The 280,089-nt window shown below is 35.3% G+C and overlaps 12 protein-coding genes, 3 long non-coding RNA genes, 1 other non-coding gene and 6 pseudogenes across 37 annotated transcripts; 10 read left to right on the top strand and 12 right to left on the bottom strand.

Moving 5' to 3' along the window:
* Positions 1 to 76,295: 76,295 nt before the first annotated feature.
* On the bottom strand, positions 76,296 to 78,846 carry LOC146929861 (uncharacterized). The gene is made up of 2 exons (XR_015006183.1): positions 77,665 to 78,846; positions 76,296 to 76,908 (listed from the first exon to the last, which is right to left on the bottom strand). It is a non-coding gene; the product is annotated as an uncharacterized LOC146929861 (long non-coding RNA).
* Positions 78,847 to 85,917: 7,071 nt separating this feature from the next.
* On the bottom strand, positions 85,918 to 179,108 carry LOC146929851 (protein FAR1-RELATED SEQUENCE 5-like; annotated as a pseudogene).
* LOC146929860 (small nucleolar RNA R71) lies at positions 88,786 to 88,892 on the bottom strand. Its single transcript, XR_015009097.1, has one exon. It is a non-coding gene; the product is annotated as a small nucleolar RNA R71 (small nucleolar RNA).
* Positions 96,046 to 100,094, top strand: LOC146929858 (chaperone protein dnaJ 3-like). The gene is made up of 6 exons (XM_085701575.1): positions 96,046 to 96,286; positions 97,254 to 97,404; positions 97,494 to 97,644; positions 98,768 to 99,044; positions 99,128 to 99,326; positions 99,560 to 100,094. The coding sequence occupies exons 1-6, from the start codon at positions 96,137 to 96,139 to the stop codon at positions 99,877 to 99,879; spliced, it is 1,248 nt and encodes a 415-aa protein (XP_085557701.1). The 5' UTR covers positions 96,046 to 96,136; the 3' UTR covers positions 99,880 to 100,094.
* On the top strand, positions 98,359 to 98,514 carry LOC146929859 (small nucleolar RNA snoR143; annotated as a pseudogene).
* On the top strand, positions 101,673 to 106,184 carry LOC146929857 (putative disease resistance RPP13-like protein 1; annotated as a pseudogene). The gene is made up of 2 exons (XR_015006179.1): positions 101,673 to 105,530; positions 106,003 to 106,184. The product of XR_015006179.1 is annotated as a putative disease resistance RPP13-like protein 1 (transcript).
* Positions 111,097 to 120,191, top strand: LOC146929856 (MD-2-related lipid recognition domain-containing protein). Its single transcript, XM_085701581.1, has 4 exons — positions 111,097 to 111,247; positions 111,406 to 111,507; positions 112,291 to 112,451; positions 119,826 to 120,191. Exons 1-4 carry the CDS (start codon positions 111,145 to 111,147, stop codon positions 119,931 to 119,933), a joined length of 474 nt encoding a protein of 157 aa, XP_085557707.1. The 5' UTR covers positions 111,097 to 111,144; the 3' UTR covers positions 119,934 to 120,191.
* On the top strand, positions 123,272 to 129,024 carry LOC146929855 (ubiquitin carboxyl-terminal hydrolase). The gene is made up of 4 exons (XM_085701576.1): positions 123,272 to 123,443; positions 124,001 to 124,265; positions 124,999 to 125,246; positions 128,422 to 129,024. The coding sequence occupies exons 2-4, from the start codon at positions 124,016 to 124,018 to the stop codon at positions 128,779 to 128,781; spliced, it is 858 nt and encodes a 285-aa protein (XP_085557702.1). The 5' UTR covers positions 123,272 to 123,443; positions 124,001 to 124,015; the 3' UTR covers positions 128,782 to 129,024.
* On the bottom strand, positions 144,302 to 146,982 carry LOC146929854 (protein FAR1-RELATED SEQUENCE 5-like; annotated as a pseudogene).
* Positions 152,703 to 153,895, top strand: LOC146929853 (uncharacterized; annotated as a pseudogene).
* LOC146929852 (putative axial regulator YABBY 2) lies at positions 164,083 to 173,115 on the top strand. 5 transcript variants are annotated; one of them, XR_015006181.1, is made up of 8 exons: positions 164,083 to 164,262; positions 166,147 to 166,272; positions 168,149 to 168,281; positions 169,268 to 169,316; positions 169,663 to 169,738; positions 170,504 to 170,606; positions 172,671 to 172,712; positions 172,754 to 172,855. XR_015006181.1 is itself a non-coding variant. In XM_085701580.1 (7 exons), exons 1-6 carry the CDS (start codon positions 164,191 to 164,193, stop codon positions 170,594 to 170,596), a joined length of 543 nt encoding a protein of 180 aa, XP_085557706.1. In that variant the 5' UTR covers positions 164,083 to 164,190; the 3' UTR covers positions 170,597 to 170,606; positions 172,671 to 173,115. The 5 variants fall into 5 exon arrangements, 4 of the variants coding, with proteins under 4 accessions (XP_085557706.1, XP_085557704.1, XP_085557705.1 ...); XM_085701580.1 differs by having other exon boundaries at positions 168,155 to 168,281; positions 172,671 to 173,115; XM_085701578.1 differs by having other exon boundaries at positions 172,671 to 172,835.
* A 633-nt stretch (positions 179,109 to 179,741) lies between the features above and the next one.
* Positions 179,742 to 184,655, bottom strand: LOC146929850 (F-box/FBD/LRR-repeat protein At5g56420-like). The gene is made up of 5 exons (XM_085701573.1): positions 184,113 to 184,655; positions 183,533 to 184,028; positions 183,296 to 183,448; positions 182,918 to 183,209; positions 179,742 to 180,078 (listed from the first exon to the last, which is right to left on the bottom strand). Exons 1-4 carry the CDS (start codon positions 184,610 to 184,612, stop codon positions 182,919 to 182,921), a joined length of 1,440 nt encoding a protein of 479 aa, XP_085557699.1. The 5' UTR covers positions 184,613 to 184,655; the 3' UTR covers positions 179,742 to 180,078; position 182,918.
* A 702-nt stretch (positions 184,656 to 185,357) lies between these two features.
* Positions 185,358 to 190,056, top strand: LOC146929849 (protein STRICTOSIDINE SYNTHASE-LIKE 3-like). The gene is made up of 4 exons (XM_085701574.1): positions 185,358 to 186,897; positions 188,287 to 188,565; positions 188,945 to 189,112; positions 189,537 to 190,056. The coding sequence occupies exons 1-4, from the start codon at positions 186,467 to 186,469 to the stop codon at positions 189,934 to 189,936; spliced, it is 1,278 nt and encodes a 425-aa protein (XP_085557700.1). The 5' UTR covers positions 185,358 to 186,466; the 3' UTR covers positions 189,937 to 190,056.
* Positions 190,057 to 193,524: 3,468 nt separating this feature from the next.
* Positions 193,525 to 204,560, top strand: RFC1 (replication factor C1). Its single transcript, XM_085701572.1, has 22 exons — positions 193,525 to 193,596; positions 193,711 to 193,836; positions 194,633 to 195,205; positions 195,286 to 195,353; positions 195,518 to 195,593; positions 195,674 to 195,735; positions 195,827 to 195,978; positions 196,143 to 196,273; positions 196,384 to 196,572; positions 196,655 to 196,776; positions 196,858 to 197,065; positions 198,510 to 198,563; positions 198,737 to 198,906; positions 199,886 to 199,976; positions 201,467 to 201,648; positions 201,743 to 201,782; positions 202,466 to 202,590; positions 203,310 to 203,382; positions 203,497 to 203,589; positions 203,673 to 203,922; positions 204,073 to 204,129; positions 204,234 to 204,560. Exons 1-22 carry the CDS (start codon positions 193,594 to 193,596, stop codon positions 204,365 to 204,367), a joined length of 2,979 nt encoding a protein of 992 aa, XP_085557698.1. The 5' UTR covers positions 193,525 to 193,593; the 3' UTR covers positions 204,368 to 204,560.
* A 3,471-nt stretch (positions 204,561 to 208,031) lies between these two features.
* On the bottom strand, positions 208,032 to 212,273 carry LOC146929847 (fasciclin-like arabinogalactan protein 15). Its single transcript, XM_085701571.1, has 4 exons — positions 211,401 to 212,273; positions 210,614 to 211,180; positions 209,248 to 209,326; positions 208,032 to 208,402 (listed from the first exon to the last, which is right to left on the bottom strand). The coding sequence occupies exons 1-3, from the start codon at positions 212,149 to 212,151 to the stop codon at positions 209,256 to 209,258; spliced, it is 1,389 nt and encodes a 462-aa protein (XP_085557697.1). The 5' UTR covers positions 212,152 to 212,273; the 3' UTR covers positions 208,032 to 208,402; positions 209,248 to 209,255.
* Positions 212,274 to 221,608: 9,335 nt separating this feature from the next.
* LOC146929846 (strigolactones hydrolase CXE15-like) lies at positions 221,609 to 223,177 on the top strand. The gene is made up of 2 exons (XM_085701570.1): positions 221,609 to 222,312; positions 222,747 to 223,177. Exons 1-2 carry the CDS (start codon positions 221,657 to 221,659, stop codon positions 223,045 to 223,047), a joined length of 957 nt encoding a protein of 318 aa, XP_085557696.1. The 5' UTR covers positions 221,609 to 221,656; the 3' UTR covers positions 223,048 to 223,177.
* Positions 223,178 to 226,625: 3,448 nt separating this feature from the next.
* On the bottom strand, positions 226,626 to 227,534 carry LOC146929845 (uncharacterized). The gene has a single exon (XM_085701569.1). The coding sequence runs from the start codon at positions 227,355 to 227,357 to the stop codon at positions 226,905 to 226,907; it is 453 nt and encodes a 150-aa protein (XP_085557695.1). The 5' UTR covers positions 227,358 to 227,534; the 3' UTR covers positions 226,626 to 226,904.
* Positions 227,535 to 230,347: 2,813 nt separating this feature from the next.
* On the bottom strand, positions 230,348 to 236,461 carry TPR7 (Tetratricopeptide repeat (TPR)-like superfamily protein). The gene is made up of 11 exons (XM_085701568.1): positions 236,096 to 236,461; positions 235,193 to 235,423; positions 234,585 to 234,641; positions 234,330 to 234,458; positions 233,966 to 234,043; positions 233,801 to 233,871; positions 233,291 to 233,340; positions 232,972 to 233,170; positions 232,310 to 232,868; positions 231,456 to 231,599; positions 230,348 to 230,920 (listed from the first exon to the last, which is right to left on the bottom strand). Exons 1-11 carry the CDS (start codon positions 236,189 to 236,191, stop codon positions 230,774 to 230,776), a joined length of 1,761 nt encoding a protein of 586 aa, XP_085557694.1. The 5' UTR covers positions 236,192 to 236,461; the 3' UTR covers positions 230,348 to 230,773.
* An 8,340-nt stretch (positions 236,462 to 244,801) lies between these two features.
* Positions 244,802 to 261,739, bottom strand: LOC146929843 (outer envelope protein 61-like). 11 transcript variants are annotated; one of them, XM_085701562.1, is made up of 18 exons: positions 261,555 to 261,739; positions 260,447 to 260,677; positions 259,786 to 259,842; positions 259,531 to 259,659; positions 259,173 to 259,250; positions 258,933 to 259,078; positions 253,150 to 253,235; positions 252,451 to 252,543; positions 251,078 to 251,134; positions 250,826 to 250,954; positions 250,478 to 250,555; positions 250,312 to 250,382; positions 249,781 to 249,887; positions 249,472 to 249,670; positions 248,832 to 249,369; positions 247,986 to 248,126; positions 246,914 to 247,108; positions 244,802 to 245,303 (listed from the first exon to the last, which is right to left on the bottom strand). In XM_085701562.1, the coding sequence occupies exons 7-18, from the start codon at positions 253,150 to 253,152 to the stop codon at positions 245,115 to 245,117; spliced, it is 1,800 nt and encodes a 599-aa protein (XP_085557688.1). In that variant the 5' UTR covers positions 253,153 to 253,235; positions 258,933 to 259,078; positions 259,173 to 259,250; positions 259,531 to 259,659; positions 259,786 to 259,842; positions 260,447 to 260,677; positions 261,555 to 261,739; the 3' UTR covers positions 244,802 to 245,114. The 11 variants fall into 11 exon arrangements, with proteins under 11 accessions (XP_085557688.1, XP_085557689.1, XP_085557691.1 ...); XM_085701563.1 differs by having other exon boundaries at positions 259,008 to 259,078; XM_085701565.1 differs by lacking the exon at positions 253,150 to 253,235.
* A 1,311-nt stretch (positions 261,740 to 263,050) lies between these two features.
* On the bottom strand, positions 263,051 to 267,834 carry LOC146929842 (uncharacterized). Of its 6 annotated transcripts, none has more exons than XR_015006175.1 (6): positions 267,451 to 267,834; positions 265,821 to 266,098; positions 265,193 to 265,704; positions 264,892 to 265,091; positions 263,839 to 264,262; positions 263,051 to 263,351 (listed from the first exon to the last, which is right to left on the bottom strand). It is a non-coding gene; the product is annotated as an uncharacterized LOC146929842 (long non-coding RNA). The 6 variants fall into 6 exon arrangements; XR_015006172.1 differs by lacking the exon at positions 263,051 to 263,351 and adding an exon at positions 264,590 to 264,723 and having other exon boundaries at positions 263,616 to 264,262; positions 264,820 to 265,091; positions 265,197 to 265,704; XR_015006171.1 differs by lacking the exon at positions 263,051 to 263,351 and having other exon boundaries at positions 263,740 to 264,278.
* Positions 267,835 to 269,093: 1,259 nt separating this feature from the next.
* Positions 269,094 to 272,148, bottom strand: LOC146929840 (uncharacterized). Of its 2 annotated transcripts, none has more exons than XR_015006168.1 (2): positions 270,877 to 272,148; positions 269,094 to 269,541 (listed from the first exon to the last, which is right to left on the bottom strand). It is a non-coding gene; the product is annotated as an uncharacterized LOC146929840 (long non-coding RNA). The 2 variants fall into 2 exon arrangements; XR_015006169.1 differs by having other exon boundaries at positions 270,949 to 272,148.
* LOC146929841 (uncharacterized) lies at positions 269,825 to 270,346 on the bottom strand (annotated as a pseudogene).
* Positions 272,149 to 280,089: the final 7,941 nt, after the last annotated feature.

The following is a 280,089-nucleotide window of genomic DNA, read 5'->3' as shown; positions in this document are numbered from 1 at the left end:
ACCAAGGTTTGGGCTGAAAACTGAGCTTTTTCCACTTAAAAAGTGGAAAAAGCAGTTTTGACCCGCTCCGAGCATGCCTCAGGTGCATGGGTGTATTTTGCCATGCCCTGGACGCATGGCTCACGCCCCAGGGCGCATGGATATGCCCTAGGCACATGAGTGTATATTTCTTGCGCGTAAATGCTTGTTTCTTCGTCTTTTGAGTGTTTCCTGCTATATAAGATATCTTAGGACTTGAGAACAAAACTCCTCCCTTTGTCATGTCTTTCGGGGCCTCTTGAATCTTCATTTATGGTCTTCCCAAGATCTTCTCAAGTCTTCAAGATGTTTTGATCTGCCGATTTGCATGATTTCTTCTTGAATGACATCAAAACATCCTATAATTACTATGTTTTGGGAAAAACTAGAATTACATGACTCAAATAGAAAATATTACAAAATGTCCTGAAAACCATGAGCAGTTGTTCCAATACTCCTCTATTTTGGATTAAAACTAAATAAAAATGACTGAAAAATATGCTAAGAATAACGTAAGATGAGCTTTCATCACAATCCTAAACTTAAACTATTGCTTGTCTTCAAGTAACGAAAGAAAATAAATTTTAATTCTTTGCATATTTTTAGGAAAAACATACATTTATGAAAAGTTTGCTCATATCATCATCTTGTCCCATTTACATACTTGACTAGTGATGTGATATCGATTAGTGCAAAATGACTTATCGATGTGATAATATGGCAAGTGTACTAGTCGTTTTCATCAATAAAGTGATAAGTATAGTATCGTATCCACAGGGATTGTCCTTTCGTCCGAACAATTCTCGTTACTTATTTTTGTAAGTTTGACGGTATAAAGGTTAAGTTACAATTTTTATATGTTTGCAACAGAGCGAGTTTACTTGTTTTGGTTGCAGAAAAGTAAGTAGCGGTTAGGATTCTTCGAATCCCCATCAGTATATTCGTTGTTGGATAACGAATAATACAAATGTCTCATTTATTTATCTTAAGTAGACTATACAAGTGACGAGGCCGTTGGGACATTCCTATTTAGATAGGGCACCACCTGACCTAATGGGTTTTAGCCATTGGGTACCTAATTAGGCTTATCCCTGCGATGGCTAACAGCACATGCTGATCGCATGGTGATCCTTACGTGCGGGGTCTTGTTAATAAAAAGGTAATTGAAACATAAACTTTATGTTGGCTTTCCAGTGTTTCCCAAGGCAATGAAGGCCAAGGTTCCCTTAGGTCTGCCCATCTATGAATCTTAGGACACTCATAGTACACTCTCTCTACGCTTTCTTAGTAGTTCTACAAACGGGCAGCCCTAATCTATGTTTACCTTACCAAGGGTTTCAAGAGAATGGTCTTATTAGGTTATAAATTTAAGTCGGACAGCTAGGTGCTTGCTTCCCTAATTACTAACTAGTTAATTCATAACTTCGGTAAAGCACCACCCGACCCAATGGGTTCTAGCCACTGGGTACCTACGTTTAGGGTCAACAATTCTGATGGTATCTTTGGCTAGTTAATAATCACTTACTTCCTAGATAGATAGTTATCAGTAAAAGGGATATAAATATCAAGATATAAACATCCAGTTAGTGATAGTAATATTAGGCCATGCCACAACCTAAGTACCTAATCTAGGGTTGCACCTCTCACAGAAATAAAACTACTTCCTAATAAAACTTAATAGCGAACAAAATAACATATAAATAAAATAAACGACAATTATATTAAATAAATATCCAACAAAAATATACAGAGGTTCATCTTAAAACTCTAACCTAAAAAGATTTAGTTACACATGGTAACTAAAAACAAATTACTAAAGATAAAAACATACCCTTGAAAATCAAGGAGAAGATAGAAACTCTCCTGAAGCTCCAAAGTTGCCTCTTGAATCAAGGAGAAGATAGAAACTCTCATGAAGCTCCAAAGTTGCCTCCTGAATTCCTCCTGAGTGTCTGAGAAGGTGAAAAGTTCTCAGTTCTCCATTTGTTTCAGCCACTGTTCCTCTACCATTTTCAAAATCTCATTCGTCTTTTGTGTTTTTAATCACGTTTGTCCTCGCTAATCACATTTCTAAGCTCGCTAATTTTTCGCGTTTTGTGGTTTTACTAATATTTGTCTCTCTATGTTTTGGAGATATAATCAACACTTTTTGTCTAAAGATCAGAGGTAAAAGGTTTACTTATTATTATGTTTGTAGTGTTCACTGGCTTTAACCTTTTAAAGATGATGTTTTAACTATTTTTTTCCTTTTCTTAGTATTTGTTTCTGTGTATTTTTGTTAGTTCTTGCTTGGAAAGACGAAATATGGATGCTCAAGCAGAAAATGAAGCAATAAATAAGGAAAACGGTAAGTAATTTTGATTTTCTGCACATATGTGTTTGTTTTTAGTTTGATTCTTTGCATAAATGTGCATGTTTTGATTTAACATGAGGAATGTCTGTATTTTGAATATGTATATACCTCTAATTATGTTTTCTTGTAGAATTAGTTGTGAAGAGCATAACTGAAGCCAGAGCTATGGAGGGTGTAATTGCAGCCTGTAACTTTTAATGTCTTATAATAATGATTTTGAAATTGGTGTATGCTTTGTAAAAATGTTTTTGAATAGATTTGGTTTATATGTAATTCTGTGTATGTGAAATTTGCTTCGTAATCTTGTTTCTTATGATGAACATGTACACTGGTTTCTCATGCATGGTTTATAATGTTGTAATTCTACTAATTTTTAACTAAAGTCATTTCAATGTATGTATTAACATATATACTTTTTTGTATTTTTTTTTTGTCATGATTCTATTGTTGTTTATTCACTTAATGTTACTTATAAGTAAATGTGTTGAATATGTATGATTCGTATGTCTGTTAAATATGATTATGGTGCAGCTGCAATTGTTGAAACTGAAGCAGTTGATGCCCTCTTGCCAAGTGATGCTTATAGGAAGGCAATTGCTAGATTTGTTATTCTTTCTAAGCTGTCATTTAGAGTAGTTGAATTGGATAGCTTCAAGAGCTTATGTAAGCATTTGCAGTCTCATTTGAGTATCTCTTCTTTGAGGACAGTGGCTAGAGATTGTTTAAAGATGTATTGAGATAAAAAAATTGAAGTTCAGATCTTATTTTAAATCTGACTATAGTAGGAAAGGACTTACTACCTAACGCTGGACTTTTATTCAAAACTTTAACTACATTTCCCTAACTACCCACTTCATTGATAATGTATTGAAATACCAAAACATGATCATTAGATTTAGTTTAGTTCCAAACCACACGAGTGTTACAATTGGTCCGATTTAGTTTAGTTCCAAACCATGCAAGTGTTACAATTGGTCGAAAAGTTGAAGAGTCATTAAGGGATTACGGTCTTAGGAATGTGTCTACAGTTGCCGTTGACAGTGCATCATCCAATGATGTGGCTGCAATTGTCAAAGATATTTTGGTCATACCAACTTCTACAATAGCTTTAGAGAGAATTTCCAGCAAGAGAGTCAGGATGTTGGACACTTATAGAAGTTCCTTGAGTCCAAGAATTGTAGAAGCTCTGATATGCTCTAAAAATTGGTTGAAGTAAACACAAGAGTTTGAGGTTAATGGTGGATTTGTTTCAGGTGCCTTAAATTTCTTTCTCTATCATTTTTTATTTATTATTGTTGTTGATAGGTATTTAATATTTTTAGTTTTTATTTGATGACAGAAGTAAATAGAGGATTAACCATTTGATGTTGGGAAACAGTTGTAGGTGTTGTGCCGACAACTCAATCACGACCATCTGGATGTGATTGAGTAAAATTATAATTATGTTTTGTAAGTATATTACAACTTACTCTTATGTCTTTTAAATATTAGTGTGGTCGATTATTATTTCCTAATTCTGTTCTAATCAATTCATATGCAGTTTGAATCCTTTTTTGGAGTCACATATGACTCATACTACACAACGTGTGCCTCTCTTTATTTTAAATTCATTTTGAAATGAATTCTAATTGCTTACCTGACTCCATGATGAATCTGAACTATTTGTAATGTCCTTTCTGCTGGTTGCTTGTCTGTACAGTGTATATTGATTTCCCTAGCATGTTGCATAAGTAGTTGTTTGATCATGTAGCTTAGAATTGGTGATGAGTTTTTTCTTTTTTTGTTAGGTGCTTGCAATGGGAAATATCGAGGAGTAGTAGCAAAAGCTAAAAAGACCTTCTTTATATGGAAAAAATGGTGAGATCTATTACTAGTTGCTAGGTGCTATTCTGATTTGTATATAAAAAGCTTTATTTTTCGTTGTTTTATTTTTCCAGATGGCAGTCAAGTTTCGCCATATTGAAGTATCAGTAAGCTGCTAATTCCATTTTAATATTTGGAAGACTTTAATTTAATACTTAATATTTGTGACTTAAAACTTATTGGATGTGTTGTTGTAGTTTGTGTTGTGCTTTGAACTGATGCAAGCACAACACAGAAGAGAGGGGGGAGGCAACATAGAAGAGAGGGGGAGAATATATAAGTGAAAATTCATTTTTCTTTGTTGATATTCATTTGAGGAGGAAGAAGATGAAGAAATAATAAAATCATAATTTCAATTTCCCCCCTTTTTATTTTTATAAATTTAAAATTAAAGAAATTAACATAGATATATAAATTGATTTATAAAATGTTTGAAAAATAATTAAATGCCACATGTACAAGCTGATATAGTCAACAAGTGACACATAGGCAAAATAGTGTCAAATCATAGAAATAGGGTAAAGAGTATTTTTAAAACAATTTTCTTTTTGCAAGGGCATTATTTCAATTTTTTTTTTTTGCAATGACCAAAACCTAAACACCCTATATTTCAGGGTCCTTTAGCATATTTTATCCTAAATTTAAAGAGACTAAAAACAAAATTTTAAAGGTACTAATTTTAAAATCAAAGTAAATTCATGTTATTTTATTTTTATTATTAGTAGATATTTATTTACTAAACAAATAAAACTAGTCAAAATACAGATGTGTTTGATATTTAGTCTTAACATTTATGTTTTAACTTTATATTTTTTTTTAACAATGTTCAGGCAAAAGCATATGTAACCATTTAATGTTTAGTCAAAGTACATATGTATCTATTTAATATTTAGTCAAAATACATATGTTTTAGCCATATATTTACTTATCTATTCATTTATTTACTTATATATATATATATATATATATATATATATATATATATATATATATATACACACACACACACACATATACATACATATATATATATATATATATATATATATATATATATATAAGTGTTTGTGTGTGCATCTTATAGTTTATTTTTTAATCAAATTTAGAAATCTCACACATCAAACCTCAAAATGTTAGCCAAATGCTATGTCACCCTCCTTCTTGCTATGATAACTTCTCTATCTAATGCTTCAAATGATGCCATGATTCAAGAAAACCAAACCATTCATATCAATGAGTTGGCCAATAGCATTAAAATCTTTATCGATTTTACTCTAAATTCAAAATCGTTACACTTTGATTGTCGTCCTGGGGGATTGGGGAGGTTTGTAATACATCAAAGAAAAAGTCTTGAATTGGTTGTTCATGATTATGAATTTGTGGCATGCAAAGTAACTTGGGGTCATTTACAAGCAATTTTCAAACCAGACTTTGACCAAAATGGCAAAGTTCAACCCGGTTTTTGGATAATAAATACCGATGGTTTTTTCCATACTCTTGACCATGTCCACTATATAAGGAAGGCTTCTTGGTTTCCAACAAAAAAATTAAAGAAAGAAAGACTATTTGGGGACCAATCCCAGTAATTTGATGCTAATATTATTTATATAATAATTTATTTATAATATTTCTTATTTCAATAGTCATATTAGCGAATGGATCCCCTTATCCTACTTTTTCCTTCGTTCATTGCTCTATTTCATCTTTTATTTTTTATTTTTTTTCTTATGGGAGGTAAGAGTGAGGAAGTTGTTGGATTTGATTCTAGTAAAGATCAGATGATCTGCAATATATTTAACTAATTGATGGAGATGGGAGCATGTGAGGTACAATTTTCTGGTGACATAGATGGCTTGATGAGATGGAAATTTTTCGATGATAGATTGGAGTAAACATGTGAGAATTGTTGTGGTTTTCATTGCTAAATGAAGATGTTTTATTGAGGGACAATCTGAGTCGAATCCTAAGTAGGGACTGATTAGAATTAGGCCCTGATAGAATGAGGATGGTGGAGCGGTTAGTGAGGAGGAAAAGGAATATATGATGGTAAATTTGGAAGATATGATGGTGGAGAGGAAGAGTTTGATTGATATGGTGGTGAGAAGATGATTGGGTTGTATCTGATTGGTGAGGAAGAGTTCGACTAATGTGGTGGTGAGAGGAAGATGGTTGATCATTTTACAGGGGAGGAGAAGGAGTAATTTCTGTTGGTTCTGATAATTGGTACTATTACTAATAATTTACAGAATTTTAAGGCAGTTGGTTGTTAGATAAATTGATCATATTTTAAGGAAATGTTGTTAGTTGTAGATTGACTGCATTTTAACCATTAAACCATACAATTAAGAAGATTATGAATTCAACCAAAATTAATATTAAAATTAAGAAGATTATGAATTTAACGAGTGTTAATTAATTTGTTTTATAGTATATTACTATTAGTTCTAGGATAAAATATTAGTACACGTAAAAAAAAAAGGATGAGAAAATAGGCATATACCCCTTTGAAATTGTAAAATCTTGCAATTACCTCCTGAGATATGAGAAAAGGCAAAAAAAAACTCATGAAATAGTCAAACATTAGTCAATTTTCCCCCTCCGTTAACTTCATCTGCTAACAACATGACGTAGTCGTTGACTGCCTACGTGGCACTGCTGCTTTTCAATTTTTAACGGTTATGAGCAAATACCCTTTTATACTTACGTGCAAAATGCCCCTGTAAGACCCGTATTTTAAGAATAAATAATATTAGCAATATGTAAGGATGCTCCTATTTTAACTTATGTTTCCAAAAGAAATAATAATGTAAATAATATATTCGTCGATGAAATTAATTTAGTACTCGAATATTTTAGTGTTCTATCGCATTAGTGACCCATGGTAAAAATTCCAGAAAAGTTTACGATATTTTCCGCCAACAGACTGCAATTTGGCCGCGCGTAAACTTCTAAACAAATTCCGTTAGCTATGAAATTTTCGCATAAATTCATAAAATTTACCACGCCGATTAATATAGTATAAATAAATACCTCAGAAATTTTATTAGGAAAACATTGCGTATAGAATAATCCGGCGAAAAGTTTTCTTATCGGTAAAAATGATTCTGCACATTTTTATCTATGTCACATAACACTGTCAACTGCACCCGTTCCCATAAAATAAATTAGATTACCATGAACATAAAAATAAATATAATAAAATAATTATGTCAAAATTGATTAATTATTTATATTTAGAAGTGAAAAGTACATACAAAAGGACATTACAGCTCTAACTAGTCGTTACCTTTAGTACTACTGATAGTTCCAAAAGAATTATTCTCTTTCAGATAGAGAAAATATCTTCCAAAGAAAACTCATACCTTAAAGGAAAGGACACGTGGGCCTCTAGGTAGATATTGTAACAGCCCGATTTTTCGCTAGATTTATTTTATTATTTATTTATGTGTGTTATATGCGCTCTTATGTGATTAATTGCCTCTGTGTGTATTTTTTTGGTTGGGAATTGTAGTGTTCGTTGTAGAAGGGTATTTTAGTCATTTTGAGAGTGGGGGTAATTTCGTAATTTTTGCTGAGGATTATTTTAGTGCTTAGTGAGAGTTGTTATTTTACTAAGTTACTAGAGAGAGTGTAGTAATTATTTTATTACTGGTAGTTGACCGTTGTTATTACATTTTACCGTTAAGTGAGTAGTAACAGTTTGGGTTAGAATAAAAATGGGTTAGGCCCATTAAGGATTGTTAGTTGAGCCCAATTAAGTAAAGCCTATTTAAACACTAGTGTTAGTAGTGAAATAGGGTTTTACCAACATTTTGACATTTGGGAAGAGATAGAGACAAGAGAAGAGAAAGGGTTTGAAGGAGGAAAGCTAGAGAGAGCTAAAGGGAGGAAGAATTCAAGGGGATTGGAGCTAAAGTGAAGCCTTAGCTTGAGTTTGTGGAGAATTAAGGTAAGGGGGTTATTCTTTGGTCATAATCACTTAGTTGTAGCTTCTACCCTAATTCTTTACATAAGTGCTTATTTGAATAATTGATTATTTGTGAAATTAGTGCTTATGTTGTGATGCAATGTTTGGGTATGTAAATTGAATGTTAATTGAGTTGTTGATGATGGAATTGCAAGCTTGAATCATGTACATATGTATGCTTTGTGTTTTACCCAAAAATTGATGATATGAGATGTTGTTGTTGATGAATTGTGATGAATTCATGATTGGTTGTTGTTGTTGATGTTGTGAGGTGTTGTTGTTGATGTTAGAAACTTTGGGTAATCATAATCTTTGATGTTGTTATGAATTTGTGTTGTTCTTGAAGTTTTCATAAAAATGGGTCAAATGATGATTTTTGTTGTAAGGATGTTTTGGTGCAAGTTTTACATGATTTTGAGTGTCTTTTCATGTTTGGAAATGTTTAAACAAACTTTGGGATCAAATTTGAGCTTTGGGAAGTCAAAATTGGGGTTTTGGGGTGAAAATGGCTCTTTTTCCCGAAACTACTGTCACAACTCGCCACCGCACTCGCAATGGCGAGTTGGATGCAAGCAGCAGGGCTTCCTGGAAGCTTACTCGCCATTGCCAGTAAAGTTACTCGCAATTGCGAGTTGCACAGGACAGTACCCCCTGTTTCGCGTTCTTGCATCTTTTTTCCTCGTTTTTGTTTTGAATTGGTTTTTGGTGTAAACATGAAAGTTGTAGATAATTTTGTTAGCTTTCTAGAGTCTTTGGTTTGACTTGAAAATGATTTTTGGTTTGTGAGTTATGAGGAAAATACTCCAAGGAGGTCTTGGTGAAATTTTACGAAAATTCCGCATAACTATTTCTAAGTCAACCCAAACTTTATGGAATGTTTCTTAACTTCAAATTTATGTTCTCTAAGTTCAATTAAGGTGTTTAATGGTATTTAAACTATGGCGTGATGAATCTAACTTGTTTTGATTTGAAAATGGAAATTTCTTGAAAAGTGATAGAGGGAGACGAACTTTGTGATTTTTATGAATTCGTCGTAATTGGCCGGTGAAACGCCAAGGTATCCTCTACTGCAATCATATGTGGCCTAGAGGTATACTTAGTTGAGGCATTGAATCTTGTTTACTTGGTTTTGGTTTAATTGCTTCAATTATTTTAAAATGGTGAAACTAGAGACGAACTTGTCGAAAATAATCTTGAAGTCCAATTACTTGGCAAATCTTTTGTGGATAGTTTGATATGATTATATGAAGAAGTGTGAATGGTTGTTAGGTGTTGAATATGATGGTTATCATAATGTGTTGTATTTTCTCCTTTATTTGAATTGTGAGAAATTATATGGAGTTGTTGAGTGGTAATGATGTTGTTGATGTTGATTACTTGCATATATGTTGGTGAATGCATATATGCTAAATCATGATTATGAATTATGTTGTTAAATCATTATATGAAAATGACGTTGATTGTTGGTGGTGAGTTTATACATGCTAGTTTTGATGTGATTGGTGATGAATGCGTGTATATACATATAGCCGTTGATTATAGCCGTTGAATTGTTGTGAACATATGCATTGTGGATTGAGTCATATGTTCATGGATCATATGTCGTGTCGGATGTTATATCCATATTGCCGTTGACCGGATACTTGTATCCATATTGCCGTTGATTATAACCGTTGATAATGATGTTTTTGTTGCATCATAAGGTGACGACCTTAGAGGAGTTTGGTACCACATGCATCTAGAAGAGTCTAGAACATTGCATGCATTTGATTAGTTGACGAGTCGTGTCATATTTGAATATGTGACTTGGTGAATTTGTGCATTGGTGAAATTGTTGAATGTTGTGATTATGTGGATTGCCTTATATGTACTGTTCTGGACCGACCAAAGAGATTCTTGGCCTATTTACTTAGGCCCAATATCATTTAAAGCCCAAACTCCACGTTTGGCATTATTGCTCACAATGTACCCCCTCGCCTGAAGGGGGTGCACGAAGCAAAGAGACCGGTTCAAACGAACCCCAACGTCTCTCTTGCACGTTGTGCACGTTCCCGCAATAAAATCTCTGGCAGTTACACTTCCCACGATTTCGTAACCGCCAGAGCCAGGTGTGCCTCCTTAACGGCTCTGCAGCCCTCCACCTCTATAAATAGGGGACTCCCCGCAGTCCCCAAAGTAGAACTCTATCTCCTTCTAAAATCCTCACTCTCTGATCTCTACTGACTTGAGCGTCGGAGTGCCTGCAGGTACACACCTGTTTTATCTTGGTTTTCGGGTGTCAAACATTGATTACGTTTGAACCTTTTTAACCGGTGATATCTCATTTTTTCTTGGGAAGGAAAAAATAAGCAAAACCCTTTGAGAATCGAGGTCCGGGAGTTGTTTTCGCTACGAGAAAGTGTTAGGCACCCATAATGACTATAGTATCCTATAGGAACCGTCTTTATTTTCTACGCGCGCGCTTTATTTTTTAAATGCTATTTTGAAAGTGATATTAAGCCTATAGGTTTTCTAAATGAAGAATTGGAGGGAGAAGAATGTGTTTGAATTTTTTATTTTATTTGAATTGAAGGAATTTTGATTCCTTGCCTACGTACCCGTTTAAGGGATCAAATCCACCGTAGTTCTCTTCCAAAAATGCTTTTGTTTTTGTTGGTTGATTTTAAGTTTGAAAATTGGAATTTTTGAAGAATAAGAGAAAGAGGCCTCAAGGGCATAAGATTGTGAAATTGTGAGGTTGAATTAGTTATTTTGCAAAAGAAAGTCAAAGTATGATTAAAATTCATTAAAATTTGATTAAGAAAATAAAAGGGAATACAATGGGATTTTGGATCCCAAGGTTTATTATGAAAAAAGATTTGAGTGACGTTGTTCATATTTTTTTTTGAAAAGAGGTTTTTCTAAGTGTAAAGCCTAAGCATACATCTAAGCATTCAATCCTAAACATACATCTAAACATGCATAACCTAAGCATACATCTAAAAATATCTATGTGATGTGTGTGCATGTGTCGGTGTACATCATTAGAGTCCATTGTCCTTATTACATCATACCCTAGATACATGCTATGGTCTTGCAAGAATTTAAAAGCATAGGAAAAATATTACAAAATTCCTAAGTTTTACATTCTAATTTTTGGTGAAACTTAAAGTGCAAGAAATAAGATGAAGGAGGAGATGAAGTATGGAATGCTTATGAATGAATGAGACATGAAATGAAATAGTTAGTGGCATAAGGAATAAGATGATAGAAAGATAGGCAAGGACATGCTAAACAAAGAATAATGAAAATGACAAAAATAAAGTGTTAAAATATAGTGGAAATTTACCATAACCTCTCAACAAGTACATGACCTATGATTCTCCTATTATGAGCAATTTTCAAAGACTTCATTGTATTATGAGGGTGAGAATTATAGGGCATATTCAAGTCAAGGATTATGACACATTTTTAGGTACATTTAGCACTTTATTTTCACACACATACATTTACATGACTTGTAACACAAGAAACTAATTACACATATTCATATGCAGCAAGAAACACGTACTAACAGTAACTAAAACTTCACAAAATCATATGGTATAGGTCACAAACATTCATCAAGAAAATGGAACTAGAATCAAGCAATTTTTACAAACTTTTTAGTACAAAACATCACAAAATAGCAAGAAAGTCAACACATTACTTTTTATCAAGTTTTAAAGTGCAAAAATCATCACAAAAATATCACAAAACTATCAAGAAATGTGTATGAAAATTTTTAGAATTTTAAAAGAATTTTTAGACACAAGAACATATAAAACTTCACAATTTTAACAAAAATAGTAAACAATTAACAAGAAAATACCACATATTTTTTTAATCAAGATTTAACACATAACAACATCACAAAAATGTCAAGAAAGCGAACAAGAACCCATAGAAAATTTTAGGAATTTTTTAAAGATTTCTGGATGAAACAGAGGTGCAAATAGCAAGGTGCAGTGTAGAAAATAGCAAAAAAAACACTAAAAACGAATGCAGGAAGAAACCCAGGCCCAACCTCAGGGCTAATGGTGGATCTTGGACTATCCAGATGCCTCAGAGGCGTTGGATTGATCCAAGTCCATCAAAACTTTAGATCTAAGGGCTGGGAATGCATGGCGCATGATAAGCCCAAACAGACACACCAGAAAATTGAATCAGGACCACACATCTAATCATATAGCAAGATCAACGGTTAACACATGAACCAGGAGTGAACCAGACCGGTTCACATGAACCAATCCGGTTCACACCTATATAAAAGCAGAAGAGACCGGTCTAATTCATTCTAAACCCTAATTTCTCTTTCTTCTCTTCAGACTCTCTCGTCTCTCTCATGTTTCTCGCTCGTTCTTCTCACAATGAACATGGATTCGAGCCATAAGTCACAAATAAACCACGAATCAGCATAGATTGGACACAAAACGTTTCGATCGTGCTGTTTCCTGAAGGAAGTTGTTCAAACCGTTTTGATCTTGATGTTTTTTGAAGAAAATTGCTCGAAACGTTTCGATCTTGATGTTTCTTGAAGAAAATCGTTCAAAACGTTTCGATCTACACTGATTCGAACAGGTTTGGTTTTGAACCTTTACGGTTTTTAGGTTTTCAACTCTTTTTCGAAATTTCTTGAAACGAAACCCTAATTTACTCTATTTTCTACTCTGATGGTGAATTCGAACTCTGATTTGAAAGATAAACGGTGAATTTTCAGGATTTTAAGATTTAGGGTTTCGGTTTTCAATTTGTTCAAATCTTTTCAAGATTTTCACTTCGATTCAGCGTTTACTTTTCATTACAAACCTTCGATGATGATTGTAAACGAAAACGAGAAGGTTTTTATGTGTTTACCTGAATTTGATTTGGAGATTCGAACAGAAAGATCCACGCAAGCTTCTGGTAAGTCTTGAACTGAAAATAAATCAGTTATTCTCTCTTCTTCTTCTTCACTGGTTCGAAACTTGCTTTAATTCTTCTTCTTCTTCTTCTCTCTATCTTTCTTCGTGATCGTGTTTGAGTTTGTCACCGTTGGTGATGAATTCGCACCAGAATTGCGAAGAAACAAGTTCGATGATGAAGATTCAGTAATGAATCACTGAGAACTTTCGCTAATTCTTAAGAATTCGGTTGAATTTCGTTCTGGAAAATTAGGGTTTGATGAATGTTCTTGATGATTTCTGGAAACAGTTATGATTTTGATCTTTGATTCTGGAGAGAGAGTTGTGGATTCTGTTTGTGTGAGTTGGCACTTAGTGAATGGTGATCCCCCTGCATTGAATGATGTGGCCTCTATTTATAGGCCAGGTGTGATACTCTGGACCAATGTGGGACTGCCACGTGTTCTGGACTAATGACTTGGACAATGACTTGGACAAAAGGACCAATGTGCAATTTCTAAAACTAAAAGGACCAACCTGTAAATTAAAAAAAAGACTATTCTGCAATTATTAAAAAACTTAAAAAATAAAATTTCGAAATAAACAAAAAAGGACTTAAAAATAAAATTTGAAACTAGAAAAAGGACTTGAATGCAATTTTTGGAAGTTTGAGGACTTTTAAGAAAAAAGAGAAAATTAAAAATAAAATTGGACTAAAAATTGGTAAATTTGACTAAACGTAAAGTGAAACGATTAAAAATGACAAAACGGACTAAAACGAACCAACTACTTAAATGAGGTACTTTAAAGTAACCTCTCTCTGTCGAAATTTCGTGTGAAAAGACCAAAATGCCCCTAGGGACTAAAACGACTCAAAATGACTCAGATGCAATTTTAAAATGGATTTTACCATGAAATTAAGGCAAGAGTTTATTTAAACCAATTGAAGGGTCTCAGAGACAATTTTTTAGAATTCAAACAGAGTTTTAACACATGAAAAGACTAAAATGCCCCCTAGGGGCTAAACTGACTCAAAATGACTTCAAATGCAATTTTTAAAATGGACTTTAACGTGGAATTGAAACAAAGACTTATTCAAACTTCTTGAAAGGACTCAAACAATTTTTCAAAGATTGAAATAAATTTTAACATAGGAAATGACTAAAATGCCCTTTTCATGAATTTTGCAAGTAATATTGAAATAAAATGCAGAGAAAGATGTAATTGATCAGAGACAGTTCAAATGACCTGAAATGCAAGAAAAGAGGAATGGAGCTAGTATTTTTAGGTCCAAAATTAGGGTATAACAGCTGCCCCTATTTATGTTTCTTTGTCCGGAGAGTCAAGAGACGAAGTCTTTGAGTTGACAGGACGAAGATACTTAAATATTAACATTTGCACTGTTTTTGGACATAAAAATACGCTCTTGGATTTTCAGAATCATGAATGTCATGCAATATTTTGATTATGAATGTAAGACAAACAACTGGAGTCTATGGAGCATGTCATGTCGCTGGGGATTCAGGTGGACATTGACAGGGTAGACGAACCAGGGGATAGAAAATAGGGTACAAGCTGTTCTTTGGATCGAACTAGCCACTTGACCAAGGAATACAAAACAAGAGGTAGGTACAAGCTGTTCTTGGGATCGAACTTGGCACTTGACCAGAAACATAGACATATAGGCAGATACAAGCTGTTCTTTGGATCGAACTTGACACTTGATTGGAGATACAAACAGATAGACAGGTACAAACTGTTCTTTGGATCGAGCTTGTTGTTTGGCTGGAGATATAAACAAAAGGGTAGATACAAACTGTTCTTTGGATCGAACTCGCCGCTGGATCATCACCACATCACGTGGGTGGGTGCAAACTGTTCTTTGGATCGAACTTGTCGTTTGTCTGATAACAAAGCATAAGCCGGGTACAAACTGTCCTTTGGATCGAACTTGTCGTTTGTCCGGAAGTATAGGTATATAAGCAGGTACAAGCTGTTCTTTGGATCGAACTAGTCACTTGACCAATAACAAGATATGAATTGGAAATGGGATTTAGAAAGATACAAATTGAGAGTAAGTTGATATTGATTTGACTTGAAGATAGACATGACCATTTTTGTTGGCCCAAAAGCAAATTGAGAGAGGATTAACATTGACACAGACATTGAATTGAAAGTTTGAAATTGAAAGAGAGATTGAAAATTGAGGTTGATCAGAGACATAGACATAGACATTGGATTGAAAGTTTGAAATTGAATTGAATTGGAGATTGAAATTGAGTTGAATTTGAGATTGAAACTTGAATTGAATTGAAATTGAGATTGGATTGAAATTGGGATTGGGTTGAAATTGAATTGAATTTGACAGTTGAAATTGAAATTTTGGATTGAAATTGGAGATTGAAATTGAGTTTGACAGTTGAAATTTGGATTGAATTGAGATTGGATTGAAATTTGGAAGTGAGTTGAATTTTGAAAGTGAAGATTGAGTTGAGTTGGAATTTGAATGTTAAATTAAATTGAAAGTGGAGATTGAACTGAATTGAAAGTGGAAACTGAGTTGGACTGAAAGTTGAAATTGGAAAGGCAACATGTATGTATGGTATAACAAGATTATTAAATGTATGAGCACATAAAATGCGTGATTATGCATGTATGAATGCTTGAAATGCATGATTGGTTTGTAGTTTGACAGAGAAGTTTCACAGAGACAGACGAAACATTGGAAGATTGGGCACGCAGTGGCTCGTGCTGCAACATATTCACATAGAAATCCTCTTTGGAGAGACCGTCGTTGAAAGACGTATCAAAACCATGGCTGAGGGCAATATAAACTTGTAGATGAGGGACTTTTGGAAGATTCTTGGATACAGGTCGCCATTGTTAGGCGTGTCAGTGCTGGGTAAACATTGGATACTTGCATCTGTGGTCAATACTTTTCAATATTTCATTCTTTCATTCTTTCATTTTTCAATCCCATTTTTTTGCCTGAACCGCCCTTCCGGCTTTTCGATTCACCGGGGAATAAAGTTCTTTTCATTGCCCCATTTTTGCCTGAATTGCCTTCATAGGTTGTCAATCAGCGGGGTGCTCATTTTTGCCTAAGCCGCCCTTTCGGGTTTTCAACTTAGCGAGCTTTTTATTTTTACTTTTCATTTTTCATTCTGTTTTTTCATTCTTGCCATTGACCACAGATCATCCTGGGGAGTAACCTGCTTGTAACATGTATTGAAATAGACATTGACATTCATTTGTTCATGCATGTTTCATTGAAATGTACCCTATTGCTCAGGTTTGCTTTCAAAATAGACAGGGAAAGAGTTTTCAATTTTCAAAAATGTTTGTTTCAGACATTGACATTATCAAATAGAAAGAAAACATTTTGTAAATAGAGTTTCAAACAATAGCACGGGCTCAAATTGATGTAGAAGAGTGAGAGTCAGCCAAAGGCATGACTTCACGGATTTACAAAGCTTGGAAAATGGTAATTTTATTGGTTGGTGGTACATTGAACACGATGACCACTACATTTCATAGAAATTTTGAATTCACAAGTACAGAAGCTTCTGATGAAGACGATCATTGACAGTTGCAGATGCCCCAAGAGGTGATGGTGATTTGCCAGATATAGTTACTTGTCTTTTATTGTCAACCTCATTTTTGCCTGAACCGCCCTTTCGGGTTTTCGGCTCATCGAGGCGCTCATTCTTGCCTGAGTTGCGTGCAATCTCAGCGAGCTTTTTCGTATTCATTTTTTTTGTCCCTAACTTTTGCCTGGATCGCCCTTTCGGGTTTTCAATCCACCGGGAAGCGCATTTTTGCCTAGGCCGCCCTTTCGGGTTTTCGACCTACCACGCTGTTCTTTTCTTTCTAGACAAAGTATTTCTTGACTATATCGGCATTGACAGGATTTGGGAGTTCAACACCATCCATGTGTGTAAGAATCAAAGCACCACCAGAGAAAGCCTTCTTGACAACATAAGAACCTTCGTAGTTAGGTGTCCACTTGCCCCTTGGGTCGGGTTGCTGGCTTATCCTTCTTTTCAATACAAGTTCGCCTTCCTTGAATTCTCGAGGTCGGACTTTCTTGTCAAAAGCATTCTTCATTCGCACTTGATACAACTGTCCATGAGCCATAGCGTTCATACGTTTCTCTTCAATCAGATTCAATTGATCGTACCGACTTTGACACCATTCAGCCTCAGTTAATTTTGCTTCCATGATTACTCGAAGAGATGGAATCTCCACTTCCAGAGGGAGAACTGCTTCCATACCATATACTAAGGAAAAAGGGGTTGCCCCGGTTGAACTGCGTACTGTAGTACGGTAACCATGCAAGGCAAAAGGTAGCATCTCATGCCAGTCTTTATAAGTAGTGACCATCTTCTGAACAATCTTCTTGATGTTCTTGTTAGCGGCCTCAACTGCACCATTCATCTGAGGTCTATAAGGAGAAGAGTTGTGATGTTCAATTTTGAATTCTTCACATAAAGCTTGCACCATGCTATTGTTCAGATTGGAACCATTGTCAGTGATGATCTTGTTGGGAACACCGTATCGACAGATGATGTTATTCTTGATAAACTTGACAACCACTTGCTTGGTCACATTTGCATAGGAGGCAGCTTCAACCCACTTGGTGAAGTAATCAATTGCCACTAAAATGAAATGATGTCCATTGGAAGCTTTTGGTTCAATTCTTCCGATCATGTCAATGCCCCACATAGAGAAAGGCCATGGGGAAGAGATAACATTGAGGGCATGTGGAGGCACATGAATCTTGTCAGCATAAATTTGACACTTGTGGCATCTTTTAGCATGTTTGTGGCAATCACGCTCCATAGTTATCCAGTAATAGCCGGCTCTTAGCAGTTTCCTTGACATAGTGTGGCCCGAAGCATGGGTCCCGAAAGTACCATCATGTACATCATGCATCAGTTTCTCAGCTTCTTGCTTGTCAACACATCTCAATAAGACCATATCATAGTTCCTCTTGTATAGGATTTCTCTGTCCAGAAGGAATTTTCTAGCCCATCTTCTCAAGGTCTTTTTATCCCTATTGGAAGCACCAGGTGGATATTCATGATTCTGCAAGAATTGTTTGATGTTGTAATACCAAGGTTTTCCATCGTTCATATCTTCATCAGCTTGATCTGGCATATTTTCAAGAGTAAACACATGAGCGGGTCTATCAAGACGCTGCACTTTGATTACGGGCACATCATTCCAGTGGTTCACACGAAACATAGAAGACAAAGTAGCAAGAGCGTCAGCCATCTGGTTTTCATCCCGAGGGATATGGTGCAGCTCAACCTTAGTAAAGTATGTCAACAGACGTCTTGCATAGTCACGGTAAGGGATCAGCTTCTCATGATGAGTCTCCCATTCACCCTTTATCTGATTAATAACAAGTGCAGAATCTCCATAGATGTCAAGGTGCTTAACTCTAAGATCAATGGCTTCTTCAATGCCCAAGATGCATGCTTCATATTCAGCTATATTGTTCGTGCATTCAAAGGTTATTCGAGCAGTGAAGGGAATGTGGTGCCCCTGCGGAGTTACAATAACGGCCCCAATCCCTTTACCATAAGTATTAACGGCACCATCAAACACCATCCCCATTTGCTATTAGGATCTGGCCCTTCATTAATCGGTGGTTCTTCACAGTCTTTTGCTTTCAGATACATGATCTCTTCATCAGGAAAATCAAACTTAACCGGCTGGTAATCATCCAGAGGTTGACAAGCAAGATGCTCAGCAAGGATACTTCCTTTGATTGCTTTCTGAGCTTTGTCCACAATATCATATTCAGACAACAGCATTTGCCAACGTGCAATCTTTCCAGTAACAGCAGGCTTCTCAAAGATGTACTTGATTGGATCCATTCGGGATATCAACCAAGTGGTATGATTCACCATATAATGATGCAGGCGTTTGGCAGCCCAAGCTAAAGCACAACAAGTCTTTTCAAGCATTGTATACCGAGTCTCACAGTCAGTGAACTTCTTGCTCAGATAGTAGATAGCATGTTCTTTCTTTCCAGTCTCGTCTTGTTGACCGAGAACACAACCCACTGAATCATCTAACACTGACAGATACATAATCAAAGGCCTTCCTTCCACTGGCGGGACAAGGATAGGTGGTTCCAACAGGTATTCTTTAATGCTATCAAAAGCTTCCTGACATTCATCATTCCATACAACAGGCTGATTCTTTCTGAGTAATTTGAAAATTGGCCCGCAAGTAGTAGTCATGTGAGATATGAATCTTGAAATATAATTCAGGCGTCCGAGGAAACCTCTGACTTGCTTTTCAGTTTGAGGGGCCGGCATCTCTCTGATAGCTCGGACTTTGTCAGGATCAACTTCAATGCCTCTTTGGCTGACAATGAAGCCTAGCAACTTTCCAGATCTTACACCAAATGTGCACTTATTAGGATTCAAACGCAGCTTGTACTTTCTTAATCTTTCAAACATCTTTTTCAAATACACAACGTGTTGCTCTTCATCACTTGACTTCACAATCATATCATCAACATATACTTCAATCTCCTTGTGAATCATATCATGAAACATAGTGGTCATACCCCTTTGATAGGTAGCACCAGCATTTATCAAGCCAAACGACATCACTTTATAACAGAACGTTCCCCACGGAGTGATGAAGGACGTCTTTTCTCTATCTTCAGGTGACATTCGTATCTGGTTATAGCCAGAGAACCCATCCATAAAGGAGAACACTTTGGATTGAGCAGTACTGTCAACAAGAACATCAATGTGAGGCAATGGGAAGTTATCTTTCGGACTGGCTTTGTTCAGATCTCTGTAATTAACACACATTCGCACTTTTCCATCTTTCTTCGGTACTGGTACAATGTTGGCAATCCACTCAGGATATTCAGCTGTCATGAGGAAACCCGCATCAATTTGCTTCTGTACCTCAGCCTTGATCTTAAGAGCCATGTCTGGACGAGACCTTCTCAATTTCTGTTTGACAGGAGGACATTCAGGTCTTGTCGGTATCCGATGTTCCACAATCTTGGGATCTAGACCCGGCATATCTTCATAGGACCATGCAAAGACATCTGGATAATCATGGAGCAGCTGAGTAATCTTCTTTTTCACCTCTGGCTCAAGTGCGGCACCAATCTTGATCTCTCGCTTGTTCTCTTCAGTACCCAGGTTGATAAGCTCAATCTCTTCCTGGTGAGGCTGAATGGCTCTTCTTTCTTGCTCAAGCAGTCGGGTGATCTCATACGGTATCTCCTCATCATCCTCCTCATCTTCAGCTTCATATACAGGGAATCCAAAATTTGGAGGAACCATAGGGTCACTGTGTTCAACGGGTTTATTATGGTTCAATCTGCATAATATGATTGGGATGATATTAGAAAATTGTTTTTCATGCAGATTTTTGAAATTAATAAGAAAATACAGATGTTTTGGTTTTTTCTGGCATTACCATTATTTCCAAGAAAAAAGCACTAAAAAGTAAAAAAAAAAAAACAAAGAGTCGTGAGAAAGACGACAACTTTTATTGATAACGGCAATGCCGAAACAAACACGCCCTTACAATGATATCACTTTCGCCTTGGGCAGAGCGAAAGGATTGTTATTTTGAAAACAAAGAAAAACATGAGCAACAAGACACATTACATGGAGGCATGCATGACTAAAGGAACATCAATGGCTTCCCAATTTCTCACGGTGCCTCCTGGTAAAACAAATGTAGGCACATAACTACTCTCAGCAGCATCTTCAGCAATAGCATTGATAAACCCAGCACTGTAGAAAGTTCCTGTTGAAACGCTTGAGGTCGGGGAGAATCCAAGGCCCTCTTTACGCTTGTTCTCCAAAATCTGAATCACTTTGCCCCAGCCAGCAGCTTGCCCTTCTTGAACAGCCTTCTGGGCGTCTTTCAGTGAAGCCATGCTAGCACTAGCTCTTCGGGGTTCTGCACCCTCAACAGTTAAACCTTGAAATGACGTCCCTTCAGCGGACCCTGCTTCAACACAAGAGAAAGATGACACTTGGCTAACCAGATATGCTTCTTCAGCATGTACAGTGACAAGCTTACCATTCCTCACAAACTTGAGCTTTTGATGCAAAGTAGAAGTTACTGCCCCAGCGTCGTGAATCCACGGTCTTCCGAGGAGACAACTGTAAGAAGCATTGATGTCCATGACTTGGAAAGTAATCTGAAATGTCTCTGGACCAATGGTAATTGGCAAGTCTATTTCCCGAAGAACATCTTTGCGAGATCCGTCAAAAGCCTTAACCAAATAGCTGTTTCCCCTCAGAGAAATTCCATGATGACTCAACTGTCTCAGTGTAGACTCAGGCATTACATTTAAAGATGATCCAGTGTCCACCAACACATTGGATATCATGTCAGACTTGCAGTGTACCGAGATATGCAGAGCCAAGTTGTGGTGTTTCTCTGCTTCGGGGAGTTCATCGTCACCAAACCCCAAGTTGTTGCAAGCAGTAATGTTACCCACTATTCCATTGAACTGATCCACAGAGACTTCATGATCAACATAAGCCTGTTCCAATACTTTCATCAACACTTTCCTGTGAGCCTCTGAGCTCAGGAGCAGAGACAAGATGGATATCTTTGACGGAGTTTGCAGCAGCTGGTCAACAATTTTATAGTCACTCTTTTTAATAAGCCTCAGAATTTCGTCTAGATTAGACTCTTCAATAGATTGGCCTGATGGGCCGGGGCTCTTGTCAATAGGAGGAGCAACTGGTAGAGTTATTGTGGCAATAGGTGTAACCACCCTCTTTTGGAACAAGGGTGGACGGACTTTTCCGCTTCTCAGGGCTGTAATTTCTCCCGCAACACTATCAACTGTAGCTGGAGATACCAGAGGCACTTCTGCTCCATTCTCAATCATTGTCGCATTGTACTTGTAAGGGATTGCTTTTGTAGAGGCGTAAGGTACAGGACCAGGTAACCTGATCACCAAAGGTTCAACATTTCTTGTCTGGGATACACCTTCAATTGGAGAATCATGAAACACTGGCACAATCACACATACATCACTGACAATCAAGTGTTTGTCATCCATCAGGCTTTGTATATCATCTTGTACCACACAACAACCCATAGGATTTTGAAGACATTCTGGACAAGAAGCATGATCGTGATTGAACAAAGAAGCCTGACAAAGTTTGACATGTAGCGGCACCAAAGGAGTAACAACATTGCGGACATCCAACATGGGATCCTCTTGAGGAACAGGAACTCTTTCGAAAGCCTCGATCATGTTAACAGCAACATGGTTTGGAAGTGGATTGTCAAGAACATGAGGAACACTATTTTCAAAGGTCAACCGTCCCTTTTCTATCAGGTCTTTTACAATATACTTCAGAGCATAGCAACCTTCAACATCGTGGCCTTGAGCGCCCTGATGGAATTCACATGTGAGATCCTGGCGGAACCTGGGAGGCAATGGTATGGGCGGAGGCTTGCCTGGCCTCGTGACACAATGTCCCTTAGCGAGTAAAGTTGGGAGCAGCTCAGCATACCGCATAGGTATTGGTGGAAAATAAGTCTTGGGCCGAGGACCCTGTTGTTGCTGCTGTTGCTATTGAACATGTGGCTGTTGTTGTATTTGTTGAGCAATGGCATTAACGGGCACTGGTGGTTGACCCGGTGGAAGAGGATATTGCTGATAGAATGGCGGGAAGAAAGGATGTTGAGAGTACTGCATGTATTGGTAGGGTAGAGACAATTGAGTAGCAGCTGTAGATGGGTTACCAGATACCATCCCTACTTCGGATTCTTTCCTCTTATGGTGGCCATTACCATACTTCTTTGGTGCACTGGCTGAAGATTCACCCTTTTCAAGAACAATGATACCCTCTCTGACAGCCTCTTCTAGACGAGTTCCCATGGTAACCATGTCAGAGAAGTTGTTTGGAAGGTTTCACGGAAGGTTTCATCTGACTTGTGAGACAAGGACTTAAGAGAGTCCCTATTTGGCTTCAAGCGGGTATTGAACTCATAATGACTTTCAAAAGCAGCAGCAAGTTCCTCAAAAGCATGGATATTGTCTTTGCTCAAACCAGTGTACCAATCTGCCGCATCTTCTGCTAGGCTGTCCTGGAAGCAGTGTATCATCAGTGCATCATTATCTGCATAATTGGCCATCTTCCGGACGTCCCGAATGACATGGCTATGTGGACAGGAAGATCCATTGTATTTGTCAAAATCTGGTACCTTGAACTTCTTAGGAATCTCAAATCGGGATACTAAGCATAGATCACGAGCCTTAGCAGAAACACCGTTCCCACGGCTAGCTTTGAACTCACGGAGTTCTCCAGCCAATTCTCTTAACTGTTGTTTCATAGCTTCTATTGCAGGATTTTGTCCACGCGGAGTATCGACATCAATTACCTGTTGCACAGTGTGGACAATAGGATCGGTAACAACAGTAGTCACTTGAGGCATAGAGGTGGATACGGGAATCTGTCCTTGACCAGCAAAACCAGAGACACCAGCACCAGTATTAGGAGAATAGAAAGCTGAGAGCCCATAAGGACGCCCGTTGGGCATAACAAACCGAGCATCAGACACCATAGTAGATAGTGGGATAGACGGAATTGCTTCAGTAGAAACTGGAACAGATGTGGCTGGTTGCTCTTGTGCAGCCATCATGGTGGACATAGCGTCATGAGCCTTAGCCAAGTCTTCTTTCATAGCAGCCAATTCGGAGCGGAGCTGAGCATTTTCTTCTTCAAAGTTAGCCATGATTCTTCTCTTGTGAAATCTTGTTTGATGAACTCTATCTGGTTGGTAAACCTTGCGAACACGAGCCACTTTTCTGACTGCGGCGAACAAAACCAGGAGGCAATGAGCACGAGAGAAGTCTTTTGTGACCAATGAATGCATACAATGCATGAAATGTGTAAATGCACATGCAAAAAGACTCTTTTTTTTTTTTTGTGTTATCGAAGAGTTTTAGACAAATTAGAAGTTTGTAAACATTACTAAACAACAATTAACATAAACGGGAAACAAACGACCAACATATAGTTTTACAAGACGATTCCCTTTGAAATGCTAAGCCACGGGATAGGCTTTGAAATGTAAAGAAGCAATAACACCTAGAAATAACAACAAGAAATGGAAATCCTCAAGCATAGGAAGTGGAAGCATCATCCTCGAACTCAGACTCAGACTCATAGCTGCAGTATCGTGCGTAGAAGTCACGGGCACCCCTAGCCCTCTTGGAGTCCCTCATAAGCAATCTATCCTTTTCTTCAATTTCCTTCCTAGCTTTAGCCAACTCTTTCTTCAATGTCAACACCTCATGAGTCTTCTGCTCATCCTTTCCATCCAAAGTCATAATCAAGTTCTCAGCCTCATAATATCTAGTCCTCCACTGATGCTTCTCCCGACTCTCCATAGCTAGATGCTCCTGATACATCTCCTGGGTAGGTGGGAGTAGAGGCAAAGGCATGGTAGGAATAGATGCAGACACATATCTCATGGAGGGGTAAGGCATGCCAATCTCCTCAGCTTGGTTTATCACCCACTGTGTATAGGCCTCATGAGCAACACCGGACCTTACACCCATATGCTTCACCTCTTTCTTCCGAAGCTTGGACCAAGCTTCCATGAAATCTTCTCTTATTCCTGTGGGAGCATTGGAATAGTGGAAGAAGTAGGGAGATGTAGCAAGATTGATGGGCTTTTCTTTCATCGGGAAACCAAATTGTCGCAAGGCGAGCTCCGGGTTATAGTTGATTCCACCCCGGGTACCAAGAAGAGGCACATTAAGAAACTTCCCACCACCAAAGATAATTTCCTTAACTCTAGAAGCTGGAGTGAGCCAAACCACTTCATTAGGAGTAAGAGCCATAATCCGCTGTGAAATAGACCAATTCTCCGGATTGTCGTGGAAAGACTTCGGAAGGTGTGAAATAAACCACCTATAGAGGAGAGGTACACAACAAAGAATGTATCCGCGACCCTTGCCGGATCGATCGTGAATAGCATGGTATGTGTCAGCTAGCAAAGTAGGAACCAGATTCTTGGAGTGGAAGATCATAATAGCATTCATGTCCACGAAGTCATCAAGATTTGGAAAGAGAATAAGCCCATAGATGAGAAGTGCGAGAATAGCTTCAAGAGTGTCTTGACATGTGGTCTTGAGGTTGGCTTTTTCAAGTAGATACTTTGAAGTGAACCCTCGGATGTGAGCCTTAGTGACAAGATTCTTGGAGACATCGGTGGTCTTGAGATAGAGATCTTTAGCAATAACCAATGGAGTAGGAGGATTCTCAAGTCCCGCGAAGGGTACCCCCTTAGCAATAGATAGACCCATCAAGTAAGAATAAGCCTCTAGAGTAGGCACCAACTGGAAGTCGGGAAAAGTAAAGCACCGATACTCCCGATCATAGAATTGCACTAGAGTGTGCACAAGCTTCTCATCCACATTAGTCTGGAGAATAGTAAGTAGCGCCCCGTAACGATGTCGGAAACCAGTCGGATCCTCAATCTTGAGTGCCAAATCTCTCAAACTAGCCAAATCCGCTTCCTTGAACTTGTAGTACTTAGTCTTCCCCATTCCTACAATGTTTACAAATTCAATTGGTCTAAGCCCTTCGATAAATGCATGGAAAAAGAGTTTATGCATGTATGCATGTATGCATGATTATGTTCAAGTACGGAGAGAACATGGTGAGTTGAAGTTCGAAGTCGAGGAGTCATGGGTGGACACGATGTCCGGTGAAACTAGGGCTTTAGGATAATAGTAACCGGGTTCTAAAAAGGTTCCCATGATTATACATAAGAAGGTCTAGCTTGAGTGTAGTATCGCGTGACAACTAAAACTCGAGACAACACTCGATTTAGCCTCCGCACTACATCCTAGAAAACGGCCATGGATGGGTTTGGTTATCTATGGTTCATAGCGTCATAGAACAATTAGAAGTAAAGTGCCTAAACGCGACAACACGCGCCGACAACATCACCCCCAAAATGCCTCAGCTATGTGGGATTGATCGCATAATCCAAAACACGAGGCAACCCCCGAAATGAATTGTCGATTATATCCCCCCTAAATCCTAAGTTCACTCAGCCCGGGTGTAGGACTTTTGATATTCTCACCCCACACGTTCGCAAGAAATTAAACATTTATTCACATAGGAAAGCAAGTAAAAGAAACAAGTAAAAACGAAGCGCAAGCGTGGAAATAAAGACTAGGCGTAACTCTCGAATCTCCCCAGTGAAGTCGCCAGCTGTTTTATCTTGGTTTTCGGGTGTCAAACATTGATTACGTTTGAACCTTTTTAACCGGTGATATCTCATTTTTTCTTGGGAAGGAAAAAATAAGCAAAAAGCTTTGAGAATCGAGGTCCGGGAGTTGTTTTCGCTACGGGAAGGTGTTAGGCACCCATAACGACTATAGTATCCTATAGGAACCGTCTTTATTTTCTACGCGCGCGCTTTATTTTTTAAATGCTATTTTGAAAGTGATATTAAGCCTAAAGGTTTTCTAAATGAAGAATTGGAGGGAGAAGAATGTGTTTGAATTTTTTATTTTATTTGAATTGAAGGAATTTTGATTCCTTGCCTACGTACCCGTTTAAGGGATCAAATCCACCGTAGTTCTCTTCCAAAAATGCTTTTGTTTTTGTTGGTTGATTTTAAGTTTGAAAATTGGAATTTTTGAAGAATAAGAGAAAGAGGCCTCAAGGGCATAAGATTGTGAAATTGTGAGGTTGAATTAGTTATTTTGCAAAAGAAAGTCAAAGTATGATTAAAATTCATTAAAATTTGATTAAGAAAATAAAAGGGAATACAATGGGATTTTGGATCCCAAGGTTTATTATGAAAAAAGATTTGAGTGACGTTGTTCATATTTTTTTTTGAAAAGAGGTTTTTCTAAGTGTAAAGCCTAAGCATACATCTAAGCATTCAATCCTAAACATACATCTAAACATGCATAACCTAAGCATACATCTAAAAATATCTATGTGATGTGTGTGCATGTGTCGGTGTACATCATTAGAGTCCATTGTCCTTATTACATCATACCCTAGATACATGCTATGGTCTTGCAAGAATTTAAAAGCATAGGAAAAATATTACAAAATTCCTAAGTTTTACATTCTAATTTTTGGTGAAACTTAAAGTGCAAGAAATAAGATGAAGGAGGAGATGAAGTATGGAATGCTTATGAATGAATGAGACATGAAATGAAATAGTTAGTGGCATAAGGAATAAGATGATAGAAAGATAGGCAAGGACATGCTAAACAAAGAATAATGAAAATGACAAAAATAAAGTGTTAAAATATAGTGGAAATTTACCATAACCTCTCAACAAGTACATGACCTATGATTCTCCTATTATGAGCAATTTTCAAAGACTTCATTGTATTATGAGGGTGAGAATTATAGGGCATATTCAAGTCAAGGATTATGACACATTTTTAGGTACATTTAGCACTTTATTTTCACACACATACATTTACATGACTTGTAACACAAGAAACTAATTACACATATTCATATGCAGCAAGAAACACGTACTAACAGTAACTAAAACTTCACAAAATCATATGGTATAGGTCACAAACATTCATCAAGAAAATGGAACTAGAATCAAGCAATTTTTACAAACTTTTTAGTACAAAACATCACAAAATAGCAAGAAAGTCAACACATTACTTTTTATCAAGTTTTAAAGTGCAAAAATCATCACAAAAATATCACAAAACTATCAAGAAATGTGTATGAAAATTTTTAGAATTTTAAAAGAATTTTTAGACACAAGAACATATAAAACTTCACAATTTTAACAAAAATAGTAAACAATTAACAAGAAAATACCACATATTTTTTTAATCAAGATTTAACACATAACAACATCACAAAAATGTCAAGAAAGCGAACAAGAACCCATAGAAAATTTTAGGAATTTTTTAAAGATTTCTGGATGAAACAGAGGTGCAAATAGCAAGGTGCAGTGTAGAAAATAGCAAAAAAAACACTAAAAACGAATGCAGGAAGAAACCCAGGCCCAACCTCAGGGCTAATGGTGGATCTTGGACTATCCAGATGCCTCAGAGGCGTTGGATTGATCCAAGTCCATCAAAACTTTAGATCTAAGGGCTGGGAATGCATGGCGCATGATAAGCCCAAACAGACACACCAGAAAATTGAATCAGGACCACACATCTAATCATATAGCAAGATCAACGGTTAACACATGAACCAGGAGTGAACCAGACCGGTTCACATGAACCAATCCGGTTCACACCTATATAAAAGCAGAAGAGACCGGTCTAATTCATTCTAAACCCTAATTTCTCTTTCTTCTCTTCAGACTCTCTCGTCTCTCTCATGTTTCTCGCTCGTTCTTCTCACAATGAACATGGATTCGAGCCATAAGTCACAAATAAACCACGAATCAGCATAGATTGGACACAAAACGTTTCGATCGTGCTGTTTCCTGAAGGAAGTTGTTCAAACCGTTTCGATCTTGATGTTTTTTGAAGAAAATTGCTCGAAACGTTTCGATCTTGATGTTTCTTGAAGAAAATCGTTCAAAACGTTTCGATCTACACTGATTCGAACAGGTTTGGTTTTGAACCTTTACGGTTTTTAGGTTTTCAACTCTTTTTCGAAATTTCTTGAAACGAAACCCTAATTTACTCTATTTTCTACTCTGATGGTGAATTCGAACTCTGATTTGAAAGATAAACGGTGAATTTTCAGGATTTTAAGATTTAGGGTTTCGGTTTTCAATTTGTTCAAATCTTTTCAAGATTTTCACTTCGATTCAGCGTTTACTTTTCATTACAAACCTTCGATGATGATTGTAAACGAAAACGAGAAGGTTTTTATGTGTTTACCTGAATTTGATTTGGAGATTCGAACAGAAAGATCCACGCAAGCTTCTGGTAAGTCTTGAACTGAAAATAAATCAGTTATTCTCTCTTCTTCTTCTTCACTGGTTCGAAACTTGCTTTAATTCTTCTTCTTCTCTCTCTCTTTCTTCGTGATCGTGTTTGAGTTTGTCACCGTTGGTGATGAATTCGCACCAGAATTGCGAAGAAACAAGTTTGATGATGAAGATTCAGTAATGAATCACTGAGAACTTTCGCTAATTCTTAAGAATTCGGTTGAATTTCGTTCTGGAAAATTAGGGTTTGATGAATGTTCTTGATGATTTCTGGAAACAGTTATGATTTTGATCTTTGATTCTGGAGAGAGAGTTGTGGATTCTGTTTGTGTGAGTTGGCACTTAGTGAATGGTGATCCCCCTGCATTGAATGATGTGGCCTCTATTTATAGGCCAGGTGTGATACTCTGGACCAATGTGGGACTGCCACGTGTTCTGGACTAATGACTTGGACAAAAGGACCAATCTGCAATTTCTAAAACTAAAAGGACCAACCTGTAAATTAAAAAAAAGACTATTCTGCAATTATTAAAAAACTTAAAAAAATAAAATTTCGAAATAAACAAAAAAGGACTTAAAAATAAAATTTGAAACTAGAAAAAGGACTTGAATGCAATTTTTGGAAGTTTGAGGACTTTTAAGAAAAAAGAGAAAATTAAAAATAAAATTGGACTAAAAATTGGTAAATTTGACTAAACGTAAAGTGAAACGATTAAAAATGACAAAACGGACTAAAACGAACAAACTACTTAAATGAGGTACTTTAAAGTAACCTCTCTCTGTCGAAATTTCGTGTGAAAAGACCAAAATGCCCCTAGGGACTAAAACGACTCAAAATGACTCAGATGCAATTTTAAAATCGATTTTACCATGAAATTAAGGCAAGAGTTTATTTAAACCAATTGAAGGGTCTCAGAGACAATTTTTTAGAATTCAAACAGAGTTTTAACACATGAAAAGACTAAAATGCCCCCTAGGGGCTAAACTGACTCAAAATGACTTCAAATGCAATTTTTAAAATGGACTTTAACGTGGAATTGAAACAAAGACTTATTCAAACTTCTTGAAAGGACTCAAACAATTTTTCAAAGATTGAAAGAAATTTTAACATAGGAAATGACTAAAATGCCCTTTTTCATGAATTTTGCAAGTAATATTGAAATAAAATGCAGAGAAAGATGTAATTGATCAGAGACAGTTCAAATGACCTGAAATGCAAGAAAAGAGGAATGGAGCTAGTATTTTTAGGTCCAAAATTAGGGTATAACAACACCCCCCATCCGCTCCAAGAAGCATCATGACGCATTCCACCACCGTCACAACCACCGCATTCAAAGCACCGGCAGTCTCCTTCTGATCAGGTACGATCAGTGGCGCCGTCTGTGGGAAAAATCACAAGCTTCCCCGTTTTTATCCCTAAAATCCAAAGCATTCACAAAAAACTACCATGGCTGCCATCGGTGCCAAATCCCAGCTACGAAGTGAGGTGCGTATTCCTCAACAGGATGGCGTAACATCGTCACCTTCACCTGTGGATACACCCAGGGAGGACCCAACTCAGGTACTTCCTATCCAACAAAGGCCTCTGCTAGGTCCCCTCCGCCCTACAGAGACGCCAGAAGACGCATCGTCAACCGGCGTACTCATCAGCAACCTGATCCGCATGGTTCAACGACAAACGTCGTTAATCGAGGAACAGAACCGCCGACTGATGGATCTGGAACAAGCACGTCCGACAGTCCAAACCCGGCGATCTCTCTCCCCAGTGCGTATCAGAAGAGGAGGGAGCCCCAGCCGGTCACGTTCCTGATCCCCGCAACATTCGGCGAGCATCGGATCTCCATCCTACTCCCGGAGGTCGACAAGGAGGTCCCCCCGACGGTCTCCACCAAGGAGATCCCCTCCCAGAAGGGCCTCGTCGCGAAGATCCCCTATGCGCTGCACTCCAACCAGGAGGTCTCCACCCAGGCGCAATAGATTCTCCCGGTCACCTTCTAGTTCACTGGACACCCGTGATACCTAAACCGATCGTAATGCTTACGGTCTGTTCACACGGCGTATCCGGGAAGCTCCTATCCCTCGCGGTCTGGAAAAGCCGCCGCAAATGGACTCTTACGACGGAACTACCGATCCGGATGAGCATATTGAGAACATCGAAGTAGTTCTCACTTACTGATCGGTGCGGGGTGCCGTTAAATGCAAGCTCTTCGTCACTACTCTGAGGCGAGGAGCCGTTACGTGGTTCAAGAACTTGAGGAGAAACTCCATCGAATCTTGGAGCGACCTCTGCAACGAGTTCACCACCCACTTCACCGCGGCAAGGACGCAACCAAAAACGGTGGCTTCCCTCGAAGCCATCGTCCAAGGAAGAAGCGAACCTCTCCGAGACTACATCGAGAGGTTCAACAAAGAAGCCGTCCAGGTCCAGGGCGCAAATGAGACAATGAAGCTATACCTCATTGCCAAAGGCCTACGCGACGAGACGGACGTTAAGAAAGCTGTCCTCCTGGATCGCCCAAGGACTATCAACGAGTTCCTAGCGATCGCCAAGATCTACATCGCCTACGAAGAGGCTTTGTACGCGAACAACCTCAACAAGGTCAGGAAGGAGGAACTTGCTGCTGAATCCTCCAAAAAGCCCTTCCATGAGAAAAAGAGGGAAGGCAAAGCTGCTCGCGAAAGCAAGAGACCAAACGGTCACTTCACCGAGTACACTCCACTGGCTATGTCAAGGCAGAAAATCCTCTCCGAGATCGCTGTAGCCGATCTAACAGAAGTCGGCATTAAGCCGCCAAAGGCTCCAACTCAGGAGAGGAAGGGAGTCGACAAAACAAAATATTGTCGGTTGCACAAGTGCCACGGACACACAACCGACGACTGCATCCATCTGAAGGACGCCATCGAACTCCTCATCCAAAGGGGTCGACTCAAACAATACGTGAAAAATCCAGAATCAAAAAGGAAAGCTGTCGATCTCGTCGGTGACGGTTCTGAACCTAGTCGGACCATCGCTATGTCCGTAGAACATCTAGGTGATTTCCCAGACAACGTGGAAATCACCCCCTATTCATGCACCTGGGAACAGTTTCCGACCGCCAACATTATCACTGGAGGGACGCTGAACATTTCCATGGGCAGCATGAAGAGGAAGTTCCAGGAGCTCATGGACGTCAACACCATGGCCCCATCCGTCCGAGGAGGAAGGCCACCCTTGGCTTTCTATGACTCCGAACTGCCTGGTGGAGCTTCAAATTCTGCCATCCATTTGCTCGTACGAGCATCATTGGCCAATGCAGATGTCCGACGAGTCCTGATAGACACAGGGGCCTCATGCGACATCATGTACACCAGCCTGTTCAGAACTCTCCAACTGACGGAGAAAAACCTTTCTCCCTACGTTGGGGATGAACTCTATGGCTTCAACGGCTCATCCACTCAACCATGGTGGTACGTGGAGCTACTGGTCACCTTCGGCGAAGAGGAGGCCAAAAAGACAATAAAGATCCCATTCCTGGTGATCGACTGCCAGTCTCTCTACAATTGCATTATAGGGAGAACTGGGCTCGCCCAGCTAGGGGCCGCATGTTCAACCGCTCATCTGAAGTTGAAATACCATGCGAAAGACGGCATCATCGCCTCATTCAGCGGAGACATCGAAGCTGCAAGAAGATGTTTCCTCCAAGCCAACAAAACCCAGAACTCAGTTTCCCAACCCAGCAAACCTGCTGAGGACAAAGGGAAAGCTACTGCGAGTACCCTGGATGCCAACTTGGTCGAACTTGACCCCAGGTTCACCAAGGAGGACCTGAAGGAACAAAAACGGGAGAAGAATGATCCACTCAACGCGAAACTTCTTCGACCTGTTCCTGATGGTGAATTCGAGCTGGTCCCGTTCGGCAACGACCCCTCGAAGAACTTCAAGATTAGCAAGGATCTCCCCGAACTTGTCAAGAACCAGCTGATCGCCTGTCTCAGGGAAATCGCTGACCTGTTCGCCTGGAGCGCAGCTGACATGCCTGGAGTTAGCGTTGTAGCCTAACGTCGTAGGAAGCAGTCTCCCGAGAAGTCGGAGGCTGCAGAAAAAGCTGTAAAAGACCTCCTAGAGGCAAAGTTTATTTCCGAAGCCAAATACACTACCTGGCTCTCCAATGTTGTACTTGTCAAAAAATCTAATGGAAAATGGCGTATGTGTGTTGACTATACCGATCTTAATAGGGCCTGCCCTAAAGACGCATATCCTCTTCCTAACATCGACAAACTCGTTGATAATTCCTCTGGCTATAAACTTTTATCCTTCATGGACGCCTATTCTGGGTACAACTAGATAAGAAGATAAAATGAAGACAGCCTTCATGACCGAATTAGGGAACTAACGTAATGCCCTTCGGTCTACGAAACGCGGGGGCTACTTATCAACGGATGATGAACAGAGTTTACGACAAGGCACTTCTGGGCGACATTCTAGAGGTTTACATGGACGATATGATCGTAAAATCCCAACAAGAGGTGGATCATGCCGCTCATCTCAAAAGAGTGTTCGAGCAAACTCAGAAATACAACATGAGACTCAACCCAGAAAAATGCACGTTCGGAGTCCAAGCGAGTAAATTCCTCGGTTTCTATCTTACAGAAAGAGGAATTGAAGCAAATCCAGACAAATGCATTTACTGAGCTTCCAATGCCCCACTCCAAAAAGTGCATCCAAACACTCAACGGAATGCTGACCGCTCTCTCCAGGTTCGTGGCAAAGTCCGCTTAACACGCACTTCCTTTCTTCAAACTCTTAAGGAAAGAAACAAAGTTCGAATGGACTGACGAGTGCGAAGCTGCCTTACAGTACCTCAAAGAAACGCTTTCTGCGCCACCAGTGCTATCGCGACCATATCAAGGCGATGTACTATACCTATATCTCTCCGTTTCCTCTGACGCGGTAAGCGTCGTGCTCGTCAGGGAAACGACGAAGGGGCAGAAACCAGTATACTTCACCAACAAAGCATTGTTGGGACCAGAAACAAGGTACCAGAGGATCGAAAAGGTGGCCCTCGCACTCCTCACCGCAGACATTCGTAGATGGATCATCTAACGCCAAGGGAAGCGGAGCCAGAATAATCATCGAAGACAACAAAGGCATCGTTGTCGAAATTTCCCTCGCTTTGTCTTTTCCTGTTACCAATAACACTGCAGAGTACGAAGCCTTCCTGGCTGGCTTGCGAACCACCAAAGACATGGGGGCCACAAGGGTGAAAATCTTTACCGACTCGCAACTAGTGGCTTCCCAAGTCACAGGAGAGTTCCAGGTAAAAGAAGACCACCTCCAAAAGTACGTCCAGTTAGTACTAGAGAAAATGAAAGAATTCGACGCTGTAGAAGTAATTCACGTTCCCCGGGAACAGAATACTCGGGCAGACATTCTTTCGAAACTCGCAAGTACACGAACTGCGAACGGAAACAAGACAGTAATACAAGAGGTCCTCGATGAGCCAAGCATCCAGAATAGAGGGACTCTGCATCAAGAGGTCAACCCGATCATCGGGTTGGACGACTGGAGGGGACCCATCTCTCGGTACATAGAGAATGGCGTGCTTCCGACCGATCAGCAAGAACAGACAAGGTTGAAACGGAGGGCCTGCTCATTCACTTTAGTGGAAGGAACCCTGTACAAAAGAGGTTTCAATATTCCACTAATCAAGTGCCTAGGACCCAATGAGACCCAAGAAGTCCTCGCCGACATCCACGACGGCATCTGCGGACAACACCTTGGTGCAAAAGCTCTCGCCAAAAAGGCCCTACGAGCAGGATACTACTGGCCTACCATGCTGAAAGACGCCCAAGACTACGTGAACCTCTGCGATAAATGCCAGCGACACGGGGACATGCACCTAGCACCCCCTGCTGAGCTAACGTCCTTGGTCTCACCTTGGCCTTTCGCATGGTGGGGCATCGACCTTCTGGGACCATTCCCCAAAGCCGCCGGGCAACTAAAATATCTGGTCGTCGCAATCGACTACTCAACCAAATGGATCGAAGCAGAACCATTGGCCAAAATCACAGCTAAAAACATACTCCGCTTCTTCAAGAGAAACATCTTAGCAAGATTCGGAGTGCCAGCATTAGTGATATCCGACAATGGTACACAGTTCACGGACCAACGGTTCCAGGACCACCTAAGGAATATCAGCATCAAGCAAAGCTTCACCTCCATCGAACACCCTCAAGCCAACGGTCTCGCTGAGGCTGCAAACAGGGTAGTTCTGCGAGGAATACGAAGGAGGCTAGACGCGGCCAAAACACAGTGGGCGGAGGAATTACACGCAGTCCTCTGGGCCTACAGAAATACTCCCCATTCCACAACTAGCGAGTCACCTTTTCGACTCACGTACGGGACGGAAGCGGTCTTACCCATTGAGCTAACCGAACTCACATGGCGTACGGACGCCAGCACTAACTTCCCGGCCAACACGGCAAATCTACGTGAAGAACTCGAATTCATTGACGAAGTCAGGATAAGGGCAACCTTGCGAGAGGCAGCACTAAAACAGAAAATAGCTGCTCGCCACAGCAAGACAGTCATCAAAAGAGAATTCGAAGTAGGCGACCTCGTCCTCCGGCGAAACCAGAAGGACTCCGAAGAAGGGAAGCTCGCCGCCAACTAGGACGGCCCCTTCAAAATCCGGATGAAGACCGAGACAGGAGCCTACGGACTCGAAGACCTCCATCAAAACGCAATTCCAAGGACTTGGAATGCAGAAAAACTCAAAAAGTACTACACTTAGATGGCAAACACTGCCAACTCACTTTAATGTATGTACTTAGTTTGATACAATGAACTCACTGCTCCCCGTCGAGCAAATAAACGGAAGAGGAAACTCCGAATCCATAAAGAAAAAGGATGAGAGGATTTTACATAACAAATTCTCTTACTCCTCAGTATGTACGCTTACCGCTGCGACATCACTGCTCGGCATGTTAGGTAGAACCCCAGCTCGCGATAGGTGTTTCACGCCTCAGTGGAGGGAACTTAGAAAAATTTCTCTCGTTCATCCGCTGTTACACGTCCATAACTTTGGAAACACATTCAGATAAACGATATCTTGGATGTGCAAACACTTCTAACTAATACTCCGCGTAAACGGTTAGAAAACTTCTCGCCTAAGCTCTTCCTTGCAAAACTACGCAAAGGTAAAAACTTTCCAAGCGAAGTCAATTATTACCTGGAAAGCAAAAGGCACAACTTTGATTTCATCAAGTCAAAGCTACCAAATGCCAGGCGGGCGCACAAGACTCCCCAGTCATTAAGTCACTTCGTCGAAATAATGACTGCGGGGGGTAGCCCGTCCCGCTACACTCAACTTAAAGAGCTTTGCGATCCAAAAGCAGACAAGTTCGAAAGTTGAACAACTAAGAGCATCCGAATTATTGCAATCTGTCAAAAACACAAGGCAGATAGATAATCCGCTCTCGACAGCAGCTAAGAGCGTACGAATTGTTACAATCTGTCAAACATACAAGATAGATAGATAATTCGCTCTCAACAAATACTTCAAACAGTAGTAAAGCTTCACACAACGAGCATGCAAAATTCAAAACATCATACCGGAAAATAAATCATGCATTTCGGAAACAAATGTTTAAAAGGAAAATAAACGTACGAGCCACGAAGGACCGTATAATGTCAGAGGTGAAGGTGAGAAAAACACAAGAAGGGGGGTTGAATTGTGTTTTGAAAATTCTTCGTTTCTCTTAAAAACTGAACACACTGATCAGAAGCTAAGTGAGACAGCTTCTGAAGTGATAATCAGAATCTAAATGCAGCGGAATAAAACAGAGAGAAAGAAGAAGAACGACACAAAGCAATTATACTGGTTCCTTCCACAATCCGGAAGTAGTCCAGTCCCCCTTGCACTTCCAAGGAGATTTCACTAAGAGTAATATCTGATACAATTGCTCAAGCACACAAGCAAGAGACTTCCTTTGCTCAAGCACACAAGCTAGAGACTTCCTTTGCTTAAGAACACAATCAAGAGACTTCCTGCTCAAGCACAACTGCAAGAGACTTCCTAACTAAACAAAATTACACAGAAAATTGTTTAAGGTTGAACACTTGATATACAATCAGAGGTGCTCACAATACAAATCAGATACAGACTCAATGGACTTAAGAATTTCTGAGAAATGACTTTGAGACACAGAAATTCTAAGTGAATGCAGAACTATTTCAGCAGAGGTTTGGCACTTGTAAAAATGTTGAGAGTCTGTCGTTCAGCATTAGCGTTCTTGCATTACCAAAACTCTAAGTCTTCACTCCTTTATATAGAGGTGTGAAAGAGACGTTGTGAAATTGCCAGCACACGAAAGAGTCGTTGTTTGAAGCTTGATCTTTCACCAATGATCTTTTGCCTGATTTGGTTGTTGTCCTATGAAGAACCAATTTGAAATCCATTCCTTATCCAAAGGAACATCTATGCAGGCGAAGTCGTATTCTGGAGCTGTTTTCTTGTCTTGTAGCGTGGACACAAAACAGAGTAGTGGAGAAGGTGGTTGTACAGTTCGTACAATAGTACAATGTCAACGCTTTCGTCCAAATTGCAAGCACATGCCTTCAAACACCTTTGAAATGACCGTTGCAATGTTCCACTAATTTTCTGCTATGTTTTCGAATCCAATAGACAACTTTTGCAATGTAGATTCTTCAATCTTTGAATCTTTTGCAAATTCAGTTGATCTTTAGCTTCTAGTTGAAGGAAAATCGAATAAAAGAATGGAGTAGAAGCAGCGGAATAATTTCGATTTTCTTTCCTTGGATCATTACGAAATTCAAACATGAATCAGTGATTTGATTGTTACCTCGAAATTTGGAATCTGAACGTTGGAAACTGCAAACTGGAATCTAGATCACAGCCAAGCAAGCAGCAAGCAGCAAGGCCTCTAGCAAGTCCACACGAACAGTGCTCCTCCAAAACTCGGTGCTAGCCAATGAATCGGAAGTGCAGAGAAGAAGGGTTGCTCCAAAACGTGTAACCAAAAACTTCAGCACTAGAATATATTTCAGATCAAGTACCAAAATATATTTTATTGAGTACCAAAATATATTATATTATGTACCAAAATATATTTCAGATCAAGTACTAAAATATATTAGATTGCATACCAAAATATCTCAGATTGTGTTCCAAAATATTCTAGATTGCGTATTTTGCATCAACACTTGACACGTTTCTGATTACCCTAATCCCGCATAACAATCTGATCTTATTAAACAAGTACTCTGATTGTTTATTCATATATCATGATCGAGTCTAGGATGCTTCACCAGAGTACATAGAATCGGTTACGAAGCTCCATACATCAGATCAATTAATACAAACAAATATCATCTGACTTATTTAAACTATGATCAAATCCAGTATATCACATACACTGTTGTTATACAAAATTTACCAATCATGCTTCTGTCGATATGTATAATCGAAAGGTTTGGTGTTTCACCAGAAACGGTTTCTGAAACATCAAAGCAAATCGAAAAGCCATGCACATAGACGTGATTGATATTATTATTAACTGCGTTTTATGATCGATCAATTATGTTCCTGTCGATATGTATAATCGAAACGTCGATGTTTCACCAGAAACGGTTTCTGAAACATTGAATCAAATCGAAAAGCCATGCACAGAAAACATAATATAATACGATGCCAATTTTTAATTCTCTTTATTATTTAATTTCGTTCAATATGTTTAATCAAATTAAAACATAAAGCGGTAACAAAGCAATCCGATTCAAGGTTTCGTAATTGGCTCTGATACCACTGAAGGAAAATCGAATAAAAGAATGGAGTAGAAGCAGCGGAATAATTTCGATTTTCTTTCCTTGGATCATTACGAAATTCAAACATGAATCAGTGATTTGATTGTTACCTCGAAATTTGGAATCTGAACGTTGGAAACTGCAAACTGGAATCTAGATCACAGCCAAGCAAGCAGCAAGCAGCAAGGCCTCTAGCAAGTCCACACGAACAGTGCTCCTCCAAAACTCGGTGCTAGCCAATGAATCGGAAGTGCAGAGAAGAAGGGTTGCTCCAAAACGTGTAACCAAAAACTTCAGCACTAGAGTTCTATTTATAGAACTTCTAGTGTGCTCTGCAAGTCAGAAGTCACTATTGGGCTTCAGTAAGCCCAACAACGAGTTTAGTAATTTTGCTAACTAATTAGCGTTATTTACTAAACGCACCCCTTATATAAGTCATACTTATATATTTCTCTTTTGACTGTTCTTTGTGTGTGACCCTATAGGTTCTAGTCACGTTGGCAATAATATTAAATCTAATATTTAATATTATAAACAATGAGCGGTATCTAGCAACACATCATTGCTACCCAAGTGACAAGAATGTCAAGTGATCTGACGAAACCTTTCCATGATAATACTCATGTGTACACTTACTCCTTTGTCTCGATATCTTTATTGATCCCAAGGCATAGATATTGTCACCCTTGTATAGATCAATATTTATATTCCTTGATTCCGAAATATACTGAATAACGAATAAGTCCAATATCTTATATTGACTTAGTTCGGCATGGCCATGCAGTTTTACAGTCATATTTCATCAAGAGGCCTAAAGATATATCTCCCGTTTATGAGGAGGGACAAATCCCATCTAGGACACTCATGTCCCTCAGCATGCTTCATCAAGTACCCATCAACCAACGTTATGGTTATCCTTTTACAGACAACGTTAGAATGGCAACAAAGCACTTGAGTCCACATCTAGGGATCATAGTGGTTTCAGGTCTAAGAGTGATGTACACTATTATCACTGTGAGAATATCTTATGACAATTGCATAACTTACTATGTAGTATTCTCACGGTGGGTCAATCCAGTATAAATATTACTCCTAATATTTATACCTATGTATAGACTTAATATCTCATATCTATGACCCATGAGATGCGGTCATCAGTCTACGTACATAATAGTCTCGACGCTTTATTATTATCCTTTATTCATATTAAAGCTTTGACTACGGATGCATTTAAGAATAGCGTTCTTTATGATAATGTAATCTCATGATTAAGTCACACTTAATTATATTATTACACGAACTATCTATTCTAAGGACTTTATTAACATTACATAAATATAATAAAGAGTGCCATATATTATTCAATAATAAAAGTCATGATACATAAGATAAGTTTAGCATAAATTATTGGCCTCTAGGGCTTACACCAACAATCTCCCACTAGCACTAGAGCCAATCAGGCATAAACCTAATACCCATAGATCTAGTATGACCATCATGCTTCTGCTGGGCAAGAGCTTTAGTAAGTGGATCAGCAACATTCTCTAATGTTGGTACTTTGCATATTTTAACATCTCCTCTTTCGATAATCTCTCGAATAAGATGATAGCGCCTTTGTATGTGTTTGGATTTCTGGTGAGATCTAGGTTCTTTGGCTTGTGCGATTGCTCCATTGTTATCACATAGTAATTCAATGGGATCCACAATACTTGGAACTATTCCAAGATCAGAAATGAATTTCTTAATCCAAACAGCTTCCTTTGCGGCATTAGATGCAGCAATATACTCGGCTTCTGTTGTAGAATCAGCGACTGTTTCTTGCTTTGAACTCTTCCAGCTCACAGCACCGCCATTTAAGCAAAACACATATCCAGATTGCGATTTAAAGTCATCATGATCTGTCTGAAAACTAGCATCAGTGTAACCAATTACAGAGAGCTCTTCTTGACCTCCATAGATCAAGAAAGTATCCTTAGTTCTTCTCAAGTACTTAAGGATATTCTTGACAGCAATCCAATGATCATTGCCAGGATTAGACTGGTATCTGCTCGTAGCACTCAAAGCATACGAGACATCTGGTCGAGTACATAACATAGCATACATGATAGACCCAATTGCTGAAGCATATGGAATATCACGCATTCGATCCCTTTCTTCATTAGTCGAAGGGGATTGAGTCTTTGATAGATTTATACCTGACGACATAGGGATGAATCCTTTCTTGGAATCATGCATATTGAAACGTCTCAGGACTTTATCTATATATGTACCCTGACTTAAGCCAAGCAATCTCTGTGATCTATCTCTATAGATCCTGATTCCTAATATATAGGAGGCTTCACCTAAGTCTTTCATAGAAAAGCATTTCCCTAACCAAGTTTTGATTCCTTGTAATGTAGGGATGTCATTTCCGATTAACAATATGTCATCCACATATAAAACCAGAAATGAGACTATGCTCCCACTAACCTTCTTGTAAACACAAGGCTCATCTTCATTTTTAATGAATCCATATTGTTGTACAGTTTCATCAAAACGAAGATTCCAACTTCTGGAAGCTTGCTTCAATCCGTAGATTGATCGCTGTAATTTGCATACTTTCTTGGGTGCTTTAGGATCACCATATCCTTCAGGTTGTGTCATGTACACATCCTCAAGAAGATTTCCATTAAGGAAAGCAGTCTTGACATCCATTTGCCAGATTTCATAATCATGGTATGCAGCGATAGCAAGTAAGATCCGAATGGATTTAATCATTGCAACTGGTGAAAAGGTTTCATCATAGTCTACACCATGAATTTGTTTGAAACCTTTAGCAACCAATCGTGCTTTGTAGGTATTAACCTTTCCATCCATGTCGATTTTCTTTTTGAAAACCCACTTGCATCCTATAGGATTAATTCCTTCAGGTGCTTCAATCAAGTTCCAAACTTGATTTGTGTACATGGAATCCATTTCAGATTTCATGGCTTCAAGCCACTTCTCAGATTCAGGACCAGTAATGGCCTCTGTGTAAGTCACAGGCTCATCTTGGTCCATGAGCAATACATCACCCTCTTTTGATATGAGATACCCATATCTCTCGGGTTCTTGACGTATCCTACTAGACCTACGTGGTTCTTGTGTTACTGGAATAGGAATTTCTGTCACAACAGTTTGTGTATCCTGTTCCTGTTCCTCCATCGGTATGTCTTCACTTTGTGGGTCTTGAACTTCTTCAAGATCTACTTTGCTCCCACTGATTCTTTTGGAGACAAAATCCTTTTCAAGAAAGACTCCATTTCTGGCAACAACAATTGTTCCCTCAGAAGGTTTGTAAAAGTAGTATCCTCTAGTTTCTTTAGGATATCCCACAAAGAAACATTTATCAGATCTTTGTTCAAGCTTAGTAGACATAAGTCGTTTTATATAAGCTTCACAACCCCAAATCTTTAAATGTCCCACATTGGGTTTTCGACCATTCCATATCTCATATGGTGTCTTTTCTACCGCTTTGGATGGAACTCGGTTAAGTGTATAAGCTGCAGTTAATAAGGCGTATCCCCATAAGGAGTTTGGAAGTTCAGCATGACTCATCATTGATCGGACCATGTCTAACAAGGTTCGATTTCTCCTTTCGGAAACACCATTCCATTGTGGAGTTCCAGGAGGTGTGAGTTGGGATAAGATCCCGCATTCTTTTAGATGATTGTCAAACTCTAAGCTCAAATACTCTCCACCTCGATCAGATCGAAGCATTTTGATTTTCTTGCCTAGTTGGTTTTCTACTTCATTTTGAAATTCCTTGAATAAAGTAAATGATTCAGATTTATGTTTCATTAGATACACATATCCAAATCTACTAAAGTCATCAGTGAATGTGATGAAGTAGTGAAAACCTCCTCTAGCAGTTATGTTTAGGGGTCCACACACATCAGTATGTATGAGACCTAAAAGATCACTAGCCCTTTCACCTTGACCGGTAAATGGAGCCTTTGTCATTTTCCCTAACAAACAAGATCGACATGTTTCATATGATTCAAAATCAAAAGAGTCCAAAATTCCATCTTTATGGAGTTTAGAAATGCGATTCTCATTTATATGGCCTAAACGACAATGCCAAAGGTAAGTCGGATTTAACTCATTTGGTTTCATCCTCTTAGCATTAATGTTATAGATAGGCATATCAAGATCTAGGATATAAAGTCCATTAATCAAAATTGCATTAGCATAAAGAATATTATCCAAATAAACGGAACAACATTTGTCCTTTATTGTAAAATAAAAACCAGCCTTGTCCAAACAAGAAATTGAAATAATATTCCTGCTAATGGCAGGTACATAATAGCAGTTTTCTAAATTAATTAAAAGACCACTAGGTAAGGTCAATACATAAGTTCCAACAGCTAAAACAGCAACTTTTGCTCCATTGCCAACTCTAAGATCGACCTCGCCTTTTGCCAATGCTCTACTCGTTCTCAGGCCCTGCACATCAGTACAAATATGAGAACCACATCCAGTATCTAATACCCAAGATGTAGAAGTAGACATATTAATTTCTATAACAAAAATACCTGCAGAAGTAGTAGGAACATTTCCATTCTTCTTGTCTTCCAGATACTTTGGGCAGTTACGCTTCCAATGCCCCTGCTTGTTGCAGTAGAAGCACTTGCCTTCCTTAGCCACGCCTCCAGTAGGCTTCAAATCTTTGGTTGATGGCTTGGCAACAGATTTGCCTTTGCCATTTCCCTTAGACTTATTAGGCTTCTTATGGTGCTTTTTGGACTTGCCATTATTAACCATTAAAACGGCAGCAGCCTTTCCCTTTCCCTTCATATTTTTCTCAGCAGTTCTCAACATAGCTGCAAGCTGTGGAAGTGTTTTGTCCATGTCATTCATGAGAAAGTTCTGGACAAAACTGCTGAAGCTTTCAGGCAACGATTGCAAGATAAGATCAACAACAAGTTCCTGCTCAAGGACAAATCCCAATCGAGCTAGGTTCTCAGAGTACCCAATCATTTTGAGCACATGAGGTCCTACGGGACTTCCTTCTGACAGCTTGGTAGAGAAAAGGGCCTTAGAGACATCAAACCTTTCATGCCTAGCCTGCTCTTCATAAAGAGTCCTTAGATGTCCGATCATATCGAACACAGCCATCCCTTCATGCTGTTTTTGCAGCTCGGGAGTCATGGTGGCTAGCATGATGCAAGAGACTTCTACGGAATCATTGAGATGCTTGGTATGAGCATTTCTTTGAGCCGCAGGAGCTCCAACAGGTGGTGCCTCAGGAACGGGTCCATCAAGCACATACAGCTTTTTCTCGTGGGTGAGGACAATCCTCATGTTACGGTACCAGTCAATAAAATTTGTTTCAGTCAATTTTTCCTTTTCAATGAGTGATCGCAAAATGTTGTTTGAAGCGTTATTGGCCATCTACAATTTTAAAATATACAAAATAAGTATCATGAGAATAACATATTTAATTTGGCCTTTAATTAAATACGCTCCCACTATTTTACTCAAATCAAATGACCTTCAAACATTTGACTCGGAAAATCTCGTTGGAAGATTTTCTAGTGGATTGAAATCCTTATTTCACCTTGCTTTAAGTCAACGGGGGCTGTACTTAAAACTCAGCTATTTAGGTAGGAACATTTCCAATTGTATCATATACAACTTTCAAATCAATTAGGTGAATAACTCTTTATTCAAATCTATCATATAGACATTACCCAATTATAGCTTCTAAATTTATTCTAATCTTATTAAAATTAATTTAGTTAAGTTAGACCCAAAAGAATAACACTTGGGTAAATTGGATTACCGCACCGCAACTTACTAGTATAAAATATGCGCTTCACGGAGGCAAAACCCACATATTCGATATTAGTCTTGAAGGGTGTTAAACTTTTGGAAAGCATTGAACTTAATATTTTGAATTGAAGGATTTTTATTAAATTTGATCTCACCTCACCACGACTTATATATCACATATATTCGCACTCCAATCATAACATGCATAACAATTATACAATAATAAAAGTGACATGATTATGGCCTCCTAACGTTATGACTCTCTCAAGCCAATGAGAGAATCTAAACTAATCCTAGAAACGACCTTGCTTCTCCAAGCTGGACCTCCAGGACTATCCTAACGCCTTCAGCCCTATTACCTACTTGTATTCTATTTACATTACATAATAAGAAACTCGTTTTACATACGAGGGAGTGGATGAGAAGAGAATGTACAAATAGAATATGAGAGAGAGGCACGACACGCAGGCCGTATTTCAAAATCCAAACAAAATAAAATAAAAGGACTAAGGCCATAATCATTCACACACATAATAATAACAAACACACTTTTATTATTATTAAGGTCTTATAATTAAAATAAATTAAATTAAAATTTGACATATGATCACACTACGCAGATTAGCTGGGGGTTTAATTGAGTACCAAAATATATTATATTGAGTACAAAAATATATTATATTAAGTACAAAAATATCTCATATTATGTACCAAAATATATTTTATTGAGTACCAAAATATATTATATTATGTACCAAAATATATTTCAGATCAAGTACTAAAATATATTAGATTGCATACCAAAATATCTCAGATTGTGTTCCAAAATATTCTAGATTGCGTATTTTGCATCAACACTTGACACGTTTCTGATTACCCTAATCCCGCATAACAATCTGATCTTATCAAACAAGTACTCTGATTGTTTATTCATATATCATGATCGAGTCTAGGATGCTTCACCAGAGTACATAGAATCGGTTACGAAGCTCCATACATCAGATCAATTAATACAAACAAATATCATCTGACTTATTTAAACTATGATCAAATCCAGTATATCACATACACTGTTGTTATACAAAATTTACCAATCATGCTTCTGTCGATATGTATAATCGAAAGGTTTGGTGTTTCACCAGAAACGGTTTCTGAAACATCAAAGCAAATCGAAAAGCCATGCACATAGACGTGATTGATATTATTATTAACTGCGTTTTATGATCGATCAATTATGTTCCTGTCGATATGTATAATCGAAACGTCGATGTTTCACCAGAAACGGTTTCTGAAACATTGAATCAAATCGAAAAGCCATGCACAGAAAACATAATATAATACGATGCCAATTTTTAATTCTCTTTATTATTTAATTTCGTTCAATATGTTTAATCAAATTAAAACATAAAGCGGTAACAAAGCAATCCGATTCAAGGTTTCGTAATTGGCTCTGATACCACTGAAGGAAAATCGAATAAAAGAATGGAGTAGAAGCAGCGGAATAATTTCGATTTTCTTTCCTTGGATCATTACGAAATTCAAACATGAATCAGTGATTTGATTGTTACCTCGAAATTTGGAATCTGAACGTTGGAAACTGCAAACTGGAATCTAGATCACAGCCAAGCAAGCAGCAAGCAGCAAGGCCTCTAGCAAGTCCACACGAACAGTGCTCCTCCAAAACTCGGTGCTAGCCAATGAATCGGAAGTGCAGAGAAGAAGGGTTGCTCCAAAACGTGTAACCAAAAACTTCAGCACTAGAGTTCTATTTATAGAACTTCTAGTGTGCTCTGCAAGTCAGAAGTCACTATTGGGCTTCAGTAAGCCCAACAACGAGTTTAGTAATTTTGCTAACTAATTAGCGTTATTTACTAAACGCACCCCTTATATAAGTCATACTTATATATTTCTCTTTTGACTGTTCTTTGTGTGTGACCCTATAGGTTCTAGTCACGTTGGCAATAATATTAAATCTAATATTTAATATTATAAACAATGAGCGGTATCTAGCAACACATCATTGCTACCCAAGTGACAAGAATGTCAAGTGATCTGACGAAACCTTTCCATGATAATACTCATGTGTACACTTACTCCTTTGTCTCGATATCTTTATTGATCCCAAGGCATAGATATTGTCACCCTTGTATAGATCAATATTTATATTCCTTGATTCCGAAATATACTGAATAACGAATAAGTCCAATATCTTATATTGACTTAGTTCGGCATGGCCATGCAGTTTTACAGTCATATTTCATCAAGAGGCCTAAAGATATATCTCCCGTTTATGAGGAGGGACAAATCCCATCTAGGACACTCATGTCCCTCAGCATGCTTCATCAAGTACCCATCAACCAACGTTATGGTTATCCTTTTACAGACAACGTTAGAATGGCAACAAAGCACTTGAGTCCACATCTAGGGATCATAGTGGTTTCAGGTCTAAGAGTGATGTACACTATTATCACTGTGAGAATATCTTATGACAATTGCATAACTTACTATGTAGTATTCTCACGGTGGGTCAATCCAGTATAAATATTACTCCTAATATTTATACCTATGTATAGACTTAATATCTCATATCTATGACCCATGAGATGCGGTCATCAGTCTACGTACATAATAGTCTCGACGCTTTATTATTATCCTTTATTCATATTAAAGCTTTGACTACGGATGCATTTAAGAATAGCGTTCTTTATGATAATGTAATCTCATGATTAAGTCACACTTAATTATATTATTACACGAACTATCTATTCTAAGGACTTTATTAACATTACATAAATATAATAAAGAGTGCCATATATTATTCAATAATAAAAGTCATGATACATAAGATAAGTTTAGCATAAATTATTGGCCTCTAGGGCTTACACCAACACTAGTGAAATGACTTCTGATGAGGCAGCTTCTGCAGCTTCTGATGGTGCAGCTTCTTCAGCTTCTGATGAAGCAGCTTCTGATAATGCAGCTTCTGATAATGTGGCTTTTGGACCTATTGTCTTCAGGAGCACTATTTCTTCAGGAGCGTTTTTACTATCTTCAGGAGCAGCTTGACTTCAGGAGCGCTTTCCACTTTCAGGAGCGTATTGCCTTCAGAATCGTCTAAGCTTCATTTTGTTTTGCCCTTTATTTGCTCATTCAGAACCAATTAATGATGTAACTTTTTAACTGTGGTCCTGTACACTTGAACAAATATTAGCTAGTCCAATTTACAATTTTTAATACCTTGTTATCATCAAAACTCTTTGAGGTTCATTGTTAAACACATTTTGTTCCAACAATCTCCCCCTTTTTGATGATGACAAACAATAGTATTTAAAATTTGTCAATTGTTGTTAATCTAATTAACGAGTTAACTTTGGGGTTTCTGAGGTTTGTAAGCTCAGAGTCTGAGGTTTGTAAGCTCTAACTCCCCCTGAGTCTGATAGTCTTTAAGGTGAGGTTTGTAAGCTCCCCTATGTTCTATCCAGGTTAATTAAATTCATTTTTCGCACAATAATATCAGAGCTTAAAAAAATTAAAAGAATTGACTTATAGATAAGAAGAATGGTTCAATTAATTTTTAATTGAAATTTGATACTCCCCTTTTTGATACACCGTTTTAAGGTTAAAAACAAAAAAGGATAGAAATTTTCAAAATTTTCAAATATTAATTAATGGGGCTCAGAGCCTTTAAATACTATCACATATACTCCCCATTTTGTCATTAGCAAAAAGACATAAACAAAAAGAAGAGATGAGAAAAACATAAGATTAAAGGTTCAGAGCATAATTCAAATAAATTTAAAGCATTTTAACCATCTTCAAAAATTAAATAAACAGGTCATAGCAAGCATTATTATCAAAGCAAATAACAACACACATGATATAAACAGTTAATGATATTCAGAAGCAAGAAGAATTCAGAAGCTTATAATATCAGAAGCGAAAAGAAGCTGAATCAGAAGCAAAGATGAACCAAGAATATTGATAGAACTCTGGCAAGTGCACCAATAACTATCGAAGTAGTAAAAATATCGTTCCCACGAGGACTGTTTTTAACTTCAATTATTCAATTTCGTTATAAAAGTAGGATGTATAAAAGTTTATTTTGTTTTGCCACTAGGCAGTAGATTTGGTTTGATTTTAAGAAATCAAATAAAAAAGTAAAGATTTGATTAAGAAAATAGGAGAGAGATGAGATCAGGTCTTCGAATCCTCTATGTTTCCCCTAATTGGTTACTGCACCTATTATTACTAATGATTCTCTAGTTTCACGATAGTTAACAAATTAGCCCTAATCAATCCCTTGAGTTAGGACCCTCTTTTTAAACTACAGCCCCTAATTCCTTAGGTGGTCTAATAATCATCAAAGGTTTAAGCACGTTAACCTAATATCACTAACAAACGATTATCCATTCCTAGACTAACCATGTTTATTAGAACAATTCAATTAGGTCTAAGTCGAAAGCTATGGTCAGTAGTCATTCGATCTCACAAAATCATGTTTATATTTGATCAGGATATAAAAAGCAGTAAGAACAATTGAATTGAATGAAAACTAGAATATCATTAATAAGTAATAGAGTTTCACAGCAACATATGATCAATTAGGGTTACATAGGTTCATCTCCGACCTAATCTCTAAGAGATTTAGCTACTCATAATTGAGTTTACAAATAGCATAATCAATGAAAGAATTAAAACATACATAAACTGGGTTAGAGATGATGAAATCCTCTCCGCTGCAGCCTTCTGGGTGTTAAAATCGCACTTTCGTTCTCCAAAATCGTCACCCTTGTTCTTCAGATTGAGTGCAGTATTTATAGAAGTCATGGGCCTGACCCATCAAAATCGCGCCGCGCCTTGTTAATTGGCGTGCCGCGATTTCCCCTTTACAGGAAGTGTGTATTTTTGCTTCAAAAATCGCAGCACGGCTTGAAATTGGCGTGGCGCGATTTCCTTCGAACAGACTTCAAATTTTAAGCTTTTTGCACTCCAGAACAGTAAAAATTGCATGAGAACTCTATCAAAATGTCACAATAAGTCCCTAATATTACGTAATGACAGAATGTCATCACAACCCCAAACTTAAACCATTCCTTGTCCTCAAGGAATTTGCTTGCAACAGTGACAAACGACAGTAAAATAACAGTTACCTGACAAAACGATAGTACCCAAAAGTTCATTCTCCTTCTAGCTAAAGATGAGCTAGTTTGACTTGTTCGCATCCACCAATTCAGAACTCCACGCATCAATATGAAATAGGGTTCTACCAGTTGACATGCAGGTCTACATATTACCATACGCTTGAAAAGTTTCTAAACATCAATCAAAGTCAATATCATTACACACTTTTGAGGTCTTTAGGGTTATAACGGGGCTTAGGTGAAAGGTGGGATATATTTGGATAAGTAGGCTACACAAAATTTGAGTTAGGCATTCCTACGGAAGTTAAAGCACAAAATTCAATCCTTCATTCATTCACCTTGTGGAAATACAATCAATGCAAAGGTACTAGAGAATATTTTTAACATTTAGGGACTCTCGAGTTTGAAGTTACTCGGATTTTCAATGTTTTGTCCCTTTTTCATCATTCAATTTCTCTTTTTTTTTTTTTTGATACACCATTTTTGTGTATATTTTGCATGACAATTTCATAATTCTTTTCATTTTTGTTCTCTAATTCTCTAGTACCCCCACCCCAAACTTAGTTGGTTGCAAATTCCAATAGCAACCCCAAACTTAATCTTTAGCAACATACTACAATGCCTTAACTCAGAAAATACATTAAGGGACAAATCCTAAAAGTCTCTAGGCTTGTAATGTAGTTTGTCACCGAACAAAAAGTTCTAATCCTACTGGCTCACAATTGGTTAAGAAAGGATAAATTTAACAAATTAAAACAGGGTAGGCTTCAAAAAGGCTCACAGGACCAAGCACTTTTGCCTCAGTGTGTAATTGACAAAGACCAATCAATAATAGAGAAACAATGCAAGTTCTAGAAATGTAGTTGCATGGAAAACTAATCTAAATATAAGTAAATTGAAAAACAAATTTGGCAATGAACCTTATGGCTGAGATTTCTGAGAGTATGTGACTACCTAGCAACGCCGTACACTTCGCCTTTGAATCAAGTCACCCCTCCTTTAGAACTTTTGGAATACCGTTTCATCAAACAACTGTTACTAAACTGGAATAGGTCACATGAAACAAAACAAATTCATTAATAAAAAACAAGTGCAGGAGCAATTACAATAGGGAAATAAGTTCAATGGACTTCGACATTAAAAAGAAAATAAAGAAAATACATCAAAAGAAAAATAACTGAAAATAAAATACAAAGCAGAAAATGCTAATCCATCAGTAGATCAGCCCATGTTCACATCATCATCCGAGTGTCCAGCCCCCGGTGTCCTCAATCCTTCAAAGATGCCATCCCCTTGATCTTGCTTGGTGGCATTGAAATCGTCAGTCATTTCCCTCCTCAGTTTCTCAACCCAACCCTCCTCCGGCGGTTGAACATTCAGCAATGCATTAAGGGCTTCAGGGCTGAAATCAATGATCTTGCCCCAAACAAAAGATTGAAAGGGTGTATCGGAAACCCGTGCATTTGCAAAGAATTCGACGATCACGGTTTTGTTGTTCGCTTCATCGATCATCTCATTCAACTTCGTCCACCCTCTCCTTCGTAACTCAGCCTCAAAGAACGGATAATTCACAAGCTTTGTGAATTCAAACTTCCTCTCCCCCACAACTTCAAAACTTTTCATGGCTTTGTGGAACTCTTGGGCTTGGTCATTGATAAAATGAATGGCGTTTTCGGGTGGTTCGGATGCGGTACGAGGGCGTTTGGCTTTGCTTGTGGATGGCTTGGGGTCGGTGGCTTTCTTTGAGCGGGTGTTTCGTGGATTGGAGGCCATTTGTGGTTAAGGAAGATGGTGAAAAGGGAAGTTTTGTGAAGTTTGGGAAAGTTGGGAATGATGGTGGTTTTATGGTGGTTTGGAGTGATGAATTTGTGGTTGGATTGTGGTTTGATGATGTTTAGGAAGTGATAAAGGAGATGAAGATGAGAAAAATTTGTGAATGGAAGTTTAGGGAAGTTTTGGTAGAGAAAGGTAGGAAGAATGGAATGGGAAAAATGGTGGAAAAGCTGGGTTTTTTTATAGACTGGTAGGCAAAATCGCGGCACGCCATATAACAAGGCGCGGCGCGATTTTGATCAAACAGGGAGCATGCTTTGCTTCCTCAGGCCAAAAATTTTGTTTTCTTGAAAAATGCCTGAGTTCATTGAATTTTTGAAAAACTTTTGAGGAAAGAATCATGCAAGACATCAGTACCTTGCATGATTTTCTTTGCAGGAGGTATACTTGAACAAATTTTTTAAAACTTTCCTGCCTCGTATTAAAAAGAAAAGAAAAATATTTTTGTATTTTTGTATTTGAAAGCAATAAAATCATACCTGAAAAATAAATAGTGGGTTGCCTCCCACCAAGCGCTTTCTTTTACGTCATTGAGCTTGACGCTTCAACCACTGTTAGGGTGGTAAATATGTCAGAAAGAACACATCATCCTTCTTCTTCCTCTTGTTTGGTAGGAATTCCATGAATTTGTAGCAAAGAAGTAGATGCTCCCATGCTCTCACTGTTAAACGTTTAGAGTTTAAGCTCTCCCACCGTAAAGAAGGACGTGCATCCATCTGCACACGAGTGATTTCCTCAACCTCCGTTGGTTCAGACTTCGGGAAAATGTCAACACTCCTTACTTTGGGATTTTCTTCCACAACAACCTTGTGACATTCAGTCTCCATCTGAACTAGCTTCCTCTGAGACTCATGTGCTTTCTCAACAAGATCACCACACTGAACATCAAACTTCTCAAATGAAACTTGATTTGACACCAAGAAATCATCTAAAATATTCTGAAGTTGAGTATTGTAATCGATGTTGATCACCTCTTTCTTCCCTTCACCATCACTACCTGGTTGATTCGCCTCATAACGACCACAACTCGAGATTTTGTTGTCCAAAATTTTGATCTTAAAAGATAGCATATATTTTTCATACTGCAACTTAGCAATCTCTTCTGTGTCATAGAGGAGTAACCTGTCTATCATAGCTGCAAAACTTGGATAAACTTTTCAGTAGCACAGTACAATAAGAAGAAAACAAAGAGCATAATATTTTTTTTTTTATAAATATATATACAAAAATATAAAAGACAGAAATCCTAAATAATAACGTAATTGCCAAATTGAAATGACTCAACAGTCCCCGGCAACGGCGCCAAAAACTTGATAGAACTCTGGCAAGTGCACCAATAACTATCGAAGTAGTAAAAATATCGTTCCCACGAGGACTGTTTTTAACTTCAATTATTCAATTTCGTTATAAAAGTAGGATGTATAAAAGTTTATTTTGTTTTGCCACTAGGCAGTAGATTTGGTTTGATTTTAAGAAATCAAATAAAAAAGTAAAGATTTGATTAAGAAAATAGGAGAGAGATGAGATCAGGTCTTCGAATCCTCTATGTTTCCCCTAATTGGTTACTGCACCTATTATTACTAATGATTCTCTAGTTTCACGATAGTTAACAAATTAGCCCTAATCAATCCCTTGAGTTAGGACCCTCTTTTTAAACTACAGCCCCTAATTCCTTAGGTGGTCTAATAATCATCAAAGGTTTAAGCACGTTAACCTAATATCACTAACAAACGATTATCCATTCCTAGACTAACCATGTTTATTAGAACAATTCAATTAGGTCTAAGTCGAAAGCTATGGTCAGTAGTCATTCGATCTCACAAAATCATGTTTATATTTGATCAGGATATAAAAAGCAGTAAGAACAATTGAATTGAATGAAAACTAGAATATCATTAATAAGTAATAGAGTTTCACAGCAACATATGATCAATTAGGGTTACATAGGTTCATCTCCGACCTAATCTCTAAGAGATTTAGCTACTCATAATTGAGTTTACAAATAGCATAATCAATGAAAGAATTAAAACATACATAAACTGGGTTAGAGATGATGAAATCCTCTCCGCTGCAGCCTTCTGGGTGTTAAAATCGCACTTTCGTTCTCCAAAATCGTCACCCTTGTTCTTCAGATTGAGTGCAGTATTTATAGAAGTCATGGGCCTGACCCATCAAAATCGCGCCGCGCCTTGTTAATTGGCGTGCCGCGATTTCCCCTTTACAGGAAGTGTGTATTTTTGCTTCAAAAATCGCAGCACGGCTTGAAATTGGCGTGGCGCGATTTCCTTCGAACAGACTTCAAATTTTAAGCTTTTTGCACTCCAGAACAGTAAAAATTGCATGAGAACTCTATCAAAATGTCACAATAAGTCCCTAATATTACGTAATGACAGAATGTCATCAAATATCAAAAGCTTAAAAAGATAGAGAGAAAAAAAATCGACTATGGGTTTGGCTTATTTCTCTAAGATCTTCTTCAGAAGCTCTTGAACATCAGCATACTTCTTGTCCATCTCCTTTTTGTAGTTGTCTTCTCTGATCTTGGCTTCTTGCATATCAGTTTCCAATTTAGAGATCTTCAGCTTCTGCTCTAGTAGCTCTGTTTCAAGCCTTTCATTTTCTTCTTTGAGCTTCTTGTTCTCTTGAGCTAGAGCCAGGTTAGGTGCATCATTCTTCTCCAGGATCTCAGAAGGAATAATCAGATGCAGCTCCTTAGGCAGGAATTCATCAGGTTCTCTGCCTCTGATACTGAGTGGATTCTTCGCCCAAGTACCAAGAACTTCAACATCTCCAGTATTCTCTTCTATTCCATTCAACCAATCTTCCAGCTTCTGCTTGGCTTGCTCTTGAGCCTCAATGCAGGAATCATGCAAAGCTGAAATCAGGTTGACGACCCTTTCTTTTATCCTCTTCCATTGCTTCTGATAACTTATTGTATGACCCAAGTCATTTCCACCTGCTATCAGTCTGAGAACTTCAGAAGCAATATCTTCCCACACATCTTGTAGTACTTAAGAATCCAGGAAAATGGTGGGACGTGAAGGTTGTTTAGAGGGTTTTGGAGGGGCTAAGAGTACAATGGGTAGGTTTGATGATGATTGGTCATTTGTAGTTAAGGATTGGCTAGTTGATGGTTGGTCAGGAGTGGGGTCAACTACCATATCAGAGGCATGATCATCTTGATCATCCTCAGAGTCTGTGTCCATATCACATACACCAGTATGATGGGTGATCTTGATAACTTGTACTGGTGAAGGAGTTATGGAAGCATGAGTTGACTCAGGAACAATGTGTTCAGGAGCAGCAGTTTCAGATGCAGGTTCAGGAATGGGTTTAGTAACTGGTTGTTCAGGAACAATATGTTCAGGAACGGTCTTTTGAGGAGTGACTTGTTCAAGAACAGATGGTTCAGGAACAGTTGGGGGTGATGAAGTTGTAGGGGGTGAAAAGGCTTTTTCTGGTAAAGGTTGTTGTTGTGGGGGGTCTTCTGAAACAACTTTATCAGAAGCGGATGCTTCTGGGGTTGTCTCAGAGGCTTTTTCTGAGGTTGAGTTAAAGCTAGATTGGGGTAGTTCACCTAGATAATGACTTTCTAGGTGGTCTAAAAAAGAAGTGTCTTCAGAAGGAATAGAGGATGTGGTACAAGATGTGTGAGAAACTTGAGGTACCTTAGATAACATTGCTGAGTTATCTACTGCTTCTGAAGTTCCAAGATTCTGAACTTGCTCTACATTTTCAGCATCAGCTTCATCCACGATTAGCATCCTTTCTCCTTCCTCTTCTCTTTCAAGTTCTTTCATGGCTTTCACTTCTCACCTATTTGCTAAAAAGTCATCAGAATGTTCCTTAGCCATTCTCTTCATGGCTAGAGTCACTTGAACCATGGAGATTTTCTTGTCAAGTGGAGCCTTCTTTCTTTTCAGCTTAGGCTCTGCCTCTTCTTCCTCTATCTCATCCAAAGCTTCATCCAGTTTTTCCTTGTAGTAAACTGTTTCAGCTTTCCCTCTCTTTCTCTTAGCATCCTTCTTTTGCTTGGGCTTATTATCACTGGCTTCTGACGCAGTAACTCCTTTAACTTTCTTCCCTTTGGTCTTAATAGGAGTAGTTACCTCCTGAGAGCTTGCATCTTCCTCCAAGACATACTCAACTACAGATTTAGCTAAAATCTCAGGATTGCTCTTCTTAACGATGGAAAGAAAATCCCTGATAATTTCAGATTCAGCTGTAGTCATTTCCAACCATTTTTCATCTTTAGGGGCTGTGTTAAAATAATGCATGGAATGCAAGGTCCTGCTACTTATAGTCTTCTCAGCAGTAGAGGCCTTGAAGCATTTGTCAGATGCATCCCTTGATTTCTTCAGAACCTTCAGTACTCCTCCTTGGTGGAAGATTTCAGACAATAATCTTCCATAGGGTACTTGTTTTCTTCCTTTGATAGTGCCTTCATTAATTGCCCAACAGAGATGATCCAAGACATATCTTGGGAAGTTGATCTTGTTCTGAGTTGCCATGAAGTAAATAGCTAGCTTCTGTTGGAAATTTGGTTGATCAAATCCTCCACCTCTCTGAAAGAAACAATCAGTGCAGAACTTCACCAACATTCTGTGGTGAATCTTCATTTCTGATGTCTTGGCTTTTGGATTCCCACCCAGAAGCAAGTTGCAGTAGCTTTGCAGAAGGATATCTTCCGTCTTTACTATTTCTTGGAATCTTCCTTCTGCATCCACTCTGCATGCTTTAGCAATTATCTCCTCTGTGATGGTTACAGGAATACCCATCACTTCAGACCTTATCTCAAGGCTACTGAAGGAAGTGGGATTCAACTCTATCTCCATCATTTTCTTCTTCGACCCAGCTTGTTTCCCTGCTACCTTCACAGGCTTTCCATTGACGATTTCAACTCTTAACCATAAATCTTTGACCAAGTTCACATAAGTTGGCCCATTTAGCATCTTGAAGTATCCGGACAGCTTCTGAGTTTCTACATATCCTTCCATGTCCACTTCGTACTTCTTAAGTGAAGCGAAGTCCACTGGCGATTCTACTTGGACGATTAAGGATTTCCATGGAATATCCATAGTCTTTTCTTTGTAGACTGACCCAGATCCTGATGCGCCTTGCTTGCTTGAAGTAGATTCTGAAACTTCTTGTTGCGAGCTTGATGATGCCATTTGATGATGATTGAAGAAGATTTAGAGAATTTAGGGTTATAAGGTTTTTGCGCTTACTTCGCAGGAGGTTTGAGAGCAAATGTGTTTGTTGTGAGTGAGTAGTGTGTGAATTGAAAAAGTGTTTAAGAGTAAAAACGTTTGCAATTCAAAAGAGACAAACAAACATAACATTAATGACAAATTGGGGGCGCGTGAAAAGTACTTTCAAAGCTATTAAATCATCATTGCTCTTTTAGTTATACACCAACACATACAGGCCACGTCAGAAGTTCACAGAGTAACTACCAAGTTAGTGGGCCAGAAGTTACTTTTAAAAAGTAACTCCCAACGTTTCCACTAATTCAACTATTCAGAAGCAATAAATCCAGCTTCTGGACTTCAAATGCTGACGTCATCATTATCAGAAGTGAGTTTTCCTCAGAACCTCAATAAAGAGCTTCTGATGGACTACTGCTTCTGAACTAACTTCAGAACCTAAAATCCTATTCAGGAGCAAGCAAGCATTTAATCAGATACAAAGTGCATGTTCAAATTTTTCTTTATAAAATCAAATCTTTCAACAGTTAAAGGCTTAGTAAATATGTCAGCCCATTGATTTTCAGTATCAATGAATTGTATATCTAAAATTCCTTTTTGAACATAATCTCTGATAAAATGGTGTTTGATTTCAATGTGCTTAGCTCTTGAATGCAAAATTGGATTTTTAGACAAACAAATAGCAGCAGTATTATCACAATAAATGGGAATACTGTTAGCAATTATCTGATAGTCTTCCAACTGATGTTTCATCCAAAGTAGTTGTGTACAACAACTTGCAGCTGAAATGTATTCTGCTTCTGCTGTAGACATAACAATAGTTGTTTGTCTTTTGCTAGCCCAGGATATAAGATTATCACCTAGAAATTGACAATTGCCACTGGTTGACTTTCTTTCAATCCTATCACCAGCATAATCAGCATCACAGAATCCAATTAGCTTATAATCTAAGGATTTCTTATAAAGGAGTCCAAGATTAGTTGTTCCTTTCAAATACCTGAAGATTCTCTTGACAGCAGTCATATGAGATTCTCTAGGATCTGATTGGAATCTTGCACACAAGCATACACTGAATAAAATATCTGGCCTAGATGCAGTGAGGTATAACAAAGAACCAATCATACCTCTATACAGCTTCTGGTCAACTTTAGCTCCTTCAACTTCTTTGCTTAAGGTGCACGTAGGGTGCATTGGAGTGTTCATCACTTTACAATCTTCAAGCTTGAACTTCTTCAGAAGCTCCTTTGTATACTTAGATTGATGAACATAGACTCCATCTTTGCATTGATTAATTTGAATGCCCAGGAAGAACTTCAGCTCTCCCATCATGCTCATTTCAAATTCATCCTGCATTAACTCAGAAAATTCCTTGCAAAGAGATGCATTAGTAGAACCAAATATTATATCATCAACATATATTTGCACAACAAGAATATCTTTCCCAAGGGTCCTTCTGAAGAGTGTTGTATCAACCTGTCATCTTTTAAAATCATTCTTGATTAAGAAATTACTTAGTCTATCATACCAAGCTCTGGGAGCTTGTTTCAAGCCATATAGTGATTTCTTCAGTTTAAAAACATGGTCAGGATATTTAATATCCTCAAATCCAGGAGGTTGCTTGACATACACTTCTTCTTCTATGACACCATTTAGAAATGCACTCTTGACATCCATTTGATATAATATTATGCCATGATTAACTGCATAGGAAAGAAGTAACCTGATTGCTTCCAATCTTGCAACTGGAGCAAACGTTTCAGTGTAATCAATTCCTTCTTGTTGACTATACCCTTGTGCAACAAGCCTGGATTTGTTTCTTGTTACTTCACCTTGCTCATTCAGCTTGTTTCTGAATACCGATTTTGTTCCAATAATGTTCTTGTGCTGAGGTTTGGGTACCAGATCCCACACATCATTTCTTTGAAATTGATTCAACTCATCTTGCATAGCTAAGATCCATCCATCATCTGAAAGTGCTTCTTCAACTTTTGTAGGTTCAATCATTGAGATTAGTCCAATCATTGATTCTTCTTGTCTGAAGTATGATCTTGTTCTTCTTGGACTATCTTTGTTTCCAATGATTAGCTCCTCAGGATGTGAAGACTTGTGTTTGAATGTGTTTCTGGGAGGATCTTCTTGATGTGAGCCATCTTGTGCTTCATCAGAAGCAGTTTCATCTTGCGCTTCTGATGTGGGTTCAGCTTCTGGACTATCTTCAGATTCAGCTATCTGATCAGGTTCTGGAGTAACTTCAGGAACCTGTATCTCTGCAAAACTTTCATCTTGCTTTGAAGTTTTATCTTCAAGCTCCTTGTCATCAAATTTAACGTGCATACATTCTTCAACACAGAGTGTTTCTGAATTATACACTCTGTATGCCTTTGACCTTTCAGAGTAACCTAAAAAGATTCCTCTTTGGGCCTTGGCATCAAATTTCTTTAGGTAGAGCTTGTTGTTCAGAATGTAACATGTACATCCAAATTGATGAAAGTAAGAGATATTGGGTTTTCTTCCTTTAAAGAGTTCATATGATGTTTTCTCCAAAATAGGTCTAATATAAATCCTGTTTTGAACATAACATGTTGTATTCACTGCTTCTGCCCAAAAATGTTTAGCCAAATTGTTTTCATGGATCATGGTTCTGGCCATTTCTTGTAAAGTTCTATTCTTTCTCTCTACAACCCCATTTTGTTGTGGAGTTCTAGGAGAAGAGAATTCATGGATGATTCCATGTTTTTCACAAAAAGCTTCAAATGACTCATTTTCAAATTCTCCACCATGATCACTTCTGATTTTCAAAATCTTTGACTCTTTTTCAGTTTGAATTTGTGTGCAGAAGTTACTGAATACCTCATATGCATAATCCTTACTTTTCAGGAATTTCACCCAAGTCTATCTGCTGTAATCATAAACAATGACTAATCCATATTTACTTCCATATAAGGATGCAGTACTCACTGGTCCAAATAAATCAATATGGAGTAATTCTAAAGGTCTTGAGGTTGAAACAATGTCTTTGGTTTTGAAAGATGATTTCACAATTTTCCCTCTCTGACATGCACCACAGAGTGCATCTGAATGATAGTCAATGTCTGGTAGCCCTTTCACAAGTTGTAACTTACTAAGCTTAGAGATTAACCTCAAGTTAGCATGTCCCAACCTTCTGTGCCACATCCATTTCTTATCATTCACTGATAGTAGGCAAATCACCTTCTGATCAGCCAGTTCAGAAAAATTGATTTTATAGACATTGTCAACTCTCTTTCCCTTGAACACAATGGATTTGTCTTCCTTGTTGATTACTGTACAGTTGGGTTTTTCAAAAAGCACATCATAACCATTATCACAAAATTGACTAATGCTCAAAAGGTTATGTTCAAGACCATCTACCAACCATACATTATTAATTGAGGTAGAGGAATTACTAATAGTTCCTGTACCTATGATCTTGCCTGACTGGTTGCCTCCAAACTTCACATTTCCTCCCTCTTTCATTGTTAGGCTGAGGAACATGGACTTGTCTCCTGTCATGTGTCTTGAGCAACCGCTGTCTAGGTACCATGATCTTTGCTTTGGCACTGCTCTTAGACATACCTGCATCATTGACATTTTTAGATTTAGGTACCCATTGTCCTATGGGTCCTGGAAGGTTAGTACTTAAGGCTTTACTCTTCACTTCTTGTACCTTGTGCTGCGAGTTGGGTTGCTTCTGATTAACCATCACCTTAGGTTTTGGTACTTCAGAAGCAGTAACTGTCTTCTTCTGAAACTTAGACTTCAGAGCCTCAGATTTTGGTTTCACCAGACTCTGAGGAATAGGTTCTGATCTTTTCAGGATCCTAACCTTTGAAGTCTTGGAATCAGATTTGATCATAGCCTTTGACTTAGAGTTCTTTTGCTTTGAAGTAATCTTAGCCTTAGAACTAGAAGCTTCAGGTTCTGATTGAACAACAGTTTCCAACTCAGCCCCTTCTGGTACAAAGAAGGTTTTCAGTCCTTCATTGATGCATTCACAACAAGACTTGAGATTGGTTTTCTCAAGTTTCACTTCTGGAAAACCAATTCCTCTGCCATTGTTCTTGTAAATTCTATAAATCATAGAAGCTACTCTGCTTCTGTCAATGCCAGATAATAAAATCTTCAAGAGCAATTTCATGGTTACTTAAAGGTTTTTCATTACACTTTTCTTGTAGCTTCTGACATAAGAACCTGAGCTGATCTTCATATGTTTTACACATGAAGTCAAAGCCCCTAAGTCCTTGTTCAGAAGCTTTCAGATCCAATAGAGTTGATTTTTGCTGTTGTACCAAATCAGCATATTTTTCTTTTAAATCCTTCAACTCATTGGTTCTTACTTCAAAATGTGTAAGAAGTTCTTTAAGTGACTCGACAAGTTCATCTCTGGGAATTTTGGAATATACCTCGTTTTCATCTTTTGAGTCTGAATCTGATCCAGCTTCTGAAGTTGCTGTTGCTACCAACCCAACAGCTACCTTTGCATCTTCATCAGCTTCCTCTTTATCAAATCCAGATTCACTTCCCAAATCATCCCAGGTTGCCATTAAACTCTGCTTAATCTGCTTCTTGAATTTGCTTGGTTTGAATGTAGACCTCTTTGACTTGTCCTTTGACTTTTCTCTTTGAAGATCAGGGCATTCAGCAATGAAGTGTCCAGGCTTCTTACAGTTGAAGCATCCCTTCTGATCTTCTTTCCTTGAGCTTCTGGAGTTACCCCTTCTGGCGAGAAACTTTTTGTTCTTCTTGGCCAGATACTGAAGTTTGTTTGAGAGCATGGCCATTTCAGCAGCATCTGGTTCAGAATCTGAACTTGACTGTTCTTCCTCTTCAGATTCAACCACTTTGAGAGCTTTTGATGACTTGCCTTTGGATGGAAGAGCTATTGATTTACTCTTCTTAGTAGATTCATGTTCTTTAAGACTTAACTCATGAACTTTGAGAGAACTAACAAGATCTTCGACACTTAAAGTGTTTAAATCTTTAGCTTCCTCAATGGCAGTCACCTTTGGTCTCCATCTGGCAGGTAAGCTTCTGAGTATCTTGCTTACATGTTCTGAGTATCTTGAGTACATCTCCTCAATAGTTTCATCATCCTTCATCTTGAATAACTCATACTGATGTACAAGCAGGAGAGCTTTTGCTTCTTTGACCTTCTTGCTCCCTTCATAGTTTGAACAGAGAGAAGCAAGCATAGCTTTAGCAGTGGATTTGTCACTCATCTTCATGTATTCTGCTTTGGGTATGGCAGTGACAAGGGCTCCTCTGATAATATGATGCTTCTTGTAGAGTTTCCTCAGTTCTGGAGTATGTTTCTTTCTATCCACAGCCGCTCCTTCTTCATCAAGGACTAAATCACCAACACCATCTTCCAGAATATCCCATAATTCTTCATCTAGGCTCATGATGTAACTGTAAAAGTTGGTCTTCCACCAAGAGAATTCTTCAGCATCTCCATTGAATTTTAGAATCTTCCCAACACTGGATTTCTTACTATCACTATAATCATGTGAGACATCTTTATAGCTAGTATCACCAGAACCAGTAGGAGGAGGAGTAGACATGTTTTTCTCAAATCTTTGACTGTTGCACGGTTAAGTGTTTCACAACAGACCAAGGCTCTAGATACCAATTGAAGGTGAGAAAAACACAAGACGGGGGGGATTGAATTGTGTTTTGAAAAATTCTTCGTTTCTCTTAAAAACTGAACACACTGATCAGAAGCTAAGTGAGACAGCTTCTGAAGTGATAATCAGAATCTAAATGCAGCGGAATAAAACAGAGAGAAAGAAGAAGAACGACACAAAGCAATTATATTGGTTCCTTCCACAATCCGGAAGTATTCCAATCCCCCTTGCACTTCCAAGGAGATTTCACTAAGAGTAATATCTGATACAATTGCTCAAGCACACAAGCAAGAGACTTCCTTTGCTCAAGCACACAAGCTAGAGACTTCCTTTGCTCAAGAACACAATCAAGAGACTTCCTGCTCAAGCACAACTGCAAGAGACTTCCTAACTAAACAAAATTACACAGAAAATTGTTTAAGGTTGAACACTTGATATACAATCAGAGGTGCTCACAATACAAATCAGATACAGACTCAATGGACTTAAGAATTTCTGAGAAATGACTTTGAGACACAGAAATTCTAAGGGAATGCAGAACTATTTCAGCAGAGGTTTGGCACTTGTAAAAATGTTGAGAGTCTGTCGTTCAGCATTAGCGTTCTTGCATTACCAAAACTCTAAGTCTTCACTCCTTTATATAGAGGTGTGAAAGAGACGTTGTGAAATTGCCAGCACACGAAAGAGTCGTTGTTTGAAGCTTGATCTTTCACCAATGATCTTTTGCCTGATTTGGTTGTTGTCCTATGAATAACCAATTTGAAATCCATTCCTTATCCAAAGGAACATCTATGCAGGCGAAGCCGTATTCTGGAGCTGTTTTCTTGTCTTGTAGCGTGGACACAAAACAGAGTAGTGGAGAAGGTGGTTGTACAGTTCGTACAATAGTACAATGTCAACGCTTTCATCCAAATTGCAAGCACATGCCTTCAAACACCTTTGAAATGACCGTTGCAATGTTCCACTAATTTTCTGCTATGTTTTCGAATCCAATAGACAGCTTTTGCAATGTAGATTCTTCAATCTTTGAATATTTTGCAAATTCAGTTGATCTTTAGCTTCTGGTGAAATGACTTCTGATTAGGCAGCTTCTGATGATGCAGCTTCTGCAGCTTCTGATGGTGCAGCTTCTTCAGCTTCTGATGATGCAGCTTCTGATGATGCAACTTCTGATAATGTGGCTTCTGGACCTCTTTTCTTCAGGAGCACTATTTCTTCAGGAGCGCTTTTACTATCTTCAGGAGCAGCTTGACTTCAGGAGCGCTTTCCACTTTCAGGAGCGTATTGCCTTCAGAATCGTCTAAGCTTCATTTTCTTTTGCCCTTTATTTGCTCATTCAGAACCAATTAATGATGTAACTTTTTAACTGTGGTTCTGTACACTTGAACAAATATTAGCTAGTCCAATTTACAATTTTAATACCTTGTTATCATCAAAACTCTTTGAGGTTCATTGTTAAACACATTTTGTTCCAACAAGAGGCACGAAGGCCAGTCAAGCAAAAGTAAAATATATTACAGGGCAACACAAAGCCCGGGCTTTTCAGACATGCCCCTCGTCGTCTTGGTCGACAATCTCACCATTCCGCACATACTTCAGAAAGCTAAGCCCGTCCTCACAGAGCTGTACGCCAGGGTTCACTACCTTGAGTTGCTCGATAGCGTTGTCAAAACCATGACGAGCAGCACCTACAAGGTTCCACTCCAGCTCTTCAAGCCTGTACACCAAGGCAGGACGGCCCAGCACCGCCGTATCCTCTGTCTCATCCTCACCAGGCTGAGTTGTGTCACGAAGAGCATCTTTCAGAGCCCTTTTCTCTACAGCGAACTTGGTATGGACTTCGGTCAGCTCACGACGGCAGCGGGACCCCACTTCAGCTTTCTCCTCCAGAAAGGCTATTATCTTGCCATTCTCAGAGGCGCTCGCTTTCAGCGCGGCCACCTTCGCCTCAAGATCAGCTATTCTCTTGGTCGTCACCTCCCGCTCGCGAGCAAGAGCATCTGCTCGAACAGCTTCCTCCATGGATGAGTTGTTGAGAAAGACGGTGACCTCCAAGGCTCTCATAGCACCAACAACCCCCTCGGTCACAGCACGAGTCCGGCCAGCAGTGCCCAAGTCACGAATGGCCTTCAACTCAGAATCGCCAAGGTACAGAAAAGCCTGAGGACCAAAGCGATCCGACTGGGACCACACCTTCGGTAGCTGAAACAAGCCTTCATCAGCAAGAGGAACACCCCAGGAAGGAGCAACGTCCTGAACTTGAACCTGCTTACCCTTGTCAAGGGCAGCAGTCCTCCTCCTCTTCAAGGGGACTTCCTCCTCCTCCGCCGGATCATCTGTCAAAAGAGCAGGGAACCACGCATCCGCCGTCCTCTCCCGCTGCTCATCTCTTCTTCTGCTGCCACTACCTTGACCGGTCACTTTCTGGTTAGCCTTGTTCACTAAGGAACGGATATGGGACATCTTTCCTGCACGTGAAAAACAAGGAAGAATCGTTAATCAGGAACTCAAGGTAACGAGCAGTAAAGAAAAACACATCAGCGCTAGTGTACCTAGAAGAGCTAGAGGATCCTTGGAAATCACCAAAGAATAGGTATCAATCAATCGGGGCTTGGTAATAGGATTTCCTCGCAAATCCATCACCGGATCACCGCCATCATCGACCACCACCGATCGAGAAAGAGAGTTCACAAACCTCACTAGTTTGGCGAAACTATCTTTGTCCCGCTCGGTCAACTTGTCATAACTAATCCTATATATGGCGGGCTCATACTTCAGGCGGTCACGACTCCAGTTATAACGGATTCGAGGAACGCGCGCAAGCACGACACCGCCCCCCCCCCCCCCCCGGCGGGGCCTATCGACCATCTTCGAGACACTTTGAAGTGCCGTTTCCATTCGAGGCCTCACCAGGAAGAACCTCTCACGAAACTCAGCAACGCCGACACCAAAAACCTCAAAGAGAGGTGACTGATAAAACGACACCCAGCTACAACCGCCATCTGTGTCCAGATTCTGTCGGATAGCAAAGAAGAGGTCTCTCGAGGCAGAAAGTCGAAGGAAACGACACACTAACTCAAAAGCCGGCATATAGGCGAAGCAGTCGGGTCTCAATTGGGAGGGACACACCTCCAGCCACTCCAGAACACCGATCTGGAAAGAGGAAAAGGGGAGCCTGAAACCCACTTCCTTAAAAGCCGCTTCGTACATGGGGAAACAGTCTCTTAGGAAACGCGAGCATACTCGATCCGCGGCCTTGGGGAGGAGGATCTCCCAATCTTGTTTCCTCCCTATTAGACAATGCGGAACCACCCCAGCGCCGTCTACCGCAAACTGGGATGCCGCCCCTAAGATCTCCCCGTTTATCCAAGAATCAACGGACATTGCTCCTGTGTCCCCTCTTAAGTTCTAACCTCGATCAAACCTGGAAGGAGGAAAACAGGGAGAAGGTCACTATCGTCTTCTCCAAAGCTAAGGGGTTCAATCGCGAAGAGAAATTCTAGAAGGTCCGGGGGCACTCTAAAACAGTGAAAAAGGTCTACGCTACGGCTAACCCTAACCCTAGAAGCACAAGCTTGTCGCCAATGTTTCTCTAAACACTAAACAGAAAACAGACAGCATACCTACAAACTCTTTGATGCACGGTGGAAACGCCTAAACCTACGGCGGAAACCACCGAGTCAAACTACTCCTGCCCTAAGAAGCATGCATTCTTACGGTTTCTAAAAGCAGAACAGAAACTAAAATACAAAAGTAAAAGAAACGAGTCTCAAAACTCTACCTGTGAGGAAGAAGAGATTGAAGTTGCGGTTGGGATGCGAAAACTCGAAAGAACTTTGCCTGTGAAAACTGTGGGAAATCTCTAAGTCTCTGAGAAATTCGAAAATACAGTGACTCTCCAAAACAACAGTGGAGTTATTTATACTCGTTGCACGAACCACCCAAAGGTCACAAAGTCTATCCGATGCATCCCTTCACTCGCTACGCCTCCTTTAAAGCACTGCTTCGACGGCCCAGATTCGATCATACCCTTTCATCCAAGGGTTGTGATCCTTCACTACGTTTCTCCAAACGTCAGGATCCAATCAACGGTGATGATGGCACCTCGGAAATACAACCCGAGAACACGCTGGAAACTATAGGCACTCAAGTGCTACTAACAGCCTACACACGTGTCACTCAGAAACCAAAGGTCATGTCCCCTTCACTTCTTCCTCGAGATGCTGGCATTAATTACGGAATGACATCCGACCAAACTGCCTAACAAGGGAATCTTTCCATCCGATCTTACCACCGGACATACGTATACCGGACTCCGCCACATTGACAGGCGAACTTACATCGTTAGAGGGAGAACAAGCGCTTCGAGATAGGCGAGCCTATCTGGCCCAAGGTCTCAGCATTCTCAGTCCGCCTCACAAACGATCCTCCAAGTCAAGGCACGTATAAGTCCGCTAACGAGATCCATCTCTACCTCTAGCACGGGGGTACATACCAACTGAAGTTCCTTTGAGATCGGCTCCTTACGAGCAAAACGCCCGCACTTAAGTCATCACCTTTTATCAAGAGCAACGACTTGGGGGGCTACTGTTCTGGACCGGCCAAAGAGATTCTTGGCCTATTTACTTAGGCCCAATATCATTTAAAGCCCAAACTCCACGTTTGGCATTATTGCTCACAACGTACCCCCTCGCCTGAAGGGGGGTGCACGAAGCAAAGAGACCGGTTCAAACGAACCCCAACGTCTCTTTTGCACGTTGTGCACGTTCCCGCAATAAAATCTCTGGCGGTTACACTTCCCACGATTTCGTAACCGCCAGAGCCAGGTGTGCCTCCTTAACGGCTCTGCAGCCCTCCACCTTTATAAATAGGGGACTCCCCGTAGTCCCCAAGGTAGAACTCTATCTCCTTCTAAACCCCTCACTCTCTGATCTCTACTGACTTGAGCGTCGGAGTGCCTGCAGGTACACACCCCCCATCCGCTCCAAGAAGCATCCTGACGCATTCCACCACCGTCACAACCACCGCGTTCAAAGCACCGACAGTCTCCTTCTGATCAAGTACGATCATGTACATTGGTGGATATGTTGACGGTTGTGAATAATTGAATTATGCTCTAACTGCATGTATTACTTGTTTGTGCTTATACACTTGGTGAATCAATTGAAGATAATTATTTCGATATTAATGATGATGTGAGATTTGTATATGTATATACACATATGATGTGATGATTTCTTTGATGATGATGATTACTTGCTTATAACTTTGAAATGATGAACTGTACTTGTTGAGTTAAGTATGCTAAGTGAAGAAGGAGGTGAGTAATCCTTTCATTGATTGTTATTGATAAATGATGAGCTTGTGTCGATGTCTTGATTAGAGATTGAATATGTCTGTTATGCTATGATAGCTTGAGGTGCAAGTAATGGGGATATTAATTATGTGATTCTAGTATTCTAGGAGGGATGGTTATGTATATGTGATATGTATGAATCCTTGAATGCAATGTTTTTATATGTTGATTATGATTAATGTAATGCTTACCCCCAATGGTTTCGACCGCCTACCTGTCTGTATGGATGGGTAGACGTTGTGCAGGATTAGTCGCTTGGTGAGTTGCTTGGTGGATGTTTGGATAGCGGGAGCTAGCCTCCGTTATCATTTTGGCGTAGTAGTCTAAGGCTCTGATTAGGTTGAGTCGGTGTCCTAGTCTTGTTATATTATTTATTCTGAGATGTACTCATTGTTGAGATTTGGAGAATTTTATGTTGATGTTATTGACCATGACATGTGTATTGATGGAGATATATGTTTGTATTCCGCTGTGACTGTTGAGATATTATTATATATGCATGATGGTTGTTGTTTAGATGAGACGTAGCGTCTATTTCTTGAATATTTGTTATATTCGCGTGTTTTATCGCTTTAATAGAAATAGGGCGTTACAAGTTGGTATCAGAGCCGTAGTCGGTCTTGTCCAGACCAAAACCCGTTGGATTTCCTGTTGTATGCGACATGTACGGGAGTACTGTCGGTACTTGTTGTGTTGTTCCGTTCTTTTAGGTGGGTTTGAGCATAGTGGGGGAGTAACAGGTTGCTTCAGGTGTGTTAGTCTGGCAAGGGAAGGTATCTTTGGCTGCGAAGGCTTAGTTGTTTGTGGTTTGTGTTAAGGTTCCTGTTGATTTTGAGTTGGATCTTGTGTGTCTTCCGTTAAAACATATGGATGTGATTTTTGGTATGGATTGGATGTTATCTTTTGGTGTTAACATTAATTGTTTGACCAAGAGTATAACGTTTTCGAAGCCGGTAGCTGAGGAAGGTGGGAGGTTCTTGACCGCGGAGCAAGTGAAGAAGTCCTTGGATAGTGAAGCTAGTGTGTTCATGATGTTTGCTTCATTGAAGGAAAGTAGTGAGAAAGGAGTCGGTGATTTGCCGGTAGTGCAAGAGTGTTCAAAAGTTTTTTTGGACGACATTACTGAGTTACCGCCGGAGAGGGAAGTTGAGTTTGCAATTGATTTGGTACCGGGAACGAGTCCTATTTCGATTGCGCCGTATCAGATGTCTACATCAGAGTTGGGTGAATTGAAGAAGCAGCTGGAAGAGTTACTCGAGAGTGTTTCTCCGTGGGGGGCTCCTGTATTGTTAGTTAAGAAGAAAGATGGAAGCGTGAGGTTGTGTGTGGATTATCGGCAGTTGAACAAGGTGAAAATCAAGAATCAGCATCCGCTTCTGAGGATTGATGATTTGATGGATCAGTTGGTTGGTACGGAAATGTTTAGCAAGATTGATTTGAGATCAGGTTATCATCAGATTAGAGTAAAGGCGAAAGATATATCCAAAACCGCGTTCCGAACGAGGTATGGACACTATGAGTATTCTGTGATGCCATTTGGAGTGTCTAATGCGCCAGGTGTTTTCATGGAATATATGAACATAATATTTCATCCTTTTCTGGACCGTTTTGTGGTAGTGTTTATAGATGATATTTTGGTGTATTCGAAGTCTGAAGAAGAGCATGCAGAGCATTTGAGGATTGTGTTGAGAGTTTTGAAGGAGAAGAAGTTGTTTGCTAAGTTGTCGAAATGTGAGTTTTGGTTGCGGGAAGTGAGTTTCCTTGGTCATGTGATTTCTAAAGGTGGTATTGTCGTGGATCCGTCGAAGGTTGATGCAGTGTTGCAGTGGGAATTGCCTAAGTCTGTTTTTGAAGTTAGAAGCTTCCTTGGTTTAGCAGGTTATTATCGGAGGTTCATTGAGGGATTCTCTAAGTTGGCGTTGCCATTGACGCAGTTGACTCGGGAAGGACAAGCTTATGTTTGGGATGCTAAGTGTGAGAAGAGTTTTCAAGAGTTGAAGAAGAGGTTGACTTCAACTCCAGTGTTGATTTTGCCGAATCCGAAGGAATATTTTGTTGTGTATTGTGATGCTTCTAAGATGGGTCTTGGTGGTGTGCTTATGTAGAGTCGTCAAGTTGTGGCTTATGCTTCGATGCAGTTGAAAGTGCATGAGAAGAATTACCCGACTCATGATTTGGAATTGGCAGCAGTTGTGTATGTGTTGAAGATTTGGCGGCATTACCTGTATGGTTCTAAGTTTGAGGTGTTCAGTAATCATAAGAGTCTGAAGTACTTGTTTGACCATAAGGAGTTGAATATGAGGCAGAGGAGATGGTTGGAGTATCTTAAGGATTTCGATTTCTAGTTGAGTTACCATCCTGGAAGGGCGAATGTTGTTGCTGATGCTTTGAGTAGGAAGTTGTTGCATATGTCTGCTTTGATGGTTAAAGAGTTGGAGTTGATTGAGCAGTTTCGAGACTTGAGTTTGGTTAGTGAGTTGACACCGGATGGTGTGAGGTTGGGAATGTTGAAGCTGACGAGTAATATTCTGGAAGAGATTAAGAATGGTCAGAAGGAAGATTTGGAACTCGTCCATCGTGTGGTGTTGGTTAACCAAGGTAAAGGTGGAGACTTCAAATTGGGTGAGAACGGTGTTTTGATGTTTCGTGATCGTGTTTGTGTACCAGATGTTCTTGAGCTTAAGAGACGGATTTTGGATGAAGGTCATAGAAGTAGTTTTAGTATTCATCCAGGAGCAACTAAGATGTATCAAGATTTGAAGAGGTTGTTTTGGTGGCCTGGAATGAAGAAAGAGATCGTGGAATTTGTGTATGCTTGTTTGGTTTGTCAGAAGTCTAAGATTGAACATCAGAAGCCGTCAGGTTTGATGCAACCGTTGTTTGTGCCAGAATGGAAGTGGGACAGTATTTTTATGGACTTTGTTGGAGCGTTGCCGAAGACCGCGAAGGGTTTTGATTCGATTTGGGTGACTGTTGATCGGTTGACGAAGTCGGCACATTTTGTTCCTATCAAGACCGGTATGTCTGTGGCGAAGTTGGCTCAGATCTACATTGAACAGATTGTTAGATTGCATGGTATTCCTTCTAGTATTGTGTCAGATCGAGATCCGAGGTTTACTTCTAAGTTTTGGGAGAGTTTACAAGTTGCTTTGGGGACTAAGTTGAGGTTGAGTTATGCTTATCATCCCCAGACTGATGGTCAGACGGAGAGGACTATTCAGAGTTTGGAAGATTTGTTGAGAGCTTGTGTGTTGGAGCAAGGTGTCAGTTGGGTCGAATGTTTACCGTTGATTGAGTTTACTTACAACAACAGTTTTCATTCTTGTATTGGGATGGAGCCGTTTGAAGCTTTGTATGGTCGGAGGTGTAGGACACCGTTGTGTTGGTGTGAGTCAGGTGAAAGTGCTTTGTTATGACCGGAGGTTGTGCAAAAGACTACGGAAAAGGTTAAGATGATCTGAGAGAAGATGAGAGCGTCTCAGAGTAGGCAGAAGATTTATCATGATAAGAGGAGGAAGGACATTGAGTTTGAGGTTGGTTATCATGTATTTTTGAGAGTGAATTCTGTAACCGGTGTTGGTCGTGCTTTGAAGTGTTAGAAGTTGACTCCTCGTTTTGTTGGACCGTTTGAGATTATTGAGAAGGTTGGGGTTGTAGCGTATCGGATTGTGTTACCACCATCTTTGTCGAATCTTCATGATGTGTTTCATGTGTCTTAGTTATGGAAGTATGTGTGTGATGCATCTCATGTGATCCAAGTGGATGATTTGGAAGTAAGGGATAATTTGACCGTTGAGACTTGGCCAGTGACGATTGAGGATCGGGAAGTGAAGTGTTTGCGTGGCAAGGAGATCGTTTTTGTCAAAGTGATTTGGGTTGGACCAACTGGTGAGAGTGCCACTTGGGAATCGGAGAGTAGGATGAGGGTTGCGTATCCAGAGTTGTTTCCTTCAGGTAATTTTCGAGGGCGAAAATTCTTTTTAGTGGGGGAGAGTTGTAACAGCCCGATTTTTTGCTAGATTTATTTTATTATTTATTTATGTGTGTTATATGTGCTCTTGTGTGATTAATTGCCTCTGTGTGTATTTTTTTGGTTGGGAATTGTAGTGTTCGGTGTCGAATGGTATTTTAGTCATTTTTAGAGTGGGGGTAATTTCGTAATTTTTGCTGAGGATTATTTTAGTGCTTAGTGAGAGTTGTTATTTTACTAAGTTACTAGAGAGAGTGTAGTAATTATTTTATTACCGGTAGTTGACCGTTGTTATTACATTTTACCGTTAAGTGAGTAGTAACATTTTGGGTTAGAATAAAAATGGGTTAGGCCCATTAAGGATTGTTAGTTGAGCCCAATTAAGTAAAGCCTATTTAAACACTAGTGTTAGTAGTGAAATAGGGTTTTACCAACATTTTGACATTTGGGAAGAGATAGAGACAAGAGAAGAGAAAGGGTTTGAAGGAGGAAAGCTAGAAAGAGCTAAAGGGAGGAAGAATTCAAGGGGATTGGAGCTAAAGTGAAGCCTTAGCTTGAGTTTGTGGAGAATTAAGGTAAGGGGGTTAGTCTTTGGTCACAATCACTTAGTTGTAGCTTCTACCCTAATTTTTTACATAAGTGCTTATTTGAATAATTGATTATTTGTGAAATTAATTGTGAAATTAGTGCTTATGTTGTGATGCAATGTTTGGGTATGTAAATTGAATGTTAATTGAGTTGTTGATGATGGAATTGCAAGCTTAAATCATGTACATATGTATGCTTTGTGTTTTACCCAAAAATTGATGATATGAGATGTTGTTGTTGATGAATTGTGATGAATTCATGATTGGTTGTTGTTGTTGATGTTGTGAGGTGTTGTTGTTGATGTTAGAAACCTTGGGTAATCATAATCTTTGATGTTGTTATGAATTTGTGTTGTTCTTGAAGTTTTAATAAAAATGGGTCAAATGATGATTTTTGTTGTAAGGATGTTTTGGTGCAAGTTTTACATGATTTTGAGTGTCTTTTCATGTTTGGAAATGTTTAAACAAACTTTGGGATCAAATTTGAGCTTTGGGAAGTCAAAATTGGGGTTTTGGGGTGAAAATGGCTCTTTTTCCCGAAACTACTGTCACAACTCGCCACCGCACTTGCAATGGCGAGTTGGATGCGAGCAGCAGGGCTTCCTGGAAGCTTACTCGCCATTGCCAGTAAAGTTACTCGCAATTGCGAGTTGCACAGGACAGTACCCCCTGTTTCGTTTTCTTGCATCTTTTTCCCTTGTTTATGTTTTGAATTGGTTTTCGGTGTAAACATGAAAGTTGTAGATAATTTTGTTAGCTTTCCAGAGGCTTTGGTTTGACTTGAAAATGATTTTTGATTTGTGAGTTATGAGGAAAATACTCCAAGGAGGTCTTGGTGAAATTTTACGAAAATTCCGCATAACTATTTCTAAGTCAACCCAAAATTTATGGAATGTTTCTTAACTTCAAATTTATGTTTTCTAAGTTCAATTAAGGTGTTTAATGGTATTTAAACTATGGCGTGATGAATCTAACTTGTTTTGATTTGAAAATGGAAATTTCTTGAAAAGTGATAAAGGGAGACGAACTTTGTGATTTTTATGAATTCGTCGTAATTGGCCGGTGAAATGCCAAGGTATCCTTTACTGCACTCATATGTGGCCTAGAGGTATACTTAGTTGAGGCATTGAATCTTGTTTACTTGGTTTTGGTTTAATTGCTTCAATTATTTTAAAATGGTGAAACTAGAGACGAACTTGTCGAAAATAATCTTGAAGTCCAATTACTTGGCAAATCTTTTGTGGATAGTTTGATATGATTATATGAAGATGTGTGAATGGTTGTTAGGTGTTGAATATGATGGTTATCATAATGTGTTGTATTTTCTCCTTTATTTGAATTGCGAGAAATTATATGGAGTTGTTGAGTGGTAATGATGTTGTTGATGTTGATTACTTGCATATATGTTGGTGAATGCATATATGCTAAATCATGATTATGAATTATGTTGTTGAATCATTATATGAAAATGACGTTGATTGTTGGTGGTGAGTTTATACATGCAAGTTTTGATGTGATTGGTGATGAATGCGTGTATATATATATATATAGCCGTTGATTATAGCCGTTGAATTGTTGTGAACATATGCATTGTGGATTGAGTCATATGTTCATGCATCATATGTCGTGTCGAATGTTATATCCATATTGTCGTTGACCGGATACTTGTATCCATATAGCCGTTGATAATGATGTTTTTGTTGCATCATAAGGTGACGACCTTGGAGGAGTTTGGTACCACATGCATCTAGAAGAGTCTAGAACATTGCATGCATTTGATTAGTTGATGAGTCGTGTCATATTTGAATATGTTACTTGGTGAATTTGTGCATTGGTGAAATTGTTGAATGTTGTGACTATGTGGATTGGTGTATATGTACATTGGTGGATTTGTTGACGGTTGTGAATAATTGAATTATGCTCTAACTGCATGTATTACTTGTTTGTGCTTATACACTTGGTGAATCAATTGAAGATAATTATTTTGATATTAATGATGATGTGAGATTTGTATATGTATATACGCATATGATGTGGTGATTTCTTTGATGATGATGATTACTTGCTTATAACTTTGAAATGATGAGCTGTACTTGTTGAGTTAAGTATGCTAAGTGAAGAATGAGGTGAGTAATCCTTTCATTGGTTGTTATTGATAAATGATGAGCTTGTGTCGATGTCTTGATCAGAGATTGAATATGTCTGTTATGCTATGATAGCTTGAGGTGCAAGTAATGGGGGATATTAATCATGTGATACTAGTATTCTAGGAGGGATGGTTATGTATATGTGATATGTATGAATCCTTGAATGTTATGTTTTTATATGTTGATTATGATTAATGTAATGCTTACCCCCAATGGTTTCGACCGCCTACCTGTCTGTATGGATGGGTAGACGTTGTGCAGAATTAGTCGCTTGGTGAGTTGCTTGGTGGATGTTTGGATAGCGGGAGCTAGCCTCCGTTATCATTTTGGCGTAGTAGTCTAGGGCTCTGATTAGGTTAAGTCAGTGTCCTAGTCTTGTTATATTATTTATTATGAGATGTACTCATTGTTGAGATTTGGAGAATTTTATGTTGATGTTATTGGCCATGGCATATGTATTGATGGAGATATATGTTTGTATTCTGCTGTGACTGTTGAGATATTATTATATATGCATGCTGGTTGTTGTTTAGATGAGACGTAGCATCTATTTCTTGAATATTTGTTATAGTCGCGTGTTTTATCGCTTTAATAGAAATAGGGCGTTACAGATATCATGCAAACTATTAACTTTCTATAAAAAAGAGCCGAAGACTTTTCCCTCATCTTAACTTTTATCAGATATTTACCTTCACACTTCTCTCTCATCCTTCTCTCCTCTCTACTACACTATACTTCCATCTCTAGAAATATTACAAAGTATCTTAGTCATATATCCATCTTTAGTTACAATTAAACAAAGAGCCAAAAAAGCCAAAACAAGGTTGTTCTCCTTCTTGACATTTTAAGGTGGACACACGACCGACTCTGACATGATTCCTCTTTGTGACAACGTTTGCAACGGTAAGGGAACCTATCCACTTTTTAGATATATTTATACATGCTAAATCGATTGTGTATATTTGCTCCGTTTTCATGTGTGTTTTTGTGTAAATTCCAAGCTGAATGAATGAATACATATATGTGATCATTTATGCATGAGGAAAATTGTTTGTGGTATAGTTAAGTTGTAACATGTGACTAGAAGTCCATATACCTAGTGAATTTTTTTACGTACATGCATTCAAAGTTTCGTGACCACCAGAGAGGAGCCACGAGGTGCACACCGAAGAGGTGGCATAGGGTGTGCTTTACAGCCACCTTATCCCTCAGTGGATCATCGAGTCTGATTGATCGGTAAGATACCCATCACCTTAGTGGCGCTGAACTAACAACAATTGCCACAAGCCTCTGCGGAGCGGTAATAATTTTGGAACATATCCATCAACATATAGACATTGCATTAGGAGTCGAGTCATAATAAATTTTGTATCAATTTTATTTTCCACTTGTTTCCATACATGGGTTAAAATGAAATATTAAACCCATTGCTCTGTTTATGTTTTCTTTATATTTGTTATTTTCGGAAATGGTGACCCATTTAGTGGATAAGTGGGCTATATGCCAAATAGATTATGACGGCACCATGGGATCCCGTGATGCTTCCTTTGGAGGCAACAAAGTACAACTTCCCCGATAGCTGGACCTCTACGTCTTAGGGTTTTGTCCCGACCTCAAGACGGATCTCATTCACGGGTAACATTCTCGAGACCACATATTGATGAAGTACCACGGAGCCGTCGGAAGCAAATAAGAATATTTTGGTGGAAAAGACTCAAAAATGAAGAAATGGAATGGATAGACAGGGACGCCACACTTTCTAATCCAAGAAGGTGATAAGTCTATGGATGCGAGGATCGCCACAAGAAAAGAAATTCTTGATAAGATCAAGGATGGTTCAATCCAGAACCACAAAGAAGCAAAGCTTCACAACACACAAAGTGTATTTTTTTTACTCAAAATTCTACATATCTTATTTCATAATAAAACTTACAATTTATAGAGCTCTTGCATGAACTCAAAGGACACTAATAAATTAAAATATACCTAATATTAATCTAAAGAAAATAAATAAATGGCTGATTAGCCTTGCATTTATTTATTAAAAATAGAAAGAACTAAACAAAAGCACACGTAGCATTCTGTAGTGCTTTCCAATCCAAAGATCCAGCCAAGCAACACCAATGAATAGCCAAAATTGATTAGTCTTAAAATGTTGAATGCTGGTTGCTTCAAAATTCCATAACCGCTAGTTTATATTTGCCTTCTATATATTCAAATGAATTCAACCATTAATATATCAGCTGCATCAATTTAATGTGAGTTGAAATCATGCCAATTACAATTCAAAACCGTTGAAGAGCTAGTAAACATCATATGCCAATAACGAGCCATTCCTTCATCTCCATAATTGTGAATTTCATCCCAGCCCAATATCAACAGCACGTGTATACTACATCCACTAGAAATTCCATAGTGTAATTGAGTACAATGTAATTATATCAAATATTATGTGATTCAAAGAACCATATGCTGCCCAAAAACTAAATCATGAAACAAAATATCAGGACAAATTTATTGTAGGATAATTTTTTTTATAAGTTTCCTTCCACATGCTTAATGAACTCATGATCTCATCATTCTCCCTCTCTTCAAAAGGATTTGACCTCAAATCCAAACTTGCATACAATGGGACTGAATTATGTAAAAATGATTTTTCTTTTTTCTCTCTCCCTGTTTTTTTATGTTTACCTCCTTCATTTCTCTCACACTTTTCCTTCTCCTGTACTTCTTTCTTCTCATTTTCTTTTCTTTCTATTTCTTTTCTTTCTTGCTCATATATTTCTCTCAATTTCTTTTGATCTTCTCTCACCTCACTAGGACTCAATGGTGCAAGAATAACCTTTTTGCCATGATGAACAAAAGAATATTTATTTGAATATCCATCATGATTAGTTTTTCTATCAAATTGCCAAGGCCTCCCAAACAATAAGTGACTAGCCTCCATTGGTATTACATCACACAAAACAACATCCTCATATTTTCCAATTCTAAAACAAACCTCCACTTGTTTATTAACTATCATTTCTAAAGTTTCTTTAAGCCATTGGAGTTTGTAAGGTTTAGGATGAGGTTTTGTGTCCAAATTAAGTTTAGACACCAATCGAGTACTAGCAAAATTACTGCAACTCCCTCCATCAATAATTAAAGCACATACCTTTCCTTGCACTAGACATCTTGTTTGGAAAAGATTTTCTCTTTGAGTTGTATCCTCCTCCTGGACTTGATTTCCACACATTCTCCTTACCATGAGAAGCTCTCTCATATATAATTCTGGAGACATTTTTTTTTCTTTCTAATACTTCAAAAAAAAAATTTAAATTAAGGAATTGCAATGATAACATGGAAAATGAAGATGATGATGATGATTTCGAAACTGAAACAAAAATTGTCCCAAACAAAACCGTGCTCTGAATACCAAATGATGAAGTACCACGGAGCCGTCGGAAGCAAATAAGAATATTTTGGTGGAAAAGACTCAAAAATGAAGAAATGGAATGGATAGACAGGGACGCCACACTTTCTAATCCAAGAAGGTGATAAGTCTATGGATGCGAGGATCGCCACAAGAAAAGAAATTCTTGATAAGATCAAGGATGGTTCAATCCAGAACCACAAAGAAGCAAAGCTTCACAACACACAAAGTGTATTTTTTTTTACTCAAAATTCTACATATCTTATTTCATAATAAAACTTACAATTTATAGAGCTCTTGCATGAACTCAAAGGACACTAATAAATTAAAATATACCTAATATTAATCTAAAGAAAATAAATAAATGGCTGATTAGCCTTGCATTTATTTATTAAAAATAGAAAGAACTAAACAAAAGCACACGTAGCATTCTGTAGTGCTTTCCAATCCAAAGATCCAGCCAAGCAACACCAATGAATAGCCAAAATTGATTAGTCTTAAAATGTTGAATACTGGTTGCTTCAAAATTCCATAACCGCTAGTTTATATTTGCCTTCTATATATTCAAATGAATTCAACCATTAATATATCAGCTGCATCAATTTAATGTGAGTTGAAATCATGCCAATTACAATTCAAAACCGTTGAAGAGCTAGTAAACATCATATGCCAATAACGAGCCATTCCTTCATCTCCATAATTGTGAATTTCATCCCAGCCCAATATCAACAGCACGTGTATACTACATCCACTAGAAATTCCATAGTGTAATTGAGTACAATGTAATTATATCAAATATTATGTGATTCAAAGAACCATATGCTGCCCAAAAACTAAATCATGAAACAAAATATCAGGACAAATTTATTGTAGGATAATTTTTTTTATAAGTTTCCTTCCACATGCTTAATGAACTCATGATCTCATCACATATAGATCTGGTCGCGAGACGAAGACGACACTTTCTAGGCGTACCATTAGTTTCCTGGTCCCTCTCTATCTGATCATCCATAGTTTCTTGAGGGGAATGATCGGTGAGATTGAGAATCTCTTTCCCCAGGCCTCACCTGCACCAACCCCTGCCCCTGAGATGGGTGGAGAGGCGGTCTTTCAGCCAGCACCCGAGCCTCACCCAGATATGGTAGTACCTCCAGAGTGTTCTACACCTATCCCTTTCTTTGATACTGATGAGTTCTTGGATCTTGATGCGACATTGCTGCCACTTGAGGGTACCGAGGGGGGGTGGTGAGACTGTGGATTCCTCTGTGTAGTCTGACCCCTTTGGTATGACTCTGGATGCGACCGTGATGATGCACGTTCCAAGCAGACTTTGACCAGCGATTGTAGTGGACTATGTGGGGTAGCAAAGGGTGATTATTGTGCATGTCATTGGTCTTGATCAGTCTTAGTGGTGGGTCTTGTGTATAATTTTGGCAGGTTTGGTGACAGTAGATGGCGGGTGTCATAAGACCTTTTATCGTACGTGGTTGGGTAGTTAGTTTTCTCCTTGGGGAAACTCTCCTGCGTGAGGATCTGCCGAGGACTATATTTTTATTTTGATGTTGTTTCTATGACAGGCTGTATTATATTCATAACCGTACTCTATGACTCGAGACACTGAGAACCTCTTATGGTATGCTACTATATTTTGATTACAACTTATGTTCTAAATTTATCATATGTTTCGAAACCACTATATATTTAACTTTGATTTAAACCGAGTAACCTCTTACAAAAAAAAAAAGATTGCGGTATCCTTCGCGAGAATAAAACTTTTGTCTCGCCCATTTATAAAAGAATTTACCTTATCCTTTCAAAAAAAAAAGGGCCGCAATTTTTATTATTTTGTTGTTGTTAAAAAACGGGGCGTTACACCCCCTGAAATTGATAATAATCAAGCAAATTGGTCCCACTGAAACAATTTTTATTGTGTTTTCTTGGAAGATTTTTCTTTTATATGCACACATATATTTGCCATTGAAAAAGTTCACAATGTGAGGTAATTCTTGGATAGAAAATGAATTCATTCTTCCTATTTTTCATATCCATCACTTCTTGGATGGTAAAGAACACTTGCAACAAATACCAACTTTCTCACACTCAAAGCTCTCCGGTCCAGAATTATCTCTAATATCAATTTTGATCTTATAATAAAGTATTAAATGCTTACACATATTCGAGAGAACAACAAATTGACATGCTGAATTGTTATGCTAGCCTATCACTATTCACTACTCTTGTGTGTGTTTTAGTATGCGTTAACTATGTTGCAATGATATGTGTGTGTTCTGTTATGGTTTGTATGTGTTGCGCAAAGGAGTAACTAACTTAAATTAAAATATTTCAAGGGGGGTAATTGACAGGGCCGTTATGATCAAATTGGAGACCAGATTCTAATAATAAAATTGGCTCCTAGCAAACAAATGCAAAATTTTATAAAAAAAAAAAAATGGGCATCCTCCTTGTACTAATTAAATATAAAAAATTGGACTGCTAATAATAAAATTGGCCCCTAGCAAACAAATGCAAAATTTTATAAAAAAAAAATGGGCATCCTCCTTGTAACTAATTAAATAAAAAAAATTGGACTCCTAATGATTTTAGATTTATATATCTTTAACATAGTTATACTACAAAATTTCTTACTTGGTCCATTGACTTTTTTGTTAACAAACTTTGGCTCAATGTCTGCAGTTCAAATCTCACTATCTACTGCTTTTGATTTTTAATTTGTAATATTAAAATAAAATTCACAAAAAAAAAATGAACAAGTCAGGACTTGAACACGCGTACCTTAAAACTCTCAAAAGCTTCAAGAGAAATGCCAATGACAAACTCTCAGACACATTCTTTTAAACACTCTCTCAACCATTGGTCCACATTACCCTTTTTTAAAATAACTTAACTGGAAACAGGCTTAGCTTGTAAATAAAATTAACATATTAGCTCTGAAAACAAACTGTTATGATAAACTTCTTCCTTCCCAACCCACCGTCAATGAACTTCTTCGTTCTGAATTCCCACCCAACCATCAACACCTCTTGATTATCAATTTTGTGATCAACTTCATTCAGTTTTCCTGAGAGGTCGTGCTTAAAAATGAAAGGGTACCACTGATATTCTTTTTGAGCGATGCCAAAGGGTTCAAAATAATTGGAACCTTCAATTACTCGTGATGCATGTCAAATACAGTGAATTCATGAGAATAACACATAACCTATTTTATTAAACTATGCAAAACATTTAACCACCGATTCCATGGCATAACCATAAATTGAATATTGCCTTTCTTTTTCAAATCTATCTTTAATAGAATCACAGATGGGTCTCAGATCCAGAAATGTAGCACATAAAAATATTCAAGATTTATGGGTAAAGAGAAATGGTGTTGTGAAAAGAAATAGATAAGCATTTTCTAGATCTCGGTGCTATGAAAAATCTAAAACCATGGGTGTTGTTTTCACTAAACCACTGAAACTGGTTACAAGGTAAAATGTTTAAAAGAAATAGTGAAGTGGACCAATGAAGGAGGATGTGTTCAAAGAAGTGTGTTTGAGAGTTGAGATTTACTTTTCCCACCCTATGGCCTTCTCGCGCGTCCTATGCAAATTACCAAACTACCCTCTGGATTATATATTCTGGAATATCTATACGTTTTTTGGAATATAGAATCCGGACAATTGCGAAGTATAAAAGGAACTTCACCCCCCATTTTTACAGTTTTACAGTTTCACTTTCCCCATTCACTCTCTCTCTACATTATCCCAAATTCCAAACACCACAAATCTTGTCCAAATTTGGAGTTTTCTTGCTCAAAAGCACTGTATTTCAACCCTTGTCAAACATCATGGAAGGTAAGTTCGATTTCAGTACATACAAGTTCAATAAGTTCAATTTTTTTTTTGAATTCTGTTCGAATGCAATCCGGATTTTGTTTTTCGGACTAGGTTGTTGGTCATCCGAATTTCAAAATCTGGACAAACCCAGAATGTTGTTTTGCTTCTGGTTTGTGCTGTTTGATTGTGTTGTTTGATTGTGACGTTTGATTACCATAATTTGAATGTTATAGAAGGTTCAACATCTAATACTCAGCGCGTAAGGGAGGCAGGGCATGCTTCCCGTAGGAGAGAGCGTAGGCAACAACTAGAGGCTGAAGGTGTTGTTTCTCCGAGGCGTCGGGGTGCTAGAGGACGTCGTGCTGATGTCGACACTGATGTCGAGCATCAGCAGGAGCAGCATCAATATATGGAGCAGGAGCAGAAGCAGGCTGATGTGGAATTGCAGCGTATGGAGGAGCAGGAGCTTGAGGAGGAGCTGCATGGTATGGATGAGGAAATGGAAGATGCCGAGCCACGGCGAAGGCGAAAGAAGAAGGTTGTGGACCCTGAGCCACTACACGACTATCCCGGTGGCCCACACCAGACTGACCTGCTCTGGAGGTACCATGTGCGCGTGGCCAGGAAGGCGGCTGATGGCGTGGTATTTACTGTTAAACTCACTTTATATCTGAAACTCACTTTATATCTGAAACTGCCTGTTTCTGTACTGTTAAATCTTACTGGTTTATTTATTGTTAAATATGTTTGTGAAGCCATGAGTTTAAACTCACTTTATTAATTTTAATTATTTGCAGTGACAAGGAAAATTAAAATGCATCAACAACGGAAAGAGGATAAAAGCGATGCATAATGATGACACTAGACCTATCATGGCTGCACTGTGGTGGGAGAACAGATTGCATGCCACATGTCTTGGTTGGCTCCAGGATACCAGCTACACCATTATTGACCATGGGCTGGTTTGTGCGTTCGTGGAGAGGTGGCACGAGGAGACTTCCAGCTTCCACCTTCCGTTTGGGGGAGATGACATTCACACTTGATGATGTGGCCTCTTTGCTGCATATCCCCATTGACGGCATGCTCCTGTCCCACGGGTCCATGTCACGGGACGAGGCGGTGGAATGGATGGTGGAGTACTTGGGTTCTGATCTGGGTGATGCTCTTAAAGAGGTCGAGAAGACCAAAGAAAGGTGCACATTGCAGATTTAGCTACTTGGAGACGATATTCAAGGAACGTTTGAAGGAGCAGAGGGATTTGGCGGCCGAGTATGGTGTGACTGAGAAGGTGCGGAGGTTGCGGGACCAGGCTGTCCGCATATATTTGCTGTACTTGGTGGGGATCACGATCTTCAGTGACAAAAGCCAGTGGGCTGTGGATGTTGTCTACATGAAGTACTTCAGAGACCTTGATCTTTGTGCTGGTTTTTCATGGGGAGCTGCGACACTAGCTCACTTGTATAAGGAGCTCAACAATGCTGCATGTTGGAACACCAGTCAGGTGGCAGGATACCTGAGTTTGTTGCAGGTATAAATTAAGAACTATGTTTTATTTTTTTAAATGTAAGTGTATATGGTTTGTATATTTATATGTGGTTGTCTTTGGTGCAGGCTTGGGTGTTTCATCACTTCCCAGGTATGGGAAGCAAGGATGTCTGGGACGAATATGTAGAGCATCAGTATCCCCGCGCGATGATTTTTTTACCACTGCATGGTTTAGGCACGGTGGACAACTACATGAACTATCTAGATGCGCTGGATTTGACGAGGGTAGTCATGGCCCCATATGTTGTGCACCGTCAGGCACGTCAGTTTGAGCGGGTCAGCCTTTACTCTGGATGGCTGAGATGCGGAGAACGCATGGTGAGATATCTTCCGGAGAGGGTGCTTCGCCAATTTGGGTTTGTTCAGACCATACCGAGACATCTCGTTCAGAGTGCACCTGTTGATGTTAACTTGACGAAGATCACAAATCGCTTTCAGCGTGCACTTGATTATACGCTGACACCTCAGGAGTTGGGAGAGATTGCAGTTCATGGTGTGGAGGCAGCAGATGGATACATCGAGTGGTCTTACCAGGTGTCTCATCCACGCATGATTCTCCTAAACATGCCGGTACCGGTGCCGAGGCCACCAGAGCATGAGGTCCTTGATGCCGAAGCTGCTCAAGATGATGGAGACCTTGCGTACTTACAGCTTAGCGGAAGGATGACCCGCATCAGAGACCACGTCTATTCTGTGATGAGAAGCGGTCTGGTGCCGAAAGGGACTGAGGAATGGCAGAATTTGGAGGATGCGTTGAGAGAGGTGCATGATGCAAAAGTTTACCGTCGTCGGGCAGCTACTGAGGGTGGCAGAGGTGGTGGCAGAGGCGGCGGTGGTACGGGTGTAGTTATTAGGGGCTGATAGTATTTTATGTAATTTTAATGTTTGAATATTTTGGATAATTATGTTATGTACAATTTGGATAATTATGTTTTATTAAAGTTTAAAAATTATATTATGTTGTTAATTTTAATGTTATAATTTGCTTTGTTGGTTTGCATATGGTCAAAGGCCAAAAAAATTGACTGAATCAGCTCTAAAACAGAGGCTCAGCCAAAACAAATGGCTTCTGCCTCTGTACTGATGCATTTCAGATTATATAATCCGGACATGTTTAGTACATTCCGGATTATATAATCCGGAACCATCATTCACCACCCCCTTTTGTTGACTTTCAACGGGGTGATTTACACGTTTCGGATTATATTATCCGGAATAATCTAACTCTTTTGGAATATATAATCCGGAACAATATTTTCATAACTGGCATCATCATCCATCAGGGTGGATGAAGTGCCAAAATAGTCGTATAAATCCGGATTTAATATTCCGAAATCACTTTGGATTATATAATCCGGACTAAGGGTATTTTGGGGAAAAAATAGGGCGCGCGAGGAAAGGCATAGGGTGGGAAAAGTAAATCTCTTGAGAGTTTGTCCATAACATTTCTCAAACTTCAAAAGCCGCTACGTTACGCATGAAATCATGTCAACTAAGTTTACGCATTGTATTAAATTTGGGCCCAAAAATGTGAGGCCCTACACCAGAGAGCTAGTTGCACTCCCTTTGGACCGGGCCTGGTAATTAAGTGACTAATTTTAGGGTGTATTTTGTGTGTTAATTTCTTTCATTTTTACTTAGTTTTATGCCATGAGTTAATTTGTCACTATATAAGCATTAATCTACCATGTGTTAAAGTATGATAAACATCATGGCAAAACATTATGTCATGGCAAAGTATTGTGCTCAGTTCATATTATTAATAAATCACACTTTTATATGGTGGGGTGAAAGAAGTTATTGTCGCGAAATATTGTTTGTCATGATTTATTGTTTGACTATTAATAAATCTCGCAAGAGAGCGCAAGAAAATTTGTTTGTCACAATGACCAATTTGTTTGATTATTATCAATTTCAAGGGGCGTTTTGCACATAAGTATAAAATTTCAAGGGGTATTTGCTCATAACTGTTTAATTTTTTTTGAAAAAAGCAAATGCCCCTATGACATAGCATGACATGTCAGGCCACGTGGCAGTGCCACATAGACAGTCAACAACACATCATGTTGGCTAACATATGAAACTAACAGAGGGGACAAATTGATTAACGATCGACAATGTCAAAGAGTTTTTGCCTTTTCTCAAATTTTGGAAAATATTTACAAGATTTGCATAATACTATTATCAATATAATGTGAAAATTGATGTTGACACATTGCATAAGGCTGTGTCACACATGTAAAAGACGGTTTTGACTGCCGAGGAATTCAAAATCCGGCTGCAGTTAACTGCCGAGGAATTCCTCGGTAGTTAACTGCCGAGAAAAACGTTAATGCAGACATCAGGTTCTGCATAAATGCTAAGCATTTCCAAGCCATTTAAAGGCCAGTTTTTACCTGTAATTAAACCAGAGCATTTCCAAAGGCAATTCAAATCATACAACATTGAAACTCAGTCATAAACAAGAAAAATACATCTTTTACAATTGTCCATAATTAAGTCAAACCGACATTTGGTTCAAACTACACAAAAGTTTGAAATTCATCAAAACGGAACATAGTGTCCATAATCAAACAACACATTACAACTCATTACACATCATTAAATTAAATCCCTACTTACATTCATCACAGTTGCATATGGAACGAACATACATGTATAATACATTATTTTCCATCATATTTCGAAACATAAATCCGACGTCGCTATCGTCTTTAATAAGCCAAGGCATATAGCTTGCTGTTTTCCATGCGTATTCATCTCTGTCTTCTCCTAGGTCTATGCATGGCATTTGACCGAACAAGTGACGTGTATATTGATTTTCACCAAGATGCTCAAAATAAGTGTTAAGTTGTGCCTTCAAATCATCAAGAGAGTCCGTCGGCGTTATCATAACCTTAACCGTCTTTTTAAACGCGGAGTACCTAACTCGCCCATCAATTTTTACAACCTCAGACATGTTTCACTTCACAAAAGCTTTAAGAAAAGAATCATAGATTAGAACAAAATTAAATGGAATGTAATAACGAATAAATCAAATGCATAAACATTAATAAGCTATAAATAAGTATTGCACTAGTTTCAAGTAAATAAAAGTCATATTATCATATATATCAATATAAATTACATAATGTTACTTATATATTGGCTACAAAAAATTGGCGTTACAATTTCGACCCCAAAATATACGTCAGTGTAATTTCTACAAAAAAAAAGGACTAACACCTAAAAAAAATCACTCGTTAAAGGGCAAGTGATTGGAGAAGATCAAGTGACATAGAATCTTCCTCATCTTCCGCAATAACTTCAAATTGTTGCTTTGGTTTTTCGGGAGTGTCCAACAAAATAGGCGTCGCTTTGTTCGACTCCTTTTGTGGTTTCGGCGGTTTGTTTCCACTTTCAATAGCCATGAGCTTTCGGAATAATTCATGTTGATCCAAATACTCATCTTCCCAAGTCACTGCATCTTGTTTCTTGTGATTGTGCCACTCCGTAGATGATGGAGGTAGTGGACAACCATTCTTCAAGTAAATAAGCACAAAATGATTCGGAATTACCCCAAGGCACATGATGGGAGTTTTTTTCTTACCCGACGGTGGTGGCCCTCTTAGTGGGAAAAAAGATTTCGAGTTACCAACTTCAAGATTTGTCAACACGACCACACACCTGATGAGTCATAGATAGTATTATTTATTGCCTTATTTAGTTTAGTTTTATTTTAGATTTGATTTTATTTTATTGCATTTTATTTTAGTTTAGAATATTTTACTTCAAATTGTCTTTTATTTTATTTTAGGAATAAATATATGGTGGAAGGTGCCTTGGAGCAAAAGAAAGAGGACTGGAGCAAATACAGCGCAAAAATACGAAGATACGGGACAAAAATAAGTTCCCCCAAACTCAGAAGCTTGGCACGGCCCGTGCCAACATGTGGCACGGCCGTGCCCGTCCCCAGGATCCTGTTTTGCTGCTTTTCTTCGGGCCCAAGTTACCCTGTTGCAGCTTTACCGTTTTATCCTTCTAGTTGCTTAGTTTCTAAGTCAGATGTAAAGCTATAAATAGAGTAGCTCTCCACCATAAACAATCATGCTTTACTTTGTTTATTTCAATTGCTATTTTAATAAAAGTCTTTATTTTCCCTTTTACTTTCTTTGCAATTTATTTTACCGTATTTCTCTCTTCTTCCTCCATGTCTACGATGAACATGAGTGAGTAGACTTCTTAGTCTTAGGATTATTGGGGAGTCTAATGACTCAATCCTAAACAAAACATGTCTAAACCCTAATTTCTATGTAACCCTAATTTCTAATCTAGATTCACCGTCTTAACGTGGATTAACAATTATCAAACTGTGGAAGCGAAAGCGGAGGGTTTGATAATCGTTAATCCATCATCCCAAACATCAATTCATAAAGCGAGAGCGGAGTCTTGATGTTGGAACAAGTGAATCTAGACAATAATTGCAAAACAGTGAAATAGTCTTTGCAATTATTGAGACAAAGAGTAGTTTCAATCCTCTAAGCATCTTCTAGTAATCATGTCAGCGAAATAGGCTTAGTTGCTAGAAGTAAACTCTCACCGGACTTTCATCGGAAAGGTGAGGGGCTAAGGGAAACCGGTCTTTAGAAATTAGTGTGTAAATCATGAAATTAGATGTTTAGGTTTTGTCTAGTGAAGGATTAGTTATCAAGACGAACCAATGATCCTAAGGCCTTTTATTATTATTGTTTTTACCTTCAGCAATCAAACTCTTTCTTATCAACTTTCTCTCCTCTAATCATTCATTAAAAGTTAATTAAGTTGAACAACTCCCTAGCGGAACGATAACTCTACTTACTACTATTACTTCGATAGGCCGTGCGCTTGCGGTTTGGCCCTATCAAGTTTTTGGCGCCGTTGCCGGGGAGTTAACTAATTTAATTAGCTTTTTCTTAGTGATTAGAATCCTCTCTTCTTCTCTTTCTTTTTCTGTTTTTATTTTTATTTTTATTTTTCTGTTATCACTAACTTCTTGGGTTCTCAATTTCTTATGCGAAAAACCAGAAATCGAGTTGTAATAATCAACGAGATCGAAAGGTATTTGCATAGACGAAGGAGAGACGCACAAAATAACACCGCCATGGCCAATCGCACTCTCAAAGAGTATGCAACGCCGTCTACGGCTGAGCCACAAGCTGTTATTGTGTACCCAACGGTTGAGGATGACAATTTTGAAATTAAGCCTGCCTTACTTAACTTGGTGCAGCAAAACCAATTCTCGGGATCCCCCATTGAGGATCCCAATCTTCACATCTCTGTTTTCCTACGAATTAGTGGAACCATGAAGGAGAACCAAGAGGCCGTAAGACTTCATCTCTTTCCCTTTTCCTTAAGGGATAGAGCTAGCGCTTGGTTCCATTCCCTTGAAGTCGGTTCCATTACTTCATGGGATCAGATGAGGCAAGCATTCCTTGCCCGTTTCTTTCCACCATCTAAAACCGCTAAACTTAGAGACCAAATCACGCGGTTCAACCAAAAAGATGGGGAATCTCTCTATGAGGCGTGGGAGCGTTTCAAAGAAATGCTAAGACTTTGTCCCCACCATGGACTAGAGAAGTGGCTTATAGTCCACACTTTTTATAATGGCTTGTCTTATACCACTAAGATGTCTGTTGATGCAGCTGCAGGTGGAGCACTTATGAACAAGAATTACACGGAGGCGTATGCCTTGATCGAAGACATGGCTCAAAATCACTACAAGTGGACCGACGAGAGAGCCATCACTAGTTCTTCACCCTCCAAAAAGGAGGCAGGTATACACGAAGTCTCTAACTATGACCACCTTCCTTCTAAAATTGATACACTAACTGAAAAACTTGAAAAACTCAATGTTGGTGCTATCAATTCTGCTTCTACTCCTTCTTGTGAAATATGTGGTATAACTGGTCATGCTGGTGTTGATTGCCAACTAGGTAGTGTTATTAATGGTGTTGAGCAAATGAATTATGCTCAATACAACCAAGGGATGAGACAAAATCAAAATTTTTATAAAAACCAAAATCCCTATGGACAAGTAGCACCACCCGGTTATGCAAACAACCAAAGATTCACTCAGAAATCCAATTTGGAAATTTTGTTGGAAAATTCTATTGCAAACCAAAACAAACAACTTCAAGAACTTAAAAACCAAACTGGATTTCTGAATGATTCTCTTTCCAAGCTCAATACCAAGGTTGATTCTATTGCTACTCACTCTAAAATGCTTGAAACTCAAATCGCTCAAATAGCCCAACAAGTGGCTACCTCTTCCCAAACACCGGGAGTCTTTCCCTGGTCAAACCGAAGCCAATCCCAAAGCCCAAGTTAATGTCATATCTTTTGGGGGTAGTAAGTTAGGCGAAACTCTTGCTAAGGTTAAAAACATTGGGAAAGAAAATGTCAATCCCTTAGGTGATAAAGTTGTGATAGAAGAAGCAAAACCACTTGCAGAAAACAAAACTTCATCCCCCTTAAATCCTGATAAGCTTAAACTAGAGGGTAAGTTTGAAAAATTTGTTAACATACTTAGGAAGATTTGCATTAAACTTCCCTTTGCTGAAGCTTTGTCTAGGATGCCTCTATATGCCAAGTTTTTAAAGGAAATTTTTTCAAAGAAAAGGGCTATAGAGCATAATGAGACAATAGCCTTGGCTAAGGAAACTAGTGCAATCATACAAGAAGCCCCCCCTAAGCTTAGAGATCCAGGTAGCTTTGCCATACCGTGTGAAATTGGGAATGAAACCATAAACAAAGCCTTATGAGACTTAGGAGCTAGTGTTAGTTTGCTGCCTTTGTCTCTTCTTAAAAGGATAGGGATAGGAGAGTTGAAACCTACCGAGATGGAATTAAAAATTGCTGATCGTTCTACCATGAAACTTGTAGGATTTGTCGAGGATATACCTGTTAAGATAGAAGGGATATACATCCCACCTGATTTTGTAGTCGTTGACATTAAAGAGGACGATGACGTCCCCATAATCCTAGGTAGACCTTTCCTTGCAACTGCAGGAGCTCTCATTGATGTTAAACTTGGTAGGATAGTGTTTCAAGTGAGTGATAAGATGGTAGGATTTGAGTTGGAAAACGTTATGAAAGGTCCCGCTCTTTACTCTTGTTGCATGCTTAACGATCATGTTGTGAAAGAACGTTTTATAGCGTCATCTACACAATATGATATCTTTGATCCATTCTAAGGACTCTTTCTAACCGTCAAGCTAATGACATTAAAAGAGCGCTTCGTGGGAGGCAACCCACGCATTTAATCGCTTTTGTTTTGTTTTTCTTTGTTCTAAGTGTCTTTGTAGGTAATTGTCCGAGTTGATTCGAAAAAAAATGGAAAAATTTTGAAGCCCCATGACCAGAAAGGTGGCACGGCCCGTGCTAGGAATGGCACGGCCGTGCCAAGTTTTTAAAGCAAAAATTGGCCATGAAGTCAGAAAGATGGCACGGCCCGTGCCAATAGGTGGCACGGCCGTGCCCGACCTCTACACCCCATATATCCACAAATTTTTCTTTCTTCTTCCTCATTCACAAACAACAACCCTCTTTCATCTTTCAAACTTCTCTCTAAACCTCCATAACCTTCAAACCTTCAAACCTTCATATCTCCCTCAATTCTTCACCAAACCATTCAATTCTTTCACCAATCAATCATAAACTTCATCCCAAACAAAAACCACCAATCAAAAACATCTTTCATCCATTCAAACCCATAATTCACCAAAACCCTAATCTTTCAAAACCTAACCCAAACACCACAAAACCTTAACCAATCTCCACATCCAAACCAACAAACCTTCCTTAAACATCAACCCCAACCCTAAACCAATACTTTCCACCAAAAATCCTCCCAAACCCTAAACCTTCAAAACCAATTCCAACAAGGGTAAATGGCTTCAAGAAGAAGTGGTAAAGAACCAGCAAGCTCACAAGGAGGACCTCCCCCAAAGAAGCAAGCACAAGTGAAGAATCATGGAATAAACTTCAAGAACAACAAGCAACGGGACAGGTATAAAATTCTAATCTCTAAACACTTGCATCCTTCTCGTTATCCTGATCCCAATACTTTAGATGTGCTAGAGCTGTTTGATGATGTTTCTAGGTTGATAGGAAAGTTAGGTTGGACTGAATTGCTGAAACCTATGTGGGGTTATGAAAACTTCACTTATGAATTTTTAAGCTCAATTGTTTTCACTAAAGATAAGTTGAATTTTGATAACCCTAACCATAGAGTTGTTTTTCGGTTGATGAATATTGATTATGACATGTCACTTCAGCACTTTTGTGAGGCCTTAGGTTTTGCAAATGAGGGATATATTCATGATCATTGGGATCCTAGCCTAAAACCGGATAACTATGACCCAGCTGCCTTTTGGACACGTATCACCGGCGTTTCCAACTCTGTTCCTAGAGCCAACAAAGCTAGCAACATCCACAACCCCGTACTTAGGTACCTCCAAAGGGTAATGGCTTGCACTATTTGGGGTAGAACCGAGCTAGGAAACACTAGAACCGATGAATTGTTCATGTTATGGGCAATGCTCCACAACCACCCCGTCAATACTTGTTTTTATTTGATTGATTACCTAGACTTTGTCGGCACTAGACCGGCTGGTAGAGGAGACATAGTGGTGGGTGGCATCATTACATATATAGCTAGGTGTTTTGGAGTGGGTGAGAATGAGGGGATCAAGCCAATTGAGGGAAACAATAGGCTTAATATAGAAACCCTTATTGCTATGAATTTCATCAAACATCGCCCACCTCTCCATTACCAACTTAGGCTAAATGTGCCAATTGTGTTTTTATTGCCTAACCCATCTCGGACTACCACCGAGGTGGAAGAAAATTGGTTGTATGTTGATGATGTGCAGGTTCTAGAACAACAAGATGATGAGAGAGAAGGTGCTAACTTGCACCATGATGAAGGAGAAGGTGCTAACTTGCACCAAGAGGGGCACCATGGCCATGCAGCCGGTGAGCTTAATGAAAATCAAAGATGGACATGGATTCATAATGAGATCGAGAGGATGAGCACCGAGCAACAAAGGCAAGGTGTTGAAATCTCCGGCCTTCGCAATGAAGTTCAAAGGGGCAACCGTGTCACTAATGAAAATAATGAGATGCTCCGTCGGATGATGCAACACCTCCAACTTCAAGGTCCTCCTTACGGACCTCAATAAACAAATGTGAGCTTTCCTCTTCCTCTCTTCCCTTCTTCTTCTTCTTCCTATCTCTCTCATTCTTCTTCTCTCTTTCTCCTACTCTTCTTCTACTCCTTCTTTCTTCTACTTCTTCTCTTTTAATTTCTTTTTCTTTGAATCATTGAGGACAATGCTTCCCCTAAGTGTGGGGGGCCCTAATAAAGTGTCTAGAGTCGTAGTGTTCCCAAACTCCCTTGAACTTTATTCTTTTGTTTTGTTTTTATAGCAAGAGGCATAACTAAGTAGCTTGTTTTTAATGTAAATATGGCATGAAAATTTTTGTTTTGTCTCTTCCTTAGGTTGCTTCTTGTACATGAAAATAGTTTCTTGTGTTTCTTATGTTCTTGCTATACCCATGTCTTGTTTTAATGTGAAAATTCTCCAATGAGAAAAGCACCCGGTTGCAATCCTTGAGCAAATGTATGAATAGGTATTTTAAGGAGCACGTTCTATCTTTAGTGTTAACTTAGACCCTTTAAAGTCTTAAGAGTAAAAGTAGTATAAGTTTGTGTGGGAAAATTAATCAAATTATTCTTAATTGTTATATTCTTATTAATTTGTTAATGTTAAATGGGGCGGGAGGATGGCACCAACATGTGGGGGAAAGGACAGTCCCTGACTTCCTAATTGTGGTGGTGACTCCCTAATTTGAACTTAATGTGAATCAAATTCATCAATGCTAGGGGGAAAGGACAATTACATCCAAAAAGACTTCCTACGCGGAGATGAAGCAAATAATAATTTTGCAGCACTGCTTAGGGTGATTTTGAATCTAGGGGGAAAGGACAATTACATCCGAGAAGACTTCCTACGAGGATAGATAGCCCCTAAGCATCTGCAGCCCCTTGTGCTTAAATGTTAATCTAATTTAATTTAACTTAAATTCCCATCACTCTTATATGAAATGAAGAAAGGACTTTTCTCGGTTACTTTAGCACTAAGGATAGAACCTATTCCTCATAATATCTGTCTTATACAGGAGCAAGAAAAGGGTTGGACTGCACACACACACTCACTTGAGACTTGATGTTGGGTAGAATAGGTTCATGAGAAGTGTTTGAAGTTGTAATTAGTGTACTTGAAGCAAAGCCTTTCTTTTGAGACACATTGTTCTTAATATTGCCATAATCAATCTTTTGTTGCTACTATGTTTGTTGCCTTTTGCTTGAGGACAAGCAAAGATTCAAGTGTGGGGGAGTTTGATGAGTCATAGATAGTATTATTTATTGTCTTATTTAGTTTAGTTTTATTTTAGATTTGATTTTATTTTATTGCATTTTATTTTAGTTTAGAATATTTTACTTCAAATTGTCTTTTATTTTATTTTAGGAATAAATATATGGTGGAAGGTGCCTTGGAGCAAAAGAAAGAGGACTGGAGCAAATACAGCGCAAAAATACGAAGATACGGGACAAAAATAAGTTCCCCCAAACTCAGAAGCTTGGCACGGCCCGTGCCAACATGTGGCACGGCCGTGCCCGTCCCCAGGATCCTGTTTTGCTGCTTTTCTTCGGGCCCAAGTTACCCTGTTGCAGCTTTACCGTTTTATCCTTCTAGTTGCTTAGTTTCTAAGTCAGATGTAAAGCTATAAATAGAGTAGCTCTCCACCATAAACAATCATGCTTTACTTTGTTTATTTCAATTGCTATTTTAATAAAAGTCTTTATTTTCCCTTTTACTTTCTTTGCAATTTATTTTACCGTATTTCTCTCTTCTTCCTCCATGTCTACGATGAACATGAGTGAGTAGACTTCTTAGTCTTAGGATTATTGGGGAGTCTAATGACTCAATCCTAAACAAAACATGTCTAAACCCTAATTTCTATGTAACCCTAATTTCTAATCTAGATTCACCGTCTTAACGTGGATTAACAATTATCAAACTGTGGAAGCGAAAGCGGAGGGTTTGATAATCGTTAATCCATCATCCCAAACATCAATTCATAAAGCGAGAGCGGAGTCTTGATGTTGGAACAAGTGAATCTAGACAATAATTGCAAAACAGTGAAATAGTCTTTGCAATTATTGAGACAAAGAGTAGTTTCAATCCTCTAAGCATCTTCTAGTAATCATGTCAGCGAAATAGGCTTGGTTGCTAGAAGTAAACTCTCACCGGACTTTCATCGGAAAGGTGAGGGGCTAAGGGAAACCGGTCTTTAGAAATTAGTGTGTAAATCATGAAATTAGATGTTTAGGTTTTGTCTAGTGAAGGATTAGTTATCAAGACGAACCAATGATCCTAAGGCCTTTTATTATTATTGTTTTTACCTTCAGCAATCAAACTCTTTCTTATCAACTTTCTCTCCTCTAATCATTCATTAAAAGTTAATTAAGTTGAACAACTCCCTAGCGGAACGATAACTCTACTTACTACTATTACTTCGATAGGCCGTGCGCTTGCGGTTTGGCCCTATCAACACCTTTTGTAAACATTAGCAACAATGTGTCCCATGTCCGAAAAAGTCAACCACTTATCAACAAGATGTGCACAACTTTTTGTATTTGCGGGAGGATGTAAGCCATTTAAAATGTAGTTATAACGATCCTCACCCGCAAATACTTCAACATAATCATCTTTATGATCTTTCAATTTTTGAATAAGATGTGTACAAATCATGAGATGATTTTGTTCGGTAAAGCCCATGAACTCGACTATAGCCCGGAATCCACAATGTCCATCGCCAATAACATCCACCACTTTTTCCCAAGTATTCATCGGTAGTTAACTACTGAGGTATTCCTCGGTAGTAAGCTACCGAGGTATTCCTCGGTAGTAAGCTACCGAGATTCCCCATGACAGGGTTCTACGTAACTGACGTAGAAACCCATTACATAACCAAAAAATCAACCGAAAAAAATGCACAATACCTGTTTTTTCACGTCAAAAGTGTGTTGATACATCCTATGCTTGATGCTTGAATCATTTTGGAGCAAGATTTGATAAAAAAAAAATTTAGGATTTAGGGGGGATTGGATGAAGTTTATGGAAGTTGATGAGAAAATAGTGTGTAGGGGGAGCAGTTGACTGTTTCATCTGATGAAACATATTTTCTCGGCAGCCGAGGAAATCCTCGGCAGTTAACTGCAGCCGGATTTTGAATTCCTCGACAGTTAACTATCGAGGGGGCAAAACCGTCTTTTACATGTGTGTCACAGCCTTATGCAATGTGTCAACGGCAATTTCCATATAATGTTGTACATAATTATTGTTAGGCGACAAATGCGAATAATTTTTTTTTCACCAATTTACTCAAAAAGATAGAATATTAGTAGAAGTAAGTAGATTTCCACAACGTTTCGCACCACTTACTAGGAAAGATCCAACAAGAACAATCCCACGTAAGCCAAACAACTTTCACAACTAAATTCACACGCGTAACAAAACTCACACCGTACTTCCCACTCTTCTAGACCCTTCTTCCGTGGGACCCAAAGCTCAAACACAATCCCAGCCATCCATTCCATCTCACTCTTAATTAATCCAACCACTATAACAAACTTCGCGTGTTACAATGACTACTTCTCTTCTCTCATTCATTCGGATCTAATAACACAACTCTTCTTGTTCTTGAACTACTAGGGTTTGTTTTGTTTCGATCTGAACAAGGATAAGATGTTTGGAAGAGCACCGAAGAAAAGTGATAGTACGAGGTACTATGAAATCTTAGGTGTATCTAAAACTGCTTCTCAAGATGATTTGAAGAAAGCTTATAAAAAAGCTGCTATTAAGAATCATCCTGATAAGGGTGGTGATCCCGAGAAGGTTTGTTTTCTTTTTATTTATTTTTTATTTTTGTTTATGTTGTTTTGATTAATTGTTATGTGTTTGGATGATTAATTGATTATTTGATTTCTTGATTTTGAATTGTTTGATTTGAATTTGAGTTTGATTTAAATTTTGGATGCATATATTATACTAGAAAGTTTTGGTGATTGATTTAGGGTTAGGGTTAGGATTTGTAGAATTTTTTTAGGTGTAGTGTGGTTGATTTATCCTTTTCTTTTGATAATTTGTGATTGTTGAGAAATTTGATTGGATTGTGTATAGTCGAAAATTCCTTGTTTTTGTTTTCCTTCATGGCGTAATTTGATCATGTAGCCGGCCCGACTTAGTGGGAATGGGATAACGCTTGATTGATGTTGTAGTTGTTTTTAGAGAAGCGTTTATCTTGTAAGCGCTTATGTATAAGCTATGGGTCCGTTTGGATTGTCTTATTTTTGAGCTTATGCAAAACGGCTTATGCAAATAAATAAGCTTTTATGTATTGTTCATAAGCCTGTCAAGGTAGTTTATGAGAAAACAGCTTACGATGATACAATTGTTGTTAGTGAGAACTTTTGAATTAACACAAAATCTTATTTATTTGCATAAGCTATTTTTCATATGCTATAAAATAAGCCAATCCAAACGAGCCCTATGTCTATAACAAAAGATAAAATAAAGTTGCATTATTTTCACATAAAATAAGAAGCTTTCATCTTTCATATGCTATATATATTGGAGATCTTTTGAAAATAAGCCAAAACCTACTTAAAATATGTCATAAGCTGTTTCCTTAAGTTCTCCGAAACAGTCTCACAAGTGCTTATGAGTTATGTCAGTACAGTAGACAAGCTCTAATAAGTCAATCATAAAAGGTTCATGGTGTTGTTATTGTGAGGTGATGTTTTTACGCGTTTTTATTGAATTGGTATATTTAAGTTTAATTTTTTTTTTTGTGGGTTTGTAGTTCAAAGAGCTAGCACAAGCTTATGAGGTTTTGAGTGATCCTGAGAAGCGTGATATTTATGATACATATGGTGAGGATGCTCTTAAGGAAGGAATGGGTGGTGGAGGCGGTGGTGGCCATGACCCATTTGACATCTTCTCGTCTTTCTTTGGTGAGAATTCCTATTGTGTTATTTGGTTCGGTCTTAATCGATTTCTGTATGGTTTGATTATCTAAAGGGTTTTTGACTTGTATGAACAGGTGGTGGTGGTGGTGGTAGTAGCCGAGGACGGAGGCAAAGACGTGGAGAAGATGTGGTTCATCCTCTCAAGGTCTCTTTGGAGGATCTTTACCTTGGAACATCTAAGAAGCTTTCTCTCTCGAGAAATGTCTTGTGCTCAAAGTGCAGTGGGTAGGTATCGTAAGAGTTTTGGTTTGGAACTTTTTGATCAGTTTTAATGTGCGAGTTGCTTCTTTTTTTTCCAGTGAATTTTTTATGGATGAAATGATAAACAATCATTTTTCATCCTGGAATGTGAGGCATTCTCACTAAATACAAACACATCCCAAATGTCTTTTTGTTTGTAAACACATTTGGTGACTGGGTTTTAATAGTTTTGTTGAGCCGAAACTGTAGGGCAGTGATTGAAATGAGAGAGGCCTTGAGTGGGAATACCCAATTCCATAGATACATTATCATATATAGATAGATAGATATTGAAGCTCTTTACCCAACAACAAGAAGGTCAGAACTTGAAGGTGCCGCCACACCCTTTTCACCAAAGGGTTTTGCTTTGGTATCTCAGATTCTATCTTCGTCTTTCTTCTCTTTTTCTTTTCGTCCCTTCAAATGGAATTGGGTTTTTTTTTCTTTCCACAGTGACAGATCTTTCCAAATTTACACTTGATATATGAGCCTTACACCCATCTGATTTTCAATATTATTATGGTTATGTCCTCTTCTATTTTTCATGGTTTTCTAGATTTGTTTTCTTTTTCTTTTCTAGTGTTCGAGTATTTTTTATTTTTTGCACTGATTTTGTTTTGGACGGGGAAACACTTGTATGTTGTTTTCTTGTTGAAGATTCGGTGCTTACAAAAAAAGCTTGATTATAGCTACTTCTTTTTTCTGATTAATATGTTTTCCTTCACAAAGAAGGATCTCTGTTTTCAGAAATATAGTAGATTTGTGTAATTGGGCAGCGGCCAGACAACCGTAGAGATGGAATCCACAGATGCTGAGTTTTTTGTCTCATCATTCTACTAATTCCATCTCACATTTTCTTATGTTTTAATTTCTAGATATGTTACCCAAAATTTAACAAACTGAAGACACATTTGATGACCAAATTACTGACAAAATACACATTTAGGTCTGTTTTTGCAAGTTCAATACATTGAAGATGGTGTTTGGAACACAATTAAATCTAACAATCTAGTTCAATTATAATCAAGATTTTTTTTTGGTTGGATAAATGTTTCTCAATTCAGTGACACCATTACTTACATTAGTTGCTATTTGTAATTATTTACAGCAAAGGTTCTAAATCTGGGGCTTCCATGAAATGTGCTGGTTGTCAAGGAACTGGTATGAAGGTTTCTATTAGACACCTTGGCCCATCAATGATCCAGCAAATGCAGCATCCTTGCAATGAATGTAAGGGTACCGGTGAAACTATCAATGATAAAGACCGCTGTCCACAGTGCAAGGGAGAGAAGGTTGTACAAGAGAAGAAAGTACTTGAAGTTCATGTCGAGAAAGGAATGCAGAACAGTCAGAAGATTACATTCCCTGGTGAAGCCGATGAAGCAGTATGTTGAGAGTTTTAGTAATATTGGCATCGAATTTAAAACTCATAATTTATAATGACTTCTGAGTTATTTGTGTTTTGCAGCCAGACACAGTTACTGGGGATATTGTATTTGTGCTTCAGCAGAAAGAACACCCCAAGTTCAAAAGAAAGAGTGAAGACCTTTTTGTAGAGCACACACTGTCTCTTACTGAGGCTTTGTGTGGTTTCCAATTTGTGCTTACTCACTTGGATGGTCGCCAACTTCTTATCAAATCGAACCCCGGAGAAGTTGTCAAGCCTGGTATGTAAATGAATCACATCTAGCATGTTACCCTCCGTTTGGCTTTCTGATTAGAATGTCAATTTTCAGAGCTCTTAAAAACCAGATATAGTATTGTCGAATAGCAGCTATAGCAACACTATAGCAATGTAGCATAGTGGAATTCAAACTAATTACTGTTTTCTCCAATGCTCAACTGACAACACATGATTTGTTAAAAGATTTGTAATTTTTTGTGGTTATTATACATGCAGATTCATACAAGGCTATTAACGATGAGGGAATGCCGATGTACCAGAGGCCATTTATGAAGGGCAAGCTTTACATTCACTTCACTGTGGAATTCCCCGACACTCTAAGTCTTGATCAGGTGAAAGGTTTGCAGGCTGTTCTTCCAGCTAAACCTTCATCACAATTGACAGACATGGAGATCGATGAGTGCGAGGAAACTACACTTCATGATGTTAATATGGAAGAGGAGAATAGGAGGAAACAGCAGCAACAACAGGAAGCATATGACGAGGATGATGATATGCCTGGTGGGGCACAGAGGGTACAGTGCGCCCAGCAGTAGAATCAGAAAAAATGATGGTGATGAAATGATAATGTTACTGTTTTTTAACCATAGTGTTGGATAGAAACTATGTAGTGTTTGGTTCAATGGTTTTGAGAGTGTGAACACTTTACCGCTTCTTATATTTATTGTCGATGGGATAAATTCCATTCTGACATCCGAAATACTTAATATGTTTTGGTATTTTTGAAACATCTATATCTTGGCTTTTGAGATATTATAGCTCATTTTCCCAGTGTGCTACTTTATGATGATGAAAGAACTAATACAAAATGTTGACAAAGGAAAAGAAAAAAAACTTACACATACATACACAATTTTTGCTAAGAAAAACCATAAGGATTTTAATTGTACAGACTGACTGGTATCTGTATTTCCCTTGACCTTTTCTGTTCAAGAGGAAAAACGGGTCTGTCTGTTTAATGAAGAAGAAAGATTTGACATTTAGAGCTTCTGATGTGATGAACTTGGTTTTTAATTTATGGGTCTTTATAGCTTGGTGTCATTGTACTATTGGTCCATGATGAATCACTTCTACCATTAGATTAGAATTTAGATCATCTCATAAAATTTTATCATCATCTACACTGAATTTAACACATCGTAATTTACAAGAAATATCATGAACTCCTTTAACTCTTAATTAATTTATTAACTTCAGTTTCCTCTCTCTTACACACACAACTAAGGAGTAAGAATTGTACTGTCAGAAGTCTCGGACTTGGTTGACAAATGTCAATAACATTGACGGCTTCACAATACTGTTATTTCATCCTACAATATGTTAATTACTGCTCCCGCCGTTTCAAAATGAGTGTCGTTTTAGGCAAAAAAATTTGTTTTAAAATGAATGTCGCTTTCAGTTTTCAATGCAATAATAACTTTTTCTTTTCAATTGTACCCTTCAATTAATACTATGTTACACTACTTTCAAAGTATTATTTTTTCTTTAATGAAAAACAAACCAATAGTTGATTAGGATAATTTGGTAAAATTGCTATGACATTTGACTACTTTATTTCATTCCTTAATTTGTGTGCAATTGGCTAAAGCGACACTCATTTTGAAACGAGTAATGTGTTGTCATGTTACTAAACATCCCAGTTTATTATATTTCCCTGATTACACACATGCAACACTTGTATGCCATTGGCGCTCATTAGTTCCTTTCAACTTCGTGGGTTGAAAATTTTATGTGCATTTCCATAAATATTTGGGTTGGGAATCTGTGTTCTCATATTTTTCCGAGTTTTTTTTCTTTCAAACTAACCCACCGAAATTGACATAGGGGAGAATCGAACTTGAGACCTTCAGAGCACACTCTAAGGTTCATAGCCAACACCTCCAGACCAACTCACGTGGGTTGTATTTTTCGGAGTTTGAAAATGGAAATCTTTGTTGTAAAAGATTCTCAAGCAAAATGTAATTTTCAGATTCTCAAGCAGGACTCATATCTGTTCTCCTCTCAAAATTTTAACTGGACAGTGTTTACTCTTTCCATGTTCTTTTATTTGTTTAGTTTCAAGTCCACAAGCAATTGCGTTTTGGGTGTGCAACTTTTCTTTGTATACATATATTATTTTGTTGGATGTGGGTCCATTAAGCAACAAACAAGTTTTGGTCAGTCTACCTTAACTATTTGCACTGCCAACCATCCAAAAGCAGTACTATTATCTTTTCATTAACAATTGAGTCTTTGCTCCTTAATTGCAATTACTACTATCCTTCAATCATCATAGCTCTTAACTTTCTTTTACACTTTCTTCCTTGCTGCTTTACTTTACCAATCAAATATGGCTGCAACTTTGGTGGCAGGTGCATTTCTGTCTGCTACTATTCAAACAATAGCAGATAAGCTAAGCTCATCGGAGTTTCGCGGTTTCATCAGAAGCACCAAGTTCAATTACTCACTACTGAAAGAGTTGAAAACGACACTGTTTTCTCTTCAAGCTGTGCTGGTTGATGCAGAACAGAAACAATTCAACGATCTACCTGTCAAACAATGGCTTGATGACTTGAAAGACGCTATCTTTGACACGGAAGATCTGCTCGATTTAATCAACTACGATGCCTTGCGGTGCAAGGTGGAGAACACACCAGTTGATCAGCTGCAGAATTTACCTTCATCTATAAAGATCAATTCCAAGATGGAGAAGATGTGTAAAAGGTTGCAAACTTTTGTCCAGCAGAAAGACATCCTTGGCTTGCAAAGAATGGTAAGTGGTAGAGTTTCTCGTAGAACCCCTTCAAGTTCAGTGGTAAATGAATCTGTCGTGGTAGGTAGGAATGATGATAAAAATAGACTCGTCAGTATGCTGGTATCAGACATAGGCACCAGCATAAATAACAATTTAGGTGTTGTTGCAATTTTGGGTATGGGAGGTGTCAGTAAAACGACCCTTGCACAACTTGTGTACAATGATGAAAAGGTTGAACATCATTTTGATCTCAAAGCCTGGGTTTGTGTATCAGAAGATTTTGATGTTGTGAGAGTAACCAAGTCTCTCCTTGAATCTGTTGTTAGAAATACAACATTTGCTGCTTCAAAGGTCTGGGAAAGCGATAATCTTGATATCCTCCGAGTTGAATTAATGAAACAATTGATGGATAGAAGATTTTTGTTTGTGTTGGACGACTTATGGAATGACAATTACATTGATTGGAGTGATCTAGTAACTCCCTTGTTTAAGGGAAAAGCCGGAAGCAAGGTCATCATAACAACACGCCTACAAAAAGTTGCGGAGGTTGCACGCACATTTCCAATTCATAAATTAGAACCTATATCCGATGAAGATTGTTGGTCTTTGCTCTCAAAGCATGCATTTGGAGGTGAAGACCTTGGTCACTTTAAATACTCAAATTTAGAAGCAATTGGCAGGAAGATATCTAGAAAGTGTGATGGCTTGCCAATAGCTGCCAAAGCACTCGGTGGACTAATGCGCTCGAAGGTAGATGAAAATGAGTGGACTGCAATTCTGAATAGCGATATATGGCAATTACAAAATGATAAAATTCTCCCGGCTTTGCATTTGAGTTATCAATATCTTCCGTCTCATTTGAAAATATGTTTTGCATATTGTTCAGTTTTCTCAAAGGATTATTCACTTGATAGGAAGAAATTGGTTTTGTTGTGGATGGCAGAAGGATTCCTCGACTATTCTCAAGGAGGAAAAGCAGCTGAGGAAGTGGGTGACGACTGTTTTTCTGAATTGTTATCCACATCCTTAATTCAACAAAAAAATGATGATTCTCATGTAAAAAAGTTTTTCATGCATGACCTTGTCTACGACTTAGCTACAGTCGTATCTGGAAAAAGTTGTTGCAGGTTTGAATGTGGTGACATCTCCGAAAATATCCGTCATTTGTCATACAATCAAGAAGAGTATGATATCTTCATGAAGTTTAAGAATTTATACAATTTCAGACGCCTGCGAAGCTTCCTACCTATTTACTTTTCGACGGCAGGAAATTACTTATCCATCAAGGTGGTTGATGATTTTCTACCCAAGCTCAAAAGGCTGCGTGTGTTATCGCTATCAAATTATAAAAACATCACCAAGCTACCAGATTCAGTTGGCAATTTGGTGCAATTACGTTATCTAGATCTCTCCTTCACTAAAATCAAAAGCTTGCCCAATACAACAAGTAACCTTTACAATTTGCAAACCATGATTTTAGCATATTGTCGGGTTCTCACTGAATTGCCAGTACATATTGGAAATTTAATCAATTTACGTCACCTTGATATAAGTGGGACGACAATAAAGGAGTTACCTGTGGAAATTGCTAGACTGGAAAACCTTCAAACTTTGACTGTTTTTGTAGTGGGGAAACGACAAGTAGGATTAAGTATCAAAGAACTTGGAAAATTCCCACATCTACAAGGAACACTTACCATCAAGAACCTACAGGATGTCATTGAAGCCAGAGAAGCAAGTGATGCCAACTTGAAGAGCAAAGAGAAAATGGAGAAGTTGGAGATACAATGGGGAGAACAAACTGAAGACTCGCGGATAGAAAAAGATGTGCTTGATATGTTGCAACCATCAGTTAACCTGAAGAAGCTAAGCATTGACTTTTATGGTGGGACAAGTTTTCCAAGTTGGCTGGGAGATTCTTCGTTTTCTAACATCGTGTTCTTGGGCATCAGTAATGGTGAACATTGCATGACACTTCCACCGCTCGGGCAGCTACCTTCTCTGAAGGACCTACTAATTTGTGGCATGGAGACACTGGAGAGAATCGGTCCAGAGTTCTATCATGTCCAGGCAGGAGAAAGTTCCAATTCTTCCTTTCAACCATTTCTGTCCCTCGAGTGTTTAACGTTTCGCAACATGCCAAATTGGAAGAAATGGCTTCCCTTTGTAGGCAACAATTTTGCTTTTCCTCGTCTTAAAAGTTCTGATTTTATCTAATTGTCCTAAACTTCGGGGGCATTTTCCTAGCCACCTTTCTTCAATAGAAGTAATCAAAATAGAAGGCTGTGCTCATCTATTGGAAATACCACCTACTTTCCAATGGATATCCTCGATTAAAAAAATACATATTAAAGGATGTACTGAAAGAGCCCAATGGTCGTTGGTTGGGAGTGATTCTCCTTGTCAGCTGCAATATGTAACGATTGAACGGTGTGATAAGCTATTGTCTCTGCCTAAAATGATTATGAGGAGCACTCGTCTTCAACACTTAACACTCAATGATATTCCGTCTTTCACAGTATTTCCAACGGATATTCAACTCATTTCATTGCAGTCACTTCATATTAGTATGTGCAAGAGCTTATCCTTCCTGCCTCCTGAAACGTGGAGCAATTACACATCGCTTGTGAGTCTTGAGTTATGGAGCATCTGTGATGCACTTACCTCTTTCTCATTGGATGGTTTTCCTGCGCTCGAAAGACTTCACCTTTATAGTTGTAAGAATCTAGATTCAATTTTTATTTCAGAAAGTCCTTCACACCAGCCTTCAGTTCTCCAGTCACTTAAAATCAAATCTCATTACTCAATTGGATCTCTTAAAGTCAAGCTTCGAATGGACACTCTCACTGCTCTTGAAGAACTGTCTCTAGGATGTCGAGAGTTGTCATTTTGTGAATGAGTTTCCCTACCTCCCAAGTTACAATCAATTGATATTCAGGCCCGAAGAACAACATCACCGCCTATAACAGAATGGGGTCTCCAAGGCCTAACTGCTCTTTCATCATTGAGTATTGGAAAGGATGATGATATAGTTAACACCTTGATGAAGGAGTCGTTACTCCCCATATCCCTCGTGTCTCTGACTATCTGTCATCTCTATAATCTGAACTCCTTTGATGGAAATGGGCTTCGACACCTCTCCTCTCTCGAAAAACTTGACTTTCTTAATTGTCAACAACTCGAGTCATTGCCTGAAAACTGCCTCCCTTCCTCACTGAAATCACTTGAATTTTGTTATTGTAAAAGACTCGAGTCATTACCAGAAGACAGCCTCTCTTCCTCTCTTAAGCGACCGGTCATTTGGCGATGCCCTATATTAGAAGAAAGGTATAAAAGGCAGGAACATTGGTCCAAAATTGCTCACATCCCTGTCATTGAAATTGATGACCAAGTCACAATATGAGCCATGGTAGAGTAAGAGACGGAAGAGTTGCATTGCCATTCCCGTTTCAGGTACTCTTTTCTTTTACATCTCTAATATAAAATAATTTCTCATTTGTACTCGTACGTTTGTATGCACAATCCGAAACTGATATCTAACTATAACATGGTTAAAATATTAAGTGGATTGATTTGATCTGTTTGTGCATATGTATATTAACAATTAGATATCCTTTGCTTTCTTAGTTTGTGCATCAATAGATATGAAACAAAATATAAGTGGATTGATTCATAAGAATCCACATTATTTATTATTGGTTCGAAATAGCTTGAGTAACATAATATCCTTCCTAAAATACTATGCTACTGTATGATATTTGCTTTCTTAGTCACTTGTTGATATTGTGTAACTACTCTTCTAAATCACAATCTTCCATTTCACTTCCTGGATCTTTTTGTGAAAATTGTCAGCTAATTTCCATTTTAAAATTGTACCATCACTCACGTATATATTTCTATTTTATTTTTTTGTTTTTCTTTTCAGGAGAAGCCTAAGTGCAAGAAAATCATATCACTGGATGAATTGATGATAAAAACGGGCCATGTTATTGTCATGATTCTTCTTGTAAACTTGTTTTAGAGAATCCAAATGAATGCTATTGATTGTCACACCATTGGATTTACTTAGCTATTCAGATTGAGTACAATGCAGTAAGCTTTGAAATATTCTTAATTTGTAGCTGTAAATGAATGTTCCACTGCTTGAAAATAACATACTGTTTGAAATCTTCTGTTCCACTGCTTTGTTAGTGTGTGCAACAAGAAGCATAAATAAATGGGACATGTAGAAATAAATCAATAAGAAGCCATGTTGTTGGTTCTAAATATTGACAAGTTATTTGAGGAACATAATAAAAATTGATGTTCTTGATGCATATATTTTTTGAAGAAACTAAGAAAAATTATATTAAAGCAACATACAACTCCTCAAGCACAAGGAGTGCTTAAGAGAGCTGCAAAGTTAAAGTTACACAAATGTCAAACCACAACCAGCCAGAAAAAGGAAAATAAACTAACAATTACACAATAGCTTGAAGACAATGTAAAGGTTTCATTCTCCAATCAGAGTAATCAAAATCGAACAAGATGTAGTACGATTTCAACCACCAAAACGTTTGGAACCTTTTCTGCAAGAGTCTCAAGCTGGTCCGACTTGTTGTGGAAAATCGTTATGTTGCGGTCTTTCCAGATAACAAAGAGAACCGAAATCCAAATAATGGTAAACGCATTCCTAGAGTTTTTGGAAAAACCTCCAAGTCCAAGATTGGTATCCATCGTCGTTAAAAAAGAATATGCTGATTTAACTGTGTAACACTGCGACACATGGAATTTCCACACCCACCTGTCAATTGTTCCAACCTGCAAAACACAAGAAGACAATCGCTCCACACACTCCATGAGTAACCCCTCCTCCCAAGCAAATAATCTCCTCCGCCATTTCAATGCCTCACCTCCAACCCCCCACCCTAACTCACACATCTCCGACGCCGTAGCTAGTTTATTGTCCGCAAGATGAGATAGCCTAGTAAAAGACCTTGCTAACGGACAATCATCCAACCACGGATCCACCCAAAACAACGTATTATCAACAATTCCCACCCCCCGATCGAATTTGGTTCAAAGTGCACCACCAAATCAATCCACCAACATCACCAAACCGCACCCTCCCCCCTCCTCACCAAACTGATGCATATCGCATAAACATACTACGCTTTTTAACAAGTCTTTGCTACATTAGCTTAATTTACAGTATTATATTGTTGTAAACATTTTGAACAATAGCTTATAATTTGTATGAGAGACCAGAAATATAAGCAAAATCCACCTTTTGAAATGAATTATAAGCAAAATCCACCTTATACTCTTTGTGAGGGAAATGCTTCACCAGATATTCTAGCGAAATTAAGAGCTAATTGTCTTGATACCTCGCATATGGTCTACGAGCCACTGTCGTGCCTCTAATCGACTTTACTAGCTGACATATTGGAGTGTGCTATATTATGACTTAGTTCTTTTCCTTTTGTGTGTCGTTTTTTCTCTCCTTTGATTTCTCATATGTAACAAAAACAAAATACCCTTCATTTAAACTGTAGCTACAATTTTATCTTTTTTATAATATTATTTAAATCTTTAATTTATAAAATTAGTTAAATCACTTTATAATAGGAACAATTCCATGCAATATGCTATTAGTTAAATTTTTTTTTTTGTGGTATATTTCAAAAAAATTATAACTAGCTGTAATAAAATAAACATACGATTAAGTGCAACAGAAAAGACGGAAAGACAGACACATGAGTTTCCGTCTTTACATTAATTATCTATAACAATTTAACTTTATTTTATCCTTTGCTATATAAATAACTTATAGAAACTTATAATACACGAACACTTATCATGATAAGCGCCTGTGTTATACCAAACAGACCCTAGATATATTGTCTCATTTTATTTTATTAACAACTAAAAATTGGTCTTATTTTTCTAAAGACTAAATTATATTCTGCATTATTTTCTTGAAGTGACAGGTCAATTAAACTTACATTAAGATCGGGTTGCAGCAAAGCATATCCTTTGTCCCCTATATTTTGCCAATTGTGCGATTTTGCACCCCATTGTTTCAAACGAGCGATTTTGCACCCTATAGTTTTCCCCCTTTCTGATTTTGCACCCCAAAAAATCATAAAAATATTCAGTTTTTTCCAAAAAATTTAAAAAATCGAAAAAAATTAAAAAAATCAGAAAATATAATCAGATTTTTTTTTAAATTCTGGAATATAATTTTCAAAATACAAAAAAAAGTAAATTTTCAAAATTTTAAAAAAAGGTCAGATTTTTTTAAAAAAATTCTGGAAAAAATTTAATTTTTAAAAATATGGATACCAATTTTAAAAAAGGTCAGATTTTTTTAAAATTTTGAAAATTTACTTTTTTTTGTATTTTGAAAATTAAATTCCAGAATTTTAAAAAAAAGATGATTATATTTTAAGATTTTTTTCTAATTTTTTTAATATTTTTCGATTTTTTGGAAAAAAACTGAATATTTTTATGATTTTTTTGGGTGCAAAATCAGAAAGGGGGAAAACTATGGGGTGCAAAATCGCTCGTTTGAAACAATGGGGTGCAAAATCGCTCGTTTGAAACAATGGGGTGCAAAATCGCACAATTGGCAAAATATAGGGGGGAAAAGTGCAATTAAGCCTTACCAAAATAATATTCGAATTCAGCTGCTTAGCCTATTCGAATCGGGGTTATTCGTTGGTTGCACCAACCCAAACCAAACCAAAAAGATGCCATGCACTTATTTGGTTTCTTTATATATTGCTTCTATGTGTTATTTGAATTTTTACACATAGATTTTTTCAAGTTTTATATAAATGAAAAATATTATATGGAGAGTTGAATCATAGCTTCGTATCTCTCCAACTCTCTTATATTTCTCCTCCAAATCACAATCTCCTTATCATTCAATGTACTTCCTCTTGAAAAAAACATTTAAGTAAAAGTTGATCCATATAATACAGGGGAAGAGTTTCGTTAGCAATAAAAATAGTTAAGATATTAAGAATAAAATAGATAATATGTTGGAACACTAGCTATGTTTGTGCGTAAATTGAAAATTTCCTATAAGCCCTGGATAGGAGAGTTTACACTCAACATTATGATGGAGGTAGGACTCCTAAGGACGTGTCCTTAGGGGTACACTGTTTTATAAACGAGAACGACACAATTAATATGACCACCACATACTTGATGTTGTTGTTGTTCAGTCGTGCCTAGGTATAAGCTATGTGGTGTATTATTTTTTAATGACCTAAAACCTTAAATTAATTTTCTTTTTTAGATTTTTGGTTTTCGTATACATCATCGTCAAGTAAGCATTTTTCACAAGTCAACATGTGTTTGGCACATGCCAACGTGTATCCAACACACGCCCTCCCACTAGCCAATTCTTGTTTGTGTTGCTCATTAAAGAAGCAAGATCGCACCATAGATTTTATAATGGTCAAATGATTTGATCCATCGATTTTGTAATCGATCATAGATCTTCGTTTATATAAAAAGTTCTTCTCTCTCATTTGCGTTTCTTTGAAATATAAAAAGTTCTTCTCTATCATTTGTGTTTCTTTGAAATATAAAAAGTAAGAAATAAACAAAATTAACTCAGTCTATTTGAAACATGAAATGATAACGCTAACAAGAATCAAATACATTATTTCTTCTTGATTCACATGCTTTTTTAAAAAGAATAAAAAATTAATATTAAAAATAGGGAAAAAAATGGACACGTTAACTAATTCTCCTAGAAGAATTGTTAAAGAACAAAAAGGTAAATTTTATATTGAAAAGAAGATTTTTTACATTTTTAAGAGGTTGATTATTATACCCTAAAAGAAGGGATTGATTAAACAATTTCAAAAATATTCCCTCCGTTTCAAAATAAGTGTCGTTTTAGGTGTTTACACACATATTAAGAAATGCAATGATTAAGAGAAAGAGAATGATTATTTTACCAAATTATCCTTATTAACTATTGGTTAGTTTTAAAAGTAATACTTTGGAAGTAGTGTGCAGAGTATTAATTGGAGGGTACAATTGAAAAGAAAAAGTTATTATTGCATTGGAAAGTGAAAGTGACATTCATTTTGAAACAATTTTTTTTGGCTAAAGCGACACTCATTTTGAAACGGAGGGAGTACTTATAGTATAATGGATTTTTTAACAGGAACTTCTACGGTACACTCACAAAGTGAGGTGTACCGGTACTCTTGATTCAAAATTTTATAAATTAACAATCATTATTATATAATAAATAGCTATTTGTTGATATTTATATTTTATAGAATATAATTTCATAAGAAAAACATCATTTCATTGTTTATAAGAATTATAGTAATTTTTTACATATCATCGTAAAAAAATAATCAATGTTCTTAATTATGAGTGATAAAAATTCAAAAAAAAAATAATTTTATTTCGTTGACACTTTTGATAAATACGATTTAGTTATTATAATTATAAATGATAAAAAAAATAATATTTTTCTTCAAAAAACAACTCATTTAGTTATTAATTTAAAGAGTGAGTGTACCGGTACACTCAAATATATTGGGTGTACAATAGAATTTACCTTTTTTAACAAGTTCCCTAAGACATTATTTAGCATTTTTCAAAGGAAAATGAAAAAGAAATGTGGCAGATATCTTTTTTTTTTAACAAAATGTGGCAAATATCTGTTAACTTCGGTTATTAATAAAAAATGATACGTTTAAAACAACTTATGAACAATTCTATCTTTCTCATACTGTTTTATTGTCCTCTTTCTATTATTTTTGTTTGGAAAAAAAGTGTAGTCTCAAAAAAGATAAATATTATTTCTGTTTTTTTTTTTTTTTTATTGTTGAGAGGAAACATCCTTTGTCGTTATTAATTGATGTCAACTTCATGTGACTATAATTTACAGGTGTTTGGTTGATGAGGGTGCACGGTGTCCGTCCATCTGAACAAAATTCAATTCATTCAATAACTCAATAGGACTATACTATAATAATAACACACCTAACTAAGCAGATAATTTGTCACTCATTGTTAGAATCCAAGGAAGGAGAGAAAGAAAAAGATAACTATGGAGTTTCATTCTCTTCCCAATCTCTTTCTTCTTCTCTCCTTCTCCACCCTCTTCCTTTCATCTCTTCATGTTCAAGCTAAAGTTACTTTCAAATATTGCGGTAGTAACAAACTCCATCATTCTGTGGATTAATTTCACACTTACCCAATTTAGTATTATCAAAAAAGATTTGATTTTTATTAGATTTTCATTTAATTTTGTTGCAAATTCAATCATTTATATGATACGATTAAGATTTGTTTTTATCTGTGTATGTAGATAAGAAGGCAGATTATCCTGTGAAGGTGACTGGTATTGAAATATTACCAAACCCTGTTGTCAGTGGTGCCCCTGCCACCTTTAAGATCTCAGCTACTTCTGGTAATAATTCTCTCTCTCTCTCTCTCTCTCTCTCTCTCTCTCTCTACTTTTTACTGTTTTTGAACTTGTATTAATTATATTTTGTGACATCGAATTTCAATATCAATTTGGATGGTTAATGTTGTTTAAGTATGCAGTTAATCATGTTTAGTTCCTGGTTAATTAATATATACAGTACTTGAAAATTGCAGTTCATGACATTCAAAATCATGGTTAATCGTGTTTGGTCGACTGTTAATGAGTTGCTACACCACGTTACTTTGTTCATTAACTGTCCACTTAACGTAATTAACCACTTATTTAAAATACGTTAACCATCCAATTTGATGTCAAAATAACACAACTCTTTGATCATAGTTTTAAATCACAGTCACAATCTTTTGCTGATGTGGGAAATTGCGGTCAAATGCGGCCTAATTGCAATCGTCTTGCTGTCTGTGCAGACTTCAAAAACCTTAGATTGTAGTCACAAATCTATTTTCAAAACCCTGATTTTTATGTGTTGATTGCATGACGCAATTGCATTATTTTCAATCTGAAGTTGATCTTAGAAATTTACTTTTCATGCTTACATTTGAATTGTTTTAAGTAAGTGTAAAATTAGTATTTTCGTCTAAACTTTTGCTGTTTGCAAAAGCTGTGGAGGACTTGTACAACATATCATTTATTTTCGCACTCACTCTATTTGTTCCTTATGCTTTTGGGAGCTGCCTCATCAAACTAACACGCCACTTGTCTATTCTACTAAATTGTAAATGTAATTTCTGTCTATACTTCATGCAGGTAAAGCTCTTTATGGCGGAGATGTGGTAATTGGAGTTTCCTATGTTGGGGTGCCTGTCCATTCTGAAACCATTGATCTGTGTAAGGAAGTATCCTGTCCAGTTGCTAATGGAAATTTTGTGATTTCTCACAGCCAGACACTACCTGCAATTACTCCACCGGTTAGTTCCACTTTATCAACTTAACACTCTTAACAACGCCGAAGGCATTCTAGAAATATCACCATATCTTGAAATAAAGCTTCCTTTGATATCTTTTTTGGGACCCCTTGAGTTGAGACGCTTAAACTCATTTTAGCATTAAGAACTTTATATAACTTTGATTTTCGTGCTAAATTTGAAGTTATTTTCCATTTGTGAATTGCCCCTGGCCTACTGCTCCATTTCCCTTTTGGGTTTATAACTTCAATTTTTGTTTTACTTTGCAAGGTTAAGGTTACTTCAACCAAGAGTAATTAAAATAATCTTTTTAAAATGTCAAACGTCATTTGGCGTGCCTTTCAATATGTTATAACATGTAACTCTTTCACACAAATGAGTATTGCTATTTGAAAAGCAGGTGTACTGTAAAAGGAGATTGAAACTTACCTTGCTCTCACATAATTGATTTTCCTTTATACAAATATAATAAATGAAAGAATATGAAATGATCTGTCTTTATGACATCGTGTATCACCTACATGTAAAATCAAAAGTCATTTTAGCACTGGCGAACGTGCAAATGTGTGTCAGAAGAAGGCTGTCTTTGTCTATTATGGTCATCAGCGTTATCAAACAGCGGCCATGACAGATTGCAGCAGCAGATGTTTTATAACTGCTATGACCAATTTGTGAAGGATGGCAGTGCCATGGCGTTTTATGATGGAAATGACGCTGTCATGGTCTGCCACTCGCAATCGATTACACCGATGATGATAGAGATAAAGTCAATGAATCAATGTAATGGATTGGAACTTTGATTCATTGACTTATTTGTTCTGTTTGTGTAAATTTAGAATCTCTGTTCACTAAAAAAAATTTTGGGGGTAAAAATTAAAAACAAACTCTGAAATTTGATAGTGGTTAATGTTGAAATATTGATATTTATTATATTTAATATAGTATGATCTGTTAGTATCATTAGGATTGCATTCCTATTTAGATCACATCTCATGTATATATAGTTGGTTTTCATTCCTTTCAATATTATGTGAAATATTCATATTCAAAATGGTATCAAGAGCAAGGTTTTTCTTTGGGTTCTGCCGACAAGGCTAACCCTAGTTTTTTAGTTTGTTTGGTCTCAAGTCAGCTATGAGAGCACAACCACCGCTGACAGTTGTCGGAGCCACCAAACATCAATCGACGTGCCGTCTTCCCGCTGCTTTCAATCGCCACTGTCATCATCTGACTCACCTTGCTGTTCAGTTTTGTTTGGGACCATCAACAGCACTTGGGTCCCACTTTTTAGAGGTCGTTCGGAGATTTCTTTGAAGTTGATTGGTTTTTTCGTCAGTTTTTTCTCGCGTTTCAGGCTTTGTGGGTCATTCTCTGGTCACTTTAGTCTGCCACTTGCAGATTTGTCTTTGGACGTCATTCAAAGGTTTTTTGGTTTAGTGGTATGATGGCTGTCCAACCGATTTTATCTCCGGCCACTTTGGCTCTTTTTGGTAATTCTACAGCTTGTCTTTCTCACTGCGTCGGATCATGGATTTAGATTCCGGTGCTTCCAATCATGTAGTTGGTAATCCCTCTCTTATCTCTAACTTGTCACCTCCAAATATACCTCACAGTATTACCCTTGCCAATGGTTCTAAGGCACAAGTTACTGGTATTGGTCAGGCCTCACCTCTTCCATCTCTATCATTGAACTATGTGTTATTTGTACCTGGTTGTCCTTTTAATTTGATATCAATCAGTAAGCTTACTGACTCTCTCAATTGTTCCATAACATTTTCTTCCAAGTCTTTCTGTATACAAGATTGTAATACAGGAAAGACAATTGGAACAGGATTTGTATCACAGGGTCTATATTACCTTCATAGTCAATCATCCACTATTTGTGGTGTTTCTGCATCTCCGGATATGATTCATCATCGTTTGGGTCATCCAAGTTTAGATAAGTTAAAGGTGTTGGTTCCTCAACTTTCACATTTGAAGTCATTGGATTGTGAGTCATGTCAACTTGGCAAACATGTTAGAGCATCTTTCCCAAGCAGTCCCAACAAAAGATCCAAGTCTCCCTTTGATATTGTTCATTCTGATGTGTGGGGTCCTAGTCGGGTGCTGTCTACTTTGGGATATAGATATTATGTCACTTTCATTGATGATTTTTCTAGATGCACCTGGATCACTTTACTGAAGGACCGTTCACAATTGTTTGGTGCCTTTCAGACATTTTGTTCAGAGATAAAGAACCAATTTGGAAAAGGAATTCGAATTTTGCGGAGTGACAATGCAAAATAATATTTTTCTGCAACATTCAACTCTTTCATGGCTTCTCTTGGTATCATACATCAATCCAGTTGTCCCCACACACCACAACAAAATGGCGTCGCTGAAAGAAAACATCGTCATTTAGTTGATACAGCTCGAACCTTATTGATCAATGCTCATGCACCTTTTAAATTTTGGGGTGATGCTATTCTCACTGCTTGTTATTTGATAAACCGTATGCCATCCTCAGTATTGGATAATGAGATTCCACACTCACTCTTATTTCCTAAGGATCCTTTGTACAGAGTCCCACTTCGTGTGTTCGGCTCTACTTGTTTTGTTCATGATCTCACTCCTGGTCGCGATAAATTGTCTGCACGAGCTGTCAAATGTGTGTTTTTGGGCTATTCTAGAACCCAAAAGGGGTATCGGTGTTATTCTCCATCTACACGTCGCTTTTATATTTCGGCAGATGTTACTTTCTTCGAGGATACACCATTCTTTGCTTCACCCACTACATCTAGTTCTACAACAGATGTTACTGATTCTCAGGTGATACCTATTCCTCTATTTCACCCAATATTTGAGCCATCTGTCTCTACTCAAAGTTCTCCACAGTTACAAGGTAACCCTGAGTTCCGCCGTTATGGTAATATTTATGAGCGTCGACATGTTGAACCTCCAGTAACATCTCCTATTGATTCTAGTGATTCAGCTCCAAATACTATTGCTACTGATTCTAGTGATTCAGCCACTGTTCCAATCTCCTCTCCTGTTGTGGTCCCACCAGAGCCTTCTAATGACTTGCCTATTGCTCTTCATAAAGGTAAAAGGTCAACTGCTAATCCTCATCCTGTTTACAACTTTTTGAGTTACCACCGACTGTCTCCTTCCTACTTTGCTTTTGTTTCTGCTCTGTCATCTGTCTCAATTCCTAAGACAGTTCATGAAGCATTATCTCACCAAGGATGGAAACAAGCCATGATTGATGAAATGGTAGCTTTAGAATCCAACCATACTTGGGAGCTTGTTCCACCTCCTCCTGGAAAATCTGTTGTTGGTTGCAGGTGGGTGTTTAATGTCAAAGTGGGACCTGACGGACAAGTTGATCGATTAAAGGCTCGATTAGTGGCTAAAGGCTATACTCAGGTCTATGGTCAAGATTACAATGATACCTTCTCACCAGTTGCAAAGATGACATCTGTTCGCCTCTTTATAGCTATGGCTGCCATGAAACATTGGCCTTTATTTCAGTTGGATATCAAGAACGCTTTCTTGCATGGTGACTTGGAAGAAGAGATTTATATGGAGCAACCTCCTGGGTTTGTTGCTCAGGGGGGCGTAGTCTGGTATGCAAATTGCAGAAGTCCTTATATGGCCTGAAACAATCACCTCGGGCATGGTTTGGTCGATTTAGCAAAGTTTTGCAGCAGTTTGGGATGACCCGTTGCGAATCAGATCATTCTGTCTTTCTTAAATGTTCATCATCAAATCAATATATCTATCTTGTAGTTTATGTTGATGATATTGTGATTACAGGTGATGATTATGAAGGTATCAAAGCATTAAAACAACACTTATTTCAAAACTTTCAGACTAAGGACTTAGGTCCTCTACGTTACTTTCTTGGGATTGAGGTGGCTCAATCAAAGTCAGGCATTGCTATCTCTCAGAGAAAATATGCCCTTGATATTTTAGAGGAGACAGGTTTTATAGATTGCAAACCAGCCGACACTCCTATGGGTCCTAATGTGAAGCTCCTTCCTGACCAGGGGGAGCCTTATTCCGATCCAGGAAGATACCGGAGACTAGTGGGAAAATTGAATTATCTTACCCTAACAAGACCTGACATATCTTTTCCAGTTAGCGTAGTAAGTCAGTTCCTTAACTCCATGTGACAGTCATTGGAATGCAGTTGTTCGAATTCTTAAGTACATCAAAAGAGCACCGGGAAAAGGACTTGTTTTCACTGATAGAGGCCACACTAATATTGTTGGGTATTCAGATGCCGATTGGGCAGGAGATGCGAGTGATAGACGGTCTACTTCTGGTTATTGTATTTTTGTGGGTGGAAATCTCATTTCATGGAAGAGCAAAAAGCAAACAGTTGTTGCTCGATCAAGTACAGAAGCCGAGTATCGAGCAATGGCTCATGCTACAAGCGAGCGTGTGTGGTTAAAACATTTACTGCAAGAATTAAGTTTTTGTGAGGTTGGTCAGATGGAACTCGTATGTGATAATCAATCAGCTTTACACCTCTCCTCCAATCCGGTTTTTCACGAGAGAACAAAGCATATAAAAGTCGACTGTCATTTCATTAGGGAAAAGATTCTCTCTGGAGTCATCAAAACCTCATTTGTCAATTCTAAGGATCAACTTGCAGACATCTTTACTAAATCTCTACGAAGTCCTCGGATAACTTACATATGTGACAAGATGGATGCATATGATATGTATGCTCCACCTTGAGGGGGAGTGTTGAAATATTGATATTTATTATATTTAATATAGTATGATCTGTTAGTATCATTAGGAGTTATGATAGGATTGCATTCCTATTTAGATCACATCTCATGTATGAAGAGTGCTAGCAACACTCTCTTTTGAACACTCTCTCTAGCACTCACTCTTTTATTGGGTGAAATCAATGTGGGACCTACACTTTGAAAATGGAACCCACATAAAGTGGTGGGACATACATTGATTTCACCCAATAAAGAAGTGAGTGCTAGAGAGAGTGCTCAAAAGAGAGTATTGCTAGCATTCCTCTCTCATGTATATATAGTTGGTTTTCATTCCTTTCAATATTATGTGAAATATTCATATTCAAAAGTTAATTTGTTTACCTGTCTTTGGTAGGTATGTTGAATGTTCACTTCAGTTCATACTTCTATATTCTTTTATATTTACTCTTTCACTATGAAGCACAGACGTAAACTTGTTGACACCGTTAATAATTTGAGAAAATGGTATAACTGAATGTACTCACATGTGTCGGTGTTGTATCGGACACCCATATGTGCCGAACACTGGATACACCTTCAATCTAAAGCGTTGGTGTTATATAGTTCTCTGATTCCTTTTGAACAATATCATCTTCTCCCCACTCCACCTTGCACCCCTTACTTACATCATAGTGGTTAGGGTGCGGTACCATGGTGTATCATGAAGAGGTTGTGGTTTCTCACTTCTCCACCGCTCTTAGATCATTTTAAACAATTTTTGTTTGTGATTCATGTCGTCGGTTTTTCCTTCATTTGGGATCACATGATAATACAAATTGCATGGTTGAAGTATCTTGTACGTACCTATTAGGAAGTGATTGGGATGTCATACATTAGTCTCATGGTATGTGGATAAAATGAAGAAATCTCAAATGAATGTTCTACAGTAGGTGGATCACAAGACCACCAATGTTCTACACTAGAGAATATTGGACAGTTAAATTCCAACAAGATTTGTAAATAAGTATAGTAGAGATGGCAATGTTTAGGTAATTGGACATGCAAAAAAAGATAAGGAACAAATATTTGGAGGAAAAAGTTAGAATGGAACCTATGGATAAAATTATGGAAACTTGCATGTCATTTTCGACATATGAGTCGAATTCCAATAGAAGCTTTCAAAGGAAAGTCAATCAAGTGAAGGATAATTCAAAAAATGGTAGGGGAAGACCTAATAAAACTTGAAGAAACCATTAAAAATGACCTTTGCTGCGAATGGTTTCATTGAAAGTTTGGCTTTATCTTAGTTATAGAGTCCATCTAGTGGAGCAAGACTTTTTAGTGATCGATTCAGTTTTACCATTAATGAGTTGGATCGAAATATGGTTTATGAAAGAACATTATTGTAATTTGATCCATGTAGCCGACCCCACTTAGTGGCATAAAGCTTTGTTGTTGTTGATTCAGTTTTACCATGTTTTTTGTTTGGAAGTTAAATTTTAAGGATTTCACTTTTCAGAATATTTAGTCAATCTTTTATTCCTCAACATCCCATAAATATTTGATGCATTTACGCAAATGTTTACACTTGAATTGCTTTATGTTGTTTTTGGTATTTATGCATCCATCTTAAGTTCTTTATAAGATTCTAACCCCTTTTTCCAAATTTATGGAATTTTACGAAGCTAGTCTAGATTCTCTAAATGTACTATCATTTGTCATTACCCATTGGCAATTGGTTTGACCACAATGATGATTGATTAAAGGGTATTTTATTTCTAAATCTCTGATAAGTAAGAACAATCCTTCAGTGTAGGCTATACCTACACACACCATGAAATTGTTATTTTCCCAAATGCATCCATGTACACCCTTGTTTTTTAGGAGTCAAGCTGTCTAATCTTAGGCTATGTTTGAATGAAGGATTTTGGAGGGAAGGGGAGGACATATTTTACTTTTCTAAGCCTAGTCATATAGAGGCTTGTTAGGCAGAAAGGAATAGAATGGACTAATGGTACCACTTACTAGGGTTGAAGGCACATTTGTGCATTGGTGTGTAGACTGTAAAAGATAGAATATAGATGAGGGAGTGACTTTTATGCAAAGAAGCTAGAAGGAGGTTGGAGATGGAACATGTAAACTTAGAGAAAGTCCTCGAACATAAACTTGCAAAATGTTGTGGCTTCAACCTTCAACACAACAATCCTATCTTGCTTAAGGGACTGCAGGATGAAATTTGCAATCCGACTTGTGAGTGGTCATACTTGAGTTGTGGCTGAACCTAGATGCTTGGCGTGAACCTCCGAGGATCAAAAGGTGTGCAAAGTAGTGCCCTGCACTTTAGGTCAGAGTATTTGATTGGATTTTAACTTAGACACACGATCAATGGTCATTGTTGGGATTGTGTGTATCTGTGAAAATTTAACAATTATAAATTCTGTCATTCTGTGTACCGCAATGGTAAAGGGGGAATGTCCATCAATCTTAACTAATGTTTCATATGGTTTGAAGCTTGATGCATATGCGTAAAGTAGCAATCAAATCACTATTGTTTGCCACATAAATTGCCACATCTTCTTTCAATCCGTTTCTTGTTCAAATCATTTTTGACTTGGCTTTTATTTAGGGAAACCTTTTCTGTTTTGTTTTAACATTACATTAATGTTTGTTTTTGCAGGGACCTTATGCTCTGAAGATGACACTGAAGGATGACAAGGGTGGCCAGTTAACTTGCATTAAATTTAATTTTAAAATCGTTTTCGGAGCTCTTGTGTCTGACATGTGAAGTGTTATACTCTGCATGATTGATCTGGAGGGCTACTTCTCTGCTTTGTGGTTATGTGTTTTTTTTTTTTACTGTAAAGTGTATTGTGTATCACCTTTCAAGAGTTTACTGTAAAGTGTATTGTGTATCACCTTTCAAGAGTCATTGTGATTTGTGACTAGGGTCAATGTTATCAAATGTTCAAGTTATATACACTATACGATGACATGCACTCGTAAGTTCTATAAGGTGAATGGTGAATCTTCATTTGTGAACTTAGATTAGAAGTATTATTTCAATAACTCATATTCATGCAAATTGAATTGGAAAATGAGAGGCGAAAAACTATTTGCGATATAAACTTAAAATTTCTCCCTCCCTCCACCGCACAATATAGATTTTAATAAAACATTGTCTCATTTTATATTGTTTTACAATATTAATAAAGTTTTAATTATTTTTTCCTAGGCTTTTATTTTTTTCACCTTACGGGTTTCTTGCACGCCCTATTCACTTTCTTTTTTATTCTAAAATACTATTTGTTCGGATTATATAATTCGAACTCATATAAAATGATTTTCAGATTATACAATCATAAACCTCTTGAAACCCAGAAATGGTGTAAAATTGATACCAAAAGTCTTTGCTGACCATTGTACGATCTCACAAAAACAACAAAGTAATTTCGGGTATCGTATGAATGGTAAACAGTGACCATGGTATCATGAACCACTTCCAACTGAAAACTAAAAGAAAATTAAGAATGAATGAAAAGTGAAGATTGGATGAAAATGTTGAAGGATGCAAGATTATTTATAGCCATAAAACATTTCTAGACTGTAACTACAAAAAAAAAAAAAAATTACAATGTCTAAACCGTCCAATGTCATCTATGTCATAGAGATGAAGAGTGAACGAGTTTTAAGAGGTACTGTGAAGGTCATAGACAAATACTACCACTGTCCTTAATTACAAGACTCTTCTGAATTTTTTCTGTCCCTTTTTTATAAGACCTTTTTTTAAAATTTCAAAGCACATTAATTATTTCTTCACTCATATACCCCTATTTATGTTACATATTTTTCTTCAATATGTAATAAATACTCTTGACAACATTAACAAACCCTCTCTCCTAAAGCGTAAATTTTAAAACATCAATTGTCAACAAAATTAATACACCCTCCGTCTCACAATATTAGTCGTTTAAGGTTTGTGTACGATAATTAAGGAAATAATTAGTTGTGTTGATTTCAATGGTAAAATTAGTGGCATTTACTGAAATACCCTTATTAAATGTAGTTAGTGGAGTAGTTAAGTTGGATGAAATTCAATAAATAAGGGTATAATAGTGGAAAAACATAATAAATGCTGCATTGGTATTGTAAAGTGACAATTATTTTGAGAAAAATAAAAAATGCTAAAGAGACAATTATTGTGAGACAGAGGGAGTACAATAATCAGCTTTCTTAATTCCAATGTTTTTCACTAAAGGGTCCTATATTTAGTAGGGACAGAATTAGTACGTTTTAGGGATTTGGTGTGCTTTAGTTGAACGTCAAATACAAATACGTTCTAGGAATTTGTTGTGTTTTAGTTGTTGCGTAAGGAATTAATCTCAACCCTTTATTTTTAATGGAAGGGCCTATAATTTCATCACTCCTAAGATAACATCATTTTCAATATAACATCTTCTAGTTTGTATTAAACATCGTCAAATATTTTTTAATATGTGCGAATTTTTTTTTTGATGAAGAGGAAATTAAAAGACAAGAAAAAAAAAAAGAAAAACTAGTCGATCCGCTGCCTAAAAACCCCAGAGGTATCCGCAAGCAGGATGTTATCCAATTGAGGAGGAGGAGAATTCCACATCTTCAAGGAGTCGGTATTAGTTGCACCAAATTTAGCCAACCAGTCAGCACATTCATTCCCTTCTCTCAAAGTATGACTAAATGAGACCACCCATGGAAGAGAAGAAAGCTTCCTAATGAGAGAGAGCAAAGTTGCATGAGGATGAAAATCATTTTGTTTAGTATCAACAATAAGATCCAAAGCAGTCTGAGAGTCAGATTCCATGAGGATAGACATGTAACCAAAATCCGACGCCAACTGAAGACCCTTCCAAATAGATGAAAGTTCGGCCAGTAAATTCGTAGCTCTGCCACAAGATCCAGAAAAACCATGAATCCAATTCCCCCTATTGTTTCTCAAAAGACCTCCAAAACCTGCATTACCAGGATTACCAAAAGAAGATCCGTCCACATTGATTTTAATAAAGTCTTTCGGTGGAGGATTCCAACGCACTTGACGGGTCACTTGACATTTATTTGTTGGGCCAAGAGCATGAACCATGGAAGAATGATATGATATTATGTTATTGACTGATTCCCATGTAGCTTTCCTGACATTTTGAAAAATCTCTTCATTTCGATTTCTCAGCAAACATATATGGGATATTTTACACCAACCACAAAAGCTCTGGGTTCAGATGTTGAGGCACAAATACTTGTATGACACTCATATTATGCATACTCCTTTTAAGCCTGGTGATTCTTGCATTTGGCGTGCTATTGTGAAAGTAGTGGAAATCTTGGGGCCAGGCTTCATTTGTAGGGTTGGAAGAGGTCAAGTATCCATATGGTATGATAAATGGTTAGATAATGTTTATCTTTGTAATGTTGTGCCTTATGTTCATATTAGTGACACAAACCTTCGTCTTTGTGATTTGTTTGAAAATGGGGATTGAAACTTCAACAAACTTTACACTCAACTTCCACCTTTTTATCAAGATTGCATTCGTAGCATTACCATTGATCATGACACTGAGGATAAACTCATTTGGAGTGCTTCTCCAAATGGTCAATACTCAGCTAGTTATGGATATAAGTGGTTAGATCGGAATCCAACTCAACAAGTAGAGCCAGTTACTTGTTGGAGTTGGATCTGGAGGCTTCCAGTTCCTGAAAATCGAAGACATTTTTGTTGGCTGGTGATGCATGCTAGCCTCCCTACCAATGCCTTTCGTTGTTCGAGACATCTTACCACTGATACTTCTTGTCATAGATGTGGTGCATAATGATATGCATACTCTTCATGATTGTCCTATGGCAAAGAATATTTGGAGGCACTTCATGATTGTCCTATGGCAAAGAATATTTGGAGGCACCTTAGTCCTACCTATCCTAGCGACTTCTACATACAAGATTGTCAGATTTGGTTCAAAAATCATGTTGTTAGGGGGACATGCACTAGGTTCATAGTAATATGTGCGAAATGATCATGCACTTAAATATGTACGAAATTATCAAATAACTCAATTATTTTGATGCGGAGAGAGTAATTTTTTTTTTTTTAAAAAAATTAACTTTAGTTTTTGTTAAAAATATGTATAAAAAAAAAAAAAGAAACTCTAAATATTTGTAAAACAAAATAATTCGCCCTCTTATTCCAAAAAGCTCTAACTTATAATTGAAGACAATTCTGCTTCGTTTAAGGGTAGCAATCGAACAGACCTCGACAGTGTCCGGCGATTTGGTACGTTGCAATATCACTCACTCCCTCAGACACGTGAAACTCTAATTTTCTATTCAATCTTTAGATTTATCCAAGTTTATCAAAAACTGCTTATAACTTATACCAAAACAATTTAATTTTATTTAATTTTATCATAAGCACTTATATATGATAAGCCCTTATGCTATAAGCTGCAAATTAAGCTGTTAATCATCCAAACAAGGCCTATAGCCCAAGCACTTATCATATAAGCGCTTTTGAATAAGCTTACATAAAATTAAGTTAAATTGTTATTCTATATGCTATAAGTTGTTTTCGTAAGCTATCTTGGAGAACTTATGAAAATAAGCTGAAAAAAGCTTATGAAAAATGTCATAAGCTGTTTTCATAAGTTCTCCCAAATAGTCTCACAAAACTTATGTCTATAGATAAGCTCAAATAAGTGAATCCAAACAGGCCCTAAATTAAGTTGTTTATCGAAACAAGGCCTAAATCCTAGTGTAGCTAGCTTATGTGGTTAAGTGATTGGTTTGGGTTTTTGTGGGTTTAGTGTCTGATAGGCTATGTTGTTGACACAGGAATTTTTCGGAATAATGAGGAGGCAGGGGCAGTATGGCGATGCATCAGCAAATAGTTATGGGGCCTCGCAGATGCATCATAATCATCATCATATGCCTGGTCAAAGGACGGAAACAAAGTCTGGTAACTTTGAAGGACGGTTAGAGGCGTTCACTCCGGAAAGGGAGAATTCGTATCCGAATTCTAAGCCAGAGGGTCAGTGGAGATGGGAATCGGATGAATCAAAGATGTCTAATTCAATGACATCTCATATCTATAATGAAGGTGAGTGTTATACATTGTCACCTTATGATTGCTTCTGCATCGCTTTATTAAAGGCTCTATTAGCGTGCTATATAGCTATAACAGAGTAATTTGAACGAATTACTATTTTCTGCGATTTGCGATTGACAACATTGAATAACGTAGACAACAACTACATATGTATTAGAAAAAACCGACTTAGAATGTGTTTAAAGACTTGAGCAGAGTGTGTATGATATAGTTTCTGCTTTATATGCTGTTGCTAGAAGTCAAACACATGATTAAGTCTACTATGAAAAGTGTAACTCGCACTATGCGTGTGTATCCTGGGAATTATGCTTGAAAGTCCATTGCTTAACAGATCTTTGATGGTATCATGTGACTTGATTAGGCAGCAAGGTTTACATAAATGCTGTCCTTCCAAATCTGTTGTTAAATGCGCATGGATATTACATCATTCATGTTTCTGGTGTTTTTTGTAACCCTTGCCATCAAATCTGCTTATTTTTCAATCAATGGATTTAAAAGCAGTTCTTGATTTATATAAGATGAATAAAACTCTTGGTGTGTATTTTAAGTTGTTTACAATGGTATACTTGTTCAGAAAACATTGCCATATCTGCATAACCTATCCTACTTTTTAATTGTTAGAACATTTGGTACCATGTCTAAAAGGCCCAGTTACAGGTTTGTCATTTATATCATGAAAATGGTTTTTCAATTTCTGAAACGTAGGGAATCTTTGCGTGTTCAGGTCAAGGTGGTGATGCTTCAAGGTCCTATTTTCAAGGACAGAGGCCTGATCCTAAATTGGCTTTGCAGAGCCGGAGCAACAGTGATTCCAGATCTCAGGCCCATGAAGAAAATATAGATGTTAGATATGAAGGAAATCATTTATCACAAACTTTTGAAGGTCTTGAGCAGAATTTTCACGATGACATAATTAAACTGACTAAAGAACAGCACGATGTTGAAGATGCAGAACATGCCAGGCACAGAGAGGTTAGTTTTCACCCAGTCCTTTAAATATCCAAAATCTGCTACAAGTTTGTCAAGCTTTGTTTGTTTTTTTCTTTCTCTATCATAATAGATGAACGCATAATCATGCAACACACTTGATGGATTTAGTACATATTCTGCAAGGTTAACATTCACATACCTACTGGGGTTTCAGCATACTGAAAACAGGAGAAACATTAAGAGCCATCTAGACTGCTTTTGCAGATATTTCGTTTTATAAACAAATGACCATCATTAATAAAATTAATTATGTTTTATGATTAAACTAAAAAATACCTGTGTATTCAATAGGTAGTTATAAGAGTTAGTTGGCTGAGCTGGCATGGGTGGGCCCAATAGGTAGTTATAAGGAATAATGAGACAGACTGAGGGATTTTCTAGCATTTTGTTATAGTGAGAGAATGGGGATCACCATAGATTCATGGTGAGGAGAGCATTATATATCAGGCTGATAGTTTCCCTATCAGAGTTATTAACCTTTTCAATTGTTGTATTCTCTATAATAATCAATACAATTCATAAATTTCCCTATTATTTGTGTATTAATCCTCATCAATTGATCTGCTCTGCTGGATCTAACCAAGAGTGTGTCCTGTGATGTAAATGCTATAAGAGATAAGGGAGCAGGACAAAATGTTGGAAACGCAAATGCCAATTTTGAGGACTTAGGCAGGAGAAGTTAGAGAGACAATGCAAATTCTTGTGGACAAGCTTTAACAACAGAATACAATGTTAACAAAGCCGAGCAAGATGATAGGGAAACGCATAATGATCTAATGTGTGCCCCCCGAATTTTGATCGGATGACTAGTTCCGATGAATCCCAAATGTTTGCGTAGATGGCTGAACTACCTATGTTCAAAGGGGAGGATCTGGTCACGTAGATCATGCAAGAGGAGATTTACTTTGATGTGCTAGGTACTCCAGGGGACAATAAACGAAAGCTTGCTCGACTAAGTATGGAGGGATCCACAATTCATCGGTCGGTTCACGCTGTTGATGGAGACGCAAGATGAATTATCATGGAAGTAGTTGAAGAATCGCTCATTGCACTCTACGTTGGACGTCATTTAGAAAATCCCTTTAAAGAATTTGCCACATTCAGGCAAACAAGGAGCGTAGAAGAGTTTGTGGAGCCCTCTGTCTTTGAACTACCGCATCTCAATTAGTACACGTTCCTAAGGAACAATATTTGGGGTATGTCATCTTTCGCATTTGAACTCGGACATTCAACCCACAAACAAGAATGCAAATGATGAGATCAAAACATGTAGAGGAAGAGTTGCGTGGAGGGGATGGCGACTAGGACTGGGGAACAAATGTGTGGGAGAAGAATGGAAAGATGGGCTGCTATGAGGGAATGTGCCCAAATTCGAGTCAACTAAACCTAATCGTCACTCCTTCTCATCAGTAGGGTTGGCGAGCATGAAAAACAAATGTGAGCGACAAAGTCGAAACTCAGAACAATGGAAGGGTTTAAAGTACCAGTCCTTCCTTGAGCTAACAGAGAGAGAATCCAAGGGCCTCTGTTTTCAATGACGAGACAAATTTCATTCTCTTCACCAATGTCCAGAGAAGTAACTTTGCCTATGAGATGACCATTTGATTTCCACCAAGGGAATATGCAGGAACTTGGAGGTTTGGTTGGTGACATAAATTTGCGAGGGACCCTTTTGTGTTAGCTCTCGGAGATCTTGATGGGAATTTTGTGGCTGAGCACGTAGTACCTAGGGCAAAGTTGTCATGGATTGGAAGCACCTGCCAATGCAGTTTTAATCACTATGATGAGTTGGTAACACTACAGGGGAGCGGGAGAAAGCCAAGAGTAGGCAGAACCAATGACACATAAGTTTGGAAAGTTTGATGGTTATAACTCAAATAGATGTAAATGATGTGAATCGATAATAGAACAGTAGGAAAGTTTGGAAAAAAAGAATTGAGCAAGTTTAACTAAGTTTTTTATGAGGATATACGGTTGCCACATGAGCATGAGCAAGTTCCCTACATAAGAATTCTGTCTGAACAAGGCCCAATCAGTGTGTGTGCTTACTGTTGTCCTCTCAATCAGAAGAAAGAAATTGAGAAGCAAGTAGGGAAATGCTGCAAGCTCATATGATCCTCCTTAGTATGAGTGCATTTTCCAGCCTTGTTCTGTGGTTTAAGAAGAAAGAGGCATCATGGAGGTTATGTGTGGATTACATAGCTCTAATGCTCTAAGCAGGGCAACAATTCTTGATAAGTACCATATCCCAGTAGTGGACGAATTGATTGACGAGTTGTTTCGGAGCCAGAATTATTTGAAAAATTGATCTCAAATCCAGATATCAAGAAAGTTGGGTGCATGAACCGGATATCATTTAACAAAGTTGGCAAAAAAGAACTGCAACTATGGAGGCCTTAAACACTTTATAGAGAGTGATTGAGGGATTATCTAGCATTCTTTTATAGTGAGAAATCTGGGATCGCTGAGAGATTCATGGTGAGGAGATCATTATAGCTCAGGCCGACAGTTTTCCCCTATCAGTGTTCTAGACCTTTTCAGTTATCTTCTTTATAATCAATGCAATTCAGAAATTCCCGTAAAAATAAATTAAGAGGATATATGCTGTTGAAATAAATTAGTATCAGATACAGGTCCTCCTGCAGAATCCTCAGTTAGCATGAATTGGACTGCATCCCAGGGGTGCAAGCTCATCAATGGATTTCTGAGGACATTGACCAAAAAACTTCTGAAGGAGTGAATTGTTTGTATTGGTTAGATTTTGTTGTAGGCTTTGACTGCCTATTTCCATGATAGTAATTAGTAAATATACTTGTAGTGATTATGCATGCAGAGTTACAAACACTGCATATTTAGGACTTGCTTCTTTTTGCATCGTTTAAAGTATAAACAGACTTCCGATGTTGTCTGATCTTGATACTTTTAGTTAGGTTCATTTGTATGTCAGGACCGAGTCTAGTTCTGCAACTTGCACCTTTCCTGCCTTTTATTTATGAAATCCATGCATGTTTAATAATTGGATAAACTGATGTTGACCATAGCAGTTTATAATTGCTAAATTTTTTCATGTTCGAACTAGATATCTTATGTACATATTGTCTAAAACTATATTTCTCCATATATCTTTAACGAGTCCATTTGTATTTCTCCTTGTCAGAAAATAAATGCAATCAATTTTCAGTATGAAGAAAAACTGGAAGCACTCCGAGCTCGGCATGGAAAGCGTAGAACTGAATTTCTTCAAAGGGAATCACGCGCAAGACAACAGCAGTATGAACAAATCATTCGGGATCCTTACTCCGGTAGTGGCACGGCATCCAGAGGCCCTCATGCTCATAGCAATGTAAATGCTTCAGCTTCGGGTGGAGAACCCCAACGAGGCTATTCTGCTGATCACTTTGATCCCTACAGAGAGCAATCTCGATTTCTTGGGAGTGCAAGAGATCAAGGATTCGAACCTAGAGGTCCGTATCCCGGGGGGCGTGTCTATGACACTGGTTCGCGTTACTACAACTAAGTTTTGACCAAAAGTTCACCTCTCATGTTCGGTTTGTACTATGTGCAATTTAAATTGCATACATGCATATTTAGATGTAGTGTGACTAGCATGTTTGTTGTGTTTGTGAAATTCAATACCATTCAAAACTAAGAATAATTTTATTCCATTTGAGAACAACTGCATAAAACTACAATTAGCTAGCAAGAATGACATGATTCAATTAACTTGTTATATAAACTGGGGTAGGCTAATTTGTATTCACATCTCTATCTTTCTGTCATCCATTACATCAAGGGGGGATTTTTCCTCCTGTGTGTCTAGGATGACTTTGATTGGTTATGGTATTTTTGTTCTAAAAATGATTCTGATGAACTATTTTTAAGAAAGAAAATAGTGTATCCTTCAAAAAAAAGAAAGAAAATAGTGTATAACAATGTTTTTAAAACAGTTTAAAGAAAGAAAAGAAAAAAAAACTTGTTCTGTAGATGTGTTTGTGTATTAAAAATTAAAATCCTTGCATTTTTTAATTTTTTTTAATGTTTTTTTCAATTATGTGGAAGAATTTGGATATATTTTTGTGATTGACTACATTCTATTGCAAATAGAATATAATTAATTAATATTTCACTTTTTAACTTCTATGATATAAATGTCTGTCAACTTATATTTTCTATTCTTATTTTCTTAAATGTGTGTTTATTTTAACTCGCTAATAAAAAGATGCGAGACTCTTAAAGCAGACCATTGTGAGACTCTTCCAAATAGTTCATGAGAGTATTCGCAAAGAGCATAAAAAAGAGAGTAAATTATAACTCTTTTATGAAGATAAGTTTGAATTATACTTCTCTCTCAACTTTTGTTAAAATATACACTCCTTTTTCTTGAGAAATAAATATATAGTTAAAATCATGCTCCCCTCCCTAAATAAAAGAGTATAATTAATAATAATCAAGTTTTTAAAAAAATTATTTTATATGACAAAAAAATTTGAGAGTTAAAATTATGCTCCCCTCCAAATATAATACTTTTCCCTCAATACAACACTAAAATATGGTAAAAATAAAATCAGTATGTTTTATAACAAATGGCCTAAATTCTTGTAACAAAAGACCTAAATTGAATAACACCGACCAAATTTTTTTTTTTTTTTGGTCTTAGATGAAGTGGTAATCCACTTTTTTTGGTCTTAGATGAAGTGGTAATCCACTGAAATTAAACTCACATACAACTGTGAGATCCCGGGTTCGAACCCGGGTCACGACGTCCAGCCTTGTAATTTCGGCATTTGCCAGTTGAGCTAGGACTTCTAGACACACCGACCAAACTATTACTATACTTCAAGGTTAAATCAATGCTGTGTCAAAAAAAAGAAGGTTAAATCAATGTAAAATTGCAAACTCGTTAACTCTAATTACTGAAACAAAACAAAAAACTCTACGTAATCTTAGGAGTTTGCCGATTTTATCAAAACTAACAATAGTCCCGTGCTTCCGCTCGGGTCGTATAACATTGCGGTAATCATATAAAAAATAATTTCATTGTTAATATTGTCAAATGTTTAAATATATTAAATGAAAATTATCAACATTAATATAATGTTTCTATTGAATATTTTTTTCTTATATATAGAAAAATATGTTAAATATTTGAATCGCCTATCTTGTGGATTTTATTTTTTTATGTACGTGAAAACAAATTTTTTTTTTTGAGAGAAGTGAAAACAAAATTTGATATACATATATGAGAAAGTTAATAAAATATATTTTTTAAAACTCATGATTATTTTATATGTAAAACACCGTTCAATGTTTGCAACACACCCGTTGTAGATTTTATATGCTTATATATATATATATATATATATATATATATATATATATATATATATATATATATATATATGCATAAATAGATTTTTATGTACATATATGAGAAAATCGATATGATAAAATTTTAGAAACTGATGAATATTTTCTAAATATCGACATCAATGTAGTGTTTCTATTAAATAATTTTTTATTTTATATGCAAAACACCGTTAAATGTTTGCACCGCATCCGTTGCAGATTTTATGCGTTTTATTTACATAAACAAATTTTTTATGTAAATATATGAGAAAGTTGGTATGATAAAATTGCGGAAACTGATTAATATTGTCAAAATATAAACATTAACATAGTATTTCTATTGAATAATTTTTTATTTTATATATGCAAAACATCGTTAAATGTTTGCACCGCACCCGTTGCAGATTTTATGTGTTTGTATATGCATTAATAAATTTTTATGTACATATATGAGAAAATAGATATGATAAAATATTGGAAACTCGACTATTTTTATAATATCAACATCAACGAAATGTTTCTATTAAATAACTTTTTATTCTATGTTTAAAACACCTTTAAATATTTGCACCGCATTTGTTGAGGATTTTCTATGCTTATATATGCAGATTTTTTTTATGTAACGATATGTGATAGTCAATATGATAAAATTTGAAAAACTCGTGATTATTTTCAAAATATCAACATCATTGTTTTTATTGTTTCTCCAAAATACCGTTATATATTTACACTGCACTCATTATAGGATTCATTTACTTATATCTCCAAAATCAAATGGAAAGATAGTCAACAGTAATTATCATGACTATTTATTGGTTTTTTTTTTTGAAAGAGACTATTTATTGGCTTTTAAAAAGGACAATTATGAAATTTTGTTGGATTTCAATTTTTATATATTATTTTTTTAAATATCCAAAAAACAAATAAATTTGTTATATCCACCTATCCATGGTAGTGCAAATTAGTTACAATTTTTTTTTAGAGAAAAAAATAATTGGCTACACCTTTCCTAAAAAATAATAATATTAATAGTTGGCTACACCATTTTGTTTTTAATTAAAGACAAATACTGTTTTAAAAGTATTCCAAAGACTTATTAATTTTGTATCAAAAAATAAATATGCGTGGAAATTTGTTATATTGTGGATAATTCGATGGTATTTGTATTTAAGTCATATTTAAAAAAAAAACCAAATAAATTGATTCTATAGTTATCCATCAAATATTTGTTAGGCTTGTGACCATTATCCGTAATTTTTTTAATAAATTAATTAATTTCATAGTTATCCATGGAAGTTTGTTTCATTGTGATGATCATTATCCATAGTTAATTTTAAAAAATAAATAAATTTTTTTGAAGGAAAAAAAATAAATAAATTAAAATTTACAAAATGACCATTATGCACATAAAATTAAGGAGATCATGAGTTTTAAAGAGGGCGATTATGAAATTTCGCTGTACTTCAACTTTTATATATTGTTAGTAGAAGTAGATTTACTACAACTCATAAGAGAGGGTACCAAAAGCCATAGTACTCACAAGAGTTAACTCGTTTTCGTGATCTAAAATTATAAACTCGCAAGAGTTTACAAGTAAATTATAAAGTTTGACAACTTTGCACTAAACACGTACGTAACCATACGACATTCACAAGTAGCACTTGATGAAATGTCATCGTATTCATTAAACATTTGATACCAACGGTTATGAAAGGACCAAAATTACATAATATGAAATTTTTTATGACCAAAGTTGTGGTTTAACAAAGGGTTAAATATGTTTTTAGTCCTTACAAAATTACAAGTTTTTAAATTTAGTCTCTACAAAGTTTTTATTCATTTTTAGTCCTTGTTTACATTTTATATGGACTATTTGGAGGACTGAAATTATTCATTTTTTTTTTTGTAAAAAAATTTCAAAATAGAGACTTTTTTACAAACTACAATATTATAGAGGATTAAAATTACCATTAAAATTTTATACGGACTAAACTTAAACACTCAAGATTTTGTAGGAATTAAAAACATATTATAACTCTTCAAAAAATGGTGAACCAAAAGTGTGAACGGGATTTATTCTTCTACAACTTTAGCTTGTATAATGGCATTTCTATGAAAGTGTTCTTTGTAACACTGCAAAGCCTTTCTTTGGATCTGATTGCAATCGGGTGATATTAGCTTTTAGTGACATTATTTCTATCTCTTTATTAATCAATCATTTTCTCTCATCTAAAATACAATAATATCACCTATGTTACCAAAAACTATGTCATCCAAGTGAAATCCACTTGAACAGGCCCTGCATTCACACAGTCACGACCCAACATAGAATAGGCATCACCAAATAGTAGAAATTCATTTTTATTTTTTTTAAGAAGTCAAATATTAAAATTCTTATGAGCAAGCATGTTATGTCGACCATATATGTCAAACATTACAAGTCACGTCAAACAATTAGAGAAATAGTAGTATTTCATAGTTTTATAGAGTCTTGCCAATGCAGACACCAGTTAGTACTCTGCATTAGCATTTTTGTATTATTCCAAATGTACAAAAAATAAAATAAACTGATAAAATATTTGTTAATTAAATAAATGAATTCTATTTTCGAACGTACGGTTTTTTTAGCAACAGGACATTTGTTTAGAGAGACGAGAGAGTCTCGAGAAAAAATTCACATCAACCTAGCCACACCAACGACCAAATTTTCCAGCCACCAATCAACATGGAATCCTTCAATAATATTCCATAGAAATGCTTGGATCTTGTTGATCCTAAACCACAAAACACGACCACAAGCCAACCTAAAAAGCAGAAGACGTTGGTTCAAGCTATCACCAACCTTTGTGAAATTCCATTGTCACAGTTACCACAAGCTGTTGTTAATGGAGATAGGCTCGCTATTACTATTCCTAAAGAAGAATATCTTGGTGTAGAAGCATCTAAGTACATTTTCTATAGGAGAATTATTTAAGCAAAAGTTTAAGAGACATTTTGTATTGTTTTCAATCGAGTCATGCAATTATGCTTATTTCATAAACATGATAATTTCATACGAGTTTTGAGTCTTTTATTGATAAATCATGTAATCCGGCAAGCAAAGAGAGAATTTTGTCGGACTATGAAACTCCAGCAGGGTTGATAATGTTGCATGCTTCTGAGAAATGTGTTAGATGTGCATTACAATCTTCTAATTCCTTACTTGAGAATTGGTTCTCCTTTTGAGTGGTGAGAACAATAGTTTTAATGTCAAAGAAAATAGGGTTTGTCGATTGGAACCCTTGGACAACTTCGTCGAGGTTTCAAGTCTCCCGCAATCTCCAAGTGTGATGCGATCCACGTCTCACACGAAATCACTTAAACTTGGTAGTGAAACAGCTGCTGCTATTTGCTGCTATTTGTAACCATACGACATTCACAAGTAGCACTTGATGAAATGTCATCGTATTCATTAAACATTTGATACCAACGGTTATGAAAGGACCAAAATTACATAATATGAAATTTTTTATGACCAAAGTTGTGGTTTAACAAAGGGTTAAATATGTTTTTAGTCCTTACAAAATTACAAGTTTTTAAATTTAGTCTCTACAAAGTTTTTATTCATTTTTAGTCCTTGTTTACATTTTATATGGACTATTTGGAGGACTGAAATTATTCATTTTTTTTTTTGTAAAAAAATTTCAAAATAGAGACTTTTTTACAAACTACAATATTATAGAGGATTAAAATTACCATTAAAATTTTATACGGACTAAACTTAAACACTCAAGATTTTGTAGGAATTAAAAACATATTATAACTCTTCAAAAAATGGTGAACCAAAAGTGTGAACGGGATTTATTCTTCTACAACTTTAGCTTGTATAATGGCATTTCTATGAAAGTGTTCTTTGTAACACTGCAAAGCCTTTCTTTGGATCTGATTGCAATCGGGTGATATTAGCTTTTAGTGACATTATTTCTATCTCTTTATTAATCAATCATTTTCTCTCATCTAAAATACAATAATATCACCTATGTTACCAAAAACTATGTCATCCAAGTGAAATCCACTTGAACAGGCCCTGCATTCACACAGTCACGACCCAACATAGAATAGGCATCACCAAATAGTAGAAATTCATTTTTATTTTTTTTAAGAAGTCAAATATTAAAATTCTTATGAGCAAGCATGTTATGTCGACCATATATGTCAAACATTACAAGTCACGTCAAACAATTAGAGAAATAGTAGTATTTCATAGTTTTATAGAGTCTTGCCAATGCAGACACCAGTTAGTACTCTGCATTAGCATTTTTGTATTATTCCAAATGTACAAAAAATAAAATAAACTGATAAAATATTTGTTAATTAAATAAATGAATTCTATTTTCGAACGTACGGTTTTTTTAGCAACAGGACATTTGTTTAGAGAGACGAGAGAGTCTCGAGAAAAAATTCACATCAACCTAGCCACACCAACGACCAAATTTTCCAGCCACCAATCAACATGGAATCCTTCAATAATATTCCATAGAAATGCTTGGATCTTGTTGATCCTAAACCACAAAACACGACCACAAGCCAACCTAAAAAGCAGAAGACGTTGGTTCAAGCTATCACCAACCTTTGTGAAATTCCATTGTCACAGTTACCACAAGCTGTTGTTAATGGAGATAGGCTCGCTATTACTATTCCTAAAGAAGAATATCTTGGTGTAGAAGCATCTAAGTACATTTTCTATAGGAGAATTATTTAAGCAAAAGTTTAAGAGACATTTTGTATTGTTTTCAATCGAGTCATGCAATTATGCTTATTTCATAAACATGATAATTTCATACGAGTTTTGAGTCTTTTATTGATAAATCATGTAATCCGGCAAGCAAAGAGAGAATTTTGTCGGACTATGAAACTCCAGCAGGGTTGATAATGTTGCATGCTTCTGAGAAATGTGTTAGATGTGCATTACAATCTTCTAATTCCTTACTTGAGAATTGGTTCTCCTTTTGAGTGGTGAGAACAATAGTTTTAATGTCAAAGAAAATAGGGTTTGTCGATTGGAACCCTTGGACAACTTCGTCGAGGTTTCAAGTCTCCCGCAATCTCCAAGTGTGATGCGATCCACGTCTCACACGAAATCACTTAAACTTGGTAGTGAAACAGCTGCTGCTATTTGTGTTTCTCTTGCTTCTCCGATGACTTTCTCAATTTTATCAATGTTAGAGTCGAATAGCAAGTTACATGTATCTACACCACGCATAAAACAACTCACAAGGATTTTATGAAGAACTTGAGAAAGAAGATTAGACTAAGCAACACAAATATATATATATATATATATATATATATATATATATATATATATATATATATATATATATATATATATATATATATACATTCATCTTTTGTGGTATATAAAAAAACAAAACAAATAAAAACAATAAACAAACTAAATCTAATCTAAATTTGGTTCATAAATCGAATAATAAATCATCGAGTAAATAGGCAATTACCCCCCCTGAAATTGTAAGTTTCGTCAATTACCCCCTGAAATTAACAAAACGTCAATTACCCCCCCCCCCCCCCCCCCCCCCCCCCGAAATTGCACGACGTTAATCAATTTACCCCCTTCGTCAAATTTTTCTGTTAGTCAACATGACGTTTTGCAAATACCCCCCCTGAAGTTTTGCACTTATGTGCAAAATGCCCACTAAACTTAAAAATTTATATGTTTTTTTTTCTTATCCTTGACTCAAAAGATATTAAAGACAAACAATTAACGATTATCTTTAATATTTAAGGTTAAAATAATAATATATCCTCTAAAAATAATGCAGAATTAATAACTTCATATTACTTTAGCAAAATGCATGTTTAGTTCAATTTTTAAGATAGAATAATTTTATTCAAACTTATCTTAAGAAACTGCTAGAATTAATTATTCATGAGTAATGCGTGTCTCTAGCTTACTTTGTTGTGAATTGGCGTGTCTCTATTTAAATAAGTCATAAGTTATGGAAAATTGAACAATCAAATGGCATAACAGAAACAAAATAAAATAACAGACCCCTTTAAGAATGAAACAGCAATGTAAAGTATTAAAGTTAACTGTTAATTGTTTGTCTTTAATATTTTTTTAGTTAAGAAAAAAATATAAATTTTCAAGTTTAGGGGGCATTTTGCACATAAGTGCAAAACTTCAGGGGGGTATTTGCAAAACATCATGTTGACTAACAGAAAAATTTGACAGAAGGGGTAAATTGATTAACGTCATGCAATTTCAGGGGGTAATTGACGTTTTGTTAATTTCAGGGGGGTAATTGACGAAACTTACAATTTCAGGGGGGTAATTGCCTATTTACTCATAAATCATCAATGATTACTAACCCTAACTTTGTTGGCTTAACCTAGTTTAACAATTCAATTATTGATTAGATTTTGACATAAACTAATTTGGTTTCTACTCAAAGGATGTGGATCATTGATGGGTGGTTGCAGGGCCGTTCCTATGAAATTTGTGGTCCGGTTCTCGAAATAAAGAGAGGCCTCTAAGAAAAAAAAACTCAATTTTTTTTAAGAGAAAAAAATGTTTATAACGTTTGTTTTGTTTTATTTTTTACGAAAATAATTATAATTTCGTTGTTAGAGCTTTGTCATTTTATACTATAAGTTTGGGCAAAAAAATAACATGAATAACATTAATCTTGGGTGAGAGTTGAACCCAGGAACCATGGGAGGATCAATACAAATTGCAACCACTAGAGTATGTCTGCAAGCTTGAAGATCTTTAAGCGTTAATACTATATACTTATTCCAACCTGCATTATAAAAATAAAAAAAATATTTAGGCCCCCAAATTTTGGAGGCCCGGTTCTGTAGAGCTGCTTGACCCTCCCAGGCTCCGGCTCTGGGTGGTTGTCTATTAAGGTGATGGGAGTAATATATAATGTTTGGGTAGTGGAAGATTCAAGGGTGGAGGTGGTTAATGGAGAAGAAGAGGAAAAGGGTTGATGACACATCGTCTGTGGGGTGTGAAGCGGGACTTTTTGATTTTCTAGCGGAGGAAACTTTTTTCGACGAGGAAAGAAGGGGCTCCGATAAGGAGTTTGACACAGACTCATCCATTTAGTCACGTGATGGTCAACTTGTAGGGTAAACTTTGGGGATTGCTACAAAATGATGGAGATGTGTTTGTGTTTGCTACAAATGGGATGGGCCAGAAAGTAAGCTATTCTCCAAGTTTTATTAATTGTCAGAATAGGGTGGCGATAGCACATGTGCTACTTCAATTTTATACCAAGAAGAAAAGGATACAATAGGTGGAGATGATCAAGAGGATGGTGTTTGAAGACCAAGAAGACATAGGAGTAGAAGAAAATATCCTTCAAAATCTGTGGCTGGATTTTGTGCTTCAAGGTGTGTTCAGGTGGCTAAGCGTGTTATGGAAGGTAAAGCGGGGTAAACGACGTAAAAGGGAGTTCAGTGGCGAGACAAATGAGGTTTCTCTTAGGAAGATGAAGGAGAAGGCAGGTCCAAGTAAAAATGTAGATGGGAGTGATGCACTAGATGGAATCCATCTGGAGGTGGTGTTGCAAGAATTTCCACTGACACCGGCGTCGGGTTGAAGCTACTAGTAGACGAACAAGGGTGTTGCATGTTGGAATCATCTAGCCGAAAGATTGATGGATCACACCATTTAGAGTTAGATGCAAACTGTATTTTTAGTCTTGAAAAGAATGGAGGTTTTTCATTTACAATTGTTGATGAGCCGTTACGTTGGAAGTTGGCCGAATTAGAAGGTGCTCAAGAAATGATTAGTGGAAGTAAGGAGAGAGTTATGAATGATCAATGATTGTGTCGACTTTCAATATTCGAGGATTAGTGGGGAGGTTGAAGTGGAATAAATATAAGGAGTTGATCCGTAACCAACGAATTGATTTTTTAGCAACTCAAGAAACAAAATTAGAGGTTATACCATATAATTTATGTCATCAATTCAGTGAGTTGAAAGGTGAGTGTGTGTAGATATATATAGAAATGAATGATAAGTGCAATTTTTGTGGCAAAAATAACTACATGATTTGAATCAAATAAGTGTGATTCGATTCAGACACGTGAAAAATAGGAAATCTGAAGCTATGAAGATTGATACGAATCAAAAAACATGTGATTTGATTTAGGGATTTTCCAGATGAAGATTGATACGATTCAGAACAGGGTAGGCAAGGAAATGAATCGAATCACTGAAGCCAATATGAAGATTGAATCAAATCAAAGAACATTGATACAAATAAACAAGGGTCGATACAAGGTTAGAGAGCAAGAGTGAATCGAATCAAGGGTTTGCTAGAAAATGTGATTCGAATCATGCGTTATACGAGTCATGTTTTACATAATATGATTGAGAATCACACAAACAACCAAGAACAAAACGGAGACCTCCAATGATTCGATTCATATGGCTTGAAAATATTTTTCAATAAAGCTATACACTAACTTGACACACCTGACACAATGTAGGAACCAAGAACAAGGATTATCAGGTGCTTTAACATATGTTAATCACTATAACTAAATAAATAATAAAAATTATAAAAAATAACTAGAACCTAGCCTAATCAAACATTATCAAAACAAAACAAACCTATCACTAAGGGCACCATAAAAAACCTTATTAAAAAGAGAGAGAAAACCCAATGTAAAAAAATTCTAGTGAAGGAAAAATAATACAATATCCTTTCATATAATATATTCATTTCTCCTCCTCATCCATACAACCATCTCTGAGATGATGAAAACCAATCTTTTCTATCAGTTGTTCAAAAAATTTGTTTTGGAGTGACTTTGTGAAAAGCTCTGCAAGGTTATCACACGAACGAATTTGTTGAATGCTTATATCACCATATTTCTGAAGATCATGAGTGAAAAAGAATTTAGGATAAATATGTTTTGTTCAATCTCCTTTAATGTAACCTTCTTTCAACTGAGCAATGTATGCGGTATTATATTCATAAATAATTGTTGCATTTATTCTTACACTATATAAACCATAAATCTCTTGTACGTGTTGGATTAGAGACCTCAACCAAACACATTTTCGACATCATTACGAGCATCACACAAATAACTTGCATATCTAATACAACAAAGTAAAAAAAATATATCATAACAATGAATAATTATCAAGGTACATTATTGTTCATCAATTAAACTAAAATATGGTACTTCAAGACCAATTAGTTCTTAATTATTTATGACCAATATTATTTTTTCCTACATAACCATTTTAGCACATTGATATATAAACATTGTGATTCACAAATACTCAACTTGTAATCTCAAATAAATATTTACCCTTCCTACATATTTCATCTCAATTTCTTATCTTTGATAAATCAACTTTCAATATCTCTTTAGGAGTTTTCAAATTTATTTTCAAATGGACAAACGAAACCATTTTTATATGTTTCTAAACTTCTATTTGATCAATTAATATATTCGAGAATCTGAATTGTACGCCTCTATAAAGTTAGAGCCCTCGAGGAATTTTATATCAATGTAGCAAATTAGTTATGTAAATATATTGTAACACATCCTTCATATATAGATTGGGTCTTTCATGTGGTGCTAGCCCTAATCAAGTATGATAATGTACTTGAATTCACTTTAGGTGAATATGTGTCATCAAAATTAATAGTAGATTTTCACCAATACTTTTAAAAATAGGTAGAACTGTATATATCAATATTTCATGATTCTCATTTTATTTTGCATCAAATGCGTCTTTCCATTTAATCAATCATTGTATTGTCTATAATCCTCAATACACTTTGATTCATGATCATCATTATCATTTTTTACATATATCTCTATATTTTATGTAAAAACATCGTCAACATTGACTTTATTTCGGTTCCATTGCATTTCATTCATGACTTAGTTTATCGAGATCTTTTTATTTACATAATTTTCAGGTACCTGATTAATTCTGTTGGAACTGGAAGATAAACTATGTTAAAGATATCTTTTGGAATCGTCATATCATTTTTCCGTGGAACCGACTGCTCTACCACGCTTCAGGCGCATTTGAGATTCATTTGTAATATTAGATTGTCTAACATGTACATATATTTCGATATGATCATTGACAACTGATATTTTGTTTGCTTAACTTTGGAAATGAAATCATATTTTGAACTTCTAGTTCATACATATTTATATGATGATCAAGATGAAATAATAATAATAATAATAATTTATTTCTAATGATTCATTTGAACCTATGGTTCATATATTCAACTATTTATTTTTAATATCTAACTTTCTTCCCCCATGTAGTAATATATTGATTCTTCTGGAGCCTTCAATAATTTTAGTAGTGTGAGAAATGCTACTAACATTAGTTTCTTGTATAACCAAGTATAATATATGTTTTTTTAATTGTGTGTGTAGTTGCACTATCAACAAAACACATTTAGATAGTACATTAACACCCACCAATAAAATAAAATAGTTGTGAAAGAGATGACACATTCAGATACTAATTTTTTTTTATGCATTAGATTTTAGAAATTTAAAAATCGAATTCTTGATTCAATGGATCAAATAGTATATTAACTTCAAATTAATAAAAATCTACTGTTTTCGTCCCGCAATATGTGACATGTTTGATCATTTCACACAGATTAAGAAAATTGTAAGGATGAAAGAAAGAGAATGGTATTTTTACTGAATTGCCCCTATTATTATTTTTGAAAGTTCATGTTTTAGTAAATGATTGCTTTCTTTGTTCTATTAGAAACTTTTACTTCTAATAAATGAGCTTTGCAGTAAAGACGACTGTAATATTTTTTGCTCCATATACCAACGCCAATGTAGTTGAAAGGACAATCAAGAACCAATACATACCTTATTTGTTTTACATATACCAATACATGCATATGCCAAAAAAATTGTAATAAACCAAATTATGATTTTCTTTAGTTGTAACGCTAACCACTTTTAATGTACCACTCCAAATGCTTAGCCAAAATTTCAATCTTAGTTTAATTTCCCAGCAAAACGTTAACCATTTTTAATTAACAAACCTATTCATTTAGTTGTAAAGATGCGTAAAATATTTAGCCAAAATTTCAATCTTATTTTAAATTTCCCACCAACTTTAATCTATTAAAACTTTTAATAGTGGTGATAAACATATCATATGTGCAAAAAAAAATGCCTTTGAGAGAAATATATTTAAATGAAAATAATATCAATTCTTATGAAGACAACCAAGATGAAAAAAATATCACATACCCGATTTGAATGTTAGTGTAGAAGAATTAGATATTTGTTTCAATTAATATATTTTGACTTCAACAGTTTAATTTTCATTACCAAGTCATTTTTCTTTCAAAAATGATAATTGGACACGTTAAATATGACACGATACATACACCATTTTTACAAGGATGTGAAATTTCAACATTAAACTAAGGAAAGTTTTGTAAAATCCAATTTATCCTCTTCTTTCCCTATTCTTTGTGGCGGGTTCCCTCTCCATACGAACCTCTTCTCTCTTCTCTCATATCACCTGCAATCGGCAAGTTCTCACTACACCAATGTCGTGCCGCCGCCTTAACCCGACATGTCACTACACCATCCCATTTCAATCGAACCTCTCTCTTATCTCCATTTCTCAGATCGTTGTCCTCTGATTTTTCAGCATGCAAATTGATATAGGTAAATCTCACATTTCCATCTCCTTCATCATGTATGACAATCTCACATTCGGTTCTTTTTACATTCAATTTCATCTGAAACTGTAATGTGTTGATGTTCAATGTGTTTTTCAGTTTTTCTTTTGATGGTTATGGGTATTAAAAAGAAAAAGGTAAAATATTTAATCTCCCTTTGAAACTATATTTCTTTTGTCATTGAACATTGAGTTGATTTGTTTCTTGATTGTGTTTGCCTTTTGCAATGAAAAATGTCTACGAACTCTTCCAATTTCGATTAAACACAATTGAAAACATAGGGTGGTTTGTTGATTTGGTTGTGGTGTTGTTTTTAGTGTTGTGTGGTGTTGTTCAGATCGAATTGTTTTCAACTTTTGGGAGTTTTATGAGCTGCATTTGTTGTGCTTTTGCAGTGAATGTTTTATGCTCAGTTTTCTGCCTAGCGTTATGCGAGTTGGATGCTGCAATGATGGGCTATTGTGGCTTCGCTTTCATATTGTTGCGGATTTGCTTTCCCGCTGTTGTGTGTACCCGTTTCACATGGATTGTTTACCACTGATGTCTTCTTTACATGGATTGGATTATCCGAAACAACACCAATTCAACAAGCTTGTAAACGTTCAAACATAATGAAGGAAATGAGCAGTAAGAAAATTGAAAAGGTTAAATGTCAAGTTGTATGTAGAGAAGAAAGGAATTGAGTATCATTCTTTTGTTGCTGCCATGAAGATTTTTGTTACTTATGTACTTAGGTTTTAGGGAAAAATTGAAGGGTTTATTTGTTACACTTGTTGACCATTTTGTGATTTTCTAAAACAATTATGTAATATTGAACATCATAGTATTTGTATCATAATGGAAATGTATTGTATTATGATAATGGTAATGATTGCTTTCTAAATTTATCGAGTGTCTTCTGTTTATGATTGGTTCGATTTCAGTCTTGTAGTATCTTGCATAACTTAATTCTCTAACCAAGAAAACTAACAACTGCTCCATAAAGCCCAAAAACGTATACAACTATCTCATAATCAGCATTAAAGTGATAGATAAAACACTTCCATACAGGTCTGTCGCGCTCCCAAACCAGTCCAGGACACCAACCAGCCGCCTCCACCAATGCACCAATAAATAATATGATTGCCACAACAACACAACAACAATAGTTCAATGCTGGTACTATTAATAAGGTTGCTGCGGAAACTTGCAAATTAACCAAATCTTTGAAGTGAATACATGATATTTAACAAAAGATTAACAACATCTTTTTACTATGCTTAAGTTTTAAGTTGTGACTATTTTTTCACCTTATATTGATACAAAACACATAAGAAGTGCATACCCATGATATTTCATTGATAAGTCGTATGGAATTTTAGAGTTTTGACATGAACTTTTGACATGAACTTGCAAAATAACATTGCTACCTTATATTGTTCACTAATTTGTCCATTACCACCATCCCATTTCCATGGTTGATAAAGTACATAACAAAATAAAACTTAAATTACATAAGTTAACTAGCATTGTACCTAACGTTAACTTTACAAACATGTTTTAAACATGTTTTCCAAAACAAACAAAAAAACTGAAATCCATGACCATGTATTGACCTTTGTCCCCATGATTTGACCACCAAAAAACATAATATCATTGTTATAAAAGTCTTGTTATATACACACAAAAGAGCCATTTCATCTTCTTAGCAATGAGTGCATTAGCTTTTGTGCAAAAAATATTAGAGCTGTCCATACTAGTTAACTATCGTTGTATTTGCATCTAGCAAATTTCCACCACTTACAACATCAACAAATGATTCAATGAATATGTTGCTGTCAAACTGATTTGTCGCTCTTTCAGAATTTGTTTTCTACAAATTTGGACAAACAGAGAATTAAGATGCAATATCTACATATACATGGTGATTACAAAACTTATAAATAAAATAAAACATACATTAGTTCCTCTGTCGTCACTATGTTTAGGTCATTTCCTTGGCTTTTTAATATCTTTTTTGATTAAAAACTTTTTTCTTTTTGATGGAGGGCGACCTTTACGTTTAATCTGCAATGGACTGTGAATTTCAATACCATTGTTTGGATTTGAGTCATGATTGAAATTTTCTTTAACATTTTCAGTTGTAGCATTCCTGGTGGGTAAATAAGTAAGTCGATATAAAATTTCATGGAGGTCCTTAGACGTGTCTTCAAAAATTGCCGCTACTTCAGCAACCTCGTAAAAATGCTTGCATAACTTGTCAAACCTGTCCATTTGTGGCTTCAATTGTGTCACATAATAACTGCTCTTAATATATGTATGCTTCCTTATGATATTTTTCTTCCATCTAGTTAAAACATACTTCTCTGGTACATTTTTAGCCCTCTCTTGAGCACGCACATATAACACATGTCGACACAAAATACCTCTAAATTCAAACAATGAGCATTCACAACTGAGATCATGGTTTTCTCGATTAAACACAATTTTAAATACATGTTCTTTTGTTCTATCCCCAACTAACACATCATCCAACACATGATACGTGGCAAAACAACCCTCTACATTGTTCAATGAATAAACACAATTCATTTTAGATCTAAATTCATCTTGAAATTGCTCGACTTTGGAGAGCATTATCATATTGTTTCACAAATTGATTTAGACTTGTCGTTGAATTGATATAACCATTAAAGCAAGCATGTATAATCTCACTTTGCTGAGTTGTTGACATATCGGCCAAAAATATTTTCTTAACAAGGTTGGTGCCCATCTATGACGTTCATTATACAATCCACTCAACCAATGATTTTGTTGAAGCTCAGATTTTTTGATGAAGGAACACAATTTCTCTTCAAAATCATCTATTGTGAACGTACCATAAACAACTTCTTTCATTCCAAACTTAATCCTTTTATAATCACCATATCCACTGAGTTTTTTGGCAATTTTTTTCATTATATGCCATAAACACCACCTGTGGTGAGTTGTAGGGAAAACTACATTGATTGCATTTTGCATTACATTGGTCAGTCACAATACCAACATGGGGTTTTCCTAGCATACAACGATGCCATGAATTAAAAAGCCATATAAACGACTCTGTGTCCTCTCTTGATAGAAACCCACATCCAAGTAATGTTGATTGACCATGGTGATTCACACCAACAAAAACAACAAAAGGCATATCATATTTGTTGGCCAAATACCATGTTTAGTCCTTTTAGTTTGATAGAATTTTTAAGTTAGTCCTTCAAGTTTCGAAAGTTTCAATTAGGTCCTTTTAATTTGACAGAATTCACAAGTTAGCCCTTTAAGTTTCAAACGTTTCAAATATGTCATTTTAGTTGGTAAACTATTTCACCGTTACCCATGCTGTCAGTTAATAATTAATTGATGATGATGTAGCCGTTAAGTTGTTGACTTGGATCAAAACGCTACCTTTTAAAAGCTCCATGGTGTCAAAACGTTACATTTAATCGTCATAAATGATCATTCTAGCATTATAAATGCTGTTAATAGTGCTAGAAAGACATTTGTTGTTGTAAATTGTTGTCTTTCTAGCACTATAAATGATCATTTGTGACCATTAAACGTAATGTTTTGACACCCTCGAGCTTTTAAAACACATCATTTTGATCCAAGTCAACAACTTAACGGCTACATCAACATTAGTTAAACGGAGACTGACAATAAGGGTAACTGTGAAATAGTTTATCAACTAAAAGGACCTATTTGAAACTTTTGAAACTTAAAGGACTAACTTGAGAATTCTGTCAAACTAAAAGGACCTAATTGAAACTTTCGAGAATTAAAGGACTAACTTGGGAATTCTGTCAAACTAAAAGGACCAAAAGTGGTATTTGGCCCATATTTGTTGGTCAAATATGTTGTGTTGAAAGGTACAAGATCTCCAAAATCCTCATAAGCAGCCTTACTTCTTGCATCAGCCCAAACGACATTCCTTATATGAAAATCGTCATCCAAATCTATTTCATAGAAGAAATTTGGATTTTGTTCCCTCATTTAACAAAAATAGTTTATCAAGGTCTTGCCATCACCTTCTTTTCCAATTGCACGTCGTTCCTTGTCAGCATAATTTCTCACATTTCTTTCATTAATTGGTACATTTTCCTATCCGCCTGCATCTTTAACAAGTGATTGAAAAGTCTTGTTGATCCTCACACTTGCATCATCATTGATTTAAATTTTCATCCTTACATGCAAGTCCATATTTTTGTTAGCTTTCAACAACCTTGTCTTTCTAGGGCTGGTATGATGAGAATGATTAGGTTCAAATTTTTTAATGTACCACAATCCTTCTTCTTTCAACTTGATACAAATATTAGCATGATAATTTTTTCCCATATTGTCGAACGTGTCTTCAATGTGCATACACTTTTTGTCACTTGAGACCGATCTCTTGTGCATGCAAGAATTAAGTAGCATACCTCCCCATCATTTCCTTTTCTTGATGTTATAATCCTCCACCCAAAACCCTTTCTCAAAGCATATTCTCTATAAAATGATTTAACATCATCTATGCTAGAAAAACACATATTTGTTTTAGGCTCCCAGCATGCATCATCATCTTCAACATTAAAGTTGTCAACTTCTATGCCTTCATCATGAATACTACCACAATCCACAAAAGCATTTGAACTATCCATGAATGTTCAACTATGAGGGCAATTGACACACAAAATCTGCAAAAAAATAACTCAAAATGTAAGTGTGGACTTCGTCCATATAAGCACACATAATGTACCTCACATACTTTGTCATTAGAAAGAAACATCACAACACATCAGAAAAACATAACAAAGGAATATAAGAGAAAAATTGTAATACAAAGGAGGGTATCAAATTATGGGGTATCAGACTTAAGTATTAGCAGTGTCTAAGTCTATAATCATGAAATTAAGCTGAAAAAATTAATATTGAACATATTCATCATATAAAACCTAAATCAATTTCATCATTTAATCAATTAAAAAATTTAGGGTTTGTGATTTGAAATTGGGATGAAAACGAAAGTGATGAAGGAACCGTCTCACCCCATGATATAAATGGAAGAATGAAGTAATGAAATGAGATAATAAATGGGAATAAAACAAAAATTATTTGGGTTTAGGATTTTATTTCCTATCTATTTATGAATCAAACCAACGTTTTCCTTAACTAAGGTAAAACAATAACAACAAGGTACTGAAATTTTAAAAACAAGAATAGAGAAAGGAAAGAACCAGCGCATGAAAACGAGGAGGAACAGTGGAGGAATATGGGGTCACAACGGGAGGTGGAGTGACCGGAAATAACATGAGAGGGTGGCACTGCACAAAGATGAAGGAGTGACGAGAAACTATGAGTGAATTAGAAAGATGGAATGAAAAAGAAACAAGAGGGAAAAAAGAAACGAGGGAAAGATGGCCATAAATAAGAAAGAAGGAAAAGATGAGAAAATAAATAAAAAATATATGTATTAGGTAACAGTAAATATGGTGTCGTATATTTGTCTTTAGTTTTGTGTCCAATTATCATTTTTGTTTTTCTTTTGACTTGAATGATGAGCTATTTATGGAAGATGGTTGTTTTATCTTGGTTTTCGGGTGTCAAACATTGATTACGTTTGAACCTTTTTAACCTTTGATATCTCATTTTTTCTTGGGAAGGGAAAAAATAAGCAAAACCCTTGAGAATCGAGGTCCGGGAGTTGTTTTCGCTACGGGAAGGTGTTAGGCACCCATAACGACTATAGTATCCTATAGGAACCGTCTTTACTTTCTACGCGCGCGCTTTATTTTTAAATGCTATTTGGAAAATGATATTTACACCTAAGAGTTTACTAAGTCAAGAATTGGAGGGAGAAGAAAGTGTTCGAATTTTTATTTTATTTGAATTGAAGGAATTTTGATTCCTTGCCTACGTACCCTTTTAAGGGATCAAATCCACCGTAGTTCTCTTCAAAAATGTTTTTGTTTTGGTTGGTTGATTTTAAGTTTGAAAATTGGAATTTTGAAGAATGGAGATTGAGAGGCTTCATGAGCATTGAGATTTAAGAAAAAGTGGGGTTTGATTAGTGATTTTGGAAAATAGTCAAGTATGATTAATTTTCATTGAAATTTGATTAAGAAAATAAAGAGAAAATACAATGGGATTTTGATCCCAAAGGTTTATTGTGAAAATGATTTGAGTGATGTTGTTCATGTTTTTTGGAGAATTGATTTTCCTAAGTGTAAATCCTGAGCATTCATCTAAACATGCAATCCTAAACATACATCTAAGCATGCATAACCTAAGCATACATCTAAAGTAACCATGTGAGGTGTGTGCTAGTGTCGATGTACATATTTAGAGTCCATTGTCCTTTACATCATTTTCCAAGATACATGCTATGGTCTTGCAAGAATTTAAAATGGCATGAATGTAGAGTACAAGAACCCCTAGGTCTTTACATGCTAAGTCTTGGCAAAATTTTAAAGTGCAAGAAATAAAGTGAAGAAGGAGATGAAGTATGGAATGCTCATGATGTATGAAACATGAAACAAAATGGTTAGTGGCATAAGGAATAATAGGAATTGAAAATTATAAGCAAAAGAAATACTAAAAAAAACTTGGCAAAAGTTAATGAAATTTTTAACCTAAAAGTAACTAAATTCACCTAAAATTTACCATAACATCAAGACAAGTATATGACCTATAATCCTCATATCATGACAAGGTTTCAAAGGCTTTATTGTAATCAATAAAGTGAGAATTATGAGGATACATTCAAGTCAAGAATTATGATGTATCTTTTAGGCACACTTGACACTTTATTTTCACAAGCAAAATTTACATGACTTGTAAAACAAGCAAGCACACAACATTCAGCACAAACAGCACCAAATACCCTAAACTAAAGACAAGCATATCACCAAATTTTGTCTATCAAGTATTAATCACCAAGGGACAAAATATTGGAACCGAAGTATACAAGAAAACTTCACAAATATAGACAAAAGGCACCACAAAGATCACAAGCAAATTCACATATTTTTTATCCACTTTTCAACATACTAAAATGTCATAGAAACAAGTTTTAAGTATCCACACTAATCACAAAAGTTGCTTCACAAAATTATAGAAGTTTTAATAAAATTTTAACAAGATTAAGAGTATCACACTAATCAAAGGATCAAGGTTTCCCCTTATATTCCCTAACCAATATTAACAGGTAAAAATCACAAAAAAAAACATCAAGAAAGCATTAAGAAATTTTTTAGGAATTGTTTTAGAAACTTTTGACACAACAGAGGTTCAAATAGCAAGAGTCAGGGGTGTGAGTAGCAAGAAATACAAAAAAACGCAGAAAAACAAATAAGCCTAAAGCCCAAGCCCAGAGAGAAGAGATCCAGACCCGACAGGGAGAAAGACAGGCCGTTGGATCGATCCAGGAGGTGTAACCCTAGATCTAACGGTTAAACACATGGTTCAAGGGTGAACCAGACTGGTTCAAATGAACCGGTCTGGTTCAAGCTCCTATATAAAAGCAGAAGAGGCCGGTTTTTTCATTCTAAACCCTAATTTCTCTCTCTTCCTTTTAGATTCTCTCGTCTTCTCTCATCTTCTCTCGTCTTCTCTCAGAGGCTTATGGTTTTTTACTTCGATCTACTCATTTCCTAACCCTAATCATGAATCTAACACTGATTTTCACAGATAACACCTGAATCAACGTAGATCTAAAGGCTTCGCTACGGTTTTGAAATTATTTTTTAGGTTTTCAATCTTTTCGAGTGAAACTCTCCGAAAGTCTGAAGAGCTATGTTGATTCGTTCTTGTAAATTGTTCTTGGAAAAGGACGATGATATTTGAGTGTTACCTGACAATTTTATTGAAGATTTTAGATGAAGATCTTCGGAAAACTTAAGTCCGGATATGTTCTTGATGCTTCAGGTAAGCTTCGAAACAGAAAATAAATTGGTTCTTGATCTTCCTCTTCTTTTTTACCGATTCAATTTCTCTTCGATTTCTCTCCTTCTCTTCTCTAACTTTCTTCTCTGTGATCGTACGGGAACGCCATCGTTTTGGTGAGCTCGTACTGGAATTGCAAGGAAAAGTGATTCAGTGATGAAGATTCAATTGAATCTCTGTGAATCGCGAAGAACTTCACTTGATTTCGCTTTGAATTTGGTCCTGGAGAATTTAGGGTTTGTGATTGTTCCTTCGTGTTCTTGATTTGATTCTGAGTTTTTGTTGTTCTGTGATGGATTGTTGTGAATTGATGTGTTTTGGTGCTGAATTGATGAGGATTTGGTATGAATTGAGTTCGGTTAGGGTTAGAATTGGGGATGAACATTCATGGTGTTCATACCAATTTCTGGAAATCTTTGGCGTTTGATCTCTGAGGAGATGAGAGAGAAAATGGACTTGTGTTTGTTGAGTTGGCGGTTAGAGAATGGATCTATTCTGTGCATTGATGAGTTGGCTATTTATAAGCTGCCATGTGTGATAGTTGGACCAATACCTTGCCGCCACGTGGATTTGGACTTGTAACAAACTTTTGGACTAATCTGCAATTTTTAAGAATTTGGGACCAATCTGCAATTGACCTAAAAAAAGACTAAAAATAAAAGTTTGACTTGGAGGACTAAAATGCAAATTGGAAAAGATTTTAAAAAAAAAATAAAAAATAAAATGGAAGAAAGGACTAAAGTGCAATTTTTTAACAACTTTGAAGGACTAAAATGAAACTTGAAATAAAATTGGTTAAAAAAGTAATTTTGAAAATAACGTAAAGTGAAACGATTAAAAATAACAAAACAGACTAAAATGAACAAATTACTTAAACGAGGTACTTTAAAGTAACCTCTCTCTGCCAAAATTTTGTGTGAAATGACAAAAATGCCCCTGGGGACTAAAATGACTCGAAACGACTCAAATGCAATTTTAAAATGGTTTTTAACAAGGAATTAAAGCAAGAGTTTATACAAGCAAATTAAAAGACTCAGAGACAATTTTTAGAGATTAAACATAGTCTTAACACTGGAGATGACTAAAATGCCCCTAGGGGCTAAATTGACTCAAAATGACTGCAAATGTAATCTTTGAAATGGATTTTAACATGGAATTAAACAAAAAAACATTCAAACCAATTGAAAGGACTTAAGGACAATTTTTCGAAGATTGAAAGAAATTTTAACATAGGAAATGACTAAAATGCCCCTAGGGGCTAAACAGACCCAAAATGACTTTAAACGTAATTTTTGAAATGGATTTTGATATGAGATTGAAACATGGTCTTATACAAACCAATTGAAAAGACCCAACAATTTTCAAGGACTAAAATGAGTTTGAATGCAGGAAATGACTAAAATACCCTTTTCCATGAATTTTGCAAACAATATTGAAATAAAATGCAGAGAAAGATGCAATTGATTAGAGACAAATTCAAATGACTTGAAATGCAAGAAAAAGTTTTGGATGACTTGAAATGCAAGAAAACATGGACAAATACACAGTTGAAAAGATTTGTAAAGCTAAGTTGAGAGATAAAGCAGAGTAAAATGTCAGTGGAAACAATAGCAAATTGGCAATTCTTCAAGAATAATAGACATATATCAAAGATGAAAGAAAATTTTGAACAAGTATTTTTAGGTCCAAAATTAGGGTATAACAATGGTACACAAAGATGAGAAGTGCTACGACAATCAAATTCAAATATTGGTATGTATAAATTATCTATCGAATTATTATATATATATATATATATATATATATATATATATATATATATATATATATATATATATATCACTTGTAATTTTTTTATCTTAGGATATATTCTCTATAACTTGTAATTTTATTAAAATTCTCTTACGTATTAGAGTTTTACCCATATTGTATGAGTATTTATTTTTTACATTAGGCATTTATTTATTTTACTACTAATGTTTATATATATATATATATATATATATATATATATATATATATATATATATATTCTCAGATGATCCACTGCCTCAAAATTCATCATCAAATTTTTTTCCTTAGGATTTAAACAATGAGCCATCGATGGAAGATGTTACACAAATTGAATACATATTGCCTCAATCACAAATTCATTTTGGTATGTATTATTTACTTAATTGTAACAATTTTTTATAATGATTATACATAGAATTGGATAGTGGCGCCAACACAAATCAAACTCTTTCATAATCTCATTGGTCGATTTCTAGTGAAATAGGTAATTAGTTTAAAATTAGTGTATACGAATAATTTATAGGATCTATTGTTATAGTTTTTGATCTATAAATATTTTTTTATTCACAAACGAAAATATTGTCAATGAAGTGACAAAATTTGCAAGCTCCACAAGCATAAACATGCAAGAAAAATTTGTGCAATGCATGTAGAATTAGTGGAATCTCAATTTTCAGTTTCAAGATGTATTGTTCAACGTATTTGGAGGCAAGGAAAAATTAGTGGCACGCATGTTAATGTGTCACATAAAAGGTTTAAAAAATATGGTCGTAAGAAAATTGAACTTGATTTGAATAAAATTTGTGAGCTTCCTCTAGGTTAAATAACAACTATTAGATCTATTGTTTTTGCATTGAATGTTATTAAAAACATTTTGCATAAGTATCTAAAGTTGGGACTCATTCGAAGGCATTCAAGCGATATAAAGCTTTTATTAAAGGAAGAAAACAAAAAAGTTAGATTCCAAATTTGTTTATCAATGCTTGATGGTGCTAGCTTAACACATGATCCAGATTTTTCAAGGATGTATATCATCATTTATATCTATGAGAAGTGGTTTTATATGATGAAGAAGTGTGAGGACTATTATTTGGTACACGATGAAGAAGAGCCCATGCGCACATGTAAAAGCAAAAGTTTAATTGAAAAGGTCAAGTTCTTAGTTGATATTGCCCGTCCAAGGTTTGATGCAAATGGAAATGAAATATTTTATGGGAAAATTGGTGTATTTCCGCTTGTCACACAAGTGCCGGCTAAAAGGAATAGCATTAATAAAGCAGCGAAAACACTAGAAACCAAACAAATAACTTCGGTTACAAAACAAGTTATAAGGTCATGCTTGATTGAGGAAGTTTTACTTGTCATCAAGAAAAAATGGCCAAGAGAGGAAAAAGCGTCTCTAATATTTATTCAACAAGACAATGTAAGAACACACATTGATGGTGATGATGAGAAATTTTGCAGAGTAGCATCACAAGATGGATTCAACATTTGTTTAATGTGTCAACCAACAAATTCTCCAGATTTAAATGTTTTAGATCTTGGATATTTTAGTGCTATTCAATTATTACGATATAAAGAGGCTCCCAATTCAGTTGATGAACTTTTGAAAGCGGTTGCGAAATCTTTTGAAGCATTTTCAATGAAGTCAAATCGTATTTTTTTTTTTTTAACTTTCAAGGTGTGTATGATTGAAATCATGAAGAAAAGAGGTTACCACAAGTATAAAATTCAACATAAGAATAAAAATAAAGATTGGAACATCAAGGAAAATTGCCCATACAATTAAAATGTGATGCTACATTAGTGCAAGATATTGTTGAATGTTTAGAATGATTTCTTGACTCATTTAAGATGTTTACGTGTTCATTTTGTATCACCAAAATTTCACATAAGTATGTAGGACAATGTGATACCTTTTTGTACTCCTTTAGTTAAATGGTATTTAAGTGTTGATGTTGTGCCAGTACGATTTGAATTAAGAATTTACGTGGCACCTTTTAAAGTTTAGCATTAACAAATGTGGCATGGTTTTTTTCATAACAATGTGGCAACGTGAATCCATATGTGTTGGTTCAACTGTTCATTGCTTATCATGCAGATGGATGTTGTTTATAAATTACAAATATATGTTCCAAATAAATAGGAAAGTAAGACCAGTTCAAGGATATTTTTGTCAAAATGTTAGATACCATGGTTAAAATCTTAATACATGTACACAACCATCAAGCTGACCGACCACTACAAGTTAGTAAGCCCACTTATCATATGAAGTGACCAAGACATTTAAATTTTGAGGAAAAAAGAAGGAATTTTCAGAAGCGAAAGACATGACAACATCATGCATGATGAAACTCAAAGGTCGTATATTTTCATGAAAGTAAAGTTTAGAATCAATAGATTATTTCATAAGGAAAATGCTAGATATCAAGAATGATTTTATCAAGAAAAATTCAAGAATGACATGGCAGAATAATTACCCTTAGATTTCAGTCCCACCACCCCATGATTTCCGCACCACCCCATGATTTCCGGTCAGGCTGGGATTTTATTGGCTTACATTAATTTCAGGACAATTTCTTGATAAAATCTAAGGGTGATTATTCTGCCATGTCATTCTTGAATATTTCTTGATAAAATCTTTCTTGATATATAGCATTGCTCATTTCATAAACATGTAATCAACAAGACAAATAATACCAGGAACAAGTAAGAATATATCAATATTACCACATATTGTTAAAGCTTCGTGCGGATCTAACAACAAAGAGAATTAGTTACACATGATAATCTTAAAATACATCATTATAAGAGGTTGAAAGGTTGTTGAAGTTGATCCCTCAAAGATCCCCTAACCTATCTCTCCATCTCTCTCTCTCTCTCTCTCTCTCTCTCTCTCTCTCTCTCTCTATATATATATATATATATATATATATATATATATATATATATATATATATATATATATATATATATGAGAAGAGATCCATTGACTTCAAGAGTAAGTCTAAAGACTTACTTACTCCAAATATTGACCCTTGATTTTAATAGTTATTAATGGTTGTGATTGATTATACTAATTCTTATGGTGAACCTTTTATACTCCCTTCTCCTTGCTGAAATTACACCGCTAAAATAGAAAATGGAAATATCAAAGCAGTTTATGCCACCATGATTATCATAATCTCAACAAGCATTATTTACTATTGAATCCAATTGACAACTCCTTTTTTCATGATCGAGTGCAATGTGATGTTAATGGAATAAAATAGTTTTTATTCATAAAGATCATCTAAACCAAAAAATTCAAGAAGGGCTTTGAATATATCATAGAGGATTATCTTTTGTTGAAGGTGGTGGATGAATCATAAAAGTATCACAGAATTACATCCTAAATTCTTGTGAAACCATTTTTTTGGGGTTAAAAACGCATCATGGTGACCAAAAAAAAAAACGTATAAAAAACAGAAGACCCTATAACATCTAAATCATAATTTTTGCAAAACGATTTAGATGTTTTGCAAAATCACTAGATCACCATAAGAATTTTTATGCTTCTAATTATACTAATTCTTGTGATTGTCCCAAAAGAAAAAAATATCATGCTATGCAAGTTTTTTTTTTTTTTTTGAGAAACTATGCAAGCTTTTATGTTATTTGAGATTATGTATGAATCAAATATTCTTCTTTAATGACCATTAATTATTGGTGTCGGGTTGTTTGAGAAGAAGGAGTATGAAAATTAAGACTAAGGATCAAATAGTAATCAATCACAACCATTAGATACTAGTGAAATCAAGGGTCAATATTTGGAGTAAGTCTTTAGACTTACTCTTGGAGTCAATGGATCCTTTCTATATATATATATATATATATATATATATATATATATATATATATATATATATATATATATATATGATGAGTCAATAATCAGTGTTTTTAATATAATATTTGAGTCTGTTTTATTTATATTTTATTTAATTTTATTTCCTTTTTAGAACTATTTTACTTCAATTGCAAGTAATTTAATTTCAGGAGCAAATAATTCAAAGATTAAGTCTTGGAGCAAAAGAAAGAGGATTCGGAGCTGATTCTGGCTAAAAATACAAGATTTGATGCAAAAATATGAAGACCATAAGCCAGAAGCTTGGCACGGCCCGTGCCACCAGCCACACGGCCGTGCCAACTCCCAGGAGTCTCTTTTGCTGCTTTCTGCTTCGAGGACAAGCTACCTATTAGTTTATTTCTGACCTAAAAGCCCGTGGTTTCTTGTGGAACATTCTAGTGATATATTTCTTAGGGCTTAAGTCATTGTAAACTATAAATAGAGTAGCTAGCTATCACAACAATTCATCTTTTGTTCTTGGAATTCAATAGTGACAATTATTTTCTCTTAATAAAAGTTCTTCCTTTTATTTTATGTTCTTCTTCTTCTTCTTCTTCTTCTTCTTCTATTCTATGTCTATGATGAACATGAGTGGGTAGACTCTTCTTGTCTTGGGATTATTGGATAAGTCTAATGACATAATCCTAATCAAACCAAGCCTCGAACCCTAATTTTATATAAATCTACTTTCTAATCTAATTTCACCGTTTTTATAATGAATTAACAAGTATCAAACTCATAAAGCGACAGCGGAGGGTTAGTACTTGTTAATTCATCATCACAAATATCAAGGCGAAGCATCGAAAGAAGAAGTTTTGATATTGGAACAAGTGAAATTAGAGAAGGATTGCGTAATATGATAATAGTCTAACAAACCTTGAGACAAATAAAGTTTCATTCTTCAAGGATTCCAATAGCAATCAACCATGAGAATAGGCGTGGTTGCTAGAGGAACACACTCATTGGGACTGAAAGGAGATGTGATACGCTTAAGAGAAACTTGTCTTTAGAAAGTTGGTCTAATGTAAAGTTCTAGGTTTAGGGTTTGGTTTGTGACGGATTTGTCAACAAGATGAACCAATAATCCCAAGGCGCCTTTTTATTATTATTTTCAACCGTTAAAAATCCCAACTTTTCAACTGAACTTTCTTCTAATCATCAATAAAAGTTAATTGAATTAAACAACTGCCTGTTGGAACGATACTCTCTTTTTACTACTTCGATAAACCGTGCACTTGCGGATTTATCTCATCAATATATACACACACACCTTTGGATTTATATCTCAAAACTGTGAAAAGTAATGGATCTAAAAAATGAAGAGTGTCTTGACCAATTTTTTTTTTTTAAGAGTGTCATCACGATCTCAAAAACAAACAACAATTCACTTGGTCACAACTCAACACATATGCACTTTCACGTAGATGATGCATTTCTTCAAATAAGCAAATCCCACTATGAGAAATCTATTGGCTTAGTAGATTCACATATTCATTTAGAAAGCTAATAAGGAGAAATTGAAATTTGTCGGACTAACAATACAAGATCACTTTAAATACAAAAACGTCATAATATAGTCATTTACAACACAATAGAGTCTTAATAAAGTCACTTACAACGTAATAGAGTCATAAAAGATTCATCATAGCATAGCCGAATTATAACACAATTATTTATAATATAATAGATCATAATAAAATCAAAATTTAATGAATATTTAATAAGACTTATTGTTAGTTTAATTAAATCAAAATAGAGTTCAACACCAAGTTAAGCTCCAGGCAAGGAGGGAAGTAGATACTCCCTCCGTTTCAAAATGAGTGTCGTTTTAGGTGTTTACACACATATTAAGAAATGCAATGATTAAAAGAAAGAGAATGATTATTTTACCAAATTATCCTTATTAACTATTGGTTAGTTTTAAAAGTAATACTTTTGAAGTAGTGTGCAGAATATTAATTGGAGGGTACAATTGAAAAGAAAAAGTTATTATTGCATTGGAAACTGAAAGCGACACTCATTTTGAAACAATTTTTTTTTGCTAAAGCGACACTCATTTTAAAACGGAGGGAGTATTTCCTAAATCATCGTTAATCATTATTGCATAATAGCCAAATCAAAATCCTTCCCACACTATTACCTTCAGTGAAGCTTTCCCACAAAAGTGGTTTTGGATACCAAAGGTTACGTGACAATACTAGAAACAACTATCTCTATTAATAATCAAGAAAATATATTGGAATCATAATTTAAGAAGCTTTAAAACAATTGATAAGGTAACAAACAAAAAAAAACAATTACCAACACATGTTGGCTCAGTTGGTAAGGAACGGGCCACTTCCTTGCAGAAGGTTGTGTGTTCGATTCCCTCTACTGATGTGAGGGCAGTGTTGGTGGGTGATCTGTAAGTACCTCTATAAGTGCCCTTTGGGCCCGGAGGCATGCCCTGACCCTGGTGGTGACCGGAGCCGAACCCACCTAAACTTTTTGTAACCAATAAGTGCCCTTTGGGCCCGGAGGCATGCCCTGACCCTGGTGGTGACCGGAGCCGAACCCACCTAAACTTTTTGTAACAAAAAAAAAACAAAAAAAAAACAATTGATAAGAGTATAACACTCACTCTCTTGAGAGAGAGAGAGAGAGAGAGAGAGAGAGTAATACCCTGGTTATGGTGAAGTTTCACTTGAAATACTAGTATTTTTTGTTTTCGTGTGTCCGACACTATGCGTCACATATGCACACTTCTTCTGTTTTATCTCAACTAGCAGCAAATCCGTGCTAAGCACGGGCCCGTACTTCGCACGGGCTAATATGAAGCGGAGGTCTATACATCAAAGCGCAATGCTATATGAATTGAGAAAATAAGAAGAAAAAAACTAAAGATAAAACCGACATTAATGATAAAAGGGCAAATTGCATTGACTTCCCTTGTGATTTTCTTAAATAACATAAAAACCCTTTCAAAGTTTTCAAACACATCAATCTCCCCTCATTTTATCCATTTCAATAACTTTGTAAATATACAATTTAATTTTAGTCATTTTGTTTTGTTTCTATCTGTTTTCTCTTTCACAATTAAGTTAAATGAGGGTTTTTTTAACAATGGAGAAACAATAATAACATTTCTTTTTACCATCGAATAGAACAAAACATCAGCAATTACAGAAGAGGTCAAAAGAGAATATAGAAATGAGAAGACATTTTTTGATAGATGGACATTGTGGTTGATCAATGAAAAGGAAATAATCTTTGATATATCCGTTTTATTACATTAGAGTTTAAAAATTAAACCACTTTGACCGAGGAACAATAAGTTGGAAAAATCACCTAAGTGAAAAATGGAAGAAAAAAAATAGTCGAAAATTATGTGAGTTCATACTCATATGAAAAAGTTAATTGTTAAAAAAAATGGAATTAACAAAGTTTTAAACCTTACATTATAAGGGAAGGGCTTGTCAATTTGATAAAAAAAAAGGGAGATTAGTGTTTAGTTAAAAAATAGAGTGGATGTTTGTGTTATTTAAGAAAACCTTAAGGGAGGCTAGTGTAATTAAAACATGATTTTTTTAAAAGAGTAATTTGCCAATGTTAAAATCATAGAAATAGTTGTTATTAAATATTATGAAGTGGTAAGCTAAAATTATGTAAAAATATTAAAATTAATAAAGATTTTATTATTGATAAAGATGTCGTTAGATGTCAGTGTTTTTTATAGTCATATTTCTAAAAGATATAATAATTAATAATCTATAATAATAAAAAAATATTATTTATAATATGACATGTTGGTCTTCTTTGATTCTCTGTTGTTTCTAAATATGTTGAGATCTGCAGGTTTCAAGGTGCTTGTTTGCATACACTCTGGTTTTTCAAACGCGAAAGAGCTTTTATGTTTTCGAATTTGTTCAGGGTTGTTGGCACTTGGATTTCGATATCATGCTGACGGTCGATCCATTAATTGTTCTTCGCAGATGTTCACTTTTCAGCTTTTTTTAAATTGGTTTCGCACCTGTATACTAATTTGATGGATTGCGCCTGTGATTAGTGAATTTTTTAGGATAGATTAAAGTCGACCTACTTGGTCTAATTTATTATGTTCTATCCCTATTTTGGGTTATACCTGAGTCATGTCTAATGCCCGTGATTAGTGAATATTTTTTCATTAGATTACCTACAAAAGAAAAAACTCATACGAATGTAGTTCTATTGTATCCTAAAAACTAAAAAAGCATATGAACATCATTAACTAAACATGATCTTTTGATGTTTCAAAAAAAAATAAAAAATAAACATGATCTTTTGTTACAAAAGACACATAAAGGTAAATATATGTTGATGTGTCAAAATATTAAGATGGGACAAAATTATTGTTTTACTGGTCATTAACTATCATAATTAGAGAATTTCATAATTATGCAAAGATAAAATAGATTTTAAATTGTTTTCAACTCTTTAGATATTTAGAAGTTGAATTATAGGAAAATTTGTTTTGATTGGGATTAGATTATGTTTTTTTTTTTCTTTAAAAAAAAGATTACGTTATTGTGTTTTATCAAGTGAGTTTGTTTTAATTTGTTTTTAAGAGAGAAAAAATAGGGGGAGGTTGAAGCAAACGACACAAAATGATATAATTTTGATGACATGTCAAAAAATTAAAATGGGGCAAGATTGTATTTTTGGTAAACATTAAGTTTCATAATTAGAGAATAGAATTACAGAAAAATAAAATAGATTGTAAATTGTTTTTAACTATTAATATATTTAGAAGTTGAATTATAGAAAAAAATTTGTTTTGATTGAGATTAAGATTAAGTTTGTGTGTTTATCAAGTGGGTTCTTCAAAAAAAGATTATGTTAGTGTGTTTATCAAGTGGGTTTGTTTTAATTTGTTTTTAAAGGAGAAAAAATCGGGGGAAGTTGAAGCAAAAGACACAAAAGGATATAATTTTGATGACGTGTCAAAAAATTAAGAAGGGGCAAGATTGTATTTTTGGTAGACATTAAATTTCATAATTAGAGAATAGATAGAGAATAGATTTTCCACTTTGGTCGCATGTGCGGTACCAATTTTTACGGACACACCTATCGTCTTTTCAGAATTGAAATTGTGGTGTCCTGTGCGTGAATGCAATTTATGTGTATGCGAAAGCACATAAATTAGGGTTCCTTATCAAACTTGTTCCCTAAGCTTCCTAATTCTCACCACTAGGGGTGTTCACGCTGCGGATTGGTTCGATTTTGATGCTAAAAGTCATCCTAATCACAAGATAAAAAAGCATATAGCTTGAGTTAGTTGGCTTTCAAAATAAAAACTGAACTAAACCAAACCAAATCAATGTGGTTTGGATTGGTTCGGTTGTTGCGATTTTTTATGCCACAATACAATTTTTTGTTTCCAACATTAAAATCAAGTTAAAAATAACTTATTTTCAGCAATATTTCAAATTTCATCAAACATTACAATTTCATTTGAATGCAATAATGTTGTCATCAACATACTCCCTCTATTATTAATTTTAAGGAGAATGCTAACTATTATCCCAAGGGCATTGGTTAAGCAATTAAAACAAGTAAGTTTTTTTAATAAAAGGCTAAAATATGGTATTGGTCCCTGCAAAATAGGTCAGTTTTAGTTTTAGTCCCTGCAAATTTTTTTTATAGTTTTTGGTCCCTGCAAAAATAGGTCAGTTTTGGTTTTAGTCCCTGCAAATTTTTTTATAGTTTTTGGTCCCTGCAAAAATAGGCGAGTTTTGGTTTTAGTCCCTGCAATTTTTTTTTTATAGTTTTTGGTCCCTGCAAAATTTTTGTTTTTGGAAATAGTCCCTGACCCCAATTATGTGATGATTTGTCACTTTTGTGCATATGTGCTTACTTAATAAAAAGAATATTATTTTTTATAATTTATATAGCAATAATTATTTTTTAATTAAAAAATAATAATAAAACAGATACAATAATTATTTTTTAATTTATAAAAGTGACAAATCATCACATAACTGGGGTCATGGGCTATTTCCAAAAACAAAAATTTTTGCAGGGACCAAAAACTATAAAAAAAAATTGCAGGAACTAAAACCAAAACTTGCCTATTTTTGCAGGGACCAAAAACTATAAAAAAAAAATTTGCAGGGACTAAAACCAAAACTGACCTATTTTGCAGGGACCAATACCATATTTTAGCCTTAATAAAAAGTAGTATAATCATTACTTAGTCAAATGTAATATCTTATATTTCCAAAACAAAATTTCTACTTCTGAATTTCTTAACCATTGCCCATAGGACACTGGTTAGCAAGACTCTATTATAAGTAAATTTGACTTTTTAGATTCATTCAATTAATGATTTATGTGGTCCATATTATGGATCATATACACTATTAATTGAATGAACCTAAAATGTAAAATTTACTTATAATTAAAAATGGAGGGAGTAGACCAAAAAGAAACCTCGATAAGAAATGAAAAAGACTAAAATTTTATCATTTAAAACACATACATTTTTGTATAAATAAATATGAAAAATTGCAGTTCCCGTAAGCATAGCTCAGTTGGCAGGAACATTCATTATTATATGCAGGGGCCGGGGTTCAAACCCCGGACACCCCACTTATTCACCTTGAAACTAAGTTACTTGAAAAAAAAAATGAAAATATGCAGGGGCCGGGGTTCAAACCCCGGACACCCCACTTATTCACCTTGAAACTAAGTTACTTGAAAAAAAAAATGAAAAATTGCAAGTAGCATCAAACTAAAACACAGATACATTTTTGCGCACACAAAAATGTATATGTGTTTTAGTTTGATGCTACTTGCAATTTTTCATGGGGCCGGGGTTCAAATCCCGGACACCCCACTTATTCACCTTGAAACTAAGTTACTTGAAAAAAAAATGAAAAATTGCAAGTAGCATCAAACTAAAACACAGATACATTTTTGCGCACACGTTTGCATTTTCATATACTTTTGTTCATATCCTCTCCTAAAAAAAAGTCCATATTTTCAACTTGGTTTTAACATTTTCCTTCACATTTTCACCTTGGCCTTCACATGCACTCATTAAGAGGACACACATACATGCTAAACTAAACATGTCTCTGATCCCAACAAACTCTATAAACAAGAATCTAAACATTCCAAATTTCCAAAGCATTAATAATTAATGTCTATTTCGCCCCCTTCTTCCGCTACAGAAAAACCAGTCCAGTAGTATGGTTATAGATGATGGGTCACTCACACCCACACCCACTCATTCTCTCAATCATCACACATCCTTCCTTTCCTCACTCTCTTCTCTTGTGTCTTATACACACGCGCAAGATCACATTCCAAACCAAGATTTCACATAATCCCATTCTTTTGTCTATGCAAATAAATCTAAAAACACTAACCCCACTTCACTCATTTTCCCAGACCAGACTAGTCCCATCCTAATTATTTTTCACATTTTGCAGACATTTGTTTGGTTTCGCATAGATTTTTTTTCACATCGTTTTTTTTCTCGTGGTGGCCGGGGTTTGAACCCCCAACCATAAAAACATTGTTTATCTATCAAGATAAATGTTTACTTTTGGTTTTATCCAACTCAAATTCTAAGATAATGTTAAAGCCTATCCAAGATCAGCCAAATTAGTTATTTTCTTTTAACTATGTCTCATTGTAATGGATTGAAGTAATACTCTACTTTACATTAATAAATATTAGAGTTAAATAAGTTTTTCGTCCCTATAAATATATCAAATTTTGATTTTAGTCCCTAAATAATAAAATGATATGTTTTCATCCTCACAAAATTTTTTGTTTTATTTTTGGTCCCTAATGGATATAATTTAGATATATTTTTGACATTTTTTTAACATAATATAAATATATAAATGTTTAACATAATAAACGGACATAACATACAGTTTCAACATAAAAGAGTTATAATCTTGACATTTACATGAACATAAAGTGGTCATTAAGGACCAAAAACAAAGCAAAAAATTTTGTGAGGATGAAAACATTCAATTTAATTTTTTAGGGACTAAAATTAAAATTCGTTATATTTATAGGGACAAAATACTTATTTAACCCTCTATATTAACATGTATTTTATTTGACATTTAAAAAATAAATAAATAAATAGTTGATATGGTGGTGATCATCACTTTTTCTATCAGCCAAGTGATTGTCTTCTTTATAAATCCACTAAGCACACTCTCAAACTCAAAGGACAAACACATTTAGAAAGAGAAAAAGAAAAATGTCAATGGACATGATTGCAACAGAACGTGTTTGTTATGTTCACTGCAACTTCTGCAACACCATTCTAGCGGTATAGTATTCTCAATTTCCATCTCTTCTTTTGTGTTTTCTCTTTCACATTAATTATTTTTTCAACAAGCTTTCTACTGTTCCACACCTTTCATCACCATATCTAATTTGGCAAATTAGATTTCATTTGATTTCTTCCATCAAGATCATATGAGATCAACTAATATATAAAGGAAAAAGATTTTTGAGTTTAATTAATCATGAAAACAATAATAGAAATTCAATTGAGCCAAGACCTATTGATTATAATGCTTGTATTGGAAAATCAAGCTTATAGGAACATTGGAATTAATTGATCCATCATGTTGAAGTGAATTTTCTTAACACTATGCAAATAATTCTTCACCTAACTTATATTTTATGAGAAATTGAAACTATATTTTTCTCTTCATAAACTCTAGATTTTTTGGTAAGAAGCTTGTATATGTGGTATGGCTTGTAAGAGATAAGCACAATTGTTGATTTTCAACGAACAAAGTTAGGTATATCCTAATTTGAGAGATCAAGCAAAGTAATTCTATGATCTAAAAAATGAAACAATTTTAAGATACTTAAGAACAAAGTAAATTCACAAATTTAAATTCATAGCTAGAGTCAAATTTGTGGCCTAGCTAAAAGTCCATGATTAGGGTTAATATCAGAATCAGATATTAGGGTTCCTTTGTTTTTGCTTTGTTTTTTTTAAAAAATCAAAATATATGGCATCTTATAGATTCTCAAATGCTCATTTGTATACTATTTTAATTTTATTTCTAATTTACCAGATTTTTTTCTTGTCTTTTTTCTGTACAAATCCATGTGATGGCAAGCATGATTTGATTTCTCTCTCCTATGTCCTTGATCCCTTAATTACATTCTATAATGAAAGTGTGAATGAAGGTGCAATTCATCAATTTCTGTTCATCATGATTTTCCACCATAGTGCTGAAAAGCATCAAGATCAAGTAAATGTTTTCACATTTTGAGGCTTGTTGCATCTCTTAAGTACAGATGCTGTGTACCCTCTTTATTTCTACAACAAATTTGTGAACATTTATGACTAAATCTCTCTCTCCTTTCTCATATCATAGCAAATTGAAATTACCTCTTTTGAGAAAGTAGATTAAATCTGGTTCATGATGATCTTCTTTATTCATAACATATATATCTTGATGTTGTATAGAGTGAGTAATAACTAGTGGTTAAGACTTTGGTGGTTTATGTTCCAGTCAAGTCATTTTCATCTCTCTCTTCTTTTAACACAATGAGCAAACCAATTTCTATCTTTTATCATCTTGCCTTGCAGTGTCAGTAAAAAGTGATGCGCACTGAGAACATTGTTTGTGTTGTGATGAGATGAGATGAGAGTACTAAATATTTAAATTCATCTATGTCAGTTTTTCTGTTACAATATATGCCACACACACGTTTTCAATTGTAGTGGACACACCCCCCCTTAAAAGTAGACTCTCTCTCTCAGAATGAATGTGAAAAGATTGTTACACTCACTTCCTTCTCACTCCTGCTAGCTTATTTATCATCTTCCTGCCAACCATATATACATTTTGTTTCTTTCTTACCTCCATTTGTTTTTCATCAACTCTATGCTTTTGCTTTGGAAGGTCCTTTGTAATTAGTAAATTATATAGTTATAACCTAAGTTTTAAGATATTTCAGCCTTTGGTACTGTTGATTGGTTTTAATGTTTGAAGAATGTATGTTTTGGTGTATGAATTTTCTTTTAGGAATTCCATCTATATACGGTGTCATTTGCTTTGTTGTTTTTATGCCAATCTTTGTTCGTCTTGTGCTGAGACTTGGTCATTAATAAACCTAGTTAGTGAAATTAATTGTAAATGGTGGATGATATTATATATTTTTTTTTAAGTTTGAAATGGATTGGCAGGTTAATGTTCCATACAGCAGTTTGTTAACCATAGTAACAGTTAGATGTGGACATTGTGCTAATTTGCTATCAGTTAACATGGTGGCACCATTACTTCAGCCATTTCCTCCTCCTCAACTCCCTCAGGTATGTTTCATATTCATCTTATTTGGTTCCCTCTTTGAGGTTAGAGGAAATGCAATGGTTTTTCATTTTCAAGTTTTTTCTAATCTTATAGTTTTTTTTTTCTTTCTAAAAATAATCATGTAGAAGATATTTTGTTAACAACAGTGCTATATATCGCGAGAAAACTCTCACGATTGTTTCACGACCAACAAATTGATGTGGTATCAAAAAAATAAAACAAATAAAAAAGGCCCCACTTACCATACATGCAGTTGCTATAATAAAGGAGTTAAGCCTTCGTGATAATTCTAGAAGATTTTTGTCGCTGTAAAGAGCATTTTCCTTTTGCTAATGAGTGTCCTAAGACATTGTCCGTGACTTCCAAAATATGTACTTACTAATTTAAAATTTTACTATATTCCTTTTCAAATACACATTCCTAAAATCTCCGCTAACATAGATGAGTTCACAAAGACCAAGAGACACTATCCCAATACAAAGAGGGAGCAGACCATGTTACATGAACATGACAAAATAAGTTGAACTACTGCCTAGTGTATATAGTTGAACTTATTAAGGTTCAACCTTTTATAATATTTTTATTTTTTTTAGGATGGGGAAGGGGAAATTTAATTATAAAGTGAGATCAATGATCATTTTATAATATAGCTTTCCTTGAATATTTGAACCTTCTCCTTTAAGATTATAACAATGTCAACTATTACAATTGAACTAACCTCTCATTGAATTAAAGTCCAACACACCACTAAAATAAATAAATTAGCTATGGAAAATATAAAATCTCTTTCTCATTTTCTCATTATAGGATTTAATAACAGATTTAGAAAGGAATTTTACGTTTTTCCGTTCTAAATTTCTCTCCCTAATTTATGTTTTTTTAAGAGTAAAAATGATTTTTGGTAAAAACAAAAAGGGTCATTGTTTATTTTATGTGTAAGAACCAATGGTTTGTTTCTTTAGGTAATCACTTTTTGTAGATTTTAGTGCTTCAATAATTGTCTGTGCTAGCTCCTTCAAACATTATACTGAAGTTTTATTTTTTGGCGACATTATAGTGAATGATTTTTGAGTTTGAGTACCACCTGTGCTCTAATTTATATAGACAAATTCTATGGTCCCTGTCCAGAAAGGTACTGGATCGATCCTTTTTTTTTTTTTTTATATAAAATAATAGAAGATTAAAAACTTTTTTTAAAAGGAAAACGAAGGATAGATTACAATAATACCAAATATCTCTTTTATGTCATTTGAAATCAATTTAAAATATATATTTTTTTAGATTTTTTTTCAATATTGTAACTAAATACTTAATAATTAAGCAGAAATTATAATCATAAAAAATAAATAGATTAAAAATTGTATTTAACACTCAAATACTATTTTTATGGTCCTTGTGAGCTTAGCTCAGTTGGTATGGACAATGCATCATCGTGAGCTTAGCTCAGTTGGTATGGATAATGCATAAAATATGCAGGCCTGGGGTTCGAACCCCGACCACCACAAATAAAAAATACTATTTTTACAAATATTCCAGTTTTTTATAAAAATATTTTGACAAAGTAAAATTATTTTTAGTAATTAATTTTAGTCAAAAAGAAATAAAAATATTTATATTTCACTAAATGACACAATTAAATAAAAATGATGCACATGACCTTAGAAGCTTTTTTGACATTGAACCAATGTGTATATACTATTTACCACTTTTGTTAGGAGAGTGATGTCTATATACTCAATCAAACACAAGAATACTAGAGTGATCTCTTTACTTTTTTAGATAGTGAAATAATACTTTTAGGAGTTAGGACTTGGGACACTTATTACCAATTTTTGATTAATTACTTTTCTCCTTAATTAATCTATTGCTAATTGTAAGCCACAGAAACAGCACATAATTCATGAAGAAGCAAGCAGCAAGGAAATTGGATCATCATCTTCAAAATGCAACAAAATAGCATCATTTGAGGCAGTAGTAGAGCACGAACATCCTAGGATTCCTCCCATTCGTCGTGAGTCACACTCTAATTTTTGTATTAGCTTTTTGGTATCAAAAGTTCAACTTTGTACTATGCTCTAAATTTGAATAAACAAAGTGGCAACTACTAACTAGGCCCCCCTGAATGACAACAATCACACATTCACATATTAACTAGCTAGCATAAAATTCTTAAAAAAAAATAAAAAAAAACTAGCTAGCATAGAGTAGCATAGGTTAGTTAAATTAATTAATCAATGTAAGTAATAGCATAACATAGCTAGCATAGCACACACTCTTGTCATGAAAATATTTGATGCTTAATTTATTGAGTCGGTGTCCATTATTTTTAAGTAACAAATTTGAATTTGTTTTGTATATATTCATATAGGTTCCCAGTTTGGGAATTTTTTTTCTTCATCAATTTATATGGCCCGGCCCCTCCAAGATTGTGACGTTACGTAACGAAATTGACCCATCCTTAATTCATTGCTGTCATCCTATGCCCTAGTAGAACACATGCATGCATATATATAATATATAAATTATATATTTATTTTTGAGAGTCATGGTAATTAATTATTGGCATTGGTAATTGTAAACTATTACTGGTACTCCAGTTATTGATCGGAGTTTGCTGCTGATGAAGTGAAGTGACATGAACAATGGCGACAAAAACGTTTTAGAAATAAAATAACCAAGAAAACCTAAATTAACCATTTCTTCAAGCAAGACAAATAAAGGACTCTGGGATAAAATTGGAGCTTCAATAATATGAGAAATGCATATAATATAATATAATATAATATAATATAATATAATATAATAAATGATCCTTAATCTACTAGTTTGTCAAAAAATGAGGCATGTTCTTGTGAAAAACTGATTGATCAATTAATGTATATGATGAAATTAAATTTTTTTCTCACTCAAAAAGAAAAAAATTGTTGATTGTATTATGTTACATTCCAATATAAATTTAATATTCAAAACTAATTGATCTCATGATTATTACCACAGCTATAGAGAAAAGACATCGTGTTCCTTCTGCTTACAACCGGTTCATTAAGTAAGTTATATTTCTGAGTATTTACAATTACAATTTCAAATCAGTTCATGCTTAGCTTCACCCAATCTTGTTTGCTAGGTGCAAGATTAGACTTATGATAACTGAAATATCAACACTACTATTTTCGAGAGGAGTTTAGTACTATATATTATCATTATTATATTTTGCTTTTTATTTGAAGAAAGGGTGATAATGATTACCCTACAAAAATTACATATAAGCACACTTTCTTAATATATTTTTGGGATATGATATATATGACTTAAAAACATAACCAAAATTTACCAATGTTTCTATTTATATAATTAAAGGAAATAAGAAACTTTCCCTATTGTCTTGTCTGTAGGGAGGAAATTCAAAGGATTAAGGCCAGTAATCCAGATATCAGCCACAGGGAGGCTTTCAGCTCAGCGGCAAAAAATGTAAGTATTATAATATATCTAATAAAAAAATTATTTAAAATAAAGGTGTTTGAGGTTGAAAACATCGATTAACATGGTAAAGGTGTTTGAGAAACAAGACGAACACGATGAAAACGGATACGGGAGGCACTATGCACCATTCTCCCTCAAACCCTAGCATAGGGAGTGAAGGAGTAATGCAAGGACTTAAAAAGCTTTTGATAACTTGAAGATCGTCTATAATTTAATTAATACGACAATTAACATGCCCTTCATGTAGGGTCGATATTATTGTTCAAAGGAGAAAATTTTAAATATGACTAAAAAAAAATCTAAAGGTGGACCTCGTGATTTTTAGTAGAATACAATGGTACTTTTTCCCCATTTAAAATTTTACAAAATGTATTACTATATAATAAAAAGGTGAATTTATATAAAGAAAAAGTAATTTTCTGTTGAAAAAAATCAAAACAATGTTAAATGAGTATTATCAGATCTAACAAAAAAAAAATTAGTATATCAGGAATGCTATCAAATAAGCAAAGTGGAGATGTGTAAAATCACTATATGTGTAATTTTCAAATTCAACCTTTTTAATTTGCTCAACCATATGCCATATATATATATATATATATATATATATATATATATATATATATATATATATATATATATATATATATATATATATATATATATATATATATATATATATATATTAGTTTTAGTTGAAATACTTCACAAGTATTGATAAGCTAGTATTTTTATATGTTTATATATATGCAGTGGGCACATTTCCCTCATATTCACTTTGGGAAGCAGCAAGCAAAGTTGGATCATGGTGAAGGGACTCGTGAAAAGACTAATGGATTCTACTGATATAAATATGGTAGCCTTTGTTTTTCTATGTTTGACCTAAATCTGTGAAAATTAATGAGGTTTTCCTAATCCTACAACAAAGATTGGGAGACTGGTCTGCAAATTATCCTCAGCTTCTCACCAATGTTTAAAATAATATTTATATATGTTTCCCTTTTCTTTCTTTTGTTATGAAATTACTGCTATTTTTGTGATATTGCATTTATTATTATATATTTTTAGGGTTACTATGGTTATTCCTTTAAAAAAAAAGGTATCATTATTATTATGGACTCACCTAAACTACTTAGATGATTTTGAAAATTTAATAAAAGAATTATTTGTTTTTTTGGTGTTTGAGGTTCAAACCCCGGATCTTCATATATAAAGTATTGTTCTTATCAACTGAGCTAATCTCACTGGAACAAAAAATATTATCAATTAATCATAGAAGAAACAATACGGGTCCGTTTTGTTTAAAAGAAAAGTGTATTTTCTTTAAAAATTAAGCAAGAATTACAAGTAATTTTTCAAAAAAGTTGTCATTAATATTTTAAATACTATTTAAATAAACAAATTTTAAAAAAATGTTCTAAAAATTAGAGTAGTATTCCAGTGGTATAAGTTTTTTGTTTTTAAATAGTCCAGTGGTATAAGTTAATATACCAAAAACAATATATATGCAAGAGATGCAATGATCGATTCCTACTGACATTTCCTCCCAACATGACAAACCAATCACTATAACATTTGCATAAAAAATATAATTATTAAATCCAATTTATTCTTTTTATGATATATTATGATATAAGAAAAAGAAAGTACTCCAAAGCTTCAACCTCTATAAGAGGACCACATGGACAGTGCTTTTTTTATTTCATTTTTTGAGATGGTTGCGGTTTAACCATTTTTATGTATATGATGGCTTCTACCCAAAGGAGTACTCTTATAACCACTATGTTTGCATGAGTTGCATAAAAATGAATATAAGATATTTTATTTTATTTACCTTCTTCAATTTCTTTCTCTTTTTTCTATTTGTATTTATGGACCATCCTGTTCAGTTATGGTGTACAGCCCTATTAAAGGAGCAACATGTAGTGCAGATGCAGCATGCATGTCTTCACCTGTCACACTCTCAGAACTCAGTTTGTTTTTAATCTTTAAAGTAAAAAAGGTTATGTGTATTCTAGTGAGTAAGGAAAAGAGAACCCTAATTTAACTTTCAATCTCTACTTGTATTGTAAAATCAAAAAGCGACCCAAACATACTTAAATTAACAATAGGAGCTATATATAAAAAACAAAGGAGCTATGATAAGCCAAGATAGGAAAAAGATTGAGTAAAAAATATAATTAGTCATTCTAAAGCATCATCATAATAATTCAGCTGTTTTATTTGAACACACAATTTTCAACAACTTATCTCAGACACCCTATATCATTGAGTGATGAGTGTGGACAGCACTCTCAAGGAAACAAAACAAGAACCAAATGAGAGAAAAAAAATACTCTCCGTACCTTTATAATTGTCAATTTTATATAAATTTTTTTCTAATTAGCTGTCTTTTTCAAAGTCTAATACATAATTTAATATTGTTTTACCTATTACCTTTAGATATTTATTGCAGAGAGAAAAATATAAAATGAGATATTAAATGATTAAGTTTATTATAGGAAAAAGATAAATTATTGTATCAAAAGTAGTAAAAGTATTTGAGTAAATACCCAAAATCGTCCATACATTTGCAAAGACCATCCAAATTCATCCCCCAATATTTCGAAATATCAAATTAGTCCCTAAATTTAACAGACGTCAATCAAATTTATCCCTTCATCCAATCCCTACGTTAGTGAGGCTGACGTGTCGTCCTGCATGTTGTGTTGTGATGTCTACGTGTCATCCAGTTAGCTACAAGGACCAATTTGATGGAAACGTTACAAATCTCAGTTTTAACTTTTCACTTTCAATTTTTTGTTTTTCCTCTTTTACCTCTCTTTTAAGGATCGATTTGATAGTAACTCTAATAATTTAGGGACTGGTTTGATTGAAAATTTTAGAAATCTAGGGACTGATTTGATCGATTTCATTGCAGGTAGTGAGTACAAGGAGGTATGGCATGAGAGGACCGGCTATTTCAACTGAGAAGTTACGCAAACACTAGGGAGGGGTCCTGCTCCACCACATCCAAATGCTCCTGAAGTTATTAGAATGTCATATCCAAGTTATGGGTCATCCGGTTGTACTCAGCCCTAATTCATGGAGTTTATCCCAACCCCAGGATTTCCAAAGAAGTGATGCTTGATGCCTGATTAAATTATGCTTTTGGAAAATGTAATATTTAGACTTGTTTACATTATGCCCCCTAGTTGGGTTTCTTTTTGGATATGTAATATTTAAGAACATGAAATGTATGAATTATGACTTATTAATGCCTCATGGTTGGGTTTCTTTTTGCCTATGTAATAATCCCGCACTTGTAGTGTAATGAATGAATTAGGACTTATTTGATGGAATGTATGAATTGTTAATACCTCATAGTTGGGTTGCTTTTTGCCTATGTAATGTTCTTGCACTTGTAGTGCAATGATTGACTTACGACTTATTTGATGGTATAATCAAGGATCAAATTGTGTCTCTTTTCTTTTTTACTTTATTCTGCACATATATGCACCAAGGATCACATTGGCATCTATTTAAATAATTCAAGGACTTATTTGATGGTATTTTTATATGATGTAGGGATCAATTTGATACTTAGGCAAATAATTTAGGGACTAATTTGATGGAAATATTTTGACAGAAAGGTTGCATTCATTCATCTTCAACCTCTTTTTATTACAACAATACACATACCTAGTACAATACACCAACATTCAAGTACTCTCACATCACCATTAAACATAGAGCTTGAAGATGAAGACCGGCTATTATAACTGTATTTGCTCATACGCCCACCATCCTTCATTTCTGAACACCAAAGCTTGAACAATTTTTGGGGATTTTTGGATTTCGAATTCAATCAAAAAAATTAGGTTTTGAAGTTTTTTTAATTGGGGAAGAAAGTTGTCATCAATCAATGGAAGAAATTTTTGGGGATTTTGAACTCTAGGTGACAAATTATAAAATTAAGGTTCCAATTTTATAGATTTGGGGAAGAAATAGACGTTGGGTAATGGTTATTTTTCTGCAAAAGTGAGTTCGAATTTTCTGTAAATCAATCAATTTGGTCCTTGGAAATTTTGTCATTTTCAGCCAAATTAGTCCTTGCTTGCGTGGCATCTGACATGGCAAGGCTTGTGAGAGGTTAACAGTACATGTCACCTCCGTTAACAGACCAACTCAACAGAGGGACTGATTTGACTGACATTTGGTAAATTCAGGGATGAAATAGATATTTCAAAAAATTTGAGGATGAATTTGGCTGGTCCTTGCAATTCGAGGACGAACTTGGGTATTTACTCAAAAGTATTTGTTGTCTTGGTTAGAGTAAAAAGTTAAAATATGATAATTAAAAAGAACACAAAGAGTATTTAAAACTCAAAATCCATAATAGATTTAAAAAAAATAAAAAATTAATGCCAACAATATGTAATTATATGTATATCTCCTTACTAGATAATTAGCATTAATTTGTAACTTGGCACAAGGATTACCATTAACTTGTAACTTGACACACAAGTTTGGCACACAAGGCTTAAGTGTATATGTACTCTCTCAACGCAAATGAGACATGACCAACATTTCTATCATGGTATTAGTAAGCTTCGGTACTGATCTTTCCCTCTAAACCTAGTGCCGCCCTATACCCCAAAACCTTTCTTCTCAAAATCGAAACACCCATCTCCTATGGTCGCGGACAGCAACATTGCTTCTTCTCTCCAATCTTCACTTCCCCTTCCTCACACTCCTCCTCCTCCCCCTCCTCACAAGCCACTCCTACTAAGGCTGAGCATCAAACGGGTTCGTGCGATTTTGCAGAAAAAATTTCAAACTCGAACAAATATGAAAAGGAGAATATCACAACCATTCCCGACCGATTGTGAGATCAGATTGGTCGGGTGGCAGTTTATGCGGTTGAGCAGATTTACAGCCGGTTTTGAACGGTTTGCAGTAATCCAAAAAATATATATTAGAAAACAAGAAGTGAAAAAAGAAAATAAAAAAAAAGTCAAACACAAAGATTACACTTCAATGAATCGGACACAAAGATGTAAAATGTTATTTTCAACCATTAACCTAAATATTTAATCAACGTCGCTATCATCACGGATAACTTGTGGAAAATACATGGTCTTCTAAAAAGTCTTCATTCTTATGGCACATGTACAAATACATGAGATGTTCTTTGATTTTCACCAATATGGACAAAGTATATGTTAAGTTGTGCCTTCAACTCTTCCAACTTGTCGGTGGCGGTTAAAAAGACTTTAATCTTCTTCTTCTTGCCGCAATATCGGACATGAGCTTCAACTTCAACTTGTGCGTTTTCATACATGTTTCACTTCACGAAATTAAATGGAATAATAAGTATGAGCATAAAGCCAAATGAAAGATAAAATAAATAGTTGAATAATTAGAGACAAAAAAATGCGAGCAATAATTGGCATAATATAACTGATCTCCAAAAAAATATTTCACTTCATATATTTATATAAGGGTTAATAATGAAATTGACCCTGTAATATATATGAAGTCTGAAAAATAACCATGTAAATTAAAATAAAAAACACATATTCTAACCATGTAATTTGAGATTCTTATTATTTTTTGACCTTGTAATATAGTTGAAGTCGAAAAAAGCTACTTAGAGGTTAAATTTTTTATGATTCTTTTCAGGCATGTTTAGGACATTAAAATATGACATTAAACAAAAAATTAGAATTTTTCAACTAATGACGAATTAATTGTGAATTTTTAAAGCGCCAAAAACTCAGAAAACAAAATAATGAAAACCCCAACCTAAAAATCAAATTTTAAGCTGATTGTTTGCAGAGACATCTATAGAAATACATGAAAAGGATCTGCAAAATTTTGTCCCATTACAAAGATGTTTCAATTTGTTTTTATTTTTCAATCAAAACGTGTGAAATTTCAATTTTGTTTTGAGTAAGTGTCTACTCACGGGTCAAATTTTGTTCTCTAAATTTGTAGGCATGGTTAGAACATCATAAGAACCTTCACCGTGAAATTTTGGAGTTCTTAAACGAGATACGAATTAATCATGAATTATTTAAGAAATTCATAATTATGGGGGATAAAAATTCATAATAAATCCGTCCCTAATCGGGATTTTTTTCTGTAAAGTCGTGTTTTAACATCCTAAAGATGCCAAAAAAAAATCATAAAAAAATTAAATCTCTAGATCACATTTTTATACCACGCGATATTATAGGGTCAAAAGTAAGAAGAATCTTAAATTACAGGGTTAGAATATCTACTTTTTTTTAATTTAATCATTTTTCAGACATCGCGTATTTTACAGGGCCAATTTAAACAATTAACCCGTTATATAATATATATATATATATATATATATATATATATATATATATATATAATGTTAGTTACATATTGGCAACAAATATCGGCGTTACATAACCAGCCACCAAAAAATATGTCGGTATAATATCGACAAAAAAATAGGACGAACACCGACAAAAAAGTGTCATAGTCTATCTAACTAGCTAGTGATAGTACATTATCTTCATCTTCTTCAATGACTTCAAATTCTCCTTTTAGTTTTTCCGGAATGGGAGTGTCGCAATAAATTGGATTGAGTTCATTTGTTGGTTTTTTTGGCGGCTTTGCCTCCTTGAACATGAGGTCTTTGAACAAGGCTTGTATATCCATAAATGCAAACTCCCATTGCTCCGCCTCACCAAATTTGTGATTCTTGCACTCCCCGCAAGGCGGTGGTAATGGACGACCGTCTTTCAAATAAATATGAAGAAAGTGATCGGGAATCAAGCCAAGACACAAGATGTTGGAATATGGGTTAAGTGATGGAGCACCTCGGATTGGGAAATATGTCTCATATATACCTCTTTCAAAAAAACAATTGAACAATGGCTCTATTGTAGCAAGTTGCAACAATGTGACTCATATCCGGTAATGTCAACCATTTATCTTCAAAAGCAATTCCACCACTATTTTTTAGAGGGTGTATGTAACAGCCCGGTGGGCCCCTCGCAAGGCAAGGCACTGCACCCCCCGCACTGCACTGTTACTCACAAGCTTAATCACTAGCCCCCTCACCATACTAGTGTTTTTGCCTCCCGTGGGAATCGAACCTAGTACCTGGGGATAAGTACTACTTCAATGCATTCCCACTACCAATTGAGCTAGTATGGTGAGGGGGCTAGTGATTAAGCTTGTGAGTAACAGTGCATTGCGGGGGGTGCAGTGCCTTGCCTTGCGAGGGGCCCACCGGGCTGTTACAGTGTAAACCATCCAAGATATATTTAAAACACTTCTCCAAACTAAATATCAGCAAACGGTCGCTCTTATTATTTTTCAACTCATGAATAAGTGCACTACGAACCAATACATGATTTTCCTCATCCATGCCCATGTGTCTAGCTATGACCCGAAATCCACAATTACCATCCCCTTTAACATTAACAATATTTTCAATGGATGTTCTCATGATCTTTGGCATTTGTGTAATGTATGGTAAATTCCGAAAAGGTTGTGTAGTAGGCGTCGAAGCTTGTGAGCAGGAGTAAGTGGCAAGATGTGCACCTTTCCTCTTTGCAAGTGATATCTTGGTTTGTGACGATTGATGATCGGGATTTTGATGTGGAGTTTCATCTTGTAAAGGGCTTTTTTGAGACGTTCTTGAATGATGTTCCACTCCTCCATCACGGAAAAATCATCATCAACCTCTTTTCCATGTACACTTAACATTTGCCAATGAGGGTGTACATCATCCAATAGAATATGCGATATTTCCTTTCTCTTTATAGCAATAATACATGCACAAGGTAACCCGTACGATGTCTTTTGAATAAAACCACAATCTTCCTTAGCAAAGCTGAATGTCTTGGACCGTGTTAATTCATCATAGATAAAACCCAATGTGGGTTTAGATACATAACCCTCCAATTCAGAGAACAAAAAATGTCTTTTGTATTTGTGTTCTAAGACAGTTTTGTTCCTCCCAAAACTTGCTTGTATCTCACCAAACTAGATAGCAACATTTTGATTATTTCATCCAAATATAATGCCAAATCTCCCACAATAATCCTCAAATATTTTTTCGGCTTTCCATGAGCTGATAACAATGTAGGTGGTTCTACACCCTAGATGCAAGACTTTATTCGTCCATGCCCTCACAAATTTTTCCTTATCGGTGTTCAAAATTGTGGTTTCAACACATGCAAGGAACTTTGGAAATGGTTTTCATACATCTTTGAATCGCAATAAGGAACTTGCATATGAATTCTCCGTAGGAGATTCGACCAAATCTTTCCAAGCCCTCATGATTTTGTCAACAACATCACTATGCTTCTCCTTCTTCGCTTCCTTCACTTCTTTCTCATCAACTTTTGCATCCTTAGGCTTCCTTTTGACTATAATCTGTGATGCACTTAGCTTTTACATTTTTCCCAATATGAAAATAACAAAGTATAGCGTTTGTTTTATGGAGAACATTGGCAACGACGTTCACCAGAGCATTGTCCCTGTTGGTGACAACCACCTTAGGCATGTTGAGTTTTTAGGACAAAAGACCAATCAACATCTCAAGTTCCCAAGTGAAGTTATCCTCATGTTCAAAGGAAGGAAAGGCAAAACCAACAGAACAGGTCATGTTGGTAGAGGTGACACCAACAATCTCAAATAACGGCATTCGGTAGAAATTGGTTTTGTAAGTGGAGTCCATGACCAAAACGGTTGGAAAAGTGTTAAGCATATTAATTGACTCCGGATGAGCAAAAAAAATGTCTTCAAAAGTGGTTTCCGCATTATTTGCTCTTGTAAAATAGACGTATTTATGCTCCTGCAACTTCGAAATAAGTATTGCATCTCCGTCTTGTCACCTCTTATCCCCTTGCGCCATATAGTTCGCGCATTGTACACTTGTTTGATAGTCGTCAAACTTTCTTTGTTTTTTTCTTCAAATCTGTGAGAATATTCCTAGGCACCGCCAAGCTCTTTGTCATGTCAATAACTCTTTTCTTCTCCTCCTCTTTTATTCTACCCGCAAGAAGGTGGTCGACTAATTTTGGCGCTAACTCATGGTTGTGAATTCCACTAAGCATTGTCAACCACCAATCATTTGCATCTTTATCAAAGAAAACACGCAACCTAAGCAGACAATCACATTTCCTTGAGCCCGTGCCTTCAAGGTTCGGTTTCTTCCTCGTCTTTGGTGGTAGGTACCCGATTTAAGTTTTTCTTCAATGTGAGCTTGAAAGAGAATTTTGACTTTCAACTTCACATTAATAGTTGGTTTAACATCGTCGAAAGCTTCAATTATGGCCGATTTCGGCTCAACGTCATCATCCGCCACATTTTCAACCATCGCCATGTTTATTGAATAACAAAATAACAAGGAACAAAATATAAATAATTTGTGGTACAAGCTAACAAAGAAAAAAATTGGCGCAAAATTTTAAAAATTGGGTGTTACACCTGCGTGACTTAAGTCACGTTGGGTTTACACCTACGTGAGTTAACTCATGTTTACCCAGTGTGAGTTAACTCATGTTCCACCTTCATCACATACTAACGGACCAACCCCAAAAACCCAAAAAAATCAAATGAGTTTAGATGATACATTACTTGATTTTTTTATGCTTGATGAGCGTAGAAATTTGCTTCCTGACAATTTGCAATGATTTGAAATGAAGATCTTCATCCAAAAATTTGCACTTTTTGAGTTTTTGGAGGTGAAAAGGAAAAGAAAATGATTGTTGAAGTGTGGGACTGATGGGTTTTGTACCAAAAACAATACATTCATCCCATGTGAGTTACGTCACGCTGGGTTACAACATGCGTAAGTTAACTCACACTGACAGTACCTAGCGTGACTTAAAAGTCACGCAAGGGTGATTTCATCAATTCAGTTGGAAGTTAGCGTTTTTTTTTTTTTTTGTGAGAAGAGCAATTTTCTTATTCTAGGTAACTAATATTCTAAGTTGTTGATACTCCCAAGGCCATATTTTTAACGGTGATAAATAAGTGTTTTCATTTCAATGACTTACCTCAAAACAAAATAACGATGACCTAAAAAACAAAAAAAAAAATTACAAGAGTATCATCACTAACAAAAAAAACCAGCTAGCATTATTGGTCATAACTAATTAACTATGACCTTTTGTGTACCATGTCTTGATATTTGCCAACCACAAAAACAAACAAATTTCTGGATTTGTGAATTCACTCAAATACAAACTAGTAAATTTTGCTCCCAATGTCATCTTCTTAATGAAGCCCAAAGCATATCTGACCAAACATGATTCAGCCACTTTCATAAATCACAGCATTCCAAGTGCACACTGCCAAACATTTAGCAGAAAAAAGTTATTCAAAGCCCAAAAAATTACTACCAACAAGACTAAAAGGTAAAGAATCTGCAAATGCCTAAACCATGCTGATATAATGTGATACAAAAATTTACCAATAGTAAGTCGGATCAGTTCAATCCATAGACATAATCAAGTTTTACAAATCATAACATATAACCTTTTATAATAATTTGAGACAACGCAGGTCGAGCTCGACAGCAACGTAAAACAGATTTGTTTTTGTCACACCCAAATATATTGATAAAACACCAAACCAAACACAAGATGTATCCAGGATTGTGCCCATAATTGTACAAGACCACTGCACTAGCAGGGTGAAAGTAACTAAAAAATAACAGGCACATAGCAATACACCAGTCAACAAAGAGAATCTCAACATAAATCCAAGATAGAACAAAACATAAGAGCCATAACATAAACTTTGCAAAGCAAATAAACTAGTCATAACAGCACCAGCCCTCATAATCATTCAAACCATGGAAAAATCTACACCATAACCAGACACAAGGCCGTGAAACACAAGCATTCAAGCCAACCAGTCCCCACCAAAAAAGCACTATACTCGTACTATCAAAACAAAACCCCCCAGACCGCAATAGCTCACCAAAACCCAACACAAACCGCCGCAAAATGAGGCTCGAAACAGACTTGAACCTGCAAATCGAAGCTAACCAAAACCGCAGCCAAAACTGAATCGAGCGCAAAGCATCTGATCAGCATAGGACAAACTGAGTCACCTAGCCATCCTGCTCAACAGATCCCAAAACCATTCGTAAAACATACGCGGATTTGATGCCACTTTTCTGAGAAACCAACGCCAAGACATCTCCTTAATATTCACTTCATCAACGGTCGAAAAGATATTCTTAAAAATCCGATCGTTTCTACCCCCTCCATATCCACCACAAGACTACATGCCAAATTAGTTTCAAACTGGCCTTAGTTTTCTTGCCCGTAGCTAGTCATATAAAAGTAGCAAACGAAATGAAGAGATCGGGTGGAACCATAAGAACTGCTCCCAACCAATGAAAATTAAACTATTAGAGCTTATCTGTTTTAGCTTTGGCCACCCCTTTCAAAATTATTTTCACATAAGAAAGTAGTGCTACTTACAAAATTGAGTTTAGGCATGCATGCTAGGCCAACTTAAAAGGTACACAGACATGATCTCAGTCAAAAAATACAACAGATACATACAACTAAAAGTAGGCTTTCACTGCAAGAAAAAAAAGTTTTTTTTTCTTGTTCCATAAACTTTCAAAGTTGAAACAGCTAAATAATACTTTCAACTTCAAGCAGCCAAATCTGCAACAAAGCTACGACAATCTAACTCAAACGACTTTGAAATGAAACGCATCATATACTTTTTTTTTTTTTTGGCTTTCGCACCGGTTTCCGACCCACCAAAGGTGGACGACTAATCCGGCTCGTGCGTAGAGGCATGCGCACTGGCCAAGCGTTGTTCCCCCTGGGAATCGAACCCGGAATTCCCCGGATACGTTTTTGGAAGGAGCTCCTTGCCACTGGAGCCCAAGCAACTTGGTTAACGCGTCATATACTTTTGTGTAAACTTTGTACGCAAAATTAGCAAGAATTGGTAACATCAACATTAATTGAATATAGACAAGGACATTCAGAGCAATCAAAAACATTAAACATTAGTATCATTAAGCCATTGATAACAACTGGTCATGGATAACTTCAAAGCATTTGACAAAAGGAGGGGGGGAAGGGAGGGAGAAATATCAATTTTGATCTTTCTATCAACAGCTTAAACCTAAAAATTTTAACAAGAGCTCATGCACATTCTAAGCATTTCTGTGTATATCAAGAGGGAAAATATTCTTGAAAAATCCTAACAAACACAAAGTAGAATAACTTATACTTCTCTTTTTAAGGAAAAACAAAATATGCTTCCAAAATATCATAATAGGTAGAATAGAATTAGAATAAAATATTGTTGAAATTTCTATAGTAGTATAATCACACAATAATTATAACTAGAGCAAAAAAAAAAAAAAAGGAATTTTTAATTGACTCATGAACATAAAAAGTTGAAAATGTTTTCTCTGATTTTAGGCTTTCTAGAAGATCAATCAATTTCATAAATACAAAGATCAAAATCAGATTATAACAAGTTGTCCATTGAAAAAGGTGATGTGGATTCATCAAAGGGTACACCAATGTCCTAAACAAACAAAGATTTGATAATTGGTAGCAATAATAACAAGATTACGCATCATTAAGTTGCAATAAGTGCCACGAAATTCACAAGTTTTTCCTTCAATTTTAGTAAGCAAAAGGTCATCATTTTCTTCCACTCAATAAGTCTTGTGGATCTCAACTTTTTTAAAGTTTGAAATCCTATAACAAGCATTGCTAAATGAGAAGCTCATTTTAGTACATAGGGCCAATCCCAGTTAGGTATTACAACGAGAAACTAACAAGACAAAATAAAAAGTGGATACTTGAGGGTATGGAATTACATAGTTCTGCCACAAATTGTTGTAAATGTGGTCACAGTGACAGTGACATCCATGTAAAATTACAAGGTACATCTAATTTTGGTGGAAATTATAGGATGAGAGGAAGGCAGGGGAAAAGGAAGCTTGTGAGCTTAAAGTTCGAGAGAAATGAGTACAACTTTCTATAACTTGGAGAGCTTATTGGACACTAACTACATCACTAACAAACAGAAACGCTAACAAACTTATTATCCTGAAACATATCTTATTGTGCGGACGAAATCCAATCTTGATCATCATTAATTCAGTAAGCCAGATAAAAAAGAGACAGGAAGAATTTGCACCTTAAGGAGACACAGTTGAATCAAATTTAAGTTGGCATGTGACAGAGCCCCTTGGTATATCGGTTAATCTTTTGAGTGAACGATACTTGTTAGTTAGATCCATTGAAGTATCAAAAAATATAAGCATTGTGTGCAAAACAAATCCGTTACGCAAGATATATTCAGCAAATGCCAGGTCCTCTTCGAATCCTTGATATCCTTCTATGTGAACATATGTCAGGTTGGATTCGAGACATTTAGGAACTATTGTTGACTTTGGCTCCCATGTTCCCAAAGGTGATGGTTCCTCCTCCTACCAACAAGGGACACAATGACTCAAAAATATATTTGTGTGTGTATAGATACATACATTTGATTGAACTCAAGAACTCAACAAACCTTGCAACTCTGAATTAGGAGAACTTGAAGCATGTGGCATTTCTCAAGCACGCCCAGCAGAAGATTCGAGTTGATGCAGGGAAGAATGAACTTTAGATGATTTAAATTGCGAAATTCTGGATAATTTAGAATGGAGGTGCAAAGTGGCCACGTCTTGTGCACAAAACAAGGGAGGGCACAATATTAGTACAAAACTACATATATAAATACATATAAACCATAATAATAATATCTCACCTTTGATGTCCAATGACGCAAAAGTAGATGTAAATCATGGTTTCTCTTTCGGAGGAGGCTGAGCATAGGGTCGACAAATTCACTTTCACGCAGGGAAAAGACATCAAGATATGCTTCCTCCACACTCTGCAAGTTGCCAATGATGCCCAATGTGGCTTTTGTGATGCTACCGCTACCAATACCACCGTCCTTTACATCGATCCAATCGGAATCTATTTCAAGGCAAGTCCAAGAGAAATTCCTGTCAGTGAATTTCAACCTCTTGGAGGAAGGTGGCACGGGAACTTTGGTCAAGAATCCGGGATCAAAATAAGTATCCAGAGTTTCGAGTACGGGGCAACCAGAGAGAAATGCAAGTAATGAATCCACAATGTCTGCCTGAAGTTGTACAACGTCTATGTCAAGTTCCACGATGCCAGGGTCGATCTTCAACATCTTCAGTGATGGAAAATGAACTGAAGAATGTTGAATCTTCATATGGATTGAACCGATAAGACTGTAGTATTTTCAAAAGATAGGTTACATAACATTATATGTATAATATATCAGCTTATTTAAAAAATAGATGTATTCTCCATACCTGAGAGAAACAAGATTGGTACAATCGAAGAAAGAATTCGGAAGAAGTACAAGTTGAGCTCCACGGGAGTTATCAATATCGAGCGACAGTTCTTCAAGATGGGGTCCCACAGCAGCACGGACCCACATATCAACACAGTCTCCAGAAAACTTATAAACATCAGAGATACTACAACTGAGATGAAACTTTCTAATCTCGCGGGATTTTCGAAGCGAGAGTACCGCGTTGACGAAGAACGCAAATCTTTTGAACATTTTTCGTAGTTCTCTGTTAGGGTTGGAATCGGAGTCGGTGTCGGAGTCGAAGTGGAAGGCGTCGAGATGCTTCCAGAGGTTGTTCCAGCGGCGAGAGACGAGAGGAAGGGTGGCTATGGAGGTTCTTGTTGGGAGGAAGGAGAGGATGTGGCATAAGAGTGGTTCTGGTAGAGTGCTTAATCTGTCGCTGTCTCCGCCGTTGTTTGCTTCTTCTTTCCGTCGTTTAGAGGTTAACTCCGGCGCCATCGTACTTTCGCTCAGTTTCCAACTTTTTCTGGTCGGTTAGTATTCTTCCAAAATCTACCTCATTTTTCATATGTATGAGCGAAAATGTCTAAATGCAATGACTTGAGTCAAATTAATTTTAATTTCTCTCAAAAGAAAGTACTCCCTCTGGTTACTATTATAATCAAAAGTTGACTTTTTAGGTTCATTCAATAAATGATGTATGTGATATATAAAGACTACATACATGATTTATTGAATGAATCTAAAAAGTGAATTTTTGCTTATATAGAGAAAACTTTTTTTTTCTTTTTATATTTTTATTGTATTTTTACTATTTCTCACTCTTTTTCAGGTTTTTTGTTTGAATTATAAGAGGGATAAAATCCAAAAATAAAAGAAAATTATGTTACATTTTAATCAACTGAATAGTAAACATTCCAACGATATCAACTAATGATATATGTTTAACTTGAATAGGACATAGTTTATAGATAATCAACAATCCACTTCCAACATAACCTCTTTTTCTTTATTGTTAAGAAAGAATCAAAGAAATAAATTGTTAACAATTTTACAATATACATACACACATAATAATAATTTTTAGATCAAATATCTCTCGGGTCCTTTAAGTTTAACGTTTTTATAGAAGTTTTTCAATTTTTAAATTGGTTTTAAGTCACAACGTTACCTTTTTTCATCCAACCTTTTTTTAAATGTGGATGACAAATGTTGACGTGACAATGCCAAATCATTAATGCAGGACTCCCACATTGCCAAGCTTTTTAAGAGCCGACGTTCACGGCGGCTTTCACTCTATCGACATTGATATGATGGTAGCTCTTTCCTTTTCGGCGGCTTCACTCACCTATTAGTATTCGGTAGAGCACCTTAATTCAACCTATATGTAATCTTATTCGTGGACCAACTCTCAATAAACACATCAATTGTTAGGACTTAAGTCCATGAGGAGAGTCAAATAAAAAAAAAACTAGTCCATTAGACCGGAGAGCTTCATGGTTTAAGTACCACGTCGAACACTTTTATCTTTTCGATGTAGGACTCCTAACAATCAACCATCAAGATAAGAAAAAAGCTCGACATTTTAAAAGGAATAAGCAAAAATCATACTAGTTAAACTATAAAGATGGAAAATTGGAAGCATAAAAACACATTAAGGCAACAAATTGAAACCAAAATTGAGTTGAAATGGAGGCAAATGAAACTTCAATTGTTGGAACAAATTAAGAAAGTTAAATTAAATAGAAAATGGGTTGCTGAAAATTTCTACCTTATTCATGGTTGATAATATTCTTCTCTTGAATTTTTTGGGTATGAGTTTGAAAAAGGGGAGAAAATGATGAATTTTGATGTATATGAAGAGGGAGAAGATCATAAAAAACTAAAAAAAAAAAAAAAAAAAATTAGTGATTTAGTCTTGCCACGACAGTATTTGACAGCCACATGAGCCTCATTTAACAAGGGTTGGACGGAAAAATAATGACACTACAAGCGTCGTGTGATTTAAATGACTAATCTCAAACTTAAAAAACTTAAAACTAACCCGATAAAAACGTTAAACTTAAAGGACTTTGAAATGTATTATAAATTCAACTTAATTTTATTAGTATAAATTGTTTATTATGTAACAATCTATAATAAAGTTTTTTTTTTTAACACTCCTATACTATAATGTTGTTGATGCAAAATTACCAAATTTTGGGATCCACGTTGTCTTCCAAACCGGTGAATTCAACGTGTGGTGAAACTTGAAACAGAGCTACTCCTTTACATTGGGAAACAAAGATTACAATTTCCACACACGTTGCTTGCTACCTCACCTACCCACTATTCAATTGAAACCTAACAAACATGTTATTCATTCATCACTATCAATTACACTCATGTTCTATTTTCATCTTAGTAACCATTTTTAAAACCATAACATTCACATTTCAACCTTTCAATAACATCATGACTCTTACTCATTCCTTTGCCATTATCTTTCTCTTGTTTGCTCTATACTGTGGTTTGGACCCATTTCAGCATAGCACTATAGCAAATTTCCCTGAATTTGAATCCAAAAAGGTTGACATGCCTGATTGGTCTGAGGTTCCTAAAGACAGAGATGAACATAATTTGTTGCAAAAATCAGAGATAAGGTTTTTGAATCAAGTACAAGGACCTGAGAGCATTGTGTTTGACCCTCTTGGTCGTGGTCCTTATACTGGTGTTGCAGATGGTAGAATTTTGTTTTGGAATGGACTTTCTTGGGTTGACTTTGCTTACACTTCGCCTAACAGGTTGGTTGCATCACAATTCCATTACCAGGACTGTTAAATAACGTGTTCTTAAAAATTGTAGTATTTTGTAGGTAAAATTTAGTATGTTTTGGTAACAGCTTGAGATTATTTTATTTTTTTTGGAAATTTGGTATCCGATCAATGATCGACTAATGTTGGGGCAATCTCAGAAATTGGTATAATTCAAACTTGAGACCTTGAGAGGAGCATACTCCAAGGTTTCAAACCTACAACACTAGGTCAACTCATGTGGGTTTTAAGAACTTGAGTGTTATGACGGGCTTGTTTGTATTAGTTTATTTGAGTTTATTTACTAGCATTAACACTTTTGAGACTGTTTGAGAGAGCTTGTGAAAAGAGCGTATGACATGTTCATAAGCTTTCTAGGATTATTTATGAAAACAGCTTATAGCTTTTACGAAAATAGTTTGAGTTTATTTCCATAAGTTATGATAAATGCTTTTGCTATAAGCACTTAAGTTGTTTATCCGAATAGAACCTATATACTCTATAGGCATAGTTTAGATAAACAGTTTAATTAAGAGTTTGTAAAGTAAGTGTTCGTGTATAAGTTATTTCTATAACAAAATATAAAATAAACTCAAACTATGTTCATAAAAGCTATAACCAGCTTTCGTAGACTATCCTGGAGAGCTTATGAAATAGTCTATGAACATGTCATAAGCTGTTTCCATATGCTCTCCCAAACAGTCTCGTAAGTTCTTATGTCAACAAATAAACTCAAATAATTCAATCTAAATAGGTCCATAGTTTATACTTTGTTATTGGATGTGTCATTTAAAAGTAAAAAGGTATACTAGTTGAGTTGAATTTTATTGAGGGAAATCCAGTTAAAATATAACTAGATCCTAAGTTAGAATATTCATTAAACTGTTGAAAGACAATTCAAGGGTTCTTAAACAACTATGAGTTTCGAGACATTTCATTATCTAAGGAGTGGTTTGGGGGAAGAACATAGAGGTTGGACTGAGGCTTGCCAGTTTGAATCTCTCCACTAACAATTTCTAACAACCGATCACTAACTTGTATCCTAACTGAAATTAGAGATTTTTGAGAAGACAATAGCCACGTAAGTGATCTTTCATGGACATTTTGACATGTCACAGGCTAAGTGGGATAGCTCACGGCTAGCTCAACTCACAATAAAGACAATTTAACGAAGGTAGTAAATGGATGAGTTTGTTCAGCATTGCTAAGATAAATAACCAAAATGAATCTTTTAAAAAATAAATTTCTAAAATTAATTGAGTAAAAGATAAAGGGAAAAAAAACATATTTTAGCCCATTTCTAAGCTTTAGCAAAAGTCTTTTGCAATAGCGTATGATTAAACGATACTGAATTTTCTTCTATATCTATTTGAAAAACAGGTCGCTATGTAATCCCATAGCAAATGCAACACCATTTAGTTATGTGAAGACTGAACATATCTGTGGAAGGCCTTTGGGACTAAGATTTGACAAGAAAACAGGTGAATTATACATTGCAGATGCATATCTTGGGCTGTTGAAGGTGGGGCCCGAGGGAGGTTTAGCAACATCTCTTGCAACTGAGGCTGAAGGGGTGCCTCTAAGATTTACCAACGATGTCGATGTTGATTCAGAAGGAAATGTATATTTTACGGAAAGCAGTTCTATTTATCAGAGGAGGTATGATTATGTTGTTAAACTTTCAGATGCTGAATTGCTTATTTTTTTAATTTCTATCATTTTGTGTGTAAAAAGTATTCAAATTAAGTTGAAGTTCCTTGGAAACGTGTGAGAACTGTATGAAGGGAATAATCATAACCTTAAGATGGCACTTAACCTGCATATGTAAGTTTCGTGGAAGTAATTTTGATGTGCAAGATGTATTAAGGACAATGGTTTAACTGGGATGATTATTGAGTTTTGGCTCCTATATGTACTTTCTTCGCATAAGTCAAGCTTTTCATTTGCATTGCATGTACCTTGAAGTTTTTAATTCTGCAGTACTTATATTAAATTGTTTCATTTCACCTGTCTTGTTTCTGACATAATTTGTGTACAGGAATTTCATGCAGCTGGTATTTTCCGGGGATGATAGTGGAAAGGTTTTGAAATACAACCCTTCAACAAAGAAAACCACTGTTCTAGTGAGGAATGTTCAATTCCCAAATGGCATTTCCTTAAGCAAAGATGGTTCCTTCTTTGTTTTTTGTGAAGGGTCTATTGGCAGGTCAGTAAACCTTTAACCTTACCTCTTTAGCTAGCTGTCTTTTTTTTTTTTTTTTTTTTTTATGAGCAACTGTTAGAGTGTTAGTGAATTAGTGTGTTATGCTAGTTTCTTATTTTTGAAACTTGGACCTCCTAGTTAGTACTCTTACGGTGTTCTAAGCTCACCAATCGAGCTGCCTGTTTGAAAATTTTATCTGCTATAACAGAATTAACATACAATTTTCTTTTAGAGCGATTTATTGATGAAAGAATTTAAAAACTAAAAGAGCGTGTTAACCTGATAAACTAAGCTTAATGTTTTCAAATCATAAATTATATTGTCCACGAAGTGTTGTAATCAGTTTAGTGGTTAGAGTTTGACCGTAGCCTTAAGTGTCACTTTACTAATTGATACCTTTTCATTTCAATAATTTCTTATTGTGTAGATTACGTAAATATTGGTTAAAAGGAGAAAAGGCTGGGACATCGGAGATCTTAGCTATCCTACCTGGAGCTCCCGACAATGTGAGGGTGAATGAAGATGGTGATTTTTGGGTGGCACTTCACTGTAGAAGATCTATGTTTTCATACTATACTGGTTTATATCCAAGGATAAGGAAAGCTATACTTAAGCTTCCGATACCGACAAAGAATCAATACCTGTTTCAAATCGGAGGTAAGCAACATGGTGTGATTGTGAAGTATAGTCCTGAAGGTAAATTACTGCAGATATTGGAGGACAGTGAGGGAAAAGTTGTTAGAGCTGTGAGTGAAGTGGAAGAGAAAGATGGTCAACTTTGGATTGGAAGTGTTCTTATGCCTTTTATTGCAGTTTATAAACTATAATAACTTCTTTTCTACCTTTGATCTTCAGCTCTATCACAGGTTTATTATTTATTCAACATTGTCAATAATGTACCTTGAGTTCTTGGTGGAATAAAAATCCTGAGATGAGCTTTGCTTCCATATTGTCTTTTTTGGTTATTAACATGTGCAATCATTATCAATCAGCATGTTTTAGTTGAAACCAACAAAGAATAAGAGTAAATATAATAAGAATGTGTTACTATGTTCACCGAAAATTTATGTATAAATCGATTTCTAAAGTACTGAATTTGATAGGAATTCACAATTTTGAAAGCTTCAACCTTTTTTTAAGGGTCCTAAACATGGTAATTATTCATTAGTATTTGTCTGTTTAATAGGCAAAACAACTTTATCATTTGGTATGGCAGTAAAATTTGTTCTACATGCATTTCAACTTTTGTTTTTCTCATTCCCCAACCACAATTCTGAGAATTCTGATCCCTTGGAGTGCCAATGCAGTAGCAGCAACTGGCGAGTTGAAACGAAGATAGCATCTATGTATCCTAGTTGTCAATGCTGCATGGAAACACTGCTCCATGTCAAAGAGGTTCCCTTTCCTCCAATTGTAAAATCTCAAATATGTGAGCCTTGAGAAATGGAATACCAATGTTTACCATCACAATCTTTTTATTTTTTCGACATTCACCATCACAATCCAATTGCTGCAGCAACTTAAACAATCACTCTTGGCAGAGACTTTGATGTCACTCTTGGCTCTACAACGTTAGTTGCATATAAATAAATAGGACTTAAAAGTTAAAAGCCGGCAACAAGTGCATAAATCAAACACATAGCAGACTAAGACCAGCAGTTTGACCATATCTCATCAATGCAATTCTTTTGAAGTTATATACTGATGTAAACACTTGTGATTTAGGATAGCTTATGCAAAAAACTTTTAAGCTTATAGTTTTTTTTTTTTTTTTGGAAACAGAAAAAACTATATTAACAGCAAAATCCCCACACACAAGAAAGATACAAGCCGAAAGGGCTCGGCGAACTCAAAACAAAACCTGCGCTACAAACAGCTACAAGCCCTAACCGAGAAACAGCCTCTACAAAACCACATCACAGAAAAAACAGCAGACAAAGAGCAAAAGCAAAAGCACAGGCAGCAGGGAGCCGAAACACCAAAGGCACAAAAACAAAGTCCCAAGAATTAGTGCATGATACAATCCTTTGGGTTTCAACACCATTCATAAAACAAACAAGTTGGATTCTTCAACCTATTCAAACTCCATTGCCAAAACAACACTTTTATTTCCTCCACCAAATCATTAACTCCTTGGATTTCATTATTCAAAATCCTTTTGTTCCTCGCATTCTAAATTACCCAAATTGTCGCGTGCCAAATTAGCCACAAGCCCTTTCGAAACTTCTTGTGATTTCCTTAGGTGCTCCAACACTCAAAATGGACAGACATGTTTTGCAGAGTAATGAAATTAAAACCAATCCACTTCATCACATTGTACCAAATAATACACACCGAGCCACAATGGAGGAAAAGAAGAGTAGCCGTTTCCGGTGCTACATTATTACAAAAGACACAAGTTATCGGAGCATCCGTCGGTAAGATTCTTCTCATAGAAAGATTTACTCTTGTCGGAACCCGATCAAGCAATAGTTGCCAAGAGAAAGCAATTACTTTGGACGGTGTCCGTCAGATTTTCCCATATTTGGCCAAACATACATTCCTCTCCAAAGCACTCCCATTATCTTCCAACAACATCTATTCCTCCAACACCTTATAAGTGGACTGAACCGAACAAATCTCCCCTTCCTCCAGACGCCACCACCAACAATCCTCTTCTTGCAAAAGAACAACTCCAGCCAAAGCCTCCACCAATTCATTAAGTAATTCCTTCTCCCACTCAAACAACAGTCTACGCCAAGAGAAAGTCAAGGAAGGCACCCCTTCTACCAAAACCCCCAACTCACTCACCTTTGCTTCTTGATTATTAGAAATGGAGTAAAATCTAGGAAATTTGGTACTTAATGGAATGGTATCCCTCCAAGCATCATTTCAAAAACTCGAGTTTCTCCCATTCCCAATTTTTCTAGACACCTCCCTATTGAACCAATCAACTCCAACCGCATTCTCAAGAGACATTAAATCCTTCCACCACAAAGAGGCAAAACTCAGCCAAGGTTCGTGGTCTTCTTCCACCAAACTCCCAATCCGAGAGCCATATTTCTCCACTAACACCCTCTTCCATAACGATTGATCTTCATTATGAACTCCCCACCTCCACTTAGTCAAAAAGCTCAAATTTACCACCCGAATATCTTTCATACCTAGACCCCCATATGGCGAGGTTGACACATCGTTCTCCACTTTACCCAACAAGTCTTACCCCCCACCCCACCCACATCACATCTCCCCGTAGAAACTCTATTTGAATTCTAACAATTTTCTTCCAAACTTTAACCAACATCTTCATGAAAGATAGGTAAAAAATCGAAACCAAGTTTAACACCGAGTCGAGAAAAACTATCCACCCTCCAAGACCAACATACTTGTTCCCCCACGAGTTAAGCTTTCGTTTCATAAGGTCCAACAAAGGATCCCAAGTCGAAAGACGCCTTGGGTTCACTCCCACCGGAAGCCCCAACAAAGGAACTCCCTTGACTACAATTAAAAAAATTACACGTCATTTAGCAAAAAGACATCTTGTTCAATTCAAACAAATATAGACAACGGTAAAAAAGTACAATGTCGCACAATCTATCTAAGGACTCTTTGTACTTTATTTAGTCTTATTATCCAATTTCTCTTTACTCAATGGTCTATTCAAGCAATTAAATTTGTTGATCTATTTGTCCACGTCGAGTTGAATCTTCAAGAAAAAATCTAAAGAAGAAAGACCAATTATGTCGACGTTCATAAAAAGAAAAATGTTATGTTCTTATAAAAGAGAAAAATCAAGAATATGAGTTAGGAATCACATCATAAAATCAACTCGAAGTACATTTGAATTGATATATTTCATTGTATTATCCTTTAAGAGAGTAATCATCCTATCAATGACTTTATATATCAACACATATACAAACTCAACCATCTTCATGTTTGCCCAGTAGTGGCGAGAGACTTTAAACACTTGAACCTCATGGACTTTAGAAAATTAAATAGAATTGTCTAAGTCAAGATCCTTGCTGAAAATTCATCATATCTAGGAAGCAGATATGATGAGGGACATTGAACTTAGAAAATATTGATACTTCGTGAATCTTGTAGTAAACTTTCTGAGTATTGTAATCACATATTGTCGTAGATTAGAGTCTAAATAGGATGGATTCTCCATTGTTGATGCTCTTATAATTCAGAATAAAAATATATCATCATCGGTGAATACTTACTTGATAATGTTGGATAATATAAAAAGAAAGAATAAGAAGAAATAAAAATTAGATCACTTTCATAAAAGCCAGGAGTTTGAGAAACCTTCTTCAACAAGCTCAAATTTATTTTATTTATTATTTATTAAAAAATAATATTAAGAGCATTTGTCAACACAAAAAAATAAAAAATAACAATATTAGAGAGCACAAAGAGTCCCTGCAGTCACATCACACTCACACAACACAACACAGCTCGAACAAAGTTTCTTTCTGTTCTCCCGCCTCGACGCACAAATGGTATCTTAGGGTTCTTCTTTCTTCCTCTTTCTTTTTCAACTTCAATCGATTTTCCTCTTTCAATTTCTTTATCTAATATTTCTTTTTATTAATCTTTCAATTTTCGAATTTCAGAGTGACATAAGAAAATGGTTCATGAAAACACACGATAAGCCCAACAATGCCGCCGCCGGTAACTCCTCCAACAAACCCTCCGATCAACCCAAGCCTCCTCCGGCTAAACCCGACCCGGCCAAAACGGTTAGTCCTATTACATTTTTTTGTTTCCATTTACTTGATTTTTGTAATTCATTTTCTTTAGTTTTTTTCTTCTGTTAAGTTAAGATAATGATTTTGCTTCAGAATTCGTAGATTCAATTGTATGATGCATGAATGAAAAACTATGTAATTTGAAGAATGCGAAAGTTTTTTTTTTTTTTTGACATGTTTACATTGGCCACTGAACTAAAATGTTGTTTTGCATGATTATTGTGTAGAGGTTTGTTTGCATGTACAAGTAAAATTATTTGATGTTTTTTTTTAACTGAGCATGGCCCATTTTTAATAGGAAATTGTTGATTTTTAACAAGAAAATGCTGACTGCTATGAATACTTTTAATTGGCTTATTTTAACAGTTACCCGGATACGATTTCCGTCAAAGATGGAAGTAACCATAATTTGTTTACTTAAAAATAATATGCGCGCGTGAGAGAGGAGGTTTAAACGCATTTGTATGTTTCGTGCCGGTTCCCCTTCGTAACAAATGGCAATAAACAGTAGCAGTAATAACACGTGTGTCTACATGGGTCTGGACCGGGCGTCACGTGTTAATTAAACCAAGGAGTGGAACAAATCAAAGCTTTCGTTTTGCTAATAGATAGATTTGTATTAGTGATTAAAGAATGGTTCTTCGTAAATGATCGCTCGCTTAATTGGTTTCATCAGGAGATTCATAATTCAAGGAACTAATTGTCTCTTCATAGGGTTTTAGGACTAGTTGGTTTTTTGATATATGAAAAATTGCGAGTGTTAAGGAAAAAAAATGTCCTTTTGCAGGTACCTGCTGAAGGTCAAGCAAGCTCGGGCAGAAGGAAAACTAGCAAATATTTTAATACTGATAAGTCAAAGGCGAAAGATGAGGTAGAAACGCAAGTGATACCTGCTAAAAGAAAGACTAACGAAGATGACGGAGATGACTCTGTTCCGCCAACTAATCAAAAGAAGGTAGCTGGTTCCACTCCTACTAAAAAATTGAAGAGTGGATCAGGTAGGGGAATCGCCCAGAAACCTGTAGATTTGGATGAAAGTGATGAAGAGGATGAGAAAGATGCTGTGACTCCTATTAAATCTGGTGGAAGGGGTCGTGGTGGAAGAGGAGCATCAACACCAGCATCTGGTGGAAGGGGCCGAGGGGGTGGTAGGGGAACCGCCCAGAAATCTGCAGCTATGGAAGAAGATGATGAAGATGACGAGAAAAATGATGCGTCTGCTGCTAAATCTGGTGGAAGGGGTCGTGGTGGAAGAGGAGCCTCAGCACAAGCATCTGGTGGAAGGGGCCGAGGGGGCGGTGGTAGGGGTGGATTCATGAATTTCGGTGAAAGAAAAGATCCTCCACACAAGGGAGAAAAGGTTCAAATTTATCAAATATCTGGATCTTTCAATCAAATTTTTTTCTTTGATGATTATCTGAAACTTCTTTCATGTTCCAGGAAGTCCCTGAAGGTGCTCCTAACTGTTTAGCTGGTTTAACGTTTGTAATTAGTGGAACACTGGACAGGTATTCACATAAATCTCTAGATTTGCACCAAGCGGAACTTATTTCACCAATGAGTTGTTTACCTTATTTTGTTGATGTTTAGGTTCTCTTTCCATATTCAGTGTTTAGGATATTGATTATTTCATGTCATTTTCACTCTCTTCAGTTTTTATGTTTGTTTACAGTTTGGAACGAGAAGAAGCGGAAGATTTGATCAAACGCCATGGTGGCCGTGTCACCGGATCAGTCAGCAAGAAAACAGTAATAAAATGCTTTTTATTCAATTGCAATTATGAATTAAATTTACTTAATCAGTATGTGATTAACATTTTTGTTTGCAGAACTATTTGTTATGTGATGATGATATTGGGGGAAGAAAGTCTGAAAAAGCTAAAGAGCTAGGGTTGGCACTCTTATATTTATACTTTTAAATATTACTAGGTAGTTTAAAAAGTTTTCATATTTTGCTAATGCTTACGTTTCTCTTTATATAGAACTTCATTCCTCACAGAAGATGGATTGTTTGACATGATTCGGGCATCTAAACCTGCAAAAGCTCCTAAGCAAGAGGAATGCAAGAAATCTGTGACTAAGGCTGTTCCAGTGCCATCTCCGTCAAAAGTTCTCCCGAAAGCAGAAACAAAGGGTAAACCCTATAAAACATTTTGTAGTTTTACATTACTTGTGTTGTCCTTTTGATTGCCCTTCTTAGTATTGAAGATTTAGCAGCAGCTCTTAGAGTAAAGCTGTTCAATCAAAGGCTGTTTATTTATTTATGTTCTGAGTTGCATTCCTTTATCACAAATGCAGCCTCTTTGCCTTCATACTCACCTTCCAACCAAGCCAAGCCTAAGAAAGCTGCTACTGCTCAGTCTAATTTGACATGGACAGAGAAACATCGACCTAAAAATCCCAAGGATATCATAGGGAATCAGTCACTGGTACAATAACTTGTCCTCATCAGTCATTACCATATTTCAATGGTTTCTTTTTATCATATGTATACTTGGATATGGATCATCATTTTCCTTTTTCTTAAATGTGTAAATAGGTTGCACAGCTTCGAACTTGGTTGAAAGGTTGGCACGAGCAATTTTCTAACACTGGTGGTAATAAAAAAGGAAAAAAGCAGAATGACCCTGCTTCTAAAAAGGCTGTCTTGTTAAGTGGAACCCCTGGTATAGGCAAAACAACTTCAGCAAAGCTGGTGTGTCAGGAGCTTGGTTTCCAAGCCATAGAGGTGGGGACATTTCTTATGAAATTTATGTGCCAATGGTATTTCATCAACTGATTTTCCTCGCATGTCCATGTTTGTGTTGAAGGTAAATGCTAGTGATAGCCGTGGAAAAGCTGACAGCAAAATTGAAAAAGGAATTAGTGGAAGCAATGCAAATTCTATCAAGGAACTTGTGACCAATGAGGCCCTTGGTCGTAATATGGATAGGTTGGTCACTCATTATCGTAATAAGTAATCTGTGAGTCAATAACTTACACATTGTTAAGTCTCTCTAATTGTAAATTTCAGGTCAAAGCAGTCCAAAACTGTGCTCATTATGGACGAGGTTGATGGGATGTCAGCTGGTGATAGGGGTGGTGTTGCTGATCTTATTGCTAGCATCAAGATATCAAAAATTCCTATTATCTGCATTTGTAATGACCGTTACAGTCAGAAACTGAAGAGCCTAATGAACTACTGTTTGCTTCTTAGTTACCGGAAGCCTACAAAGCAACAGGTCTTTCTTGCATACCGCTCACTGCTAGATGCTATTGCTTCTCTTTTATATAAAATTTAAAATCATCATTCATTTAGATTATGTCCTTTTGTTTCTCTCTTTTCATCAAGTCATTTTGTTCAAGTTCTATTTATTTAACATGTGAAAACAATAGCAATCCCTTGTTTGTACAAATATTAGGGGTGGCCCCGCCAATTGTTTTATGGTTGTCTATATTCACCATAATAGAGTTGATTTTGCCATTTACTTGAACGAATGAGTGTTGTTATTGCTCAATACTTATGGGAGATAAATATACCATTTTTATCAAGGCTAATATTTGATTTCTAATATGTCCTTTTGTTTAATAATTACTCTCTTTTTCATGACCACATTATGTTACTTGACTATTGAACAAGAACACGATTTACTTGTTTTATTTCTATTAATTAAGCTTGCTCAGTTCTTGAATGTCATAAACTTCAACATTAACTTACATGTCTGTCTGTCTTGCGATATTGCTGTTCCACTTTGGCCAAGTTTAATGTGTGACTTTCTTGAATCTCTAATAATTTGGTGTTGCGTATGATCTGATCTTGACTTTGGATTAGTTTTCAATGATCTGAGTTTTCATCTATGATGACTTAGTTTGGCTATCTTGTTACCCTTAAGTGAATCTGGTTAAAGTTCGTAAATCTTATATATAGAGAAAGTATACTTATTCTCTCATCTCCATATTTTAAACTACGTCCTAGGTGAAATATCTAGGGCTGGTCTCATATTTTAAGAAAATTCACGTTCATCTAGTTTGATAAAGAAGATAATGAAAAAAGGGAAGATTCAGAAGAAAAAAGAAAAAAGGGAGGTTAGCCTTCGTAAAGTGAAATTAAATGAGGAAAATTCTTATACTCAGCAAAAATATTAATAGTAAATGCAGTGACGAATAAATAATAATTGGATAGCAAATGAAATGACCTCATCCAAGTGTAACTCCATTCAATGTTATAAGTTTCGCTTCAACTTTAAAGTCATTCACCAGTTTTGGGTGAAATAACCTCATCCAAGTGCAACTCTGTTCCGTGTCTTAACATTTGCGTCAACTTTAAAATCATTCAACAGTTTTGAGATGGATGCAAAAATTGTCTGTTCTTACTTTTTTGACATAGTGATATGTAGTATGTTATCCCACTGTTTTCCCTCCGCCCCCTATTGAAAGATGGGGTATATCTGAATAAAAAAAATATTGTTCTATCCTCATGAAAGTGACTTTCATTGCTAATGGCATATGGTGTATCATATATGAGGGTCTAATTGTCTAAGTTTTTGTATCAAACCTGCTTACTCTTGAATGTGAGTTATTTTACAGCTTGTAGCTTTAGTTTTTAAGTCTGAAAATATGCTTAATATGTTAAAACAAGCATGCCGAGGTGTGTCAGCTTAAAACTGAAATTTTTATTTATGCCAGATGGCAAAGAAGTTTATGGAGGTTGCTAAGGCTGAAGGGCTTCAAGTTAATGAGGTAATTTCTGCCAACATAGTTCTATCTTATATCTTGGAGAGCTTTACTCTACTTGATTTTGTGGGCTATGAGGGTACACAATTTCTTGGAATCATTGATATCCGTCTCACAATTTTTTGTAAATTCATATTGACTAATGTATTTTCTTAAATCATTCATCATGTTTGTTTTAGATTGCTCTTGAGGAATTAGCAGAAAGAGTTAATGGAGATATGCGCATGGCACTAAACCAGTTACAATATATGGGCCTCTCCATGTCAGTTATCAACTACGATGATATTAGGCAGCGGTTACTTACCAATGCGAAAGATGAAGACATTTCACCGTTCACAGCTGTTGATAAGTATGATATTCATATCATCTAAGTACTGCACTTAAACATGCTTTATTGTCATACTCTTGATTCTAATTTCCTTTTGGCTTGATTGGTGTATCTTTGTTCTCAATATTTGTGATTGTGTTGACTTCCTATTTTCTTCTCCATTAAATCTGCTACATTTTATTAACCTTTTTTGTTAGTCCCAGACCCTCAGTGGCCTGTCAAATCATGTGATCAGATTGCTCTGATATTCCGTGCTTTCGTTCATGACATTGCAGTTCGATTGTGCTTATATTAAGGGCTTTTAAAATAAATTTTTATTCTTACATAATTAGTTTTGGTGCAAATATCATCTAATTATAGCTGGATTTTGGGATAACTTTCGTACATAGCCTCAATCGGAGGCTGTCTGGATTTTCAAGTTCATGTAATAATATAATTTGATAGGGTAAGGAAAAATATATGTTTGACTGTAAGGGCTCAATTGTTGTGGCCTTCTGGTAGCAGTTTTATATATATAAAATCCTTATAAAATACTACTCCAGCATGAAATATAAGCCAAAATGGTTGCTGATAAGTTGATTATGTGGTTTAAAATTAAGTCCACATACATCAACTTTTCAACTACCTTTTTGCTTCTATTTCATTCCAGAGGAGTATACTTTTTGGTTTTGCTATCTTTTGTTCCTGTAAATAACAGTTGTCACTCCGTGTGATGCCACCTTGGAATGATTATGAGGATCCTGAATTTCATTTCAATGGTTAATCTGTAATCTCTATTTAGTTCCTCAATGACACGTGTGTGAATGTGGTGACATTTATAAGGTTTATGATAAGTTGTAGATCTGTTAATTTGTTGTCATTTGACTCATTTCATCAGAGATTCAAGGTGGGCTCTGCATGACAAGATTTCGTCCTTTGAAATCTGAAGCATTAACTGTCCAGAAGGTTGTGACTAAATTAAATTGCATGACACTTTTTTTTTTTTTTTTTTGTCTTGTAGGCTTTTTGGTTTTAATGCTGGAAAGATGAAAATGGATGAGAGGATTAATCTTAGCATGAGTGACCCTGATCTTGTTCCTCTACTTATCCAGGTTCTTTAATTCATTTCCAATTTTTTATGCCTTGTTTTGTTTGGGACTCATTCATCTTAGCAGGCCAATTATATAATGAAATTTGTACTTAGTGGTCTAGTGTTTTACACCACCTCTTGCATTAACCTTGTTCAACTTTGATAGACCAAATAATTTGGCTTCTCATTTTATAATCAAGCCTTATATGTCTGCAAAATCAACATATCTAGTTAATAAAAATCACAATGGCTGATTGAACTTAAATTTTGTTAAAATTAAAATGACATTAACACCATTTAACTTGCCAAATAGTATATGTTGGAATTGGCCATATTCAAAAAATATTTAAAACCTGCCATATTAATTGGTCCTTGCATAATCTTCTTATTCATGAATTTTCTTCAAGGGAAGGTTATATAGATTTATTTGGGCCTGTGTGTTTGCTGCTAATGCAATCATATCTCAGGGTTGGAAGTGGTGAAGAATATTCATTTACATGGAATAATATAATAGTTAAAAATAGCTTTTGCAGATTTCATATTCAGTAGTAATTTACTTTAGGGGAAATTACACAGACCTCCCCTAAGGTTTCATGAAACAACATAGACATCCCCTCTATTTTATCAATAAACATTAACCTCCCCTACCGTTAAGCTCTATCCAACTGCCGTTAAAAGCAAAAACAGAAATACAGTATTTCACTGTCTCCCACCTTTTTCATTCTGTTTTTCTTTCTTTTCTTAACTTTTTTTAACATCCCTATTCTAGAATTGATACTTTGGATTTTCGATTTCCACCAAAGAATCACCAAATTTTTAATCCCCTATAGTGATTACACTCAAAAAAATGGAGTTGCAAACCTAATTAAAGCAATGGGTTTTAAGAATTATATGTCTGACAATTCAACAAATGTAGTAGACAACAGTGACGAAATTAACGTGTTCAAACAGAACAAACTATTTATGTAACGTGTGTATGATGAATCTGGGATTAAGTGGTATGCAACTCCTATGATGCAATATTCTTCAATGAAAATTGCAGAATTAGGGGAATTATGATAGTTGTGAAATGAAATTAAAAACAAAAGCAATAAAAGAAAAAAAGAATTGAGATGCTTACGGTACTAATAATAGGAATATTCATTGATATGTTGGGAGAAGATTTCTCATTCAATGGAAAAGTGAAGGTTTTTTAGTTTTTTTTTTTTTGTTGGTAATCAACTTTTTTTTTGTGGTGAAAGGATTTTTTAGTTTTGATAGAATAGCAAATGGTGTTAGTAAGGTGTTAAGTTCAAAGGGGAGGTATCTATCTATTTTAAAAGATCTTAAGGGAGGTTAATGTTTGTTTAAAAAATAGAGGGGGTGTCTATGTTGTTTCATTAAACTTTAGGGGAGGTCGATGTAATTTTCCCTTTACTTTATTGCCGGATAGCCCTGATTGCCTTAATGTTGTGTACTTGGTGTTCCAATATTCCTCATTTTTTTTCTTTTCTTTTTGACACTATATGGCAGGAAAATTATATTAATTATAGACCAAGCTCAGCCGGTAAGGATGACAGTGGTGTAAAGCGCATGAACCTGATTGCCCGTGCTGCCGAGTCTATTGCTACTGGAGATATAGTGAACGTACAGATTCGTAGATATCGACAGTGGCAGCTCTCTCAAACTAGTTCTGTTGCATCATGTATACTTCCGTACGTAGCCTTGTCACCGCTCTGGAAAATAGCGAAATTTCCTTATTGAATTTTTCTCCATCCTGTTCATCTTTTCTCTTTATCATTGTTTCAGTGCTTCATTGCTACATGGGAGTAGGGAAATACTTGAACAGGTAAAATAGTTTGTTCCGTGCGTATCATTGCAATATATATCTCTTCCCTGACCCCCTTTTTTTTATTTTTTTTATTTTTCTGGCTCAGGGTTTCAGAAAATGTTATATTAACACAGTCCTCGAAGTGAATGTCTTATGTGTTGAATTTATAGGGTTAATCTTGTTTGATATGGAGGCTGGAAAAAGTAATACCCAAAATAATAAAATTTATTGGTAGTAGCATGATTGATCTACTTCATGTTGTTATAGAAAACATATGACGTACTAATGAGACTTTTAATCCTAATTAAATAAGGAAACAAATCAAGAAAATAGGCAAACAAATTATTAGCGATAATCTAAGATAAGCATATTCCATAACAATGATGTGATGATAAATTTTCGGATGCTCTTATATTATTGTCATACCCATGGGATAAATATGAGTAGGCGAGACATTTGACTTTTAGTTTGGTTGCAATCCCCAGTCCAAATACTTGGTTAGAGAGATATAGAATGATTAATGAATCTTTATAACTAAAGATTTATCCAGAGTCTAACAAATGGTTTCATATCTTGAACAATAATCATATGTGACTGGCTTTCGTGGGGTATTTTCTACTGGTTTTTTTTCTTTTCTTTTCCCATTGAACTCACCTGATTATGCTTGTAGCTTTGCATCATAACTGGTATTATTTCTGCAGGGAGAACGAAATTTCAACCGATTTGGTGGGTGGCTGGGGAAGAACTCGACAATGGGCAAAAACATGAGGCTTATGGATGACCTGCATGTTCATATTCTTGCATCTCGCGGATCTAGTTCGGGAAGGTAAATATGAGTGCAACATTTTACTTTATCACGCTTTCTCATGCATCTGGTTCAGAGAGTCTAATTTCATCCGGTGACGTCAGTACTTGCAAATTAATTGTAAGCCTTTGATTATTTTGGTAAGGTTTTGGATGGAAACCAAGTGTAGCTTAAACCCTGTGAATTTGATCAGCTGACAATAAGCTGATTTTTAGTTGTGTTAACATACAAGTCAATGTTAGGAACTATGTACTTCTAAAATTCTGGGTTGTAATTTCGTCGTGGTCTATGCATGCATGTCTGTTTCTTAGGGTGTGTTTGGATTGAGGGTTTAGGAGGGGAAGGAAAGGGAGGGCTTACTTTTCATTTTTAAATTACGGATTATATAACATGTTTTTCTAAAATAAATTAAGTGTGATTGAAGTGTATATGATCGTTTATCATGTTAATATATTAACTTTTTAAAAAACATTTCATAGTGTCCGTAATTTGAAAATGAAAAGGAAACCCTCCCCTCCTAAACCCTCCATCCAAACACACCCTTAGGGTATGGAGGTTATAAAAACATTTCATAGTGTCCGTAATTTGAAAATGAAAAGGAAACCCTCCCCTCCTAAACCCTCCATCCAAACACACCCTTAGGGTATGGAGGTTATTATGTCCAATAGACTTTTAAAAGGCAAAGGTTTTCATTACAACATCGTCTTGTAGATTCATTGTGCTTTCACAACATATTGCAGGGATACTATTCGCCTGGAATACCTTACTACTCTTCTTAAGAACTTGACAGAACCCCTCCGAGTTCTGCCTAAGGTTGGTAGTACATTATGTTTTTTTTAAGGAAACTTTTTGTTTCAGACATGAAATGTTTTAAGCCGAACTGTTGAATTTTAGTTTATTCATGCATGGCTTTCTGGAAATTATCAGGCTGAAGCTGTTGAGAAAGTTGTGGAATTTATGAACACATATTCAATCAGTCAGGAAGATTTTGACACTATAGTAGAGTTATCGAAATTCAAGGTTCCTCAACTATATGTAACACTTGTCTCTTTACCTCAGTGATCTCAACCTCAGTGTTAATTTTTTAATATTCTATTCATCAGGGTCATCCTAATCCGCTAGATGGCATACAGCCTGCCGTTAAGTCAGCCTTGACAAAAGCATACAAAGAGCTAAGCAAAACTCGGACTGTTAGAGCTGCGGATCTAATTACTCTTCCTGGAATAAAAAAGGCACCCAAGAAGCGGATTGCTGCTATTTTAGAACCAGCTGATGAAGGAGTGGAACAGGGTGATGGTGGCAACACTTTGGATGAGAGTGAAGAAGAGAACACCTCTGACGTAGATGAGTCAGGTTAGTAATGTTTTTTTTTTCTTTCTATTATTCTTCATATCTTACAATAGATCCACAATCATTGGACTCTAATGACTGGAACTCTATAGCACTATATTACTCTCATTAATTGATTCCTTATACATTATTCTATGATGCATGATGCAATAGAAGGTGCCGCAACTGGCGAGAAGCTGAAGTCAGAACTTCAAAGTTGGAATTCAAAGGGTAAGACATGTGCTATTGGCATGTTTATTGATTTGAATTTTGGGCAATTTTATCCTTTAAATAGAAGAGTGTAGCTGATTTATGATCTATGTTTGTTTATGCAGGCGTGCAAGTAGAATTGGAATTGAAGGGATCGGGAAGTTCCAAGAAAGTATCCGGTGGTAGAGGTAAAGGTGCTTCTGCATCTGCGCAGAAGGGTGCTCAAACGTCAAAGACTCCTGCAAAAAGAAAAAGGTGAAGTATTATTAAACGTGCCTTTTTCTGGGGACATTACTTGGACGAGTTGTATATGAACCCTACTATTCATGTAATTGATGTTAGGTCTTTCTAAATTTTTGAATTGTTTTTTAGAAAGTTTTCTAGGAGGATTTCGTGAACCTATGTATTGTGACTGTTTTTCTTAAATGCAAATGATGCCTTGTGATATAAAATCACCTCAAACTAAAAGAAAAGTTTTATGGTACAATTATAAGATTGGGAATGTTGTATATGATTTAGTGATAGGTGGTAAAAAGCACAAAAGAACAGATTCACCAAAGAAAATGTTGCATCAGATGAATAGAAATATTAGAAGATATAAGATTAGAAATATGACATTAGAAACAGTTGAGGTAAATGCTATGTAGTTTGATCTGTGAAGTCGATTTCACTGGGTGGTATAAGGGTTGGTTGTTGATGTTAGTAAAAACTCCCAATTTTTTTTTTTTTTTTTAAAGAAGCAAGAAACTCCCAAATTGATTTGCAGAGAAGAGCGAAGAAGCCACTCGGTGCTGATTCACAACCTTATTCCCTCAACTTCCATTTTTAATGAATTCAGTATATTTTAACTCATCGATGTGGCAAGTTTTATTTTAACTCATCGATGTGGCAAGTTTCCAATGTTAAACTCTACTATGGATATGGATACAACTTTGATTTGAGGCTTTTCTGCCATCAATCTTTATCACTCACCCTGCATGCTTCTTTCCAAAACCCCAATTGCTTCGGTGATATTAGTACTTATGTTATGCTTTAGATAAGCATCAAATCAAACAAGTAATGAAACGATGGAATACACTGTTAAGATTAATCACCTCGTGATAATGAAATGGTAGAACATATATTTGAGTTATGCGAAATGAAGAAATTACAGGAAAAGAGTAATGTCTTCTATGTCGAGAGCCTAATGTGAGTAACATGTGTTTTTTAACAGAGTCAAACGATGTAAACAGAAGAGGGGGAGGGGGTGGGGGTTCTATGTCAATTGAAAAATTGAACTGTAGACCTCGGTAAATTTGAGTTTAAAACTAGAGGAAGTGTTTGTGATAATCAACAAAAACCTTGGGAGGGGTGCAATCTCGCTTTAATTTTATATTTATATAAGCTCTATACTAAATTATGTCTAAATGAGTATTTCTGCGAATTTTGTATCATTTTTTCTTGTATTGTTTATTGTCTTGAGAAGTGATATATAGGACAAAGAATAGTGTTTTGATTCAGAAGTAATGCATGCATCCATGTGCCATCTGTTTATCATATAAACTTTTCTTATAACTAAAAGAAAATGTGATTGTTAACCTAAAATAAAATGTGTATTAAAAAAATCTTATACTTTTTTTGGGGGGATATTTTCCTATAAATTGTAAGCTGGATTTTGTAAGTTATATCCGAAGTTTACTGAAATTAGTTTATTGACATATTAAACTATTTTCAAAAGATTTTTCAAACTCTCCAACAAGTCCATCTGCAAGTAGATAAGTCCTAATAAATTATTGATAAGGTAGTGAAATGCAGTGTAATTTGAAGAAACCACTTCTTAGCCATCTAAATTACTTGAAATATTTTATCTTAGATGTGTATAGGAAAGTGAGTAAAAGAAAAAGGAAATTGAAAAGGTGCATGCTAGGTTACGTGACCTATTCATGTCACGCACCTCACAAGAGCTTACTTTATCATTTGATGTATCTAATCTCATGATACTATCTTACACCTCCCATACCATTTTCATCTTCATTTTTCTTTTTCATCCAACCATTGTCCCTGACTCACTTTCTATTACAGTTTTTGTATATGTTGCACCCTTGTTTAAAACACCACCCAAATTTATTGTAACTATTAAAAACCATGTGAGGACAGAGTGTTGGGCATGGACAAAGAATAAAAAAAATTCCACTATGACTCTGTCACATTCTTTGTTGTATAATTTCCCTTTTTTGGTCCAGATAATTTTTTTTACATCAATGGGGTCTACCCTAACCTCCACGACTATGAATCTCCAGAAGAACAAAAAATGCACAGTAGGGACTATTTTGGAATTTTGATACATTGAGAGGACTATTGTGACTACTCATTACACATTCAGAGACCAAAGTGACTATGATCCCTTAAGTCAAATTGATGTTTTTATGTTTAATATACCATTTCTTTTACCAGCTCAGAAGATTATAAGAAAAATGGATGTGATTTAGAAACATATATAACTCAAGTACTTTGCATTGATTTATGAACAACTCTCCACATTTTTGGTATCCCTTCCTATTATTATGCTGCTCATGATATCTAAAATATCCTGAATTTTTTTTATGCTTATACAAAGAATAAATCACATTATAGTTATTTGACTCTTAAGTCTTAACCATTCAATAATATCTTTATATGTTGATCTGAGCCTTGATCCCATCTCATATATACTTAAGTCCACTTTATAAGCCATGTGTGTAACTTCATTTTACTACTAAATATTTCAATCTGTTTGAAAGTCAAAGATCAATTTGATAGTTTACCACATTTACTTTGCTTCTTTATATAAGACACAGGTAGGCATCCACAGCTTCAAAATTTAAATAATGTCCATTATCTTCTGTCTAGTAATCAATGGAAAATAATAGAGAAGAAAAAAGTTCTGGTACCCACATTTTTAACATTGCAATATACCCAACTCTTCCAATTAAATATAATTGAAAGACACGGTAGTTGATCAATGAAAGTTATAAGCAATACCTTTAGTGTTTCTTACTTCAAACATCAATGAAAGACACTCAAGTATTTGCTCGATTTCAAAGTAACTATTACTCATTCATTTGATTATTTTTTGAAGAAGACTCCTTCGTTTGATTATGATTTCCAACATCGACTTATCGGCTAAGTGTGTCAAAATTACGATGAGTCAGTGTGATACTATGCACTACCATTGCTATAGAATTCTATGTAGTCTATGCGAAAAGAAAATATCAAATTGTCCATTAGCATCGGCTATACCCATGCTAATAACAGTTTTTTAAACCAAAATCGTTATACGAAAAAAGAGAAGTTGGAAAATGTCATCTCCTAAAAGCAACTTCCCACTTATATGAAAGAAAATTAGTTGAGGAGTCATGCTTGCAAAGTATTAGATGTTCAATTGGAGGAGTGTGGTATAGTGAATTTGTTTTAAGGAGGTTATTCTAGAAAAAGAAATTCCCTCATTGACACTTAAATCCTGAATTATGATAATTTCACAGTTTAGGGAAATTAGCATTGGTAGTACACAAACATCTGAAGTCCATATTTCAAACCACTTTGAGGGCATAATGTGAGCTTGTAACTAAAGTCTTGATCAATTCTTCAAAACTCAAACTTAGCAAATCCTTCATCTCTTTCGACCAAAAAAAAAAAAAAAAACTTAGCAAATCCTTCTAAGTTAAAATTTACCTGCATTAAACTGCTCAAAGCTAAACAAAAGCATAACCAAAGAACTAAATTATAGATAGTACCAATTTACGGTTCAATTGGTTAAACCATCCGATTCAATTCGGTTTTTACACCACAAGTCAAGATCAATGCAGATTCAAAAACAGGCAAAGTCGACAAATTTTGCCAGAAGATAACAAAACAAAGACATGTGAAAATAGAGAGACATAAGGAGGCAGCCATAAAAGATCATATTACAGTAAAGAATAATTTTATTATTCCATCTTCAATTTCTTGAGTAAAATTACTTACCGAATCGGGAACGGATTATCGCCCTTCTTATTACACAAAACCTTTTCACCCCACAACCTTCTATTGAATTATAATAGCAGCAGTACTAATTGAACCTAATTACATATATATTAATAATATATGCACTATATAGAAACCTTTGTGCTCTCATCAAGGACCCAAATCAACAAAGAGAAAATCAAGAGGGAGAAGAAAAAACAAAAAGTTGGCTAAACCAAACCCATATTATAGCAGCTGCTATTAACCATTCATTCAAGTAAAGCTGGCCTTCATATTCCGTTGACTTTTTACATCTTTGGAATTTTCTGTGCATCTGCAATCATAGCATGATCTGTTAGAATGTACTAATAAATAATGTTGAAGTAAACTTAGAAAGCTAATTAAATGGTTAGGTAAACTTAGAAACCAAAATATGGAATTAAAAAGAAGTAATGCTTATTTATTTATGATTTGGTATTTTGGATTTGAAATCACATGGGGGAAGGAGAGGGAGAAGTTGCTAATCACCACAACCACCAGGTCCAAGGACTCTGGGCCCGTTTGGATAAACAACTTAAATTGCAACTTATAGCATAAGCGCTTATAATGATAAGCGCTTATTTATAAGCTATTTCTATATTAAAAGAAAAAAATAAGTTAAATTGTTTCCGTATAAGCTATCCTACAGAGCTTATGAAAATAAGCTTACAACATATGAACATGTCGTAAGCTGTTTTCAAGAGTTCTTCCAATTAATCTCACAAGTGTTTAAGGCAATTTATAAACTTAAACAAGTCAATCCACCCTCAGATTCCCTACAACCATGGAAAACACGCAGCCAAGGGATCTCGGATGAAGATCAGATGACTCATGATTTCACCAAATCAGATTAAATTATAACTTGAATGAAATATGAGTCATCTAATATTTCAAGGGCCGAGATCTGCAACTATGTGAATATAGGGAATCCAATTCCTAAGACCAAAGGTTAGAGAACCTGCATTGATCATCTACTTTCACCAACTAAGGAGCATTTTCAGTAACATCAACATGACTACGAGAACATCAAGCGAAACAGATGAAAATTTCAATGATTTAATATTTTGTTCAAGTTAATAAGCAAACATTAATGAGCTAGCTATCATGGAGGAATCACAAGAAATGAAGCAATAATCTCACTTTTTTGTTTATTGACAATTGAATCTAGAATGCTGTCCAAAGGTTCCAAGCATCCAGCAAGCCGTTTCCAGCAATTTTCCTGTCATTTCAGTCAAACTTTAGCTTAAAGAGATATTATGTAGTGATCTCTATTTAATTATTACAAGCTATAAAGTATCATTGAAAAGGAACCATGCAAAGTTAGATATGAAGAACTTTGATGTCACAGCATGTCAAAGATACAAAAGGAAATAAATTCATTTAACAAGCCAACCGTTTAGTTGCCCTATTCTCTGTGCAAGGCTTGCACAAAGATTTTGGTGGGAGATATAGATAATACAAATGGCAATTAGTAAATAAATTCAACGGTGAATTTTGTGCCTGTTATACTTGAAGGTCCCATCAAATTAGTAAACCATTCCAAGTGAAAAAGATTCATTACTACAGTGATGTGACACTATCTTGTTTATTTTTAATTTGATATTTAGTTCAAAATGCTAAAGCTTTCATTGTTAGTTGCCTTGCAATTTTCAGTGACATGTATAGGAAAACCACTTTATATATTTAATATTAGAAAGAAGTTAAGACCTTTTCTTTTTTAAGGTTTAGACTAGTTTCTTAAACCTTAAGTAATCTATTTGCTACATCAATTCTCTATATTTCCTAAAAATCAAACCTAACATCCGTATATCAGAAGAAAACAATTTAGCAAAGAAAAATACTTGGACATCAACAACTCAAGTTCACCATATTACAATTGTATAACTTAAATCACATATTCCACAGGCCCACTTCAAGAGATCACCTATAATATAAGTCTTAGTGCATGTTTGGAATCATTTTTGTCTCTCAAAAGTGATCCTGAACTGAAAAAGTTGATTTTGACATGTTTAAGGAGTTCTTGAGTAGAATTAGTTTTGTCTCTATAATATAAACATGAAGGTTTCTATAATTAGAGCCTCTAACTTATTGTTCTATTCACTTTCTCGCGAAGGTTTCCAAACATAAATCACTTTATATCGACTAACTTAAACAAAAGTCAATTTAACTACATAAATTTTTATCATGGCAAAGCCAAACACACACTTAGTCTAGACACTTCTCTTTGAAAATTCTTTTCTTCCCTAATAAACCAATGTCAAAGTAAATACTTTCTTCTGCTTGCATCACAATTATTTCTACCTCCAAGCTTCAACAAAACACCACAAGAATCACATCCAAAAGCATAGCACATAAAGTTAAACGCAAAGAAAATTTTAATCCAACCAAATTGAACACATCATAATCACCTTTTTGTACTTTTTCCCTATTTTCTTCTTGACTTAAAACACACCCAAACAAAATAAAGGAAAAAGTGAACAAGAAAACAAAAATCAAAGCAACGCACCTCTTCTTTGCTTGGCCACAACCTTAGCGGGTTTACCCTTCCGTTCTTGGGTCACAGCCTTATCAACAACCTCTTCTTTTTCTTCATGTGGAAACAAAACCCCATCAATCCCTTGCACAGAAATCCTCCCATCCGTATAAATATCCGGGTCAAACAAATAAGCCGAACCATCACCATGCCCGAATTTAACCGACCCATCAGCTTCTTCAGCATCAACCTTATGAGGCAATCTCAGTGTATCATACCTCACCTTCCCAAATCTTCTAACAGCATTATACATACTCTCTTCAGTTTGATACTCAGGAATCAAATGATAGTACATAATTTGTTCCGGTGAACCCGGTTCACTCAACTGGTCCGTTGTTAACTTAGCCATAGCTTCATCATTTGGTGCTAGAACTGTTAAAACATAACCCTCTGATACTAACCTACTCATCTCCGTCGCTAACGACGTTAAGTTCACCAGAATATCCGCCATCTCGTTATAACCTCCATAATGTATCAGTGTTTGAATAAAATCCTTCACCTGTGCCTCCCCGTTGAAATGATGGTGGGGTCCACCAGGTCCTGAAAAACAAGTTAGTTACAAATTAATTTCGAGCACCCGGACACCAGACACTACACAATTGACATGTTGACAACTAATAATTTATCAAAATAACAAAATTGAATATAATCAGATGTATTGGTGTCTGGTGTCAGGCATTGACACTGTCATACACTGACACCAGACACCAGACACGTCTTCCATCAGAAGTGTCGGTCAGTGCTAAAAAGCTTCCATTACCTGGCGCTGGCGCCGGTGCCAGAGAAGGTCCAGGAGCCAATGCATCAAAAATAGGAAGAGCAGGCGGAGAGCCAGGCTTCTGCGGTGGTGGCGGCTTTTTCAACCGATGAGTCCTCGGATCAACCTCCGGTGCACCTTCGGGTTTAATTGCAGCAATAGAAACAAGACTCCTCCTACGGTTAAAGTCATCTTGAACAGACCTTGGAATAAGAAGCCTTTCAATTCCATGAATAACACCATCAGGTCTCATCACATCATTCAGATGAACAATCTTAGCTCCATTAACCAACCATTGTTGCGATGTTTCATTTCCCTGTATCAATAACTGATGCTCAAGCGACAATGTTCTATGTCGGGTCGACCCGCCTTTGTTGGATACAGATCCATTGATTCGTGTTGGGATAATATGTGACATTAACAAAGTCTGAAGAGATTTAAGATTCCGTGGCTCTAAGAGGAAAGTTTTGAAATTTGGGTCAAGATCTCGTTCAAGAGCTTGGTTTTTTGGTGCGAAGATTGTGATGTTGTTTTTACCAACAGTGTCTTCTAGTGTTTGTAGAAGCATAGCTTTTTCAACGAGTTCAGCTAGTTCTGTATAATGTGAGTCTAGTAAAGCCACTAAGATTGAGTTTGAGTTTATTTGAACCGTTGAAGAAGAAGAAGATGAAAAAGATAGAAGAAGAATGAAGAAGAAGAAGAACGTGCGGTGTTTGATGTTGATGAAACCATAGATGCCGCAATCTATGGCCATTTTTTAAGGTTTTGGTTTTGGTTTTGTTTTTCAGACAAGAACATAAACCAAATGCTACCTCTGTGTTTATGTTTATGTTTATGTTTGTGTTGTGTTGTGTTGTGTTGTTGTAATGTGAGTGTATGAGAAAGAGAATAGACATAGAGAGAGAGAGATGAATGATTGTTAAATGGTGTTTTGTTGTGTTGTTAATTTGGTGATTAAGAGGAGTTTGTTTAGGTGGTAATGCTGGTTTTGTTTTTTTAATCTTTGGGGTATGGGTAAATTAAGAAGTGTCGGTTGCATTGTGAAAGTCTTAGGACACGTGGCGGGGTATGATTGAAGGGGAAGAGTGCGGTGTGTGACATTGAACTAGGAGTTGAGTGTGGGGTCTAGTACTCTCCCAACTGCTGCTACCTGGCCCTTGTTGATATTTTTTGTGATTCTAACATCTTGTGATGAGTTAATGAAGGTTAAATAAACACACCCACTTTCATTATTAGTATAGTATTAGAAAGGGAAATCTTAACTTGTGTCCTCAAGACACAAGTTAAAGAAATCAAAAGATATAATTTTTATCTTGAAAATATAAGTTGTTATCTTCCGGCTCTAGTTAAAGAAATTTAAAGATATAATTTTTATCTTGAAAATATAAGTTGTTATTTTTGATTAAGTATCAATTATATCATTTTTTCAATACAAACCTAATTTTTTTTTTTGTTTAACCGATGTCTTTAGAACGTTGGTTAACATTTTCTTAACCGTAATAATAAGGTTTTTCCATTTTCATTCTCCCTTTTATACTACCTTCGGTCCTATTTATAAGAAAAAGTTGGGTCAACAAAAGTTGATGAATCTGGACTAAATTTTTAACTACATACATCAACTTTTGTTGACTCAAGTTTCTCTTATAAATAGGACCGAAGGGAGTAGTCAGTTGCAATAAAATTTATGAGACTATATCTTATAGTATTTGTTTATCTTTTTTTGCTGTCTCTTTTACCTTATGTGGGTTAAATAAAGAAAGACCATATTTTCTTTACCTAAACAATCTTTTACCTTATTTTTTGTTAGTGAGTTTTCATAACATGTTAAAAAACATGCTCAAGATTGTAAATTAATCTTTAAAATGGTAGCCATCAATCAAAATAGTTTTTCCAAAATATAAAATACGAATATATCTTGAAATGGTAAAGACTTATTTACTTTAGAGAAATGATATTTGTACAACCAATTTGCAACAACTTTTTGACAACTTTCTCTCTCATACTCACATCATGTTTTTATTCTATCTCTTCCTTTTTCTCTCTCTATTATTTTTGACCAATAGAAATAAAGGAAATGGAAGTTGTCTTGAAAGTTGTCAACAATGGTTGTTCATATATCATTACTCTTTACTTTATCATTCTTAATATGTTTGTCTAATCTATTTATTTTATCAAGTAATCACGTGATCAAAATTTCACTTATAAAGTAAACAAGTAAAAAATTCCAAGTTTAAACCCCGCCGATCACATATTATAATATTTATATAACTAAATTACTCTTGCATGGATGATATATATATATTTTTTTTTGGTCTTAGATGAAGTGGTAATTCACTAACTGCCGACCTTGAATTATTTTTTTCTTTCAAATCCATCACAATTAAGATATTTAAGGCAAATGAAATACCTCACGACTTAGGTCTTTTAAAACTAATTCTCAAGTCACACCTTTTTTTTTTTTTTGTAAAGGCTGGATTACCTCACTCATTCACAGTTCACACAACAACAATTCGCACGCATAGAATAAGTTTAGTATATAAGCGTTGAATAATATTTCATAAATGTTGCATGATTGTTGTGTTCATTTAATATGAATATAAATCAGCAATCTTTTTTATGGTGACATATGGTTCATCAATCTCGTGTAGACCCCACTTAGCTTCCACTTGTTGTTGGTAATATGTGTAATTTGATAGAGCATCATCAATTAGCTGAGCTGTTTCTGTCCTTCATAGACTCTATAGTATAACCTAAATCAACACTCCAAAACAACACTTAATAAGGAATTTACCAAATACAAAACGTTCTAGAAAAGAAAAAGTTATCTATACACTATTTGGTAGAAAAATACAAGTTTGTCATCTATAGCAATATATAATTTTGAGTAAACCAGCAATTTGATATAAATTCTCGAATTGGTTCTTAATTCTATTAATAACTTAAAATGGTCCTTATTTTTTTCAAACGTTTCTCAGATTGGTCACTGACTCTATTAGTTGTTTTGCATTTTAAGTCATTAACGTACCAAATAAGATCCAAAAGGCATTATTACATTAACCACTAAATAATATACAAAAGACATTGAATCATTAACACTCAAAATACAAAACGACTAATAGAGTCAAGGACCAATCTGAGAATCATTTGACAAAAACAGTTAAGTTATTAATAGAGTTAGGGACCGAATTGAAAGTTTAATACAAAGACAGAGACCAACTTAATGGTTTTTTTTTGTGGTGGCCGGGGTTCAAACCCCGGACCTTGCATATTTTATGCATTGTCCATACCAACTGAGTTAAGCTCACGATGACCAATTTAATTGTTTATTCATATAATTTTGTATATGTGAATATTTGTAGCTGGAAAATATTAATTAAAGAAGAATAAAAGCAAAGTGTAATAGATAATATTATTTGGAAGAAAAGATATAAAAGGAAAGTAAATGATTTGGTAGTGGAGAAGATTATAAATAGAAAATAGAAAAAGTGGATGCATACTTTATTTTGTTTTCAATAGCTAGCAAACACGAGTATTCAATGTGTGGAATGAGACTTGTCCCCCACCGTCAAGCTGTTAATCTGTCTATATTCATCTTTCTTTGCTTTATCTTTACTTTTATCTAATTTTCATGAATGTCAAAGTTAAAAATCTTTGGTTGATGGAGAAATATATTCTGAATTTGACAATGTTTTGCTTTTGTAATTTGCATGGTTTAATCAAGGGGTTTGTTTTTGTTTAATCCAGGATATCACATAGTTAGCTGTGTGCCATAAAGAAAATTATTGACATCATTCAATAATATTTTTCATGTGACCAAACAGTTTTTTTTTTCACTACAAAAAAAAACATTTTTTTTTTTATATAGAACATTTACTCTCTCTCTGTTACTTTTTTATTTATCACTTTTGAATGTATATTCAATAAATAATGTATCTGATACATAATATAAATCAAATGCATATCATTAAATAATGAATCTGAAAAGAAAAAAAATATTTTTTTATATTTGAGACCGGAGTGAGTAAAATTCAAGATTTGTTTATATAGTCGTTTCGCTCCGCTTGCTTTACTACACTCATTACATTTTTTGCTTCATACACTATACTTGATCGTCTGTCCAGTTATCAGTGAATATGAGATAAACTTTCACATGCTAATTGTATATGGGTTAAACTTTCTCTAGTATAATGTAGTTTACTGAAGTTTACAAAATTTCTATCGCCATGGCATAATTTGATTTAGGTCTATAAAATTAAATCTCATAAGCACTTACATCAAGGCATCAACCACCATTTGGAAGTATAAGACATAACGAGGATAAAATAGTAGTATTAGTAGGCTTATGCCGTGAAGAAGAAAGTTGGAAAAATGGTATGGCACAATTAATTACGTACCTCACACTAATGAATCACATAAAAACGAAAGGACTATACATTACATAAAGGACAAGTAGAAGTGATTAAGGAACGTAATTCTATAATCAGTATTTGGTGGAATGGTAGAAGAATCCATTATTATATGATTAACAATGATTTTGGTCATAATATTAAATGAGTTTGGTTTGGTGTATCCCTCAACAGTTAGGTATAAAGCATCGAGTCCTTCTATACTCCTTCCTTTTTGATTCGTATCAATGTTTTTTTTTTTAAACATTAATATGAATTAATGAATCAATCACTTTCAATGAAACTTAAAAATTGAACAAATAAAAAAAATTCATATTTTATAATTAGATCATTAAAATATTAATTAATACAATTAAATTTAAGTTTAGATTACTATTTTTTTTAAGGAGAAATATAAAACAGATGATTATATCAGTTGTTTGGCTAAACAAGTGAACTCCCTAAAATTGGATCTATATAGTAAAACCGTTAATCAAAGAGAATAGATTATAGCAATATGTTAATGTAATTTATACATGTGTATTCTTAGTCTATGAAGTGATGCAGTGAAAGAGGATGAGATCAATTTGTGTCAATTCATCAAACTCCTGCCTGATAGATAGATTCACAACTCATGCATGTTGATACGTCCAAAACGATAATTGAAAACACTAGAGCACATTGATGTGAATAACATATGTTATGGAGCATAAACTCACATGTTAAATAGGTTAACTTTTCGTTTTAGTTCCTCTAAAAAATTTCTTCAACTTTTAGTCCTCTAAAAATTTCCCATTTTCAATTTTAGTTCCTCCTTTAAAGTAAACTCATATGTAGAATTCATATTTTTGAATAAAATTTTGCAAAAAAAAAATTCATAATATTATAAGAATCTCTCCTAAAAAATAGAATTTTTTAACAAAACATGAATTTAATATGAATTTTTATATTTTTGATTGTTAAAAATTCATATTTAATTTATGTTTTGTTAATAAATTCTAATTTTTTTGGGAAATGTTTTTACAATATTCTACACATTTCTGCACAATTTCATTAAAAAATAAAAAAATTAATTAAAAATATGGACCAAAAGTAGTGATCGAAAATTTTATACGGACTAAAAGTTGAAGGAAAATTTTAGAGGGACTAAAATGAAAAGTTGACATATTTATAGCGATAAAAAACATATTTAACCCTAAACTCACAACACCCTTCAATTTATAGCTTTTATCTTTATTGTTTCTTTTTATTTTTATTTTTATTTTTAATTTTTCTTTTCCTTTTATTTATTTTCTATGGTTAAGTTTATTTCCCTATATTCTTGTTATTTTTCTTTTATTCTAATATAATTTTAGCTTATTAAAAGCATACATAGATATGAAATAGTAACTATAATGTATTTTAGAAAAATGTGATCACTTAACTGTATTTTTTTTTTTGTATTTTTAAGTATATACCAACAATATATATCATTACAGAAGATTTTTTTAATTAAAATTGAATTATATTAATCTGAAAGTTATAGCAAATAACTTATACTTTTATTTTTTGGGTTAATAGTGTTTTATCACCCTGTAATATATGCCACTTTTGGTTTTGCTCTCGGTAATTATTTTTAGATTTCATCTTTGTAAAATCAAGATTCTTCATAAATAGACCCTGACTCATCTGACTGTGCATGTAAGCTGACGTGACACGCTAAGTCAATATTTTTTTTATGATGTGATGCACTAATTGTAAAATTAATTTTTTTTTCATTTTTTCCAAACAATATTTAAGGAATGTGGTTTATTTTCTTACAAAGACAAATACATTTAAACCCTCAATAGGCTCGCTCCACTTACACTAAAATTTATTTAGGTGACACAAAGATGTACAAAAGAGTTGAGCGATACTAGTGTGAGACTTTATAACTCACACTTGACACGTTAGAACAATCTCTTTCTTAAATGCGACATCTTTGATTCAACACTAGGAATCACTCTCGCTTCCTCAACTAGTCGAACAATGATCTAATACACCTAACATTGTGATCTGTCGATCTGAATTAAAATTTTACATTAAGTAAAAGTGTAGATATCAAACAAAATATAAAGCATCCATAGACTCGAGTTCTTAAGATTTTGGTTAAATATTTAAACTCACTTGCGTGTTTAAGACTCCCCATATCAGATCATTTATGGTAGCTAATACCGGTTAATCCACCCCGGTGTTTAAGACTTCTCCATTTCAACAAAAGTATATAAATATCAGTATCAAAATAATCGATTTTTCTACTATATGCAGTAGGAATGTGTGTTTTTTTTTTTTTTTTAAGAGGAGTAGGAATGTTAAAAAAATTATCATAAAAATTGTCTTTTTTTTAAAAGGAAACGTGTACCGAAACTTCTAAACTTTTTATTTGCTACTTTGTAAAGTTAAAGAAAACCCCACCGTGACTATGGTGTATATGGTTGTTGCTCATTTCTAGTCGTCTAGTCTCATATCTAATTTTGTCGGTGGCACAAATAATTTTGTTATTTTTTTAGGGATAATTTTGTTGTTGTGATTTTATATTGTTTTTGGTATTTTTATTAATTTTGGTATTTATTAATAATTAGTAACTTTGGCATATTCTTAAGTGTGGTTGGCAAGGAATAAAGTGAGAAGTTTGAATTCACCATAACGCCCTTCTAAAAGTACGATCAAAACTTGGATTCATGGGAGATAGTGAAGGTTATTGTGGACCATTTCTCAATTCGACATTGACATTATTATCAAACAAACATCTAGTCAAACAGGTGGGCCTGCTTTTTTTTTTTTTTTCGCACAGTGACAAGAAAATTGTACTAAAATCAACTAGCTATTTTCTTTTCCCTCAAAAAAAATAGCTATTTTCTTTATATCGAATCAAAGCTTAATATACTTGTTTTTTTATGATGGAATCTCATCATAATTATTATTGTAAAATAGATTGTTTCAATATTCGTTTTGTGCATATTTTATGTCTAAATTTCAAAAATAGTATCATTACATTCATTATTTATGAAAAAAATAATTTTTGAGAGAAAAAAATAGACAATTATGGTTATTTACTTTTTTAAGAAATAGACAATTATGGTTATTTACTTTTTTAAGGGAAAAAATTCATTTAAATATAAAAAGTGAAATGACTAATATAGCATCACATGCGTTAACTTATTTTTGAGAGAGAATTATTTTTTTAAGAATTAATAGATTCAAGTTGGATTTTTTTGAGTTATTATGAAATTAGTACGAAAATTCCACCGCTGCTTATAGAGACTAATCCCCGTCGAAAAATATGTGAGACAAATAAATGCAGTTTATTCTACTATTTAACGTATGTGTTAAACTATTTGCAGGAATGGACGTCTTACTTGTTTTTTTTTTTTTTTTTGACAAAGTCTTACTTGTTTTATGTACATTTATGATTAGATTCTCTAAAAAAAATGTTTGATTAGGTGCAATTTCTTTTAAGAATGGACGTCTCTTGTTTTTTCCATAATACTGCTTGTGCCAGCCATAGTTAATTCCATAATACTGCTTGTGCCAGCCATAGTTAAATAAAGACTATCCTTTAAAAAAATTGACCAAGTACTCTTAGAATTTTATAGTGTGTTTTTTGTAATTTGTTATTTTTCACTATGTGAAGACGACATACTTTGATGTGATTGAACATATTGAATAAGGTGGCATTTATCCTGGGAATGGTATGTATTCAGCGAGGGTACGCAGAAATGTTATAATTTTTTCTGATTGGATTTGAAATACCCTTTGCTGTCTAATGAAATAGAATTTTGTAAAAATTTGACCTATTTTCTTGTATACGGGATAAAGTATTTTGTCCAGCCTTTCTCAGAATCTCAAACCATATATACGTGAACACCCAACAATGGCATGGAACACCCGACACAAAATAAAACAAAACACCTTCGTCTATACTTTCTTCTATCAATTTGATTCATAACTAGTTAACAAGGGTAGAAAATTAATGGATAGAGTATAGAATAAGAATGTTTAGTTGATTTTAATAGTGACGCAGACGGAAGCAAAGTTTAGTAAGCTCTAAACCTAGAACGCCAATCAGACAAGTTGCAAACAACAAACCTGTCGAATTGATTTCCGGAATTCACCATAAATTGAGAAAAGTTCTCTGTAATTTTATTGAATCAGAAGCTGCCTCTTAGGCTATTGAGAAAAGTTCTTTGTGATTTTATTGAATCAAAAGCTGTCTCTTAGGCTACAAATGTTGAGCTTAAATACTTGGGAAATAAGAATTCTGGTGGGCCGAAAATCCAAACAAAAAACAAAACAGAAAAATCATAAAATTGGGTTGTGATAATAAAATTCGGATGGCTTAAAATGCCTATACATGGCAAAGCGATGAGTTCTATTCGTGGGTCGATTCCCTTTCTGAAAATGTATACTAATAGTCAATCGGACACCCCATTGAACCCTTTTTGCGCGTCACTTCGTCTTCAATGCGTGCATCCCGTCTTCCTACATTAAATTCTTCCTACATCAAATAGTTTTATGACCAAATTGATAAGAGAGTTAGTTTAGAAAATTTTCTCATTTTTCATTTACCGTCATATTCTTTGGATTTCATTTGCGTATCATTATTAATCTTTGGTGTATTTATTCATATCTCTTTATTAGCAAATCATTATTTCTCATTTTAATTATTTTAAGGGAAATGTTAACTTGTGCCCTCAAGGCACAAGTTTAGAAGCTAAATGTAGAAATTTAATTTTGGAAATCGTGCATTCAATGTCTTGAAAGTTTAAAAACTTATTTTTTCAATACAAACTTTATGTTTTGATTCCTTTTTTAGATTTTTAACTTGTGCCCTTAGGGCACAAGTTAACATGACCCTTATTTTAATTGTTTATCCATCGTTCTTAATGCTCATCTAAATACACTAAAGACACTAAAAACACGACATGTTAATCTTGGTTTATTGGTTATCTTTTTATGTAATTGATTACTCCATTGTTTAAAAAGAAAAATAATTAAAAGGTATTGTCACGGTAAAATTTAATCTTTTTTAAATGTGATCATTTTCAATTATATTTTATATGATAATTGTGTATGAAGATGTGATGTTGAGTGGTATAATTATTTTATTTTATTATGTTTTATATGTTTTTATGATGCTGAGAAAGACATGTTAGATTTTTTATTAATTAAGGAAAGGAAAAAGAGATGAATATATCCGGATCATGCAGTATTTAAGAGCATGCATTTGACACATTATTGCATTGCATTGGGAGTGTTATACATTTATGTGTTGATAATTGATTAAACTCTTATAATGCAAAGGAAATGTGTGTGAACTTTACCTTAAAGCATATGATTTAAATGTATTTTTCTTATTTCTTTTTGATTGAGAAGTTTTCATACTATCTATTTTATGACATTGTTTTTTTGCTTTGAGTATGAACCAATTTGGATAAGAAAATTGACCTCTTACAATAACATTTTAAGTACCAAAGGAAAGATGTCTATGCTTTGAAGTTTTGCTTGAAGTGCGTACGGGAACCAATTGGGTTTTTGATTGAATTGTAACTTTAGAAGAATTTTTTTGAAGGATATTTATTTTAAGAATTCTAATTAAATTATGTTAAGAATTTTTGTATAAGCTTTTCTAATAATTTATTATTGATGATAAAAAATAGCCCTTTTCTTCCCTTCCCCGTGTCGTATTTCCTGGGTAGGTAATCGTCCTGTTTGTCTTACATTGCAAACACGTCTGCAAACAAACTACTTCCACAAAACGCCACTATAGCAAACTTTAAATTAACTCTCTCACTCTCTCTCACACTCACCAACCTTAGTGATTTCATTAATCATATTTCTTTTGCTTCTAAAAAAATGTCAAAAACTATAGTTGACGAATGTCGTGGTGTTCTTCATGTCTATAACGACGGTTCCATAGTTCGCACGTTAAACCCAGCCTTCAACATCACAGTTCAAGACAACGGCACTGTTTTATGGAAAGATGTTGTTTTCGACTCAACACACAATCTTCACCTTCGCCTCTATAAGCCAGCTAACTCATCACCCTCCAAAAAGCTTCCAATCTTTTACTACATTCACGGTGGCGGCTTCTGCATCGGCTCACGAACATGGCCAAACTGTCAAAACTACTGCTTCAAGCTCGCTTCTGAGCTTGAAGCAGTAGTGGTTGCACCTGACTATCGACTTGCACCGGAGAATAGGCTTCCATGTGCTATTGAAGATGGTTTCATGGCTGTTAAGTGGCTTCAAGAAGAAGCTTTGAGGAGTGAGATGGATCCTTGGTTGAGCCATGTGGCTGATTTTAACCGGGTTTTTATTTCAGGTGACTCGGCTGGTGGTAATATAGCTCATAATTTGGCGGTTCGGCTTGGGTTTGGTTCGGTTGAGTTGGCACCGGTTCGAGTTAGGGGTTATGTTTTATTGGCACCATTTTTTGGTGGAACCGTGAGGACCAAGTCAGAAGCTGAAGGACCGGATGATGCTTTTCTCAACTTGGAACTTATTGACAGGTTCTGAAATTTGATTTCCTATCTTCACTTTGCATACCAAATATTTTACATCATCCAAGCAAAAGCATCAATTAATATTTTATAATCATTTAGTTACAAGAGAAGAGTTACAAACTCAGACACGGACACCGGACATGGTACTAAATTTAAAATAAAATGACATAATTAGACATAATCATGTGTCAGTGTCGTGTTTACATATCTGACACCGAGACACGTCATACCCGACACTGATAATGATTTAATTCTTTGAAGTGATTGAATCAAATCATGTGTATTAGTATTGAACAATATGTGTCGGATATCAAACACGCCGTCAGACCAATATAAAAATAGTGTCAAAATTATGGTGTGTATAGAATAGAACATTGATTTGTTATTATTTGTTGCTTATTGAAAGGTGTATTTGTTTTTGTACCTTTAATATTGAACAGGTATTGGAGGCTTTCTATACCCATTGGAGAGGATACTGATCACGCACTTGTGAATCCATTTGGACCAAGAAGTAAGAGTCATGAGGAAATTGATCTTGACCCAATTCTTGTGGTGGTTGGAGAAAATGATTTGCTTAAAGATAGGGCAGAGGATTATGCAAAAAGGCTAAAGAATTGGGGTAAAAATATAGAGTATGTAGAATTTGAAGGACAGCAACATGGATTCTTTACTATTGATCCAAATTCAGAACCATCAAAAGAGTTGATGTTGGTCATCAAACAATTCATAGAGAAGAATTAGGGGGAAAGTTTGAGAGCTTCATACATCATTGCAACATGCATTCTTTTTTATTGTATTAGCATTTAAGGTATCTTGTATACTGTGTCCAAAAGTTGTGTTGAATTGCACTTTCCCATTGTAAGATAACATATGATGCATTTTGAGTCTATGGTTGAAATTGACATGGATGATTTCACATATACACATATACACATTGTACAACTCAAAAACCTTGACCATATGTGACTCTAATACAGCTTCAATAATATCAATGTGCATATAGATTCATAAAAGGGCTTCCCTAGCTTTTTAAAAATATTTTGACAGTAGTACAATATACAAGATTAAAAGGGATCATTGGTCATAATGAATCATAAAATGGTGAAATTATCAATCCGACAATCACGGCTCAATTTGAATGATGTATATGTGAGGCTATCTGATTCTTGGTCATAGAACCAAAAATTTGATATCACTAGCTAGTAGGGATATCCAATTTGGGATTTTTTTTTTTGAAACTGCAAGCCGAACTAGGTGCAAGAAGCACCAAAGAACGCAAAGAGGAACAATACAAGGGGCCGCAAACGCGGAAAAAACAGCAAAGAAAACAGCCAAAATCCAAACTGCTGCTATAACAACTAAAACACCGCTGCAGATGGCCGAAAACAGATTACCAAACTGCACAAAACCGGCACCCAGCAGTGGTTAACGCAGCAACCTCAAGCTGCCAAACAGAACCGCAAAACAGAACCTGAGAACAGCAAAAAACCAGAAAACAGCAGACCACCAAAACACAGCAGGAGACCCACACTATCGCGAACAACAGTCCCTCGGATTCCAAACCCATTCATAGAATAGGCAAGCTGGGATTTTTAGCCACGTAATGCTCCACCGCCAAGACAACACCTTGACCTCCTCCACTAAATCCTCCTCGTTAATCACGGCATTATTGAAAATACAATCATTTCTCGCTTTCCAAATTACCCACATCGCCGTATGCCAAATGAGCCTCAACCCCATTTTAACCTTCTTATTCGTTGCCAAACTGTCCCAACAAGCCCAATGGGTAAAAAGATCCGGAGGCATAATAAACGCCCCTTCAAACCAACACAACAACTCCTCCCAAATTTTCCACACCACCCCACAATGCAAGAACATGAGTTTCCGTTTCACCAGCCACACCGCAAAACACACAACTCAACGAAGCATTTGGTGGAACCACATTTCTCCGGGAAAGGTTAATCCTTGTCGGCATCCAGTTAAGAAGCACTTTCCAAGAGAAAGCCACCACTTTTGAAGGAGCCGGACTCTTCCATATTCGAGAGAACACCTTCAACTCTTCAACCCCTTTCGGTTCCGTTGGAATCAACACCTTTAGCAATTTCCTATACATGGACTGCACCGAAAAACTCCCATCCTCCTCCAACTTCCACCTCCACCTATCCACCCCTCCCGACGCAACATGACCATTCAAATCCTCCATCAAATCACCATGAATGTCTTCCTCCCACACAAAAAACCGCCGCCTCCACAACAAATTCCAAACCAACCTCCCTTCGGACCTCACCAAAATATCCGCCACTTTCGCCTCTTTTTGGTTTGACACCTCAAAGAGATGAGGATACTTAAGCCGGAAAGGTAATTCCCCCTCCATGCCACATTCCAAAAACTCGTATCAACATATGGACCTTTCTAACCACCTCCTCGTTGAACCAATTTGTGTCTCCTCCCCTATCTAAATTAACCACATCTCTCCACCAACTAGACGCAAAAAGTGGGCAAGCCGAGCCACTCCCGTCCAAAATTCCGCGAATATTTGGACCATACTTCTCGAGAAGGAGCTTCATCCATAACGAATTTTCCCCTTGCATCATCCGCCATCCAATTTGGGATGGCTCCACGGTGAAAAACTTCAAATCTTCTGTGATCATATCATATGGTATTTGTTATTATTTGTCACACAAAAGAAATCTCAATGTATATGACCGATTTATATAAGTGGTATGCTTTTTAGTCATGTTTCTCTATTAGGTGGAAATTACATGTTGTCCTTCCTACATACCAAGTAGGAGTTGAAATAATAACGGGTCATACGAAAATGACTTGTGGCATTTTTTGGATAACAGAAGAGGTCTAAGCTCAAGGAAATAGATTACACTGGAATAAGTTTGGGAGTATTGACTCCCATAACATCATGGAGACATCTCTTGAAGACAACCTTTATTTACTAAAAGATCTGCACAAATATTTGTCTCACGATGTTTATGACGAAAACAAACCTCCTAATCGAACTGCATCTGCATGAGATCATAAATTTTATGAAGAAGGCATCGAACAACCATAGACGAAACCTCAACACCATAGATGACTGCGACAACAATGGATCGGTCAATAAAAAGCTCCATTCCGCATCTTTGAGGATAAGCTAGAGATAGGCTTCCAAAAACACCCCACAATTCCGTAAGAAATGCATTACAATATTGAAGATTTTTAGAAAAATGACAAAGTCGTCTTTCCTTTGAGACCCTTAATAAACCTTCATTGCGATTAGCAAGTTAAGCGTGTCATTTTATAAGTACTCTTCCTAAGTACGTTGTACTTCAAATCGAATATAGGTACGAAATATTTATCATTCTATCAAAAAACCCTGTTCAAACACAATCGGTTAAGGTGAATTCTTCTTTCCAACCATGTATTTTTCATACGCAAAAACTAAAAAGACAACACCGGCAAAACAAGTATGACAAATTTAGTCAATTAATTTAAGAGTATTTGAACATTCATTTATTTGACAATGTAATGGACAACCTTATTTTTACAAAGAAAATTATGTATTGACACGAAAACCAAACCAAAGCAACAGAAGAAGAAAGTAAAAATATAATGTGAATATAAGAGAGTAAGTTGTTACAAAAGTTGCTATAAAATAGTTATACAAATATCATTCCTCTTAATTTAAAAGATATGCATTATAAATGTAAAGTTAACCTAAAAAAAATTCACAATTTTAGCACATCAATCCACCTTTATAAGAGGCCAGTTTGGAAGAAAGGTGATCTCTTGTTGGATGTATTTATTGGATGCGAAGTAAAACTCTGATGTATGTCAAAAACAATCATGTTAATTAAGACGGCACTGCTGAAATACCCTTTGCAAACAAACAGAAAATAACAGTTTTTCTAATAATAGGTACAAAACCAATAAATTGCACCATCATTTGTACGTATTGTAAAAAAACAAAGCTTGAAAGCAATGGGAGGAAAGGAGCTAAACAAATAAACGTATCTACTTCTCAATCAACTCCAATAAAACAAAACTCTACGCAACTAATAGAGTTATGTTATGAGCCTATATTTTTGTATATATATGTTTATTTAGATTAATGTTTTCTTTTTGAAGAAATATTTAGATTAATGTAATATGCCTATAATTGTAAAATAAAGTGGGTGTTTTTTTTTTTTTTTGAATCACGTGGGTGTTATTTCATATATTTCCACTGTAATCAACCTTTTGCACTAGTACCACCAATCAACATACATCAATTCAACAACAGTTCTTCCATGTCGACCAAAATTATGCAATGATCCAAACACAAATACTGACAATCAAGCATCAAGAGAATGTTGCACTACATTCCAAAATTTTACATAATATAATATTAGAAAAAATATATACATTCATTTCTAAAAACATATAATAATTATTTAAAAAACACAAAATACATAATTAATCTAATTTAAATAACAAACTCTAGATATTTCCGCAACCATCAACACGTTTGCATTTGCCTTAATCAACGAACGCATCTTCTGCCGAAATAACCGATCCTTTTTATATATACAACAGTTTCACCGGTTCGGTTCACCGGTTCAACTAACTCACGGTTGACGTTGAGAATCACTTCTCCAAAACCCGGTTCCCGCAAACCGTGCCCACATCTCCTTCTCCAACGCAACCTCCTCCGATTTTTCCTCCGCCGCACGATCCTTCACGAAATGCTCTTCCAACGAATCAATCTTAATATCATTCCCAGCAACACTGCTTGATCTCTGCGACTGTAACAAAACCACGTCGTTAACGTTGTTTTTCTTCACGTTGTTAACGTTGTTGTTGTTTTTCATTAACCTACGTCGTCTTCGATGAACGGCTTTTTTGAAAAGTGCGGTCGGGATGGAGTAGACTGCGAGGACGACGACGTTGAGAACCGTGCATGGACAGCAACAGCATACGGCAGCGCATTCTGCTGCTGCGTTGCCGGCTGTTTCGCCAACGCCGCGTCTTTTACCACGCGGCGTTGTGCGTGAATGAGTGAGAGCGTGGCTGGTCGTCATAATTATTAGGAGTGATTGTTGTTGTTCATGATTTTGGAAGAAGAATGAATAAGAAGGGAAAAAATGAAGAGAGGTTTTGGAAAGAGATAAGAAAAGGAATAATATATGGAGAGGAATTGAATTATTAAGAGCGACTGTTTAGGCAATTATTGTAACGGATTTGCACTTTGAGAGGGAGAGAGAAGGTTTTGTGTGGTTTACGCGTTTCATAATTTTACGATTAAGAATAATAACGATTCATCTAAATAACTGTCTTTTTTTTTAATTTACTTAATTTTTTTCGTTTTAACTTCTTAGGAAAGGATTCACCCCATTGTTGTTTTCTTATAAGAATGTTTATATTTAGTAGGGTTGTTGAAATAGAACCAAAACCGAACTAACATAAACCGAAACAACAAAAAAACCGTGTTTGTTTCAAATGTATTTGAACCATTTTTTGACTCAACAATGCGGTTTGATTAGGTTTACGATTTTTGTTTTAACAACCAAACTGCGTCAAACCGCAACTTAAAAGAAGCATCGATTAAACTTATGTCATCCAACCCAGCACTCATAGAAGCTCAATGAGATCCTTCATAGAATGACATGTGTTTTTCTTTTGTTAAGTTTATTCTTTACTTTTTATTTTAAAAATGTATACATCTTAAATCATTGATGTTCAAAGAAAACTTTTAGATAATGACAAAATTTTAGTATTTTGCATTTCTTATTGAAGATGTTTAGTTTTTTGTGCATGTTTTTAATTTGGTTTATGTTGATAAGAACATTGATGAATGAAAATGAAATTGCAATGTTCGATGGAATTCGAATAATAGATGGATGAAAATGAAATTATTAAGAGGGAGAGTGTAGTAATTTTTTATTGTAGTCCTTAAAAAAAAATTAAGCATATTCCTGTGAAATATTTTTATTTTGTCTTAATAATTTATGATTCTCATTGTTTTCGTCCATCATGTCACCTACTCATCAAATTTAGACGATGTGTGTGTTGACATGGCACGCCACAACATAATTTTGGTGTCAAATAGCACTGAGATGCCACACCATAATTTCATGAATGATTGTCACGTGATAGAGATGAAAAACAAAACTAAACATAATTACATAGATCAAAAGAAAAATATATATAAATACTAGAACCAAAAACACAAATTACCCACAAAAACTTTAATTTCACATAGCAACTCCAACTACTGCTTAGTTTTTTCTCATCAGTGTAAAATAATGGATTTTAGTTCTATTTTCTCTCTTATTTCTTTTGCTTTATCTATATAAATGTTATCTTTAAATTGTTTTATTTGTCTCTTTGTAATGGTTAAAAGAGATGTTTGATTTTGTGACCCCTTTTTTTAAAAATTTGTTTATGCACTTAGTAAATACTTTTCTCAAGTGTAAACTTGGAAAGCAATGATTTGTTAGACAATATACTCTTGAAGAGAATGTTCGAAATACACCTAGTAATACAAAAATTTCTTTAACAAAACTATCTAGAGTATGTGTTTGGCTCAGTTAGTGTAGTTACTTGATATACAAGTAACTGTGTTAGTTTGTTAATAACTGAGATAAGCATGTTACTTAGGAGCTATGTAAACATATATATACTCCTTGTACATGTTGATTCATCTATGTGAAATGAGAGATATTCATTTTTACAAATTTCATAACATGTTATCAGAGCGTTTCTCTCTCTCTCTCTCTCTCTCTCTCTCTCTCTCTCTCTCTCTCTCCCTCCCTCCCTCCCTCCCTCCCTCCCTCCCTCCCTCCCTCTCTCTCTCTCTCTCTCTCTCTCTCTCTCTCTCATCTTCATGAAGAAAGTTTGTTACAAAGTTAGTTACAACAACATTTCTTCATCTTCTTCAACCTCACGCCATTGATTCTTCGCGAATTCTCTGCAATTTCTTTGATTCGTGCTTGAACTCTTGAAATTTCTCTGCATTTTCTTGTCTCGTCTCGTTTTCACCATGCTTCGCCAAACACAACCCGATACTGAATCGGTGTTTTACGTTCATCCAAGTGAAGGTCCGAATTCAGTTCTTGTTACTCCTCTATTGGATGGAACGAATTATCTTGCATGGAGTCGTTCCATGATTCGTGCTTTTGGCGCGAAGAACAAATTGCAGTTTGTTGATGGATCCATGGAAGTTCCTGATGAAGATGATCTAAACTGTAGTCCTTGTGAACGGTGCAATCATCTTATTCAATCATGACATTTCATAACAGTTCCTTCAATGTGAACTAGAACAGTTTTCACAACTATAAAATTTTCACTAGCTTAAAGAACCTTCTTTAATTTGCACATTTACCCAGAGATGATTCCATAAATGTCAATTAGAGGGGGTAAAATTATATACTTACATATAAAAACAATTTCACCTTATACTCAATAAAATAATAATAACATTATATATACTATACGTGTTTATATAAAAACAATTTCAACCATACTATAAGTGTTTATATAAAAAAAAAAATTTTGAAAAAAGCTAAAATACCATCACCCTCAACCAATGGCTAGTAAGAAGATAGTAGGAAATATTGTTCACCATGATAATGGAGAAACAACCACCCCATCACTAGAAGCAACCAACCAGAACGAGAACATCATCCCAACAATGGTAGCCAACGAAGAACTCACAATTCAAGAACGACCAACATAGATCCTCCACCATCTGCCCCTCCAAAGATGGCCGGAGAAACCTGGAGTCCATTGTTCCATTTTCTGCGCCTTAGCCAAAAGAACAGTACTCCATCGCCTCTACATGCCCAAAAAAGAGACCATAATCTCGAGCGCTCGACGTTTACTCTGTCGCCTCCAACATACAGGTTAGTGTGTCTCTCTTCTTTTCTTGAATGGAGACATAGTCAGCCTCTACTATGACCAAAGTTAAGTTTTAATACCATATTTTCAGCATCTACTATCCCCTTATTTTAATTGCCATAATTTTAGAATTCAGATGAGAAAAGAAGATCAAGATAGAGATAGACGCATGTTTTGGAATGAGGGAGGAGAGTCAGAGAATCCATTTTGCTCCTCCTTTATATAACATAGATATAGATAAAGGTTTACTGCAATGAGTGAATGTTACAACTACAAGCATTAAAATTAGGGTATGGTAATGGCTAAATTTACTGAATGGTTGGATTCATCCCAGTTCTACATGATAAACATTAAATAATTCAAAAGCTAATATATTACAGAGAGAGGGGAAAAAAGTGTCAATCGCATCCTCAATTTGTAAAAACTGTTGAGACAACATTATGGCATTGCTTTCCAAATAATCAATGGTATGTTACTATGTTTCAACCTCTTCTCTACTTGGTTACTTTGGCAGGCATGACATTCAATCATTTCGCCTCACAAGGCCATGCCGGAGTTTGAACCATTAAGGAATCTCATATAATGTGCAACGCTTATTCTAGCTACCAATGAAACCTGACCGGTGAAGAATGAAAGCCAAAATGAGCATGCATATTGCAAAGACAAGGCCTGATTTTCCTAGCAACCAGTTCTTTGTTCTTTTAACACATTCAGCTCCTCTTTGAAGCCTGTCCGCCCAAAGCATCTGTGAAGACAATGAAAAGGTTCATCTCAGTTCTAATATAACAAAAGTGAAGAATTCCTCTATATCCATGTCCGTGATATATCTCTAACTAATCTTAACTGCTCTAATTCTCCTTTATTATGTATCCTAATACTACAGGAGGCACCCCATGGTCCTACTAGGCATGGCACTGATGACATGCTAGGACCCGTGTTGCAAATCTAAACCATGCGGCGCCATGGCAGATTTTTGTGCCATGTGCCATCCCACCCATTGGAAACACTGGGACTGCTAGCAGAAACCCAACGTGTTTGTTATTCTGCACAGGCTCAAACCCGTAAGTAATATCAACCAGTAAAAGAAAAGTGTATAAAGTTAGCCGCAGAATTATCTTGTACTTGTATTCGAATGTTTTACAAGCTCATATACTCTCTCACATTTGGTTACATTTCCTAGTATGGCCACACCTTCATCTTACCATCTTGTTAATCTTAGGTGCATAATTTTATTGATGAATACAAATTTATATAACTTTAGACTTTGGAAAAGAACATACCATTTTATCCAAGTTCTCTGGTGATAAGGATGACATCGCCTGCTGAGCTTTTGCTGCTTCTTCCGGTGAAAGCTTGAAACCAAATTGCTCTCCCATGTTTGCCATCACTTCCGGGCTCATATTTTTAACCATTGATGTGAACATCTGCAAAACAACATAAACTTAGAAATTAAAATAAGGAAACAAACATAATAATACTGAACATCAGAATGTGTGCAAGATATAAATTATGTATAGTACTTCGGAAAGAAAAACACAAGTGCACAACATTGACCAGGATGAAAGTAAATTTCAGACATGGAAAGTAACAACTAAAAACCAAAGTAAATAATTAAAGGGTATACTTAATCAGAAATTACCAACTACTCCCTTGGGTCAAATATTTAATTAAAAAAAATTATGCACACCTCTTAAGAAAAGTTGGTTAACTGCAACTAAGTGATGAAAAAATAATCATATATCTTATTTTGATCATATATGTCAAAAATGAAATTCATTGCAAAACCAATGAAAACACAAAGTTTGTTCGCCTTCTCGTGTTAAACAAAACTGCAACTTTTGGCATTCCTCGCATTTTTAGGAATATAATATACAAATATAATTGGAAAGGTGAATTAAAATTTAATTCAAGAGAAATTTTGGAATAACAGCATTAAATGATTAAACAGAATTGATAATTGAATTTTGCTTATATATAAGACACCAATTTTAAATATTTTATCACTGGTATACGGGACTAGAGGGAGTACTAACTACTAACATATGAGAAGTGAAAGATGAAATTTGGTTGCATTTATTCTAGCCAGTCATGTAGAGGAAGGATGCTGATAATTTCATGTGCTTTATGAACATACCTGCCGCATAGCTGGATCTTTCATCTGGTTTCTCATCTGTTCTTGTAAATCAATACTTGAGGATGGGAAGTTTGGCTCTGAAGCATTTCTAATATTTGAAAACGCATTGTTAGAAGAACTTGGTTCTCCAAAAGCACGAGTGGTGCTTGAGGATGGGAAGTTTGACTGTGAAACATTTCTTTCATTCTTGTCCACAGCTGCTGATGATGGAATAGATTCTTTCCCTTTTAGTAAGGATGCCATTTCAAACATCTTCTTAAGCTCATCTGGTGGCATTTTACTCATCATATCACTTGCAGTTTTAAACATATCAGGTGTCACGTTGGGAGGAATAGATCCTGGGTTGAAAGGAGAATTAGAGGAACCTCCTCCAAAAAATGGGTTGTCCCCTTGAAATGAAGATGCCATGTCAAGCATTTTCTGAAGTTCCTCAGGTGACATCTTGCCAATCATTTCAGAGGATGCTTTAATCATATCTGGAGACACATCTTTGGATTGTCCATTATTTAAAGAAGCCAGAGTGGCAGGATCGACATTTGAAATGAAGTTTTGGAATGATCTGTAGAATAAAAAGAGATTGTGAATCAATTTTGCAGATTAATGATTATTATAAAAACATTAAAACAAAATGTGCTTCCCACGTTTACGAAAATTCCAACTACCTGATGGCTTCTGGATCTTTTTTCAGTGCATCTAAACTCTCTGAAGTTGATTTCGGATTCCCATTGTTAGCTATACTTTTACTCTTAGAAGAGTCACCAAACTTTTTTGGTTGATCAACTTTTTGTTCAGAAGAGCAGCTTCTGTTGTTTCCAGAAGGCACATTCTCGTCTTCTTCAGTTATTTCTTCAATTACTAATTCTACATGCACGATTTAAAAAAGGTTAAATCTGACATCCATTAAAAATTTAGAGCCATAAATTTAAGGGAGGCTAGGAGTAAATGAAGGGGTCAAAAGGAAAAGAGGAGGGGAACACATACTTCTGGGTGCACGATCACCACCTTCCTTTATCAACTGTTCCTTAGTATCCCTGAAACAAACAGTTGATGACATCAAACAGGAGTCCAAACTCTAGAGACCAGTTTACTTCAAATTCTAATGACCGAGTCCCCCCTTTTTTGAAAAAGAAGTTATCCTAAAAAGAAAATAACAGCTATATTCTCTAATTAATTACAGAAGAGGAATGGAGGAAGAACACCAGTTTACTTCAACCGTATCAACTCCTTTATTAGAGGACACTCAATATTCAATCGATAAAACAAAACTGTGAACACATTACATATATACTTAATTCAGCATCCAATCCATTGTTTACATTGATTGATTGAACGATTAATTGATTGTAAAATTTGATGAAAGCCACCCATAATTAGAGAATTGTCAATCACAACAGTCATAAATATAGATGTATCATATATGTCATATGTAGATGAACGAATAATTATGTTCCTATGATAGATGCGAGTATGAGAAAGGGAGCAAGATCACACCGTAAAAGGTCTGCAATTGTATCATCGCCAGAAGACACTTCAACTGCATTGCTCAAATCAGAAACGGCTTCCTACACAAACCAGGAATGCCATTAAATATTGATGTGAACAAACATACACTGACAACTTTAATACGAAGAGCTATTTAAGTCACTTGAAGCTTACATGTAGCTGGCCAAGTTCCTTATATGCTTGACCTCTTCGATAAAGAGCCTTGAGGTTCTTTGCATCATATACTAAAACCTACCATAGTTAGAAGAGCATTAATGCATTGCTGGGATGAAACAGTCTATTTTCAGAACAGAAAGTAAATTCATAGCAGGTTAAAATCAAATATAGTATATGCATTGTATCAGAGTAGAGTAGCAATCCTATTTTTACATAATACAATTATTATGTAAATTTCTTTATAGTCTCCTTGGCTGATAAATTTTCCCAAAATAATATCACAGCTTACATGTTGGAGATGGCAATTAAAATTATAATTAACATCCCATTGCAATGACAAAATGGAAGGAATTATGTGTACCTCAGAACCTTCTTTTATGCATTCTTCATACTGCCTTGTCTTCAAGTAACAGGACATCAAGTTTAGTGACAGCGCCAAAAGAAGCTTTCTACTTTGAAAAGATGGAATCTCTTTAATGTTTTCCTTAGCCTGGAATGTAAAATTAAATTAAAACATGATAGACTTTAAAACTGATAATTTCCTTTAGTCTCAAAATAGACATAAACAAGAAGAAAAAAAAGGTGCCAAGGTAACAGTTAAGTAAAGTTCACCTACCAGCTTATACTTCTGCAAAGCATCATCGAACTTCCCTTGACTGTGAAGTACATTTCCCTGTAAAATTTAATTTTAAATCATCAAGACAAACGCTAGACTAGACACGACACCAACTAGTTTAACAGAAAATAAAAAATTATAATCAGTTATTAGGGTAGTACAAAGAGTAACACTTCATATCTTTATGCAATGACACCATGTATATTTCCGATCAGACCATTCATTCTATCATTCTATGGAAGCTACTTTATTCAAATGTAATTCCATTTATGGATCCTTCTTGAAGCCGAAATAATTGAGGAAAAGAGTTTTCCTCAAGGCTTCATAATTTGGTTAAGTTGGGTTTTAAAAATTAAGGACGAATATATGCAGATAGTCAGATACTATGCTTCCATCATGAAAAATCGGAATGTGATAGATTTCCAATTCTCAGCAACACTTTGAAATTACAAAAGGGTGTACTCCGAGAATTGTGGAACTTACTCCAAACTTCTTGTATCCTTCGGATTCATCTCATGTCACACACATCAATATGAAAAAGAAAATAAAAAAGACCATGGCTTGGGTTTCATGTTTTACAAAGACAACTGATATATATTACTACTGACCTGGTTCTTCAACATCTCAGCCCCACTCAATTGATATTTGACCTGAGCATCAGCATGAGCACGCATAGCTGCTACTTCTTCGGGAGATGCATTAGCCATCTTCTGACCAATCTCAGCCATCTCTTCAGGCCGTGTATGCTTTAACTGTTCAGCGGCAATTTTAAAATCTTGAGGATTCATATTCTTCATGCTTTCTGAAGCCATCCTCATCAACTCTGGATTAGACATCATCTATATTTCCAAAACAACAATAAAACACATCAATTAAATCTCCACATTATATCAATAAGAACATATACTTCTAAAAGCAAAAAGTTCTAATCCTACGTACCAAGACTCAGCTTCAAGAAACAATGCATAATATCTTAAACATTCAAATTCAAAACTCCAAAAAACACACATATTAACGTATTTGGTTATGCACACAAAAATTGATTTTGAGTTAATCGATTCTGTAATCAATTCTAGAATCAAAAGCTCGAGTTTCAACTTCAAATTAGAATCAATCTTGGAGGTAACCAATGCAAGATATCCAATTTTGTTAAATAATAGCTATAGCAACTTTATAACAGAATTTGAACAAATCACTATCGTTCCGAGATATGCTATTTACTACAAAATATCATCAAATTGTAGCTATAGCAGCGCGCGGAATTTAAACAAACAACTATTTTCTGCGATCTGCGATTGAAAATCTATCTTAAACATTCAAATTTAAATCTCCACAATCAATTAAAAAAAAAACAACAAGATCAAACAAAAACAATAAAAACTATTGAATTTTCAATTTATTTTTGCTGAGATTGATGAATTAACTATGAAATTGAGTTGGTTATAACATTATAACAACCATTATGAAACATAATTCGACAAATCAACATGCAAATCACAAAAAGTAGAAACCTGTTGTTGGATCCGAGCCATATCAGCAGGTGACATACGACTCATCTGTTCTTGAGCAATTCGGATCAAATCAGGATCCATCATACCGTTAAACATTTTGAATTATGATCGAAATCGAAAATTGAGATTGAAAACGAAAACGATGAGAGAGAGAGAGAGAGTGTGTGTTGTTTGTGATTTTCTCTTTCTACTTTATAAGTTGGAAAGGTTAATGAAGATTGAAGATTGTTGTTATGGGTTATATTTGAAAAAGTGTTGGATTGAGATGATATAGGGAAAGTACGAAGAGAATGAATATATGAAACAAATTTAGAGGTGCGCCTACCAAAGTTGAAAAGAAAGAGAAAAATAAAAAATTGAGAAAGTAGAGATGGATATGCGGTTGGTTCTTTCTTTTAAAATTACTCCGTAGACCCTACACTCCAACTGTATATCTACTCCCTCAGTTTCTAAACGAGTATGGATTTAGCCAATTGGACACAGATTAAAGAATGAACAAACTTTTACCAAACTGCCCTTACTTTATAAGAAAAAGACAAACTTAAAGTTGCAATGAAAATTGTGAGAGAAAAATTTGAGTATATGTTGAAGGTAAAGTTGGAAGAAGTTGTATTGGAAATATAAAGTAACGTTCATTTTGAAACAAAATTTATTGGCTAAAGTGACACTCATTTTGAAACGGATTGAGTAAAATATACTCAACTATTTTTTTTCCAATTTATCTTTTATCTGATATTTGTTTTAATCTTTTATTTTTTATTTTAGTTTTTTATCTGATGTTTGTTTTAGTCATTATCTTTTTCAACATTATACGTGTATTTTTTTTTTATCTATTTTTGTTAATTGATAGTTTGGTTAACTATTATAAGTGTTTGTGACATATAAAATTTTGCTTATGTGACAGTTAGTTTTGGTTCAAAATTTATAATTTGAACTAGATTTTTGACCTGTGCTCCGTGTAACAGTCCGATTTTCGCTAGATTTATTTTATTATTTATTTATGTGTGTTGTGTGTGCTATTATGTGATTATTTGCATCTGTGTGTATTTTTGGTTGGGAATTGTAGAATTCGGTGTAGAAGGGTATTTTAGTCATTTTGGACTTAGGGGCATTTTGGTCATTTTGAGAGTAGGGGTAATTTTGTAATTTTGAATGAGAATTATTTTAGTGCTTAGTAAGAGTATTATTTTATCAAGTTACTAGAGAGAGTGTAGTAATCATTTTATTTACCGGTAAGTGACCGTTAGTGTTGTAATTTACCATTAAGTGAGTAGTGACATTTTGGGTGTTAGAATAGAAATGGGTTAGGCCCGTTAAGGTTTGAGAGATAAGCCCAATTGAATAGTTCATCATATATAAACTCTAGTTGTTGGTGAAAATTAGGTTTCACAACATTTCACATTTCATTTCATTTGGGAAGAGAAGAGATAGAAGCTTGAGAGTAGAACAAGATCAAGGGCTAGAGCTAGAGGAGGGGATTCATCATCTAGGAGCTAGATTGAGGCTTGAATTAAAGATTCTTGGTGTTAGAGGTAAGGGGGTTAGTTTTTGATCATAATTTCATCATTTTTCATTTATACCCATTTTTATGAAATTGATAAATTGAATCTAATTGCTCTGAATTCGTGCATAATTGTTGTTGTTATGATTGAGAGCATGATTTGTATGATAATTGCATGTTAGTATGTGAATTAACATGTTGAAATGTGCATTTGTGGGTATATTGTGTTCTTGAGTAATTTACCATTAAGTGAGTAGTGACATTTTGGGTGTTAAAATAGAAATGGGTTAGGCCCATTAAGGTTTGAGAGATAAGCCCAATTGAATAGAGCACATATATTGATGAGGGCATAATTGTCCATGATACAAGTGCTTCAATTCAAGGGCTAGGAGGACCAATGACAAGGGCAAGGGCCAAGAAAGCTAAGGAGGCACTAACTCAATTGGTGGCAAAAGTCTTGGAGTTCAAACCTACACTAGGAAGCATGGAGGGTAGAATGGTCATGTGCATCAAACCATTGGAGGAGGGGTGGGGCGCATCTCTTGCTGCCCATTTTATGTAGTTGTTTTTATTATGTTGTAATAAAAAGGTGTAAGGGATCAATTTTGGCCCAAAAACACTAAGTTGCTTATTTTGTGTGTTTAATCCATTTTAAAGCTTCCAAAGCTTTAAATGGAACGTTTGTGTGTTTATTTTATGCAAAGAAGTGCTGAAGACAAAAGAAAGACAAGGCATTAAAGAGCATTTAATCTGAAGGAGGAAAGATGCAAGAATTGAAAAGGAACCAGACAAGATATCAATGAGACAATGAAGGCACTTCATTTCAGCATAGGAAACCATCATCATCATCATCAAAATCACGTCCTAAATCACCATCTTCATGATCATCAAGACCAGCCACCCTCATTCATTGATTTGTTTTGTAACCATTTCTTGTATTCATGTTAATTTACTTCAGCCATAGGAAATAATGATAGATTAATTTGGCTGAAGGAATCTTAAGAGTTATTTGCCTTTTCCTTTGTAATTCAGCAAGTGTCCCTCCTACCTATATATAGGACACGAAAATTGAATAAAAATCAAGTTGAATTTTGTTAAAAAAAAGTGAGTAATTGCTCTTTAGGTTCTGGATTGGACCTTGTATTGATCATATCAAGAATCCTTTCTTGTGGTGATCTTCATCTTCATAGACTTATCATTTTCTAGGATTAGAAAGTGTGGCGTCCCTAAAATCTCCATTCCATTTCTTGTTTGAATCCACAAATCTGCCTAAACACCAATTCAAACCCAAAATTCACGTTTTCAACTCAAACACTAGTCAAAATTAACCCCAATTACATAATTTTCGTATTCCTTTTGCACATCACTTCATTCACAATATTTTCAGTCTATTTCTTGTGTTTCTTTGTCTATATTTAATCTTTCAGCAAGCAACTTTTATCAATTCATAATTAAAAGTCAAATATGAACAATGTTCACAAAATAGTGTTCATCATATATAAACTCTAGTTGTTGGTGAAAATTAGGTTTCACAACATTTCACATTTCATTTCATTTGGGAAGAGAAGAGATAGAAGCTTGAGAGTAGAACAAGATCAAGGGCTAGAGCTAGAGGAGGGGATTCATCATCTAGGAGCTAGATTGAGGCTTGAATTAAAGATTCTTGGTGTTAGAGGTAAGGGGGTTAGTTTTTGATCATAATTTCATCATTTTTCATTTATACCCATTTTTATGAAATTGATAAATTGAATCTAATTGCTCTGAATTCGTGCATAATTGTTGTTGTTATGATTGAGAGCATGATTTGTATGATAATTGCATGTTAGTATGTGAATTAACATGTTGAAATGTGCATTTGTGGGTATATTGTGTTCTTGAGCAATTTTGATGAAAAATGAGGTTGTGATGTTGAATTGTGCATGAATTTGTGTTCCTTAGTTGTTGTTGATGATTGTTGAACTGTTAGAATCAAAATTGTGTAACTGAAATCGTTGTTTATGGATTCATGAGGAGATTGGTGGTTATGTTGGTGTTTTGAAAGAATTTTGTGAATTTGATGAAATGAGCTATGTTGTTGTTTTTAATGCTTGAATCATGTTTGTTTAAGTGTATTGATCCTGTTTTGACCCATAAACACTTTCTGGAAGTTGATTTGGGAGTTGGGGGTTTGAAAATTGGGATTTTGGGCAAAAATGGTGTAAAAACCCGCAACTACTGAAGAAATTCGCTAGAACTGCGCTAATAGCGAAACTGTCTGGAGTTATTGCGCTAATAGCTCAAACTACGCTAATAGCGAAATTACCCAGAAACAGCTTTTCTGTTTCGCGTTCTTGCGTCTTTTTCCCTCGTTTCTGTTTTGATCTGGTCTTTGGTGTAAACATGAAAGTTGTAGATAATTTTGTTAGCTTTCCAATGGCTTTGGTTTGACTTGAAAATGATTTTTGGTTTTTGAGTTATGAGGAAAATACTCCAAGGAGGTCTTCGAGAAAATTTTACGAAAAATCCGCATAACTATTTCTAAGTCGACCCAAAACTTATGGATTGTTTCCAAACTTCAAACTTGGGTTTTATGAGTTCAATTAAGGTGTTTAATACTATCTAATCTATGAGGTGATGGATCTAACTTGTTTGGCTTTGAAAATGGAATTTTTTTTGTAAAGAGTGGAAAAGTGAGACGAACTTTGAGTTTTTCATGAATTCATCGTATTTGGCCGATGAAATGCTTATGTAAACTCTACTGTACATATAAGTGACTTGTGAGAATACATGGCATAGGCATTTGAGCTTGTAGGATTGGTTTTGGTTCATAACCTCTAATTATTTTATGTTGTGATTTTTGGAGACGAACTTGGTAGAAAATGATTTTTGAGAGCCAATTGCTTATGAATCCTTTATGGATAGATTAATATGATTATGAGATGATGTATGAATGGTTTTTGAGTGATGAATATGATGTTTGTGATCATATGTTGTATTTGTTCCTTTATTTGGATTGTAAGGAATTATGTGGAAATGTGGCAACTATATGTTGATTTATGTGGAGATGATTGGTGATGTATATATGTGACAACTATATGTTGATTGAATTGTGGATGTTATTGGTGATCTTAATTGTTGTCGATGCATATATACTAATTGAATGGTGATGAACATGTTTATGTTATGTTGTTTGTTGAACATGTTAAATGTTGATTGTTGGTGGTGAATTCATACATGCTAATATTGATGGTGATCTTGTGATGAATTCATGTATGCATAATGTTGGTGATGGTGAGGTGATTATTTTTGTGTGAACATATGCATTGAGTCGAGTCATATGTTCATGCCTTCATGACTGATGGTGGTGGATTTTATATCCAATTGAGGTGATTACGATGTTTTTGTTGCATCGAAGGTGACGACCTTGAGGTGTTTTGGTACCACATGCATCTAGAGAAGAGTGTAGAACATTGCATGCATTTGAATAATTGATGAGTTGTGTCATAATTGAATATATGACTTGGTGAATTTGTGTATTGGTGAAATTTGGTGAATGTTGTGAAGATGTGGATTGGTGTATATGTACATTGGTGAATTTTGTGGATGGTTGTGAATAATTGTATTATGCTCTAATTGCATGCCTTAATTGTTTGTGCTTATACACTTGGTGAATCAATTGATGATGGTTATTTAATAATGATGAGGTGAGATTTGTATATGTATATATATATACATATATGAGGTGGTGATGTTCTTTGATAATGATGATGGCTTGCTTATAACTTCGATATGATGAATTGTACTTGTTAAGATAAGCATGTCAGATGAGTAATGAAGTGAATAATGTTTTCATTGGTTGATGTTGATAAATGATGAGCTTTTGTTGATGACTTGATTAGAGGTACATATGCATGCTATGCTATGATATTAATGTGATAGCTTGAAATTTAAGTGATGGGGGATAATAATGATCATGTGATGCTAGTGTTCTAGGAGGAAGGGTTATGTATATGTGATACGTGTATGATACACTTGTTGATATGAACTTGGAATGATGATATGGAATGGTTTGAATGGCATGAGAATCATGAAGACTGTGAATACATGTATGATTTGTTGTTTTATATTCTTGAATATGTCTTTCATTTCCAATGTTCATGATAAATGTTTTTCGTGAATTATGATTAATGTAATACTTACCCCCAGTGGTTTCGACCGCCTACCTGTCTGTATGGATGGGTAGACGTTGTGCAGGACTAGACGCTTGGTGAGTTTGCTTGTTGGATGTTTGGACGACGGGAGCTTTTTCCGTTGTCGTGTCAGTGTCGTAGTATCTAGGCTCTGATTAGGCTTAGTGTCTATTTGATGTTTTGGATTCTGTTGCTATGTTGTTGCTATTGTCCACTTGTCGGACTTGAAGTATTTTCATATGAGGATATATTTGACCATGGCATGTATATGTTGAAGTTTATGATTTGAATTCCGCTTTGACCGTTGAAATATTATATATATATGCATGACATTAGTTGGTTTTATTTTGAGACGTAACATCTATTTCTAGAATATTTCTGATGTATTCGCGCGTTTTACCGCTTAATAGAAATAGGGTGTTACACTCCGCAAAGGTTTATTGTAAAGGGATTGAGATACGAATAAGGATATAGCCAACATGATATGAATGAAATTGATGCGATGCATTTTTTAGTATTAAATAAGTGTACAAAAAAAAGGTAAGAGGATAGGAATAAAATTGGTGCGATGCATTTTTTTAGATGGAATTTGTTAGGTTAAATTATTGCTAACCTAATACAGCAAATGAGCGGGAGAATATTAGGTTAAATTGCTGCAGACCTAACAAAATTAATAAATAAGGATATAGTCAACATGATATGAATGAAATTGGTGCGATGCATTTTTTAGATGGAATTTGTTAGGTTAAATTACTGCTAACCTAATGCTGAAAATGAGCGGGAAAATAACTTATGTCATCGATTAAACTTATGTCATCCAACCCAGCACTTCAATGAGATCCTTCATAGAATGGCATGTGTTTTTCTTTTGTTAAGTTTATTCTTTACTTTTTATTTTAAAAATGTATACATCTTAAATCATTGATATTCACTCAAAACTTTTAGATAATGACAAAATTTTAGTATTTTGCATTTCTTATCGAAGATGTTTTTAATTTGGTTTATGTTGATAAGAACATTGATGGATGAAAATGAAATTGCAATGTTTGATGGAATTCCAAATTGCGAAAAATAAGTTGTTTTAACTTTTAACTTGATTTTAATGTCGCAAAAAACTTCAACAACTTAATCAACCCAAATCAGATGTGGTTTGGTTTGATTTTTATTTTAAAAGCCAATGAAACAAAACCAAGTCAAACTGCATATTTTTTTATCTCGCGTTAGGATGCCTTTTAGCATCAAAACTGAATCAAATCGCACCACAAGCATCCTTAACTTCAACGGTAAAATTACTTACCAAATCGGGTAGGTACACGATGGGAAAAGGTGTGAACATACAACATCACCTTTAGGTACATCGGTTGGCACCCGATGTGAAAAGTCGATTTTAATGTCATTTCTGTAGTAGTGAATATTACATGTCAACTCTATAAGTGTTTATCTAAAAACAATTTGAAAAAAATCTAAAATACCATCACCCTCAACCAATTGCTAGTAAGATTGAAGATAGTAGGAAGTATTGTTCGCCATGCTAATGGAGAAACAACTACTCCATCACTAGAAGCAACCAACCAGAACGGGAACATCATCGCAACAATAGTAACCAATGAAGAACTCACAATTCAAGAACACGAATAACATAGATCCTCTACCATCTGCCCTCTAAAGATGGCTGGAGAAACCTGGAGTCCCTTGTTCCATTTTCTACCCCATCGCCTCTACATGCTCAAAAAAGAGGCTATAATCTTGAGCGCTCCACATTCACTTTGTCGCCTCCGACACAAGTTAGTGTGTGTCTCTCTACTTTTCTTGAATGGAGACACAACCAGCCTCTACTATGTGTGTGTTTGGTATGGCGGTGGCGAGAATTGATTTTGATAGAATTGAGTTTGAGAGAATTGATTTTGGTTAAAATTGAGTTTGTGGTGAATTGATTATGTTTGGATACACTTGTTTAAAAGTGATTTGAGTTGATGTTTGGATAGTTTGAATCAAAATTGATTTTGAATGTAAAATGACTGAATTATCCTTTTAATTGTATTTAAAACTAAATATCATTTTCATTTTAGATAATTATTTTAACTTATCTAAGATCATAAATTCATTTTTATTGATACATGAATTCATTTTAAATATATATTAGTTTATAAGAGTTTTTTTTTTAATTTGTTTTGTAAATTGTATTACTTTTAATATAATACAAGTGTGTCAAAAGAAAACAAACGTTTGTAAGATATTCAAATGGGTTTATAAAAAAAAATAAAAAATAGAATGGGCCTTATTTGGATTCTTTGTAATGAGAAGCCCATTGATCTTCCTTCCCTGACCTCTAGAAACGGCACTGTAGCAGAACCAAGCAGCGAAATCGCATCAGAAAAACAGGGGTAAAACTGGAAAAGAATTTGGGGCTTCTGCAGAATTGATTCTAAAAACGCAGAAGCTTGGAATTGCAGCTTCACTTCAACCCTGGAAAAGAAAACAAAGTTTCAGATCCAGTTTTAATCTTTCCCAAACAAAGTTTTTATTTTCAGCATCTACCATCACCTTGTTTTAATTACCATATTTTTAGAACTCAGATAAGAAAAGATCAAGAGCGTTATAGACTCGTATTTTGGAATGAGGGAGAAGGAGTGACTGGAAGGAGAGAATCCAGTCTGCTCCTCCTTTATATAACATAGATATAGATAAAGGTTTATTTAAAGAAAAAACAGGTAAAGGTTTAACTTCAAATTTGAAAATATTTGTATTATTAAGGACAAATTTCTAAAGAAAAATACCCGACCTTTAGATATTCCCTTAAATTATGGTATGGATAATGTGATGAGATGTCAACCATATGACATTGACCTTTACATCAATTTAGAATTAGGTTCTTCAATAAATTAGCAGAGCTTCCCAGGTGTAAGGAAAATAGACAAGTGAAGTGTAAATTTGATAGATAACGTGTTTCCGTGCAGCAGTAGCAGAAGAAAATGATTCCACCCCAAACCTTGGCTACCTGAGTGAATGTTACAACTACAATTGCAAGCATTAAAATTAGGTTATGGTAATGACTAAATTTACTGAATGGTTGGATTCATCCCAGTTCTACATGATAAACATTAAATAATTCAAAGGCTAATATATTACAGATAGGGAAAAAAAGTGTCAATCACATCCTCAATTTGTAAAAACTGTTGAGACAACATTATGGCATTGCTTTCCAAATAATCAAAGGTATGTTACTATGTTTCATCCTCTTTTCTCCTTGGTTACTTTGGCAGACATGAAAAATTCAATCATTTCGCCTCACAAGGCCATGCCGAAGTTTGAACCATTAAGGAATCTCATATAATGTGCAACACTTATTCTAGCTACCAATGAAACCTGACCGGTGAAGAATGAAAGCCAAAATGAGCATGCATATTGCAAAGACAAGGCCTGATCTTCCTAGCAACCAGTTCTTTGTTCTTTTAACACATTCAACTCCTCTTTGAACACATTCAGCTCCTCTTTGAACACATTCAGCTCCTCTTTGAAGCCTGTCCGCCCAAAGCATCTATGAAGACAATGAAAAGGTTCATCTCAGTTCTAATATAACAAAACAGCTGAAACTAAATAATTTCAAGGAACAAAACACCAATGTTATTTTATTCTAAAAAGTGATAGCTATGTGTTAGGAACCAAAGAAATTGAATTGAAAAAATGAGAGAGATCCCTCCTATGATAGTTTCCCTTTCAACAACATAGTCATTACTCTATTTACCAAGTGTTTACATATCTGAATAGAGAGAGATTCCTCCTCTGATGGTTCTCCCTTGATCAATAGAGTCACTGCTCTACCAACCAGGTGTTTACATATGTGAAGAGTTCCTCTATATCCATGTACGTGATATATCTCTAACCAATCTTAACTGCTCTAATTATCCTTTATTATGTATCCTACGGGAGGCACCCAATGGATCTACTAGGCATGACACATATGACATGCTAGGACCCGTGTTGCATATCTAAACCATGCGGCGCTATGACAGATTTTTGTGCCATGTGTGCCGTCCCACCCATTGGAAACACTGGGACTGCTAGCAGAAACCCAACATGTGTGTTATTCTGCACAGGCTCAAACCCGTAAGCAATGTTCCGCAAATCGAATGTTAACACTCCGAGTTTACCGAGCTTACGTTTTTTGGTACCAAAATCGTGTTAAGTTGGAGGTAAACTCGATTTCTGGTAAAATCAGAAAGGTTTGACAAGTTTGACTGAGTTAACACTCGATAAACTCGTTTACAGAGTTTATATAAAAAAAAGGTCCCTTTTTTGAGCCCATTTTTTTGAAAACACATTTCCTTTTCTACAAGCCAAAAGACTGAAACGTTTACCGAATACTTACCTATACAGTAACACGTTCCTGAAATGAAACGTTTCTTTTTCTTTCTTCTCTTAGTTCTCAAACCATAAACATGGGAGCACATACCAGTTAGGGTTGCGATTCAGACGGTGGAAATTCAGATTTCGATGCCGGTTAGGGTTGCGGTGGTGGTGTTTGTTGACCTTTTGAAAAAATTAACTAGTTTATTTTTTAGATAGTTTTATTAACAACTTTAGAAACCTGTGAAACTTGCTTTTTTGGATGATTTTATGGATAGCTTAAACTTAGAGACTTATGAAACTTATGATTTTGTGCGTTAATTTTTGTATTTTGATGCTAAGTCGAGCATAACATTTTATTATGGTAGTTTGGTATAATCCGCTTTTGTAATTAAGTCATATTTTACACTATTGACCTATTTACAATATTATATTAACTTATATCTGTCATGCATATAATAAATTTTATATAATTTTAAGTTTAGGTAAACTCATACGAGTTCTTGAGTAGAGTTTACGAGTCGAGTTTACCTAAGTAAAACGAGTTGAGGTAAACTCTTGAGTTGTAAAACCTTGCCCGTAAGTAATATCAACCAATAACAGAAAAGTGTATAAAGTTAGCCGCAGAATTATCTTGTACTTGTAATCAAATGTTTTACAAGCTCATATACTCTCTCACATTTGGTTACATTTCCTAGTATGGCCACACCTTCATCTTACCATCTTGTTAATCTTAGGTGCATAATTTTACTGATGAATGCAAATTTATACTATAACTTTAGACTTTGGAAAAGAAGATACCATTTTATCCAAGTTCTCCAGTAAGAATGACATCGCCTTTGGAAAAGAAGATACCATTTTATCCAAGTTCTCCAGTAAGAATGACATCGCCTGCAGAGCTTTTGCTGCTGCTTCTGGTGAAAGCTTGAAACCAAATTGCTCTCCCATGTTTGCCATCACTTCTGGGCTCATATTTTTAACCATTGATGTGAACATCTGCAAAACAACATAAACTTAGAAATTAAAATAAGGAAACAAACATAATAATACACATCAGACTGTGTGCAAGATATAAATTATGTATAGTACTTCCGGAAAGAAAAACACAAGTGCACAGCATTGACCAGGATGAAAGTAAATCTCAGACATGAAATGTAACGACTAAAAACCAAAGCAAATAATTAAAGGTTATACTTAATAAGAAATTACCAATTACTCCCTCGGGTCAAATATTTAATTAAAAAAATGATGCACACCTCTTAAGAAAAGTTGGTTAACTGCATCTAAGTGATGAAAAGATAATCATATATCTTATTTTGACCATATATGTAAAAAATGAAATATGGATGGCTTAAACTTAGAGACTTATGAAACTTATGATTTTGTGCGTTAATTTTTGTATTTTGATGCTAAGTTGAGCATAACATTTTATTATGGTAGTTTGGTATAATCCGCTTTTGTAATTAAGTCATATTTTACACTATTGACCTATTTACAATATTATATTAACTTATATCTGTCATGCATATAATAAATTTTATATAATTTTAAGTTTAGGTAAACTCATACGAGTTCTCGAGTAGAGTTTACGAGTCGAGTTTACCTAAGTAAAACGAGTTGAGGTAAACTCTCGAGTTGTAAAACCTTGCCCGTAAGTAATATCAACCAATAACAGAAAAGTGTATAAAGTTAGCCGCAGAATTATCTTGTACTTGTATTCAAATGTTTTACAAGCTCATATACTCTCTCACATTTGGTTACATTTCCTAGTATGGCCACACCTTCATCTTACCATCTTGTTAATCTTAGGTGCATAATTTTATTGATGAATGCAAATTTATACTATAACTTTAGACTTTGGAAAAGAAGATACCATTTTATCCAAGTTCTCCAGTAAGAATGACATCGCCTGCAGAGCTTTTGCTGCTGCTTCTGGTGAAAGCTTGAAACCAAATTGCTCTCCCATGTTTGCCATCACTTCTGGGCTCATATTTTTAACCATTGATGTGAACATCTGCAAAACAACATAAACTTAGAAATTAAAATAAGGAAACAAACATAATAATACACATCAGACTGTGTGCAAGATATAAATTATGTATAGTACTTCGGAAAGAAAAACACAAGTGCACAGCATTGACCAGGATGAAAGTAAATCTCAGACATGGAATGTAACGACTAAAAACCAAAGCAAATAATTAAAGGTTATACTTAATAAGAAATTACCAATTACTCCCTCGGGTCAAATATTTAATTAAAAAAATGATGCACACCTCTTAAGAAAAGTTGGTTAACTGCATCTAAGTGATGAAAAGATAATCATATATCTTATTTTGACCATATATGTAAAAAATGAAATTTATTGCAAAACCAATAAAAACACAAGTTTGTTCGCCTTCTCATGTTAAATAAAACTGCAACTTTTGGCATTCCTTGCATTTTTTGGAATATAATATACAAATATAATTGGAAAGATGAATTAAAATTTAATTCAAGAGAAATTTTGGAATAACAGCATTAAATGATTAAACAGAATTGATGGTTGAATTTTGCTTATATTTAAGACACCAATTTTAAATATTTTATCACTGGTATACGAGACTAGAGGGAGTACTAACTAGTAACATATGAGAGGTGAAAGATGAAATTTGGTTGCATTTATTCTAGCCAGGCATGTAGAGGAAGGATGCTGATAATTTAATGCGCTTTATGAACATACCTGCCGCATAGATGGATCTACCATCTGGTTTCTCATCTGTTCTTGTAAATCAATACTTGAGGATGGGAAGTTTGGCTCTGAAGCATTTCTAATATTTGAAAACGCATTGTTAGAAGGACTTGGTTCTCCAAAAGCACGAGTGGTGCTTGAAGATGGGAAGTTTGACTGTGAAACATTTCTTTCATTCTTGTCCACAGCTGCTGATGATGGATTAGATTCTTTCCCTTTCAGTAAGGATGCCATTTCAAACGTCTCCTTAAGCTCATCTGGTGGCATTTTACTCATCATATCACTTGCAGTTTTAAACATATCGGGTGTCACGTTGGGAGGACTAGATTCTGGGTTGAAAGGAGAATTAGAGGAACCTCCTCCAAAAAATGGGTTGACCCCTTCTAATGAAGATGCCATGTCAAGCACTTTCTGAAGTTCCTCAATCATTTCCGAGGATGCTTTAATCATATCTGGAGACACATCTTGTCCATTATTTAAAGAAGCCAGAGTGGCAGGATCGACATTTGATATGAAGTTTTGGAATGATCTGTATAATAAAAAGAGATGGCGATCAATTTTCTAGACTAATGATTATTATCAAAACATTAAAACAAAATGTGCTTTGCACATTTACGAAACTTCCAACTACCTGATGGCTTCTAGTTCTTTTTTCAGTGTATCTAAACTCTCTGAAGTTGATTTTGGATTCCCGTTGTTAGCTATACTTTTACTCTTAGAAGAGTCACGGAACTTTTTTGGTTGATCAACTTTCTGTTCAGAAGAAGAGCTTCTGTTGTTTCCAGAAGGCACATTCTCGTCTTCTTCAGTTATTTCTTCATTTACTAATTCTACATGCATGATTCAAAAAAGGTTAAATCTGACATCCATTAAAAACTTAGAGCCATGAGGCTAGGAGTAAATGAAGGGTTCAAAAGGAAAAGAGGAGGGGAACACATACTTCTGGGTGCACAATCACCACCTTCCTTTATCAACTTCTTTTTTTTATTTTTTTTTTTATTTTTTTTTGAATTGGCACCTTCCTTTATCAACTGTTCCTTGGTATCCCTGAAACAAACAGCTGATGACATCAAACAGGAGTCCAAACTCTAAAGACCGAGTTCCCCCCTTTTTTAAAAAAAGAAGTTATCCTAAAAAGAAAATAATTATATTCTCTAATTAATTACAGAAGAGGAATGGAGGAAGAACACCAGTTTACTTCAACCGTATCAACTCCTTTATTAGAGGACAACCATTAATCAATCGAAAAGACAAAACTGTGAACGCGTTACAGATATACTTCATTCAGCATCCAATCCATTGTTTACATTGATTGATTGAACGATGAATTGATTGTAGAATTTGATGAAAGCCACCCATAATTAGAGAATTGTCAATCACAACAGTCATAAATATAGATGTATCATATATGTCATATGTAGATGAACGAATAATTATGTATGCAGGTATGTGAAAGGGAGCAAGATCACACCGTAAAAGATCTGCAATTGTCTTATTGCCAGAAGAAACTTCAGCTGCATTGCTCAAATCAGAAACGGCTTCCTACACAAACCAGGAATGCCATTAAATATTGATGTGAACAAACATACACTTGACAACTCTAATACGAAGAGCTATTTGAGTAACTTGAAGCTTACATGTAGCTGGCCTAGTTCCTTATACGCTTGACCTCTTCGATAAAGAGCCTTGGGGTTCTTTGCATCATATACTAAAACCTACCATAGTTAGAAGTGCATTAATGCATTGCTGAGATGAAACAGTCAATTTTCAGAACAGAGTATATTCATAGCAGGTTAAAATCAAATATAATATTCGCATTGTATCAGAGTAGAGTAGCAATCCTATTTTTACATAATACAATTATTATGTAAATTTCTTTAGTCTCCTTGGCTGATAAATTTTCCCAAAATAATATCATTGCTTACATGTTGGAGATGGCAATTAACATCCCATTGCAATGACAAAATGAAAGGAATTATGTGTACCTCAGAACCTTCTTTTATGCATTCTTCATACTGCCTTGTCTTCAAGTAACAGGACATCAAGTTTAGTGACAGCGCCAAAAGAAGCTTTCTACTTTGAAAAGATGGGATCTCTTTAATGTTTTCCTTAGCCTGGAATGTAAAATTAAATCAACACATGATCGACTTTAAAACTGATAATTTCCTTTAGTCTCAAAATAGAGATAAACAAGAAAAAAAAGGTGCCAAGGTAACAGTTAAGTAAAGTTCACCTACCAGCTTATACTTCTGCAAAGCATTAACGAACTTCCCTTGACTGTGAAGTACATTTCCCTGTAAAATTTAATTTTAAATCATCAAGACAACCACTAGACTAGACACTAACTGGTTTAACAGAAAATAAAAAATTGTAATCAGTTATTAGAGTAGTACAAAGGGTGTGTTTGATTTGTAAAAGATTGGATACTGGACAGAACAGTACTGAACAAGTGACTGAGTTACAGGACAACTTTTTGTCTTGCATCATGTTTGATGGTCGATACACAGGACAAATAGTTTTGTCTTGAACCTTGTTTGATATGTTAATGTACAAGACAAAATATTGCAAATTTTACGATAATACCCTTTATGACGTGCAATGTTTGATTTTTCACTGTGCAAAGACAAACGAAATTTTAAAACTTTTAATTATTTTATTTATTTTTCCAATATTACCAACACACTTAACAATTAATTTATTTTTCCAATATTACCAACACACTTAACAATTATTAGAACAATTTAAATTTGATTAACACGTTTATATATATTATCAACTACATCATATTATATAATTTTTAACAAAGAAAAAACGTGACATCATAAGCATCATGAAACCAAGGAAGGAAAAGTGACACACACAAAGTAGGGAAGGAACGAAAAATATAAAACTGCAAAAGCCAATGGATAATTGAAAGAATTTCCTGAAGACGAGAGTTTATTAAAAGAAATAGAAGTAATGAAGGGATAAAATAGTATTTTTCATTTCAGTAAACACGGGACAAAACTTTGTCCACTGCTTTAGCGCCGTACAAGAAAAGAGGAAGTTGTCCAGTGCATCACTTCCTATTTTGTGCTGTCCTTTATTGCTTTTCTAAATCAAACGATGGACAAATATTTTTGTCCTGTCCAGTGCTTCATTTTTTTACAAATCAAACGCACCCAAAGAGTAACACTTCATATCTTTTGGCAATGACACCATGCATATTTCCGATCAGACCATTCATTCTATCATTCTATGGAAGCTACTTTATTCAAATGTAATTCCATTTATGGATCCTTCTTGAAGCCGAAATAATTGAGGAAAAGAGTTTTCCTCAAGGCTTCATAATTTGGTTAATTTGGGTTTTAAAAATTAAGGACGAATATATGCAGATAGTCAGATACTATGCTTCCATCATGAAAAATCGGAACGTTATAGATACCCAATTCTCAGCGACACTTTGAAATTACAAAAGGGTGTACTACGAGAATTGTGGAACTTACTCCAAACTTCTTGTATCATTCAGATTCATCTCATGTCACACACATCAATATGAAAAAGAAAATAAAAAAGACCATGGCTTGTGTTTCATGTTTTACAAAGACACCTGATATATATTACTACTGACCTGGTTCTTCAACATCTCAGCATAAGCACACATAGCTGCTACTTCAGCACTGCTTTCTGAAGCCATCCTCATCAACTCTGGATCAGACATCATCTATATTTCCACAACAACAAAATGCAACAATCAAGTCTCCACATTATATCAATAAGAACATATACTTCTAAAGGCAAAAAGTCCTAATCCTAAATACTTACTCAGCTTCAAAAAACAATGCATAATATCTTAAACATTCAAATTCAAAACTCCAAAAAACACACATATTAATGTGTGTTTGGTTATGCAGCGACAAAAGTTGATTTTGAGTTAACTGATTATGTAAAACTGATTTTGGCTATAAGTCAATTTGAGGTAAAGTGATTTATGTTTGGATAATGTAGAATTTGTAGATCTGTTTAATTGGTTGTGTGCCTAATGAGACCACACTGAGTGCTTATTTATAATCATACCATGTGTACACAATAAGATAAGTAGATAACATAATGAATACAATAAATAAACAATCAAAATACTAATGGATTCTTAATATGTTCATGTAAAAAGTGTGTTAAACAATAAATTTGAGTGCAAAAAATCAATTCTAAAATCAAAAGCTGATCCAATTCCAAGCTCCTAATCATAGATACTAAGATTCCAATTTTGTTAAATAACAGCTCCAACAGCATTATAGCGATGTAACATAGCAGAATTTGAACAAATCACCATTGTATTTAGTACAAACTATCTTCAAATGGCGGCTATAGCACCGTTGTGCAGCGGAATTTGAACAAACAACTATTTTCCGCGATCTGCGATTGAAAATCTATCGTAAACATTCAAATTTAAATCTCCACAATCAATTTAAAAACAACATAACAAGATCAAACCAAAACAATAAATACTACTCCCTCCGTTCCTTTTTAAGTGTCTTTTTAGAAAATTAACACAAAAATAGCGATGTGTATTTTTGCACATTTTCTTCCTATTATACCCTCATTTTAATCCACCAATAAATTTCTATTTTTTTGCACACACTTTATCTTTTCAATAAATTTAATATGTTATCTTCCTCTCGTAACAAACAATTGTCATTTATTCCAACAAATTCCTTTTTTTTGCGCGCTTTCTCTCTTAACAAACAATTGTCAATTTTTTAAATATTTTAAGTCAATATAAAAATTATTCCAACTTCACATTAATCAAAAGTTAAGAAAAAATTAACTTTCTTCCAACTTCTTTAATTAAAGTTAAGGCTTAAACTATGACTTCAACCAATGCTAGAGTCACACTTGAAATTTTTAACAATTGATACTCATCCTATTTATAGAAGTTTAACTCTTCTTGGAACCATTGTTTGCAACAAAATTTTGTTTAAATTTGAAGATAAAAAAAACAAACTTTGTTTTTAAAAAAGCAAACAAACTCTGATTTAAAAAAAAAAAAAAAAAAAACAAACTCTAGTTTTCCAAATAGATAGTATTAATTAGTTTTATTGAGAAAAAAAGTAATTGACAAAGGGTATAATTGACAAATTGTGTCCTTAAAATACCAAAAAGACAGTTAAATAGGAGCGAAAAATTCACCCTAAGAAAACACTTAAAAAGGAACCGAGGGAGTATTGAATTATTAAAAAAAAAAAAGGTAAGATTGCTGAATTAACAATGAAATTGAATTTCTTATAACATCATAACAACAATTATGAAACATAATTCTACAAATAAACATGCAAATCACCAAAAAAAAAGTAAAAACCTGTTGTTGGATCCTGGCCATATCAGCAGGTGACATACGACTCATCTGTTCTTGAGCCATTCGGATCAAATCAGGATCCATCATACCGTTAAACATTTTGAATTATGATCGAAATCGAAAATTGGAGATTGAAAACGAAAACGATAAGAGAGAAAGTGTGTAGTTTTGGGTTGTTTGAGAAATAGGGAAAGTACAAGAGAATGATGAGTATATGAACCAAATTTAGAGGTGCGTTTTAGATGGATGGTATTTATAGGAAGGGAGGGTTGAAAAACCATTGATGATAGTAAAAAAACGAGGAAAAACACGTGTTATAAAGCTGACCATCGCCCAAAACGTTTATAAAACGTTTTCTTTCTGGTGCAGACCACCGGCTAAAACTTATGGTGCAGTCCGGAATATATAATCCGGATATGTATTTCGGAAAAATACGATAATGGGGTGTACCAAAGGGAAACTTGGGACTTTGTGTATGGTGAGGGTTGGTTCGGATTTTAAAATCCGGATTGCTTCAGCATTGGATTCTTCTATGTGACCCACATTGCACCGACAATTTTTGTGGTCTACAGCGCCCAAATAACTCTATAAATAGGGATCCCTGTTTTCATTACAAGTAAACTACACCATAAAAAAATCATGGAATTCCCTGGCTTTGATCCGAACACCAAGCTAGCGGCAGGCTACTACAACGGTGGAACACCACCCCATCTGTTTAGGATTCGCGATGATGTCACCCTCTCCGGGTTGAAGGATGAGCCGGATCAAATCAACCGTCAACTCAACCACAGAGACACGAGGAGGGTGGTCTGTGTTGAATATCGATGTCCATTGTCCGACTTAGCCGGATCTCTTCTCTTCAGCCAGATGAAACTCACAAACGACGGCGACTTGAGAACCATGTTCGCTGTCTTTGGTCAGCACACCACTAGAGGACCGATCGAGTTGGACGCTTCGTTGGTTAAATCTGCTGAACAAATTCTGAAAAGTTTGCACCGGCCCAGGAACTACGAAGAGATCAGGGCTCTGCTGGAGGGACCAGAGGAGGAAGAAGTCAGTTTAGATTATTCGTGATAATGTGTTATGTTTTATTTAATTGCGTGTTAGTTATGTGTTGTTAAATTATGTTTTTAATAATATATTTTTTTTTTGACAAAGTTTTTAATAATATATATATATATATATATATATATATATATATATATATATATATATTATTTTAACTTTCATTATGTTTTAATTTACGTCAAAGATGTTCATTTAATCGATAAAATAACCAAAGATATGCTTTTCGGATTACGAAATCCTGAATAACATAGGGAAGTGTATTCCGGAAAACGAAATCCGGAATGCCTCAGCATAAGATTCTTTTCTATGGACCACATTGCGCCAAGAGTTTATGTGGTCCACAACATCCAAGGACCTCTATAAATACATCATATCCAGTTTTCACCTTCAATACCATCAAAACACACAAACACACCAAAGAAAACCATGCAAATTTTTGTCATTAAGCTGAGGATCTTTCTCATGCTGTCGCGAATGGATGAGTTAGCTCTCTATTTGACGGCATGATGAAGATCCTCAGCATGCTGTCAAAAATATATAGATAGTCCTTGATGCCTCCTTGATAGATAGATAACTCAAAAATATCAAGAGGTTTCTATGAGTTAGATCTTGCTGCCTGCCAGATGAATATGTCATTTGGCAAGCCAGCAGGATCTAACTCAAAGAAATCCTCTTGAAAACACCTTGTCTTTCTTCATTGTGTTGCAGATCTAACTCCAAAGAAGAGGTTCTTATGAACTCGATAATGTCGGCCTGCTGATTGTAGCATGTCAGTTGACAGGCCAGCAGGATTGAGTTCAAAAGCTCCTCTTCGAACACCTTCCCAAAAGATTCATTATTTATGTTATTATGGTTTTTTTAACTGTTTATTTGTCTTATGTTGCTTTTCTTTATGTTATGTATCTTTGATTTATTTTTTTTCCAAGGCATTCGCAACGAAAACGATCCAAATAAAGGGTCTGGTGCAGTTCGGACTTTATAATCCAGAACAACTGCATGCATTCTAGATTGTAAAATCCGGAAACCCTCAGTAACATTTTGGTTGGCTGGTGACGTTTCACCAAAAGTTAGGCCAGTTAGTGGAGTTCGAATGCTTTTTTTACGGTTTTGAATGTGGAACACGTTTTATTGGAATGTAATTAAGACCTATGACTTATATTAGGCTATAAAAAGGCTTGGATCTTCAACATTTTCCTTCATTCTTTTTCACCTCCTTTCTTACATTTTCTTCAATTTTCTTAAGTTTTTTAGGTAGCTTTTAGGAGTGTTTGTAGTGTCATGGTCATTGTTGACTGCTCATACGACCCCTGCAATTGCATTGCAGATTATGCGAGGTCGTATAACGGTCAACAGAGACCGTTGACATCAAAGAGAGGCACAAAATATTCATATCGTATTTGTCCGGATTATGATTTCCGGAAACGCTAACAATCTGTTCCGAATTACGTAATCCGGATCAGGGGTATTTTTCGAATTTTTGCAGGGCGCGCGAGAAGGTAGCAGGGTGGAAAAGGTAACAGTCAAAATAAATTGAGAAAGTAGAGATGGATATGCGGTTGGTTCTTTCTTTTAAAATTACTCCCTAGACCCTACACTCCAACTATATAACTATTCCCTCCGTTTTAAAATCAATGTTGATTTAGTCGATTGCATATAGATTAAGAAATGGAATGAAATAATCATTAGGCATAACACTTTTATTAAACTGCCCTTACTTTATAAGAAAAAGACAAACTTAAAGTTGTATTGAAAATTGTGTGAGAGAAAAATTTGAGTATATGTTGAGGGTAAAGTTGGAAGAAGTTGTATTGAAAATGTAAAGTGACATTCCTTTTGAAACAATTTTTTTTGGCTAAAGTGACATTCATTTTGAAGCTAAGGGAGTAAAATATACTCCAACAATTTTTTTTCCAATTTATCTTTTATCTGATATTTGTTTTAATCTTTTATTTTTTGTTTTAGTTTTTTATCTGATGTTTGTTTTAGTCATTATCTTTTGAGTTGTGTTATTTAAACATCCATATATGTGACAACTTTTATGACAACCTTTTCAATAATTGCAAATATCGTAATGTTGAAGTCATTGTTCCATTGCAGTTATTAAAAATGCTTATTCCACCTTTTCAATAAGCATTTTACAATAAGCATTTTCAATAAGCATTATCTTTTGGAATAAGCATTTTTAATAATTCCACCTTTTCCATAAGCATTATCTTTAGGAATAAGCATTTTATCTACATTTTATCTTTTGGAATAAGCATTTTTACAAACATTAAACCTTTTCAATAATTGCAAATATCGTAACTTTTGTGTCATTTTTCAACCTTTTCAATAATTGCAATGGAATAAGCATTATCTTTTGGAATAATTGCAAATGTTAAGTCTTCTTAACCAAGCAAAGTTGTATCGTAGTGAAGACCTTATTCATCGTAAAAATAGCTGGAAATCAAGTTGCAACACATCAGATGCGGGGCCATAAGTCTCAAAACCATCACCAATCAATCAAGAAAAACAAAAGATCGAATTGTTATAGTTTGTTCACTTGAGTGTGTTTGTGTAAATGCCTAACTTAATATGTGAAGTCCTGATACTTCAAAATGGATGACGTGTCGTATCTCATGCGTATCCTGCACCGATACCTGCCCGATACGTATCAGGAGAATATCTGAAGATTAAATTTTATTTTTTTAAAAATAATTATCCGATACTTCTCGATAAGTTTCAGGAGAGTATCCGATAATTATCATGCACTGATACATGCCTCAATATTTCCCAATTAATGTTAACTAAAATAACTTAACCCTTGAGTACTGTCGTGTTCTTTTTTGGATATAATGCTTCTTTTTTGGATCGATAAAGTATATCACTAATTGATATAATATTGCACTGATGGTGCTCTTTTTTGGATATATTATGTATGTAATTGACTAATCATCACTCTCTTAATCATCAATATTATTTATATTTATGTTGATGTGCTACAAACCTATGACTGGTTTCTTTTGTTTGTTAATATATTTGCATATTAAAAAATGGTTATAATTATATTGTACATTTAATTATATAATTTTTTTATTAACGTATCCCAGCCGTATCGTATCTTGATTTTTGAAATTTTTCCGTATCGGTATATCGGTGCAGTATCGTATCCTTATCGGTCTCGTATCCAGAATTCACAGCTTTTAATCACTAGAGAATGCACGAAGTCATAAGTGCTTAGACTATAAATATGTTTAGTTTGCCTTGATTTTATACCATTTCACCATAAAAATTTGTATAGCACTCTTGTAATTTATGTTTGTTATTTTCAATAAAAGTTCTTTATTTATTTCTTGTTTTCTTTTACTTTAGTAGCAAGCTCATCACTATGATGAGTAAGTAGCTTTCCTCTTCGTGTTTGGATAATGGAAAGTAGTCCTTGGATGAACCTCTTTGTCTTTGGATAATGGAAAGTAGTCCTGGGATGAACTTTACATGATCCCTTTCTTTTCTTTTGTTATAGATTTCAAAATTTAGTCCAATCTTATTTTTTGGTTTAATTGGACTTTTGGTCCACTAAGTAATTTGTTCTTTTTCATTTTGGTCCCATAACTCATAAAATCAACACTTCGGTCCCTCATGTTTTGTTCCGTCAGTCAAAAAGGTCCCTAACCGTTAACTTTAACTTCAAATGTCTATGGTGGACCAACCTTAAGAGTGTGAAAGGGAGATGCGAGTATGTTCCTATGAGAGATGCGAGTATGTGAAAGGGAGCAAGATCACACCATAAAAGATCTGCAATTGTATCATCGCCAGAAGACACTTCAACTGCATTGCTCAAATCAGAAACGGCTTCCTACACAAACCAGGAATGCCATTAAATATTGATGTGAACAAACATACACCGACAACTCTAATACGAAGAGCTATTTGAGTCACTTGAAGCTTACATGTAGCTGGCCTAGTTCCTTATACGCTTGACCTCTTCGATAAAGAGCCTTGAGGTTCTTTGCATCATATACTAAAACCTACGATAGTTATAAGAGCATTAATGCATTGCTGGGATGAAACAGTCAATTTTCAGAACAGAAAGTAAATTCATAGCAGGTTAAAATCAAATGTATAATATTTGCATTGTATCAGAGTAGAGTAGCAATCCTATTTTTACATGATACAATTATTATGTAAATTTCTTTAGTCTCCTTGGCTGATAAATTTTCCAAAAATAATATCACTGCTTACATGTTGCAATTAAAATTTACTATTAACATCCCATTGCAATGACAAAATGAAAGGAATTATGTGTACCTCAGAACCTTCTTTTATGCATTCTTCATACTGCCTTGTCTTCAAGTAACAGGACATCAAGTTTAGTGATAGCGCCAAAAGAAGCTTTCTACTTTGAAAAGATGGAATCTCTTTAATGTTTTCCTTAGCCTGGAATGTAAAATTAAATTAAAACATGATAGACTTTAAAACTGATAATTTCCTTTAGTCCAAAATAGAGATAAACAAGAAGATAAAAAAAGGTGCCAAGGTAACAGTTAAGTAAAGTTCACCTACCAGCTTATACTTCTGCAAAGCATCAACGAACTTCCCTTGACTGTGAAGTACATTTCCCTGTAAAATTTAATTTCAAATCATCAAGACAACCACTAGACTAGACACCAACTGGTTTAACAGAAAATAAAAAATTGTAATCAGTTATTAGAGTAGTACAAAGAGTAACACTTCATATCTTTTGGCAATGACACCATGTATATTTCCGATCAGACCATTCATTCTATCATTCTATGGAAGCTACTTTATTCAAATGTAATTCCATTTATGGATCCTTCTTGAAGCCGAAATAATTGAGGAAAAGGGTTTTCCTCAAGGCTTCATAATTTGGATTTTCAGCTGAAAAGTTGGGTTTTAAAAATTAAGGACGAATATATGCAGATAGTCAGATACTATGCTTCCATCATGAAAAATCGGAACATGCAGATAGTCAGATACTATGCTTCCATCATGAAAAATCGGAACGTGATAGATTCCCAATTCTCAGCGACACTTTGAAATTACAAAAGGGTGTACTACGAGAATTGTGGAACTTACTCCGAACTTCTTGTATCCTTCGGATTCATCTCATGTCACACACATCAATATGAAAAAGAAAATAAAAAAGACCATGGCTTGGGTTTCATGTTTTACAAAGACAACTGATATATATATTACTACTGACCTGGTTCTTCAACATCTCAGCCCCACTCAATTGATATTTGACCTGAGCATCAGCATGAGCACGCATAGCTGCTACTTCTTCGGGCGATGCATTAGCCATCTTCTGACCAATCTCAGCCATCTCTTCAGGCCGTGTATGCTTTAACTGTTCAGCGGCCATTTTAAAATCTTGAGGATTCATATTCTTCATGCTTTCTGAAGCCATCCTCATCAACTCTGGATTAGACATCATCTATATTTCCACAACAACAACAGCAAACTACATCAATTAAGTCTCCACATTATATCAATAAGAACATATACTTCTAAAGGCAAAAAGTCCCAATCCTAAATACTAAGACTCAGCTTAAAAAAACAATGCATAATATCTTAAACATTCAAACTCAAAACTCCAAAAAACACACATATTAATGTGTGTTAGGTTATCCAGCGACAAAATTGATTTTGAGTTAATTGATTCTGTAAAACTGATTCTGGCTAAAAGTCAGTTGAAGGTAAAGTGCCCAATGAGACCACACTGAGTGCTTATTTATAATCATACCATGTGTACACAATAAGATAACATAATGAATACAATAAATATATAATCAAAATACTAATTGATTCTTAATATGTTCATGTAAACGTGTGTTAAACAATAAATTTGAGTGCAAAAAAATCAATTCTAGAATCAAAAACTCCAATTCCAAGCTTCAAATTAGAATCAGTTTCGGAGGCAAAAAGTCCTAATCATAGATACTAAGATTCCAATTTTGTTAAATAACAGCTCCAACAACATTATAGCGTTATAACATAACAGAATTTGAACAAATCACACTATTGTATTTAGTACAAACTATCTTCAAATTGTAGCTATAGCACCGGAATTTGAACAAACAACTATTTTCCGCGATCTGCGATTGAAAATCTATCTTAAACATTCAAATTTAAATCTCCTCAATCAATTAAAAAACAACATAACAAGATCAAACCAAAACAATAAAAACTATTGAATTGTCACCAAAAAAATCTATGATTGGTGAATTAACAATGAAATTGAGCCATAATAACAATTATGAAACATAATTCGACAAATAACATGCAAATCACGAAGGAAAAAAACTACAAACCTGTTGTTGGATCCGAGCCATATCAGCAGGTGACATACGACTCATCTGTTCTTGAGCAATTCGGATCAAATCAGGATCCATCATACCGTTAAACATTTTGAATTATGATCGAAATCGAAAATTGAGATTGAAAACGAAAACGAAAACGAAAACGAAAACGATGAGAGAGAAACTGTGTTGTTTGTGATTCTCTCTCTCTCTTTATCTTTCTACTTTATAAGTTGGAAAGGTTAATGAAGATTCTTGTTATGGCATTTAGGGTGGGACAGGGAAAGATTCTCCTACCATGGGAAAGTTGAATTTTTACCATCAGATCAGAGAGATGTATTGATCTTATTATGGTCTAACTACACTTTATTTTGTTTTCTTTCTCTTTCACATTTCTTCATCCTATGGATCTGGAATTTTATAGTTTAACCCTCCACCAACACATCATCACCGCCGTCTCCGACGCCGGCGTCGAAATCTTCATCTCCGACACCGTTATCCCTTCCGACGCCTCCTTCCTCGACCTCTCCGTCAACTTCAACTCGCAACTGTTTCCTCCCCGTTGTTCACTCCCACACTCCCCGTCCTCCCTTCACTGTTCATTATTCATCTTCTACGCTAAAACAAATAATAAATAAAAAATTCAATTAGTTTGATCAAACAATAAATCCAACCCTCTCTCCCACCCATCTTTCTTCAATTTCAGATTTGAAACAAAAACAATAGATCTGATCAACAAAAAAACTTCTCTCTTACCATGGAGATATATATTTTTTTCTTACTGCACTTGAAAGAAGATTGGGTAGCGGTAATAAGGGGAAAAAGAAGAGGAATTGTAGAGCAACGTTTTTTTATACTCATTAATTTTCTTTTTGAAATTAAGTTTAGATTTGATGAGTTTTAGTTTAGAGTTGTTGTGGATGTACCGTAAACATGGTTTCTATACTCTTCTTTTTGTTGAATTTTTTCAGTTTTTTTCTTTTCAGAAGGGCAATGAACCAAAATATTTCAATGAAAATGTTTTATTTTTTTTTCCCTTTCAATAACAAATGTAATTAAAATAACGTGAAGGAAGATTGTTTAATGGCAAAGGTTGAAGACTAAAATTAAACATGGTGGTGGTTGGGTGGTTCTGTTCTTGAAGGTGGAGAGAGGAGGTAGAGAGAGATTGAGGGGATCTGGTATTGACAGACCATAGTAAATCTGTGTTCTTAAATAAATCTAATGGTTTAATATAACTTTCCCATGGTGGAAAAATCTTCCTCTGGTCCACCCTAAATGCCACCGATTGGGTGTTATGGGTTGTATGGATTGAGAAATAGGGAAAGTACAAAGAGAATGAAAATATATGAAACAAAATTTAGAGGTGCGCCTACCAAAGTTGAAAAGAAAGAGAAAAATCAAAAATTGAGAAAGTAAAGATGGATATGCGGTTGGTTGTTTCTTTTAAAACTAGACCTCATATTGACGGCAAATACATCATTCAAATAAATAAATAAAAAAGGTGCTTTAGTACCAATACAATGTGACTAATAAAATACAATTAAAATTGAGTTCATGTTGGTACATTGCGGAAAATTTCTTTGTAAACAACATTTGAAGTGTAGTGCAGCCACAAATAACACATTTTAGACAAAACAATCAACATACATTTATATAATAATAAATTAGCAAGAATTGACAAAATGCTTCCAACCATACCCGAAAATGACTCATAAACATAAGGTTCCTTCATTTCATCGTTGCACATACGTCTATACGGATTCTTGTTAGCATATGGGGTTGCATACTCGTCCAATATAGGATGGCCTATACCAATGTAATTAAAATTAAATAACCATCTTAATATAAACATGAGCAATATTAATATAGCATTAATGGTATAAGCTATAGCTATGGTTGTTGTATCGATGTAATTACATCTTCTGTTAGCAATATTTCAAGGTACTATCTTAATATACATAGGTTACCATTGGTAATATCATAGAATGGACAACTTCCCCCATGAACCTTGTGCCTCATGTTGGGCATCATCACGACAAAAATAAATTATACCATTAGGGCAATATTAGCTTTAAAAATTCGATTGAATTATTGGTGGGGTTCTTTAAATTAATACACCCTTTTTTCCTTAAGGAATGCGATATGAATACATGGTTGAAATCATGGACACGGCAGAACTGATATCCAGATAGTAGCACCCAGCCAAAGCCAAAATAACATGATGCTTAGGTATAAAAGAGAACCAAAGGCCAAGCATGACAATAACTATATAGTCACAAAAACAATAGCCTACCCACAAACACTCCTGCATCACATCCAACAATGTAACAGAAAAAACTTGGAGCAATAGCAGAATCGATAGGGAGATTTTGCCACCAAAAGGAAAGCAAAAGGCAGCCACCAAGGGCAGCCTCTGAAACTGCAGCAGCACCTAAACCCAAACACGCCAACCAACAGCAACCACCAATCCACATACGCAAGCCAGAAGATGCATCAAACAGCTACCACCTCACCTAAAATCGAGATAGCACACACACAAAAGGACAGCCGCACCCCACACACAAAAGCGACTACCGCAAAAGGCAATCTCTTTGGTTGCTAGTGTGTTTGGTTACAATTGATACTATTTGTGTTGGAGCAGAAAGTTATGTTCCTTGTTTTTTAGAGTTGTCAAGTTGCTTCGTCTCTTGCCATTTTAAGTAGAGTTAAATTATTTTCTGTATGACAAAAATGCTGGAGAAGTTTTAATTCTAAATAAAAGCAAAGAAAAACAGATAAACTAATGGAATTTTTCTCAGAATATAAAAGAAAATTAATTGACAAAATAGTGGAACATAATTTTGATTCTACAATATTAATTTTCATTCCTCTCATTTTCCCCCATTTGCCTATATTAATCAACTCTCTTCAATTCCTACTGTATATGTATCAAGGTTTCAAGGTCGGTAATATGCATCTAACTTAGAGTAGATATGAGAGGATCAAGGTGATACTACATGCATTTCAAAATCAACAGAATACATAGTAAATGCATTTTAAATCACCTGCTTGTCTAAGTGGGAAAATCATTCAAAATCAAATTTGAAATCTCAAATCCTGACTGATGAAGATTTTCTTTTATATTTTGAGTAATTGGACCTTTATTGACTATAAGTTTTAGGGATCAACTTGAAGCAACCTGAATAAGTTTATTTTAGAAACAAAAAAGAATAAATTGCAAAAATGTAGTGCACTGTCAAATGCAGTGAGCCTTGAATTGGCGAAAGTTACAAACCTGTATTTTTAGTCTTTTTAGGATAAAGGAGGAAAATGCTATAGTGCAACAAATTAAACAACCATTGTTCACCTTAGGCCTCTCCATCCTATAACATAATCACCATGCCTTTCTTGATTGTTGCATTCCCTTCTGATCTTTTAAAACAAAAGTGCATGGCAATATCAACTTTATCCACTTCATGCCAGCGTGAGTCTCCAACACGAACCATCACAAATCTAGTTTAGAGCAATGTCGCCGCGATGATTCGGTGCAATAGAAACTCTTGTGCCCTTACAAATTTGGAAAAAATAGATGTTATGAGTGGAAAATGAATAAAACGTAAACAGTAGCCGCTATTGGTGAAAACGGATAAAGAAAACGAAAATACAACCTACGAATTGGATTGGAGTAGAAAATGAGATGGAAAATGATGAGACTCGAAATTCAATTCGATTCATAGAAAGGATGTCAAAGAGGTCATCACCATCGCCAAAACCTCACCTTATTTTATTCTGTGACTCTAAAAACTTAAACAACAAATAAGAACTTTTCAGCATAAATTATTTTTAAATTAACAACACATGAAATATTGTTGGAGCCTTACAAATACAGGAACAACAGAATAAATAAAACATAAAGAAAAAAAGGATAGAAGTGCAATAAATCAGAGATTATGTAGATTCAGCCTAAAATTATCAAAGGTTGGAAGGCATAACATATCAAATAACAACATATTAAACAGAAAAACCTCAAACTCTGTTGTAAGAGCTTTACTGACACTAATATGCTCCAATTGTTATGTTGCAAAAATTCAGGGAGATATGAAGGAATTAGTGAAAGAATGAGCAACATCCTGGAATTAGTCAGAGAATGAGCAGCATGAGGAATTACCTACAATCCAAGCTGCAAATAAAGAATAATGAAACAACGCAACAATTAAAATTTCAATCAAATTTTCATGATATATTAATTTTTTTCAAAAACTCAAAAGCAATAAATAATAAAAAATTGATTCATACCATTTTACCAGAGAGAAAACGTATCGGGTTGGAGTTGCGGTCAAGGATTGAAATAGTGTTAACAGACTTGATGAATCTCCTTCATCCATAGCAATTTTTTAAAATTTTGGGCCGGGATATTGACAGATTTGGTCTTCTCTCATCCAGGGGTGGCAATGATCTTCAGAGGACGGTGAATTGAAGTGGAGACTAAGGGGGTGAAAATAATGGCAGGTTGGTTTCAAAATGTACCAACAGCATACGGCGCAATCCCATCCTCTCATCGATACTCTCTTTCACTTCAGAAAACAACACCAAAACAAACAATCAAACTACGAAATCAACATTTATATCAGATAATTTTCCAATGTCAAAACCAAACAAAAATTAACAATTGAATTCGAATCGTCGCCGCATCACCTCAACGTTTGAAAATCGAATCGTCGCCGAAATGCTATATCGAGACATGGAAGAAATGGAGTGTTTAATATTTATGAAAAAGGCATGACAATCAAGTCTAATGGTTCTAATTGTTTTCCCTTTTAATAATTTCAAAGAAATGTGTTTTGCATTGATTTAGAATTTAGACACTTAAATGTACTACTTAAATAGAGACCTGCAGTTTAGATATTCTGCATGATTATGTTATAAAATGCAGAAAATTTTCAGCATAGTGTAGGTATGTATAAGAATCAAACAAAAATCAAATGAAATCCATGATAAGCTGAGTTGTGGATTGAAAAGTTAAATTTATTCATGAACTTCTGTTAGCTTCCAATCAGAAGAAAAAAATACACCTTTTGCAAAAGCTCCATCAGAAGAAATTTCAGCAAATCAATACTTAAATGTTTAAACAAAAGACCATTCAACAAATCAATACTTAAATGTCTAAAATTAATTTTGAATAAATTGATTCCGGCCAAAAAAGAGTTAAATGTAAAGAGTATGTTTGAATATATTCATGTAATAGTGGCTTGAACAATACATTCGAGGCTAAAAATCAATTGTAGAGGCAAAATTCTAAATTATAGCTTCATGTTAGAATGAATTCTATTGTTAAAAAAGTTAGAATCTATTCCGGATGCAAAATCGATTCTACTTGTCGAAATCAATATCAATTTTGCTTTCTCCAAATGTGGAACCAAACATATACTTAATATTGTTTTCTTATCCATATCCAGTAATAATGATCATAAAACTAACCTCACATTATTAAACAAATGACACATTTTTCAGCACCCTAAAGTATTATATAAAATTAAAGGAACAAACTTTATAAAACCACATTGTTAGATCAACAATTTCCAGAAACCAAACGGTACAAAAAATTAAAAAGAAAACTCCCTGAAGTTAAGGAACAGTCCAAAAGGCAAAAAGTGGCCAGAAGTAAAAAGGAGGGGGCCAATGAAAAGAAGAGACAGAAAAGAGTGAAATGAACAAAATTATCTTCAGGAGATGACAGATACACAATATATACAATTCCAATCAGTTATAGTTAGACAAAAGTAGGTTAAACCGAAAGGGACCAATTGGGGTTTCAATGTTCATATCAGTGTTCTTGAATAACAAAGATTAATTGCATAAGAGTGAAGACAGAGGATAAATCAAAAATCAAACAGACATAACAGTGAGAGTGAGAGAGAGAGCTAACCGAGTTTGGTAGATCGAAGAAAGAGATCAGAGATCGTGACTCATGAGGGAGGCTTTGGTGGAGAAAGAGAGATGAAGCAGCCATGAACATGGGTCTCCAACGATGGTGAGGTGGAAGGTGATTTGGGGTTTGAAATCAATTGCAGAGAGAGGATTGGAATTTGGTGTTGAATGAAATAGAAGGGTGAGGAAATGGCCAAAGCTGGTGCTGCCATGGGTTTTGGCGGCGGGAGTGAACGGTGGCATTTGGGAGAGAGGAGGGGGGGGGGGGATGACGAACCGTAGGTAGAGAGAGAGGAGGGTTAGGTCAGTCATGGTTCCCAATGAATGCTTGCTATACCTAGTATTGAAAATACATGACATTAATTGTTGTCATTTACAATTTACAATGAGATAGAATGATTTTGAAATTTGAAGCATGGGTTAGCGCGCTAGCTTATAGTAAGGTGAATTTGAAATTTGAAAATGGCATTAAATGAGGATTAAGCAAAGATTTCCCGCTCAAAATCTAGGGTTAAGGGTTTGCATCATTTGTTTACATTGTAGCTTAGGATTACTAGATCCCCTACCCGTGCTGACGCACGGGCATCTATAGTGTGGATTAAAATATAGTAGAATATAACACATAATATATATACATGTTGATAAATATAAAACTATATATTTTTAATGTTATTAAATAAGTCAAAAGAAAAATCTTACTATCATTTTTTTAGGCAAGAAAAAATTATCACTCATGAAAAATGGTTTTTTGTCAAATTATCACTCTCTCATTCATTTGAACAATTTTTTTATTTATGAAATTATCAAAGGACCACTCATGTGAGATAGGACAAAGGGAGTAATCAAAGAGATGTGAATTTATTAGTCAATGTTTATCTTCTTTTTTTATATACCAAAATCATATAAATCATCCCATCCTGGAAGGGAAGTAACTCGAAGTGAAAATGTCAAAAACACATAAAATATGATATAATTGAAACTTCATTACAACATCACATGAGTAATAACAACATTAATTAATGAACATTCTAGAACACTATTTTTTAATAACAACATTAATTAATGAACATTCTAGAACACTATTTTTTAAACTACAATAGGTGTAACATTTGTACCCTCACATTCCTCGTCAGTTAACAATATCTTTAACTCATTGAGAAGATCATTGTTAGATTTTCATAACATAATCTCTAATAAAGTAATTCTTGATTTCAATATACTTTTCCCTTGAGTAATAAGAGGATTAGAGATAGATGCAAAGGTTGACAACTGATATACATGACATACAATGTGAGGGGTATTTTTGCTAAACTTGAAGCGAAGGATTCCTGGTTGAAAGTGATTATATTGACAAAAAAAAAGATCCTGATTATGTCCTATAAGAGTAGTATATTTATCATTGATCCAAAGAAGGACCTCAAAATCTTTGATGTATCCATTTGCACTGCAACATGATAAAATGTCATAGAGATTTTGCTTTAGAAAGTTGCCAAATTTAGACCGAAAAACCTGAAAATTGAAGAATTGAGAGTTATAGTGCAAAAGAATGTTAAGAATAAATCATGATATTTTAGTTTAAAATTTGTGAACTTAACCATGAAAGCTCATGTAAAGAGAAAAGATAATTTGAAGAGTCTGAAATGTTCACTAATTCAATTTAAGAAAAATGTGAAGTTATAATTGAGAGAAAACTCTACAATTACTTCCAATCACACCACCGTGGAAAACAATTGTCGCTATAGTAAACATGGTTATTAACCAATATTTGCAACATCAAGCATCTAAATGATAACACAACTGAACAAATAGGCACATCATCTCATCACAAAACTTGGGGGTAGAGCTAAGTAGTTTCATCAAAATGGTTTGTCAAAATATTCTAACTTACAACCTTCACTTGTGAATATAGTCTTTCAAAATATGATTATTATTGTCCTCAAGCGTTGCATTTCTTCACCAATTAGCTACTGCTTTAGCAACTGTAGCATCAGCCTCACTAATCTCTTCGGCAGAAAACTTATGCTCTATGATTCCTAATGGTCCAGGCTGCAGCACCTTAATCACAGTTTCGACATCTTTCTCAAGCTCTCTGTCATAAAAAAAAAAGAAATCTTAATTACATAAGCAATAATAAACTTTCTCAGACCCTTTCAACAAAATTACTCCACATTCCACATTCTAATATACCGAATCATACCTTGGCTGGAAAAAGAAAGCAAATAAACATAAAAAATTAAGTTAAGCTTGATTACCTATCATATATTTAGAGAAGTTAGAAACACTAAAACTTTAAAATAAACTCAGCTGAACAAAATTTAGGAGTGAAAACTCGTCAACTCAACAATTTAGAAGACATTTTAAGCAAGATTGGATATATGCAATATTGCAACAATAGCACTGTTAGAACACAGGTGTGGTCAATGTATGAATATACAATGTACCTCTTAAGAAGGTAAGGTATGTAAAGAATGTAACAACCTTAAATCATAAATTTATCAGGAAATTACAACAGTTCTTGTTTTGCAAATGCAGTAAAGGAAACAAAAGAAAATTAGACAAAGAACAAAAGAAGCCACCCCAAAGAAAACAAACCAAAACCAACTATCCTGAAGGGTTAAACCATATGATTATTATTGTCCTCAAGCGTTGCATTTCTTCACCAATTAGCTACTGCTTTAGCAACTGTAGCATTAGCCCTACTAATCTCTTCGGCAGAAAACTTATGCTATATGATTCCTAATGGTCCAGGCTGCAGAACCTTAATCACAGTTTCCGCATCTTTCTCAAGTTCTCTGCCATAAAAAAAAATCTTAATTACATAAGCAATAATAAACTTTCTCAGGCCCCTTTTAACAAAATTACTCTACATTCCACGTTCTAATATACCGAACCATACTCAAAGGGCACTCTTTATTGTTTCTTTTTGGGAATAGAAGTTCTAAAGAATGCTTAAAATAAATATTACAAAAAGGATTTTCATCTCATTGTGGGTTACAAAAGCAAAGTAACAGCAGACACCAACAATGAGCATTTTTTTCTTCGTTGAGCTTAGACTTCTTATGCAAATATCTTCATAAAGTTAAATAGGATTACAATAATTTCTTAAATTGAAATTTTGTATTAACCAGCATCAGATGTTGGTCTAATGGAACACACGATTACACCTCAATGTGATTCAATTATGAGCAAAAAAAATTGTGATCAACAACACATTATCTCAAGCTTCAACATCAAAATAATAAGAAGAATACTATATGTGTAAATAACCATCAGTTCTGCAATCAATTTAGAGGGATTTGAGATCTAAAAAGAAAGGTAATTTCCACATTTAATATACACCAAAAAACAAATTCAACTTCTTACTTCGTATTATTGGTAGATATATATTTATCCATAATAACAAATTATAGAATGCATTGACTACCTTGAATGAACTTGAAGGCACTTTTTAATTGGTTGCTTGTGGGACTGCCAACAAAATATAAATCCTGCTAACCTGTTTGCCACTGCCACCAATATGCATGGAAGATTATTTTCTTTTTTTATTGGTTGCTTGTGGGACTACTGCAGTATAAACTCCACACAACTTACTACATTTGCTCAATGATTTAGACCCTCCATGATCTAAGATTTTGAGTAGAGAACTGCTGCAATAAACTTCAAACTAAACCACATTCATACCACAATCTTAATCATTAAAATCAAATTCATAAGAAAAATGTCCAATTTATAAATTTTTTCATGATAAAAAATTGGCTAATGACAAAATAAATAAAATTTTAAAGTGTGTCCATACTCTTATCTCGTTGTAAAGGCTCTTGAAACTTTTAGTTCTATAAACTCAGTAATAATATCATCAGTTGAAAATTTAAGGTAACATCATCCATTAAAACAGAGAAAAAAAATAACTTACCACATGATGTTGAAGACATAGCAATTGCCAATTACAAATATTAGGATTACATAGTTTGTGGTGGACATGTCTACTCCCTTAGTTTTCACCAACAATTAACTTGGTGCTGATTATACATACAATGCATAGAGAAATAGTATTTTGAATGTTGATGATTCAAAGCCAATAAACATAAGTTTTGTCAAGCACATGCTTTGTCTGAGGTAACATCCACACTTTTTATGATGTTAAAATACTAAATTGAATTGAATTGATTTGCTAAAAAAAATTACTAAATTGAATTGAATTTATTTGAATCGTACTAAATTGAAAGTATTAGTTACACAAATAGTTATAACCATCAAAGTACATGCTGATTTTCATTATCAAAATTTATATAAGAGAAAATGTTAGATATGTGGATTACCATATCAAAGGAAGAAAGTCTTGTAAATGTGTTCAAGACTGACACTCGCTGTTTGTTACCTCTACAACGTTTGTCGGCTGCTGACCATAGCCAGAATCGTTCTTCCGTGAATTTGAACCAGAAATTGAATTCATGGACGTGTTTCCGTCAAAAAACATAGCTTTATTGATAAATTCAACATCCTTTAGCAATTGTTTTTGATTAAAGAGAATCCCCCACTCATTTTACCATTTATCATTCTTAACAACACTATTGTTTACCAAATAAAACCAAAAAATAGAAAAATTTAAATGATTTAACGTTAATTAAATGAATCAGAAACAAACACAATTGTTTATTTTGAAATCAACTAAATAGCATACAACAGGTGGAGATTGATTGAGTACCTGGAGATCTTGAAATGATATTCTCTTCCGGAACCGTTCACTCTCAATCTCACAGCTCTCGCGGTGGTTTACGGTGATGAGGATGAATTGATTGTCGTTCAATGAGGAATATGAAGAAGAGAAACTGAGAGAGGAGAATAGCAGCGATTGGGAGAGGAGAAAGGAGAATGAGAAACAAATAAAATGGAATAAGGTGTGTTTAAACTTGAAAGTATCAATCACTAATTGGGGAGGAAACGACGTGTTGTTCATTTGCTGAAAAATCATTGTAGAAGCAAATGAGAGAGAGAGAGAGAGAGAGAAGAGAAGAAGAGAGAGAGAGAGAGAGAGAGAGAGTTCTTTTTTAGAAAAGTAAGTGGGTACTGCCTTGGAAACTTAGAATTAATTAAAGGTGTGTATGTTACCAATGCAATTGTGATTTAAAATTGAAAGACAATTTTTATTGAAAACAGATGGATTGTGTGGAGATCAACACAGATGCATCTAACGGCCATAACTGTTTGGAGCCAAAACCATCAGAATTAGGGTTGGCACAATTTGTTAGCAATGTTATTCATATTAGAAATAAGTATGATATAATAAGGATTACTCTCTAACCCTACACTCCAACTATATAGTTAAAACTTAAAATATACTTAATATTTTTCAATTTATCTTTTATCTAATATTTGTTTTAGTCTTTTATTTTTTGTTTCAGTTTTTTATCTTTTTATCTAATGTTTGTTTTAGTCATTTATCTTTTTCAACAGTATACATGTTTTTTTTTTTTTTACCTATTTTTGTTAATTGAAAGTATAGAGCACCCACATCTAATATCACTATGCGTGTTATAAACGGGTCCTACTTTATATTATTTAACATTTTTTAATTATTTAAACCACTCAACTACATTTTCTAAATATTCATACCATTTTTCCAAAACTTAAAATGGGTCCCACTAATCTTACCGTATACTCCAAATTATATTTTAAATTAATATATAAAATGTATATTCAAAATATATAAAATGTATCTCACAATATACTCAAAATGAATCAAAATATCCAAAAAAAAAAATCAAATGAAAATATATTAAACAACGTACCACTTGACACAAACAAGTTATAAGAAAATACAATAAAAAATAGATAAACGTTAAAATAAACTACTAGCACAAAACATAATGAACGTTTAAAATAATTTTTACCTGTGGATATTCTCATTCCCAAAACGTTCCCATATATGTTCTATCAAGTCTTGTTGAATGTGTCGATGAATTTGCTGAAGGTGAGAAAAACACAAGAAGAGGGTGATGATAGGTCAACTTACATTACTCTTAGCATGTTTTTCAATAGGTTTTAGCTCCAAAAATGAGGAGTATTAGAACGATTGCATATGATTTCGGGACTTTTGTAATGTTTTTTATATTTGAGTCTCTAATTGTAGTTTCCCGAAACATAGCAATTTTAGGGGGTTTTTGAAGTAATTCACGAAGAAATCATGCAAATCGGCAAATCAAGAACATCTGAAGAATTGTCAAGACTTTGGGAAGACCAAGAATGAAGATTCAAGAGGCCCCAAGAGACATTACATAGGGAGGAATTATGTTCTCAAGTTCCGAGGCAAGTGAGTTGAAGACGAAGACCTAAAAACGACGAAGATCGGAGAAATTAGACCTGGAACCACACAAGAATGCGCCTAGGGCATGGAATTGCATTACCATGCGCCTAGGGCATCTATAATGCGCATATGGCATGGTTTAATGCTGCCATGCGCCTAGGGCATATGTCATGCGCCCCAAGCATCTCAAAATACAGGGGCACAGGCGTAATTTTATTCGTTTTTGTGGGCAAAGCCCGCGTTTTTAGCCCAAACCCATTTAGAAATCTCCATTATAAATACTAGCCTTCCTCATTCAGAATTTCTTGTTCAGAACTGTGGCAGTTCAAGAGGAAAGCTACTTTGGAGCTTCGGGAGAGAATCTATCTTCTCCTTGATTTTCTAGGGTATGTTTTTATCTTTAGTAATTTGTTTTTAGTTACCATGTGTAACTAAATCTTTTTAGGTTGGAGTTCTAAGATGAACCTCTATATATTTTTGTTGGATATTTATTTAATATAATATGTTGTTTATTTTCTATATTTATTCTTTTGTTCACTATTAAGTTTTATTAGGAAGTAGTTTATTTTTGTGATAGGTGCAACCCTAGATTAGGTACTTAGGTTGTGATAGGGCCTAATATTGCTATCACTAACTGGATGCTTATATCTTGATATTTATATCCCTTTATTGATAACTATCTGTCTATAAAGTAAGGGGTTGCCCGTTTGTAGAACTACTAAGAAAGTGTATAGTGTGTTATGAGTGTCCTAAGATTCATTGATGGGCAGACCTAAGGGCACCTTGGCCTTCATTGCCTTGGGAAACACTGGAAAGTCAATTTAAAATTATGTTTCAATTACCTTTGAATTAGCAAGGCCCCGCACATAAGGATCACCATGCGATCAGCAGGTGCAGTTAGCCATTAGAGGGATAGACCAAAGTAGGTTAGTAACGTCCCAACGACCACATCACTTGTATATTCTACCTAAGATAAATAAACGCGACATTTCTGTTACTTATTATCCAACAATACATACAGAGCCAAATATTTTCATGTTCATTCTAGGTTGTTAGATACTTAAATATTTTCAATACATATTTTGAGTGTTCCATATGAATGTTATTATTGCTTGAATTTGCGGTCGTTCTTTAGGGACGATCGATTAGGTTATTATACACACGAGACAATTTTATTTGGTACCTTGAGACTTTTAAGCCACCCTTATATATTCTTATTATCCTTTGTGAAACCATTTTGAGCCTCCAGATGAAAATTTCTTTCTTTATTAGTGACGAATCATGTCACAGTCCTGCACTTACATGAACCCTGTTTGATTTCACTTGGAGTTAGATAGGTATTATTATGACTGCATATTTTTTGAAACTAAGTTTGGGGTTGCTCTTTGGAATTAGCAACAATTAAGTTTGGGGTGGGGTAACAGTAGAATACACTTGTCAGAAAAAGAAAAAAATGAAAAAAATGTAGATAACCATGGATCTACACACACAAAAAAAATACAAAAAAAAAAATCAAGAGCCAAAAAATTGGTCTCTTAAAAAAAGTATGTTTCTGTCAAAATAAAAGACAAATAGTTCTACTGTTTTACCCATCTTGTTTGAACTAAGGAAGGAAGGATGACAGTGCAATAATGTTTAGTAGGAATCCATAGGTTAGTAAACTAACTCCAAGTTTCTTTGTTAGCCTACTTTCCCAAATATATCCACCCTTAACATAGGCCAAGTTGTAACTCTCAAAGTCCTCTAAGTGTGTAAATAATCTGATTTTGACTGTCTCTTTATAATTGTTTCAAATTTATAGCAAGGTACATTCATGTGACGACTAGAGTGGCCAAATGTCGTGACCAGCCCTATTGGCTATAGGAGATACATACGTGTATCATGGAAAAGTGTATGGTTGAGCATATAGGTTACTTTTACTAAGCCAGACCCGCTTGAATGTACTGTGGTAAGTTAGTTGCTGCTCTGCTATAAATGCGATGAATGATGTCCTAAGCACAACTCCCGCAAAGGTATGTTTTTCCTAAAAAAAATGCAAAGAATAAAATATGTTTTTCTTTCGTTACTCGTGGAAAAGAAACAATTTAAGTTTTTGGTTGTGATGACAGGTCATCTTACGTAATTCTTAGCATGTTTTTCAGTCATTTTCAGTAGGTTTTAGCAGGAAAAAGGAGGAGTATTAGAACGATTACCTATGATTTCTGGACTTTTGTAATTTTTTCTATATTTCAGTCTGTAATTCTAGTTTTCCCGAAACATAGCAATTTTAGGGGTTTTTGAAGTAATTCACGAAGAAATCATGCAAATCGGCAAATCAAGAACATCTGAAGAATTGTCAAGACTTTGGGAAGACCAAGAATGAAGATTCAAGAGGCCTCAAGAGACTTTACATAGAGAGGAATTCTGTTCCCAAGTTCTGAGGCAAGTTATTGAAGACGACGACCTAAAAATGATGAAGATCGAAGAAATTGGGTCCGGAAGCACACAAAAATGCGCCTAGGGCATGGAATTGCATTACCATGCACCTATGGCATATATAATGTGCCTAGGGCATGGTTTAATGCTGCCATGCGCCTAGGGCATATACCATGCGCCCCAAGAATCTCAAAATGCATGGGCGCATGCGTAATTTTATTCGTTTTTGTGGGTAAAGCCGCAGTTTTTGCCCGAACCCAATTAGAAATCTCTACTATAAATACTAGCCTTCCTCATTCCGAATTTCTCGTTCAGAACTTTGGTAGTTGAAGAGGAAGGTTACTTTGGAGCTTTAGGATAGTTTCTTTCTTCTCCTTGATTTTCTAGAGTATGTTTTTGTCTTTAGTAATTTGTTTTTAGTTATCATGCAACTAAATCTTTTTAGGTTAGAGTTGTAAGATGAACCTCTGTATATTTTTGTTGGATATTTATTTAATATAATATGTCGTTTATTTTATTTATTTATTCTTTTGTTCGCTATCAAGTTCTATTAGGAATTAGTTTGTTTCTGTGATAGGTGCAACCTTAAATTAGGTACTTAGGTTGTGATATGGCCTAATATTGCTATCACTAACTGGAAGCTTATATCTTGATATTTATATCCCTTTACTGATAGCTATCTGTCTAGGAAGTAAGTGATTACTAACTAGCCAAAGATGTCATAGGAATTGTTGACCCTAGACGTAGGTGCTTAGTGGCTGAAAACCATTAAGTCTGGGTGGTGCCCCACCGAACCTAGGAATTAACTGGTTAGTAATTAGGGAAACACGTGCCTAGCTGAAGGAAATAATCTATAACCTAACAGAACCATTCTCTTAAAACCCTTAGTAAGGTAGACGTAGATTACGGCTGCCATTTGTAGAACTACTAAGAAAGTGTATTGTGTGTTATGAGTGTCCTAAGATTCATAGATGCGCAGACCTAATGGAACCTTGGCCTTCATTGCCTTGGGAGACATTGGAAAGCCAGTTTATGTTTCAATTACCTTTAAATTAGTAAGACCCCGCACGTAAGGATCATCGTGCGATCACCAGGTGCAGTTAGCCATCGGAGGTATAGACCAAAATAGGTTAGTAATGTCCCAACGACCTCATCACTTGTATAAGCTACCTAAGATAATTAAACACGACATTATTGTTACTTATTATCCAACAATATTAATAGAGGGGATTCGAAGAATCCTAACCGCTACTTACTTTTCTGCAACCTAAACAGGTAAACTTGCTTTGTTGCAAACAGATAAAAATTGCAAGTCTTTTTAACCCTTATCTTTTATATAGTCAATTTATAAAAATAAGTAATGAGAATTGTTTGGACAAAAAGACAATCTCTGTGGATATGATACTCTACTTATCACTTTATTACTTGGTTAACGATTGGTACACTTGCCATATCCGATTGAATTATGTTAGCTTTTTCTTCTTTTTAAACTAAGTCCAGAGTCTGATAGAGTTAAGATTCTATAGCAATGTTTAGAGTCTAATGTTGCGGATATAAAAGATAAGAAAGAGAAGAGAAAGACACAAAGCAATTATCTTGGTTCCTTCAACAATCCGGAAGTATTCAATTCCCTATTGCACTTCCAAGAAGATTTTCACTATAATCCAATCTGATTACAAATGCTCAAGCACACAAGCAAGAAATTTCATTTGCTCAAGTACAAAATCAAGAGACTTCTAAACAAACAAATTACAAAGAAATAATTTTGGCTTGAACACTTGATATACAATCAGTGGTGTTCACAATACAAAACAGTTTAGACTCTATGACTCTAGAATTTTTAAGATATGAAATTTGTTAAAATATTCAATGCGGTTGATGCAAAACAATTTCAGCAGAGTTTTGGCACAATTTAAAATGTTGTAGAGTCTCCACTAATCTTCAAGTCTTCATTCCTGTATATAGAGGTATGAAAGAGATGTTTTAGAGGTGTCAGCACATCAAAGAGTCGTTGTAGAAGCATGATCAATCATTATTGATTTGTTGCTTGATATGGTTAATGTCCTAGGAGGGAGTAATTTGAAAACCATTACTTGTATGGAGAATTAACCAGTAGAGACACAACTGTAGCTTGTACTATGCGTAGGAAATATTGGAGTAGTGGAGTAGTGGTTGGACAATTGTACTATTGTCCTTCACTGTCCTTCTGTGGATAAGCATCCAATGCCTTCTAATTCTTCAGAAATATTCATTGATTCAGTCTTTTATTCCTTCTGTATATTTGTGTCTTAAAAAATAACTAACTTCAGGTTCTTCACTTCAGACTCTGACAATCAGCTTTTGATGGTCTTCAGACTCTAATGTCTTCAGACTCTGTCTTGCAACTAAGCTTCTCTTGAAAATTCTTTTGCTCTCATTTGTTCTTCCAAAACCAATACTATGTTTTAAGACTTATAAATTTTAGTCTATAGTCCTGCACACTTGAACAAATATTAGCATATCGAATTGAACTTTTAATACCTTGTTATCATCAAAACTCAAATAGGCATTGTTAAACACATTTTGTTCCAACAATCTCCATTTTTTTGATGATGACAAACATTAGTATTAATAGTCAATTGATGTTAATCTAATTAACAAGTTAACTTTAGGGTCCGAGGTTTGTAAGCTCCCCCTGAGTTCTATTCAAGTTAATTAAATTTATTTTAAGCACAAAAACGTTACTCAGAAATAATTCACATGAAATCCAGAGACTAAGAGATGAGAGAAAGGTTCTCCTAAATTAATTTTACTTAATTTAGTGGACTCAGAGCCTAAATGTTATTACGTATATCACTCCCCCTTTTGTCATCAACAAAAAAAATAATAAAAAGAGTAAGAAAAGATATGGATAAAACATGAATATTTCTAGGTATCAGATGCAATAACATATATATCAAAATTAAAACATGACAAGTAAAAATTGTATCAGATACATATCAGTAACAGAAGCATAAGCACAACATAATATTCAAAGACCAAGGAAATCAGAAGCATGAATAAATAAAGGGTGTGCATCTAATGGTTTAAGATTGTTGTTTCTTCATCATGTCCAAAAGAGCAGTTATCCCCACATTGGTTTCATCTTGCTTCTTTTCAATCTTAGCTTGCTTGGCCATAGCTTCCTCATGTTGTAGCTTCAGATTCTTCTTAAGTTCTTCTTGCTTCAAACTTTGTCTCTTATGCTCTTCCTTGAGTTCAGCTTAGTGCATCTTCATATTCTAAAAAATTATCTTATGATCTAATAAATCTTTTTGCATCTTCTCAACCAGTTTCACTTCTTCTGGATCCTGAAGATCTAGTATCTTGATAACCGCCTTTTCTGGATTGATGAACATACTATTTATCCATGAGGTATCAAGACCAGTCTTGACAATAGGAGGAAGCTCTCTGGTATGATGAGGGTAATGTGGAGAGTCTGACAGTTGCTTGATTGATCTCTTAATTTCTACAACTTCCATACTCTTGACAACTTCTTTGAACCAGTTTCTCAGAGCCTTATCTTGAGCTTGAATGGAGAGGGTCTGAAGTTCATCAAGTGTTTTGTTTACCAACAGCCTGAGATTCTCCCGTTTATCTGCATAGTTGACCAAGTGTATAGTCTGATTTCTTGAATTTACTATCTCCTCAAGGCTATCAAAGATGTTCTCGCACACCTCTCTAAGAACTTGGTTTGAGGTTAAGGTTGGTGGAGGTGAAATGGTTATCTGTTGTGAAGTTGAAGGTAGGGTTTCTATGATAGGAAGCTCTGGATTATCAGAAGTTGATATTTCCATTGCTCCTGAATATCAATAGAGGTCAGGTTAAGGTGAGTTGGTGAAGAGTCAGAATCATAGGTTATAATGACATATAGGTTAGCATGACATAAAAAAGATTGGT

Source organism: Medicago sativa, chromosome 4 (assembly GCF_051527215.1).
Source record: "Medicago sativa cultivar Bolivia chromosome 4, Bolivia_mono, whole genome shotgun sequence".
NCBI classification, from domain to species: domain Eukaryota; kingdom Viridiplantae; phylum Streptophyta; class Magnoliopsida; order Fabales; family Fabaceae; genus Medicago; species Medicago sativa.
This window is presented reverse-complemented; position numbering and strand designations above follow the sequence as displayed.

Excerpts from the sequence above, each read along its gene's own strand:
- LOC146929855 (XM_085701576.1), top strand. The coding sequence starts at position 124,016 with ATGAGGAGGCAGGGGCAGTATGGCGATGCATCAGCAAATAGTTATGGG. Across the intron at positions 124,266-124,998 it reads ATCTCATATCTATAATGAAG|GTCAAGGTGGTGATGCTTCA; the intron begins GTGAGTGTTATA and ends TTGCGTGTTCAG. Across the intron at positions 125,247-128,421 it reads AACATGCCAGGCACAGAGAG|AAAATAAATGCAATCAATTT; the intron begins GTTAGTTTTCAC and ends TCTCCTTGTCAG.
- LOC146929847 (XM_085701571.1), bottom strand. The coding sequence starts at position 212,151 with ATGGCCATAGATTGCGGCATCTATGGTTTCATCAACATCAAACACCGC. Across the intron at positions 211,181-211,400 it reads GGCACCGGCGCCAGCGCCAG|GACCTGGTGGACCCCACCAT; the intron begins GTAATGGAAGCT and ends CTTGTTTTTCAG. Across the intron at positions 209,327-210,613 it reads TGTGGCCAAGCAAAGAAGAG|GAAAATTGCTGGAAACGGCT; the intron begins GTGCGTTGCTTT and ends CTGAAATGACAG.
- LOC146929856 (XM_085701581.1), top strand. The coding sequence starts at position 111,145 with ATGGAGTTTCATTCTCTTCCCAATCTCTTTCTTCTTCTCTCCTTCTCC. Across the intron at positions 111,508-112,290 it reads TAAGATCTCAGCTACTTCTG|GTAAAGCTCTTTATGGCGGA; the intron begins GTAATAATTCTC and ends TACTTCATGCAG. Across the intron at positions 112,452-119,825 it reads TACCTGCAATTACTCCACCG|GGACCTTATGCTCTGAAGAT; the intron begins GTTAGTTCCACT and ends TTGTTTTTGCAG.
- LOC146929845 (XM_085701569.1), bottom strand. The coding sequence starts at position 227,357 with ATGACGACCAGCCACGCTCTCACTCATTCACGCACAACGCCGCGTGGT.
- LOC146929843 (XM_085701557.1), bottom strand. The coding sequence starts at position 261,650 with ATGTTTAACGGTATGATGGATCCTGATTTGATCCGAATTGCTCAAGAA. Across the intron at positions 259,079-259,172 it reads AGGAACTAGGCCAGCTACAT|GAAGCCGTTTCTGATTTGAG; the intron begins GTAAGCTTCAAG and ends TGGTTTGTGTAG. Across the intron at positions 247,109-247,985 it reads TGGAGAACTTGGATAAAATG|ATGTTCACATCAATGGTTAA; the intron begins GTATCTTCTTTT and ends GTTGTTTTGCAG.
- RFC1 (XM_085701572.1), top strand. Across the intron at positions 193,837-194,632 it reads AACCCGACCCGGCCAAAACG|GTACCTGCTGAAGGTCAAGC; the intron begins GTTAGTCCTATT and ends GTCCTTTTGCAG. Across the intron at positions 203,383-203,496 it reads CCCTCCGAGTTCTGCCTAAG|GCTGAAGCTGTTGAGAAAGT; the intron begins GTTGGTAGTACA and ends GGAAATTATCAG.
- LOC146929858 (XM_085701575.1), top strand. The coding sequence starts at position 96,137 with ATGTTTGGAAGAGCACCGAAGAAAAGTGATAGTACGAGGTACTATGAA. Across the intron at positions 96,287-97,253 it reads AGGGTGGTGATCCCGAGAAG|TTCAAAGAGCTAGCACAAGC; the intron begins GTTTGTTTTCTT and ends GTGGGTTTGTAG. Across the intron at positions 99,045-99,127 it reads CTGGTGAAGCCGATGAAGCA|CCAGACACAGTTACTGGGGA; the intron begins GTATGTTGAGAG and ends TGTGTTTTGCAG.
- LOC146929849 (XM_085701574.1), top strand. The coding sequence starts at position 186,467 with ATGTTATTCATTCATCACTATCAATTACACTCATGTTCTATTTTCATC. Across the intron at positions 188,566-188,944 it reads AGTTCTATTTATCAGAGGAG|GAATTTCATGCAGCTGGTAT; the intron begins GTATGATTATGT and ends ATTTGTGTACAG. Across the intron at positions 189,113-189,536 it reads TGTGAAGGGTCTATTGGCAG|ATTACGTAAATATTGGTTAA; the intron begins GTCAGTAAACCT and ends CTTATTGTGTAG.
- LOC146929846 (XM_085701570.1), top strand. The coding sequence starts at position 221,657 with ATGTCAAAAACTATAGTTGACGAATGTCGTGGTGTTCTTCATGTCTAT. Across the intron at positions 222,313-222,746 it reads AACTTGGAACTTATTGACAG|GTATTGGAGGCTTTCTATAC; the intron begins GTTCTGAAATTT and ends AATATTGAACAG.
- LOC146929850 (XM_085701573.1), bottom strand. The coding sequence starts at position 184,612 with ATGGCGCCGGAGTTAACCTCTAAACGACGGAAAGAAGAAGCAAACAAC. Across the intron at positions 184,029-184,112 it reads ACCAATCTTGTTTCTCTCAG|TCTTATCGGTTCAATCCATA; the intron begins GTATGGAGAATA and ends AAAATACTACAG. Across the intron at positions 183,449-183,532 it reads TGCGTCATTGGACATCAAAG|ACGTGGCCACTTTGCACCTC; the intron begins GTGAGATATTAT and ends TTTGTGCACAAG.
- LOC146929852 (XM_085701578.1), top strand. The coding sequence starts at position 164,191 with ATGTCAATGGACATGATTGCAACAGAACGTGTTTGTTATGTTCACTGC. Across the intron at positions 168,282-169,267 it reads TAGGATTCCTCCCATTCGTC|CTATAGAGAAAAGACATCGT; the intron begins GTGAGTCACACT and ends TTATTACCACAG. Across the intron at positions 169,317-169,662 it reads GCTTACAACCGGTTCATTAA|GGAGGAAATTCAAAGGATTA; the intron begins GTAAGTTATATT and ends TCTTGTCTGTAG.
- TPR7 (XM_085701568.1), bottom strand. The coding sequence starts at position 236,191 with ATGTTTAACGGTATGATGGATCCTGATTTGATCCGAATTGCTCAAGAA. Across the intron at positions 233,872-233,965 it reads AGGAACTTGGCCAGCTACAT|GAAGCCGTTTCTGATTTGAG; the intron begins GTAAGCTTCAAG and ends TGGTTTGTGTAG. Across the intron at positions 230,921-231,455 it reads CAGAGAACTTGGATAAAATG|ATGCTTTGGGCGGACAGGCT; the intron begins GTATGTTCTTTT and ends TTGTCTTCACAG.